The 220,895-nt window shown below is 42.1% G+C and overlaps 11 protein-coding genes and 1 non-coding gene across 18 annotated transcripts; 6 read left to right on the top strand and 6 right to left on the bottom strand.

Moving 5' to 3' along the window:
- The first annotated feature begins 664 nt into the window (after positions 1-664).
- LOC133515044 (epithelial membrane protein 2-like) lies at positions 665-6,344 on the top strand. 2 transcript variants are annotated; one of them, XM_061847269.1, is made up of 5 exons: positions 665-683; positions 3,459-3,546; positions 4,561-4,669; positions 5,109-5,249; positions 5,329-6,344. In XM_061847269.1, the coding sequence occupies exons 2-5, from the start codon at positions 3,469-3,471 to the stop codon at positions 5,487-5,489; spliced, it is 489 nt and encodes a 162-aa protein (XP_061703253.1). In that variant the 5' UTR covers positions 665-683; positions 3,459-3,468; the 3' UTR covers positions 5,490-6,344. The 2 variants fall into 2 exon arrangements, with proteins under 2 accessions (XP_061703253.1, XP_061703252.1); XM_061847268.1 differs by lacking the exon at positions 665-683 and adding an exon at positions 2,024-2,094 and having other exon boundaries at positions 5,329-6,343.
- Positions 6,345-8,096: 1,752 nt separating this feature from the next.
- Positions 8,097-13,420, bottom strand: LOC133515043 (germ cell-specific gene 1-like protein). Its single transcript, XM_061847267.1, has 5 exons — positions 13,087-13,420; positions 10,225-10,272; positions 9,966-10,130; positions 9,752-9,863; positions 8,097-8,946 (listed from the first exon to the last, which is right to left on the bottom strand). Exons 1-5 carry the CDS (start codon positions 13,382-13,384, stop codon positions 8,481-8,483), a joined length of 1,089 nt encoding a protein of 362 aa, XP_061703251.1. The 5' UTR covers positions 13,385-13,420; the 3' UTR covers positions 8,097-8,480.
- A 4,220-nt stretch (positions 13,421-17,640) lies between these two features.
- tcf20 (transcription factor 20) lies at positions 17,641-31,210 on the bottom strand. Its single transcript, XM_061846377.1, has 6 exons — positions 30,831-31,210; positions 21,265-29,226; positions 21,040-21,133; positions 20,802-20,851; positions 20,220-20,300; positions 17,641-19,045 (listed from the first exon to the last, which is right to left on the bottom strand). The coding sequence occupies exons 2-5, from the start codon at positions 28,201-28,203 to the stop codon at positions 20,241-20,243; spliced, it is 7,143 nt and encodes a 2,380-aa protein (XP_061702361.1). The 5' UTR covers positions 28,204-29,226; positions 30,831-31,210; the 3' UTR covers positions 17,641-19,045; positions 20,220-20,240.
- An 11,605-nt stretch (positions 31,211-42,815) lies between these two features.
- Positions 42,816-168,983, bottom strand: LOC133514668 (glutamate receptor ionotropic, NMDA 2B-like). Its single transcript, XM_061846503.1, has 17 exons — positions 168,854-168,983; positions 158,942-159,045; positions 157,964-158,071; positions 128,152-128,763; positions 91,105-91,248; positions 90,184-90,454; positions 85,451-85,643; positions 76,464-76,578; positions 72,990-73,198; positions 72,581-72,752; positions 67,627-67,780; positions 65,396-65,521; positions 61,890-62,119; positions 61,630-61,790; positions 60,093-60,280; positions 55,176-55,414; positions 42,816-50,977 (listed from the first exon to the last, which is right to left on the bottom strand). Exons 3-17 carry the CDS (start codon positions 157,988-157,990, stop codon positions 48,719-48,721), a joined length of 5,100 nt encoding a protein of 1,699 aa, XP_061702487.1. The 5' UTR covers positions 157,991-158,071; positions 158,942-159,045; positions 168,854-168,983; the 3' UTR covers positions 42,816-48,718.
- fmc1 (formation of mitochondrial complex V assembly factor 1 homolog) lies at positions 168,976-171,976 on the top strand. Its single transcript, XM_061846504.1, has 2 exons — positions 168,976-169,159; positions 171,245-171,976. The coding sequence occupies exons 1-2, from the start codon at positions 169,031-169,033 to the stop codon at positions 171,446-171,448; spliced, it is 333 nt and encodes a 110-aa protein (XP_061702488.1). The 5' UTR covers positions 168,976-169,030; the 3' UTR covers positions 171,449-171,976.
- A 2,798-nt stretch (positions 171,977-174,774) lies between these two features.
- On the top strand, positions 174,775-182,101 carry LOC133515111 (heme-binding protein 1-like). 3 transcript variants are annotated; one of them, XM_061847401.1, is made up of 5 exons: positions 174,775-175,081; positions 178,481-178,619; positions 180,043-180,223; positions 181,472-181,622; positions 181,698-182,101. In XM_061847401.1, the coding sequence occupies exons 1-5, from the start codon at positions 175,004-175,006 to the stop codon at positions 181,701-181,703; spliced, it is 555 nt and encodes a 184-aa protein (XP_061703385.1). In that variant the 5' UTR covers positions 174,775-175,003; the 3' UTR covers positions 181,704-182,101. The 3 variants fall into 3 exon arrangements, with proteins under 3 accessions (XP_061703385.1, XP_061703386.1, XP_061703384.1); XM_061847402.1 differs by lacking the exon at positions 181,698-182,101 and adding an exon at positions 180,371-180,440 and having other exon boundaries at positions 181,472-181,602; XM_061847400.1 differs by having other exon boundaries at positions 181,472-182,101.
- A 261-nt stretch (positions 182,102-182,362) lies between these two features.
- Positions 182,363-189,723, bottom strand: wbp2nl (WBP2 N-terminal like). 2 transcript variants are annotated; one of them, XM_061846522.1, is made up of 8 exons: positions 189,585-189,723; positions 187,747-187,855; positions 187,493-187,631; positions 185,482-185,574; positions 185,192-185,389; positions 184,764-184,874; positions 183,538-183,620; positions 182,363-183,434 (listed from the first exon to the last, which is right to left on the bottom strand). In XM_061846522.1, the coding sequence occupies exons 1-8, from the start codon at positions 189,605-189,607 to the stop codon at positions 183,378-183,380; spliced, it is 813 nt and encodes a 270-aa protein (XP_061702506.1). In that variant the 5' UTR covers positions 189,608-189,723; the 3' UTR covers positions 182,363-183,377. The 2 variants fall into 2 exon arrangements, with proteins under 2 accessions (XP_061702506.1, XP_061702505.1); XM_061846521.1 differs by lacking the exon at positions 189,585-189,723 and adding an exon at positions 188,897-189,056.
- Positions 189,724-189,774: 51 nt separating this feature from the next.
- On the top strand, positions 189,775-194,174 carry LOC133514680 (zona pellucida sperm-binding protein 4-like). Its single transcript, XM_061846518.1, has 12 exons — positions 189,775-190,042; positions 190,113-190,237; positions 190,701-190,821; positions 190,897-191,031; positions 191,121-191,281; positions 191,430-191,509; positions 191,585-191,718; positions 191,784-191,967; positions 192,055-192,193; positions 192,294-192,363; positions 193,794-193,928; positions 194,006-194,174. Exons 1-12 carry the CDS (start codon positions 189,775-189,777, stop codon positions 194,155-194,157), a joined length of 1,704 nt encoding a protein of 567 aa, XP_061702502.1. The 3' UTR covers positions 194,158-194,174.
- Positions 194,175-194,516: 342 nt separating this feature from the next.
- Positions 194,517-197,701, bottom strand: rrp7a (ribosomal RNA processing 7 homolog A). Of its 2 annotated transcripts, none has more exons than XM_061846519.1 (7): positions 197,569-197,701; positions 197,206-197,348; positions 195,896-196,021; positions 195,701-195,824; positions 195,484-195,581; positions 195,207-195,414; positions 194,517-195,111 (listed from the first exon to the last, which is right to left on the bottom strand). In XM_061846519.1, the coding sequence occupies exons 1-7, from the start codon at positions 197,669-197,671 to the stop codon at positions 195,026-195,028; spliced, it is 888 nt and encodes a 295-aa protein (XP_061702503.1). In that variant the 5' UTR covers positions 197,672-197,701; the 3' UTR covers positions 194,517-195,025. The 2 variants fall into 2 exon arrangements, with proteins under 2 accessions (XP_061702503.1, XP_061702504.1); XM_061846520.1 differs by lacking the exon at positions 197,569-197,701 and adding an exon at positions 197,418-197,557.
- Positions 197,702-198,574: 873 nt separating this feature from the next.
- poldip3 (polymerase (DNA-directed), delta interacting protein 3) lies at positions 198,575-207,177 on the bottom strand. 2 transcript variants are annotated; one of them, XM_061846325.1, is made up of 10 exons: positions 207,156-207,177; positions 206,165-206,265; positions 204,584-205,014; positions 204,423-204,467; positions 204,193-204,270; positions 203,887-204,108; positions 202,833-202,910; positions 201,742-201,871; positions 201,492-201,558; positions 198,575-199,964 (listed from the first exon to the last, which is right to left on the bottom strand). In XM_061846325.1, exons 2-10 carry the CDS (start codon positions 206,259-206,261, stop codon positions 199,754-199,756), a joined length of 1,359 nt encoding a protein of 452 aa, XP_061702309.1. In that variant the 5' UTR covers positions 206,262-206,265; positions 207,156-207,177; the 3' UTR covers positions 198,575-199,753. The 2 variants fall into 2 exon arrangements, with proteins under 2 accessions (XP_061702309.1, XP_061702308.1); XM_061846324.1 differs by lacking the exon at positions 207,156-207,177 and adding an exon at positions 206,947-207,090 and having other exon boundaries at positions 198,576-199,964.
- Positions 207,178-207,479: 302 nt separating this feature from the next.
- LOC133515151 (U12 minor spliceosomal RNA) lies at positions 207,480-207,633 on the top strand. Its single transcript, XR_009798969.1, has one exon. It is a non-coding gene; the product is annotated as a U12 minor spliceosomal RNA (small nuclear RNA).
- Positions 207,634-208,312: 679 nt separating this feature from the next.
- On the top strand, positions 208,313-218,866 carry fam234b (family with sequence similarity 234 member B). The gene is made up of 13 exons (XM_061846323.1): positions 208,313-208,476; positions 209,362-209,874; positions 212,409-212,513; positions 212,594-212,761; positions 212,999-213,114; positions 215,531-215,681; positions 215,814-215,955; positions 216,167-216,361; positions 216,446-216,524; positions 216,653-216,820; positions 217,133-217,253; positions 217,948-218,174; positions 218,307-218,866. Exons 1-13 carry the CDS (start codon positions 208,440-208,442, stop codon positions 218,307-218,309), a joined length of 2,025 nt encoding a protein of 674 aa, XP_061702307.1. The 5' UTR covers positions 208,313-208,439; the 3' UTR covers positions 218,310-218,866.
- Positions 218,867-220,895: the final 2,029 nt, after the last annotated feature.

Below are 220,895 nucleotides of genomic sequence, written 5' to 3' on the forward strand. Positions count from 1 at the left end.
AAATTGAATTAAAAACAAAAAAATGTGTGCCCTTTTCTGTCATTGGGTCCCATGCTAATCATCCTAATGCTTCGCATACTCTCTGGCATGAGCGTAACCCTTTACACACGTGCTTCAAACTTCAAACCACCAAATAACTGCAAAGCAGACAGAACCATACTGAGAACACAATCCTGTTTCAGAGTTTTTTTTGTTCACATGCCAGACCTCGTAGTGGTTTACCCTCAATCTGGGATCTCTCCCACAACAGTTATCTATCCCAATTTCACATATGACTTCCCTCCAACCCACTTGTGATATCAGTTGTCACAAAAGGTCGGAGAGGATGTATCATTTTAAAGTGTTTCATTGATACTGCTTTATGTGGATGTTTTTTGGGGGTGTTTTATTCTCGTTAATTTTCCCTCTAAAACCTCATCCTATCCTTAAACTCTTCAACAGTTTCCGGTCTCTCTTCTACATTCCATCAGATCCAGTTTTCCAAACTCCTCTGGCGCATCTGCCTCCACTCCCCAGAGCAGCTCCTCGCCCCTCAATCTTCAGCAATCTCCTGCCTCACGTGACCTACGGCTGCCGATTCCACCCCATCCTCAGATCTGGTCTTCCCACCGACCCTCGGACTGGAATGCCGTCCTCCTTCTCCAGAATGAACGCACTCATCTGACCTGCCTTCGGTTTACTGGGTACTCGCTTTTAAGGTCACTTTCCTGGCTGTTAAATAACTTGGTTCCTAATTTAGCGTGTTGCTAGCTTCTACGGTACAGCAAAAGATGGCTCTTACCATCAGTCCTGCACTGCAAGTAGTTCTGTGTATCAAAGGGGGGTGGGGTGGGGGTCTATATACTGCATACACGTAAGTAATCAGGTTGATCTCGGGCTAAAAGAACTTTTGTTTGTGGGGTTTTACATGCATGGCTGGCATGTTCTGCACTAGGAAAGCAAAGATCTCAGTGACAAAGAAACGTGCAATGATGTATATTCAGCAACATAATATGGCTTGAGAGACTTTGGCCGTTAAATTTTTTCATTTTACCAAAAGAATGCGGTGCCGCTACATGTGTTGGAGGCGCACATGACTTTGACTCACTGGAAACATTTTAACCATATGCCACAAGCTGTAAATGAGCAATGTGGAATATGGATTAATTCATAATGCGAAGGAGCCTCCTCGTTACCTTTGCCTGCAGTCACCATCTGCACTCCACCCCTCTCTTTTTTCTCTCCTTCTTTCTCACTCAAGCTGTGACTTGCCCTCGGTTGCCCCCACCTCTTTCTCGATTGCAACCAACAACATTCTTTCTTCCTCAAACTCCTTCCTCTGAAACAAAAGCAGGAAAAGAAGGGTGTTGATCGGGAAGAAATGCTGCTGGAACCTCATGGTTCTATTCACTTGTGTTTATGTATACACTGCAATTATTACACACACAGAAAAAAAAATACATGTACACAAAGTGACCACCCGTAATATAATTGCAATAGTTTTCAGTGGCCTGTGGCCTTCTGGGATAATACAAAAAAAAAAAAAAAATCCCAGCCACACCCCGCTATCCTCCATTAGAAGCTGTTCACGATGTAAATTTAGAGACATTCCCATTCATTTCTGTCATCTTCCCGTTGTCGTAACATCCGATAGTTGTGTCTGTATAGTGTGATTATGATTTGGCCGGTCGGTCACCATGGTAACCTCTGTCCATTCATCAATGTCTACTTTTTTGGGGAGTTCCCCCACCAAACCTCAATGAGTCATCTGCCGCCCTCCCACAACAAGATCGCCATCAGCTGAGTGACAAAGTCCAAATGAGGAAAGTATGTTGCGTGAAATGTCGTGTGTGTGTGGACTGAAATGAGAAGGGGGGCTGGCCCGGCAGCGTCGGGAGAACGGTGGGAGTGCGAGGCGGGCGAGTACAAACTTGGGGTGGGTTGAAGACAGCGAAAAAGAGTCCTGTTTTTTTTTTTTTTTTGCGTCAGAGAAAAGAGGGGTGTGGGCTTGGAAAAAGAAGGTGGGGCAAAAGTAGGCGGATGGGTAGTCTCTCATGTTTGTACTTTGCCAGCCTGAGTCTGAAATTAGTGCTCGAGACAGACGGCCATCAAACAGTAAGTTGAGGATTTCTATTTACTATTTACCCTCCGCAACGATTTTAAATTTGATGAATGGTTGTTCATTGTAATGAGTAAGTTTAAATTGAGAGGGTGTGAACCCAGTTATCAAGAGTGTATTTAAATATTATTTAAGATGTTTTTATCAAAGTGTTCTATTTCTGTAGAAGTAATTCTATCTTTGAACTGTTTGGATTTATGCAATGAATGTCATGTGTGTTTTTCAAAAGCGGAGAGGAAAATGTAGCCTGTGTAAGCGTGTGTGCGTGTTTTTCCATTTCAAGTATCCAACTTCTCGGCAGTCCTAGTCTTTGATATATTTTTTCCCCGGTAATTCATTAAAATATTGCCCTCTGACAGGAAAAAAAAAAAAGAGCGTCTGTATTTGTGCTCCTCTCGCCTCAGGCGCGGATTATACAACGCAAATATTTGGGAACGCAATCTCTCACTTTGCTCTAGCGGTGCAGGGCGGATAGAAGGTGGGAAGACGTGGATGTAGATGTGTCAGGCACAAACACGTGTGTCGGCGTTCACATTGCGCGATGTTGGCCGGGTGCGTGAGACGGAGGGATTGGGCCCAACCCTTGACCGCTCCTTTTTTTTTTTTTTTTTTTTTTTACTGTGGAGAGAAGCAGCACATTCCAGATGCGGCTCTTGCATACTTGACACCCAGTCTAGCCACTGGGAAAACAAAAATACAAATTAAATATAACTTAAAAATTATATACATGTATAAATCCATAATATGTATGTCATCAAAGTGCTCACTCAGGGAGGGGCCACCTCTTTACATCGATGGGAATTACAATAAGCCGTGAATGCATGTTAACTTGTGCTCTGGGAGTGACTATTTACGTGTGGAAATTCAAAATCGAGGAGGGATAAATTTAGGCCCACTCACGCTGGGAGGGGGTGGGATATTCTTTACAGTTATTTTAAGGAGTGGCGGGTTTCTTGCAGGCGTCAGCAGGCAAGTCCAAACTCATCATCCCGCCATTAGCTTCGCTCCTTCAAACGCTCCAAAGTTTCTTCTAATGTCGTCAAGATTTGGTTTGTTGTATTTCGTCCTCACAAATAATTTTGCTTTGGCTATAACTCAAAAGTAATTCGAAGTTAGAAAACCAAACGGATGAGTGGTAGCCGGGACTTGGCTTTGCTCTGCTCATGTATATTTATGAAGATGGGTGTGTGTCTTGCAGCTGACTGGCTCATCTTCACAAAAGCTAGCAGCCATATTGAACTTTTACTGTCTTCTTGTTTGGTTACAAATAATTAAAAAAGAAAACTACTGATGCGGAAGTGCATTTAAAAAAGCCACCCAGCAACTTTTCATCAGCTTCCCTGTCCTTGTTCTGACACAGCACTGCCATCATGCTGATTCTCCTCGCCGGCATCTTTGCCCTGCACATCATCGCCATCATCCTGCTCCTGGTGGCTACCATCGACAATGTAAGTTTCTGACGTCAAACATACCTGTGTGCGCGCACGCCTCCACACACACGAACGCGCAGCCCTGAGGCTTAAAGCCGTGCCAAACCACAGCAGAGTTCAAAATGACTGAGACGCATCTCTGCAGCGGTGACAGCAAAGAGACGCCCTGACAAGCGACTGGCAACCCTTTCATCACGCAAACTCTTCATTTCCACTCGGGCCGTACATCCCATTGGCTGACTCGTTTGGGGCCGCTAGGGGGGGCGGGGTCATATTTGACATTTCAAGATGACAGATGGATGAAGCGCATCGCTGTTATTGCTTCTGAATTGCAGGTGACACTTGAGAGAGACGGTGTGCCTGCACGTACTCGTCATTCACGCACAAATATGTGACATTCTTCCCTCCGTTGTAGTGAGTGCTGAGCATGCCGAAGTGAAACTTGTGGAATGCCACACTGACCGACGCATTCCGCGCTCTGATTTCCGATTCCAAACATGTCACAACACAAGGACTAAACAGTTCTCCGCACAGTCCACAGCAAAGTTTTCTACTTAACTTCAACACGCTTTCCCCTCTTTGCATGTGTTCCTTTCGGTCGTTTAGTGAACAGAACAAAAAAGCCCAAGACACAAATACAAAATGAGAACACCAGCCAAAAGGTACAGCGGGCCAAACCCCGACGGTCAGAAGTAATCAGGCCCAGTTTTGAAGTCACTCATCAGGCCAAGGCCCTTAAAGGCAAACATGCAGTTGTTGTCCCAACGTGCAGTAACTACACTTAATGTCTTTATTCTATTTTTATGCAACATAGTCCCATTTTTTAATTTAAAAATATTATTATTGTTATTATTTAGGATTTTGGAGGGGCTGGAACATATTAATTACATTTGAATCCATTTCAATGGGGAAGATTGATTTGACAAGGCCCTCTAGTGCTTGGCCATGGAACGAATCAAACTTGTTCGTCAAGGTACTGCGATTTTTACGCTAGAAAAATGATCCAATTGTCTTTTTACATTTTTTCCTCAGGCTTGGTGGGTGACTGAAACCATATCTACTGATGTATGGGCCCGGTGGATATATATGAATGGACAGTGGAACTACACTGATCTTCCAACAGGCTCACACTACCCACAGGGTAAGACACACACATACACACATCACTATCAGTAAGAGGAAGAGCCTGTTTGTGTGGACATATACAAGTCCTCAATTTTCTCACACAGTCATCTTTAATAGAGTCGTGGCTCAACCAATCAGCTCATAAGTCACTTTTTGAAAACATCAGCAGTATCAAACGTCTTCTATTTTATTTGATTTCAGTACCGCATTGACGCTGCTTTTTCGCTCCAAATAAATGTAAACTTCACCAGGGTCAAACGTTGGACATGCGCTTGCAATTTGACTGACATCAGTAATATTTACGCCAAGTGCTGCACACGTATTCTTAAATCTTCTTTGAAGCTCAATTCGTTGGTGACATTCCTTTGACGATCCTGATGTTTAGTATCCTAATGATACCCAAGCAACGTGTTGAGCATTTTCAAAGTCTCTGATTGTTCTGACTCCCCCTGCAGACTACCTCCAGGCAGTGCAAGCCAGCTCAGTGCTTGCTTGTATCTTCTCCATCCTCGGAATTTTTGTGTTTGTAGCTCAGCTCTTCACTTTGAACAAAGGACAAAGGTTCACCATCTCCGGCATTTTCCAAGCGCTCGCCTGTAAGTTTGAGCCCGTGCCGTCTTTGTCTCGCAAGTGAATTGTTTCTGTAACAAGTGAATCGTTTCGCCATCGCCTCAGGCCTCAGCATCATGATCGCAGCTTCCATCTACACAGACCGCTTCCATCTGGATGAGAGTACAGGTTCCTATGGTCACTGCTTCATCCTGGCATGGATCGCCTTCGCGCTGACCTTTATCTCCGCCATCACTTACTTTGTTCTACGCAAAAAGACTGCGTGAGAATAACAACTAGCGTTGACACAGTCTACCCAAAATTTTTTAGGCTGGTTCCATTGTTTTTGCAAAAACCTGATCTTTAGTTACTGAGCAATAGCAAGTTGCAACATTCCACGATGGCAGTAAAACAGAGGCACAACCAATTAAAGTTGTGTTGGAGTGAAATATTATTTGCAGACACTTTGCATATGATGCTAAACAAATTTAAAAGCCATCACTAGTTTCCAGAAACAAAACGGGCTTTTACAAGTCAAATTGTGATCTTCTTTGTACATTTAAATATGGATATAAGTGGCTAAATAGGAAGGGGTGAGTCTAATATTTTTCAAGTTTTTTTCCCGTTATTTTATTGTAAGTTTATCAACTTAAATTCATATAATTTCTGTGGTCTTACTTCATGATAAGTGTTACTAAAACTAATTTTGGTGCTGCCCCAACATGATGACATGAAGCCAAAATGATTTTGAAGATTTTGAAGGTTATTCAAATTTATGTGTCAAGGTTGGGTTTGATTTTGGAATTATTTAATATTAAAAAGAGTGTAAAAGGACTAATTCTAAAGACAAAAACCTCAGTCATTTTCATTCCCTTCTAAATGATCTTTTTCATGTTAAAAACTTTGCCATAGTCAAAATAAATAAACCAATGATCTTACGCCTTCACTGCCTTTCAAATGTCATTGCTGACTTCGGAATTGACACAAAAAACTGCCTTTACATACTATATGTAAATATGTTTCCTTTTATTCTTTGTATATCTAATGCTGTTCTGTTTTGTTCTTTCTCATGAATGACAATGACAATGATTTTTACTATAATAATAAAAAAAAAGTTTTCCAACCAATTATTGCAATTTGATGGTTTTGTTTTCATAGCACCATCCATTGCGCCCAAGTGGATATTAAAGGGTCACTGACACGAAAAGCATGACTTTTAGTATGTTTTTAATAAAAAAAAAAAAAAAAGGCAGCCGGAATGGACCCATCCGCTTTTTCACCACACAACATGATTTTGACATACATGGATTTTTGCAACTCCTGGCATGAAAATTTGAAAGGGATTTGATTTGGAGAAGAAGCAGGAAGTGACGTTATCAGCAGGAGACCACTCAGGCGGCCTTGTGTGTTTATATCAGTTTTACTTGTGGGACGGTAGCTCTTTGTTCCTTTGTGTTAGCCAAAATGCCGGCTCGTTGTATAGCTGGATATTGCTCGAATGCTCAGGAGGATAGATTCGCTCTTCACACTTTTCCAAAAGACCCAATTCGTCGGGAAAAATAGATTGCACAGGTGCAAAGGATGAGAGCTTTGTGGGTTCCAAATGACAGGTAGGTGTGTTTAGAGCTCTAAAAAAAATAATAGTTGGGGGGGACGGACGTAATCCTCTCAGAACGCAACAAAATATCTGTGTACGTAAATCAGGGGCACTAAATATATCGATGTGCGTCCGAGTCGGGCTGCTTTACGGTGTTGTCGTCGCTCGCGGCTGAGTACGCTACATATTGTCATGCATACTGTCTGGGAGTCTGTTATTAATTAGAAGTGATCCGCATATAATCTAAATATGGCTCGAAACGATAGGCTAACACGGTCACTTCACTCGATTGTGAGATGTTCTCTTCTTCGAAAAGACCTTCCATGTCAGAAGGGGCGTCGGGAAAATCCGAAAAACTCTGTTGTTCTTCTCCCATAGCAGGTTTCACTACGTGTTTTCAATGGCGACTGTCCCAGTGTGACGTCTGCTGATGACGTTACAGGCAATATGGCTACCATTTGGATGTTGAGTGAGACTGACATCGCCACCGCGGAGGTGGTTTGGCCGCATGCGGTTTGGCCGTTATCCGCATATCATCTAAATATGGCTCGAAACAATAGGGTAATATTGCCCCAGTCACTTCACTCGGTTGTGAGATGTTCTTTTCTTCAAAAAGAGCTTCCATGTCAGAGGGGGCGTGTTCGTCTCCCACAGTAGGGGGCACAGTGTGACTTCAATGGCGAATGTCCTAGTGTGATGTCACGGACAGGAGATGCACAGCAAATATGGCTACCACTTGAATGTCGAATGAGACTTTTGCAACTTTGCGCATGGATGACGATTTATTTTTTCGTATAGACATTGAAGTGAATAATGTTAAATGTATTTTTCATCACGATATCTATTTTAGAATGTTTATAGGCATGTCAGTGGCCCTTTAAATACTTTCACAGCTATGTGCTTTTTTCAGGTCCCAGTCGGTGAATGGGCTTGCAAACGTAGTCTATTTCCCACCTGGTTCGACCTCTTTTCACATCCTAAATAACCCAAATGTGCCAAATTTCATCACAAGTTTGGTTCAGCAATAAAATGTTGTCATCTTTAATAATTGGATCATAACTATACCTAACATGGTTTCCCTGATGGTGTAGTGCAGTGCAAGTGCCAAACTCAAGGTCCAGGGGCCAGATCTGGCCCGCTGCATCATTTTATGTGCCCGAGAAAACAAATCAACTGCATCAACTTCCGTGTTTCTTGTTACCATTCGTACTAAAGTTTTAATTTGTCACATGCAACAAATGTTGAGAGATCGCAAAGGCATGCTTTTAATGACCAAACCTCTTTTTACAGTAACCAGAACAACAGTTAAACACATTATTTTGCTTGATGACAAATTTCAAAACCAATTATCCATCAGTTTCAAGCAATTAAACATTTCTATGATTTCACAGTCATAACGGTCCTCTGATGATGGTACGCACACACCTGACTTGAGTACAAGCACCATAACTTCAGTTGTTGTGAATATTATTGTGAATGTGTGGTTCCTTAACAGGATAAGCGGTAAAAAAAAATGGATGTATGGATAGTCGAACAAGATACAGGATCGGATCGCTTTCTCACTAATTGACTAAACTAATTTATTTGGTCTGCACCTGAGGTCTGTTGCTGTGTTCACACCTGATGAAATGAGCAGCACCGAGGGGAGAATATATATACTGTACTATAGCGCCATAAGAATTCAAAGAGGGCTGTAATACTCCTGTGGCGTGTAATGAGAGACGGCGTTCTCCTTGGACAGGAGTCCGTGGACGACAACGGGCGAGCTGCTTGAGTGAGAAGGAGACGGCGGGAGGGACAAACGGTGCATAGACGATACAGAATGAGGTTGGGAGGAAGGAGGGGGGAAGGACACTGAGTGGGGTAGAGGGATGGGGTGGAAAGGCTTACCGGGCGGTGATAACTTGGTTGATGGCTGCTCGTAGTAAGGGGACAAATGGGAGATTTGCGCGTAGGACTGGGAATAAGATTGGACCAGGCCGGCGTTTGGTGCGGTGAAGTAAGGAGCTGGGGGCAGAAGCCCCACAAAGTTGAAGGGGTTGAGGCTGGAGTTAAGTCGGGCTCCCACCATCAGGACCTTCTTTGTGTAGTTGTTCAGGGTGGAGACGCCGGCTGACATGCAGATGGTGAAGGCGAACCAGGCCACACTGAAGGAAACAGAAAAGGAACATGCGGACTACGGCGCTAACAAAATTGTGGTTTTTCATTTGAGGTGAAGGTCATCATGCAAAACAAATATTTCGCACACGGTCTGAGAGCAACCATATGAATCGGCACTAGTGATTGCTGTAATTCTAATTACGTTGAGCCTAGAGATTTCAGGCCAAGGTTGAGATCTTACTGTTACCAAGACACAGAATTTGAATGAAAATACAAAACAAATAAAACTGTGAACTATGTTCTGTTTTTACCTTCTGTTTGAATACCAACAATAGTGTAATGGTAGTTGGGGTGGGGCTGCAAACTTGGCAGTCTTGATTCCTCTCGACACAGGAAAGGGTTGGGAAAACAAATACTTTCTGCCAATGAAGCTCGTTTTCCTCTTGTAATAAAGAGCCACTCCATTATGACTAACACTACAGGAGAAGGCTGCCAAAAAGTGGTATGATGATTGATATCACACTTCTCATATTTGAAATGTTTACAGTACAAAACAACTCTGCACTGCTTGGAAGAGTGAAGTCTTAAGTACACACAAGCCTTAAGTGTACGGTTGAAGGTGTACACATGCTACAATAAACAGGCTTAATATGAGTGGTTAGATGTTTCTGAAAGATTATCCCGAGCGATTATCATGAGGTGTGGGGGTGTTAAGAGCGATCTTTTCTCTGACCCCCTCACCATGCATAGTCTCCCACATTTTGAAAAAAATCGGTATCTGTGTAAACCGGTTTAAAGGTCTGGCCAGCCAGCGCGAGTTATTTGTGTGTGCAGCATGCGTAATGGACTCACTAAAATGCCCAAGAATAGCCATAACTGTGGGGCTTGAAGTCCTCTGGGCCCATGGACACTGTAGTCTGAAACACCTGCATGAACATCATGTGGCCCACCATCCCGAGCAGACCTGGGGAGGCCCAAAAAGACACAACTTGAATGAAATACAAGTGAATATCACAGGCGGGCATTGGTGCTGTGTATTCATGTAGTCCGGAAACCAGTTCCGCACCTCCCAGGACTGTGAAGACCGCAGCGAACGCGTTGAGCAGCTGGCCCCAACGCTGCGTGGCGGGGAACCAGGCCCTGATGCACAACTGCACAGACAGCAGTATGCAGCTGATGAACAGCAGACCCACGTACATGAGCTCCAAGGACAGCGACAACCACATCATTGCTGAGAGACCACAGACGTAACGAGGGAATGACGACGCGTCATCAAGAATTTACAAGCAGTTTACAGTGTGAGCAGAGGAAGCATCGCAGTTCACCTTTTTCAGATCCCGGAGTCAAAGTGTGGAACCCTCGGCACTTCTCCTCTGAAATAGAAATTTGGGCAATTAAAGTAAAGGCGGACTTTTGAAATGGTCTACAGCGATTGGATTTTATTATTGTATATTATAGAGATTCACCTAACATCAACATTTTTATTTTCAGGTATGTACCTCTGGATCGCATTCAACAACTTAAGAAGACAACGATTATTTTTAATAGAACACCAACTTTTTAGGTCAAACAAAAAAAACTAACAAAAATACTGACAAACATTTGTCAAACATTTGCATTCTTCTTATGTGATTTTATCTGATTTTTTTAATCCATAGAGTCACTTGGTTAGTCTATTTTTTTTCCCCCTGATGAACTTCATATAAATTAAGTCTTCACAGGTGAAACCCATACATAAAATTGAACAAACATTTAGTGCTATTTATTGTTTTAACAACGTCATATGACACAACTTGGCAACAAAACACAGATATGAGTCAAATGTTCTTATATAGTGGCCCCCCCCCTCCGTAGTATATCAGGTGTACTGTAGATGTACAACTAAATTATGTCCCTGGAAATGAGACGAAATGTTGATCTCTTGTGTCACATTCATATCAAAGCCAAATGTATTCATTCTTCTTCTTTTTCTTTCGGCTTGTCCTGTTACGGGTCGCCACAGCATGTCATTTTTTCCATCTAAGCCTATCTCGTGCATCTTCCTCTCTTAACACCCACTGTCCTCATGTCCTCCCTCACAACAACCATCAACCTTTTCTTTGGTTTTCCTCTCGCTCTTTTGCCTGGCAGCTCCATCCTCAGCACCCTTCGACCAATATACTCACTCTCTCGCCACTGAACATGTCCGAACGATCGAAGTCTGCTCTCTCGAATCTTGTCTCCAAAACAACCAACGCTGGCTGTCCCTCTAATGAGCTCATTTCTAATCCTATCCAACCTGTTCACACCAAGCGAGAACCTCAACATCTTCATTTCTGCTACCTCCTGTTGTCTCTTCAGTGCCACCATCTCTAATCCGTACATCATGGCCGGCCTCACCACTGTTTTATAAACTTTGCCCTTCATCCTAGCGGAAACTCTTCTGTCGCATAGAACACCAGACACCTTCCGCCAACTATTCCACCCCACTTGGACCCGTTTCTTCACTTCCTTACCACACTCGCCACTAATCTGGGATTGTTGACCCCAAGTATTTGAAGTCGTCCACCCTCGCTATCTCTTCTCCCTGGAGCTTCACTCTTCCTCCTCCGCCCCTCTAATTCAGGCACATATATTCTGTTTTACTTCAACTAATCTTCATTCCTCTCCTTTTCAGTGCATACCGCCATCTTTCTAACTGTTCCTCCGCCTGTTCCCTGCTTTCATTGCAGATCACAATATCTGCGAACATCATGGTCCAAGGGGAATCCAGTCTAACCTTTCCCAATCATTTTGGTGATGGGTATAAATGCCCACTTAATTGAGTATCATTCAAACACTGAAATTAAAACAACGACACTGCCTCAGCTGATACTCAGACCACAGCCGGTGTTTGTTGAATCCTATTGACCTTTTGCTCCCGGGATTTCTGATCCATGATTGAGCCATTCTGCTGAGGACTAAAGCTCCACACGCAGAACACACACTTAAGATAATCCCCTTTAGGGATGAGCGCGCACACACACACACACACACACACACACACACACGAATTCCAAATAACGCAGACCGGTAGCTCAACCCCTATTATCACCTTGGATTTCCTCTCCCTCTCCGACCCAATTTGCGTTTTTCACTTCCTGTTTTTCGTGGATCCCCATCTCACCTTGTGAATAATTATTACCACGTAAAGTCCCATGACCGTGTCATTGATTGCTAACTATTTATGTATTAATGTTAAGAGCATTCATTTATTAAATTCAACTCCCTTTCAAAGTAGCTGACCAACTGTTAAATCTGTAAAATCTAATGAGATGCAACCGAATGAGTTTTATTGAAAATTCTGCCTTTTCAAGGATAATGGCGCTCATTTTTTTGCAATATGAAAAATACAATTATTAATGTGGGTGGAGGAATGCATTGCATTTCTGATAGTTTGACTATCTTTACAGTGAATCCGGCAATGCCGGGGCATCCATTTGGTACCTGGGGACTTTTTAAACTTAATCCACATCTTAATACCACCACTATCATGTCATAGTTATAGAAACCGTCAATACTATGCCATTTATCTATCTATTTGGGGAAAACACATTCCATCTAAATGCTGATTACTAAATATATTAATGTGCATAGATCATGATAGACAGGTTTTGGTCTGAGCAACCAATCAGATGATGGAAAGATATTATTATTACTATTATGGACAAGATTTTGAATTTGAAATTGAATTTGTGAAAGTAACATTTCCATTGTGAATCTACTTTGATTTACGTGAGCCAAAACTCCTGATTGTGAAGCCCCCAGGCAGATTAGAGTAACCATGGCTGCACATAGAAACTGAATTCTGGATGGACAAAGAAAAACATGAACTGCTATGAAATTAGGAGAGTAGAATGTTGGCTGTCATGCATCGAATATTAGAATTTAAGTGCTAAATAAATGTAGGTCAGTGTGTAGTGTCAGTTTAAGCTTTGTAGTTTCTTACTACAAACTTCAATCCTAAAAATATTGTGCATTGTAAAATGAATCTATCTCTGACACTTTATCTTTGTATTGGAGGAAGTGTAAACAGCTCTGGCACTGGTTATTGTTCAGTTTCATCAGAGTAGCTAATAATGTTGTATCTTTGTTGTCTGTTACATTTTGTCAACATTTCACAGCACACATTTGCTGCTCGAATCCCGTGTTGTGTTTTGAACTCTCACCCCACGCATCTGTGTAGATGTTCTCCTCACAAGTGACAAAGAGGCCCGTGTGAAACACGGGGAAGACGAAGCGATCGTCTCCCGTCTCCCAGGAGAACTGGATCTGGGATGAGTTGGACAGCCCGGGAACTGGGATGCACTTACTCCGTTTGACGGGTGAACACAGAGGCTTGGGGAGCTTCTGTTTCCCCACACACCAGTAGGACGACGTGAGCGCCATGGCAGCCAGGCACAGAGACAAAACAGTCTGGATGAAGGAGAGCGGGGGGGAGCGCATTTGCTGTAGCAACGGCATCATGCCTGCGTCAAGGAGAGAACTCTTGAAATGACGTTTTGAAAAACTCTCCTGTCCTGTATGGGGGGAAAGAAGAGTCTTCAGAAAGCACAACACGGGCTGCCTATTAATTTGTATTTTTTGGTCCCCAATGTTCACATCCACTTCAGAATCTGGTTATGAAAATATTTACCACAGAGTCTTTAAAAGTCTTAAAAGCAATATTTTAGGCCGAGAACCATCTTTCCCCATTGAAACAAACAGAAATACGATGAATCCTTTCAAGCCTCAAAAGAAATCCCCCAACAAAAAGTTGGGAATGCTTTTTTTTTCCTAAAGAAACTAGATCCTATTAAATATTATACTTTGTAAAAACATAAATTAATGATGATAAATTAGAATGAAAAGAATACATTTTTTTGCTCAAATTCAATGGATATTTTGTTGCTCTTTCTGGTGTTTGCGCCTTGGCCATCTGCAATAACATCCTGAGAAACAGATGTTCACTTGGGCCTCAGTAAGCCACAGTAATATTGAATGTTCTTCACAGAGGATAAAGAATACATGCCTGTGAATATTGTTACATCTTCTTGGTACATGTGTTGCTCCGACCACTTAGCTAAAGCAAAGCTATGTGTTTGTTCCAGATAGAGTAATCGCCCCCACAATCGTTGAAATCCATGATGTAGGGCTGGCGATCAGTTCAAGGTGTACCCCACCTTTCACCAGAAGATAGCCGGGATCGGCTCCAGCACACACATGACCCTCGTGAGGGTAAGCGGTGCAGAAAACGGATGGACGGACAATCTTTTTTACGTGTGACCACTGGGCAGTTGACTCTGGATACTTATACGTTACGGTCGTTGTGTTTCGGCAGTTTAGTTATTTACGGTAGTTCTTGGCCACTATGGTGAGGAGTATCTGAACGGACGTAAAATAATAATTTCCTCATAAAAATTGGATTACCCCTCCATAATTTGAGCCCCCCTCCGTCCATCTGAGTTTTGTGCAAGGCCATTTCTATTCCATCATCACTGTCACGGAGTAAAAAAGCAAGATCTAATTTGTGTGAATCTGGTTTGCTATTTAATTGCGCTTCTTGAATAATGTGCTGTCAGTTTCTGAGAAAAAAAATAACTTTGTCTGTGTACTTAAAATGATTTATGAAGGTTTGAAAAAAAAAAGAATACACAGGCTTTCAGACAATTAAAGTGTGGCAAATTAAAAGGAAAATCACGACAGAAAAGTAGACAACTGGTAATTACAGATCAATTAGGAGCAAAGTAGAAGAGAAACTGTCCATTTTTCATCCAGATTTAATTTAACTCAAGTAATTTTTGATGAAAAACAAGAAAAATGCACTCACCTCTTGCTGCCTCTCTAAATGTTTGTCATTTTTGCTCCACTTCCACTCTGCTCTCCCTCTTCATCAGAGAGTGAGGGAGGAGTGCGAAATGAGAAAGCCAGTCGTCGGGCACAACTGGGTGTATATTACATGCACACACACGAACATGCACACACTCCCCTTCTTTAATCCATATTAATCCAAAACAGACAACTCCTTTTCCATCTGTTTTCATTTTGGCTCCGCAACTCATTTCCAACTATTGCATTCATCTCTTCTCCTCATCACCGCTGCCTCCTCCTCCTCTCCCATGTGGTCTCCTTCCTGTTCTGATCTGAACATCAGCATGACCTTGACGTGATGAAAATGTGTCAAATATAGAGTATGATAAGAACACTGCTTTGCGCTGCCATCCTTTTCTCTGATTACGACTTGTGTTTGAATGTGAGAAAAGGTGACACCAAGGGAGAGCTCCAAGGACGACTTATTTTCAAAACTGCAGTCATTTCACCACATTTTCAGCAGAAGGTAAGGCAACTTAAAAAAAAAATAAAAACTTATTGGCAACTAGTGGCCCATACTGTTAACCTAACTTCAGGGTCACTTTCATTTACATTTTTTCTTCAATTGTAGAGGATGACTATTGCATTTCCCAACTTCAAAATATTTTAAAGAATGTTTTTTTTTTTCCCAAAAAGGGAACATTCTGTTTAGTTTCTGAATATTGAAATACTAAATGGTATTTCATATCATTTTGATCTCGTGCCAAATGCATAACACAAATCATCGAGTCCATTCGGTCAGAGGCGTGGCTAAGATTTATGGGGGCTTATGTCCTCCCAAAAACTTATATAGGCCACCCCACAAAACATTTGCTAGTACAGTGGTACCTTGGTTTTCGAACGTATCTGTTTTTGTACAAATCAGTTTTTAAGATTTTTTTGATTTGGTTTTCGAACGAAAAATCGGTATTAGAACGCCCCGACCAGTTGACCCACGACGATTTGTTATTGTGCTTTCAAATGCACCCCCTGGAAAAAAAAAAAAAACAGAAATGACATAACGCGCGAGGCAAAAAGTTGACCCACGCACTCCTCTGCAAGCGGACGTTTTCTTCCAATTGAGCAATAGTAACCACCGATCATGGCTCCAAAGAAGGCAAGTGGAACTGCTGGTGCTGAAAAAAGGAAAGCGGTGCGTAAAACTGTCGACTTCAAGAAGGATTCGATAGCTGAATACGAATCTAGTGTGCGTGTTTGAGCTATCAAAGAAGTACGGCATGGCAAAATGGATGATCAGCACCATTCTGAAACACAAGGATGCCCTCAAAGCAAGTGATGTTGCTAAGGGAGCAACCGTGTTGATCAAGCAGCGGACACAGATCTTGGAGGAAGTCGAAAAGTTGCTTCTTTTTTTCGTAAACGAGCAGCAGTTAGCTGGGGATAGTGTTGGCGAAGAAGGGGGGAGACGTCATCTGATGAGGCTGAAGGCAGGAAGCATGTCTCAAGTGCCGATATAAAAGCTATCTGCGGTAAATGGAACGGCATCCATAATTTTGTAGAACCCCATCAGCCTAACAAAGCAGAATGTTGGAGAGCACTGCAAAATTTTAATGACGTTGTTATGAGCCACTTCAGGAAGGGGCTCAAAAGACGGCAGAAACAGTCTACATTAGATTCTTTCTTTGTTAAAAAGGGCCGAGTCACCCCCACCGAAGACATTTGAAACAGTTGTTTTGCATTGCTTTTTTCTTTTGTTCCATTAACTCTACCTCTAGTTGCAAGTTAAATTTTTTGTACTTTCCGTTCAAATAAAAAAACAATTTGTCTGTTCCCCCCCCCCATTATTGCTTGTTTAAAGTTATTCTACACTTTTGTTAATAAAAAAAAAAAGGTTTACAAGGGTGGGGACCGAGTCGCTACAGATACGGCAATGCACTCCCAGCCTAGCATTTTCTATTGCTAAAGCATACATTTTAAGCACAAAGTAAATATATTTCTTAAATGATTTAATTATATAAAGTATTTAAACTATACATGTATTTCTACTATGCAGTTTATTATCAGGAAAAGCTAATATATATATATATATATATATATATATATATATATTTTAGGTTTGGAACGCATTATTACATTTTCCATTCATTGTAATGGGAAAACGCGCTTTGGTTTTCCAATGTTTCAGTTTTCAACCGGCCTTCTGGAACGGATTGTGTTCGTGAACCGAGGCACCACTGTACTGTACGTTTATTGTGAAGTAGTATTTGCCTAACACTTAGCTTCTCTGTCATCCATTCCATCATCCCCATTTTTGAGCGTGTCCACTAGTAAAACCACATGATCTCAGTTTAGTACTACACCCCCCATTTTAGTTTTATTTTTTTGTGTTGTACAGGTTTTAGCTTACGTAACCACAGTAACAAAAGGCAAGTCTAGCTGTGAGTAAAGAAAATGTTTGTGTCAAGTCAGATTGTGTGGTGAAATGTGCTAGTTAAAGCTAAGCGTGAATGCAAGCATGAGAATAAGATGAAAGAAAAAAAAAGGGAAAGCATTAATTTTATAAGGGGTGGCATAATCTATTTATTGGTTAATAGGAATTTTTTGTTGTGTGGATTTGACAGCTGATTCTCAGCGTCCTGAAGCCAGTGAAGCAAAATGGAGTGCACTACTGAGTTGCAACCTGTGGAGGCGCTGTTGAAACATTGACAACTAATTGGTGTTCTGAGAAGATGCTCGAAAGCGATGAGAAGTTAAGATACATCCACAAAGACCTGCAGGCATGTTTCTGCTTAATACAACATTAGCACACAAACAGAACTTCAGAACATTCAGAGATTCTTCCACCCCTTTAAAAATATTTAAAAATGAACAATCAATTGAGCATGAATATTACTCAGAGTAGAATAAATTTTCCAGCAAAAAGAAAAGCATAGTTGAAGCATTTGAAGTGTATTCATAATTCATATACATATTGACAACTTTAGTGATACAACATGGTTCTGATAGTGTTACTGCCGTCTTTTAGCTTGATTTTTTTCTTTTTCTTCTTTTTTACAAGAATAACAATTAAAAAAAATGGTCAAGACCACATCATGTACGACTTACACAGTTTAAAATGGCAATGCCTCTTTTCAATGAATGAATGAAACTCCCCGCTGTGCTACTGTAGGAACCTACTTGGTGAAGCTTGGTCCCCATTGGCTCGTGGAGCCAACCAGCCAATCATACCCGTCCGTCCACGACATCCTCATAACTCGTGACGTCCTATTTCCAAAGCGTTACTATCGGAGTGACTGACTGACGCCTGCCGGTCACAAGACTTATGTAGAACATAAGCATTTAGAACACAGTTCCACAACGCTGAACAGTGCTCAGTGTCCTTCCATCTTCGTCCGCTCCGCATGGTCAAATGTGGCCTAGCCATTGGTCCGTCATTTTACCCTCTCCGTGCACTTTAGGGACATTTGGACTCCAAAAATAAGACTGCTGTCCATCTGATTTTTCAGGAATACTTGCTGTACCGTAAAAAGCTCATGATGAAAAATAAGAACACTTTTCAAAAAGGACCAGAATGGTATAGCACTTTCATCCTCTCCCTCTCTCTTTCACCCATTCACTCACTCACTCATTCACTCACACTCTATTGAAAGGCAACAGATGTCCGTTCTCCAAGGCAATAAATGTCTTTGTGGCAAAATCGACCCTGACATTCCAGGACATCAATTTGGCTCAAGAAGGGAGGGAATAAGCAGCCAATTAACGTTGCGACTGAATATAAAGTGAGATACATCCATTTCATCATTATGGGTAAATACTGATGAGGATACAAAAATAATAATGAGGGCTAAAATATTAATTCTTCATCTTGATATGAGATACAATACTATTTGCAAGAGAATATCCCAATCTGTCTTTTCTCACGTTGACACCCCGTTTTCTCCCAACAGGCCTTCTGAAAACAAACAAAAGAATATCCGGAGAACAAAAAGTTAAATGTGAAAAGAGGTGATGATAAACAAGAGTTTAACACTTAGAGGCTATTTCAAGAAAATCAGAGTAAGCCCATGAAAGAAGTTTGCTTCTTTTGTTCTTGACGGAAAAGTTCCTTTGTTCCACTCGCTTAGTGTTTCCTTTTTAAAAGTCTTTTTCCCGTCAAGCTGCGCTTCCGTCTTTTTCTGCTTTGTAGTAAAAGAGCAATAATAGTGGCTTCTTTTCTGTAATGTCTTGAATGTAAATGATGCTGATTCCTGTTGAATTTGTACATTCCCTTTTGTTGCTCGGGCCTGCGCGAGTTGTCTTCGCAACAAGTCTCATCTCTTAGCCAACTCTCGTCCAAACCTGCACACAAACAGAAAAGATATTGATATACAAATACTTTATTCCAAATACTGTGAGTTGGTGTATTATTGGAGTGACTACAGCTACTTTAAAAAAAAAAAATACTCCATGCTCCAAGTGTCAACATCATGAAATACCTCAAAATACAGTAATAGTAGGCTTGTGTTCATCACAAAACAGACATTACTCAGAACTGTATTTTATGTTTTAGCCACTTTTACATTATGCTCAATTTGAACATTAACACTGCTCTTAAATGTAGGAAAAAACAAACAAACCTGTACTTAAAAATAGGGGCGTCCCAGTCCGATATTAGAGATTGGAAATCGGTCCGATGTCACCGATGTTTACCACTCTTATACAAACAAGCAGTCCATTCCATGCTCTACTTGAGCCCTTCTACTTAGCAGTGCCTGGATGGCACGCAAAGGCCACGTGATCACGAAAATTACACCTTGTGAATGTTCAAATACATATAAACTGGTGGTGAAAGCAAATTTTAAATGTCAGAACCACATTTTTTTTTTTAAATTTATGGTTAAGGGTTCGAGACTCAGCTTTGGCTTTCTGTGTGGCGTTTGGATGGGCTTTGTCCGAGTACGTACCCCAGCTTCTTCACACATTCCAAAAGCCACGCCTGGCAGGTTGAGTAAACCAGCCCAGGCTCCAGCTGAAGTCACGACATCAAACGTTTATATTTTTAATTCTTACTAACCTGAGCTGCAAACACATTAACTATCTAACACTTCATGTAGGTCAACCAAATGCACAGATAACAGTAGGTGGCAATATGCAAAATTACTCAACAGACAAGAAAATTGGAAAAGCACCTCAGGACTTGGCATGCAAAGATAAATCTATATGAACAATTCCGTAATGGTCAAAGGTCAACATGACTGCGATTAGCATGACAAAGGCATAAATAATTACTCTGTAATTTACATTACTAGCGCCGGGCAGAATCCTCTTACCTCCAAAACCGTCAATTTTCGGGAGACCGCCCCAAAATAGCAGCATGTTTATCACACCATTTACATTACATCGTCCAAAAAAGTGAGTCACACATGAGCTTACACATGGGTAAAACTAATAAATTCATGGAATTTTGAGATGAGGTTTTGGCCTGACATCAGCGATACATGACATTATGAAAAAGAAACTGAAATAAACTTACTGCTGCCAGAATGAATACGTCTCACCCTCTCTCAGATTGCTCCAGGTACACGGACTTGGGAGGCCGGACGCTCTGGGTAACCTGCGGGAGGAGAAGGGTTCACCAAACAACTCCAGCAATAATGGCACTTTGATTTTGGGTGTATTGGGTTAACTCTGTTGCAACACTAACGTGGTGTCTGAGGTGTAGGTCGGAAACAGTCACTATGAAAAAATCCGTAACTTGTACTCTCGAGACCTCGGATGTTACACAAAACTTGGATGAACTGAGTGAAAGTTAATGTATCTGCAGTATAGCTACTACTTTGCGGTAGCATTTTTACATCACCTGCAAATACTCGTTTAGGGCACTTCTAGAGGAGCATGAATGTACACAACATGCCAAACACAGCAATCTTAAAGAAAAAGTGGAAACGGCCCAACTTAGAGTTGCTGCCAAAAAGAAAAGAAGAAAAGGGAACTGTAATGAAATGGTTTGGTTTTGAAAAGTCAGGAACTGACCAGAAAACGGTAATGTACAAAACATACAGCCACTAAACCGTTACTTGCAATATAAATATGAAAATGGCCTTTGATATTTTACCTTGTGCTTTGGACACCGGAGTGAAAAGTTATCCTCATTGAGAGAACAATCTGTAAGGCAGAGGGAAAAATATCAATATATAACCCGACTGCCATACAAAACTCATCTTTCAAGAATGGCGAGTGTCACTCTTGAAAGTGACAGGGTTATCAAAAATAACAGATTATAAAGGGAACAGACTGTACATGACTTATTATTTGTACTTTTTGATGGGTCGCTATTGAAGCCTTTTGCTCACCTGTTTCAATTGCACATAGATAGTGATATCGACGTATGCAGCCTTTACTGTAGCAGCCCAGGGTGGAGCCAACCATCTCACAGTATGAACAGCTCTAAGACACAAAATCAGAAACGTACATGAGCACTCATGACATGAAGCAACCACACTTAATTCAGCAGCTTCCTTAGCAACAGATAGAAAAAAAAATTCACACACATACAACAGATGGATGGATATACTCACTGTTTCTCTGGCACCATCTAGTGCCTCCTGCAGACCATACAGTCTCCCATTGACAAGGTATACTCCACTGGTCCACACGATGCATCCTTCGTGAACCCACAACTCCTCCGGGTCCATGGGCATCTGAGGCAACTGGGCAAGTTGTGCCAATGGTCCCAGGGAGTCCAACGCTGGCGGCGGAGGCTGGAAGGGCAAGGAAGCCTTACTGTTGGAGGGCACCATTCTGGGAGACTCCTCACTAGATTTGTGTCTCCGTTTAAAGCGCGGGTGCGACGTCAGCTTTCGGTGTTGTGGTCGTTGTTGGGGTTCATCTGGTCGCTGCTCTTGCTGCTGTGTTGGCAATTGATGCTGCTCAGTGTCAAAGTTTGTCTCTTTTTTTAGCTCTGGAATAGGTCTGATATCAAGGTTCATGTCCCAAGATAAAGATGTGGTTTTACTGGCGGGGTAAGAAGAGGCAAGGGTACTGGACTCGCCAATCAAATCCTCTCTACAAGCTAGCGAAGGAGCTCTTACTGTAGCGGAAAGAGATTTTATATTTGGATCCAAGGTTACGGTGCAGTTACTTAAAGCTGTGGGTCTGGACAATGGAACATGTTTTTGTACATTCTGCAAAGTGTCTAAAGCATTTGAGCCACTTTGCAAATTCGGTACAGTTTTGGGTGCGCCTGTGGTTGTATGGCATTGTCTAACCTGGGGCTGGTTTTTGGGGAGCTTTGCAGCATATTCGGCAGGATAGTAAGGCCCATAAAGATCTCCAAGGTGTTTGTAATTGGCCCATTTTTGACACAGACAGCAAAGCTGTCGGCCAGAATGTTTCGTTTCTGTAACAGCAGGTCCAGAAACAACATAACTGGATGAAGGGAGTGCTTTTCCTGACTGAAGTGTAGTTTCCACCTGGTCTGTCTCCCTCATCTCTGATTCTCTCTTTGAGAACTGTGAGTAAAGAGTTGAGGTTGGTTGAGAATCACTTCCACTCCCACCGGTTTTCCCTCCAATTACACTGCGCTCACCTTTCAACTTGTCATCTTCAGCATTTACAATTGTGCACACTGACCCAATCTCTGGTATTTTGTTCTCTACATGAATGTGTGGCACAAACAGGCCTTTAAAATTCGGATCCTGGAATGCTTTATTTGTGCCGTTTGCCCCTTTTGCCCCTGACAGCGTTTCTGGGTTATCTCTAGCTGTTGATTGTGATGCTTGTGCCCCTCCTCTTCTCATCCGCTGACGTCCTCTTCTTTCTGGTGAGCCATCTTCATCTTTCAAACCTTTGCGCCGCCGTCTTACAGGTTTGACTTCAACATCTGGTTGAATGGGTTCGCTCTCAACATCCACTTTTACTACCTGGGTTAAAATGGGTGGAGTGAGAGGAGGACTGCTTTTGCTTTCTAAGATGGATGCATCTGTGCTGGTTGTAATTTGAATTGTGTCAGGTATTGTAGGAGCAGCTGTAATGGGAGTTGGTGGCAGTTGAGAAGAATTCTGATTTGCGTTTTGAGGTTGGGCTTGAGACTGGACCTGTGTTTGGATTGGGTTTTGGGCACGTTTTTGTTTATTCACACTCCCAACTGGCCTGCCCTTCTTTTTGCCTGATGGAAAATAGCCTTTAGGCACAGCATTATCTGGAGTCTTACAATCTCGCGATGACATATTTGGTCGAGGAGACGACATCTGGTGTCTACTCATAATATGTCCTTGAGATTGGCTATGATGAGGTGAGGTAGCTCTGTAGTAGTCACTGCCAGGATAATCGTCAAATCCCATCCCAGATTCTTGAAGCTTTTGTCGAAGAAGGTTTGCAGCAGACTGCTCTCCTCTTCTTGTCTCGAGCTCCTGGTAGGTATTAGTGAAATGTTGAATGTCTGAAAGCGCAGAAGAAGATGGAGGTGGGGAGCCCTGAACTGGACGAGGAAGAGGTGGAGGAGGGGGTAAAGGTCCGAGCAAAGCAAAGTCCTCCTTGTCACCAGATACTGACCCAACAGCAGCTCCTAATCCAAAGTCAAAGTCTTTTTGTTTATGAGTTTGTGTTTGTGGATCACATGGGTATGCAGACAGTGGCAATGGGCCAGTGTCGTCTACACCTCTGAAGGGCATCATGTCATTTAATGAGTGAGCATCTTCAATATAACTATCATCCCCTCCTCCAACCCTTGGAAAATGGGTTATGTCTTGGTCCTGTGAATCACTAAACAATGGGATGGTTGCGTTAGAAAATCCCGTGTAATGATTTGTTGCATCATCACCATTGCCAACAGGTTTGGTAACACTTGGTGATATTTTCTGAACTATAGCCTCTAGTTTCAAACCACGTCCTTTCTTTGGCGCTAAGGCCTTTGTATTGCCATTTGATGGAGATAGAGATTTTGGAAAGGTATTATCACCAGGAAAAGGGGAAGAGAGACATGGAATATTAGAAGAGCATGATTCATCTTCTTTGTGATGGTTTGACTCTGAGTGCACCCCAGGAGGGTGTGAATTTGTGACAGCCCTCTGCTGAGATGCATCCTGCAGTAGCCTTTTGGCAGGAATAGGAGAGATAAAAGAACGCACTCTCCTTCTCAATATAAGAGGATTTGTCTCTCCAGGACCTCCAGACTTAGTTTGACGCTGTACCTGTGGTTGGAGAGAAGCTACGTCAGTTTGAGGTTTAGTTGTGTTGCATGAAGGAGGAAGGCAGGGACGCTTTGTTTCCTCGTGTTCTGCTGTATTTGGGCCATGAGCCTTAGGAGGATCCAAAATGCCTTGTGAACCCGCAGAAATAGATGATGGTGGAGGAAGTCCCTGTGTCCTATAGCAAGAATCACCTTCAATTATTCTAACAGCATCTCTACCCAGAGGTGTTGTCTCCCACATTTTCATGTCATAGTACAAACTTTGTTGATGGAGTAGTGTTTTGGATCCATGCTGATCACCGTGCATGTCTGTCTGAGGGATCATTCTCTGTCTGTGCTCCGATTGGCTGATTTTATGCCTTCCTGGGGACGAAACTTGCATCATCTTATCCTTAGCAGGCCTATTCATTGCTTTCATCCAATCATTTATTTCATGTGAATGCTGGAAAGGACCACGAGGGTGCGGGTACATTTGAAGTTTATTTGTAGTTTGAGCCTGGGGTGATAAATTGTGGTACGGATGATGGGAAGGAAAATGAGAGTGTCCACGCGGCAAATTGCTTTCTCTTGTCTCTCCAAACCGATAACCAGGAAAACTGTTGGCATTACTTGTTACTAAATCCACACCATGAAGATATGACTGATGTCTTGATGGTGATGATAAAGAATTGGGTGGTAAATGCCTGTAGGGGTCAGAATTTAGCACAATGGATGAATGAGCAGATTTTGCAGAATATTCCATATCAGTCTCATTCGTTCCACCACTGCCATGAAAGTCTGGATTTGGACCAATCTCTTTGGACGCTGTTTCCATTTTTACCACTTTTTTCTCTAAAATGTCCTTTTTATTCAAATCAGTGGCTGATGCTGGGGAGGAAAATGGTTGCTGAATCACAGATGCTACATTCTGATTTTTTTCTCGCTCTCTGTTACTTTCCCTGTCCCTCTCTGGTGTGCTACGTCTATTTGGCGACACATCACAGATGACAGAGCGACGTTCTGATTTTTGAGATTCTGCTTGACCTGTACACCCTTTCAGTGGCTCTACATCTTGCAAAAGCAGCTCCTGTACGGCAGACGATGAACTGGACACATTCAACGTTTTTCTTTGTGGAAGAGTATAGTCAGCTAAGTTGATGTGTTTTGGTTGGAGGGACTGTGTATTTGAGGCTCGTGGTAAATGATCCTCAGAGAAATCCACTTCTTTTTTTGTCGTACTTTGCAATACCTTAGCATTGAAAACCTCTGGTTTCATTGAAGATTGAGGACCTGCGCCAAAACTGGTTTTACTTCCAAGTCGGTGATTCGGTTGCTGCGCCTTTCCAATGGTACCCATTTGGGCCAAAGTATCACTGGCTCCACCTTCTACCATTCTCAGATTTTCTGTCACACCATATGGGTATCTTGTTTGAAATTGTTGCTGAACTTGGAGCTGTGCAGGAAAGGCCTGTTCTGGTCTTCCATAACGTCTATCTAAATTATAGCCTTGAAGAACCTCTTGTAAAAGGCTCGGGAATTGTTGGATTTGAGACATGTCCTCTTGGCCTTTTGTTCCTATTTCTTGCCCTCGCTTCCCAAATGCCTCTGTTAAAGAACACAATTCTTTTGAATGAGCTGGACCATAACCTGAGTGAGATTGCTGATAGTTTCTGGAACTTGATTCCAGTCCACCTACTGGGCCAGTCCTCCCTTTTTTCATCACAGACAAATCTGAGCCATATGTTGATTCTATGAAACCATACTTATGTGATCCATACTGGTTGATATTGTGGGCGTGTTCAAGATTTGATTTAGGGTGCTGGGATGAATATCGACTCAGGTCAATACCGTCCTCCCCGTTATGACTCATGGACTCTTTCAAATAGGATTGTGACTGTTTCTCCTTCAAACAGAGGTCTTGCGGTTGCTTGCTTTTTTCAACCTGACTTCCCTCAGAACGAGCTGAAACAATCACACCAACACTTAGCTGTTCCTCAGTTGTAGGTTTTTGTTCACTCTCGCCATGTGCTGTAGAAGCAGTGTGCAACATATTTTCTTTATCTTGGCCATGTTTTGTGCTGAGTTCTCCAGCTTGTAGCATTGGGCTACTGGCTCTCTCAATCTTATCATCCCCATCTTCAAGTTCAGTTTTGATCTGTTCATTTTTTATTTCAGCACTCTTTTTATGGCCACCTTTTGAATTATTATTTAAAAAGCTAGGACGTGAGACACAATTTGGCTGGGGAGGAGGAACACTACAGGGGGTGGTTGCGGAAACTGGAGGTTTTGAATGTGTATTTGGGTCAGCCTCTGATGACCGACACTCAGAAGATGGAGATGCTAATGTTGAAGCAATATGAACATTTGCTTTTGACACTATTTCTTTGGGTGGTGACTTGTAAGTGAATGTTTTGGCATGTAATACTTGTCCAGGTTGTGGCTGGGATTGACTCTGAGGAGGATGATAAAAAATTGGTTCAGACCCACTGCTTGCACCACTCATCTGCCTCACTCTCGTATGACCCCCGTCTATTAAATGATCCTCTTGCTCCATCTTAGTCTCAGATGACATAAAGGAGGATTCTTCATCAGCAACAGTTTCTAAGCCAGCACCTTCAGCAACTACTACAACAGTACCATCTTTTCCTGTGCCGGTACTTGAGGTGGCACTTGCATTTCTACTCCTCGGTTGCAATGGCGGAACACCATGTGCTGCTGGCTGCATTTGTCCACCATCTTTGCTTTTCTTCTGTGAGAGCACATTGTCAGTGCGGAGCATGTGCTGAATGGTGTTCGGTAAATTAGCTACCTGGGAGCTCAAGGCATTAAGACTATTTAGTCCTGCATCCTGCATTTTCCCAACTGCAGGAGTAGAGTATACAGATGGACCTTCCTCTCGGGGTACAAATCCTGACCCTAGACCAGTTTTGTTGCAGCTTGTTGGTGGCACACTGTTTACTCCAACACTGCTGACATTATGACCTTTGTGACTGCCACTGCTACCACAACTACTGATGCTACTGTTTGAGTTGTGTGTCGGACTTAACTCTGAAACAGCCTGTATTAATCTATGACTGTGGCTGGTGCTATGGACAGTAGATGAAGGATGGGAAGGGCCAGAAGGATTTGCGTATGTTTCTGAAACACCCATCAAAGGGGAAGGAGTGGAGCTACAGCTGGGGGACTGTACCGCAGAAGCGGTTGGGGAGGGATTTGAAATCGGGCTGAGGTTTTGGTTCATCTGACTTTGTTGAGGATGCATTGGGGATTTGGCTATTTCTTGAGATGTTACATGAGGTATACTGGAGGTGGAGGCCTGATGATGTTTCCCATAAACAGAGCCTGGAGTTGGGACTTGATGATGTATCTTAAGAGGGTTGTCATAACCCACACCTAAATTGTGCTGTGTGTTGCAGTGCTGTAGTGTGCCATCCTTCTGATGTGTTTGCGTCTGTGGAATATATCCAGCATAGTTTGATGCATGGTAACGCTGCTGAACACCCTCCACTGGGCCAATATTGTTAGCAGCAGCTGAAGCAGAAGCAGAGTTTGCAGTTGAGTTGACACTGTGCGAACTGTTGACTTTGGGATCAAAACCGGTGTTAGCAGTCCCATCAATATATCTCTGCGGAGGGGGGCTATACATTCCCGATGACACCGTGGACGCTCCAGCCTGTGGAGAGTATTGTGGATATTGAGGTGTCATTCTGTGCCCAGACGTTGGATAACTCCGATGTTGCTGCCCATGCTGGACTGGAGAGAATGTTTGTCCATGTTGGCGGCTCTGTGAAGCTGGCATGGCCTGCAATGCAGCATTATGACCCATATTGTATTGATGGGGAGAGAATGCTCCAGATCCTCCACCTAAACCAGTACTGGGTCCATAGTCTACTGAATATTGCGACATGATGCCAGATGATAATATAGAAGCAGAGGCAGAGTGTCTGTACTGGGGAGGTATGTGTCCATCAATATTAGGGTAAGCAAATCCTGTTCCATACACAAGACCTCCTCTTCGGGTTTTGTCCTTTCCGCCCAAAGAAAAATAATAATCCATTGTGTCCTTTCTGTAAGGGTTATTACTGCTGCTGTGAAGGTTACCCTGCGTGGGTGGTGGCTCTACGAGGCCTCGGTTTCGAGCATTGTAAGCAAGCATGGGGCTGGCTTGATTGGAGTGGGGATGGCCTCTGTGTAGGCTCTGTTGTTGCATCCCCGCATAATCTTCTGTCATCCTTGGGGAGACCTGGGGGTCTGCTGGTTGAAGGGGATATGGAGGTCCACTTCCACCCCTCATGCTAAAGCCAGGGGGGAGAGAGTGGGGGGTGGGGCTATTAGAAAAATTCTGCATGGTTTTTCCTTTTGAGTTAAAGAAAGACAACACTGATTAATGTCAGTGGGAAATACCACAGACGTATAAATGAGGGGTTGATAACAGTAACCATGGATACAGAAGGGAGCAGAAGTTTTTGTTAAAATTATTTCTTAAATCCACTAGAATACTGAAGGGTTGGGAGTATATACAGTATACTGCATATGAATGGTATAATTATCCAACATATGATGGTTGTATCAAAGAGTAAAAATTCTCTCACAGCAACGTGGCAATGGTCAATGGTTGTTTTCACATAAAAAGGCTCATACCACAGTGGGTTTAGAATTTGTTGTCATTCTTCTGCAGCTGAAGCAGTTTGGCATCAAGAACGTGATATCATGAAGGACTAACACCACTATGTAAGGGAACTTGAAAAGTCTCGCTACACTAAACATAGCTGTTTTAGGACAAAGATTGTAGAAAGATATAATTGCAATTGTGCAAAAAAAAAAAAGTCAATGCACCATTGAAACAGAATTGTGAAACGAAAATCTTTCCCCTGTTAATATGTGTAGTCCTGCCAGGGTGTGAACCACACTTGTGTGAGATGATGATTTGAGTCAGAAAGGTCTGAAAACAGACTTTCACAAAACACTTCCCAGAACTCCATAGATATTCTTATCCATTCTTGGACGCATTGACACATATGCTCTTGTCTTTCTTGGTCATTCTCATTTCGTATTATTTTCGTTTGTTTGTTTTCTTTTTGTCACTGCACGTGTTCATCTGGGGGATAATCTTTGGTCGCTCTGATTTCATTGTGTCTGGGCATATATTCCTCTTGATGCTCTCCTAGTGCTTCAGGATTTACCTGTCTTACCTTTGTTATTCCATGTCAACCATCATTAAATTCTACCCAGTTCCATGGCATCTATTTCCCAAAAGGAAGGTAATCCATTTATTCCCCTTCAAGTTCAGTCCTTTCAAATTCCAGTCCTCATTTTTTCCTCAGTAACTCCATGCAGATAAATTCATTTTTCAGTAGCTGCTGACCAGTGTCTGTAAATACAAAAGACAAACTAATAAGTCACAATGTAAAGGCAGGACATACCATAAATATTATTACTATCATCACATGAACAAACACATTTAAAAGCAGACACACTATAAACAACTTAGAACTTGATTTAAATCATGACGAATGCATAATGTGTTAAAATGATACATCATCACTGCTACGTTCATCATTTCAAATGTTTATAAACACATAATGTCACTAATGTTTATACTGAATAGATTTTTAGTATATATGAAATCTTCCTCATAAAGATTTAATACAGATCTTCATAATAATGCTCAGTTTTGATTGACACTGTCACAGAACTCTTGATTAAACAATATTTATCAATGTATACACAACAACTGGAGACAAATCCACGGAGTCTTTCTCGACATTTTTATAGGGGTTGGAACATAAAGAAGACATGACTATCTATAGTCTTCCCCAATGACTGATAAAAAGGTTTGGTGGGCACAAAAGTGGGGCAGTGCTACCAAGCAACTTTGGAAATAAAGTAACAGGCGTACTCACACTGCAATGTTAGTACCACTATGGCGAGGGCTAAAATAAAACAGCATAAAGCCAAGACTCATTGCAGTGGCAATAAATGTTATTAACTTTATGTGTTAATGAATTTTATTATTATGGCTGTCAATTTGAAGGATTGCAACTTTTTTTTCATGGGGTCAGGGCGCTGAATTGCCTTGTGTGCCAACCATGCATTGTCTCCTTTTAAATCAACAATATGGTTAATTGCCCCAAACACATTTGGGCGTGTTTTGTAAAGTACAACGCAAAGCAATTCAGCATTATTAAACAATCAATGTCACTTTCTTGAACGATATACTGTACAAGAGACCACAGGTAAGACAGTGATGAGCAGTGACACGAAAAGAGCACAAAAACAAAACAGCGCATGTATCAGGCAGTTGTCTTCAGGCATGCAATTGGAGTCTTGGAGGCAGATTTTGAGGGAGAGTTGTACATTTGGAGGGATTCTATTGATCTCCACCCTTTTATCTCGATTACTAATTAATAACAGTAGCTCACTGAGCACGACGAACACACGCATACAAAACTGCCTGTGTCATGCCAGCATGGCATGTCATGTACATGGCTATCATGCCAGGAAGAGGATACGCATATATGTTGTTGCACCACTTTTGTACCACACCGAAACAATATGCTGTTTCCTTTTTGTGTAGTAGCATTAGCGAATAACAGGCTCCACGCATCACAATTAGCTTCGTAGTGCTGCCTTTTTTTTTTTTTTTAGCTTATTGATGTTAGCGTTAGCTCCAGTATTACAAAATGTGAGCGAGCAACGCTACCAGTTGTGGCTAGCATCTTAGCAAGACAGCTAATTAAGGGTTTATTACGCTCTTCCACGTTATTTACGAGAGTAGACGCAACGATAGCCACGGCGGGCTAAAAGCGGCGTTTAGCTCGGGAACAGGGGTGATTAGGTGCAGATGTTCACCCCCTGACGATTCAGTGGAGCTGTAAGAAACTGGCAAGAGGCGTGATATGAAATAATTAGCATCACCGTGCTTGGCATTTCCAAGAGCTAACGTTGGTCTGGGGGCACGGCTAGCTAACATACCTTGAACACACGCACACCTGAAAGCGCAGCGATCCAAGGCCCCGCTCAGCGTGGACGGCTCCTTCCTTTTGACAATCCCGCTGTTGTGGCAGGAAAGCCCCGTCTCGAGGCGAACGCTGCGCCGCTTTCCCCCCCCCCTCAGTCTTCACAAGATCCAGGAAAGCCTGACCATCGGCAACCAATTTCGGAGAGGGGGGGTGGGGGGTGGGAAGAGGGAGCCGTCACGACGAGTCGGATCCCGGCCCTCTCCCGATTTCTCCCCTCTTTTTCCCCCTTTTGTCCTCACCTCCAGAAATGATGAGAGCAAGGCACAATCGGGGTGCCTGTGCTGGGTCCCGTCAGTGGTAAGGTCCACACACCCCCGCCCCCTCTCGTTTCTTTCGCCTCACTCTCCCCTCTTCTCTCTCTCTCTCTCTCTCTCTCTTTTTCCACACCGCTGAGGTGATTGCACCTATCTTCAACTAAAATGAAACACACAAGCTTCCAAGCGATCTTTTAGGAATCATCACTTTCCGTCTTTGAACTGCATTTTCGCACCTTCATCAACATGCTTATTTCCTTCCACGACAGTTTTTTTTTCTTGTAACAAAAAGACCGCCTTGACACACACACACACACACACACACACACACACACACACACACACACACACACACACACACACACACACACACACACACACACACACACAACACACACACACACACACAACACACATATTCGCTGCACTCCCTCCCGCAATCAGATCGCTCCATCTCTTTTGTTATTTCTCGTATTTTTATCGATCCCTAACGATAAAATGAACAATTTGGACTGATATTAAGTGCGTCTTGTGCTCATCTATGCTGATGTTTTTTTTTTTTTTCCACACCACGGATCCTTTGTTCTTTTTTCCCTCTTCGGTGAAAGGGAATTAGTCATCCTCATGAAGGCACCAGTGTGCAAATGGAAGATACAATGTAGGCTATTCGCCTTGCACTCATTTTATTGTATAAGACTGCAGTTTAAAAAAATATTATTGTCTGTGCTTAATTGATGCTGGAACATATAACTATTATAATGACAGCTGCATTGTACATTGTCAAACTGGACTTAAACTTTTGCTGGCCTTGATAATCGGGAAATTGATTACGTTACATGAGTTTGGTCTATTATGAGAGAATCCTCCCCTTCATTTTGAATATATATCACAAATGCAATAAATAGATTTTTAATTCAAAAAGAAAAGAAAGGACTTTGGTAGAGGCAGCACTTTGGGAAATATTGATTGGATTTTTAAAAAAATATAAGGTTTGGTTGAGGATGGCAGCACCGTGCTGGAGTAGCTGGTAAAGCATTGGCCTCTCAGTTCTGAGGACGCGGGTTCAATCCCGGCCCCGCCTGTGTGGAGTTTGCATATTCTCCGTGTGCCTGCGTATGTTAATTGGTGATTCCAAATTGCCCTTAGGTGTGATTGTGAGTGTGGATGGCTGTATACCCTGCCGCCTCCCCGAAGATAGCTGGGATTGGCTCTAGCAGTCCTGCGACCCTTGTGAGGATAAGCGGCTAAGAAAATGGATGGATGGATGGATGATTAATAAATCACAGCTTTACAAGAGTTCAGAAATTTTCCTGTCTGTTTGAATTCTGAATGTGGGCCCCATCCCTTTTCTAAACCACTTCTAGGGTCTCGAATAAACCAAAACCTATTCCAGCTGACTTTGGGGAAGAGGTGGGGCACTCCAGGGAGTTGTCGCCAGACAATGGCAGGGAACATACAGACAAACGTCATTCGCATTCACACATAATGACAATTCAGTCTTCAGTGAATCAAATATCCACGGCTGTGGAATCTGGGAGGAAGCCGGTGAAACTGCGCATCAGACAGAGCTCAGACATGCACCTCGGGATTGTGCACGTTTTACACAATCTGATGAATTTGTTGCCATTTAATAAAAAAAAAAAGAAATTTTGTCGAATGGCCTTCAGAAGCGGCAGCTTGAGAATAGTTGTTTACTGTAAAGACATTTTTTTTTTTTTAGGGGAGCCTCACTGCCTGACACTTCAAACTGTCTACACACTGCATCATGAGTCCGAGCAACAAGAAACACGAATACAACAATCAAAGAGGGAATGGCCATTAAAACAATTAACCTTCAGTGGGTCACAAAGACTGAATTGTCTCTTCTTAACAACACTTGAGCATTTCTTTCCATTGCAGACACACGTCTATTTCTATCATAGTTGCCATAGCAACTGCAGCACAGTGCTTTAACTGTGGATAATTTTTAGGTTACTGACATTTGCGGCTCACGTACGCATTTGAATCCGCACACGCAACCCGGGTAGCTTTCTCCCACCCGACGAACCGCATGCACCGTGCGATTGTGTACTTCTCGTGCGGGCGAGCCAAAAGCGCTGAGAGGCGAGATGCGCTACGCATTGATACGCTGAACCAGTAAGTCAGACGGGCGGGCCCAGCCAATCAACAGGAATGCCTGCTGGGATACGCGCAGTCGCTCCATCACAGACAAGGTCACAAAATCATCTATTGAGCGGCCGTAAAGCACACGGTGGAGAACGCAACGACTTTTCTTGGATGTTGACAACGCCGCATGTTGCCTTTAGGCAACCACACTTCTCTCGATCTCCCTTTTGTAATCCTTTTCTCGCATGGAAATGTTTCATTCTGGCCTAACCATTAACATTAGCATTTTAAAATGTTCCATTGGTGTTTTGTTTTAAATATACCAAGGCGAGTGCATCGATGGTTCTCGTTGGCCTTTAGCTGAGTGTCTACTTAGAACAATGCTTGAAATGTCACACGAACTTGCATAAGTGTTTCAAATAAATACTTAAAATAGGAAAGCGCGTGGGAACAATCATAGCTCAAAACAGCACATTCTGTATTTTTATTTCAACACCAAACTATCCAGCCAGGACGTGTAAGGTTTAAAACTAAAGTGGGGCAACAGAGTTTTGTACAATTTGGATTCCGTCCACAATGTTTGTGGGAAAATATATGGAATGCGGTCCCGCCCTCTGCTTAAAGTCATCTAAAGGTTTTATTATGATATTAATCAGAATCTGGCCAACTTTAGAGGTTGTAATTGAAATAAAATCTACATAATGCTTGGCTTTTCAGTAAAACTATCAAAGTGTATATTTCTAATTATGTAGTTTAAAACAGTTCATCACTTTGTGTTTTGTTGGTGATGAGCAGCAATGTAATCTTAGTTTACAGTAAATTTGACCATCGTGCTACTAAGCTACTGTACATTGGTTTTGTCCACATTATTTCTGCCAAAATACCACACCCATCAAAAAAATACATAGATTTGAGTCACAGTTTTTGCTTCCATACTATGAGAATGGTGTGCCTTTCATGTAATGTGTGTGTGTGTGGGGGGGGGGCTTGCAACATTGCAGCTCATACAGTTCTATACAGTACAATTACAATGAGGTTAATTGAAGTTTATATGTGCCCTGCGATTGGCTGCCGACCAGTTCAAGGTGTACCCCGCCTCTCACCCTGTGGCCGTAATGACGATAAGCGGCATAGAGAACGGATGGTTGGACTTACATCTGATCAATTGTAAGCCGGGATGGACTCCAGCACACCCATGACCCTAGTGAGGATAAACGGGAGAGAAAATTGATGGATTATTAGAATGAACAATCATATATTCTGGCAGTTTCCTTGACGACCACCTGGAGTCAAGTCACTATGGTCCTAATACACAGAGCAGCCATTATATGATGACTGCTTGCACTATCTACAGATCTCTAATGCGCAAGCTGTATCAAATATTCTGCCTCTATAGCGATTATAATATTCATTTGGGATTGTTTATAAGATTTTTTTTTGTTCGTTTTAAATGCTTGTAAAGCACATTGAGTCACCTTGTGTATGAAATGTGCAATACAAATAAATTTGGCTTGTTTTGACTCTCAGAGATGATTTAGTTTAACAACATGATCATTATTGTCGTAGTTTGTACATTGCAGTGCATATTTTGCAAGTGGTCATAAAGTTGTAGCTGAATAGTACTTCTCGCCCAAAGTCAACAGGGATAAGCCACAGCTCACTTGTAACCGTAACAAGGATAAGCAATAATAGAATGGGTGGATATATAGCACACAATATGTAGTGCCTAAAATATAGTATACAATTACTCTGATAATATTAATTAAAACATTTAAAAGTGCCCATTTGGCACTACATGTGTATAAAATGTATTGATGGAAAATATAGTGCCAAAATATGTCCATCCAGCCTTAACTACATGTTACACAATGTCCCAACTTCATTGGAAATGGGGTTTGTGTGTGTGTGTATATATATATATATAAATAACATCCATCCATTTTCTTAGCCGCTGATCCTCACGAGGGTCACGGGAATGCTGGAGCCTATCCCAGCTGCCAACGGGCAGGAGGCAGGGTACACCCTGAACTGGTTGCCAGTCAATCGCAGGGCACATGAAGACAAACAACCAACCACATTCACAATCACAGCTAGGGGCAATTTAAAGTCCCCCCCGCACCCCCTCCAAAAAAAAAAAAAAGAAAGCTCTAATGCTTTGCAGGAGACCGATTGAAGAGAGGCGGATTTCAGCGGCTGCTGTTTTAATATTAGCAAACTACAGGGGGCGCTCTCAACCATTGTCACTCAATGCAAGTGATTTTTCTCCTTTTTGTTCTAGGCGTTAAGCGGCCAGCAGGGGGAGATCTCACCTAACGTCTCCTTGCCTTCTCATCTCCATCACACCAAGGCCGTCTCTCTGCCGCACTCCCCTCGTATCATAGCAACGACAGAACCCTGCCTCCAATCACTACGGATACCGGGAGGAACGGAGGGAGGGTGGAGAGTCTGAAAGAGTCAAAGGAGGAGACGGTGGAGGACAAGAGGCTGGTGAGCTTTAAGCATACAATGCAGCAAACCTGAAAAGATGAGTGCCAGGAAAGCATTGACAATAGGGGTCTTTTAGAGGTGGATCGTGCCGACTGAGGGGGGTTCATTCAGGGAACCAAGACCGGAATGGACACACTGAAATCATATTTCAAATCAGTCAGGTGATGGAATGTGAAGAAGTGAGTGACTGCCCTTTGTCTTGTGGGGTTCACAGCTCAGACCCATCCCATCCCATCCCGTCTTTCACAATGACTCCTTTCAATTCCAAACCACAGTTGTTCAATACTGTATTTAGCAATGACGAGGTACAAGGTTTAACTGGCATTACCACATTCATGGTAACCTTTTATTGCTCAGTGACTCTTTTTTTTGTTTGTTTTCATGGCTCAAAAGTATTCTCTGGCACTTGATTGTTGTACTAGAGCGGCTCCAACTACCGGAGATGAATTTCTTGTGTGCTTTAGACATAATTGACAAATACAGAGGATTCTCATCTGATTCAGATACAGTCTTCTTTTTATTCTGCCTCCCTAGTAACCTCTTTCATTGTCCTGCTGTTGTGCAAAAGTTGTCCAACTAGTGAAACATCATAAAGTAGTGGAAGGCAGTAGGGAAAAACAGTGTGCTAAATTGTCTTATTAGCGATGACGAAAAGCATATTCATACTTGATTGTCAACAATCAACAATATCAACAATGTCAAATAAATGTTTAAACAACCCATGTAAACATAAGTGAGGATGCCCCCTGCTAAAACCTTTCTATAGAACATTTCTAAAGAATTTCTAAAGAACTATAGGACTTTAGGACCCAAGTCCTATAGAATTTCTATAGAAATTCTATTCTGTAGAAATTCACAGCCAATGTTCTATAGAACAAGTTGTTCTGCACAAATTCTATAGAATTCTAAAAAAAATTCTTTAGAACATTTTTAGCAGGGTCACGCATATGAGCCCTTGCCCCCCAAACACACAAACACACACACACACACACGCTCACAATTCACGCAAACAAGCTTTGACACAATCCCCGTGTGATGCGGCACTGACCTCAGACATGGGATCGGGACCCCCCCTCACGGTGGCTGTCATGTGGGGATACGGAACAGTGACACACGTTTGACAGGGTTTTGTCAGGAACGTCGAGCTGCCAACGATGTCAGGTGGAGTCACCCGAGTGAAAGCTGACAGCAGCTCACAAGACATTTCATATGATACATTTCAAGAAATGTTGCTGTTGAATCTGAAATGTAAGAGCTGAAATCGTGACATTTATTGGCATACAGTAGAGCAAAGGTGTCAAAATAAAAACCCTTAAAAAAAACACTTGTATGTGGCCCACCAAAGAAATTTGTTCTTCTCATTTTGCCAGAAGATCTGTACCAAATATGATATTTTACCGGCTTTAACCAGTTGTGTGTCATTACATACTTGGCCACGAAAGCAGATTCTGAGTCTTCTTTTATTTTCATCAAATCACTGCAGTTTCCGGTTCCCCCTAGTGCCGGAATTCAGAATTTCAACAAAGGCTTCGTCACTTTGAAATGACGTCAGCAGACGTCCATATATGGTTCTGCAAGTTTGTGGCTAAAATACATCATTTCTACTTCTAATTTTAGAATCCCACCAAGTGATCCGTGGTGGTAATGTAGAGGATAGTCAATAAATTTAAAAAAAAAAAAAAGAAAAATAGATGTGTCAGAAGTTGATCAGCTTAATCAGCATTTTGCCTTCTACTCTTGTACTTGTTTTGGGTTAAAATAAAAATAAAAAGTTGTCCTTTCAGCTTTGAGATAAATTGGACAATAGCTTTAGACAAAAATATTCTCTTTCTTATTTAATATTTTGTATATTTTTTACGACTTCTTATTTCAAATTCTGTTTAAATAAAATAATTTTTTTTGCTACCTCACAGTTAAAAAAAAGCTCATTACTTTTTTTCTACACACTTAAAAGGAAAATTACAAATGGAGAGATGAAGTCAGATCTTCGAAACACACAACCACTGCTCCTCCCTTCTCCGCATGATTAATATATGACTGCGAATTGTGAAAGAAGTGAAAGGGGTAAACGTTTGAATATAGGGGTGTTGTTATGCACGAGTTTTGAAGAAAGAAAACGCTTGGTGTTGTTGTCAGGGCAACCATCTCTCTGTACTCGCTTTAACCCTTTCTCCCCAACACATCCCTTTCACATTCTGTCTTATATCACACTCTCACACACTCTCACACTTTGCTGATGTCCTCTCACTCCATCTGTCCATTTCTTTATGGGCGCGCATCCCTCTGCTCTCTCGCTGTGAAACAAAGTTGTGATCTAGGAGCTTTTTGCTCCTAATCTTTGGTCACATGTCCGTCCTCACGCCCGCCATTTTGTCTGTGCGCGTTTGCTTTGTTAGCGCTGACACATTACGTGTTAAAGAACGGTGACAATTCGTGCCGGCCGGTGTTAGGTACCGGGAAGTCATTGTTTCGCTCAAGGTGTTATTGAGCATGTGAACGAATGGTGGCGTGGCTGTTGGGATACGGTAAACAAATTATGTTAAAGAAATAAGCACGTAGGAGCCGCGAGTTCCTTCTGACCGAGTGCGAAAGAGCGAAGGCGTATTGTTTTGATTGCTATTTGTTTATGAGCAGGATTATACAAAACAATACCTTGCGTACATCCATTTTGAGCTGCTTATCCTCACAAGGGTCAGACAACAGTCACAGTCACACCTAGGGGCAATTTAGAGTGTCCAATCAATGTTGCATGTTTTTGGGATGTGGGAGGAAACCGGAGTGGCCAGGGAAAACATGCAGGGCTGGGATTTGGACCCCGGTCCTCAAAACTGTGAGTCCAACACTCTCCTGCCGGCCTTACTTACTAGTATTTCATCATTCATCCATTCATTTTCTTTGCCACTTATCCTCACAAAGGTCACGAGGAGTGCAGGACCATATCCCAGCTGTCAACGGGTACACCCTGAACTGGTTGCCAGCCAATCGCAGGGAACCTCGAGACAAACGGCTGCACTCACAATCACACGTAGAGGCAATTTAGAGTGTCCAATTAATGTTGCATGATTTTGGGATCTGGGAGGAAACCCAAGTCCCTGGAGAAATCATGCGGGGCTGGGATTTGGACCCTGGTCCTCAGAACTGTGAGGCCGACACCCGACTGCCGCCATTTCTCTGAGGCATTATTGTCTTTTTTTTTTTTTAAATTTTATATATATATATAATTTTTTTTTAAATTCTTTAGTCTTAGTCGTAAAATATCAGAAAGCTCATCTTGCGTAATTATTATTGTCATCATTCATATAAATACCTTTTAAAATCCTATAACATGCTAAGAATTATTTTGTTCACCCAAATATAGCTGGGATAGGCTGCAGCGTGCCTGCTTCTCTAGCTTGGATAAGCAGTACAAAAAAAAAAAAAAAATGTATGGATGAAATAAATTGAAACTCCATTAATCATGTGTCTTTTCTGGCAAAAGTTTGTAGTACTAAGATGTGAGCATCAGGATGGTGCCGCAATGTATCCAGCCAGTCAGAAAAGTGGAAATACTTACTTTGGTGAACTGCAAAACATACTGACCTTAAGAAAACGTTTTTTGGACATCTTTGTTATCAAAGGAAGATACTTTTATAAAGTACACACTGTTACTCTGGAGTCCAAGTCCAGTATTAGGCCCATAGGCTATATTAGTGTAATGCAGACCTTCACCTTTTGTGGTCTAAAGTGTACATTCTCCAAAAATTCAGCCGTCCATCGCTGGTGAATATCAATGACTGCCAAACATTCTCTTCTTCTATATTTTTGTTTTAACTACTGAAAGAACATCAAGAACGCCATCAGCGACTTATTGATGTCGACTCCAATTTGATCACATTAGTGTCGACTTGAAAACGTCTGAAGTCGTGCCAGGTCGGGGAAAACTTGAAATTGCCCGTAGGTGTGAATGTGTGTGCGAAAGCTGGTTTGTTTATTTGTGCCCCGCGACTGGCCGGCGACCAGTTTGGGGTGCTGATTATTGTACAAATTACTTTGCTTGCCCGAAGATAGCTGGGATGGGCTCCAGGATGCCCGCAACCCTAGTGAGGATAAGCAGGACAGAAAATGAATGGATGGATGGAGTTTACAGGATAATTTGGCAGCAACCAGAACCTCCAAACGAGCTTCTCTGTGGAGAGTTCTGGCGTCATAACATTTCAAAGGGTCGATGAGTAAATAGTTATTTTGAAATTTCTGTAAATGTTACTTTTGTAGGCTCAAGGACATATTTGGAATACTGTCAAGATGTGTACACGTTCAGTTTCGAGTGCACTCGGAGGGTGTTCACAGAGCTCATCATGCAAGCGGAAACAGAATCAAGGACAATTCTTCTTGCACGTACGCCGAGTGGCTATTCCAGAGTGGGCTGACGCCAGAGCATCTTCAACACATGAAATGTGCAGCCTGATCTGCTTCGTGATTCGGGTTTTTGACTTGAGGTAGATTTGAAATGGCACGAGGTCAAAGTCGAACCAGCGTCACGAAAACAGCTAATTACTCATACTTTGAACCTTCGCTAAGCTTCAAACGTGACTAATGAACATCTGGTGTTTGTACAGGCACAAAGACATAACGCGAAATATAGTCAGGTTATCCCTGAAAAAATAAACAAATGAAAATGAAAAAGGACTTCATACAAAAGTCAGCTTTGATTTGGCTTGTTGTCTGTACGGCACATCCGGCTTATTATTCATATATTTAAATCCATTCGCAAGCCAGACCTGCTGGCTACAAGTGAAATACAGTACATGACACTTGTGGCAACAGAATAACAGACCGATTCGAGATCAACGCCCTTCTCAATGTCATGTGGATGAGACCGGAAGGTTTCATTTATTGACTGTCATCCCTCCTGATTGTCCAACCTGCCAACACCTCATAATCATGCATTTTTTTTATCTAGCAAGTCCTCCGTGTGAAAGACGTCCTCAATCTTGTTTTGATAAGGTGGTGGTGGTGGTGGTTGGGGGGGGGGGGGGCTACTTGAATGTTGCTGTGTGAGGAGAAGAGAGCAGCAGCATGAGAGCACCCTGAGGGGCTTGGATGGCATCACACAAAGCTTTGTGGAGTGCCAGCAGCAGTGGGGATGGCGGAGGGGAGAGACCCAGACCCACCCGCTCCGCCATATGGCCCCTGTTTCTGCAGCACACCACTCCTGTGGTCACCCGCCAGTGAAATATAACAAAATACTAAAAATCACATGACTAGGGTTACCCGAGAACTGGTTGCTGAGTCATGAAAAAAAAAGATCATTGGATTAGATTTTTCAGGCTTGAATTAGGACGACCCTCAAGATATCATCCTACTTCATTCTGGCAAGAGCTGCAATGGACCTTTACGACTGGCGATCTTCAGACCCGCCCTCCGTAGCTACACTTGCCATGCCCCACAAGCTTCCAAAATGGTGACTGAACATAACAGGTTTGAACTGGATTCTTTATCACGTATTCCAGATAATATTGCGGTATGTTTTTTTGCCAAATGCGCCAGACCTGTCCAAAAGACTTCTACAGAGAGGTCTCAACTATTTTACGCAAGGATATTTACATGGAATTAAGATTTTGGACGGAGCAGGACGCAATGTCAGAGTTACAGCGAAACGTTGGAGATTGATGCAAAAAAGTTTGACGCCTCACAAACTTCATATTGAAATCCAACAGGATAAAATAGTGGAATTGTACTGCGTATGTAAAGCAGGGTGAGTACTTTTTAGATCACGAGTAATATCATTGTCGTCTTTATAAGTGAGTGGGTGTATTCATTTGACTTGGCTCGTAATCGAACCCAGTGCTCTGTCTTAAAGGTCTAATGTGATACAAATAGGCAAATAGACATTTCTCTTGCATGACATTGCACATTTATGTATCACGAATCTGACTCTTCGGCATAAAACATTACACACTTCATTCAGCAAGTCAGTGTTACACTAACAAAGTGAAAGTTGTTCTCCTTCAATGTAAAAAGCACTGATAACAGTTAAATCAAACTCAGAGAAGATACTTCTCCCTCCCTTACCTTCGAACATACAGCCTTGTGTTTGTTGATATTGTCTACATTTAGTTGTACGTGCGCTCTTCCGCAAAACTTAATCCATCGTAGACACTTCGTCAACTGTGTTTTAGGCTTTGGAAAATGAATCAACCAGGCTCCTTGTAACCTAGCAGGATATCTCTCATCTGAATTGCACGTTCCCCAAGCGCATCCGAGGACCATTTTCTTCGTAACATTGACTTTTCCAAGCGCACGCGACAGATAACCAGCATTGTTTGCGGGACATGACGACAAGAGGGGCGGGTCAAGCCAGGTATTAATACAATGCGGCCATCTGATTGGCTATTATTGTACAAGTGATTGACAGGTCGGAAAGGTCCATTGCTGCTGCGCCGCATTACATAAAAAACAAAATATTTCCCGATGTTTATGGCCAATACTGTGCATGTACTGTATAGTGTAGTTCCTACAGTTGATCATGGATCACAGATAAAAATAGTTCTACTTGTAGCTGCCTCTACCAAGGTGATAATCTCTGTGAAAGGAGGTTCCTGCTAGCTGCACGGATGTTCACGGCAGGATGAAAGATACAAAGTTGTGCACGATTCAACACAGTTGGGAAGACAATTCACGAGAGCTAGCCGGCTAGCTAGCTGGCTCGAAAGGAGGCAAGCTGAGATTGGCGCAAAACCAACCCCCAATCTACTTTGGACCACTGTACAGTGAGGGATCCTGGTTAAAGTAAGCCATATTAAAAAGAAATACTTTTCACATGGGAGAAGTTTCTAAATCAGATATCATTCGGTACTGTCAAGACAAATAGTACGTGAAGTAGTGTGGGATTTAGAGGGGGAGTCTGAGTCCTAAATAATACCCAAAATAATAATAATTACACATACACAAAAGCTTAAAAAGACTCTGAACCAGTTGCGTGAAACTTAAAGCCTTTTATTATTAATACTCAACACATTTTGTTCATGTACAAAGAGAAAGAATAGTCTTATTTAATTAAGTACTTATAATTGTATTTATCCTTTTAGAAGTACCATGGTGATGGATGATTTTTGCAGTTTTTGCCATGACGTGGTTAATTTTTGTTACTGAGATTACTTAGATTCCATGGGAAAAAAATTGTCTTCCCTAATAATATTTACACAACCTGTACAAGTATTTTTTTCGTGTGTGTGTAATTTTTGTTCTCATGATGTAAAGGAGTTGGTGTTATTTCAAAGAAAAGGGCCATAAAAAGAGAAAACAGTGCCCAAGAGCAAAATGTATTTTTAGAATTATGTATATAACTGATAGTACTTATATTTTACATTTTGTTCCGCCTCAGTAAATTGAAAAAGGTTGTGTATTTTAAAGCGGAAATGAGTGCTTTTGTAAACTCACTTCCCAAGTGAAATACATTTAGTAGCAACCCCTTCTGTCACCTCATCAATATTACGAATTAAGAGGATGGACAAGAATAGTTATTAACAAAGAGAATCGTTGTTTTTTTTAATACAAATGATATGCATATGTATTAGTATAAATCAGTAGCACTATATACTCACACAAACAAAACTTCAAATATTAGCAAAGATATCCCGTCAAGAATTTGGATCCTAACATTATTATTATTATGTAAGATTTTCCAGCAAATGAGTCATATGTAGTGTCACAGTATAAGTCTTCCTGGCTGTTTGTCATCAAATTAAGCGCTAAAAACCAAGATCATTTTACAAATACTGATAACAAAGCTCATAAAGAAAAATCCGTCGCAAAAACATATTTTCACAGATGCCTGCGAGGTGATATTTTACATCCTCCGGCTCCAGGACGTTCTGGTAACTCAAACCCAGCTCAACCTTAGATTCTAAAGAAATTTTTGACACAGTGCTTTTCTCAACATAAACCATAAAAAAAAAAAAAACAAACAAACAAAAAAAAACAAAACAGTTTTGTGGCATGCGTGTGTGCGCAGAGAAGCCAGGCCGAGACTGATTTGGGCTGAAGGGAACCAGAAGCTTGTGATGAGGCAGCTCGCTCACTATCCAACTGGCACTTTGCTGGGAGCAGAGCAGAAACGCTCGGGTCTGAACTGTCGGCACTAAAGAGGACTTTTACGTTTGATCATTTTGCAAATAAGGAGGACAAACGCACTGTGCTGCGGAAAAATCGTAGCCCACCACCACAAAAACTTGGATAAGTGAATCTCATCCCTCCGCTGCGTCAAGCCGGTTGGGTCTCAAGTACAAATTAATGAAGCGTGTTCAATTATGTCTTTGTGGAGGCTCAACTTAATCATAAAAGAACAATCCAAGAGAAAGAATAGGATGAATTATATGTCAACTGCAAAGTGACTTGTGTATTTGTGGGGTGACTTGATCCTCGCATCAAACGTTATTCTTTCAGTGTGTAATTATTGACAGTACTGTACTGAGAGTGAACTTACATTTAAAGTTGATTAAAATGACACAAAACACTGCCTGTACAATCTCGAAGACGGCAGTTGTTTAAATATGTTTTCAATAATAACTGTCCTCTAAGGAAAAGATTATTGCAGCAAAAACAACAACAAAAAAAAGGTTGAGCAGCCTTAGGGAATTTTTGGAGGTGCCACTGTAAAATTAAATGAAATAATAGGATGAATACCGTTAACATTCATGATTATGCGCAAAATACGAAACTAATTTCAAGCATTTTTACAGAAGGATGGCATAAAGGACAAGAAAGTTAAAGTTTGGAAAGAATCTGTAAAGAGGAATTAAATCTCATGGGTTCATCTAAGATGACAAACTGTGGCGAGCCCCAATGGGACAAGCCCAAAGGAAAAGAAGAAGAAGAAGAAGAATAGAATTGTCCTGCCCATCTGATTGTGGGCTGTGTACCAGGAAGTAGCCTGCTCACTAATACACAGATTGCACTCTTAATAGGTTAGTAGTTCTGACTTGGTAGTGGTGTATGCTCTATGCCAGTGGTCTCAGGTCTCAAACTGGCAACCCGTGGGCCATTTGCGGCCAGCGAGATATTTTGTGGCCCCCGCCTTAATATGAAAGTTTAATGTTAGTGCAGCCCTTGAGGTTTTTTTTTTTTTTTTGGTAAGAATGGGACTTTTAGTGTGTTGTGTGCGGACCTGACGGAGCCACTTATCATGGTGGAGGATATGACTCTAGTGGGTGTGACATCGACCGGGCTTGATACAAGCAGAGAAACATTTTTCAGTAAGTTACAGCAAGAAATTTTGCACACAACTTGTTTACACCAGCGTCCTTATTTATCTAGTGTTTAAAAAAAAATGAAAAAGATGTTTGAGAAGATTGGTTTATTTTTTCATATTTCTAATTTTAATTCCGCAAGTGCGCATGTATACTGAGGCTGCGGCTTCGGCCCACCCTCAGCCAGACTCCGTCTCCAGTGGCTCCCATGTAAATTGAGTTTGAGACCCCTGCTCTATGCTGTTTGACATTTTAGTTATACTGTATATGGTCATTATAGATCTATGAAAACAAATCTATTGGTGGTCTACGACTTTTGCACACCAATATGCAAAGCCCATGTATGTCTTTTCTATTTATTAGTCAAGCCTTGGGAGTAGAAAGCATCTTAAGAGGGAGCAAAAAATAGACCAGATCCAATCTTAGGTTTAAGGAGGGACTAATCAATGCCGAAAATATGTATGAAGAAAGTAAATTACAAAGTATAGATATCGCTTCCTACACAAATAAATAAAACAAAGTGTAGTTATCTTCTCATACAGGAATAAAACAAGAATCCGACCCACGTGAGTTAAAAGTGTTCGTTTACTAACCTGAGCTAAAATAAATCAACAGGCGACATCCCTCAAGCAAATGTTAAAAAATGAGTAAATGCTTCACTTTTCGAAAAGGGGTTGCACCAAAGCATTTCCGTTCCAAAGAGATTTTCCAACATTATTGTGCTGATATCCTCAGCAATATTAACAGCATCACCACTGGAAAGTGTCCAGTGTGCACTTGTGTGTTCGACACACATACACAAATACGTATATGTACATACATCTTTCTTTTACCACAGTGATGTCTATCCCAATGATAAAAAGGGAACAGGATAGGCCGGGCCCACGATGGCTCTAAATTCTGTGTGCAATCACCTTTTAAGCCCATGTTTAAAAAAAAAAACATTGATGTTGTAAGATTTGAACAAGGATTGCTGCCTAAAATGAAAGCGCACAATATTCTGCTTCTATCGGCAAATATCATACACATAATATTGTATTACATAAATGTGTTGATACTTGAATGGAGCTTGAAAAAGCATGAAAAGTCTACCTCACCTTAAAAAGAGAGACTCTAACACAATTCAAGGGAAACTTAAAGACCTAAAACTAAATTGTCTCCCTTTTATATCACCAAACATCTACACCTACGGTAAATTATTAATTTATCAAACACTTTAGTGAAAATAAGAAAAAGTATAAGTCTTAACATAATCCGTATACTGATTGGTAAACTATCGTAACAAGTAAAAAAAAAAAGAGGTTGAATTACATCACTTAAGATGAGTAATATTGGTGTCATCTTATGTGCTGCACATTTTTGTCCATGTATTTTTTTTTCTTAGTTTATTTCTTAAATTGCTGTAAAACGTCAAAAGTTACATCCTGTCTGTCTGTTGACTGTACAAAGTGAAAAGAGGTTTTGAATATACTATTTACAAGTAAAAGCTCAACATACTAATGCTGACTTAATGCCGTCACTCGCGTTTCTCATTTCCGTGCCGTTTCCAACGTTCCGTCTTGCGTCTCGATTAACGGTCGGTCTGAAAATGTGCACATATAAAAATTCCAGAGATCCCAGTCTATTTATCCGGAGTTATTATTGTACGGGAGGTGTTTTGATTTAAGGCTAACTCTATCAATCTCATGATTACATTGTTATCTGTGAATTTATGAATCAGCAAGTCTGTGGAAAAAAAACAAAACAAACAAACTGCTGTTATCATTAAATTGTGACTTGGATCATCGCTCACGCAAAACGCACACACCTATAACAGCGGTGCATTTAGATGAGGTTATAAGATGAATGTCGGCACGCCGCACACTCCAGCATCTCCAATCTTGGCTGAGCACTCTTGCGCAATCTCTTGCAGCCCTTGAACTTCTGACACCGCCAGCTAATTGAAGATCAAACCTTTAAAGAGCTAATAGAGGCTTTTTTTTTTTAATTCTGTACAGTTAGATGATGAGTCATTAGCAGACAGCTCCTGTGAAAGGTGGGTGGGCGGGGGTGGGATGTATTTGTGATGGGACGATAAGGCATGTCTACTGAGTGCCCGAACCTACGCTAGGTCAAGGTCCTGTGCAATTATGAGGCTTTGCCAGCTTACAAAAAAAAAAAAAAAAAAATCACATCAGTCAAAGCTGATACCTCAGCAGCCTTTCTCAAACATAGTCCTGACCGTCATTGCCAAAGGGCAACATTCTGCCCTTTTTGTGCATGTCGCACAAAGTTCAACTTGCCTCCCAGACAAGATCGATGTCATACGATGACACTAGTGAGAGGCCGAACAGGTGGTGACTATAATCATGGAACCTGAATCAAAAAGAAGCTAAGTAGAAGGCCGCCGTGCTGTGAAGAGGGCCACTCCAAGACAATGTGGGACATCCTGAATAGAACTGGCGTACAGGTTCATAAAATCATTTTTACGAAGTTATAAAACTCTGCAGCATCTTGTATCTAAACCACTGCCAGGCAGCATCTCTGGCTGCTTGTAAATTTCTTTACTGCAGTTTTGGCTCACGAACGTGAAGAGAACACCAAGTATCGGCGTCGCTGTATGACCACGTGAACAGGAGGACACTTCCATTGGAGACCATTAAGGCACGTCCTTTTCTCTCAGCATCTGCAGCTCTCAGGCTCTGCCCAAACATGCACTACAAGTCGATATGCACTTGACTTGAGTGATCATTGAAACGTGAACAAAGTATGAGTCTTTCAGATCCTTTTTCCGGAAGGAGAAAACATATGCGTGTAACGGACTCATAATAAGTCGAACATCCTACGTACAACTAAAGAGTTCAGTCTTTCTGGTTTGTAGGTTAAACAACCAGCCAGTACTAAAACAGGAATGGAATATCATACAATGTGAACTTAAAGTAATAACCCCCTCGTCCCCCCAAAAAAAAGATATTATCAGCAATGTTATCGCAATCAGTTTCGTTATTCACAATATTATTATTGTTGATCTTGGACCCTGTTCCCCTGCCCCTCCTCATTCTAGAAGATATGTCATTCTTGGTTGTATTTCTCACAGCAAACAAATCTTTTGGTGTCAGGGAGAACGCGGCGAAGGGAACAAAAGTGGGACAAGTTCGGGATGGAGAGGATGAGCAGATCCCTCCGGAGAGGGTGGGAAGGAGAAGTCATCTGTGTTGCCACTCGGGCAAACGCGACAATGTCTTCTTTCTGAGATGACACGGGCCCAGATGGGCCGCTCGCTCCACCCTCCAATCTTGGCAGTCTCCCTTCATAAGCGCTCAGCGGGAGCGCTCGGGCGGCCGTCAAATCATCACCAGGATCACACGTCCGACGTCGAATCAAGATGAGCGATAATGGCCGAGTGCGTTGACTGCGGGTTCACTGGTGGATGGAAAGCGAGGTTTGACTCGAGTGTATTTTCCAGGTTGACGGGGCCGTGTTAAGTGACTGTCATAAAAGTAGAGTAGCTTTGGCAATTTGTGAGAGGGGTCACAATCCCCCATCTCGTGAAGGTGTCCTGATATTCTTTTTACCAAGATTTGTTTGCAAAATATAGATTTTTCTGTTACTCAAGTTTGCATCCTACTTCTGACACCACACGTGGCTCTCACCTAGCCCACCATCAATTCCTGTCTCTGTATGGGATAGAGATGCGGTGTGTGGACAGTGTCTTTAAAAATATCCCTGATCTCCTAACACTACACACCTCTATTCCATTGCTAATCCCCAAAACCAGTCTTGAGCTCTCACACGTCCGACTCAATACTGGACAGTTTCTCGTAGACGTGGCCGTTGCTTCCATCGAAGGGTCGCGGCGGGCCGACCCCGAGCATGGAGCCATGGTGGTTCAGCCCACCTAGGCTGAGCTCTTTCGGGAAACGGGGGGACACGTTTGACATGACTCCAGCCGTGGCAGATACTGGCAGATAAGAAGTCGTGCTCATCTGGCTCCTGAAGTCACTTCGGCTGTTTTTGGCAACCTGTTGCTGCTGCTGTTGCTTTTTCATGTAATATTGTTTGGCTCCGTGCATGAGACACTGGTCGTCATCAAACGTGGGTATAAAGGGGTTCTGGTTGACACGGTCAGGATAAAGAGATTTGGATAAAGAGAATGATGCCCCACCTCCACCTTCCATCAAGGACCTCTCCCTGTCTCTCATGTCTCTCTCCCCTACTGAGCGACGATGGAGACCCTCGCCTCCTCTGAACAGGCCCCCGAACCGGCCCTCACCTCCATAAAACGAAGGGTCCCTGTCTCTTTCCCTCTCTCTCTCAGAGCCTCCGTGACGCTCAAATATGTGTGCAAAGGGGCTGGTGCCCTCCATGTAGCGCTCCTTCTCCTTCAAACTAACACTTCTGGGAGGTGGCAGCATTCCTCCCATACCTGGACCGCTCATTCCGCCAACTCCACCCATTCCTCCCATCACACTCCCGATGCCGCTCGAGTCGTCTTTCTGAAGGTCAACAAACGCATCATACGAATGCTGCCGCCTGAGTGGCTTTCCAAATCCTCCACCCTTTCTCCTCTGCTGGGCCTGAGATTGTGGCTGGAGGATTGCACCCATGCCTCCTCCCCCCACACCTTTCCCTCCACCAATCTGTTCCAAGAGGTGGTTGTTGTCCTCACTGATGTCATAGAGGTTTCCTGTCTTTTTACAGCCCTCACAGCGCATACAGGTTGCAGAGCTTGGGCGACTGCTTCCTCCACCCCCCGAGGACCCACAGCTTATACCACCACCATACCCACCACCAATCCCTGCTCCGTGCATGGACATCTGCTTTACTCCTCCTCCAGACCGACAGTTCCTGCACTCCCAATCACCTCCCGCTAAGCCGGAACCTCCGACACTTTTTGAGTCAGACTTTTTGGGCTTGCTCTTGAGAAAGTCCTCCACCGGAACCAGAGATGTGCAAGTTGGTACTCCACTATCTCTGTTCCCAGGGCCCTCAGTCAGATCTACATGTTCCCACTGAGGGACACCCTCTTTTGGGCGGAACTGGTCTAAATAAAAGTCCCTAACACTCTCCTTTTCTCTGAAGAGATAGTTTGTGTCATTATTTACTCCTCCGCCTCGTTTACGTTCAGATGGCAAAAGTGGTGGTGAGGCAGAGCGATGGTTGTGGTAGTGGTGGTGGCTGATGTGATAAGGTTTTCTCCTGTAGCCCAACTCAATCTCATCCAGCTCCCGTCTGGATTTGGCAGAGGCTGGTCTCTTTTTCAGGCTATCACGGTATTGTTTGCGCTTCTTTGCATTACCTTCCAGGTTCCCATAGGTTACTGTGTGTGTGGAAATATCAGACACATCAGATCGTATATTCCCATCGTCATCCCCTCTCCCTCCACAATAACTAGGCCCGGGGATGTAGGTGGAACTTGAAGCACCTCCCTTGAAAGAAAACTTCCCATACAAGTCAGGCAGGCCACTCTTGAAGCCTTGGCCAGTGGGTGGAGTCTGTCCAGACAGAAGGTCAAACTTGCTCATGTTTCTGTGGGTCAGTGCTGAGCATGGCTGAGTGGTGAAAATGGGTGGCACCCCGCCTCCGAGGCTGTCACAGTCAAACATGCCACCCTCCAGGGAACTGGCACTGCCCAAACTATGGGGCCTGTTGGGAGGCGGTCCACTGAGCCCAAGTGTGGAACCGTGATGGTGCAGGTAGTGGTCCTGGTACAGATTACTGTCCTTCATGTGAACACTGCCAAAAGTCCTCTCCACCTCGCTGATGTAGTCACTGAACATGTTATCTTCTGGTAAGTAAGGTGGCTTGCAGTCCGAGTGGCCTGCCAGGCTGCGTCTGTGTTCCGAGATGTCATAAACGGAAGATTCGCGTCGAATGAAGTCCAGAGCGCTATGTGGCGAGCCGTTCACCCCGGAGGCCATGTTCTTGGCGGTACGTAAGAGGCGCAAGATGTTGGAATGAGTGTTGTTCATGGTAGCTGATGGGGAGTTCAATGCTGAGCTGCTTTTCTCTTCAATCTGAACACCGTGAATACAGCTGTAGATGCCCTGTGTGGAAAAATGTCGATAAAAACACCATTAAAAAGTGAATATTTTAAAAACTGAAACAATAAATCAAGAACTGTTCATTCTAAGGTCATGGCCACACTGACACAATTGAAGTTATTAATATACTGCTTTTAAAAACACATTTCTCACTGTCCAGTACTGTAGCTTCCATCCCCCCCCCCACAAAAAAAGTTTTGCTTTTTTGTTAACATGCAATCTTTGTTTTGGGGAATCCATAATTAATTATTGGTATTAAAACAACATTATTGCCATCCATAATGTTCTAAAACAATTCTGAGGAAACATTACCTCCGGTATTTCCACAACTTCGAGCATGATCTAGACCTGGGGTAAGCAACCTTTGTCACTCATGACATGGGTGCCAAACACTGGCATGCTCGGTGTTATGACGATGTTCGATTTATGGGCGGCATGATTTATTGGGGTTGAGTGACAGCTCCCTCCCATAATTCCTGCAGAACTGTAGCCGTGGTCCTGCCCACATTCCCCAAAACCCGTGTCTTACAGATGTTAACAACTGCACCGCTGGCAGCTAAAAAGGCAAAAACTAGGGCATTCCAGTCTTCATGGACAAGTTTTGTTTTCTTTTGAAAAACATACAGTGTGCAATTTAAGTTGTGAGAATGTTGTGTGCCAAATGTCAAGTGTTCAGCAGCATTTTGAGACAAAGAGACCATGCATACAAAATAAAGAAGATTCAATTGAACATGCTGTGTCCAGGTATGTCTGAAATGTTTTTCTATTTTGTGTGATCATTTCACTTTGTGTTAAAGTTGATAATGGCACATTCAAACTGGCATTCTATGTTCCAGAGTTTGCTGATACGTGATCTAGTTTGTGTGTCAAACAAGTGGCTGCGGGCCACATCCAGCCCGGTATTCAATAACAACTCGCCCACAGAACCATTTGATAAATAGTGTGATATAGGACCACATAGTGTAGTTAACAGAATAAAGGCCGGTTCTGCTGTTTCCAACAACACCTGCTTTTTAACTGTGATGACCAAATGTTATGCTAACGGTGCTAGCGAACAGAGTGTATTTATTTTACTGACATTCCTAGTCAGGGGACCACACTCACTGCCACAAAAAGTAGCAATTTTTGGTGGTTGATATGGACATTTCCTGCCAAGTAGCCATGGAATCCTCCCTGCCCCTTTCTTTTCTTCCTACTGTGAAAGAGTCTCCCAAAGTTACAGCGGTCAGTCGACCTAGCTGCAATTACGATAGTGCTGAGCTCCTGTCTGTTCATTCAAAAACATTTGTTCGAAATGAAAGCCAAACGTGGTAGATATCAAAACAAACATTGGATAGTTCTCAAAACTGGCATGCCAATTACAACTGGATCTAATTAATGAAAGGATGAGCAACACCAGAACTTAAAGATGTCATTCAAACATTGGAATACCAGTGCCTCAATAGATATGAAGCCCAGTGCATGAGACTGCAAGTTGCGGCGCCAGCTGGCCCAGTGTGACGAAACGTTTATGCAAACATATAGGTAGCAGTAACAACCGGATGGGAGAAATTAATACTGTAAAAATAAAAAAAAATAAAATCATAGAAGTCACAGGCTTCAGATGCACCAGCTGGTCTTCGACAAAATGTACCACTTTGCTACTGGCCCTGTATTAGAGTCACTGATTATTTGGGCGAGCTCGGCAAATAGCAATAACAGGGGCCTTTTCTCTCTAGGGGTTCAGGGTAAAATCTATAAGCGATTATGCTGGTACAGAGAGGCAGGAAATCAACAAATAACTAGCTGCTCCTTGGGTAAAAACTGCATATAAAGTGCCTACACGCTGCAGATCAGAATTTGGTAATGCCTGTGTGATACTTGATGCGAAAGAGGGTGACAACGATACGGGGAAAACGGATTAATTACTGCCCCTAATGTATTTATTGTTCTAAATTCATTAGGGGCATTTTAATCAATATTTTTAATTAATTTGCTGCAATGTTGCAGATCAGGGCTAAAAGAGCAAGGGCCCAGGGGGAAAAGACCAACAATGCTATCAAGGCTTTCCAAAACAAGGAAGATTAACAAAGCATGAAGTCACATGACCCCACCAAGTGCGACAAATAATTCATTTTTTTCCACAGCCTAGCTCAAATGTTAATCGCCGGAATAACAATAACATTTATTGGATTAAACTGTGAAAGTAAGAAGAGAAAGAAAGCAGAAAGTAAATGGAAAGGAGACAATGATCTGTGGCTTAATCTTGTGCAAAGAAAAACATTTTCACTGTTTGCAACGGCTATGTTCTGTTTTACAAGGATTCCTATGCAAATAAACTGCTCAACGAATTATTTTCCGCTGAATATATTTGCATACTAAATGATCTGGCTGTGTGTGTGGACATGCGACTTTCATTTTATGTTGCCTCATTGCAGCAGAGATGGAGGTAATTTGTGTCAAATGAGAGCAATCAGCGACTGTTACTCAAAACATAATGGACCTCAGATCATGTCCGCTCCCATAGAAATGATAATGTCCCAATCATAAAAAGTAATGCACTGAATAGCCTGCTTTTGGAAATGAGATCTCACCTGACATGTTGGCAGATGACATTTAATAAGCTGTCCACTAAAAAATAATGTCGGGCAGATTTTTTTTTTTTTTTTTTTTAATGCAGTTAAAGTTGATGTTAACATTATTAGGTACGCCTGCCCTCTAATGGGAGCCACAACAAGAGCCATATCACCGAAATGACACAAAACACTCGCAAGCCAAGCCTGGTAACACAATGCCGTTCTTCTAGCCTTTGTCGCCAGTTAGCCAACGTGATTGTGTTGATCACTCGGTCCCGAAAAGCACACTCGAGCTATTTGCAAAAATGTTGAATGGGGTCTGGACGTTCCACGCCCGAATTCTGGAGATAAAACCGGCTTTGTAGGGGCAAGCGCTGTCATCGTGGAGGACAGAGTTCAGTCCCAGAGTGTGGAGATGTGGAATTGCCGCTGGTTGTAGCTCTCTCTCTCTCTGCACTTGAATTGCCTCCAACGATGACAAGCCTTGACTGGAAATCTAAAAAAGTCAGCCTACAGTGCCTCAGTGCTGACAGGATGAGGAAACAGTCTTCTTGGTGTGTCTTTTTCTTGGGATGCCCATTTTGCGGGCTGTCTCACATCTCCGGTTATGCGGAACTTGGCCTTCGCTTTGGGGACGGTACATGGGCTTGGTTCTGCAGAACCCCGGCTAGAAGTTGGACTGTTGCACGGGCACTTTCCATATCAGTCAAATATAGCAAGGAGCAGAGTCCATGCCCATGCGGGGTGTGGCAGAAGCTCAAAACAAGTCAGTGGCATGGCCAAAACAAGCAGTTACCATATTCCTGACGAAATGAGTCCTAAATCAGGCTAACCATCACTACAAGATTCATTCCCCAGAAGCATTGTTACAACAAAGAACTAATCTACCAAATATAAATGTGCTTACCTTTTGGACTGTTAATTTTGACCTACTCCTGTGGTTTAAAAAGAAATACGACTAAATATAAGAAATCAGGATTGTTTGTGTGCAGGTCGTCTCTCACGACACAAGCGGCCCTGGGTACAATTGCCGCATATCAACTGGAAGGCGCGAGCGGCAGCTTGTGGCCTCCGTGCTGTAAATTAGCCAAGTACATTTTAGCCCGTAGAGCTTCACCTTCGGAGGCTCACAGTGAATCACACCCGAGCCATGTCAAAACAATTGGAATGCAAATCAAACACCTCGGCTGGACTCGGCTCTCCTGGGACCAAGTAATCCAACCTTTACAGTTGTGAGGATTTCTCCCGAGTGATGTATTGATTTTGCCTGAATAGTTTATACATTTTTACTTCATGGGCACCAAAGTGCTCATAGAACCCAGACAAAACCTTTTACATAATGTATGTCATCCATTCTTAAACTCAGAGGTCCCACAGTTTTTGGGCCACTGATGATGTGATCGGGGTCTGTTGCGATACAGTATGCGGACTCGCACTGACCAGGGAACATCTAGCATGTTGTGTGCCTTTTGCCCAAAACCATGTCTAAGATCTCAGGTGATAAAACAACATAAAATTTCCATGTACGCCAATTTGTAGTAGAGAGGGAGCATTACTCCAATGTGTAATGTATCAGAATCAGAATCAAGTTTGAGTACACTGGGATGCAGTTCCTTAATATTTGGGAGAAAAACCAAGAATCTCACCCTGCTGATAGAAAAGACAAAGCCAGGGCGACCCGAGCAGACACCCATGAAGCAGAAACGCAGCTGCCAGTAGAACCAGTGTTCGCAGATGAACGTGATGAGCGACAGCGCCATGGCGGCCCCCAGCATGTAGAAGACCCCCGCCATGTTGTCCACGTCTAGCTGACTGGACATCACCTCGTTCTTCTCGTGGTGGCAGATTCCCGTCAGCCACAGCGACTCCAGCTCCTCCATCTCACCTGGATGTCAGAGAACAGAGAAGAAAGGAAAACAGATAATGGAGGCTGAGTTTCATGATACGCAACAACGAGGATCAAGATCACACAGCCAGTTTGGGCCATGCTGATGACAAGTGGAGAAGTCTTTTATAATTCATGAGGGGCCGCGTTTCTTTTTAAAAAGTGGCAAGCAGAAGGGATGTGATGCAATAGCGTGATGTCCGTTAGAGGACACCAGGGAAGGAGAGAATGATGCAACAGAAGAAGAGAAGAAAGAAAATGTCAGGAGTATTTTTTAGGCCTGAACACACTAATATTCACACAATTTCCAGATTCAAGCCCTTCTCGGACCAGAAAAGAATATTTCATAACTATTTTTGTTTTGATTTAGAATTTCAGGGAAGGGTGCACATCACAACAATAAAAATTGCACGTTTGAAGGATTAATTGGTTAATTATTTAAAACAGATCTTGGTATGGACAGTAAATATATAGACAAAAAGAAAGGGAAAAAGTATGACAAAAAATATATACAGCTCAGCCCAATAATATTCATGACCCGGCCAAAATTTGACTGAACTTAAATTTGTATTATGGTAACTTTTAGCTGGAATTTACAAAATCACAGTTGCATCACATCAGAATTTGTTGTAGTATTTAACTGTAGTACTGCAAATACTCCTCATCAAATAATTACATAATGTGCCAGCATTCAATTACTATGAATGAATCTTATTTATTTCTGCTGCAGTTTATTTTTCTCCATTTACTACATTCACAACATTGGCCTTTTTCAAATGTCCAAACAATGTGCAAAAGTAAAATGCATCGTGGCGTAAGAATACCACAATGAGACACTCTCCGTTACCATCATACTTACTGTTTTTTATTAATTTGATTGTGGTAGATTTATGGCAGAGGTTTTTTGTCATACATAATGCATTGTATTATTTACAATGCTATAATATTAATTATTTGATTGGTTATATTTATTAATTTCTTTTATGTTGTTCTAACCCCAAAGTTCCCTCACAATTTATACATACAAGTAACGGCCTAATTTTCCCGATTTGAGTCTGACACACCCAAGTCTCCTGACAGACTGTTTGATTTCTCGTTTGGTCTTGCATAAACGGCACACAACAACGCACGAACACGAATGTCCGTCTAAATTGCGTTGCCTAATTAATCACACATTCGGGCATCGCCACAGCAAGTCGGAGCGTCTCGCTGGCAACAGGAAAGCGCCGCTTCACACAACCCGAGCGGGAAGAACGCTTCACCGTACAGTATGCGTTCAAAGGCATGAGCAAACGATCCGGTGGGGGGCTGGGGAAGGGGGGCCTTCAATCGTTTGCCTGCTGGGAGGATGACTGGCTGCAATTTGCAAGCCATTCTGACAGCACAGTGGTGTGTAACACTTGTGTCTACATGACAAGAACATGGAAGTAAAACAGCTTCGAGATGTCAGTTTTTGGGAGAAAAGATACTTTGGGGCAATCAGCTTTCTTTCATTGAACTCTTTTATATCAATTAAAGAGATTCTGTGGAGAATAAAAAATGTGATTCATGGTCCGGAGCTCCAAGGAAGCACTAACGGTATAAAAAAAAGCACATTTAATAAGGATAAATGCGTGACAGCTTCACTCCACTAATAGTTTTACGTCACATCAATTGAGTAGGTCAATGTGGGTTAGTGCCTTATTATAAGAAGGCTGATAAAATGTGGGCTCTTTCAAGACCATTTGCAATAGTTTAACAGATGTCCACATTCTATTTTGAGAATGTTCAATATTACATATTGTTCAAAGTTTTAGAATTCAAGCAAAGGTCACTTTTGTTGGATACAAGAGAGGTATTAATAAAAAGATTATTGAGGCAGCAGTCTGCACGTGTATATATTACTGCATTGTACCAGTGTATCCAGGGATGTATTACAACATTTATGAAAATAATGACATTGTTATTAAAAAAGCAGTTTTTGGTTGGGCCCAAATCAAACAAACTACCTTTTGGCGCTGATACGAGACCACTTGGCTCTCCACGTGAGTCTGATGTTTTTCTAGGGCAACAGGAGGGGAAGCAAGTGTGGTGAGGTCTGGCAATGTCACATTGAAATCCTGAGCAGGGGGGAGACATGGCTGATTGTTGGGTAAGGGGGGGTTGTGTGTTTCTTTCTCTGACAGACAACATTCCAACACAAAAACAACAACAAAAAAATCATACAAAAGACATTTGCCTGACATTTAAGAAAGGATTTTTCTCAAGCAAACTCACAACATAGTCCCCTTCATGAGTCTTTTGCTCTCCTTTTTAGGGTGATAAAAATAAAAGCAACTCTCTTGATTGCTTCTCGCCAGGCGCTCTCAATGCTGAAAGGGGTGACCCATATTCACACGCACGTGCCTATGCACGACCAACACACGAGCAAACCTGGAAACCCACGCACACGCAGGGTCGAAATACACCAGGAGCTACGCCAGCAGCCTGAACTGGGACGCACGATAGCCCAGCCCACAGGGTCTACGGTTCAGGATCCGGCATGAACATGATGGGCGTTTCGGGGAATAAAAAAAAAAAAAAAAAATCCGGGGAAACGCTACATTTGAGTCGCCCTTTTGGCCACCTTCTACAGGGCGGGTGTGAAGTAGCACGGCATTAGAAACTGCTGATAGAGTTTTTAGCAGCATTGAAAATAAATACATATTTAATGTAAAGCCAAACTAGGACTTTCATTTTTCAAAAGTAATTCTAAATGTTAAGCTTGTGATGTTCATATCATGTTAAAGTACGAGTTTTTTTTTTATTTTATTGTTGCTCAAACTTTGCATCACAAGTGCCAATATACGTCACAACTCGCGAATATTTATAGACCTATTTGACCCGCAGATTTATCCTATAAATCCAAGAAAAGAAACATTTGTGATGTAAACGTTTAATGCTACTTTCTACATGAACAAAGGTTACTCACGACGGGCAGATGACAATTTCTAATTGTTTTTGAAAATGAAGGGGACATGTGCAGCCTGGATGTACCGATCCGATACGCTGAAGTTCAGGAGCAGAAATCACATTACCGTAATTTCCGGCCTATAAGCCGCAAATTTTTTTACACGCTTTCAACGCTGCGGTTTATGCGATGATGCGGCTAATTTGTGCATTTTATCCAACGGTCACAAGGAGGCAATCGAGCGGAAAAGGTAAGAGTAAGACCGGTGGAATATATGTGCCGAGGAAGTGACTTTTACCGGTCTGGCCCTGTAAGCGCTGAACTAGTGTGTTACTGCCGTATCTCAGTGACTTTTACCGGTATGTTTTTTTTTTTTTTTTAACTGGCCCTGTTAGCGCAGCGTTAGCATTAGCGGTGCTTGCGTTAAACTCTGTACCGTTTTTCTAGGGTTGCGGCTTTAACACAGCTGCGGTGTATGTATGTACCAAATGGTATTTCCTTTACAAATGTACTGGGTGAGGCTTATAACCAGGTGCGCTCTGTCGGCCAGGAATTACGGTAACCATGTACAATACAAATTTCATTTGGTCATTATTTTGCAAATATATATTTTACATTGTTTATTGAAGTAGTCCTTCTCAATTCAAGTTGAGAGCTGACTGCATGCATCACACATGATAAAATGATAACGGAATAGAGAAGCTAATAGCACTTTTGCTTTGCTACATGTGTATACTGGTAATTTAGATTGGCGTTAAATCTCATAAATACCAAGGGGACTCAAAAAGATACAGTTTTTTTTTAAAACTTACTTTACGGTTGCTGACCCCTGGCCTAGCTACTTTTCATCCATCACTATGCAAGATTACTTATAAAATTATTGAATCAAAAGCATTTAATATGAAATCAGTGATAGTGGAGTTGTGAACTCGCTTGACTTGAGAGCCGGCAGATGGGCTCAATTTACACTCAGTGACGGTGTGAATGTGTGTAACAACCCAGGCTCCACTTTGCTTCTCCCCGACACCGGGATGCATCCTTTGAACATACTTCCTCGACACTAATTACTGTATTACATTCCTATTCAGACAAGCCTTCAGCGTCCTCTTGCAGCATTTTAGCGAGTTCCGCAACGAGGACAAAAACTGCAAACGGCTTGGGATGGGTTCCAGAGATAAAAATGTTCATAGGTGAATTTGTGAATAGGGAATTGTGAATATGCAGGGAATTACTGTAAAGTAAATCTCTGATTGGATCTTACAATACATAGGTACTATCACATTTGCCAGTCTGAGCGGTTCTGTGGCTTGTGTCCTGCGCACACATGAAAACAATGAGGCAGTGGCAAACAGATGACTATAAATCCAGTGTAACCTGAGTTCTGCTGGTGGCATGCAATAAATCCAAAGCAGACGTTTGATGTGTGACGCTCCGGCTTTGATCACAAAGAGCTAACACTATCTCACATTTGTAACATTTAGAGAATATTGGCTTGCAGTCATTCCAAGGTGTTAGGAGGTTTAATTTCCCTCAAGGGCTGTCTGAATCCTTCCTTATGGGGGAAACTGGGCTGCCATGATCGTTTATTTGAAAATTCAGTGCCAGCAGAACTTTCAATAAATAAATCATTACAAGAATAGATCCTCCCCGTGAACACTCTGCTCCTTTTACTTAGAAAGTAAGGCGATTGCCCTTTGACTGCTCGGTGCATTGAGCTGTAGGGAGAAAACGGAGGAAGGTTGTTCTCACCGTCTCCGAAGAGCTGCAGGATGGCCAGGTCCACGTGCCTCTTCCAGAGAGACTCCTTCTGGATGGCGATGCCGTAGCCGGTGGTGGCGAAGATGTAGCCACTGCCGATGGTCACCAGCTTGCAGCCCTCGTCCCTGCCAGCCATGTAGTTCAGCACGGCCGCGTCATAAATGAAAGCGTCTAGTTTACTAATGAAAAAGAAGGAGCGGGAGAGGGATGGGTTACACTTAATTAGCACTTGGGAGCAAGACATCACAGCTACAACGTTCCAATTAACCTGCTAAAGACCACTAAGCTGGTGATAAGTGGAATAGACTTCCAGACGGTTTGCCAAAGCTGAATGGCACACAGTGTGATGACAAAACACACACACACACACACACAATTAAAACAGTTGAAAAGGGGGAAGTTGGGAATTTTGCAATGACACGCTTCAGACATGTCAATGTAGCTATCCCAATGCTCACTGGTCATAAAATTAGGTACACTAGCACAATCAAATGAGGTCAACCAGAGTTCCTCTCATGCAGCTTAATAATCTATCCATGATCCATTTTCTTTACTGCTTATCCTCACGAGGGTCATGGGGAGTGCTGGAGCCTATCCCGCTTTCAACAGGCAGGAAGCAGGGTACACCCTGCAATGGTTGCCAGCCAATCGCAGGGCACATGGAGACAAGCAGCCACGCTCACAATCACACCTCGGGGCAATTTAGAGTGTCCAATTAATGTTGCATGTTAAGGGGATGTGGGAAGAAACTGGAGTGCCCGGAGGAAACCCACGCAGGCACGGGGAGAACATGCAAACTCCACACAGGGAGGGCTGGGATTGAACCCGGGACCTCAGAACTGTGAGGCCAACCCTTTCCAGCTGCTCCACCGTGCCGCCCATTTTAATATATATAAAATATGAGAAATAGCATTCAGTATGAAAAATACAGTAGTATTCAAAACAACATCAAATGTGTATTTATATATAAAATATAAGAAATCAACTTATCATTGACATTGCATCCAAAGCGCACAGCTGCAACTGCATCCGTGCACAGATAAGCGCATATGTGCAAAATGGACACAAAACAGACATGAGTAGAATGCCGATGTATAACCCAACTTTATTGTTTGTTTATATGCGCAGAAGCTCCATTACTCTTCACAGTTTGCAACTCTTGCTAATAAAGCTGGTTCAGATAAAGATAATCCCATCATGTTCATGCCGGATCCCGAACCATAAACCCTCTGGGGCCGGCTATCGTGCGTCCCAGTGCAGGCTGCTGTAGTCTTTGATAATGTCATCAAAACGATGTATTTACAGTGTATTAACAGTGTATCTTTGCAAAATATTTTAAGTACTACTTTGTGTATTACGTCCTTTAGAGTGGTGCACATGTACTGAATACATTGGCATGTCAAGCTTGCTGACTCAAATGAGCAGTTCTCCTGTATAGTACAGCATATTTAAAAACATGCAATGAAATAACACTTGTCTTGTTTTTTCAAGATTTGAAAAAGCAACCTCTTTGTGTACCAAGCCTCACCCAGCTTTGAGGCTCTGAAGAGCCTCGTTGACATTTCTCTGATGAAACTTGGTCATGTAGGAGTGCATCTCTGCATAGTTGTTCCTTATGTTTCTCTCTGTGCTCCCGTTTGGGACCGTGCCAAACCGAAAAGGAGGCGAGAAGTCGTTGGGACTTTGGAACTAAGAACGGAAGACAAAACACTTGTCCGTAAAAACGCTTTCTTTGGGTTAGGGTTAGGGTTAAGAAAATAACATTGACGCAGATGAGGATTGTCTTACCTTTTTATCCGACAGTCCCGTTACCTGGTCCACGTATTCCTCCTGGATCATGAAGGCAGCCAAGTTTGCAGTGTAGGAGGCCAAAAAGATGACGGCAAAGAAGGCCCACACTGACACCATGATCTTACTGGTGGTACCTTTGGGGTTCTGCACCGGCACAGAGTTGTTGAACACCAGACCCCACAACAACCAGATGGCTTTGCCAATGGTGAAGGACGGACCATGTGGCTCTGGAGAAAATACAGCCAACATTTAGGATTACCAGATGTACAGCGAAAATGTTCCTTTTCGTGCCAGAGTATGATGCATCAGTGTGAGGGCTCCTATGCTAAATAGAGTTTTAGTTTAGTGATGCAATTCTTAAGTATAGGAAAACTGCAACCTGAAAAAAATCTGAGTTTGTTTGAGGTCGGTGGAGCGTTTGGATAGGACGTCTCCTCAACAAAGATTGGTCTTTGGCTTTGGTCTTTGCATCTTATCACTGTCCTTGTGGGGGGTTTTCTGCACCAACTCCAATTTACCCCCAATTGCCCATACTGTAGGTGAGAATGGTTGCTTGTAGAAACAGTATGCGCCCTGTGATTGACTGGCGACCTGTCCGGGGTGGATTGTAGCTGTCACTCAAACTCACTTGGCTCTCGATGTTTCCTGACCGTGAACAGGATAAGTGGTAGAAAATGGACGGACAGATACATGGTTGAATATTGATTATTAGTTAATTGGGCATGAAACTTTGAGAAAATGAAAACCCGACGATATGAAGATGGCTTGTAGGTGTACAATTGAGAGTTCATTTTTTTTCTTCTAACATAATTACTTTGACTGTGTCACAAGTGTCACAATGAGCATTCCTTGGCTAAATTGAGAGGTAAAGTGTATTTCTTTTAAACAGTATCTCTTTATCCTGCATTTTACCGTTTTACCAGTGTATTATTGTTGTTGTCTATTACTAGCTAAATGTTACACACTCACCAAAATAAAATAATTTGTCCGAGTGAAGAATAGTTTTTGTGATTCCCTATCATAATGATGTCCTCTGTAACCGTCCTTGTCTTGGCAGTGTTATGTCAGTAGTTTTGAGCAGTAATGTTATAGGTTGGAAGCCATTACTTTGTCATATCCTTGTCATTTGCCCAATACACAAAGGTTGTACAGTTCCCCAAATTGTAGTTATCTGCATTCATTGATACCTCATGTCCATTATTTGACATATTATCAAATATATGGAGATTATGATCACTATTGTGGCGCGATGAATAAACTATTTAATTCGTTCTGACTCATGAACTGAGAGCAGATTGTCTCCATCTACTCATTATGGAGTGATACAGCATTTGGATTGTAATGGCTGTGGGGCTAAGTGTGAGTGTGTGTGTGTGTGTGTGTGTGTGAGAGAGAGAGAGGGTGAGCAGACATAAAGGAGACAGACAATATTTGTGCCCTCAATGTGGGTTTGCATTGTGATATGGGGGCTTTGTTCTCGGACAAACATTTTCTTTTGCCAAATGTTCTCCTTTCAACAGTTTGCGAGAGAGACAATTAAGTAAATTGAGGGGAGACAATGCAATCTACAGCTTTTGATACGCAATATTGTGCTGAATCTATTGCGTCCCAACTTCGACCTGCGCTCGTCACGACACCGAAGTCCATCGCCGCAACATGAAGATTAAAACGTTCCGAGAGGGGAACAGCAGCGAAGGAAGAGCACATCGTACATCCTTTCGAGAACATGCTGAAGTTGGAATGGAAAAAAGATAAAGACAGATGTTGTCCATGTATGTATAGCCATATTCTGTTTGGGAGCTCGATCGCAAAACGAGACCCTTTTCCTGTCAGTGCCAACTTGATTTCAAACGTTATGGAAATGTATGCAAATGACTTGCAAATGGAGTGTGTGGATGTAAAAGCGGTGACGCGGTGTTGAAAGCAGAGAGCAGGACACCTGTAAATGATGAAAAGGGCAGCGTGAAGTAGGAGGAAGAGGAGGGGGATGCAATCAAGCAAGGGCGGCTGGTCTCCATGTGGAGGCGGGCTAGAGCATTTTTCTGCATGTCTGTTTATACAACGTAATATGTCAGATGACAATGAAAGCAATAAGTCACTACAAGGCCAATGTATACCATGAGGGCAAAAGGCTTGAAACTCAAGTATTAATCTGTTATTATAATCGGTGCGTTTAGACTCAAAACGGTGAGGGCTTAATTTATCCCCCCCCTCCAAAAAAGCCCAGATATTAGTCCGTGTACTAAGCCCAATTCCAATGAAGTTGTGACAATGTGTAAAAGGTACATAAACACAGAATACAATGATTTGCTAATCCTTTTCAACCTAAATTCAATGGAATACAGGCAAAATGTTAATTATTTGAGTTTTTTTTTTGTTGAAAATATTTTTTCACACACAGGACACCATTCCACAACAAAGTAAGAAATTTCCTCTTAACTGGAAACAAAAAACAAACTTTTAGTTATATTATAGACCATAGATGAAACCCTAAATTCATTGCAATTGTACCCTGAGAAGAATTGTTCTTAAACTGTTGGACTACTTTCTCACGCAGTTATTCGCAAAGTATTGAACCTTCCATGGGAACAACCGAGCCTTTAGCACAAGTGTCAAATTGGTGGTCCGGGGGCCACATCTGGCTCACTGTATCATTTAATGTGGCCCGCAAAAGCAAATAAAAATTGCTTTGTTCAATTGTAATAACATTAAGAGATTGCAGGCTCTTTTTTTTGCAGGTTTTTAAGCGTCTTTTTTAAAATTTGTTTTTACAGTATACATACAAGTCCAAATTTAGAGTTGCATCCCTTCCGTTTGCCGTGTTATTGCTCTGTTAGTGTTAAAGCAGCTGTTACTGGAAGTTGAATAATTATTACGATGCCCATTCCTGGTACCTCATTTTTGGCATTTCTCATGCTACATTAGCATTAAGCTGGCAGACGTTTGTTAGGTATAAAAATTTTGGTCTTCATATAATTTTATCTTTTGTTTCATGAGTCATTTTTACAGCAAATGTCAAACGGGATCGGCAAACAGCTTGCAGCAAGAAAGCCTTGCCTCGATGAATAAACTATCTGAGTGAGCAATGGAGAACAGCTGCTAAGGAATACTTAGTGTGTTTTAATAAGTTGAAGTCTTTAATCATTTTAAAAGTTTAACGCAGATGGGAGGGGTAAAGCTATATAACTGTATCAAGCTTTCTCTGTAGCGTCTCTCTAATCAGAAATTTCCACCTATTTCAAGCAGATCTGGAACGATGAAAGTGGCTCACTGTACATTTCCTGTTGGATCAATTGTCAGTTCTTTTTTTATATATTTTGAAGTTAAAAGGCCTGCAAAGGGAATTTATCATACAAGTACATCAAACATCCTACAGAGACTGTTGGATGAGACAAAAATACAGTCAGTCATAAGATCCCTACCACCATCTTCCATCACTCCGCGTGGTACTCTTTTTTTGTCTTGTGCGTCTGTGTGCAGTGTGTTGAGCTGCGGGCCCTCACCTCTGCCGTCAGCCAGACAACGGTTGTAGCCCACAGGGCTGAAGTACTCAAATATGAACACGGCAAATGCTGACACCAGCAACAGCATCACGAACATCATCACCCACACATCCGCACTGAAGGGCTCTGGAGGGCAAGCCAGCAAAGAGAGAGCAGAGGGGAAGATGAAGGGAGACGAGAGAGTGGATGGGTTGAGGGAGCCAGTGTGGACCGGCAGTGATAAGACGAAGACACCAGTGGTGGGAAAAGGGACGTTGTAGGGAGGCAGAAAACAGAGAGGGGTGATGTGAAGTGAAATGAAGGGGAAACAAGAGAGGGTGGTGGAGTATATGAGAAAACGAGGTGATGGGCGATATGCAAATATGGTGTGCCAGATTGAGAAAAAGGAAGGACGAGTGGGAAAAATAGAGTGGGAAGTAAAGAGCAAAGAGACAAAGAAAAAAAATATTAACTGTGAAATATAATGCAGTACGCTTGAGTCAGTGCATTGTCATGTACTTCTTAACACGTGGGGTGGCCATTTAACCTGTTAATTCAATTCCCAAATGCTCCTGTGATCCCAAAATTTGAAAGCGCGGGTCATCTCTTTGAAGGCGTGTGCAACGTGCATTTCAAAGCACTCTATAAGAGGACCGAGGAGCAAAATACAATGACCGTTGCGCAAATTTAATAAGCTCATTAAGAACAAAGATATTTCATGTGAGTATTCAGAGAAGAACAAAGGAGAAACTTAAAGGAGTATGCCACTGAACAATGAAAAGCCTTAATCCAATTGGTCATGCCATATGTACTCTTCATTGAAAATTTGAGGTTAATCCGATATCATTTAATGGTGTTTTATGAATATTTTTATCTGCAATTACGAATTTTCATGGGTGCCGCCATTTTGGAGAGTCACGTGACTTAAAAAACAGGAAGTGAGGCATCCCGTGCATAAACAAAGGAATACATAATCATGGACAGCGCTGATTTCTCGGTTTTATCCTCATCTGATGAAGAAATAGCAGTATCGGTTCATTGGGAAGACGGCGGAATACATCCATATTCATCTGAAACTGTGGATGTAAATAATGGTGAATATTTGGAAGGATCTTCGGACGGGAATGACGCGGAGTCTGACTCTCTAACTAACCACAGGCGCAGAATGGTCAAACGCCGATCGTGTCGGAACCACTCCGTAATTATTGAAACTTTTGACAAAGGTCCCTCAAACAAAAAAAAATATGAGGAAAACCGAAATTTTCAACAAGAATGGAAAGCCTTTGTGGGGGAGGGAGGATTTTGCTGTGTTTAAATTCACAGATGGGGAGTATGCTAAAGCATTCGTACGCGGCGCTGCCAATCAACATTTTGCCAACTTCGCATGAAGACAAGATAATCAAACAAATAAAAGACGTGCCTTTGTTGGCAAGAACTGTTCACCATCATACCATCATGATGGCAAATCAAACTGAATTACGTTCATGATTAACGGATGGAAGTCTCAACGCCTGCATGACGTATGAAAGCCCAAGAAGTTGCATTAATGGTAAGAAGTACTTTTGTCATCATTGCTTAGCACCATCATAATGTTATTTAAAAGAATTCAGAGACTTATTGTACTCTTAAAGTGTTTGTCTTAAATACACTTGTAAATATGTCGTACGACCACACTTCGCTAGCCACTGGGTCCTTAAATGTTTCTTTTTCTTATTGGGCAGAATATGGCACCGAGCCTTCCCCGGATTATTTCTATCCGAATTATGGTAAAATTTCGTGATACACTAAGGGATTTTCACGTGTCTGTGATTACACTACAAATCGGCAAAGATTTCTTTGGTTACGCACAAGAGACGTCACATCTCCGCAAGTAGGTCATGTGGCTCGCCAAAACGACGGCGCCCATGAAAATTCATAATTGCTGATAAAAACACCATTAAATGATATCAGATTAACCTCAAATTTTGAAGGTACAGTACATATGACATGACCTATCGGATTAAGGCTTTTCATTGTTCAGTGGCGTATTCCTTTAAAAACTGCATCGGTAAACGTGTATAATGTGCACACAATCACCCGGTCTGCGTTATTTTTTATTCTCAACATACCAAAATCCACATTTAAAAAATTCCCGTCGTCCTGCCTGTGACCATCGGCACAGACTCGTAGCAGAGATGCCGGACTGCTACGCGGTCCCAGTTCATCATCTAATGTGGATTATATTACTCACTAAAATATTCCACGTTGCTCACCTAAGAAGGCAGAGGGTGAAACGGTGCCGTTGCTACGTGAGACCATGACGCTGATGCCGGTCTCGATGAAGGGGACGGAGAAGTCGATGACCTCTGACCTTTCCTCGTTGATGGTCAAAGAACCAACGGCCATGTGGGCATTTTTTAACACCACCTGGACAACAGGAGCGATATTTTTATGCATTATGAATCCATTCTCCTGAGCCATACATAGGATAAATTCGTCTATCCATTTAGTCTTGAACAATTTCTTATTTTCTCATCTGAGGAATAGGAACTGTACAATTTACCCCATCACTACATTCCTTGTTTTATTCATTACATTTATTAATTCCTTTTATCTTGTTCCAACATCAAGGTTCCCAATTTATATGAAGATGTAATTCATTGCCTTGTGATGGGGATTGGACTCTCTCAGGGTTCTGTACCTAAGTGTCCCGAAAACCCTCTTTGGTCTTTTGTTTTGCTTGCAAAAACTGGATACACAGCTTCGATATCGCACCCTGAGACCAGCATTTCCCAACCTTTATTGAGTTAAGGCAAGCAGTAAAAATCTCATGGCACACCACCAAATGAAAATGCCACAAAAGGTTAATTATGTACCCTGCCTTCTAACCTGGAGTGGCAGAACATTTCACGGTGCTGCCTGTTACTCCGCTTTGCCGGCATCGGTTTTTCGGACTAATTAAGTGAAATTGAAACTCCCGATGATCGCTCATGACACACTAATGTGCTGTGGCAAACCGGTTAAGGATGACTGCCATGGAACACATGAATGTCTGTATAAATTGTGCCACGAGAAAGCGGAACGGGGTGACCACACTGTGCGTCACCTTGGTTACGTGGTAATTAAAACTGTGACGCTTTGCTGCTTGAAAAAAAAATACAATGGAGGACAATTACTGAGCTGAAGACATTATTCCTCCTTTCCAGAAATTGTTCAACATGTAGCAGCCAGAGATTGAATGCACCAGTTCTTGTCAGCAAAGGGGTGCTTCTGAAAGATTACTCTGACCAATATACTGTGGCATTGGGTCCGTTATTGGCAATTTTTCCTCCCCACTCTATGTATCGGTGTTTCCCGTTCGTTAAGACAAAAAAAAAATGAAGAAAAAAAACAACATCATTGAAAACTATAAAACAATTGGCAGTTCTACTCAAACAATACTCTAAACAAGGTAAACTTGTTTCAAACTTAGATAACTGTGGTGTCTTTGTTTTAAGTACAAATATGACTGCTTGCGCCCTGCTTTTCTGCCTCAATAATGTTGATTCTTAGTTATCAGCCGTGGAGATAAAAGAATAAATGCACTGAAACATGTTCACTGATGTAGTATATCAGGAGTAAATATGAGGTTTTAGAGTTAGAGCTTGCAATCAGCGTGTAATAACAGCTTTTTAGAGTCTAGACACCGATCAGGTTGCATTGATATCCACCGGCCGCACAGAGAGTCTATTGCTGAGAGGCCATAAAGAGCACTTTCTTTTGTAACCAATAAAAAGGTTGCTTGGATATAAAACGAAACTCTCAAAACCAGACTGGCAGTTGCCTTCAAACAATGAGAGAGCTGGATGAAGAATTTTCTCTTTACGTAGATGATGATTCTCAGTTTTGATTGCCACAATCACAGATGTATTATTTGTTTCATTTTAAAAACACATTTCCATATAAATGTGGTGAAGGAATTAATGAGTCCCAATGATAGTAATAGCAAGGCTGGATGGGGCACCCAGGGCAAACAGGTCCAATGTAAGTGAGGGACCAGACAAAGCACACCTCAAAACTCTCTATGACGAAGAAAAATACTGGATTTTCTTTTTTATTGGGCAGATGAATGTCAGCGCGCCCCACCTCTGAAGCAAGCGCTGGAATTGGGGCTTGACGACGAGAACCCGGGGGCTGGTTCTGCACTCTTAGGGAAACTGAGGCACAGCCTGAAGGGCAACAGGAGTCCCTATCACGATGGGCTCCCTGTGGTAGGGATGAAGCGGGTTAGATCCAGTGTGAGCTTGTTGGTGGCCGAAAGTAGGGACCTTGTCCAATCCCCAAGGACAGAAGATAGCTCCAGGGATGTCACCTCTTTGGCAAGGAAGTAGCCTGAGCTGTTGAGCTAGGTCAAGGGTTGCTGGCTAGTTGATAGCTTGGGATCTGCAATTTATTGTATGCGCCTTTTCCTTTACAACTTCCAGAACAGCCTGGCCCAGCTCTCCCCCAGCCTTGCTTGGCCTGGTATGACCTCTCTTCATTTTCCATTCTATCATCTGATTAGATTGCATGTATGGTATGTGGTATATTTGTCATGAAATATCCAGTGTGTATGCATTTAACAAGTAGTTGGGGAAGGTGGACACTCGTACTGCCCACTGAAGGCAAAGAGATTGAAGAAAGTGGGTTATCGCAGTAGGTCACGGCTGCTCAAAATAGGCATCCTAATATCTAGCCTACTTCTACCCCCCTGTACCCCATGCACAGGTAGTATATTTAGCCCCCAATTTGTGCTAAAGTGGGCCGACTCTGTCGAGTTAATAAAGTGTGCATGAGTCAAAGCTCTAGCGCGTGAGAGAGATTTTGCGTGTGTGTGTGTGCATGAGTGAGTCATAAAGAGATGGCGGTGAACCTTTGTTCCCCACCTGTGAAGTGGACGTTTACAAGCAGGGAGACAATCGCTCATCCGCAGCTGTCGTTGTTGTCAGTGTCTGTGTGCGTCTACGTGAAATAGTCTTATTTGTCAGGATAGGATCATCGACGTGTACGTCTACCTGTATGCGTATGTTCGTGCCTAAATGTGTGAATTGCGCCCTGGGGAGAGAAGAAACCCGTGCAGCAGTGTACTCACTTCCTCTCTCTTGCTCTCTCTTTCTCTCTCTCTCTTGCGTTGCCTCTCCCTCTCTCTCTGCTTTCTCCATCTTCCTCCTACGACATGTTATCTTCGTGTTATGAAAGTGACCCATGTGGGTGTTATTGAGAATGAGTGAGCAAGGATCTGAGTTTGTGTGAGTGTGTGGAAGCATCTCAGCTAGTGTGTATGTAACTTTATGAAAGGCCCAACTCATTATATTATTGCCTCTAAGATTTTACACAAAGTGTGTGAAGGGCAGTATAATCTCTGAAACTTGCTGCAGCGAAATAAAAACTTAACAAAACATGGAAACAATTATTCATTCTCTCGACTACCACCCTATATATATTCATTGTCTTTTGAAGTGGTGGCAATTGTGTAAAAGGCCTTATGTGATGTCGGAAAGTGCTCAAAAGTGTGCTGAAGCACGTCCCCAATCTGTGTGCATTTGTGTGTGTGTGTTTGTGTGTGTGTGTGTGTGTGTGTGCGTGTGTGTGTGCACGCATGCTCAAGTATGTATGTCTCAGTCCAGATCTCAGTCCATTAAGAATTTGAGAGGTACTGTCATTTTGGCTGGTTTGCAACTGGAGAAGGACACAGCTAGTCTCTATCAAAAGTGAAGAATACAGCCGAACCATGGTGTGTGTGTGTGTGTGTGGTGTGTGTGTGTGTGTGTGTGTGTGTGTGTGTGTGTGTGTGTGTGCTTTGGGGAGGTGGGTGGGTGGGGGTTCGTGTGAGATGAAGTCAGAAAAAGAGTGCAAGTGACAGAGAGTGACGTTTGTGTAATAATCAGTCTGTGCCCATGTGTTGGCACCTTTACCATTACGCACTATTCCCTGTGTTCATGGCTTGTATACTCGTGTGTGTGTGTGTGTGTGTGTTTCTGTGCATTTGAGAGAGAGAGAGAGAAAGAGAGAGAGTTTGACAAATGCCGCCCCCCGCCCCCTTCCTAATGACCATTCATCTGTGAGGGCGAGGAGGAGACAGCACATTATGACGCTTTTAGCAAGGGTGATGGAGTCTATTACAGGTGAGCACACTTATAGCTCAGTGCACACTAAAGACACTCGCTGGCCTAGCAGGCTAACTTGAATGGCTTTGTATAATAGATTAAATGATCCAGTTTAATAGAAATTGAATAGCGAGTAGCAAAAAAAAAAAATATAAAAATGGACAAATCTTCATGGAGCCTGTGACTTGTGAAGGTTATGCAGACGTCCCTGTTCTCAGAGATGGACACGGTTGTGTTTTCCACCCATGACCTTTCAGCTGCTATTGATCTGCTTACCTTTTCCCTTCATTACCAAACGACCAGCCAGACAGCAGAAGTGCTGCTTGCTCCAAGGGGTTGATTCAGGAGAACTGACAAGAAGCTTTGCTCCGGACCGGGGTCTATGATGGAACATTAAGAGCCCCCTGACCCAACAGTTTGGGGCTGCTCAAATGTGAAGGTATGAAAACAAATTTCCATGAGGAGATTCACCCTTCAGACTGAGCAACTAAATATAGCAGAGTTCATATGGCCTATGGGAAGAAAGGCAGACATTTCTTCAACTTCACCCACACATAATTGCAACCAAAAACAACTGTCGGGATGGGGATGGCAACTTCCCACAGCGCTGTAAGCATGGGGGGCATTTTAGCACCCCCTTTCCCATATTATATAAGAGTACACAAAATATGAACATACGTGAACACGCGTTTCAGCTGTGAACAATTTTTACAAGACATCAGCAAGGTCAAGGTCCGAAGAGAGGGCCTGGCTAACAAACTGTTTTAGGTCATCTTGAAGGTGTTTGGAATGAACTAGGGCTTGAGATCAGGGCTCATAAGATGCAGGTGAAAACCGTTTTCCCCAAACTCTTCTCACAAACCTGGAATCATAAAATGTCTTTGTTCAGAAGAATTCCAATTCACTGGTCAAATTCAAACCCTTGAACTACCCCTGACAGTATTGGCAAGACCTTTGTTCGTACTGCCCATATTGTGGATGGATTTTGTTCAATAATTGAACTCCAGTTGTCATTCGTGAACTTTCCACACACAATTGTGCACCTATATTTACCAACTGAAGCATTGTCAGAGGAAAAAGGAACATGTAAAAGACATTGTACCTCTCCCACCATGCCGTTCCAGGTTCCATTGATCTTCTTGCCATGTTTGCCATTCGTAACGAGGTACAAGTCATATGTGAACTTGACTGACTTGGCGATCTTCTTCAGGATGTCAATGCAGAAGCCCTTACAGCAACGCTTGATGTAGATCCCTGACTCCTTTGTCTGATTCCTGAATATGGCAATGAATTTACAACACACAATTAGTTCTTTTCATTAATGAAAAACATATGTAGTCAGGCAAATTGTCTACATAAAAAGCAAAGTTAAGAATATTAAACCTTAAGCAATTGCAATTTTACATCACGGGTGAAAGCATTTAGTGTGCTCCATGTACCCAAATCAACTGGTGACTGTAAAATACACCCTTAAAATGGATTCAGGGAATAATTGCAGCGTTGATTCTCACAATGTTTTGATCTGCTTGCGGCAGGGCACGGTGTTCCTCATGCAAGTGCCACTAAGCGGGTCCACGTCTTCCACGATGACGAAAGGGGCCTCCTCCAGCGTCACAATGGACAGGTGGTCATCCTCCCTGGCTGCAACCCCACCGTAGAGTTCATAGCGAGGCCACACGTGGTACTTCATGGAAAGCGAACCGTTCTCCCATTTGCCCACCTACAGATAGACGAGTTGGGAGAACTCCAGCTAAAGACCAATACCAGAAGAGTAAGTTTGAAATTTGTCCATGTGCTTGTTTGACCACATTAAGTGTAAGATCCACTATTTCACTTTTGATAACAAGTGTACTTTGGTTGAGGTCTCTACTCCAATGAGTGGCATTCTACTTATATATGCTGATAATGACCTTGTTAAAACAACATACGTACATATCTGATGGTGGGATAGGACATTTGCCCAGTACAGTAAAGTTGCTTTTTCATCCAATTGTATTAGCGTGTTGTTTTTGAAGCCCCTTCTTTCTGACATACAACAACGACAAAAACGGTAAGAGAGGAGAAAAAGAACAGGCGCCTCGAGCTGAGAAAGAGAGGAAGGTTAAACTGAAGGACAACACTAAAATAGAGAAAAGAAGAGAATTCAGATCCGGAGTAAAGAGACGGTGATCGGATTAGATGGGAAAGAAGAGTGAGGAGGTGCAGATATGTATCAATCCTATTGTGAGATACAGCAAGATACGACACGGAAGATAGATGGAGCCAAGGAGTCACATGACCAGCTGGCGATGGCCACTCATTCACATGCAAAATGCGGCCTTCTCTGCGGAGGAGAGTCCAGCTGTACGCCTCGAGGACCGGCCAAGCCCTCGTGGCTCTCCTCCAACCAAGAGTCATCAATTAGTCCCCAGTTGTCGGTCACATGACGCCACTCTGCTGATGCCCTTTCCTTCAAGTAGCCGCTGCATTCAGTCCACTTTCATTTTCATTTTCATTTCAGGAAATGGCTTGGACCCCCCCAATGAAAGGCCACAATCATTAACGAGATTCAGAGCCGTAATAGGAGCGTACGGTATGTAGAATCGACAAACTTGTTTAAATATGTACTCTGCATGTAAACATATGTTCCACTGCAGGGAACCTGACAGGGCTGACTGAAGTAGACGAGGCTTAGTATCAGTTTTGCCCTCTTGCATGAGTATGTATGAGTATTCCATGAGTGGAACCCCACTACTTGCATACTTACTTACATAGATATCGAAAAACATCACTTATTTTGTGTAGTCTTGACATGAATTTACGTGTTTATTTCATAAACGTTGGAAACAAAACAGGCCTGATCCTTACCAATCAGTATTCACCCGGAAACAGGAAATGCAAGTTAACCGTACTGAACATGTTCAGAAGTTATGCCAAAAGCACACGTACCGAGCTTCTTCACCTACTGCGAGCGCATTTACGTCGAAAGTCATCAACATCATGAGCCATGTCAAAGGAAATTCAGTTACACTGAAAACATTTCTGGGATATAACACAGGTAACGTTTCAGCATCTAACTATAAGTATGAGATTGTGATTTACTTTGACTTGATCTAAGTTCTAACGTTAGACTAGTCTGTCCATATATTGAAATGTGAACTATCTATATTTAGTTTTGAAATTGAATGTCTATTGACCTCTTTAAAAATGTCTGTTTCAGTCTGTGCAGTGTCAATAAATTCTGATTATGGTATTAGGTAACAGCTACATACTCGGGTAAAACAACTCCGTAGGTTATTTTAAAGTCTTGAGATTCCATCCCTAATCACACCCCCAACTTTATATCTGCGGGCATTACTGACCACACCCGTACATTTTTCAAATATGAATGACTGGGTACAATATAGACAAAGATGGAGAGAAAGGGGGCTCGTGGGCAAAGAAAGAGGGAATGAACACGAGTGGGCACTTCAGAGTTGTCAAAAGGTGCCAGGAAGGACGCTTGAAAGAGCCGGAACTCATTAGGATCCACAAAAGGAGTTCAGCTGCAAGTGAAGCCGAGAATTAAACATGAGTGAGAACGCTGGCTCGAGAGGGGGTGCGAAGAAGTGGGGGGGGGGGAAGTGAGACAAGGGAGGCAGAAGGGGAGACGCTCACCTTGTTCTCTGATCACAGGACAGAATATAGATTGGAGAGGTAGAAGACAGAGGAATACAAAGAATAGAGAAGAGGAAGAGTCACAGAAGTCAGCTACAAGGGCGGGCGAGGAGGGGGCGTGCTTGCAGTGACTTTACAGGTGGCGCTGTGTGTTTCGGGTTCATTTTCAAATGTGACAGCCAGTCTCGGGATTATTAACCTACGACCTGCCACATCTGGACTTTCTCCATCTGCTTAAGACCTTTTAAAATGAAAACATTAAAATACTTGCACAGCTCCAGGATTACTTTTAAAAAGTAGTTTTGTCCTTCGTTGCACATCTCCAAATGGCATTTATATATATATATACACATCCATCCATCCATCCATCCATTTTCTTAGCCGCTTATCCTCACGAGGGTCATGGGAGTGCTGGAGCCTATCCCAACTGTCAACAGGCTGGAGGCAGGGTACACCCTGAACTGGTTGCCAGCCAATCACAGGGCACATAGAGACAAAGAGCTGCACTCACAATCACACCTAAGGGGGAGTTAGAGTGTCCAATTAATGTAATACATGTTTTTGGAATGCGAGAGGAAACCAGAGTGCCGGGAGAAAACCCACACAGGCACGGGGAGAACATGCAAACTCCACACAGGCGGGGCTGGGATCGAACCAGTGACCTCAGAACTGTGAGGCCAACGCTTTCCAGCTGAGGCACCTCCACAAATATGTCAATCCTGCAAATTAAAAATATATATATATTGCTAAGAGTAGGGACAAATGTATTGCCAATATTTCATCCTAATCTTATCAATTGTATTTTTCACTTTAATGTTTTGATTAAAGAATTTTCAAAACTCTAATCGTGACTAAAAAAATATTTCAAATCAATCAGCAGAGTTTGATGGCAAAGAATAAGAGAAATGAGCTTTAGGTGGTAGCAAAACGAAAGGGAGAGTGATGTTGTCGGACTACATAATAGTGGGTTCGTGATAATTAGCATCTTTGCCAAGTACTCATTCAAAAGCATCGCTCAGGAGCCTGCGCTGCAGCATGCTGCTCAAAGGCACCTTCACCAATCTGATAATATCTAATCAGTGTGGCGCCTATAAAGCTTTGGGCTTAAAATGCTTGAAAACTGAAAATGTGATGATGAGGGAATCCGATATTTTCTGTCCCCATCAGGCACTCCACTCACTAAATTAACTCGGTGCCACTGCTAACAGTTTTATACCATTCAACTGATGTCACGTGTAATTCTTTCACATTAAAAGAACCAAAATAAAGGAAGACAAGGTACTATTTGTTTCTCTTGGCAACTTGTGACGTGACCCAAAACTAAGACACCCGCACACACACAAACTCACCCTGTCCCACTGTCTGTCCTTGTTGAGCAGAATGATGACCAGTTTGGGGTGCATCTGGTAGCCGTCCTCACTGAACGAAAGATTACGACCCTCGAACGTTACATTCATTAGGTACCTGAGTTGAGAATAACAAACAGGAAACATTTATTTGAATATTTTGTAGGTCACATACTGAACATATACTGTACCGTATTGTATTGTGTTTACAAAAAGAGAGTCAGCCACAGACACATAATATGAATGTGTAGGGTTTATCATTGTGGATATAGTTTGCAGTGCTGTGGAATGGTTTTAAAAAGTACACAAAATGTGTGGAACTTTTTGTGCATATGTATTGTGTCAATGGCATTTCTAATTGTTATTTTGATCAAACAACTCATCTGCATGAATGATGTCACCCTCAAAAGTAACTAAGAGCAGCCAGTGTGTGTGTGAGAGAGAGAGTGATCAAGGGTAATTGGAGGGGAAAAACACAAAAAGGGAGTTTTCCAAAACAAGGCTTGTCATTATCCAGGGACAGAGCTATAAATTAAATAAAAAGGACCACAAAATTACGTCTGTTTTTTTCCTTTATTTTTTGGTTGTGTTGTTCTTGAGTTAGTTGGCAGGTTAACTATGATGTCACACTATTTATGTAATTAAAAAAAAAAAAAAAAAAGCTATCGCCACACCGCTTTCGCACGCCATTGTCGACGCACGAGCCAGACTGGAATTTACGGGTCCACATTGTGACGCGGCAAGCTGAACTGAACTTCAGCTTGGTGGAGTTACACCAAAATCTGAATGGCTGAAATGCACACAAAAGTGACAGTAGCATGATAATAAATAATGATAAAGTACAGTATGGTGATAATAACGTGCTTTCCTCCATTGCAGATGCACTTTATTTTCTACCTGTACCTACAAACACATCATCAAATGACCAACCAAAGACACACCTCCATTGTGCTGTAATTTCAGCACCCCGCATAAAATCCCCAATATGAAGAATTAATTTAAACTATGTATTCACTAGCGGTACGCTCGAATCTTCGTGTTACTCACCACGGCTGCTTTTGTCAGTCTGTTTTGTGTTGTGGAGGAGCAGAAAACGAGAAAAAGCAGCATTGTTGCTGTCAAGTGAAATAATTTCACCTCGTTTCAGCTGCACAGCACGCACGGATGCGCGCGCACATGCACTCACAAGCACACAACACACGCACACACTTCAAACACTCTCATGCAGCGATTATATTGAACGAGCGTAGGAGTGTGTAAGCGTGTGTACATGGGAATATTTATGTCAGGTGAACTCAAATCACTTCACACACCCCCTCCTGCGCGTGCACACGGACACAAACACGCGCATACAAATGCTTCCACTTACTCTTCTCCTCTCTGCTTAACATAATGCATAACCCCTGACCTAAACCTTAACCAACAAATATGTCCAACCTCAATCTTTGTTCTTTTTCCCTGAACGCCAAGCCTCCCCTCTGCTTTGAATTGAAACCTTTTGACAATGTGTCCCGACATGACATATAACCCGGATGTCCTCAAGCATGAAGTCGAAAACTCCAACTGCTCCTCGAAGAGATAGAAACACGAGAGACATGCACTCAAACACAGTCTCTTTCTTGATTATTTTCCTCCTCACCTTTTACTCTTGGTCTCTCACCCACCCAACCAACCAACCCCCGTCTACTCAGTGACAGTTTCTATGGAAACAATCTACCTCATAACCTCGGCTATCATATATATGTAGATGAAATATGCACAAGAGGAGAAAAGCTATTTATCCATCTGTCTGCCTACCAAGTGGCTACCTACATACCTCCCTACCTTACAAAATGGAATGTCTTGCGTAGCAATCCGGCAATTAAGCTAATGGCGGTATATTTATACGATTTCCTGTATTGAATATTGATCTTTTCCATGAACTTGGACGGGCGGCCACATCCGGGATAACGCCGTCTCGTGCGGCCCCCGTTCGTCCCCCGCACGGCCCCATCCCACGTAGATCTGGCACCGATACAAAGTGCACAGAATGTGCCGCATAAATCGTAGGCCATTTGCAAAATGACTTGACGCGGCGGCCCCTTTAATCTCGACTGGTACGCGGCGCGATGCGGCGCCGTTGTTTGCGAGCGCGTGTGCGCCCCGCACATCCCTGACAGCGGCGACGGAGTGAAACACAAGCATATGTGTGTTGCCATGGCACCCACAACCGCTGTGACTTCCGAGCCAATCTGCTGTGTCGCTATGGCAACGGTAATCTCTCGTAGAGGTGGGCGGGAACGAGACAAAGGGTGTGATGGGATTCAAAGCGAAAAAGGGGAAGAGGACACGTTGTTACGATTCAAATGTCTTCCTGCTCTATTTGGCTGGCTCGTTTTCTCTCCTCATCAGTCTTTGTTTTGTGCCTTTTACTGAGACTGACAATGCCAATAAGGTATTACTTTAACTCTGCCAAGTCGATGATTATAAGTGTATAACTGCATTGTGTCACACTGAGAACTTTTTACATTTAAAGAAGGTAGTCAAATTAGTAGAAATATTCGTCAGTATCACACCGTGCACAAATTGAATCTCATTGTGTGCACTGAATATTGTGGCTTGAGTTGACATCCCATTTCTTTTAATTGGTACTCTTTGGTTCAGTCTTTGTTTTTCCTAGTTTCTACTTTCACATGTCGGGAAAGGTACGTACCACTTTTTGGTCGTAAAAGAATCTCAGCCAGATCCCGCAGGTCCCACTTGTACGTCAGCGTGCCTCGCGTAAAACTACAAGACGGGTTGCTATGGTTACTCTTTCCTCGCAGTTCAGCCCGCGTCCCTTTATGCAGTGGCGCCATGTGACGTGAAATTGTAACACCGTCGTGTTTATTGAATTGGGCACCCCCAAACTGCCTTGATTTGATGTCTTGTTGACACTATCAGGTCAAATGAAAAGAACCGTCCTGCTGAGCCGCTAACAAATAAATAAATACAACAGTAGCTCTCTCCACCTGTCAAAACTAAATTATGTGAAGGCATTCAGAGGAAAAATTAATCCAGTCACGCTGCTTTACTCATAAATGGTCTTATTTCTAGTTACATACTGTATGAGAAGAAAACGTAAGTAACACACGCAGACACGCAAAGAGCCGCTCACTACAGTATACTAAATTCATGGGTTGACACAGATATGCTTAAGCGCATGTTCTCATGTGAATAATCGACGAGGAGTGTGAAATATTGATAAGACAGTTTTAATAAATTAACCCCAGAATAAATTAGTCATGAATTACGCGCCTCAGCAATTACTGAGTCGGAATGCACTTATTATATTTGCACAGAAGAACCTGTATGGAAAATGCCCCATTTGTCACCGCGTGGTCATGGGAACAGAAAATGCACACTAACATACTGTAACTTTGCTGAAAGCACACTGAGGGAAGTCAGTGTGACTGTGAGGAAGGTTGGAACTTTTGCGGGAGCCTTAACTGATGGACATATGACATAACGCATCAACCGATTAACCGATCAGTAAATTAATATGAAATAGACAGGAGTTTAGGTTCTGCAGAAAGAGACTCAATACAGGTATACGGAAAACAAATCATTTTCTCAAAATTCAGTCAAGAACATTCATTAGTTTTTTTTAAATGTACTGTATAAAATGTATCAGGTGGCAGAAAATAAGAAGTATAACAAAGTAAATGGGCAGAGTGCGAGTGGAAGATAAGACAATAGGAATGTAGAAAGCTAAGTAAACACAGAAGACAAGAAGGTAGCAGGAAAATGGGACACTGAAACAAAAGTTGTATTTAAAAATATATAATAATAAATAAAGCAGGAGCATCCTAATCGAGGTCAAGCGAAGAGCACACTCACACACATACATGGATGGACAGATGAGGAAAGCGCATGCGCATGAGAACACGCGCATCGCATTATAATGGCGTTTAATAATCACAAATTCTTTCGTAAGCAGCTCTGAGGAAAGTGGAGTTCAAAAGGGTCCACAGAGCTTAAAACGCATTTGACACCTTTCCAAGTTCAAGCTCACTTGGTACGTTTCCACGGCACGTGGGGTCAGCAGCCCTGCTGTCAAACTCATGATCCTCACGCCGAAGTGCATTGTTGGCTTCCATCGCTGCCTGGCTCTGTTCTTCTTCTGATTCTCCTTTCCTCACGCACCTCTCCTCCTCCTCCCCTTCTTCCCTCTGCTATCTTTTCTAGTCAGGTTAGCAGAGGGACTTCATTTACTTACAGTTGTGACCTTCGCAGAGCGTGCTGTGTCCTTTATTTGTTGTTGTTGTGCCCTGGTTGCTTCGTTTTGATTGCTTATGGATCTAAAAGAACATGAACACTTGAGAAAAAAATATCCAATGTCCAATAATCTAGTCCTCCATCCATTTTCTGTAGCACTTGTAAACATTACAGTCCAAGGTGAGCTTCTGTATATGAAAAGAGTTTTATGGTTGAATTTCAGTTTGTTTTACAAACAAGTATTACTGTGAAAAATGTTTTAAAGAAAAATGGGTGACAGTTTGTAACAAGTTCATGTACAATTTTAACAAAAAAAAAAAACCAGACAAATTCACATTTAACCTTTTTTACAGTACATTTTAAAAAAGGATTTAAGTGTGATAGCTGGTAACATTCAACTTTTGTTACATTTTTGTTTTTAAAAAAAAAGTGTTCAATTTTTTTAGATTATAATTTTTTCTTGTAACCTATTGATGCAGCTCATGTTTATTTTTATTAGGAGAATAGAGTATGTGGTGGACCAATTCAAACATGGGCAGAGTGCCACAAATTGCCCCCGGCCAAATGTTGGACAGAATTCTGTTCAACAATGTTTTTTTTTTTTTTTTTCTTCTTCATCAGGAAACACACTCAGTCGACACTAAGTCAGTTTGAAAAAAACAAACTTTCGGCTGGAAACGTGAAACATGCACTTTCAAAGTCATGCGTCACAGCTTGAAAGCAAAATCGAACAGGTTTTGTTGACCCGTGGAACTCTTTCTCATGATTGCCTGCTCTCTCTAAACCGATGTGATTTCCTTGCAATTGAACAAAAAATATGTTCCACTAGAAACGGAGCATGCGGTTTTAGCGCTCAGGAAGGTAATTTGAGATGACGCTGCTCGGAATAAATAGAAAACAGGAAATACACCAAGCAGTTTCTGAATCATGCTCATTCCATTTCTACAGATTAATAACTACTCCTAATGAGTTTTTGAGATTCAGAACAAATTCTAATCCAATTCCCATAGTTTGCCGATTAGTCTTCCATTCAGCTGCTGAGTTCAATCAATTTTCCATGGTTTGTTTTCAGGACCTATTTATTGCAGACTCTCAGAGAATACAGAATTAGTCATGACTATCTGATAATTAAGAGCTACAGATGGGTGGAAAATGAAAAAAAAAATCAAAAACTAAGTGGGGAGAACATTTTAATGGAAACAGCAAACCAGAAAAAGAGGCTCGCTTGGTGGTGGAAAGATGCTGGCTGGTAAGTAGTTATGCAAAATCTCCCACAAGTGTTCAATTAATTAAAATGGTGTGATTGAAAAGGCCGCAGCATATGAATCACATCCTTTTCATCCTCATCAAACCATTCAGTGACACACTGTCCTGCGTGGAAGCATTTTTATGTGTCTGCACTCATTTATTTCCTCTCCGTGGTATTTGAGTTCACCCGAGACTGACACTGCCTTTCATTGAGTTGTTTCTCCTCTCGTTCTCCATTTATCCATCACCTGAAGCATTGATTCACTTAGTAGCGAACCGTCATGCATGGCATCAAGGCTCCCCGTGCAAGGAGCCATTCAGTTGCCATTTCATAGACTGTATCCAATTGATAATCTCTTGATTGAACACTTGAAGACAAAGGTTATCGCCACAGAAATGTAGTTAAGGCAGCGAGGGGCGAAGGATCTTAGTGGTGCTTGCAACTGATCTAATCAACAACATAGCTAAGATGATTAGAAAACTCCACGTCCAAAGCTCAGATGGTGGCTGTGATGACACAGCACAACAGTCGAGAGGATGGAGAAGGCGCAGGCTCACACCCTTATTGTTCATTTCAGTAAGCATGCTTGCAAAAACCTGGAGAGATCTAGAACCCGTGCTGGATCCAGATAATTATTGTTGACAAATTCCAAGGTGTACCGTGTATGTATTTGCGCAACGAGGATGGGAGCATGGGATGACTGTTGTGTAAAGTTAAAGACAACAACAAAAAAGGAAGGAAAGTATACTACAGTGAAAAAAATAAGTATTTGGACACCCTGCTATATTGCAAGTTCTCCCACTTAGAAATCATGGAGGCGTCTGAAATTTCATCGTAGCTGCAGGTCCACTGTGAGAGCGATAATCGAAAAAGAAAAATCCAGAAATCACAATGTAATATTTTTTAACAATTTATTTTTTGTGATACAGCTGCAAATAAGTATTTGAACACCTGTCTATCGTCTAGAATTCTGACCCTCAAAGACCTGTTAGTCCGCCTTTGAAAGTCCACTTCCACTCCATGTATTATCCTGAATCAGATGCAACTGTGTGAGGTTGTTAGCTGCATAAAGACACCTGTCCACCCTATACAATCAGTCAGACTCAAACTTGTAACATGGCCAAGACCAAAGAGCTGTCCAAAGACACCAGAGACAAAATTGTACAACTCCACACGGCTGGAAAGGGCGATGGAAAAATTCCCAAGCATCTTGGTGAAAAAGGTCCACTGTTGGAGCAATCATTAGAAAATGGAAGAAGCTAAACATGACGGTCAATCTCAATCGGAGTGGAGCCCCATGCAAGATACTGTATGACATCGTGGATTCTCAATGATCCTTAGAAAGACAAGGAATCAGCCCAGGACTACATGACAGGACTTGGTCAATGACTTGGAAAGAGCTTGGACCCCTGTTTCCAAGGTGACTGTTGGTAATACACTAAAGACGTCATGATTTGAAATCATGCATTGTAGGGAAGGTTCCCCTGCTTAAACTAGCACATGTCAAGTGCCGTCTTAAGTTTGCCAATGACCATTTGGATGATACAGAGGAGTCATGGGAGAAAGTTTTGTGGTCAGATGAGACCAAAATGGAAAGACGAATGATGAGTTCCATCCCGAGAACACCATCCCTACTATGAAGCATGGGAGTGGTAGCATCATGCTTTGGGGGTGTTTTTCTGCACACAGGACAGGACAGCTGCACTGTATTAAGGAGAGGATGACCGCGGCCATTTATTGTGAGATTTTGGGGAACAACCTCTTTCCCTCAGTCAGAGCAATGAAGATGGGTGGATGCTGGGTCTTCCAACATGACAATGACCTGACGCACACAGCCAGGAAAACCAATGAGTGGCTCCATAAGAAACATATCAAGGTTCTGGCGTGGCCTAGCCAGTCTCCAGACCTAAACCCAATAGAAAATCTTTGGAGGGAACTGAAATTCTGTGTTTCTCAGTGACAGCCCAGAAACGTGTCTGATCGAGAGAAGATCTGTGTGGAGGAGTGGGCCAAAATCCCTCCTGCAGTGTGTGCAAACCCAACTACAGGAAACGTTTGACCTCTGTAATTGCAAACAAAGAACTGTGTACTAAATAATAACATTGGTTTTCTCAGGTGTTCAAACACTTATTTGCAGCTGTCTCGCACAAATACATCGTAAAAAAAATCATTTATTGTGATTTCTTGATTTTTGTTTTGAGATGATCTCTCTCACAGTGGACATGCACCTACGATGAAAATTTCAGACCCCTCCATGATTTCGAAGTGGCAAAACTTGCAATATAGCAGGGTGTTCAAATACTTTTCTTTACTGTACAACTGGCATGACTGATCAGCCTAGGCAGAGGACGGCCTTCTACTGAGGGCATTGTTGAGGTTTGGATCACAGTGATTGGAAAAAAAGGGGACATATGCAAGCTGCCGCATCACACATGTTTTCAGAAGTAGCGCTGCAAAAAATTCAAAGGGAAATAGTTGTTATAATTTTGGAGGTCTGAGTGAGGTCGTAATCTGTGTGCCACCATAACAAGTGCAGGTGAAAACACACACTGTGCAGACACAGACCTCCACAGACATTCACATCAAGTCTTAACGAAAATAAAAACACAGCCACGACTTGAGCAAACACGCACAGGGTGTGAGGGGTGATGCTGCCCTGCTGAATATAGTTCTGTGCTAGAGCTCTGGAGCACAGCATGACAGGGGTGTGTGTTTGCCCACCGAAACGCCATTGGGACCAATTAGGATGCGCAGAAAGTAAAGTGCCGCCGTGTGCGCCGCTTCACAGCTGGTTCAAAAGGCCTGCCGCTGAGACGGACAGCTGAGGGGGCGGGGTCGGATTTTCACGGCAAGGCACGTGGTGAAGGGGGCTTTTGTGTGAGCAGGGTATTATTACATGGGGGAGGATGATCACAGTATGCAGGGGATGAAGGTGTCTGAGCATGTGCAACTTTTACAGTGTACTTCTAGGGTGTCTGGTCACTACATCTTGTGCTGGTTTGAATCCTTTGTTTGCCACTACAGTCAAACAAACTCCACACAGACGAGGCCAGATTGGAAACCGGTTGTTCAGGACTGTGAGGCTGACATGCTAACTTGTCGGCTACCGTGCCATCTATTGTAAAACTGTAACAGCGATAACTGAGTCTGGTCAATTTTTGATATGTTACAAACATCCACTTGCTCGGCCGGCGCCTAGCCTCACGAGGGTCGCGACAGTGCTGGAGCCTATCCCAGCTGTTATCGGGCAGGAGGCGGGGTACATCCATCGCAGGGCACGTGGAGATGAACAACAGTCACACTCACAATCATACCAAGGGGCAATTTAGAGTCTCCAATGAATGCATGTTTATGGGATGTGGGATATGAACCCCAGTCCTCAGAACTGTGAGGACAACACTCCATAGCTGCGCCACCGTGCCACTCGCTGCAAACACGAGAGCTCAAATCTAAAGAAAACACAATTTACCCTTTAAGAACAAGAATCAGTCTCAGCCCCACTAACCTGAGGACTTCATTGGGATTGCCCGAAATAGGGGTCTTCTTGTCAGGAGCTCCGTGGCACTCGGACTTGAGCAAGGTGTGAGGTCCTCGGTCCATCATCATGGTGGATGTTGCCATGGTTATAATGGCCACTCCATCGCGAACGCGGGCCTCCAGGCCGTAGTCCCACTCGTCGTAGGAAACTGACAGCAGCCCTTGATGGATGAAACAGAAAGGAGAGAAAAGATCGATCAGAGGGCCTGATGAAAGATGGCTGGAAAGATCCAGAAGGTAGCAGATGCATTTGTTGAAACAGAGCAGGAAGTTAGGGAAGGGTTGAAATCTGAAAGGTAAACAGTGCAAGATGACGAGCGAGGTGAGAGGCATCAAACAGCGATGGGACACAGATGGAGAAAGTCAGAACAGGAAGCGAGTGTTGATCACTCTGCTTGAATATACAGAGAGGACATGTTTTGAACAGCTTCCAAGAGGCAGGATAGACTATGCAGCGATTGTGCATCTATCACCTTGCTCTGTTTGTCCATCTGTCAGTCTGAAGCGCTGTCTGTTTGTTCGCCTTTGTATTGTCTGCGCCTGTTTATCCTGTTTATCCCTCTCTGCGCTCGAATGCTGTTCTCTCTCTACAATCTGTCGCTTTGGGAACATTTATCTGAAGCGCTTTCCTTTAAATAGGATGCACGTCATTTATTGACTATTAAACATGCTCTCGTACAGTATGCAAGCAACCTGGTGTCAGTTTTCATTTGAATGCAAACAATCAAAACTTGTTTTGTTGATTCATTTTGTAATGTATTTGCAGTGTAGCATTAATCTGGGATCAGTCATAATGTCACATGATGTGAGGGGTCGAATCAGGTTGAAAATTAGCGCGATTTACAGTATTAGAATAAAGTTGACGTCTTCTGATTCTGACAGGAAGAAATTGTACCACCATTACCAGATTACTGATAACTTTTCGATGCTCAGTGACTTTCTGTGCTGTGTTTTTATCATTTTTATTTCTCAAAAGTATTTTTTGTCAAATAGCTGTTCGTTGTTGTTCTAGAGCGGCTCCAACTATCAGAGACAAATTTCTCGTGTTTTTGACATACTTGGCAAATCAAGATGATTCTGATTTATTGAGTTTATTGTATACTTTCTTTCAGCTTGTCCCGTTAGGGGTCGTCACAGCGTGTCATCTCAGAATAACGCTCATATTTTTTTGGCACAGTTTTTACGCCGGATGCCCTTCCTGACGCAATCCCTCTTGGGGAGTGGGGGCCCCAGGGAGAAACAAACTCACGACCCCTGGTTTACCAAACCAATGCTCTAACCACTGAGCTATGGGGCCCCTCTTTTGAGTTTATTGTATATATAACGTTCTTTTCCCTGCTTGCTAGCAGTTTTGTATGAAAAGGACACGAACGCACTTCAAACAATCCGTGAGTGATCGTCTTCTCCTGAGCACTGGTGACGACCGCCGCAGGTTTTTCCTCATTTCGTTATTATTTTTTTTCTCCACACAAAATAGAGACTATCCATTGTTGCTCTCATCGCCATGGTAACGGATGTATAGGGTCACCTTGACCAATGACGTGTTTTCTGGTTCCACCTCTCCGACACTGTTTGATTTCACAAGATAAAGCCCAGCAATCGTCTAGTGCAATCACAAAAGACGAAATTTATCGTGTAGTCTTATCCAGGCATTAGTGAAGTTCTTTTTGAAGCTGAGGTGGGCTCGCATGCCAGAACAGATGGGGTTCCACCTCAGAGGAGCCGCAGTATGTTAAATATGTGGGTTCAGCAGGTGTTAAAATACCCTAATCCAAACCATCATATAAAACACACAATCATCAAATCAATTTATCGGTTTATGATTTTGAAGTGAATGAACTGGAGACATCAAAGGTGGACTACGGTCCATTTTGGGGATGTGCATTGTGTGTTGCACTAAATTTGTAAGTGCCATGCCACATGACCTGCCAGAAATCTGCTTCTACTACAAAAATCAAAGTCTCATTTAATCACCCTTGTGTCAGGTATCATGTACAATAAACTGTGCGCCTGTTTCTCACAAACAAACACGGAAACTTCAAACAAGTAAGGTTGTGGAGGATTGGCTATCTTAAATTCTGAGCAGCTTGTGCCCTCCTGACTTGTGGAGATAGCTTGTAAGTGATCTTCTTGTTTGGGCTCTGTCGGACACCTCGGGGATCAGGGTCACGTAGCTCTCAGCTAAGACCACGCTGCCTTCAAAACAATTTAGAAGCCTATCTGTCTCTCAGTTTGCCTTTTAATCTTCTTCGCTCACTCTCCATCAGATTGTCCGAAATCGTGTGACAGCGTATGACCGCATGTCAGCCAGTGCACTGGCATGTCAGTGTTCGGAAATAGACAGGCGGCCTGGCAAACTGCCTCCCTCGAGGGGGCTTCAACAGTGACAGCTCTCTTCCTCCAGGACCACGTGCTGTTGACATTTTTCCAACACTCGCTCATTCGCTCTCCATTGCCTTTAACTTTAGCTTCTATTTTTCAAGAGCTGTAAAATATAAGTGTGCGCTCTCGTACGTGCGAGTGTGTGTTGTGTGCTTGGACTCGGACGTGTCAGTGATTGGGTGGTTATGTTAGACCAGTCTATGGAAGCCGTGTGGGCGCTTAACTGAAAACTAGGAACAATGAAGACAGAAAAGTGCTTGTCAGAGAGAATAGAGCAGAACGGGATGAGGAAGAAAAACAAGTAAAGGCAACAATAGACTGAAGCAGAGTGGAATAGGCTGTCAGAGGGAAGGAAAGCGCAAGTCAAGGTACCGTGCAAGGCGTATGGAGGGATGAAGGTGGAGGTGCTACCCATGACGATAAGATGCTTCTCACACATGGCAGAGCACATGAAATGTGGTCTTGTATGCAAACTGAATATGTATGAATATATAACCACTAGATTAACTAATCATACACAATACAGTTGGACGATTTTTTTTCACACAGAGAATAATGGCCGTAGTTTGTTCCGGGGTCAAATTGATGGCACCATAACACCCATAAGAATTGGACAGGTCAAGAAAAATACAAATATGCTTATTTCTTTAATTATCGTCAGGTTTGAAGTATCGCAACAACCCCCCGAGCCCCATTGCTGTGGTGTCCTTGATCAAGACACCAAAACCCTGAACTGCTCCCTGGCGGTACATACAGTAAGTTGCCCCATTTTCCAGGGTGTGCCACTAACTGTGTGCGTTGGCAGTGTTCATCACTGTGATGAGTTCAAATGCAGAGCTAACACTTCCTGAAAATTCATCTTTGAAATATCTATCTATCTATCTATCTATCTATCTATCTATCTATCTATCTATCTATCTCTATCTATCTATCTATCTATCTATCTATCTATCTATCTATCTATCTATCTATCTATCTATCTATCTATCTATGATTGCATTGTATGTTTTTTTTTATCATGTACACTCGTGCAGTGTGTAGTTGATTTATCACGCATTAAATGAGTAGATAACATTTAGTCTTCTATCTATCTGTCATTATGTTCTAAATGATTTATCTGATAATCTTTCACTTTTAACTGAAAGATCATCCAGGCACCACATCAGTGGGTCGTGATATTCTCTGTGGCTGCATAAATCAAGAGGGAACCTGTGTGATTTGCATAACTGATATGGTCATATATCAAATACGATAAGGTGAAAGGGAGACGAGCTCACTGATGGGCATTTTGAAACTTGGGTCTTGAGAGCTGAAAGAGGTACATGCTACTTATCTGCACATTTGACGGTCAAGAGCACACAAAACACGCAGAACAATCATAAACCCACACACATAAGGCAGAAAATATTTATACTAAATCACATATGACTGGAGACATAAAAAGTATTACCTGTTCCCCAGAAACTGCTGAGAAAAAGCAATGACCTCATGTCTACTTTCATTGTAAATCTAGAGGGCAAATGCCGACACACAATCAGGTTCACAATTCTAAGTGTGAAATATGATGCAGCCTCCTTGACTCAAGTCAAGCAAAGTTTTGACACAGGTAGAGAAAAAGTCTAAAATGCGATTTCTACTGAAAGTTAGTACCAAACCACCTCTAAATGCTGAGCGTTATTTTGTCAAGAGGTAATGACAAATGTGCTTGATTGGGCAGAGAGGGCTTAATCAATCAATGCCACCCGAGTTTAACCCCATAAAAAAGAGTACATTTGGTAAACCATAGGAAATGCAGAATAAAATAATACAAAAGGCAGCATTTAGGTTTTAGCTTCCTTGCATTATAATAAACGGGTATACCTATAAGTTAGTTACCTATTAAGCAAACACACACACTGTGGCATCTAAAAACAGCCTGGAAAATGTATGAAAGTTTTGCTAAAAGCTCCGATTCTGAAGGTCTCCACTCAAATAAATCAATTTGAGCGATTTTCTTTCTGAATAAGCAACAGCCACGTGACAAAAATTACAGAGGTAGAAAAAGGTAATAACTCAAAAAGAATCCTTCAATCCAGAATCTCTTCTCTTGAAGGTTAACATGATGTACCATACAAAAAAAAAGTAGCTATGAATTGCACACTGAGGCCTAATTTGATCCACGAGTGATGTTCTTGAACTAAAATCGAGCACGTCATAATCATTAGGGTGACAAATTACACATAATAACTAGATGTAAGCAAACATATTCTCACACTGACTTGATAATGAGCAAATATTGAATCCATATCAAAATTCCTAGTCTGCATAAAAGATTCCTACCTGTTGGGAACTCTGCAGGTACTACGTCAGTGTCTCCAGCGATGAGTGAGGGCACTATCCACGTGTAGCCATAACCAGTAATCCCGACAGAATGGGCCACTTCAAAAATGGTGTTGGCCTCTTCTTTTGTGCAGTACAAAAGAATAACGGGACTCTGGAGCTTCTTTAGCTGGTTTTGAATCTTTGAATCGCCGTCGTCTACAGACATGTCAAGAAGCAACACCTCCTCCAGTTCCCAGCCCACAAAACTGTTCTCGATGGTGCTCCGGATCTGGAAGGGGCAAATGAGTAGTACTCGGTTTGTTTGACAGAAGCTGTTCCAATTTAAAAACCATGTTTGAAGTCTCTCCCTCTTTCTCAATGAAATGAATGAAAAATGTGAGTTGTAAAATAAGAGCAAAAAGAAAAATCAACATTTGAGTAGTACATACTGTGTATGTAACGATTTTAAAGCTACGAAAAGGAATGGTCATGGTACATCCAGATTTTTTATGTCGAGAGATAAAAAGATGGAGCTCATTGCACCATTGAGGTGGCTGGAATAAATTATTATCGACCTGAACAATCAATTTTGGAGCACTTCAGTGGGAGTTTGGAGTCGTCTGCCTCGATTTGAAGCCAATTCACGGAAGGAAGAACAGTGAGGACCAGCATTTAAATTTGGCCATTTCCGCGTGTGGAGTTAATGACCGACTGGATATGTGAAGAAGAGACACGAATGAATTTAAATTGGATGGACAGTGGCCTCTAAAGTAATTAATTATCTCCACCAATCATTTAACCTGCAAGGTATTGCTTTGATCACACAACCGAACACGATTTTGAAACTTCATGGAGGAGTCGTAGACGCAAAGATGTGCTGCGCCTTTCCATTTTTACGTAAGACACAAATGTAGGGTATCTGGTCCTGAGCGCTGTTACCTTGGTGACAAAGTCCTGGTACCCCGGGTAATATGTGGTGACGATGGAGAAGATGTACCAGTCATATTCCTCCATTATGTTGAGCATGACTGAGGCTTGCTGCTCAATGGAGGGGCCAAACTGAAAGAACATGGAGTCGTCGTCCTGCGGATGAGAGAAAGACGAGGTCATGTAACAATATTCAGGCCGAGTCTTAATTGAGTTGACTTAACACAGCAGACAACTACTTAAAGTACGGCAGTGCTTTTGTAGTGTCAGTGGCGCCAACATTAAATTACCTGCCTTTCTTCCTGCTCACAGACGACATTTGTGACTTGTAATGACGGGAGTCACGAGTTTCATTAGTTGCCTTTATGACTCCTTTAATCAGTTTGTGCACGGCCCTGGCAAAAGCTTATTCTAGGGACATAAACTGCTGCTCCTAATGCTATCAATCATTCCCATCGGTTTAGGCTATTATACCTCTGTGGGGAAAAAAAAAGCTACTGTATTTGAATATAGGTACTAAATATGGAACATGCGTCACCTCTATAGATTGTCTTGACCTACCAGGAGATCTCATTCAGAGAGGCTATCTAAAGACACTAAAGAAGGTAGAGCATCTCTAAAGCAAGCAGCACTGTACTCTGAAACAATCACACATGGATATCCAACACTGTTGAAAGGGGATATTGATCTGGACAGACCAAGAGGAGGAGGTGAGAAGCTCCAGTCTCAACAAGACTGTGCCATAAGTTGGAGCATGTGTGTGAGTCAGTTGTTAAGATCCCGAGATGCAGAAGATCATTTATTCTTGATAACTTTGCATATTTAGCTTTTCAATAGGAGATCAGATTTGCGGCTCACCACATTTGCTCATCAAAATAGAAGAGAGGTTGGACAAGAGTATGATAATTATACTCGACAAACTAATTGCCTTTTACAGGAAAATAATACAAAAAAAAAAAAAAACATACCGTACAATAAAGTCACAAGTCATTAGAATAACTTTGAAAATGTTCCAATAATGTATTTATTTATAATTTTATGTATTGCATACTGGTGGCACCGTGGATCAGCTGGTAAAGCGTTGGCCTCACAGTTCTGAGGTCCCGGGTTCAATCCCGGATCCGCCTGTGTGGAGTTTGCATGTCCTCCCCGTGCCTGTGTGGGTTTCCTCCGGGCACTCCGGTTTACTCCCACATTCCAAAAACATGCAACATTAATTGGACACTCTAAAATTGCCCCTATGTGTGATTGTGAGTGCGGCTGTTTGCCTCCATGTACCCTGCGATTGGCTGGCAACCAGTTCAGGGTGTACTGCGCCTCCTGCCCATGGGATAGGCTCCAGCACTCCCTGCGACCCTCATGAGGAGAAGCGGTAAAGAAAATGGATGGGTGGATGTTTTGCATGTTCTGGAAGAATCTATAGTGTTAGTTTAAATCGAGCAACTCCATTGGATTCAGTCAGATTTTTTCCGCAAATTTGTTCGTTGTCAACTTTTGGGTCCATTTTTAATATTTGATTCAGCTTTTGAGCTGTTTGCTAACACTTGGTGGCTGTAGATGGAATCTTTCACTAGGTAGTAATGAGCACTATGTGATAGTATTCCCAATATTGGCGTTACCCCCTAAACCCCTTATCAGTCGGGGTCTAATTGTAAAATATGAGCAGTATTTCCCCTTTTTGAAAGGTTTGGTTGGAAATGCAAATGAATAGATGTATTCCCTAAAAGTACTTAGATCAACAAGATCCCACAAGACCATATGTTTCAGTTAATAAACAGTTCGAAACTCTTTAGAGACGCAGTAATTTGTCCAAGTGGTGATTAGGTTGTGACCGTAATCATTCTACACACTGACATCGGGACCAGCCAAAGTACTGCATAAAATGGCCGACGTGTAGATCATCCAATGACTGCATGAACATCCAGTGACTGAAAAGCTGCTGAGTGAGACTGAAATCCTGCGTGCTTCTAAAATCCTGGCTGCATGCTTTAAGTAGATCTTAAAAAGTGGACGTGTTCAAGAAAACGACACGGTACGGTCACCAGATTTAACCTCTCCTTTGAGTGAGACTGCCGTGTGGGTAACAATCAGAAAGACAAACTACTGAAATCTTTTCTGCTTCTTAGGACTGTCTACGAGCTTCTCTCCACATCAGACGCTAACCTGCTGCTCCCCGGGGGATGCAGACAGCTTTATCCGCTACCTTGTTTCTGCATTAATGAGATCAGGCCGATTGCATTGAGCCAGGACCTCGTGATTTCCAGTGCATCCGGCAAACACTGCTATCTGCTGTCCACGTGAGGTTGGAAACATTATTATGGTGTGCTGTGTGAAACACAGAACAAGTGCACCTACTTAGCGGATGAGTTTGTGTTTGAATGTCATAAAAAAATCATGGGCACATTGATGTTGTAGTCCTGTCTCTTTGTGAACAACATTCCATTTGCGCTGCAACTTATTATCTTGCTCTGTCGTTCTCATCCATCTTAAAAACCTAGCTCTTCTCTGCTTTCCCATTTATACCAGTGGAACGTCTGCCAGGCCACCTTTATAATTGAATTTCCAGACTTGCGCACTCCTGTGCCCGTACGCCACTGACTTTCTTGCTCTATCTTACTTTTCTTAAGAGCAGTATTAATGTACTGTCCGACACACTCGTTCAGAGAGCCAAATTTCCATTAGCCTTTAAGAAAAATACATAATTAAGTCCAATACTGGAGACCAGAAAGGCAGAGGGTGAAAAAAGCGGTCGGGCAAATGAGAAAATAGCTGATGGAAGGGGGTTTGAGCGCAAAGAAACCTTGAGGAAAATAAAGTGTTTCAAAACACCTCTTCTTTCATTTACTGCAACAATAATTAGGGTCTGGCCACATTAGCACCTCTTGTTGGCACAAAGCTATCGATTAGCGAGTATTAAAATTCCCAGAGGGCGTCGCGGGGCGAGCGAGTCGCTCAGACGGATTCGGGAAACAGGCCAGTGAGCCTTTGAAGTCGTTTGCTGTCTCCTCTAATGATGGCCTTCTCACGTTAGCACCGGCTACAATACACGGGAAACAATGCGGCCCACAATGGTGGGATAAACGGCCAGAGATGCTCAGAGAAAGATGAGCGTATAAAAGAGAGGATAGGGATAAAATTGCGAAGGGAAGGAAGTGAATGAGAGAAAAAGGAATATAGTTGTAGCAGAAGCCGGACGGGTGGTAGGAGGGAGATGAGGTGTGATGTCTCCAGAGGGAGAGAGCCAGAGGACAATGTGACAATGGAATAAATAGAGAGGATGAGGCCAAGCTGGCACTCGGCTGTGATCCGGTGTGGAGCGACAGAGCAGAGAGGGGACAGCAGCCAGGAGTCGGGAGGAGTGCCCATGTGTGTGTCTTTGTCACTGTGTGCGTGCATCAATGTGTGTGAGTGTCTGCGTAACTGAATGTATGTGTGTGTGTCAGATGTTGGAGGGGGGGGGCAGAGACAGCATGGTTCCTGTCATAAAACAGAGCAAACAGATGAAATCAACGCTGTAAGATGTAAAAATTGCGGCTTTTGAGCTTTTTTTTTTTTTTTTTTTTTTGCATGTTTGTAAAGCAAAGACCACCACCGAGGCAACAGTAGAGTGCTACCTTGAGATACGAGTCTAATTCCTTCCGTGACCAAGCTTGTACCCCAAAACACAAGTATCGTAAATCCCCAATAGGATGAATGGACATGCAATGGACCTTTCCGAATGGCGATGTTCAGCTCCGCCCCCCCCCCTCTTGGCAACAGTTGCCATCTCCCATTATCTTCCAAAATGGCGACTGAACAGAACAGGTTTGAAGTGGATTCTCTATCGCGTATTCCCGGTAACATTGTGGTATGTTTTTTTCCAAATGCGCCAGACAGTCCAAGAGGGTTCTACAGAGACGTCTCAACTATGTCACGCAAGGATATGTACACGGAATTAAGATTTTGGATGAAGCAGGACGCAATGTCAGAGTTACAGCGAAACGTTGGCGATCGATGCAAAAAAGTTTGACGCCTCACAAACTTCATATTGAAATCCAACAGGATAAAATATTGGGATCGTACTGCACATGTAAAGCAGGATGAGTATTTTTTAGACCAGTAATACCATTGTAGTCTTTATTCGTGAGTGGGTGTATTCATTTGACTTAGCTCGTAACATGCTCTCCCTTTAAAGTCTGATGTGATACAAATATGCAAACAGAAATTTGTCTTGCATGACATCGCACATGTAAGTATCACTAAGCCGACTCTTCAGGATAAATCATGACACACTTCATTCAGCAGGTCAGTGATACGCTAACAAAGTGAAAGGTGTTCTCCTGCAATGTATAAAGCACTGATTAATAATTCAATCAAACTCAGAGGAGATACTTGTCCCTCACTTACCTTCGAACATACAGCCTAGTGTTTGTTGATATTCTCCACATTTAGTTGTACGTGCGCTCTTCCACAAGCTTTAATCCATCATAGACACTTCGTCAACTGTGTTTTAGGCTTTGGAACATGAATCAACCGGGCCCCTTGTAACCTAGCCGGATATCTTTCATCAGAATTGTACGATCCTCAAGGGCATCTGAGGACCAATTTGTTCATAGCATTAACTTTTCCAAGCGCACGCAACTGATAACCAGCATTGCTTGTGGGACAATATGGCGAGAGGGGCGTATAAAGCCAGGTTTTAAGACAATGTGGCTATCTGATTGGCTATTATTGTACAAGTGATTGACAGGTCAACTGCATGATGCGGTCGAACCAGATTGCATAGGGCAATCACAAACAACAACAACAAAAATGATAATTGATGACTCCCATCCAAAATTGCAGTGATTGGATATATTGAGGTGAGCCTTTTGATGCTGCACACACAGTATATGGCATTTGAACACAGTTTATAAACCATAAAAAGTGTAATAGTTACAGAGGAAGCAGGTTGCTTGAGAGAGAGGACGTGGGTGAAAATAAAAGAAAGTGTGGATATCTTAAAAAAAGGCTCAGCTTGCTCTAATTCATTTGAACATACTCTGTGCTGTATGCCTGTCTCTTTTGGCCAAAAGCTTCAGTATTCAAAGGTAAAACTCATAGTCAAGCATTGTTGCAAAATACAATATAGATTACATAGATTTTACATGTACTTTGGTGAGGCATGGTGGCTGCTCTAGTCTCTTGCGCGCTCAAAAACTATAAATATGCTAAATGTAGCATGCATGAAAGCTTACGTGCATTTTGATTGGCCGTAAGCTGCCGTGTTGAAACATCGTGAAACTCAGCCGCAAAACTAGCGGCTGAGTGATCAACCACTCATGAAAATAGTTGGATTTGGCCGCATTGCTCGGTATGAAGCTGCCTTAGTTTGTCCCAGCCACCCAAAAACATACATTTTCAAGTCTTTTTCACAAGAAAGAATAAAAAACACGTAACAATATAGACTACAAAACAATTTTTTACTTGGCTTTTATCGATGTTTCAGAATCTCATCCTCAGTTCGTCTTATGTCTCTATTTACGTCTTTTTGACCTCAAGACAAGATTCTGTTCTGAATCTCTGGCTATGTGGTTAGGGTTCCCATGGCTGGCAGGCCTCGGTGTGCTGAGCGTGTCATAATCTCTGCCCCGCAGCCTCCAAATAAGTGCACTCACACAATCCTGGAGCAGTTATTTGGCTTAGAGAGAAGGCAGTCAATAACTTGGGTATTTCAATTACACACACAGGGGCACATCACTAAGTGCAAAAGAAATAGTCCCACATCCAATTTGCTCGAGAATATGCATGCACGCACAGTCACAGACAGTCAGACACACAAACACGCGCCCGCACGCTCGCACACATACATTGTAAATAGACACTGCAGTCACAACAAACTTTGATGTTTTGCTTTGAGACACACCTTACATTCACGATAATAATGTTTCCGGTGTGCAGTGATGGTACTGTATCGCTCGGAGTATATTCTGTACATTACAATGCAGAGATTTTTGTGGTCACCAATTTATTGCGATGCAATCGATCAGATGCAAGTTTTTTCATTTGTACATGCTAATGGAAACAATTTACACGCTGCATTTCCTACTTCGCTCTACAGAATGAAACCAGGGAGGCATGAAGCAGATGTGTGAGTGTGCGAGGTGCGTTCAGGGACATTGAGTGGAAGGGAGTGAATGTGTTTTTTGTAATAGAGTACATGATTGTAAAAAATGGATGAGGAAGATTATTATTTGTATCAGAATGCTTTATTTAAAACACTGTACAATCTCACGGTGATATGGAATTTATTTGGTTTTGTATTATAAGAGTATATATTATAACTATATTATATTGTTAATATAATCAGCCAAAGCTGTCAGGAATGCAAACTATAGATTTCGTATTGCAATATATATATCGCAGGTTTTGAAAAAATTGCAGTCGTTTTTTTTCCCAATATTGTGCAGCCCGAGTCAGCACCTTGCTCTGACTTGATGTGTGTTAGTCCCCAATTGACAAAAACACATGAAAGTTAACAGTTTATTAAGCATAACCTCAGTGACACACATTTTCCGTTGACCACAGGGAAGTTAGCAAAATATCTTTGAGTGACAGCTGAAGGGTTCGTCTCAAGTGCTTTCAGCGGAGCCAACACGCAGCCTTGCAGCTCGACGGTGAGCCTTATTTTTCATGAATTCAGAGGCAGACAAAATAACAATATTGCTTGTCTTGATATTTTTGGGCTAAATATATGGTCTTAAAAAGTTATTGTGACAGGACTACGTATATCTGCACAATCCAGTAAAAAAAACTAAGGTACTGCCGAAAATGATGACTATACAAACAATATGAATCCCAAATCCAAATCCGTGTTTTCCAGGATTCGTATTGCAGTCCAAGTGTCTAGAGTACAGTTGTGTATGATAACATAATAAACGTTGCTTAATTTATACATCGTTGATCATGCCAATCAAAGCTGAACATTATTATTGAATACTGGACCCCATTTGGATCGAGAAGGTATTCATAATGTTATGTTGTGATGCGATCCCCGGTGAGTGCGAATGGCGACTGAAGAAAATGTGCAAATGGGTCATTAGTGTAATAATACCAGGTTGAGCGACATTTATTTTGAGGTTTTTAAATAGATGCTGCGATTAGAAGCATTTCTATGCAATTTTCACCATCTATTTCTATTCTTTATCTTTCATTGGCTTCCCTTTCTGAAGTGTCAATGCAAAAATGATGGCGTGCAAGTCAAAGTGAAGCCAAAAACAGCGATAGAAGGGAGGAGCAAAGTCAGTGAGATGACGCTGCCTGCTGCTGAAAGGTTTTTTGGCAATGCATATTTCTATCCCGCCTATAAAGTCACCTTTGAACTTGAGAGGGAGTGGTGGGCTGGTGGCACTGGTATTGATACTGTCTGACGGAAGGAGAAGCCGGTCGGAGAGGGAGTGGGAGAGAAGCGAGACGGAGGGGGGAGGAGAGGTTGGAGGGATGGAAAAAAAGAGAGCTGAGTGGGTGGTGAGGTGGGAGGAAAGGGAAGGGGAACAGCTGGCCTTCACTTGAAGATAGTCAATTGAAAAGACATAAGCAGGAGAATCTTGCCACGGGCTTTTTCACTCTCTCGCTCATATGAACACGAAAAGTAGAGATGCAAATATACACACAAACACAGATATTGCTCAAGCGCTTTCATTTCCGACAAAGCCGGTGCGCGCGTGCCGTCATCAGCACGTAAGCTAAAATTACGCACTGATGACGAGACCTGCCCTTTATTTCCCTCTGTCCCGCGTCAACTGGCTCCGCTGCTCGTCACGCATACACATGTATTATCTGTACCTCAATTAAAAGCGCCAGATTCCCTGTCTGCTCTCTCTTCCAAACACCCCCCCCCCCTCCTCCCTTTTCTGCTTGTACCTTATCATCCCTTTTCTGATCATAGAAGCCTCCTTATCCTTGGTCAAACATATACGCGCTTAATTAGCGCACACGTTTATCACAGCATCGCCTAATTAACACTGACCCTATTTTGGGCACTTTTATAACCTCAATTTAAAGCACAGGAGCTGTCATTTAATGAATTTGCATCACCATGATATCTATTATGAAAGGGTAACATAGTGACATAAAGAAGGACATAAAGACTTTGCTGCATGTCTCGACAGAATTCTATAAATGCAATATATCTGTACACACACACACACACACACACACACACAAACACAAATGGAGATTATTTCTCAGTGGGCCATTTCTGCTCTAAGTTTAGCAGATGCACCTCTGAGGGGCACCTGCAGTCTGATGCTGATGCTGCTCATATTTGTTACCCTGTTATCGAATGGTAATAGTTCTTTTGGTGTGTGTGTTTGTGTGCGTGCGTGTGTGTGTGCGAGTGCGCGCATGCATGTGTGTGGTTACACAACAGCGACCAAAACAGGGAGGCTGGTGGCTTTTTCAGGAAATGCATTGCTCAGTGAAGTGAAGTGACGGGCTGAGATGCGTCCTCGACATCCCAAGAGAAAACTCCATGCTCGCCTAGTTTTTTTAATTATTTTTTTAATCTAGTTTCTAAAGTCCTTACATGTTCCAGAAGAGTGAGAACGAGCATTTTAAGTGTATCCTCATTGCACTGTAGGTGTAACCCACATTTGCTTTAACAGTATTTAATTTAGAAGTTTGATACTTCATAATAAAGCACTTTATTCTTCAAGAATAAATTGTGACTAACAGTATGGGTCTCATGCACGGGAAGGCACTAAACAGTTCCAATGGAAATCTCAGTTCCGGCTGTCTTTCTGCTACAAGCTACTGGGATGCCATCTTAAGGAAAAATAACCTCTATTATTAAAATGTGTGATAACCTCCGGCTGTGTAATAAGTACTTGAGATCGAAGTGGCATCAAAACTCTGGATTTTTCAAAGAAAAGGAGATCGCTCCTCTCGCCAAGACAGCAGCGTGCGGTTGAGTTAAAATGGGCTTATGGTAATGATTGATAATAATGATGTTCCGGTATATGTTATTCTTTCCTTAGTTGTGTTTGAATATAACATTCGCAACATTGTGATGACGTGTTGAATGGTTGAGTGGAACCATGCGATTCTGTTGCCATGACTGTGTGGAATCTAAATCAAAGCTCAGATCTGAATTAATTGTCACATACAGTAGTTCCTTCATACACTTCCACCAAAACAACGGGCCGTGTTAATGGATCTATTAATCAGCACTTGTTCTCGTCCCCTCACCCATGATATAAGAATTGAGCTCGGCTCCATGACGATGGGTCAAATGATTCACAAACCATGGGCCAAGCACACATTTAACCTTCCAACAGTTTCCAGCATCTGGAAAGAAGCGAGGCACGGAACCAAATGATCCCGTGAGGGCAGGGAAGAAGCGAGGGGCGAGAAAGTGAAAAGGGAAATGGAGTGTGAGTGTCTTGTGTGTACGTTTGCTCGCAACGCGATAAAGGCTGGTTCTCAGTCACTGTCAGTGGAGAGACCACCCTCCCTATCTCCCTCCCTCCTCCACCTCTTAAATTCCATCCCGTCGAAAGCAAGGATGAGCTCCTCCATATCTTTGCACTTCCCCTTCCGTGCACTTCACTACACTTCAAATTACGAACATTTTGCTGCTCCGGTGATGAGTGTAAGTGCAGAAAAGGCTTCGTATCTTCCACAAAACCAGGACCACAGAAGTACCAGCTTTGTGACAGATAAAACAAACATTTTCAGGGGGATTTATACTGGAAATAAATTAAGAGGGCAAAACTTAAGAAGGCTTAAGTGCTCCGTCTTGCATGGAGACCAGCCGACATCCACCATTCCTCATGACGAGGACTCCTTCCGTTTAGCGGGATGAAATTAAAATTCAAATCTCTTTTATTGGCGTGACAGTGACAGGGCTGTCTGCACAACAGCACGTTACAAGATGCACAAAGACAATAAGACGGTCTGTATTTTCTCGTCTGCTCCCACCTCACAGGCTCAGCTTGACGAAGTCGCACACGCCGTCTTCCCAGCACGCCGGCTCCCCTTCTATGACAGTCTCAATGACTGTCATGGCGTTAGAGTCGAGAGTCACTCCCTCATTATGTCACAACACCTCTGAGCTTGGGTTTACCTATGGCTGTTATTTATTTATTTTTATAATAAATAATAGCATGATATGTCTCCTTTAATGAAGCCTGCATGGTCATCTTATGCACATCTCCACAACAGGACATCGGAACAGACACTTTGATATGAAGCGTTTTCCACTCTCCCCACACAGTGTGTGCCGTCACCTAAATTAACCCGAGTGTTACATGATGATGACAACACCGTAAAGCGGCCCAGCTCAGCACCATGATAAGCCAACCTCGGCGCCGAAGATGAGCCACCTTAGCCGAAGCCGTGACCGGCGGTCGCGGCGCTGAAGCCGGTGAAAGGTACCGCGTTGTGCCTCGTGGACGAGGATGCCTTCGGCCAGGCTGGCTCATACATACTGCCACGGCGGTGACAGACTCCCAGAGAGTATGTATGAGCCAGCATGGCCGAAGGCGTGCTCGTCCGCGAGGCACGATGCGGCAGCCTTCGCGGGCGAACCCGACGCGGAATCGACACATTTAGCACCCCTGTCATACGTACGCGGATCATTTATTATGAGAGACGGATTATGTGGTCTGCCCCAAATTCAAGCAATGTCCAGCAATGCAACGAGCCGGCATTTTGGCTAACACGAAGGAACAACAAGGTACCTTCCCAGAGGTAAAACTAATAGAAACGAATGAGTCCACTTGAGGGTGGTCCTGCCATGTACGTCACTTCCTGCTTCTTCTCAAAAACAAATCCCTCGAGAGGATTTTCATGGGGAGAGTTACAAAATCATGTTTGTGGTGAAAAAAAACGCATGGGTCCATGTCGGCTGCCATTTTTTCATTAATAACATACTAAAAATCATGCATTTCATGACAGTGGCACTTTAAACACCTTATATGATGCTGAATTAATTTAATTCTTGAAGATATAAATCTGCTTTCGTGCGATCCTGCACCAAATAAGCTGCAGAGATCAATGACTGTATTAATTGTGTAAATAATGTCGTAGTTTCTATTATGTTACCAGCACTTCTTCCTCTCGTCAAACTTCCTGTGGTCTGTGTGCTCTATTTTCTAGACTTCCACAGATGGACGTCCCCGCTCACCTCGCGCTCTTTGTGCGTGCTGCCGTGACAGGCTTCCTCTGCGGCTGCCAAAGCTTTTTAAACGCAACCATATCAAAATGGTACACAACGGCCCACCGGAGTCATCAGTCGACTGTCAACCTTCAGCCGAGCAGTAATGACTAGCGTGCGCACACATTTTTGGATTTGCTCTCAGTCATTCAAATCATTTGTTTTACTGCCCAAGTTCTTTTTACACTTAAACAATAGAAGTCAAATGCCAATGTGCTTTCTTAAAATAATAATAATTGGTTTTAGGTCAAGAGGTTCTCTCTCATCCAGGTCATAATCATCCACAAAGGTTGAATGGAGACAACTGCACACTTACCTGCTAAATTTGTTTTTTGTTTTCTTTCTCATTGAAATATGGCAAGTAACTATGCTGTAAGGAGAAATAGATGCATGTCTTCCCTTGTTCTTTTCACAATGCACTCACTCATATGCACGAACGCACTTAACTCTCCGTACTGCCACGGTTGCGTGACTACAGCGACCCAACAGCGTCGATGTTGCGATCGATGAACAGCTCTCACACCGGTGCACAGTGTTTACGAAGATGAGGTGAAAAGGAGACGCGTGCGCTATAAAAGCACAAGTGAAAAAGAGGGTTCAAGATGTGCCGTGTTAAAAGCAAGCAGACGTCACCTGTAGCACATCCCAACAGAGCGCCCCCTGGAAGGTGAACGCGGCGGCTCAAAAGTCACAGAACTGCACTGACCCAACTAAGAAAGAGGTTGAAAATTGGAGTCAGAGGAACTGTGGGAGTCATTAATTTAAATAATGAATGGATGTCAAGGTTGGTGAGAATTAAAGGGCTACAGTAATGTTTAACTTGAAACAATCAACGCTCCCCCCTTTGTGCTCGCAAGCCACAATGCAAAGATACTGTCCAGTGATCCATCCATGTTCTCCATCGTTATCCTGTTCAGGGTCACAAGGAGGTTGGAGTCTACCACTGCTGACGTTGAGCGCGAAGCACAGTGTACCTCAGACTCATTGACATTCAATCAAGGGGCATAAAAACAACAACCATACACTCACATTCATACCCATGAAGAGATAAGAGGTTTACATGGATGTTTTGGGAATATGGTCGAAAAATGGAGGACTCTGCGAGGCACAACTTCCATATTCCCCACAGAAAGGACTGAGGTTGAAATACTTGAAAGAACACTTTCTTGTGCTCATGACATCTGTAACGTTGCTCACACTCCAAGGACTCTTCGCTCCCCCCTCCCCCAACCACATTGTAAGGTTTTATGGATGAATGATGAGTGTGACCAATCTTCATTGCCATGATAAATGCCGCAGATCCATCCATCCTTCTTGGTTTCTTCTTTTTATCGTGACAAGTCACAACATCCAATTGCATTGGTTCTATACTATCTTTCACTCAAGTTTCACCTCTGAAAATTCAAGCTGAAAACATTTTTTTTAAGTCATTCCTCAAGGTGTGGACTTTTTGACTGACCTCTTTATTCCCAGGTTCCAAAAGAAGAACTGTGCTTTAATTGGTAGAATTATCTTTCAGCATGACAATGCACCATCTCAAAAGAAATCCAACTGGGAGCTCTCCAAAAATTCACACACTTCATAAATGTAAGTATTGTGAAGCTGCTATCAAATAAGGGCTCCTGTGTCAAAATGTAACATTATAGTAAAATATTTTGATTGAAGTAGCTCTTGATTTGAGTAAATCTAATCTGTTTATGCTGTAAGATAAATACGTAAATGTCTATTTTCAGTTCTTTAAAACTCTTGTTGTACATAATAATTTGGAACAGTGCAACATTTAAAAAAAATTAATTATTAACACCTATGTTTAAAAACGTTAAAATTCTATTCTGACAGTTGATGACATGACCATTATGACAACTGTCATTTCTATCAACTATTTAGAATAATCTGAGAAAAACATATGTTTAAGAATTTGAACATAGTGTACTGTATATTAAACCTTTACCTGAGGAAAAATATAATTTACACCCATTGTTTTCTAATACTGATTAATTCACACCTTGGTTAGAAAACACGACAGCTTGTTTACTGACCTATTAAACCCTTGGATGCATTTAATTTTGTATTAACAGTACTGATGTGAGTGTAATACATATATATATATATATATATATAATATATATATATATATATATATATATATATATATATATATACACACACACACACACACACACACATACACACAAACACATTGTATATAATATATCTCTAAAAATACTTGACAGCCTGGTCTGGTATCTTTTATCTTCAGCTGTGACTGCACGTGCATGCACGCATTAATGAATATTTTACAGCTGCTACAACACACACACAGGCACACACATATTTGCAGGTATGAAATGACACACACAAACACACAAAGCAACAACTGCCACACTCCTGTAATGCCAGCTTTTGGCATGAAAACAGCACATTTCATATGCACTCTCCTCCTCCTCCGCTTCTCGTACACAGTGTCAACCAACAGAAGCCAAATCCTGCATCCTAAGCGGCCACACGTACACACACACACATATATGCACACACATTCCTAATGTAAATGTCATTTACCCCCGTTGTTTCTTGGACATATTGATGGACAGCTTCATGTTAAAAATGTATCACCTATGTATGTGGTTGAGTGTATTCACGCTCATACCTTTTTAGGTGTGCGTTCTCTCCCTTTTATCTTGTCATCATTGGTTTGCTTTTACTCCCACAAGATGATAGCGCCTATCCCTCACATCCCCGGTATTTCTGCATCCAAAGCCTCTGAATTCTTGATTAATATGAATTAATTTTGAAAAGATGCTAAAAATAATTCAAAAGGGATAAAGAAAAAAAAGCCAGCAGGTCGTGGCTTTAACTCCCACTTCAAAATGTAACAACTTGAAAACAAAAATCGCATTATTCATGTGATGGCAAAAAAAAAAAACCTTACGGTGATAATTGTTTCTCAATTTAGGCATAAACCGACTAATGTTAGCACACAACCGAAATAGAGGAAGGACACATATAAAGTGTAAACACATGTAAAGTGTAAACCCTTGCAGCACTTCCAGCAGCATGATTTAGATACGGGCAGGCAGGCAGGCAGGCAGGCAGGCAGGCAGACTAGCAGGTAATGGAGCTACAATGCAGCATTGTAAGCCCCATGCACTGAATTATAGCGGGTTTGCGTAATGAGTAACTTTGCCTTGGAGAGCGTTTTTAGGATACGCGCTCTGGCAACAGCCACAATCAAGAGGCTTGCGGAACACGACTATTTACTTCAGCAGATCGGGTCCCATCAAAGTATGGCTTTACACCATTTTAACCCCAGTCGTAAGGTTGTGAGAATCGCTGGAAGGGTGTGTGGGAATATTCATTTTCATTTTATTCCAAGGAAGGGTGTCATCCTAAAGAAAAAAAAAAAGTAATAATACATTATATATTTATTATAGTTAATGTTTTTTTTCTTTTTCAATAAAACTCATTTTAATGCACTGGCTAAAAAGTAGTACTGTACTTACTGTATGTTTGTAAGTCTTGTGACAATCAAAGTCATAATTTTAATGACTCGATGTCATGTTTTCCACTTACATGTTAATAACTCACCGTGTCTCCCCCCTGAGACACCTTCAGGTACATTCAGCTATTATCATTGCTGTCATTCTCAGGACACAAATATTCATAAACAATCGTACTAACAGTTCATATGATTGTGTTGATAAACCACAGTGGCAACACAACATTTTGGGAGAAACTCAAACGACAGTGTAACTCAACAGGTATTGTTACACTGTAACATCATCCATTCATTTTCTTCGCTACTTATCCTTAAGAGGGTCGCGGGGAGTGTTGGAGCCTATCCCAGCTATCAACAGGCAGGAGGCGGGGTACACCCTGAACTGGTTGCCAGCCAATCGCAGGGCACATAGAGATAAACAGTTGGACCCACAATCACACCCAGGGGCAATTTAGAGTGTCCAATTAATGTGGCACGTTTTTGGGATGTGGGAGGAAATCAGAGTGCCCGAAGGAAACCCACTCAGGCACGGGGAGACAAACTGCACACAGGCGGGTCCGGGATTGAACCCGGGTCCTCAGAACTGTGAGGCCAACGCTTTACCAGCTGACACACCGTGCCGCCACACTGTAACCTGATGACCAAAAAAAAAAAAATCATAGTTCAATCATTTTCTTGTTAAATGAAGTCTGTTTTTTCATACAATTCCAATTTATTATCTTCAAGTTAGACTAAACTCAATTCAAACTATTCGCTACGGCACTTGTCCACACGAGGGTACCCACAGCAAAAAACATGTGAAGACGATTCAAACCCTAGATCTCTCAACTGTGAGCCATACGCATTAACCACTGACCTCAGTATGCTACATGATGAATACTATTTTCAGTTTTTTAATTCAAACCCCACACAAGCAGGGCTTCAAAACACTATCTTGCAGACTGAAGGAATATGCTAGTTACGCTCAATTTCTCATATGGCCTTTCGCATACAAGTCAGGTTATTAGTGCTACAAAGTAGCCCTCATTTCAGCACATCAGGTCACAAAAATGCAATGATTCATACAAATGAATGATCAGAACCAAATTGAAGGAAGAAATAAGATAGCATGTTAACAGCATCTGACATCAAGCAGCATTTAGCAAATGCACAGCAGGCATCTCATTTGATTTGTCCCCTTAGTTCTTCTTCTCATTGGGTGTTTAATGGCAGGAGGGTTCTGGGTAACAGCCCAGTGTCTACAAAAGGAACAAAACACTCTTGCAGATTAAGGAGCGAACAGCAGTTGTCCGTGTTTTAAGGCAAAAGAACATGATGACGTTGTAATACATAGTATATTAAGTGGCCGGGACACGATATTGATATTATGTAACATATAACTAAAATGAGATATTTCACAAAATGGGGCCAGGATTTGAACCCCGGTCCTCAGAACTGCGAGGCAGACGCTCTAATCAGTCGCCCACAGTGGCGCCAGACTGAGCTTTTCAGCCTTTTAAAATATATTCCTCCATTTTCAATATTGCACGCTCTCATTAGGGTCACGAGGAAGTTGGAGCCTGCTTTAGCTGACTTTGGGCCGGAGGCAGGTTCTACCCCGGACGGGGTGGCGGTTAATCCCAGGGGGCGTTTAAAAAAAGAATATTTACACTCACATTCACACTTGTGGGAAATTATGAATTGCAACCAACCTAAAACTCATGGTGTGGGGGGAGGAAACCAGACCACCCGCAAAAATGTCAGTTTCGAACGTGGTCCCTTTGCACGTGAACCGCATTCAATACGACCACCGTGCTGCCCAATATGCACACAAATATTATCGTTGTTTTATTTGGAATAAGCACAAAGGCATAGCCAATGCCTGTGCTGTAAATGAATAGAGAAGGCTGACATGTTTATTAGGGAAAAAAATGAAACCATTAAGTCACATTACATCTGAGGTGAATTATGATCATTTGCCACTTTTAAAGAGGAACTGGACCTGTGCTCTTTAATTTGTGACTTTTCAACGCAAACATGAGATAACACGTAGAGCTACAAAGAGCCGGTCACATCTGTGGCCCAATGCAGGTGCAGTGGTCCAAAAACCAAAACGCTATTTACAGCTTTTAATGACCTCAACCAGATGGGACATGATGGATGCCCACTAACGATACACGTTTTCAGTGGAAATGGAACCAACATGACGCTTCTGAAATTTAACTACGTGGTCAAGCAGATCATCGAGTAATCAATGGTATTCTCGAGCAACCAACCACAAAACACTGCAAAACAGACCTGATGTGAAACCTCTTGACAAACTCTTCTCAACCATAAATGATGGCCCGCTCGGGATTCTCATTAGACGAAAGGGGCAAGCGCTCCATCATTGGCATTTCATTTCCAAGTCCTTCCTCTTAAGACTAATGTGCTCCACGCGCATCATGAAGCACGACTTCATATTTGCTTTGCAAGTGCCACCAGTTACCCTCAACAGAGGACTGCCAAAAAGGATGGTTATGGCTCTGCTATTCTTGTTCCCAACTTTGGACGATGGCGCTCGATAAAGTTTTTTTGCTGTATTGTCTTGAACCTTGAAGTGTTTCGCCTGGTGGACCGCTCCACCGGAACTTTATCCAAGCCCATCTCTCCATTTTCTCTGAACTTAAGACCAACTCTCTCGCTCTCGTCTCCTTCCTGATTGGATTAGTGCTATCCCCCAATTGGATTTGTCTCAGCATTTGGAATGAATATTTAAAGTCGAATTTCTAAACGCATTATGGTTGAAATGGATTATTATGCACAGTGCCCAGCTGGAATTCATAAAAGTAGAGTTTAGCGTGTTGATCTTTTCAAATTGGCTTGTCTTTTGCTTTTGCTCAAACGTTTAATGCTGATTCTCCAGCTTTTCCCCTTTGTCTCTTGCCATCTCTCACTCTGTCCTACTTTTGAACCCAGTTATTCTATCTCTGTCCTCCCTCCAGACCCTCACTCCCCTTCTCTGTCTCCCTGCCAACCCGCCCCCTTCATACCCTTGCTCCCCTTCTCACTCTTAACCCCCTCGTCCTGCTTGTCCACCCCCTCCGCCCCCACCACCCCTCCCTCAATAAGTCTCTGCAATGTTAATTCAAATTGGCTGGTTGGGAAGACAGTAGAGTTCCAATCATGCCGGAAGCACTTAGAAGAACATAATCTCTCTCTCTCTCTCTCTCTCTCTCTCTCTCTCTCTCTCTCTCTCTCATCTTTGCTTCCTCTCGCCCTCTTTCTCATTCTCTCAATTTTCTCACCCTGTTTTATATTCCATCAATGTGAGCAGGACTGTCTCAAACTCCCTCTGCTTTTAATTCTCAAGATCATCACTATATTCTAATCAAGCCTGGAAATCTCCGGCCTCGGTTTTGATGACAGTTTCAGGGTGTCGATGCGGCCGTAATCATGCGCACAATCTGCTTTGTAAAAAAAAGTGAAAACGTTTTCCAAGCCCTCTCGATTTTGTATCATTTTCATGTGGCCTATGGGTACTAACACTAGAAGCTGTTTGTGGAAAATTTCATTTGTCTTTTGTTTTTTTCCAAATCCGTCGCCAATTCTCAAAAGATTTGTACTTAAGTGTGTTGAGCACCAAGTTAAGGCCCAGTGGCCACATCTGACCCACCACATCATATAATGTGCCCCCTTGTGCACCAAAAATCTCCATGGTTATTGCTAAAATCTATCCCCAAATTCCAACTCATCAGGCAGTATTTAATAACACTGAGACATTGCAAGCAGGTTTTTCATTTCCAAACCCCTTAGTACAGTAACGTAAACAAAAGTTGAAAAAACTCGTATCCTCGGCTTTTATTTTTCAAAAGTAGTTACCCATCAGTTAGTTGTGTTTATCTAACACTATGATGAGCCAATGAAAAATTTGGTATATTGTTTGACAGTCATAATGGCCATCTGAAAGGAAACTGTCCCAACAATATGACCCATGACAAAAAAATGAGTGTTTTTGAGTGCTTTGCTGTAGGTAATATATCCTAACAGAAGGATACCAGCAGTGGTACAATACCGAAAAGTACTTTAGTTACCCATTACAAATTTTGAGCTACACTGAAATGTTTCATGTGGAAACACAGCTACGAAGGCCCACTAAAACAGCATTTCCCACAATGAGTTCATTTCATTTTTAGATAACTGAATGATCTGATAAAATTTTGTGCTCCATCAGGGCAATTCTTATTGTTCTTAAGGCTCCTAAGCATGAAAGCATAAGCCCGAGTTGTATTGTTTTGGACTAATAATATTTTTGGGCAGAATGAAAATAGTACAGTTTCACCTTCCCTTTAACAACTTCCAGTTTCCAGCACTCATGGTGGCACATTCTGATCAAATCGGTTGCAGTGCTGTAACAGTTCTGGTGCCAAATTGTGCTCTGTGCTTGAAGTGTTTTGCCTGGCCGTGCTGGTTCAAATAAGAACTGACAAAGTGCCAGTTGGTTTCCACACGGGCCTGAGAGCTACACTATGATATCATTATTTGTCAACAAATATTAAACAAAAGAAATAGAGAGAGCAACCTTAATTGTCCGTGGAGATTTCCTTATGTGTTTAGCTTGCTGGGTTGGTTATGCCGAGCACACCAGAAATTATAAGAGCAGAAACCATGTGGAGTTCCACATTCAAAAAATTAATTAAGATTGTTTGTACAGTGGACGGCACAGTGGAACAACTGGAAAGCGTTGGCCTCACAGTTCTAAGGACCCGGCGGGTTCAATCCAAGCCCTCCCTGTGTGGAGTTTGCATGTACTCCCCGTGCCTGCGTGGGTTTTCTCCCGGCACTGCGGTTTCCTCCCACATCCCAGAAATGTGCAACATTAATTGGACACTCTAAATTGCCCCTAGGTGTGATTGTGAGTGTGGCTGTCGTCTGTATCCACGTGCCCTGCGATTGGCTGGCAACCAGTTCAGGGTGTACCCCGCCCGCCTCCTCCCCGTTGAGAGCTGGGATAGGCTCCAGCACTCCCCGTGACCCTCATGACGATAAGCAGCAAAGAAAATGGATGAATGGATGTACAGCACATTTAAGCCACTCCATGAAGCAGGAAGTAGGACGCCAAGGACCACACAGAGACAATTGAAAAAAAACAAGTTTTTGTTTTGTTCTTTTTGTTAATATTCGGCCTTGGTGGAGGTCAATTCTCTCCTGAGTGACAGTTTTTTTTCTGGTGGCTTTTCACAGTTGGCTGTCTCGGTGGGTATATTCGGAATAAATATTATTTTGCCCAAATGTTCTCCTATCTCAGTAGGACTATTTAAGGTCTAAAAGCATATGAACAACAGGCCAATTTGTTGAGGAATTCATCTTCTTTGCATGTAGCCTGACTTTTGCTAGCTGTTGTTGAGCTTGAGATATCACCGTGACCATCTAAAGTTCCAGTTATTTCTCCTTTAGTTCAGCCTCCTTTCCTCCCTCACAGAACTTTTGACTGCTGCGCTCTCTCTTTCATGTACACGCACTCCTCTCCTTAACATCAGCTTCAAGTCTGTCATGTTTAACTGCGGACAGGTGGAGAGGAAGAGACGAACGAGAGTGGAATGGTGAAAGAGTACAGAGCTGCTTGAGAAGGAGAGTGACAGAAAGCGAGAGCGAGGGTGAACATAGATAAGAGAGGGAGTGAAATGCTTCTAATTCACAGGGACAAGCTGTGTTTCTGTGGCAACGTGGTTTCAATCGTAATAGCCCTGCTGAGGATGCCATTAGTCGGGAACAAAAAGAGGATGCTACTCGCCCTTTATATGAAGCACACACACAGACGGAAAACTGAAAAATTCAGCATTCACCTGCATTTACAAGTATGCATTCCCAATGCAACACTCGACCAAAAGCGCACAGGGGTGAAGAATAAACACATAAAGTGTTCTATTCCCACAACTTCAATGCACAACACATCCTGCTGCGCATACAGTAACAAATTCGGCATCAGTTTACAGTATCACGACATTGAGGGGCATTAAAGATTTGCAGAAAGAACATCAGTGTTCTGCTGCTGCATGGAGTTAAACATGAAAAGAAAAGTACCACAGATATTGTACGTTGTGTCACTTGTGCTGTTTCAGAATATTAAAACGCTACTTCAAAGATTGCCTGTGCAGTTAGTTATTTAAGAAAACTGTTTTGAAATTCGAACAAATCAGAGATGGACCCGCATCCCAGTAGAGAATGTGTTTGACTTTGGAGGTTCCAATATCATTAATAGAGGGGTATGATGTTTTAAATCTGAGGTCTCCAAAGAGAAGGCCCGCAGGCCTAAACCAACCTGTTTGGGTTACAACCTGGCCCACAGGATGAATTTGAAGGTAAAATCATACATAACACATTGTGACAGTGGGGACTAAGGATAATTATGAGAATCATTATGATCATGCAGAAAACAGAGCATTAAAAATTCAATCCATCCATTAACTGAGTCGTTTATCCTCATAAGGGTCGCAGGAGTGATAGAGCCAATCCCAGCTGTCAATAGGCAGGAGGTGGGGTACACCCTGAACACGTTACCAGCCAATCGCAGGGCACATCGAGACAAACACACCTAAAGGCAATTTAGAGTCCATTAATGTTACATTTTTTTCGGATGTGGGAGGAAACCGGACATCCTGGAGAAAACCCACGCAGGCACGGGGAGAACACGCAAACCCTACACATGCTGGGTTAGGATTTGAAGCCCGGTCTTAGAACTGTGAGGCTGACGCTCTAACCAGTCGCATCATCATGCCGCCTAAAAACTCCTTGTTCTTCATACATGGATGCAATTTTAAAGTGCAATACTATATTTTTTCGTTTGAAATACCTGCGACATCCAGTTTTCTGTCTTAAAATTCAATCCCTGTGATCAATTATTTTCCACACATGTAAATGACTAACTGAAGCAAAAAATTCTCAGTGGAACAACTGCTTAGAGCGTCAGCCTCGCCGTTCCGAGACATTTATAATGACACCCCTATTGTAAATGAAGCATCATTCGTTATGAATCGCGGGAAAATCAAGAACATAATATGAGTTGCAAAAGTATGCACGCATACTCTCTCGAAGGCTGGATACTAGACAGCATGTTGGTATTACTGTAGGCAGCAGGCATGTTGCTCGCTCCCTGCTTTCCTCCGGGGCATCAGTGACAATAACCTAGTTTCCAATGTAGAGCCCAATATTCAAACAGACTTTGTTCATAACCTTGCGCAAACACAGACGCATGTTTCAAAATAAGCGATTAGTTTGGCTCTTGGTTTGATTTTTAACCAAACATACACTCACTCAAAGAGTCCACTGCAAAATGATGCTGCTAAGGTAAATTAAAGTAAAATTAAATTAAAATGAAATGTATCAGGGATGAATAAAAAAATGCTAAGATCCATCCATCCATCTCTCCATCAATTTCTATACCACTTCTCCTGTTCAAGTTGAAATGAGCTTCTCCTGCCGCACTTCAAGAAAAAGCCAGAATCCACACGATCTGTGTCAAAGTTAGGCGAGTGAACCTCTAGACCTGGGGTGTCAAACTCATTTTTGTCACCGGACACATTGTGGTTATGGTTTCACTCCGAGGACCGTTATGACTGTGACACCATAAAAGTCTTTAATTGCCTAATCATATTTAGACACAAAATGTATCAAGTATTATGGATTCAGATTAAGAGAAATGGGTTTTTCAACTATTGTTCATGCTTGGTAACATAAGAATGATCGTAATATTTCAACGTTACCATTTATGATAAATGACAACTTGAAATTTGGATACAGATCTACACAATTATCATTTAAGATGACACACATGATTGGCTTCACAGGCCACATAAAATCACGTGGTGGGCCACATCTGGCCCCCAGGCCTTGAGTTTGACACTTGTGGTCTAGACCATCAGCGACCTCGTTGCCTGTATGTTCATCATAAAATGCAGTATACAGCATATGATGCTCTGCTATTATGCCGAATGGCCAATCATGCCTCTCAATAGTGTTAGAAACCAGGTTAAATGTTCCTAAACGTTTGCACAGTATTCCCTTGCTATAACGTAGTTCAACTAGTGAAGACTTATTGCATTGCAGGTTATTTTTCACATTCATATCATGCATGATTTTTCACATCACTGTGTGTCAGGAAGGCTATCAGCTGCTCCACCTGTTGTGTGTGTGTGGGGGGGGGGGTTCAGTTTAAGAGAGGATAATAATAGAAAGGAAGTTGGTCATGATAAAATACTTGTGGAGGTATAGAATCTAAGAGAGGTGACAATGGAGTTTTTGACAAGCTTGTTCAACAGAATTGTAGCAAGTGAAGAGGTGGCTGAGGAATGTAGGAAAAGTGTGCTGGTGGCCATTTTTATGGACACGGGTGACGTACAGAGCTGTGTGAACTATAGCGGAATAAAGTTAGATTAGAGAAAGTGCTACTGAAGAGACAAGAGGAAGAAGAGCTGCTGGAGGTGGCAGAAAAGAAGATGTTTCGGTTCGCCCTCGCAGTGAACAGGTTGGATAGGATTAGAAATGATCTGATCAGAGGGACAGCCGAGGTAAGGTGTCGTGGAGACAAAGTTAGAGAGAGTAGACGTCGCTCAAAGAGCTCGAAGAAGACCAAAGAGAGGGTTGATTGACATAGTGAGGAAAGACATGAGGGCAGTTGCTGTTCGAGAGGTTGATGCAGGAGAAAGACGTACATGGAAAAGGACGACACGCTGCAGCGACCCCAAACACACAACAAAGTAGTAGTACTCTGCAGATTTTACCTATTGTGGGAGGGATCTGGTATTTAAACCCCAGGAAAAATGAGGGATTACAGTTTTAGCAAAACTTATCATTATTTGAATACTTTACGGTCACACACACAAGTTTAATTTGTTGCGACTGTGGAGCAGTACAGAAAGCAAGGTCCATGGTTCTTTGAGGAGTTTGGATGAACTTGACCTATCTTGACCTCAACCCAATCAAACATGTGACAACTAGTTAAGATATTCTGATTCCCGACACAAGTTCAACTCTGACCTTGCAAATGATTTTTGGGACTGACAAAAATTCCTACAGACAAACTCGAAAAAAAAATGAGGATGAGGTCAAGCCGTTATATCATAGGAACAACTACATTTTTTTGCTGTACTCTTGTCCATATTTTGTATGCTGTATGGCCAGATTACATAACCTTGTTTATTACAAGAGGTGGGTAATTCTACACTTACTTAATTATGTTTTTGGATATATTGTATTACTCCATTACTTTTACGTCACTGGTGGTGGAGTGGTAAATTCACCTGACTTTTGTAAAGGTGGTGTGGGTTCAGTTCCCAGTCTCTGAAAGTGGCAATGCGAGTGAAAATATTGGTCCCCTGAGCACTAATAATCTCACTGAATACTTTTAATTATTTGGAAGACAGCTTTTTACATTTGACTGATTCATGTTATTCTCCAGTGGCAGTAATTTTGAGTACAATATCTGGCTACTTTTCCTTCGCTAATACAGACTTGTTTACAATGATTACAGATCACTGTTATTAGCAGACAAAGGAAAACAAAGTTATTGAATTAATTAAAGATCAAATGTCTCCTGTTTACGATCTTTGGATCAATTTTTATTGAACCACTTCCTGTCTTAATTGGCCCGTTTTGTTTCAGTTTGTGAGCAGCGCTCTCCGGGATAAAGTCAAATCTAAATCCCTACAGCCATATTTTATGACTTTGTCCAACTTTGTCACAACCAGATCTTACATTAAATCCACTCTCGTTCTTAAACCAAAAAAATGGAGGATGTTTTATTTATAATAGAACCTCAAGGAGAGTATGTCTGAATGAAAGGCAAAGTCATTTTAATGTTTCTGAAGAAAAGATCTCGCTGCATAATCGAGTACGGTGCATCGCACAGTCCGTTGCCCACAGTACACCACTTGCGGAGGCCTCATTGCCCGCATGATCTGTGCGTGTCTGCAACCTGCTCAGATCATTTCTAATGTTTAATGTCCAACAATGACGCAAAGAGGTATTTAATAGCAAGGTACTATACACCTAATGAAATGACTTCTGTTCATTAGCATATGGAATTTTGTGAAGCTCGGCTCAGGCAGCCTTGTATTGACAAAAGCCTGAAAAGTCAAATTTTCCAAAAGCAAAACAGTGCCAGGACAAAAGAATGGAGATCCATTTAAAATCGCAACCATCTGTGCAGAAGCTGATGGGGGTTACTAAAAACCCACAACAGCAATGACAATAATTCATAGGAAAATGCCTGTAAGGTGTCAACTCGTTAAAGGTGACTTGCTCACAACATCAACAAAAAAGTTGCAAGCTTATGTATCAACATTCTCCGGAATCTTACAATAGTCTCTTCATTATGTCTAACTCATATATTGTGTGTACTGTATCCCTAAATAAATATTTACGTCGCCCACCGGCGCACTGCAGAGCTGTGGGTATGAAAACAGACAGAGGGAGCGTCAACTTCAGAGAAAGTGGTGTTTGTGGTCATTTAGGAGAACAAGCGAGAGGAGGGGCAACATTTAGATTCAACGCAGGAGCTCACCTCGCCTCAACCCACATGATGTGAGAAAAAAAAAGGGGAAGAGAAGCAGCTAAGATTTAAAAAAAAAAAGCAAGAGATGCAATGAGACAGAATGGGGTTGAGTAAAAAGGTCTTTTGTGTGTTACTTGTTTTTTCCCCCCTCTGAATACTTTTTGAGTGATGAATTGATAAACGCAATCTGGATTTACAAAAGGGAAAAGTAAAATATCCCTGGGACGGCAACAAACTAACAGTGCAACTGCAATTAGAGTTGAAAGTTGAAAATGGGGATATTTGGTATTGGTAAGATTGTGGCCTACAATGCACTGTTAATACTTTCTTTCTGCTTTGTGCTTAAATTCAGTACATTTTACCAGCGTTAAAAGTTAGGGGTTGAAATCAAAGGTGGATTTAATGCAAAAAAAATATACACCTCACAAGCCACATTTTTTGCTAAACGACTTCTCCCCCCCCCCACAAGGTGCCATATCACACTGACAGTAGGTCCTGTTGTGATCACGTAACCGCAGTGACCCAATCAAACCATTTGCTCACCGGAAAAGATTTTCAGGATTTGCAAGGGAAGAAGGGACATTTTCTTTAGGTTTAGTTTTTAACAATGAGTTGACGGACCTGTATCAGACTACGTTCCATTCTTCCGGAAAACGACTTAAATATGCACACCGATAAATTGATTATGATTCAGTTATTGGTTTGGAATCTAGCATGTCAGAAAATGAACAAAAATGTTAAGTGTTTTCCAAAGTATGAAAGGATGTGTCCAAATATCTACTCAGTCTGACGACCAGAGTTTACATTACTATAACACATTTTTTAATATTTACAATTGAAGGCCTGAAATTCTGAGGATTTGGACAAGTTCTATAGACAATTAGAGGATTATCAGATCATTATCAACTTGATGAATGAACGAATGAATAAATTGTTGATTAATTTTTGCACCTCTACTTGGGAATCCTGGTGAGAATAAGCAGTCCAGAAATGGATGGACTGGTCGGCATGTCTTGACCTTTGCTAAGAAATCCCTTCAGCACTAGAATTGAAGATCCCTTATTTTGTTCCAGGATCTTTTTTCCAGTGGCCCAAGCACACGTTTTGGGAATGTGTGAGGAACCCTGAGAAAAGAGACGTATATATGAGGAGAGCATGCAAACTCCACTCAGGAATGCTGGTGCCAAGTTTTGAATCCTGAAACTCTGAACTGCGAGACAGACATGCAAACTATTCAAAGTTGAGAGTTACTGTAGTTCCATCTAATCGAAACGAGTTCTAGTTTGTTGCTCTTTCAGGAGTGACTGAGTGCACAATAGGCTCAGCAGAGGAAACGACTGGGCTCGCCTTTGCTCAATAATGAAATATTGACATATAGTTTTTCATTTGTGAACAGTCTTCCTCTTATTTCATTCTTTTTTTTAATCATAAGAATGCATAGAGTGGATTGTTGATGTTGGATCATGGGCTTGTTTTCACACTTGCCATCTGTCTCAGGCTGAAAAGTATTTGTGCCAACAAGCACACAGGAAAAAGCGCGCCAACACCTGCACGGACCCGAGACCCGACTGGAACACTGGACATACTGTACAATTAAACGTGTCAGGAGACATACAGCATTGTGTTCAAGCTGTTGTGTGTGCATGTGCTGTTGTGTGTATCAGAGAACAGCCATTTTGGAAAAATACTGCCGAGCCATTGATTAGGCATTCTGCTGTCTTCATTGACTTTTTCACCACACTTCTGCCTGTTTCTACATTTTTAAATCCTCTCGTCTTTTATCCATCTGTCCTTTTTCCCCAAATCTGCATTATCGCTTTTCTTTATTAATTTTTATTTCACTCACCGTTGTCTTACAAACATACCTTTCAACCCCCTGCACATACAAATGCTGCACCAATTCAGTCTTTATAAAAACTAAAAAAAAAGGTTGTGTGCTTAATTAATACTTCTCTGGCAGTGCCAATCAAACTTAGTGTTATTATCTTTGTGAGGGCATTAACATTAATACAGCTCTCGTATTAGAATCTCATTAGTTGGTTAGCGAGTGTATACAGCACTCGGGACGGAATGGGATGAAACAAATGAACCATTGAGCACCATTTAGTGCACAGTGAGTGATAAATAGTTTTGCCCTAGGCCATAATCAGCAAAGTTAGTCAAAAAGAATTGAAAATGATGAGAGGAAAGGGGGAAATGCTGTTTTAAAAGATCATTCCTGAGTATGTGTGTACCATTCTGGCCATGACTACAGTACAATGTCCGACTGTTTTGACCATGCATGTCAAAAATGATCACAATTTAAGGTAGCAAAAAAAAAAAACACTTTTGCATTTTACAGTGCTGAGCTTTTTTTTTTAGTTGTGTTTTTAAAAACTGCTATTAAGGCAATGGAAATCATTATGGGATTACACTTTGTTGCCTAAATAAATGTAATTTGTGGTTATATCTTTATATTTAAAGTGTCTAAGTTTCAAACTTGCATTATATGATATTTATAGCGAAATAATTTTTTGAATTTAGAATTCTGACAGTTCAACCCTGTAACGTATTATTTTTTGTTATCATCCTGGCTTCTATCCATGCATGGTGGAATGCTTAAAAGTGACAATCCTCAAAATAAATGAAAAATTCAATTGAAAAAAATATGCCGTGTGTGTACAGTGTGTAACTTTCCCACATCTGGACATAGGCAGGAGGGAGATAAGGCTATTAAAGCTATTAAGGGTCTAAAGACTGGTCTTCGGTCCTCAAGGGGACAAATTCAGAAATTCCGATTGTAAACATTGGTGCTGTTTTATGGGTGGAGAGGGGCTGTGCTGAAGGTGCAGACGGGTGGGAAATGGAAGTGACTGATCTATCCCATCTCTTTTGGGACGACAGCAGGAGGAGGAGCAAAAAGAGAGACCTTTTCATGTGGCGAAAAAAGAAGGCTCTGTGTGCGCAGAGTGCAGTGTAAGTGCATGTCCACGGGGAGCACGGAGACATGAGTGCTGGGCTGGGATGGAGCGCTATACTGGGGGGAGCAGCGGGTGGGACCGGTTGTGGTTTGACTGGTCTGGTCCCGGGAGGATTCAGAGAAAAAAATGATCGAAACGAAGCCAAGCAGTTGTGAGAAGGACACCATGCCAAGGGGAAAAAAAGGATGATGGGTAACATTTACACAGCCTTTTTTGTATGTGAGAATACACTCCTGACAAAATGTATTCCACTCTATTGTCTTCCCCTGGCCTGTGAACGCAGTGAAGCAATACAATAGAGGGAGACTGAGAGTGTGCGGGGCTAGCTGGGCGCTGAAGAGTGAGTTAACACTCGCACATCTGCTGCAAACCACTCTGTCTGCCTCCTGTGAGCTGCCCCAACATGAACCAGACCTAACCAGGAAGCCAGAGAACTTTAACCGGGAGTGACAAATAAACACTTATAAAACGCGCACACGTAACCTCTTATTTTGGACAGGTGAACAAAGACGCAGACTTGCCAAACTCACATGGCACTCCACTGGGACCCACCTCTTAAAGACTCATGCAGGCATGTACATACATGCATTCATTCATTCATTCATTCATTCAGTCATTCATTTTCTGTACAACATATTACATGACAACTTGAATGAATTTAAAGCTTGAAGTCTATAAAACACAGTTTTCAATTACTAGATTTCTTTTCAAAGGCAGGTTGGTCACAAAAAATGCTTGCAATATCTTAATATTATACAAGAGAAAATTAGCAATTTTGAGTTGCTTTTATGCGCCATGTTTGGGGCCTGATCTGGCCCCCCAACCACTAGTTTGACACCAGTGCTCAGGCTAAGCCTCTCTAGTGTCACGAGGATGTTGAATCCTATCCCAGCTACCTTCAAGCGAGAGGCAGGGTATACACTGAACTGGTAGCCAGCCAATCGCAAGACATAAACGACCATTCGGACTCACATTCACACCTACAGGAGGCAATGTAGATTCTACCCATCCATATCGTGGTCGGGTCGAAAATAGATCTTTATTTGTGTGCGACAATTAAGTCAATTTCCCAAAAGGTTCATTCCTTTCATTCATCTGTGATCGCTGATGTTCTACAGCGCACTCAAGAATAGAAACACACGATGTTCTTATTCACCATGTTCCGTATTATAGAGCACACTATCAACCACAAACATCTTGGAACTTCACACAACTACTTGCAGAAAGCCAGGATTGAATTATTTTTACATTTTTAATGAAAGATTCGGTGAATGAGTGGCTACGTTGCACTATTTTCTCCATTTCATTGTTCCACAATATGGTCAATTGCTTGGTCGTTTAGGCTAATTATGTTATTGTTATTAAGCTATTGGGAAAAAAGTGTGATTTTGTGTGTGTAACGTAACCTCATTTTATTTTTTCAAGTGGATGGGAGACTTTCCAATATGAAGCGCAAAGAGACATAACAAAAGTCTCGCTTCGATTGAAAGCAATGGAGTTGATTGAAGAGGCCGTAGGAAAAAAAAAAAGTTATGGGGTGAGTTTCAAAATGGCCACGTTCTAAATGACCAGAGTAAATTGAGACCGAGGGGGTTATAAAATAGGCCACATATATTTAGGGCTCCAGCTTCATTTGGAACCCTCTTTCTTCGGGAAAGAGGAACACAGAGCGGCCTGTCACATTTTCTAAACCAGGACAATACGAGCCTTGCAGCTACAGGAAAATGTGTTACTTAAACAACTAATAGGTAAATCTCTTATCTTGAGATAAGGGTTTTAAAATCTTTTGAATGATACACTGACATAGAAGGGACCATATCGATCCTGAATTACTGACTTTAATTGACGTATAATAATGGTGAATGCGCATTTTGTTTTATAAGATAATGATGATCAAACAATCAATCGAGGATTCTTGTTGCCTTCTGCCATTTGGAAATATTGTAAAGAGAACTTTTATTTTCACAAAGCACCACTGACAACTACAAACACAATAGCAAACCTATTATTAAATGAATAGCTCTCTGACAGTATTGAACAAAGCTCAAATCACTGTGATGTTTGTAAAGGTGGAATACTTCATATGTACAAGCGGCTATTGCGTTGTACACAGCTTGTCAGTATATGCAAGCGATACACCAGGATAGACGGGGACAAAAGTGGAGCTCTGAAGAAAACTGCACTGAGGAAAGTACAAGACAAAGCAAGCAAACAAACTAAAAAAGGAACAGCTAAAAGAGACTCGGAGCAGAACAGGAACGGGGAGGCAGACGAGAAAAACTAAAAAAGCGCCAAAAGAACTCTTATCACTTACAAATGCTGCTAATTGTGTCTGTTTAAGCAACTGTGAGGTGCTGCCGAGCAGGAGACACATTATATTTAATGAGTTCGGTAAGTGATTACCACAACAATGGCTCCGATTGTCGGACATTAATTGGGGGGAATAAGCACACAGACGTCTATGTTCAAAAGGCCAAAAAATAAAATAAAAATAAAGGAACAGTGCCATTACATCAAAAGACGAAAATGAAAAGATTTGATTCAGGCAGCATCGTGGACGACTGGTTTGCGGATCTGCCTCACAGTTCTGAAGACCTCACCGGATATAAATCTGACCTCGCCTGTGTTGAGTTTGCATGCTGTCCCCGTGTCTGTGTGGGTTAACTCAGAGTTCTCCGGTTTCCTCCCACATCCCCAAAACACGCATGCTCGGTTCAGTGAAGACACTAAATTGCCTGTAGGTGTTAATGTGAATGCCATTGGTTGTTCGTCCATGTGCCCTGCGATTGGCTGGCGATCAGTTCAGGGTGGACTCCGCCTCTCATCCAGAGTCAGTCGAGACCAGCTCCAGCACGCCCGCGTCCGTTATGAGGAGAAAAGGTTGGGAAAAAATGGATGGATGTTTCTCTTCATTTCCCTTTCGGACTAGCTGTCCAAATGAGAAACCGTCACGCTCATCACGCATACACACAATCATCCTATCCCGTGCTTGCCAGATAGACCAGATAAACCACACAAAAAAAAGTCAAAACTATTTGGGTGAGAGTGAATTGATCCCATCGTACTGGATTGTTCGTCCGGAGGCCGTAGCACACAAGATCCATGTGTGTGCGCGTTCGAGTTGCCTCAAGAAAACAAAAGCGATTGTAATTTGTGTTGCATGTCCTTTCAAATCCAAAGACTACCCTCCACACTCGTTTTTCCGTACATTCATTGAATATGTGTGCGGATGTGTGGGTGCATGCCAGCCAGCTCTGATCTCCTGTCTGCTGGCACGTATTTGGATGCATGCATTTGTTATTCACATTTCATTCCAGTTTCCTCTAGGTCATCGGGATTGACTGCATGATCTCTTTTTTTTTTCTCTTAATTGCTGACTATCCTGCATTTAAAGCGTATGAAGCGGTGGATGTTATCTGTTATCCTCCAGCAGCAGCAGCCTCTTGTAGATTAACTGGCTGCTCACATAAATGAGGGGGCCCAAGGTGATCAGCGACAACCAACAGCTATTTGTACCGTCGCCATCTAGACAAGCGAAGCGTGAGCATTAGCCATACGCTTTCGATTTGCCGATTCCTGACGCCCATGCACAACACGGTATTAGCGGCAGAACTTGCATGCAAAGTGGTGTCGGAAACCACGATGGATTAAAGACTGCCAACTCCAGCCGCGCTGGCAAGGTAATAAGACACACAATTCGCAATAAACAGTTTTACAAGGACATGCAGGCCCTTAAACTGCTGGATTAGTTCCCAATCTGGGACTATTTTATGAGCACAGCTGTACTAGATACTACATGCATTCGCCACTATTTTATCTTACACTTTACAGAGGAAAAATAATCTTTTCCTCTTTGTAGTCTCAGCATAATTCCCTTCTTTATTCCTTCACTGGCTTTTTCTCATCAGTCATGTTGCCATACAGAAAATTGATTCTGTTACTGACCACCGCGGGTTGTAAAATTGTGCAAATCGTTCCAAATTAGAAGCCTTCTATTAGATTTAATTGGAAATCCTCGTCCATGTGCGTTTTTATATATATATTTTTTTTTATTTAATCCCGCAACTAAACTTCAACTGAAAGATTTCGTCCATTTGCAACAAGTCACTTAAATTGTAGATGGGCTTCGATTTGAAAACTTATTAAGAAAGTGGTAAAGTATCGATTTGGAAAAGTGGTAAAGCATCGATTTCGAAAGAGAAAGGAATTACACAGAAAGGAAATGAATTTACGCGTGCATCAAACACCTTACATGGGTTGAAACGATCATTTCTAATAATTAGTAGTTCAATTTGAGCCCTGGGCTGTGCTTTTCTTAGTGAATAAAAGGTGTTGTAATGACAGATAATTTCATCGTATAACAACATAGCTAATTATTGCGCAAATGTATTGTAATGTAAAAACATGGAGTAAGTTTAATGTTAAACATGTCCTTTATCATTTATCTTATTTTTCTGATTGAAGAATGACATTCGCAAGCAATGAAAAATGCATTTAAATTCAAGCGTGCAAACTGTATGTTTGAGGATATTCAATAAAAATAGACTCATCTAGAGCCTTGTAAAATCTGTTATAAAATATATAGCCTTTGCAATTTTGGCAACTATTTTTTCAACATGAAGCCGTTTTAATTGTTTGTCAAGAACTCACTGTTTCAAATTGTTACATTTTTTGAAAGCACCTGTATTTATTCCCTTTAACAATTGTGGGCTTTTTTTTTTTTTTTTTGCTTTTTCAGTAAAAGTAAAAGTAAGGCAAGTAAGTCACGACACCGTCAGTGTCTTGTACACTGCCTCAAAACAACAGCAACTTCTCTCCATCGTTGACTGAAATTATTCAAAAAATTCAGTTTGTTCAAAACGCCTAATGAGAGGACTTTGTTTTCCGTCTCATAACGGCTACAAGTCTCTAACTTTATCATAATTACTGGGCACCTTGGAGATGAATATGAGAGTCAAAACTGTTAGATCCATGTTCAATATATTTTCTGGAGCTGTCTTGTACTGGACAATATTTTTCTCTATTCTCCACATATTGAAAATCCAAGTGCTTGATTATATTCTTTCAGTGTCATGCCATGTCATCTTCTCCTTTGCATGTGGAATAAATATACAGATTTGTCTTGCCAATTCTAATATCCATATTTGTCCCGCAAACGTGTGTGTGTGTGTGTGTGTGTGTGTGCATGTCCGCACACGTTTGCACATCAAAGTGTGATTGATTGAAGCTGTACAGTATTTCCCGATTGCAAATATTATTTTCCGAAGCTTCAACTTGTTCTCTTACAACAGTTTTGCAGTATTAAAGGGAATAAATGGATGTTCACTGCACAATTGCCAATCTGTACGTGAGGTCATAAATGACCATTTAGCATCATTGTATCAGTACTTTATATTTGTGGTCTAATAAACTCATCATTTAATGTGCTTATTTTACATTGTATTAAGGTCCTTTTATTCAGAGATGTCACGAGTAACAAATTATTGGGACTTGGCCTCCTCCTAACTGGTTTTATTGTGCAATCAATGCTTTTCATGTAAAACAAAAGTTGTCTCTGTCATTTCTTTAGAATTGAAATTTGCATTCTGTACACCTGTGATGAAATGCCATGGTTTTGTGAGATAGAATAATTCGACCAACAACAGTCATTTCTAAGTTTTTTTTTACATTAACGTGACCCAGAATCTGTACAACTCAATTAAGAGGCAAAAAAAAAAAAAAAGATTAAGTGGTTGGACAAGTGTCCACAACCTCTAATAACGGGATATTGCATTTGTTTATTTTCATATCCCCTTTCAAAAAGATTTGAGGTATTTCTTTGCAATTGAGTTGTACAAGTTGTAGGTCACGTTAGGGGTTGAAAAAGCTTTTTTTTTTTTTTTTTTACATCATAAAATCTGACATTAGAACAAGGCGAGATTTTTCCTTCCCGCTGTCCATCCTTCCACTTATTTATACCGTGTCTCCATACCCAACTTGAAACCACAAGACCACGTTCAGAATTTTTCACACCCCACTCCATCCTCACTACCTGCAATTCTCCATCCCACCTATGTTTTCTTCACTCCCTTCTGCCGATCCTCCGCGCCCGAGAATTGTCTTAGCCCATTAGTTGGACACAAATCCGTTTGGAGACCAAGCCTTAATGCAGCCCTGTCTTAACTCTCTCGCGTCTTGGTAAAAGCTCTCCGGTGAGTTGGAATCTGCTGGTAGCGAAGGAAATCTATTTCAAGCTTTTGCAAATAAAAAAAATAATAACAATAATAAGACTCCATTGTTTTGGCTGATGAAATCACACCATATAAACTTTCATCCATCCATCCATTTTTCAAGCCACGTATCCTCACAAGGGTTGTAGGGCCAATGTATAAATTAAATGCTTTTCCAGAGATGTAATTTATCCCTCATAGAGGCTGAGAATGCTTCATAAACTGCACTAATTACCAGGTGTAAAAGTCTAATAGTGAAGACATTTTTATAGTTTGGGACTCATTTCTATATGGTAGCCATTTCTGTGATAATTAGGGTATAGCATCTATTAGAGTGGAGGCCACCATTTGATAAACTATTGTGGTACGTTCACTTGTTCAGTTAAGTTAATTCATTATTGGAATAACATAAATTTGATCCAGTCCAGTTTTTTCATCACATAGTAATAAAATAGTGCTGTATTGTAAGATATGAATACAGTAAGTTGAAAAGTCTCACGCACGCATACACGCACATAGACAAACTCAGACACACACACACACACATGATATCAGGGAAAATTGAGCAAAGGGAAAAGTGGCAACATGTGGGCACGGTGATTATCACGGGCGTGCCACCAATTCTCACAAAAAAGGCTCTGTCGCTTTATGATGCCATTAGTTAGTGAAGAGGGGGCAAAAAAAAAAAAAAAATCACTGCAGTTTATAACGCCGAGGCAGACACACCTGAAAATGTAACACTATGCGAACTGCTTTGTCAACAAAAACGTTGTAAATGGAAGATGACTGCGCTGTACATTCCTCTTCATATATCTGATGAAAAGCGGCAGAAATACAAGCTTCAGTGGCACCCGCTGACCTCCACTTGTCACTGAAGCTCGTATGCGTGTGTGCTGGTGCAACTGATGGCCTGGACCTGATGGCACCAAAACTGCAGGAAAGTGGCAGGGTGGGTGGAAACGCAACAAGACTCCCTGAGGTGTTAAAACCACAGACCAACTAGCAGACTGTCAGCAGAAGACTCAACACGACTCAGCATATTTTGATGGTTATTACTTCGAGCAGATGGATTTGTGTAACTTTGAAATGGATGAGGATTTGGAGGAATTGGCTCAAAGTCCAGATCCAGGCAGACACAGATAAAGCATTTTCTGATCCCATTAGGCAAGGCTTAATAAATAGGCAAAGCTCCGTTCTCTATTCTAGTGCAATCTCGAGTTGACCCATGCTACCATCGCCATCGTCGCTAGCAGCTGTTCAACTTTCAAGTCTGACATCAAGCTGAGCCCCTGTCTGCCTGTCTGGCTGCCTGTCTGTCTGTCTGTCTGTCTGTCTGTCTTTGTGACTGATTGACTGTTAACAGTACAAATCAAGTTTACCTTACAAGCTGTATTACATCAGTGGCCTACAGAAATAGGAAGGAATAGGTCAACAATAGAGAATAATAAAGTAAGAAAAAAAGTGATTGAGTGACACCATCAAAGAGGTATTGGATTACACACCTTGATTTTCCTCTGAAATGTTAACTCATCAAGTACATGGTTTATTTGCGTTAACAGTTTGTGGAAGAAGCTTTTCCGTTCCTGGCTCATGCCCCAGTGTACAAAGCGATGTCTAGTCGGACATGCTTGAAGACAGAACTTGAGAGCACTGACCTCGACTCCATCGAACACACAGGAATGAACTAAAATAGAGTTGACGAGCGAGGGCCGGTGAGCTATGATTCACAAATGTTCCACTCGATAACAACTATTACCCTTGTCCTGTTCTAGTTTTGGGCGGGTGACCTCGGGCAAGACATTGAACCCTAATTTACTCCCAGTGGGTTTGTCAGCACCTTGCATGGCAGCAGTCGTTCACTGGTGTCATGTCTATGCGAGTCGGCAAATGGGAGGGCTTTGTAAAGCGCTATAGGCAGTGTGATGGTGTCGCTAAAACGCTATATCACTGCAGTCCATTTGTTATTGCTTTTCCACACCTTTTTGGATTGCTCTAGAAACCCCACACTATTTTTTTCCCAATAATAAGTGACACACACTTATGAACAATTACAAGATATCAGACGTCGCCTATCAGTTAATATATAAACCGGTCACCTTTCATGGGTGAATCCAAATCAAAACAGATTCACTGTGTCTCAAATAAACTACCGTATTTTCTGCACTCTAAGGCGCATTATAAGGCGCACCTTCAATGAATGGCCCATTTTCAAACTGTTTTCACATATAAGGCGCACTGCATTATAAGCCCCATAGAATAGACGCGACAGTAGAGACTGGGGTTACGTTATGCATCCATTAGATGGAGCTGCACTAAAGGCTCATTATTGATCCACATATAAGGCGCACCAGATTACAAGGTGCACCGTCGACTTTTGAGAAAATTAAAGGCTGGTAGGTGCGCCTTATAGTGCGGAAGATACGGTGCCGTAAAATAGAAGTAGGTGTCAACATTGCACTTTAAATAAAATGACAAAATAATCAAATGAAAATGCATTACATTGGAATACAAAATTATTTTCACATGATTTTTCTCCACTTGTAAATTGAAAGCTATCGCAAGTAAATGCAGGACTGGACTTTAATCTCTGGTGACAACCAACTTGTCTATCTGGTCCATTTTTAAATGTCCTGTCATTCACAGTTAAGTGTGCTGTAAGCGTGATTTCATAAAGTGTGCCATTTTGTGACAAGACAATTGTGTCCTACCTTAGCAGCCATGATCATGGACGAACCCCCGCGGACTCCGAGGATGGGGATGTGGGTCTGGGCCGAAATGAAGTCCAGGATCTGCGCGATGGCCTCCTGGTCGGTGTCATCTCCAAACACCACGCCTTGTAGCCAGTGCTGCGTCATTAGGTCGCAGATGCTTTTTATGATGCTTTTAGGGTCCGTCTCATTCATGGTCAGGATCTCTACGTTGGGCGCCATGTGTAGAAAGTCTTCCTTCTCCCGAGCACCCGCCAGTGCCATCTCACTGGAGTTGCCCACCAGGACAACGGCGATGCTTAGGCCACGCAGGATGTTGGGCAGAGCCATGTGGTGGGGAGGGGGCGGAGGGATGGGAATGTAGTGGCCGCCACCTCCTCCGCCTCCCTTCTCTCTCCGGGAGTGGCAGGTGGGGGGCAGGTGAAGAAGGCAGAGCAGCAGGAGAAGGACACCGAGTGAGACAGGGTGGCAGTGCAGCAACGGGGGCAGGGCTGGATGGAGGTGTCGGACTCGCCTCCCTTGCGAGGGGGTGTAGGTACAGACCCCTGCATGGATCCGAAGGGGGGAAGGGCAGCCGCTGACAGGCATGGCGGAGGTGTGTGAGAGAAATACCTGTAGAGAAAGAGAAGGAATGCATTTTTTTTTTTAAATTAAGGGAAAAAAATGGGATAAAACCAAGTCAAGGAAGAGGAAGTAAAGCGGTTTGAATATGAGATGGAAGTGAACACAGAACCATGCAACATTGATTGTGTAAAGTGGATTGCCGAGAGGCTACATGTGAATTAGTGCATGTCAGTGTCGCCCACAGACACGATGCGGAAGAGTGAAGGAAGAGAAGAAGACTCTGTGGGAAACAAGCCAGAAACACACTGAGGGACAGGAGGTCACTCACATGAATAGTGCAGAAAAAACACACTCCTACATGATATGATGCCATATACTTTACATACAGTATAATCAGTGCATGGATCAGTAATTCATGGGGAAATCTGTGGAGGATCACTGTAGTATAGATCATGGAAGAAATAAATTCTCCCTGAGGATAAAAACACTGACTTCTTCACAGGAAATGACCAAAGAAAAAAAAATAACATTTTGTCACAGTATAGGACAATATAAGGAAAATATTTTTGCTGATCCCCATAGAATGACAAACTTGAAAACAAAGACTTTGTGCATTATGTGAGGCTATCATCCGTTCACTGAAAAGAAGGGTTGGCAGCGAGCTCACAATGTCAGTTCAGGGTCATCCCAGATCTGTTTCATTGTCTTCTGCGCCAAGATCCTCCATACATGCATTTATGGACCATGCTTGTGTTGGGCCATCATGCTGTGACCGTAGTGGTCTTTCTTCCAACTCTTTGGGGCATAGAATAGTCCCCCCCAAAAACATAAATCTCGCTAAGAATGTAAGTCACTGATGCTGTATCGTGGTATATGCTGGATGGATGGAACAAGTTTACAGCACAATTACAACTGTGTATGCTGGGTCACAAATTAGAGTATGTGTGTCAGTACTAAGAAATCCATATTTTATAACTGTGTGATCTAATATTCTTCTAATTTAATGTGCTTGTATAAAATCCTCTTAAATTATCATTACTCCATTTCGCTGGTCATTCTTTGTTTTCACAAGTGAGAAATTCTGAAGCCTTGAGGAGGTCTGCTCTTATTTTGTAAATCAACGCTGTTCATGTAAAACAAACGTCTCGTTTTGTCATGTTTTAGCACTGCACTTCCCATTCAATTCCAAAATGTTGAGTACTTTATTTTTTCCGTTTGAACTAGTCCATGGTGTTGCCAAAGATAGTATTGGTGCCAACTCCCGGAGATCCTAAACAGGATAAGAATGGCAGGATAGACGCAACTTGGTTACCGTGCAACTTCCATCCATCCATTTTCTATATTGCCTATGAGCATGATGGATAAATGGATGGAATTGTCCATAGGTGTGAATGTAAGTGTCAATATTTGTCTATATGTGCCCTGCAAATGTTTGGTGACCAATCCAGGGTGTACCCGGCACAAACGGGCTCCATCTCACACACGACTCCTTTGTGGACACTCGTAATAGAAAGTGGATGTTTGGAGCTTGTTAAAATGAAGAATTCGCAATTAAATGATTAATTGATGGATTAATTGATTAACTGATTTGGGTGGGAGTTCCATTATTTTTATTCTTAAAGGTCCACTGTCATGAAATGCATGACTTTTAGTGAGTTATTAGTGGAAAAAACGGCAGCCAGTATGGACCCATCTGTTTTTTCACCACAAAATGTGATTTTGACATTTATGGCTTTTTGTAACTCCCGCCATGACAATCCTATGTAGGGCTTTGTTTTCAAGAAGAAGCAGAAAGTGACGTACAGGGCAATAGCGCACTCAAGCCATCTTTCTGTTTATACTAGTTTTACCTGCTGGAAGGTAGTTCGTTGTTCCTTCGTGTTAGCCAAAATGCCGACTTGTTGTATTGCTGGATATTGCTTGAACACTCGGGAGGATGGATTCGCTCTTCATACTTCGTCGTGAAAAATGGATTGCACAGGTGCAAAGGACAACAGCTCCGTGGGTACCAAATGACAGCTAGGTGTGTATACAGCTACTAAAAAAAGAAAACACAATTGTTGGGCGGGAGGGGCCGCAATCCGTAAGTGATGGTTACTAAATGTGTCAATGTGCACATCGGAAGGCTTCCGTGCAGCAGCCGCTGAAGGGCGGCCTCTGCAGGCCTTGTGGATCGCCAACACCCTTGTCAACAAGGCCGAGTCTGGCCGGCCTTGTCAGCCGGGGTGGCTCGTCGCAGCGCCGGGCCGCAGTGGATCATCTCCGCCGCGGAAGTGGATCGGACAGGGTGGCGGTCTGGCCCCGGTGTCATCGTTGTTCGCGGGCAACGTTGTTTTTATCACCACCGTGCAGAGGTGGATTGGGCAGGGAGGTGGTTTGGCCATGAGCCACATATCATCTAAATATTGATTGAAACAAAAGGGTAATGTTGCCCCAGTCACTTCACTCGATTGTGAGATTTTCTCTTCTTCGAACAGAGCTTCTGTTTCAGAAGGGGCATGTTTGTCTCCCATAGTAGGGGCCACGGCATGTTTTCACGGGCAGGCGCTGCAGCCAATATGGCGACCACTTGGATGTCAAATGACACTTCCGCAACTTTGCGCATGGATGACGAGCTCTCCGATCGTGTTTATTTTTTCGCATAGACATTGAAGTGAATAATGTTATATGTATTTTTCATTACAATATCTATTTTAGAATGTTTATAGGGATGACACTTGGGCTTTAATGTGTATGTGTCCTAATGCGTTTAACTATCGTCAGAGTAGATGTACAGTAGGTGGGAAGATGATGGCTGCAGCTTTGTAGGCTAACAGAGCCAGGACAGTAGTGGCGTAACTGCTTAGAAATGTGGTGAATTTAGGAGGCAGATGAGAGGAACAAAGAACCAACAAAAATAAATAAATAAACAATCAGATCCAAAAAAAAAAAGGATGACAGCTAATGACAAGAATTGACAGACAGGATGAAAAAACAGAATAGAGAGTGTGAGGAAGATAGAAGGACTTATGCAGAAATGACAGAACAACTTCTTTAGGGAAAACTAATTGCTGGCGGTTTGTCAGCTCTAATTACAGGTCCCTGTGTTAATAGCCAACTTCACACGCCTCCCCAGGAAGGACGGAGAGGTGGGAGGGAAGGAATTATGGAGGGATGATAAGAGGCACGAGGACAGAAAGAAGACAGAAAGGGAGGAGGGCGCAGTGGGAGGAAAGACGTAAACCAAGGAGGACCTTGGTGAGACAAGAAAGATGAAAGTAAAGAGGAGAAAACGCCAGGAGAGGGGAAAAAAAAGTCATTCAAGACAGACAAGAAGGAGGGATCGGCGAGAGAATCACACAGTGAGCGGGCGCGTGAGCTCGAGATGCACTCTTTGAATCTGGACTTCTCTGGCAGCACTCTGTTTCCATGGCAACAATTAAAAAGACCTACATGCACTCATGCAGGCGCAGTTGATGGACACAGAGATACACAACATACCCGCAAACTCACTGCAGAGGTGCTCACGCGGACACACACACACAGATCCTGGGTGAACAATGCATTCTCGGGAAGATTTTGTGATAAAGTGAAAAAGTGCAGTACGTCGCTCATAACGCCACCACCAGCGATTCCTGAGGAAATGCACGGCAAAATAACGTCTCGTCATACAATGTCATAATGAACTATTCATAAAAATAGGGGGGTGGGGGGGGAGTCTTAGAGCTTTGTAATCGGGTTTGTTCAGCCATTTGTATCTTTGTTAAAACACTACTTCCTGGTTCAAGGAGGATGGAGAATCGATGGGCGGTCCCATAATGATTGCGGGGTGCTGGACCATTCCACTATTGAATCAGTGTTGAAATATTTACCAAAATGGATCGCAATAAATTGCGATTGGCTGACAATCAGTTCAGGGTGTACCCCGCCTCCTGTCCGAAGATCTCTGGGATAGGCACCAGCACTCCCGTGACCCTTGTAAGGAAAATGGATTTTTCCCAAGCTTTGTTCAGCCAAGGCTCCCATTTTAGATAAAAAAAAATCTCACGGCACACCATAAAGAAGAAATACTGCAATAATGATGCAAACTGACACACTCATTGTGAAATCTGGCCTATTAAGTTGAACACACCGACTGTATTTGCTCGCAGGAAGCCAATACTCATTCTGTTACAGTATACGCATAGCAACAGGTCAATATACTGTTTTTTTGTACCTTATGCTACCTATTGGAAGATTTGATTGTCCTGTCTGTCACTATAAGTTCCCAGCATAAAAAGATTAAATATATTTGCAATGAATAAATTGTCATTTTTGGACAAACCCAATGATATTGGACAGTTTCCCGCAGCACCCGAGATGGTCTCTCATAGCAAACAAGGATGCGGCACTACCCTGATTGGGAATCACTGATTTCACATATTAACTAATGTTAATATGCACTAATATAGACATGAAATTGTATTGCCGCCTCTTGCCCAGAGGCAGCTGGGATAGGGTCCAGACGTCCCGCCACCCAAATGAGGATAAGCGGTATGTAAAAAAATGGATGGAATTTCAAACCAATATTCTACAAAGCCAATTGCAATAAAGTTGTTATGATGTTGTTATTAGAATGCAATGATTTGAAAATCATGCTCAACTTCCATTTAATTGAATACATTACAAAGAAGATATTTAATGTTCAAAGAGATAAGCTTGATCTAGAATATATATTACTAATCCACCCACAACAGTCCGAATTCTTCTCTCTTTTCTACTTTGGCCCAGAGAACACAACATCCACAATTTCCAAATACAATTTGAAATGTGGAGTCGTCGGACCACAGAACACTTTTCCACTTTGCATAAGAACATCTTAGGTGAGGTTGGCCCTGGAGATGCCGGCGGCGTTTCTGAGTGATTTTGATCAATGGCTTTTGTTTTGCATAGTAGAGTTTTAAGTTGCATTGACAGATGTAGCGCCGAGCTGTATATAGTGACTTGGGCTTTCTGAAGTGTTCTTGAGCCCATGTGGTGATATCCTTTACACATTGATGTCGGATTTTGATGCAATGCCGCCTGCGGGATCGAAGGTCACGGGTATTCAATCTTGGTTTCCGCCCTTACCGCTCACATGCAGTGATTTCCCCTGATTCTCTGAACCTTTTGATGATATTGTGGACCGTATATGATGAAATTTCTGAATTCCTTCTAACACTACATTGAGAAATATTTCCTTTAAACTGTTCGACTATTTTCTCACGCACTTGTTCACAAAGAGGTGAACCTCAACCCATCTTTGCTTATGAATCCTTTTAAACCCAATTATGGCAGCAGCCTGTTCTCAATTAGCCTGTTCGCCTGTTGGATGTTCCAAACAGGTGTTTGATGAGCATGCTTCAACTTTTTTTTTTTTTTGAACATGTTTTCAGCCTTAAATTTCCAAGTTGTTTAGTTGCTAAAACAATGAATTTGATCAGTTTGAACATTTTATATCTTGTCTTTGTAGTGTATTCAAATAATATAGTTGGAACATGATTTGCAAATCACTGTTCTGTTTGTATTTAACACAACGTTTCAACTTCATCGGAATCGGTTTTGTAAAAAGTCTTGTCCATGACTTTTTGTAGGATAATTTACAATACTTGTGTAGGAACCGGCTGCACACACAATTTATAATCGGCATTGATCGCGCAGATGCAATGATATACTGTATCACAAACTTGCCTCACTGCAGTGGGTGTACACAGATCAGCAAACAATCCTGGGAACACAACCGCGCTCACACACACACACACACACACAGCATTAAAAAAAAAACTATACTGTACATATTTACAAAGGACCAAAATCACCAGCTTACTTTGCCTTGCCGCACATTCTTTGACGGGAGGCATACAATCAGATTCGCACAGGATTATTAGGCAAGACAGTGTGTACGTCCAACAATCATTGAGAAAGATGACAGCATAAAACTGTGTCACAGCCAATTCAATGTGTGTGGGGGGGGGGGGAGAGAAAAAAAGACCAGCAATACAATATGGATGACGAGTATGAGGTTACGACACTAAATGCCCCCATTTCCCTGTCAGCCAGCCCTCTCATCTCACCCACCATTTGCTCGATTAGCCACACCAGCGCACACAGCCGCCGTATCACTTACACACGGGTGGACTGCAGATAGTTCCTACCAGGCCAAGAGCCCGCAGGGCCCAACCTTCCCACTCTCAAACTCCCACGCACGTTTTGGAAACTTCGGTTAATCTTTTTGAAAATACAAAGATTGGTGTAAACATTCTGCGTTATTTGGCTTTAATTTTCATAAAAAGTTGCCCCCAAAAAGGGAAAAACGGGGTTTTAGCAGTAACTAAAAGGTTGGGTAGCACAGTTCTTTGGTATAGCCATCCATCCATTTTTTAGCCGCTTATCCTCACAAGGGTCACGGGGAGTGCTGGAGCCTATCCCGGCTGTCAACGTGCAGAAGGCAGGGTGGACCCTCAACTGGTTGTTCTTCGGTATAGTTGAAGTTTATTGAGTTCTCTCTAATGTGAATGTTATTTATCTTTACAGTGAATAAAACCTCTAATAATGAAACCAGGGGGAATTAAGTGCTCAGAAGGGAGGCTTTAAAAAAATGTACAAATGCATTTTTATTGTAATATTTTGGGGATGGGGGGGACCAAAGTGGTGTTTCTCCAGGATCATATAAACAACATCATTCGTTCTGGATACAGCAAATGATATTTAACACACACTACTGGACATAATAGATTTGTTTTAAAACATTTTTTAAATTATACTATTGAGAAACGGCACGAACCTTACCGGAGACAGACTGGGCGGAACACATCTAAAGGCACAATGCTCGGCGGAACATAAAACACTGCATCACCAGCACAGAGGCGTCTGGGAAACTAATCACAAGAAAATCGTCATCACCGCATAATTTAAATGGGACATCTTATAAAATATTAGTCGGGCTTGGCTCAGCACATGCGCCATCTATTTGCAGTCTGAACAGTCCTGATCCGGAGGGAGTGTCAGCATCTCCAGAAGACTCCAATAACACCCCCAAAAAGATGCTAGACGGGTCGTTGCTCAATATAGTCGTCGACACTGAGGAGGCTCGCTTCATCGCATGCCTTAGTGCCGTCACCGGTCGTCATGGGAACAGAAGCCATATTTGGGATTTGTACGAGACACGACCACTCTCCTACATAGCATGATTTGAATCAGTGCGACGAGTGGATATTTAGAGTCGTATTTACTACGGGGGCCAAATTGCGTCTTCAATCTTAAAGATTGCGCACAGCACTCGCTGATGTTGGCTGCCATGTTGTGTGCGTAAGATTTTTGTCACTAAGATCCTAAATTGCGGGCAATGAACTGCACGTTCACTACCTCAAAGACATTGCAGGCAACAGGTGAAAAATGAGTTGCGAGACATTTAAAAGAGGGTGTTGAGGCTTTTGGGAGCTCTGATGGTTTGCAGCATGAAAATGAAGTTCGAACTGATGGAACTGGAAGACTTAGTGGAAGAAGCAAGCAACCATATTACTAAGTAACAAAATAGAAATCTATCATGACAATAATTTTGGGGAAGACGGGACTGGATAAAATTCACGTTTCATTAGATTTACCTTGTCTCGCATAAATGGGAGTTGGGCGCAACTTCCATAACTTTACATTTAAAACGTGGGCAAGTACACTTTAAAAACTGCTCCTGAAGAGACCAGCACATTGCTTCAGCCCGCTGAAATGACCCTGATGCACAGAAATGCAAAGAGGAAAGTTTTATCATGGGTTATACGGCATGAGTCCTTTTTGAGACTAGCTTCAACTCAGCGCAGTGATCATTCAGAAGCACCGAAATTGCAATTTGGATGATGCTTGCGCACGCGTAGGCCTGTCACCTCTCATTTTGCCTTTGCCTCAGCATCTGGGGTGTGCATGGGCAATGGGTGGAAGCCTTGCCCCTTTCCCCCTTGATGTCCAATAAATTTGAATTTGTGAATGTCTAAAGGAAAGAAGAGGGGTTCAAGTGAAGGTTTCTCTGTGCAGCTGGGCGAGCTGTGGCACGGGTGAATTTTACCCAAATCACACATTGAAAGTTATAAAACCTGTAACAGGGCAAGGAAACCGCCCCAAATATTTTCCCCCGACCCAACGCCGCCACATTTTTCCCGAATGCACAATTTTACAGCCATTCAGTTACATACTTTTTAATATGTACATTTACAATGTGCTCTTGAACGCATCACAAATGTTTTGCTTAGAACACAAACGCAGTTTGTTTACTTTCACGGACAACAAAGAATCAAAGTACTCCTGAAATAACTGATTGGATGTTTTAAAAAAAACATTTTGAAAAATGGTTCAAATTCTTTCTTCTTTTCCATTTTGTGTGCAACTAGTGCTCAGGAAAAAAATAATGTTTGACAGAATTTACTTTTACCATTTAATTATAAGGACACATGGTTTCAAGTAATTTTTATTCCCTGTCAAATGAGGTTGTGCAATATTCTTTAATGCATTTTTCCCCTTTATGGCCATACTTCAGTTAAATTCAGTGGAGCTTGTGAATGTTATGAATACATTGTCGAGAGATTTTATTTTTATGATTGTACTACCAGAGGTGCTTAATTGTTTAGTGCCTTTATCTATACACTATAATCACAAAGTAATTGAGGGCAGAGAAGCAAAAGTGAGGTGGACCACTTTCTCCCATAATTGTCTTTTTTCCTTGAAAAGAAAAACAGCTGCAGAGAATATTTTCACCAACATCTACGGAGCCCCAAACATGACATGGGAATCTATTTGTGGTCACCATATACCGTAGAGCTAACATGCACACAAAATGCTCATTTGTGACCGCAAAATGAGCATAACATGCATACAAAATATTGGAGGAAGGAGCTCTCACTTTGCTTACCCACCTGTCCATAATGGAGTCACAGCTACTTTGTGGCCGCAGTCATATTTACTGCCCACGTTATATCTATTTTGAGGTCATTAATTAGTATTTGGTGACCACAAACCATTTTGTGTGCTTGATTGTGGCCACGTTTTTTCTTAATTGCCCATTTCATGTCCGGGCCTCCGGAAGCATCATCTCCTGTGCTCTCCAAGAAGCCAGCAGCAAGAAGAGCAGGAGTTATTCATACATACAGTATATACTACGAGTGCAATTTCGAGAATAATGTATGGTTCTGAAAGTCGTTTGAACCTCTTGTTCTGTGTGCCCCATTTTAACTTTGAACACCTGACCCTCCAAAGGTCTTTGCACGCCATTGCTCAGCAGTGCTGCAATTTTGGCACCTGCCTTTCAGATGCGATAGGTAAAGACGCAAAAAAATCCGCCTTCGCAATTCGTCTCAGGTTTGATAAATCAAATTTTGCATGCTAAATAAATCTATACTCCTCCTGGAAGAGATAAAATTAACTGCCACGCAATTTGGCTCGTTTGGCAGGCGCAGTCCTGGGTGCGCCCAGTTAGGAGATCAGCTTGCACATCTGTTTGCAATGACATTCAAATTTGTCCCTGCTTTTGCGCATGAAAATCTTGAGTGACTCAAACTCTTAGTGTACTGTGATACTTAGTCCTTTGAGATACAGTGCAACCTCGATAGAATGAACCGATAGGGGCATCTGATTTTTTTTCCCTATTTTTTTTTTGGAGACCTTGCGCACCCAGATTACTGCACAGTACTAAAATACTGTTTTGCAGCTTTTTTTGAGAGGCTTAAAATGCAAAGTTATTGTAGATTCATTATTGTTGAGTCGCTTTCATGACCTGCAAGGAATTAGTGTGTTTCCTAATTCCAAATCCATTGCTAAAGGTGAAGGGTTTGAAAAAAATGACCACTGTACCAAATAATGTATGTTCTAGATTCCAAAGACTTGAGTTTTTTAATCCTCAGTTAACACTGTAGACACATCTCTCTCTCTCTCTCTCTCTCTCCTCTCTCTCTCTCTCTCTCTCTCTGTCTCTCTCTCACCCCCCCCCCCATCCTCGTAAGTACAATAGCTGTAACAGTCCATGGTCGCCACTTTAATGCCCCCCAATTCAATATGGTCGTCACGTAAGCATACAAACATATTGTATTCTATGACCCGAAAATAAGTCAATTACAATCCCTGCCAACATTGCACCACAGCACAAATAAAAAACCGCGGCCAATTCCGGGATTAACAGACTTTGTCAACTGCAGTTAAAGTGACAGATGTATATTAATTTTTGACACATTGTTTAGTCCAGGGCAGCACGGTGTGTGACTGGTTAGAGGGTCGCCTCACAGTTCTGAGGACTAGGGTTCAAATCCCCAACCTTCCTGGGTGAAGCTTGCATGTTCTCCCCGTGCCTGTGTGGAATTTCTCCAGGCATTCTGGTTTCCTCCCACTTCCCAAAAACATGCAGCATTACTTGGACACTCTAAATTGCTGAGCAGCTGTTGGTCGTCTCTATGTGCCCTGTGATTGGCTGGCGCCCAATTTAGAGTGTACCCCATCTCCTGGCCAAAGATAGCTGGGATAGGCTCCAGCATTCCCATGATCCTTGTGAGGATAAGCAACTCAAATAACGGATGGTCAGATGTTCATTCCCAACAGTCCATTTTAGCAAGCATCCGTTATATCGGGGTCCACTGTATAATGGATAACAAATCTGCTATTTTTCCGAGGGAAGAGACACTTATTTGTTTCAAATTGACAACACACAGTCCACTACTTGAGAAAATAGTGTTTTAAAATACTTAAGGGGAAGAACATAAATTCAATAAAAAGAATAGTAACCCATAAAGGATCTATCTTGAAGAAATACATTGTTGCAGTATGTGGACTTATTTTCTTCAAATATAAGAAATGGTCCTGGCACTGTAGTCCTATTCATTTTTTTTTTTTTTTTTTTTTTTTTTAATGACTGCTTCAGCCTCTGATGCCACACAGATGCAACGAGGCACCGGCCAATTAGGTAAGAACACAATGTCTCAGGTAGTTATTCAGACCAAACAGAAAAAAAACCAGCTACCAAGTGGGCCCAAATGAACAATGAACTGAGCCATTAATGAATGTCAAGGCCAACATGGCTCATATTTTTGCTGTGGAAGGTGACAAAAGAGGGAATGTGAGGGCACAGCGCTGTAATTGGCGCTGCTCTAAAATCCCAATTTATGTCAACTATAAATCATACAGTAATAGCCAGAAGGGAGCACATTTGTGCAAGTGTCCAGTTATTAAGAGCGCAGGTCACGATTCAGATGCCACAAACATGCATGCGCCACAACTTGCCAGTCAGCCAAACAAACTTGACTCTTTTTGCAGGTGACAAAGCAGACAATTCTGTCTTTAATGCTGTAATATGCAAGTGAACAGCTCTCCGTTCCTATAGCAACATGTACAGCCCTCACTGTAATAAATCCACACAGGACACACTGCAGAATGGTTTGTGCACTTGTGGACAATATGAACGTGTGTCGCTGATGAATTTGGCTTGAAAGGTTGTGAGCAGTGTCATGCAGCAGTTGCTTCCTAATGCGTTTTTAGAATTGACATTTATGCTTTTTTCTCCCCCGCCCCCTCCAAATGAACGCCATAAGAAAAAAATTAACCTTAGCTCTGATCTCTTCTATGAGACGGTTGTGTTATGGAATTGATTTAACGGGCAGACGGCACATGACAATGTTAAAAGCATTCCTCAGTCACTGGTAGCCTTTTGAGAAGGCCGACCACGCTCTGCCCCGGAGATGAGAGGGGGGCACAGAGCGGGTCACTGCACCGCATACCGATAAGGAATGAGCTGGACACCGAAATAGCTGTTCAACCTGCACGAAACATGAAAGCATGAACAAAACTCGGGGGGTGATGTAAGAAAGCATTAAAAACTGTTCTGATAAATGTTCATGCAGCCTAATTGTGGGGGTGGAAGGCGTGTGTGTGTGTGTGTGTGTGTGGTGTGTGTGTGCGTGCGTGTTGCTCGGAAGGAACCACTCAAGCAGCCCCCACACTGAATCAGACCAGCCAGGCACACATTCGCTGAGACTCCAGGACCAATCTACTTTCATTATGGTGTCTGGTTCCAAAAAAAGAGAGTACACTGAAGCTGCCACCGCTCTGTTCCTTTCCAATTCCTCTTGATTCCTTTCATTTTAATTCTAGTTAGCCTGTTCTCTCGTTATTTTATCACTTTGGCTGTTTGAAAAATGCTTCCTCATTTGTGCCCCTCATCTCCCTCCTGCACTCGCACTGTTTCGTCACCGTTTCCTCATCACGTTAAGTGTCACCTTTGTCGAGCGTGATCTTTGCATAAAGACTAGAGGATGGTGATTTTTTACATTTATTGCCATGTCTGATAAATAGGATGAAAGCAGAAGGCGGCAGCATGGGAAGAGATGCTATCTCAGCATGCCGTATATCTGTGTGGATGACCTCAAAGCGTCCACGGTGCATCTACATTATCTCGAGCGACAAGTCAGACGTGCCGTTGTGCTCTCGTTTCTCTTTTAAAATAATGCCACGCTGCGAGAATCACCTATCGAGATCTGCGAGGGAAGAAATGAGTTTGAAAGGCCACATCAAACCTGCAAACACGCATGTACACATGTATGTATAATTGTATTTTTAGTGCTTGCCTGTAATTTTGTAGGGAGGATGTGAAATCTAGTAATCGATTTAAAAGTACAATAGCGGCTCCACATCTCATACAAATAAACTTATTGATACATACGTTGATACACTTTTGGCGTTGACTACAACTGATCCAGGTCGTCTCGCTGGCCAAGTATCTCTTTAATGTACTGGGGGAGGGCACCGGGGGGGGTCTTCCAAAATGCTTAAAAGCCTTTATACAGGTAGTTGTAAAGCAGGTAACAACTCCACATTTGCTTACTTTTAAATATCAAGTAGGTGTAATGGCCACAATGGAGTGTCGGAAAGCTGTGGACCCCCCCAAAATGGTCAGGATCCCTTGACAGCGGCTGAGTATGTTGAGGTACGAGAAAATACTCTGTGATGGAAAATGTAAAAAATGTGGGGGGGCCTGCCCTGGAGAACTCTGCTAAATCAGATGATTGCGCGGTCCTATACTTTAAGTGTTTATTCATTGTTTATACACGTTATAGGACAGACGGGTAGAAATTTTTATTTCTGGACACCATCAGAGGATAGAGGAAACAATAGAAGCTTTGCAAATAGACCATAAAGTTCATCCTGTGCCCCGGTCAATATTTAGTTCCACTGACTTACCCGCAAACTGTAAAAAAAAAAAAAAAAATACCATAAATGTTACACCAAAGAACAGTTTCATTGTGTTTAACAAATGACTAATGGGGTACTCCTTCTTCAGACAGCTGTTCAAACCAGCCGGCTTAGCGGCGGGTCACCTGCTCAATTCCCTTCATGGCTGAACTAATTCGCTCTTCTAAATCTCTTTTCTTTATCAAACTGCCCTTCGCAATGCTGCTGCGCTTCTCCAAAGATAAAACAGCACTTTTTCCAACTACCTGCTGCCTTGATAATATTTTACACGACCCGGCTTTGCCATAGTCTTTATTGCAAGTAAGCAACAGTGGCTTAACGCCACTTTCTAAGATTACTGTACTGCAGATAAATTCTCTGCAAGGCAAGTCGTACATTATCTCAGCAAGTATGGCCCCTAGAACCTTAGTTGGGAAGGATCCCTCAGACTTCTTTAGTTTTCTTACCAAAACAGCTTAACTTATCCTTAAAGTACAATGAAAAGAATGGAATGTGAAGAACACAAAATGCCAAATGTGGAGGAAATACTAGCACACCATGACAATCCCAATGTAGCCCAGGGAGTAGATTGAGCGAGTTCCTTCCGTTTTTGCAGGTTTATTCTGGTGCCACCCACTGCAGTATTTTAAAGTCTAGATCTATGTTAGTGTTTGATCCGGTCTACTTGTGTGTGAGCTGGACATTCTGACTGTCTCTTTGTGCATCACAGTGGCTGCAGCCTGACAAACTGCAAAAAGCTAGCCGTCTGATCTTGTCTGCATATAACGCCGCTGTTATTTTTTTTTCCCCCTTCGAGGTGTTGGTGCCTGTCGGGAGTGAGCATTGGGTGGGATTATATGCGGGGGACATCCATTTGAGAGACCCGCTTAGATGACATTATCCCTTCGGGGCGTCTCATCGCCATCCCACTGCTGGGAGACTCTTGATACGGCCTTGGAGAGCGCCTGCAACGACTGCTGTAGCATCCTCGCGTCGGCTAGAAAATTGTTGAAGATCGTGCGAGAGAAAGAACGGCGGTAGGCCGAGCGCAAACCTGTGACAGTGAAGGCTGAGCCCCCGCAGCTTCTAATCACAGTCTCACTCAAGAATACCTGGGACTAATTGAAATGTGTAAAATTAGCCGGAGAATTGATAGCTGAAAATGAAACTCATCAGTCAATATACAGCCGCAGGGGAGAATGACGAGATCCTTTTCCTCTGGTGTTTCGGCCCGGTTGGTACAAATATGTGATCTGTGGTGGAGCTTTGCATAACTTGTTTAATATGATGTGACAGTTTATATAATATTGTTGGTTTGACAAATTAATAACCTCAATTTAAAAAAAGCGGTATTGCCCAGCATTGGATAATCTGTCATGTGGTGTTATTTTGGGAATTTTCCTCATAAACAGATGTACCGTGTTTGTTTGTGTTGCGTGGATTGTGCTGTCAGACGCGTTAGATGGCATAGTAGCGGATTAGGCCATGTTCTGGTTTGAGTTATGTAGTATCAAATCATATCCAAGAGACGCTGACATGGGCGTGAAGAGATCGCATTCGACTCGTCCTTAAAGAAAACTGCTTAAACAGACCATTCGCCGCAGACGCACAATAGAGTTAGTACCTTCGCGCACACCCTTGTTGTTTCTCACTACACAGCCCTCCTCGAACACTTTCAAACCTACTAATCCAAAAAGACAGGATCCTGGTGCCAAAAATAACACCTCAGAATGAAATGGATGGAGGAAGATAGATTATTGCGGTTCTAATCTGGGAAAAGCTGACAGTAAAACACATTTAAAGTGATTACAGCGCTTTTATTGTCTCGAGGGTCACTCCCTGCACAGGAATCTCTCCCTGCCCTGAGCCCTACCTGGGAAGACACAATGCCCACTCCACGTGTTACGTACTGTACACACCCTCCTGTGAAGGTCCTGCACGGTGATGCAGGGGCTGGTGCACTGGTGCTGATGGAAGACACCTGTGGCACCGTGAACCTTGTGGAAGAAGAAGGGAGCGAAGAGAAAATAAATAAAAGCGAGCACGGGTGAGAAAGAAGAGAGCGAGGGGAGATAAGGATTTTGGTGCTAAAACCACAAATCATTGACAAGATTAAGCACCTCTTCAGGAGGTGGTGTAAATAGAAACATGTCCCTGGGAGAGAGACCAAATTTATCTTCCTCAGTGGTGTCAAAACATTTCTCAATCTGAAGGCTTGAATATATTTATGTTTGCAAGAGACTTGATATGCAAAAAGGAACAGTTTCTAGGAGGGAGGACACACCTCCTGAGACAAGAACAAACTGTTTTGATTCTGTTATGACCTCGGGCTTGACTGAGGTGTGTGGACCAGGATGTTGATCACACATAACAGTCTCCTCGCGGTCCCTCAGACGCAGAACCAGCATGTTGCCAAACAGCTGCAGGCGGTTTCATCTGTTCAGCAGCTGTCACGTCAAAGGAAACAATCACAAATTGCTCCACATTATGACTGTGCGCGCTCAGTAAATGAGCTAAGTGAAGCCCACGCTGTCCCCCTGTCCTGGGGGAGAAATGTTGGACGGCATACCAGCACACCGGGCAGTACTAGAACAAGTCTGTGCCCGCTTGTTACTCAGCTGGTGGGAATATCCGTATCAAACATGGAGCCCTGCATCCAACATAGTTAAAACAACCAACCTCACCACTGATGTTCTCAATTGTCATCAGAAATAGAGCCTGCCACAGCCCAGTTTGAAAAGAACGTCGATGGCTGGATCAGCTACATTAATAGCGTTACGTCAAACCAATGCAAAATGCAATAATAATAATAATAAATTCCTCCCAAAAAAGAGCAACGCACGTAGTAAACAAACAACAACAGAGTACATCGAGCATCTCATGTTCTTACTTCTTGCTTTTTGGCTGTGCATTAGAAGAGACGCACTGTTTGAGAAAAGGTACGTTTGGTGCCATTTTGTAAACCGTGGGGGGGATCGGACAATAGCAGCAGTTACCATGGATACAAAATTGTTTTGAATGCAAAATTTCAAAAGAGCAAAACAAATTAAAGTAGTGCTAGAACAAATGGTAGAGTTTTGAACCTAATTAATAGTTCCAACATCTTGACGTCAGCTTCTAAGGTTCTTCGTCTCAACTGTGTGTAACCTCTCTGAGGTTCGGGTCACAGCCAACGTGACCATTTCAGAATGAACATGCAGTTTGTACATTTGGAAATGGCTTTTTTCTACACGCTAATGACCTTCTGTGACATCTGCTCAGGCTACCTTCTGCTTTGCTGACAAGTATGGTGTCAGGGCCAAAAAAGTCACGTGTTTAGTCAAGCCAATACAATTCTAAAAGCTGCCCTTTATCCTATTTATGTCCACGTTTAAGATTCCTTAACTAACATAGCTAAAGCCTGCAGTCAGTAGCATTTTGTAGTATGTACTAAACTGTGTACACAGTATAAAGTATGTTATATACACAGTATAATATATATTATCATATCAATCTATTTCATACCGCGCTTGTCCTTGTTAGGGTCGCAGCTGAACTTGAGGAGGGGTCCATCCTGGACTGGTCACCAGTAAATCGCAGGGCACAAATACTGCGGACAAAGTCTTCAGTTTGGTTCTAGAGTCTTAAATTAACCTGAGATGCATTTTTTAATGTAGGAGGAACCCAGAGTACCTGGAGAAACCCACTCAAGTACAAGGAGAGCAGGCAAACCAAACACGGGCAGGACAGAAACACGGTTTCAACCCCAAACATCGAAACTGTGATGCAGACTCACTAAAAGGTTACTGTGCTGCCCTTATTAGACAAGTACCTGATTGTACAAAATTACCCTATTGAAATGACATTCCCATCTTTTACCTCTATGTTATGACAGTGAGGATATGACAGAATATCTTGTATGCAATTAACAGACACACTCAATGCTCATGAGTCACATTTGAATCTGAAATGAAACAACAAGTGGAAATGATTTCCTTTGGAATAGTCATAAAAATGCAAATATAACTCATATTGACTGTGAGTGCTGAAAGGAGGGGGCTACATGAAAAACAATTTGGTTCCAACTTAGGTTAGGACTCCTCCATTGCTTGCTCTATGGCTGTCCCCATGACAACGCTGAGGACTCCATTTGCAGCGCTACAGTCGTCACAGTGAATCACTCCGGTGCCTTCAATTAGCAAGCAATTATCATTCATGAGTTTGTGCAGAGCTGTAAGTCTGCATTTCAGTCAGTTCTTTCCGTGACACGATATTGTTATATGTGGGTATATTGCGGTTCATTGTTCACACCCACGCTATGTTGCATATTTTTAGTCAATTGTTTTTGCAATACTTACTGTAATGCCCTCGTGTTTAGGAAGGAAGAGGAACAGTCCCCGCTGCACTTTAAAACCATTTAGAACAGTAAAACGCACGGAGAATCTGCTTTTGGCCACAGGTCTCGACCGTACACTCACACGCAGACTCACCAACATGACACAGCACTCCAGCAGGTCCTGTCTCTTAAAGGTCAAGTGTCATCCCGATAAACATTCTACAATAGATATTGAAATGAAAAATACATAACATTATCCACTTCAATGTCTACACGAAAAAATAAATATGAGCGCAGAGCGAGTCATCCATGCGCAAAGTTGCGGAAGTCTCATTCGACATACAAGTAAGTGGTCGCCATATTGCATTTACTGAGTGTGATGTCAGCCCGGACATTCACCATTGAAAACACGCTGTGGCCCCAACTTGTGGGAGACGAACACGCCGCTTCTGACACGGATGCTCTTTTCGAAGAAGAGAACATCTCACAATCGAGTGAAGTGTCCAGGGCAATATTACCCTATTGTTTCGAGCCATATTTAGATGATATGTGGATCACTTCTAACTACCAACAGACTCTCCGACAGTTCGACAGTATGTAGCGTACTCAGCCGCGAGCGATCACAACGCCGCTGCCTGGGTGCGACGAGCTGTTCACGATTTTGGCCGGGGTGGCACCGAGGTGGCTCATCGCGGCGTTGAGCTGGGGTGACTCAGAGCGGCGCCGAGACGGACCGCTTTAAGGCGTTGTCGTCGCTCGCGGCTGAGTGCGCCATTGTCGGCAGCATCGCTGCCATCGGCGGTGTTGTTCATCGCGGAACAACGCCATGGACGGCGGAGGCTATGAACAACGCTGCCGGCAATGGCGCACTCAGCCGCGTGCGACGACAACGACTTAAAGCGGTCCGTCTCGGCACCATGATAAGCCACCCTGGCACTGAAAATGAGCCGCCCCGGCCGAAGCCATGACCGGCAGATGCGGTGGTGACAGACTACCAGATAGTATGAGCCAGCCTGGCCAAAGCCGTGCTCGTCCGTGAAGCAAGACGCGGCAGCCTTCGCCGGCGAGCACATTGACACATTTAGCACCCGTCATACATATGCAGATCACTTCCTGCTTCTTGTCGAAAACAAATCCCTCAAGAGGATTTTCATGGTGGGAGTTACAAAAAGTGGTGTGGTGAAAAAACGGATGGGTCGATACCGGCTGCCTTTTTTTCATTAATAACATACTAAAAATCATCCATTTCATGTCACTTGACCTTTAAAGGCTCATACATATACTGTAACTGAAGCATACAACATGTACGGTATTTCTTCATGCGTTTTCTCTCATTTAAATTGGGTTTAAAAAGCATGTTTTAATAAGTTCAACAATGGTAGGGTAAAACTACCAAATGGAATGCTTTGATATTGCCGTATATTAAATTATATGAGACATTTTTACATTTTGGGGTTGTAGCTAGAACATAACCCTGCGATAAAATGACGTTCACTGTAAAGCACAGTGAGAGTCTCCACACCCTCCCTACATTTATCTTGGCCCCCAGATTGTCCCCACATTTCCATCGGACAGTATCCATTGCACTCACCGAACATGCAAATGTTATTAATAAACAATAACGTAAGGAGATGTGTCATCGGTACTTCTAAGAGAAGCTTTTAACACGCGCAGTTTGTCATGTAAATATATTCATAGATTGGGGTATTACTCATTGAACTTGACAGTATAGAGCTGCCACAGTTGCTGCCTGGAGACAGAGAGTGAAAAAGCAGAACTGCGTCCGCCGTTACCTCAGTTGCCTTTCCCTGGTTTCATGATTACAATAGAAAAGTGGCTTTTCCGAGAGCGGGTGGGAAAACAAGCAAGATCCTTTCCTCGTAATACTGCTTTCACAGGTTCGAAAGGACGACGCGCGCTAATAACGCATATCGCCAGTGATAATTAAAGGAGTGGCAGCGTGCAGTGGTGCCTTTGGCTCCTCCTGACTGTTTCATGTGATATAATGGTGCTGACCCCAGTGGCGCCGCACTCACTATATTGAGTTATTATATTTATGCAACCACTAAGCTGCTCAGCCATTTCGCAACCTTCAGCAGCTGTGCGCGGCCAGAGCCTGTTGTGAATACTCTCCATTTCTGAAAATTGAACAGCGAAGGTGTGAGGGAAGCAAGACAGAGAGGGGAAGCGTCAGAGTGGAGGTGGGGGTAAGAAGCGCGGCCTGTATATTTTATTCAGTGGCGGCGGACTACAATTCATAATCAACACGGCCTGATTCACAGTTTTAATTAAAAAGTAGCCTCATAGTGCGGGTGCTCGCGTCTTGATTTATGAAGACCCCGCCACGGGCTCCCATCCACCGCAGAGTGTGAGTCCACAGTGGGGGGAAGAGGGGCGGGGACGGGAGCAGAAGGCACGCTATAGCCATCGCGCCGAGGGGAAATGTCTCGTTTCTCACAGCGAGGTGGTTGCCACTGTGGGCGGGTAACTCAGTGTGAGTGTGTCAGAGTGTGCACGCAAGCATATGCGGGGGGTGTCTGTCTGCGTTTGACGCTGACTAAATCAACATGACCAATCCTACTGGTTCATTTTAACGTCAACATATACTGAGCAGCCCCAGCAGGCACAATAGACTGGAGCTATCCATTTTCAATTGCATTCTTTCCTAATTATGCTGGAGGCTAAGTCCAGAACCCAGAACTGTGAGGAAAACTGGCTAACTGCTAAATCACAATCCCACCAAGCCACCATCTCATTCGCGGAGGTGCCATGTGACTGACGGGTGCCAACACAGACGGTAGTTTGCCCGGATGAATGGATGGATGGTTTGCAGTGGTGTTGGACTCGACTGCATCAGTCGGTCAACCCGGCAAACAACTCACTGTATGATCCAGGGCAGTTATAAAATGAGAAAGTCTGTACTACAGGCTCACAGGAGTGGATGCTGACTTCAGGTCCCTCCCACTCCCTCCTAATCCCGGGTGTTTTAAGAAAAAAAAAAAAATCTCATCCAATCCCTACTTTTGAAAAAAAAATCCCACTCCCACTCTATCATGTTTTCCGCTCCCGTCCAATCCTAGTTCCCACTCCCACCCGATCAAGTGACTGATGATGAAATTCACCCGTGTCCCACGGGAATCCCAAAAAAATGGCAGGCCCTGGTCACTACCTCCTTGTAAACTCCAACCACAACAATAAAGAAGTTAATTCATATCCTGTCTCATGATGTCAGTCAGAGCTGTTTGCGACCAGTGAGTTTATGTACTGCGTGATTAGCTGCAGAAATATTCCACTCTCGCATATTATGATGCATCATTTTGGCCTATGACCTGGGGGAAAAAAAAGGGAGGAAATGAGTACAGCATCCATATTAGCGTTCAAATATTATGACTTGTAGAAAATGGCCAGCGCTACAACTTATTTCTTGGGGTGACGGAATTTGTTTTGGCCCGACCGTAATGTTACGTTCATTACTGCCCCTCCCATCACAAAATCCCCTGCTACAGAGATATCGTAATTAAAAACAAGTATTACGTACTTGTCAAGTGCATGCGTATGTGTATGTGTTAGAGAGAGAGAGCAAAAGATTTAACGAACGCTGCAAAAAAGGGGAAATGGGCTTTAAAAGATGGCATCGGGGGAAATAAAAGAACTGACAGAAAACGGACAAAGGAAAAAGATTATATACTGTATGTATACTATATGTATGTTTAATTAAATAAAATGATTGTATTAGAATCCGGTCACAAAGAGATGATCCTGTAGCAGGAAATACTTTGGGTAGCCGATCAGTTTGCAGTGGTCTACAACTGTACAGCATTATACCGAGATGACGGACGCTTCCAATAGGGCAGCGCGGTAACCTAGTGGTGAGAATGTCTGCTTCACTGTCCTAAGGTTCAGGGTTTGAATCTCAGCTCAAAGCCTGTGTAGAGTTTGGGGTGGTAATATTGGAAAATTCTATATGACAATGCAGTAGTAAAAAAAAAAAAGTGAAGCTGGAAAAGCACGCACAGCCAACATCTCATTGAACGGAAACCATTTTAAATATTGCTTTTCAAACTGAATATGAAATTGGTAGAATTCAAAATGCTTTACAGATGGCTGCAGCGTTTCCACACTACACTGTCAGCAGTATGCAGCGTGTAAGCAACACATGACTCACTCGCACAAGTGAGGAAAAAGGATGGAGGTACTTAATATCATCATATGGTGTGTTTGTCTGTCTAGCGCGCAAATGTACACCTTGTAAGTACTAAGCCTTCACACAGTATCAGAAAGACACCACGTCTTACACTAATGTGCCCCTGAAGGTTTGCCCGCTGCAGGAAACACATGAGGCATTTGGACAGAAAATTCTCATGGAGTCAGAAGTCAAATTGTGCTGCCGGCTATTGGAATGCAACTGAGCCTAAAATGAAATACAGTACACCACAGTTCGGTGTAAACATGGTTTACAATCTCTAACAGATTGTTATCCCATGAGGTCACGCACCTCTGGACATGACCGCAGTTGCCATGTTGGGCGTCGAGGCGTTGAATATCTGGGCTTTGCTTGTGTGTGTGTGTTGCGTAAATACATATTTGAATGATAGCCAACATCAAATAATGGTGAGTTAGTGTGTGGTATTGGGCGGGGCGGGACAAAATGTCATTCCAGTGTTATTAAGCATCCCACTTGTGCTGCGCTGCTACAGTATGATTGGTTGTTGTTTGCTTCAGCCGTTACAAATACAGATTTCTATCAGAAAATAACACACCCACCCAAAGACATATTTACACAACCTGAAGCTTTTAGGCCTAAATATACATCATCCTTGATATGCTTTACTATATTCTTCTTCTTTGGTGCCAATTTGCCTAGTTAACACCTGTTCACCGTCAGTCACGATGTTTAATATGAATAACCACACACCAAATTGAATTAACTTGTACTGTAGATGACATGTAACAAAGGAAGTAGCAAGGATGTTTTAAGGCTGACTGTCTCTTTAACCTCCATTGACTATTACGAGTCTATTAAAATGTGTTCAATGGAGCCTTTGAGTAACTCGTTGCCGTGTTTGTTATCGTGCAGTACAATTACAAAATACTCGTGTTTTATCAATGTAGTCGTATAATGATAAAAAGCATAATTAGCGCGACCTGTTTCGGTTAAACCAACTTTATTAAAATGGCGAGCCCGAGGAGTGTTATCGCTCATTTTTAAGTATACGAATTTGAAAGTACTCGCATAATTGAGGTCTTGGCAAAAAAAAAAAAGAAAAAACTACTAAAGGTGCCATCAAGGTGAATTACACTCCACATACCCTTTATTAGCTGCACCTGCTTTATCTACTACAACCCAATAAAGTAGCCACATAAAGAATGTGCTTTGTACAGATTATTAATTAAAAAATAGGAAAGGGTATACCATTGTGGATGTGGTTTTTGGTGAAAAACAGCTTTTTTGTGATGTTTTGGTTCCTTTATTTCACTACATCAAAGTGGAACTCTGCAGTCTGGGTCGTTTCCCCTACAAAACTAAATTGTGTGCAATTTCACTGACACAAATAGAGGCTCCTGTTGCTGTCAGCTGTCATTTTGCAAATTCTGAATAATGGAAAAAAAACAACCTGCTTTTGATTTGAGGAATGCTTTTTAGGCGTTGTGAGGGTTTCGAGACTATAAACGTCAGCCAATAGAGAAGAAGAAATGTAATGCTGTGAGCATAAACAGTGGCATAGATGACTATGTGTACATGATATAAAATCTCTTCGGAAATGCTGATCATTGGCTTTAACGGTTAAAAAAAAAATCAGGCACTCAAGACATTTCCATTAGTTATGAAAACTTGGAATTGTCAAGAATCGATATTTGATGCAAAGAGGAACAATGAACTGGATTCGAAGAGAAGGTTGAATGATCACAAGAGAGATGCATCCTCCACTCAGACTTTGACAAAATCCTCAATGCTGTTTATCTTATCCCCTTCGTTTTTGTTTGCAGGTACACAACATGTCACTGTTTTTATACACGTTTGGCTAAACAAATGATTTTTGGGTCCCTTTTTGTTTGATTATGTGCTTCTCTCTGCAGTTTAGCAACAACATATCATAGGTTTTAACAGTTTGTGGAGGAAGACCCACAGGAGCGCATTAGCTTCCCACTGAGAGTTCTTTACTTAAACTTCTGGCGGGTATTTTTCCTCAACGAAATCCAATCAATAACTTTTGTATTATGTACTGGCGGCGTCCCAGCCAGGGCTCGGGGAGGCTTTTAGACACAAGCGAGGCCGAGAGCACCTCGGCGCGCAGCAAAGGAGGCTGCGGAGTTTGCTCTGCTCAGCTGAGGCCGCCCGAGCAAAGTGAGCATTAGCCCTGACATTTGAACAGCAGAGGTGCCGCGAAACGCTTTCTGGCGTCAGCCTCGTCTCCCGCTCCCCTCGCACAAAAGCGAGCACTCGGGGATGGCCGAGGGTCAGTGCCCATGCTTGACCGTTTCATCTTCACCACATTACAAATCGCCCTCTCCTCTGTTCTGTGTTGCAGCGCGTGATGCACAACCATCAAATCCAATGCCAGACTGTGTGCACGGATCGCTCCCCTCTCCCTACAACACGCTGATTTATTTGTCCAGTGCAGCTTTTATAATGGTGAAGAAAACGCTGCTTAGTGGAGCAGAGATGAAGAGAAATGCATTAGAACAGTACTTAGTTGCAAAGGCATTCATCAAATGGTACATTCCAAATCCCTTACTATGACACGTAATTGAATTTTAGAAAATTAAAAGCTGCATCTCATAAATAAATGATGAGCATGCCACAGTTGCACAAGTTATAATGTACTGTGAAAAAGTCACCACTAGCTGTTGTGTTTAAATGACCTTTTTTTTTCTCCACAGCAGACATTTTGTCACGCTAAAACACTGAATCATAGGGAAGATACACTACAAGTTAGAATGTTGGATTCCATTCTCCTTAGTGTGCTGACGTGTTCACCGCCATTTCAACATGCTGCCCACAACTATACATTTGCAAGTTAAATTGATACCGTTCACTGTTATTTTCTGCCATTGTTTAAGCAAATAGTAAAACTTTGTCATGCATAGTTTGCATGCAATAAATCAATGTAACTTTGTATTGATTGAACAAAAATGTAGAGTAAGGAGGCAGGTACAATAAAGTTTTGCTTTGTTTTTATAAAAGTTTCATGATTTTAAGCTTATAAAGACATTTATAAAGATTTTAACAAAAAACCAAATAACAAGCTAAGACTTTTGCATACTCATTAATATTATCATCATCTCAGCTGGGCTGCTTGTTGCACAAACAGCACAGCCACCAATGCACATGTTTCAGGAATCAAAGTACCAAGTGAAACTTTGCAATGGCATGATACCCAGGTATGAAACGCCTTCCATTTATAAACCATAAAAAAAATCTTTACCCTGCAAAGTTACCAAATACCACAGGACAATTACATCCATCTTTCATCTCCTACAGCAAAACCTCTCTCATTTTCTACATGTATGGTCCAAAAGCATGAAGACGGGCAGTTTTCGACTGTAGCTGTATGTAGGTGGTGGCACAGTGGAGCAGCTGTGAAGCATTGGACTCACAGTTCTGAGGACCCGAGTTTAATCCCGGACCCGCCTTTGTGGAGTTTGCATGTTCACAATGTGCCTGCGTGGGTTTTCTCTTGGCACTCCAGTTTCCTCCCACATCCCAAAACATGCATTCAATCGGGCACCCTAAATTGCCTCCAGGTGTGATTTTGAGCGTGACTGTTGTCTGTCCCCATGTTCCCTACGATTGGCTGGCAACCAGTTCAGGGTGTATGATTGCCCGATGTTAGCTCCAGCAGTCCTGTGATACTTGTGAGGATAAGCCCCTCAGGAAATGGATAGACTTTTAGAAGACTATTCTTTGGACTGACAAGATGTTTACAAGGTTATTTACAATGTGTGTGGCATAAAACATTACATAGTATTTCAGAAAAAGAACACCATAAGGACAGTGGTGGTCGTGTGATGGTCTGGCGCTGTGTTACTCCTTCAGGAACCGGATGATTTGCTGTGATTGACGGAACCATAAATTCTGCTCTTTACCAGAAAATGCTGAGGGAGAATTTTCGGCCATCAGTTCGTGACCTTAAGCTGAAGCGCCCTTGGGTTCTGCAGCAGGACAACGATCCAAAACACACTACTGGGTCGACTTATGAATGGCTTAAAAAAAGAAATAAAGAGTGGTCAATTCCCTATCTTGTATACGATTCAAATGTCGATTCAAAAGGCCATTCATGCTTGAAAAGCTCTCACCTGTCAATTTATCAAAATGACATGAAAGATTCGTTAAAATGATCAATTTGAGTTGTTGCTGCTGAGGTTGGCCCAAAATGTTATTAGGATTTGGGGGCCACCACTTTTTCCATAAAGTCATATTGCTTGCTTATATATAAGATCATCAGGGAAAACTGCATTATATGTTTACTTGGGTAATCGATATCCAATATTTGTTTGATGATACATTAAAGTGGAGAGATTATGCAAAAAAAAAAATGTATTCATGGCACTTAGCATTTATTAGTTAATGACCAGACTTTCATTTTTATGCTGAACATGTTCAGATTGACTCAGAATGTTGTCAGAAATAAATAACCCAAATTGATTTGCGGATTATTTTGTTTTGTTTTAGTTTTTCAAACTAGCTCGAGGAGAAAACATGACAGGACCTGATTTTTCCTCCCCGCAGCATTCGAAGACACGCCAGGGAAGAGCAGATGCCACCGACGCGCATGTTGAAAGTGCGCCACTCAGCTAAAGATTGACTCTGCGGGCTTTTTTTCGTGTGACTTATGTTACTCCTCATCTACTGGAGACAAGGAGGACTGAAGCGCTATTGATCTGCTGTTTTGTAGCCCAATCAATGCCACACGCACACAAAGATCCCTGCCGTGGTTGAAGGTCCAGCTCAAACATGTAATCTTACTGTCCAAATTCAATTATTATGGAGCGATAGTGTCACTTGGAGATAAACAAGCACCAGATATTTAGTCGTTCTCGATGATTGCACCGCCGCATCTTACACGCTGATTCAATTACAAGATAATTAAACATCAGTACAGCCCAGATTGAGCAATATGATTGGAGTGCATTCCAGAGATATGTGCCAGGCAGAGTTTGCTATGCCTGAAAGTTTCTGTGAATAGTTATTGATTTAATGAGATTTGCCCACGCTGCTGCAATACTTTTTTTCCCCTCCCCATGTGGTGACAAACACAAAACAGCAGCACATGCACATCAGATCTTATTGTTTTTCTGACAAACGAACAAGTGCCATCTTGTACTCCGCATCCCCTGGAAACAACCACTGAAACACGGCCATGGTTCCTTTTTCTCCTTTCCATCCTTTTCCTTGTATGAACTCTCAGGCTCTTGAATTCCCTCCAATTTAGGAGGACATGAGAGAGAGAGGAAAAAAAGAGAAAACGAGCTGTTCCTTTTCCTTGGTCTAAATGAACTATGACGTCTGTTCTAAAATTCTCTCAAAACCAGCAGATTCAGCATTGGAAGGCAACACTGGACTCGTGACAGGTTATCAAAAGATGACAAAATACTCACGATAAATACTTTTCCCAAGGTTTTCATGCCAGACAAAAATTGAGTATTTAAGGTATATTACTCAAACAGGGTGTGAATGATTACGCATAATTTACAGTTAAGTGGATTCTGTGAGGAAAAATGAGCAGTGGCCTCAGTTAATAAAGTGAATGACATGATGAAGAGCCAAAATCCTATTAGTTCCAGAAAAGTCAAACATTTTTAAATATCTTTGTAACGTGGCTCCATTTGAACCATTTCCTCAGCAAGTTGTGGACTATTTGTTTCTTCAGAACCTGAGAAATGGGCACAATTCTGTGGACCTCCACTTGGACTCCACCACAAATTAACTACAAAGCCCAAATAGTCACTTCCCTTGCATTAAAGAAAAATGTACAATTGTAAAGAAGTTAGACCATCATGCCAAAACGCAAAGAAACCAGCATGGATGTCAGACACGAGTTAGTGATTAAAGTCAATGATGTGATATTGATATACTGACATTTAGCCCTTGGCCAATAAAGCTGATTCTGATTCATTTCACAGTTTCGAGAACAGCCACGTTATGCGCCATCACAAAGCAAAAAGAAATGAAATCTGTCAAAAATGAACCTGGCTGTGATTGAAAATGAGACATTTGCAAAACTTTGGTAAGAAAAATCAGCAGAGACGTCATCAAAAGTCCACTGATCTCAGCATCGAGGATTGTTCTTCGCCTGAACTGGATTTGGGTTTTTGCTGAACTAGACTTGTTTTAAGTAAGACCGTTGTGAGGGCCCTTCGGTCATCAAAGAAAAAACACGAGAAACCACAATACCGCCTAAGAAAATGTGAAACATTTGGTTGAGTTTCATAACCTGGATGACGCCAAATTTGGGGTATTTGGCTTTGTTTGGCAAAAGAAGGCCAAGGCCTAACCCTCAATGACGCATTGTGCATGGAATATTATTCCATGGGGCTGTTTTACTGCTTCAGGCACAGAGAATCTTGTGCAGGTGCATGATACTATGAATAAAGGTAGAAAATAGCAACTACTTCAGTGTATAATCTCGATGAGGGTAACTCCATATGGTGACTATTTGAAGACTGTTTAATCAGACTAAACTAAATGACTAAAATCCAACGATTAGCACCATTTCTTCCTCAGAGAATTGAAGATGACTTTGTTCATGCGATGCAACAGTGCAGTTAATTCATCTATATGGAAATGCTTCATGACTTAGGGCGGTTGCTTGTAGGCAAGGTGCAACGTCAGCAGCAGCCAATGGGGCTGGGTGACTTTCAGCTAAATGACAGCAGGCCGAGGCAGAGGCACTTCATTACCACGCCATACCGTCCCCCTGCAGCCGGCCAAGAAAGTAATAGTAGAAAGTGTGTAACGGCAGCATTGGTGGCATGCCTGTAATGTGTGGAAAGTCCGACAAATCACATCCTCTCTTTAAAAAATAAAAAAAGGGAGAGAGAGACAGCACAACAAAACTCTTGCTCCTCCGCAGAGGCTCAATCTTGTGTCCGTTACAGCTGGTTAGTAGTGCATAAGAGGACACTGGAAAGAAGCATGTGTTGTAAAAATAAATGAAAAAAAACAATAATAAAAGAACAAAAAATGTGTCCCACCAAAGAGCAAAGGGATTAATGTGTGTGAAAAGGAAACAAAAGCGCTGATGTGATAATGGCCGCTGCTGAACTCAATCTGCACAACTCGGATAAAAAAGCATGAAGTCGTATCACACGAAACGACTGTCGCTTTCTTTCGCACTCTGCATGAATAAGAAAACAAACACGGGCCGACAAATACACATCTTGGCTCCACGCACAACAAATCCGTTAAGTGTCTCATCAGTGGCTGAAGAGTCATGCAAATGAAGGCGATGGTCGATAGGCGCTGGATCAGGTGAAGTAGCATTGATCAAAGTGCACACTGTGCTAAAAAGCAAGGATTAAACCACTCCTCTGTAAACTCCACCTTGAACCTTGATCCCAACCCTCGAGCAAACGGCGAGATACAGGAGCAAGCAGGCTGCGGGACTTTTAAACCATCCATCACTAAGCTTTACGGGAGCCCCACGCGTAGAAGAGCTGAAGACGTACGAAGTGGAGCGATAAGACGCGAATGTGCGACGACGCCTTCGAGAGACGCTCCGCGTATCGCTTTTGTCTTACCTTGCGTTTTGTCGGCCAAACTCTCATTCCCTCGTCTCAGAAGTAGCATGGTGGTGCAGCCTGGGCCTCTGCTCTCCCTCTCATAGCCTCAGACTGAGGGAGGCTGCACTACAACCAACACAAGAGAGGAGAGAATTATTGATCACTGGCACCGACCCGAAAAGCTCCATACTTGGGGTGCTCAATATAACACATAAGCAGAATAAAACAAAAATGCTTTCTACGCTTGATAGAAAAAGAAGCAAAGTTCATGAATTCATTGGATGAGCTCTACGTTTAACTGTTAACTGTTCACGTTTTGATGGATCGGGATCGGAACTGAGGTCAGCTGCACTTTCACATTCGCATCATGCTGGAAAGGTGACAAAATGCCTTCGATGTTGAATTTGCAGCACAACTTCGATAAACGGGACTATCCTATGATTATGTGCCTCATTTTTTTGGTGCATATTTCGTAGTGTCATTAGGGTTAGGGTTCTGCTCATAAATTGCTGTTATTAGACTGCAGGAATGCCTAATATTGTGACCAGTATTGTTTTAGCATTGATCACCATCCAAAATAATCAATAATAACGATGAGACAAGAGCCAATAAATGGAACTAGTATTCAGAAGTGTGATTTGTTATCTAATGTCATTGTGATTATGAATCAATAAGTGAAGAAAGACTTGTTTCAATAAAATGACACGTCTCATAAACTTGAATGATACCATCTGTCAACATCAGCAGCCAATTAGTAGAAAGATGACTTTAATCAACGTTTGGGGGAGTAAATCAAGCATTTAATATTTTCAATTTTTTTTTTTTAACCAGCGCCGCTTTATCTTGCTTTGCGCTTAATTAAATGACACCTATCTATCTATCTGATTACTATGCACACTTTGATTTTGAAAATATAACATTCCCAGAATGGATGAGTGAGGAAGTTGCGCAGTAACTATTTGGAATGACGTGGGTGGTTTAGCTCCGAGAACTCACAGCAGTTTCAGGAGGAAAAGCTGCAATTTCAAGGTAAATGTACTCCACGGGAGCAGCTTCGTTTCTCGTCTCCTCGTCGCTCCACCGGTCTGACGTCTGCCAGTCTGCTGTTTTAAAAGGGGAACAAGGAGGACAGGGGGGTTACAAGGGGGTTGCAGACAATTTCCAGAGTCTTTAGTGTCTGCTGCAAAGTTTGAACTGCTGCCTGAAGGTTTTGTCACTTGGGAAGATTTCAAGATAGACGAGTCAATTTGGTGATTTGAAAACATTTCCCCATTGTGTTATTTCGTTTGAAATGAAATTGAAAACAGTGAAGCCAACTTCTGTACCAAAAAAATAGCAACATTTGGCCTTGATCTGTTTAACTTGCATCTCATAACTACCTGTAATAAACTCAGTGTGTACGTGGGTGTGTGTGTGTGTGGGCGGGGGGGTATTTGGCAAAGGCAAAAACTGCTGAGCTGACTCAAAAAAAGAGAGAAACCAGCCCAATCGGGTGAATTAAACATTTGCTCCAGATGTACAGAAGCATTAAATTGTCTCCGCTTTCATTGCCAACAACCCCCGACGCGATCCTAATAAGTGGCTTCTTTCAAATCTGCTTATGGATAGCCTCGTGTGCATGGGTGACAAATAAAAGCACAACATGATATACTGTACGTATCGCGGAAGGTGTTTCACCAGCAAGCGCTGCCAGGGGAGCTTGAACTCCTTTTAACATGCATTCTACAAGTCTGAGTTCCTCATTTACATGTGAAGGGAAGCATCTCCTGACAGTGAAGGTCAAAGCGTATTATAACAAGTCGTAATAATAAATAACATACCCATGAAGATCGGAACAATAGCGTCGCTTTGTGGAAAACTTGAGACATTATAGTTCTCGGCCTAACGCCAGCGATATGACACCGCAAATGGATGTATTAACTTCTTGTTCATTTATATTAGCAGCTAATACCAGGTATGGTAAACTTCATCCATCCATTAACAAAGATGGTCCTCAAGGGTGCATGGGAGTTCGCTCAATCAGTCTCCATGTGTTTTGTGGACTTGGAGAAGGAATTCAACCGTGTCCCTCGGGGAGTCCTGTGGGGGGTTCTTCGGGAGTATAGAGTTCCGAACACCCTGATTTGGGCTGTTTGGTACCTGCAAGACCGATGTCGGCGTTTGGTACGCATTGCCGGCAGCAATTCGCACTCCTTTCCGGTAAGAGTTGGACTCCACCAGGTCTGCCCTTAGTCACCAATTATGTTCATAATATTTAAGGACTGTATTTCTAGACGCAGCCGAGGCGCAGAGGGGTTCCCTGTTTGGTGGCCTCTGTATTGCATTTCTGCTTTTTGCAGATGATTTGGTTCTAGTGGCTTCATCAAGCCATGATCTCCAAATCTCACAGGATTTTTTTTTCTTAATTTCTTCACAAACTTGTCCTTTTCCTATCGGATTGACCCGTTAGGGGTCGCCACAGCGTGTCATCTTTTTCCATCTATGCCTATCTCCTGCATCTTCCTCTCTAACCCCAACTGCCCTCATGTCTTCCCTCACAACATCCATCAACCTTTTCTTTGGTCTTCCTCTCGCTCTTTTGCCTGGCAGTTCCATCCTAAGCACCCTTCTACCAATATAGTCGCTCTCTCGCCTCTGAACATGTCCAAACCATCGAAGTCTGCTCTCTCTATTCTTGTCTCCAAAACATCCAACTTTGTCTGTCCCTCTAATGAGCTCATTTCTAATCCTATCCAACCTGGTCACTCCGAGCGAGAACCTCAACATCTTCATTTCTGCCACCTCCAGTTCTGCTTCCTGTTGTTTCTTCAGTGCCACCGTCTCTAATCTGTACATCATGGCCGGCCTCACCACTGTTTTATAAACTTTGCCCTTCATCCTAGCAGGGACTCTTCTGTCACATAACACACCAGAGACCTTCCACCAACTGTTCCAACCTGCTTGGAGCCGTTTCTTCTTTTCTTTACCCCAGTCACCATTGTTCTGGATTGTTGACCCCAAGTATTTGAAGTCCTCCACCTTCGCTATCTCTTCTCTCTGGAGCTTCACACTTCCCCCTCCACCCCTCTCATTCACGCACATATATTCTGTTTTACTTTGGGTAATCTTCATACCTCTCCTTTCCAGTGCGTACTTCCATCTTTCTAATTGTTCCTCCACCTGCTCCCTGCTTTCACAATATCATTTGCAAACATCACTTTCCTCCTGCCAAATACAGTATTGCGCGTGTTCCTAAGAAACGCCATCATTTCTGTATTGATGGCTCTCCGCGTTGACGTCGTCCTATGTCCTATCAGTTATCTTGAGTCGGAGTGCCTGGCAGTCAGCGTTTTCTTGTGCAGGCGGCAAAGATTCATTTTCTTATCTCTGTGAAAGCTCCCTCTCTTTGATCCTCTATAATGTGCTCGAAAATTACACATGATTAACTAGAATTGAAAGTAGAAAGACAGCAGAAGAATATTGATTGTCCAACCACTGCAGCGGTCACAATAACATACACAGGCACACCTATGAAAAGGTATCCCAATAAATGTATCCTATTGTTAAGCAAGGTCTTAAAGATCAATTTAGAAGTTAGGATCAGGATTTTTTGCACCTGTCCTAACGCCAATGCACAACTACAAAACCATATTTTGGGGAAAATTAAGCTCAGATGTGTTGAACCTTGAGAAAACTTTGCGCTCTCTCAACTGAGCAAAGTGGACAGTCATCTTCATTTTGCCGAAGTGCACCCACACAATCTGAAAAGCTGTGACAGCGAGCGAGCGCGGGCCATACTTTGGGTGAAGAAATTACTAATTTACATATGTCAATGAATAATAAACGTGTCTGCAGGGTAACAGATTGTTCTTTTCATATTTAATAGATCGATGGGCCACACACAAATGCGCACAACCCGCAGAAGTGTGGCACGCCGCATAAACAACATCTCATGTACAAGGCACTCCATAAAAACATGAAAGAAGCTCAACACAGCTCATTTATAACGTCCAGTCTCTTTTGTTTCATACTAATGCTATAAAGGGGAGAAAAAGTTGCGTTCACTCACTCCAAGCACGCACGTATTTTCTCACGGACAATGTCTGCGTCGATACAAGTCTTTTAATCAGCTCCGATGAATTATTGAGCAGCCTTTTTACATGAGATTACGACCTATATTCCGGCTGCTTGAAGAGAGTGTGCCAATAAAATCCAGATTTAGTTTTTAAGATGTTTCCTTGTCCCACATACGCTTTAATCACGCACACATACACACACATTGAGGAACAACTCTCCGTGTAGCTCTGCTGATGTAATCATTCAGACGTTGAGTTTTTCTCCAGGTTGTTTTTTTTTTTTTTTTCGTTCAGCCCCGCACAGCCAAGTGCTCAATTTGTGCTGGTTTAATTAAGGTTGATCTAGTACCCAGACCGCCGCATGTGATATGTCTCATAGGAAGAACACAGGGAGGAAAAGGAAGCAGCAAGGGATGAGAATTCTTCTCCTGCCACCTCTCTTGTCCCGTTTCTCAATTGAAATCACCTCTATGACGGCTCTTCAGGCATATTTCCTTTCTACATAACTTTCCACAGCACTGTTTTTAAACACTAAAAGATTATTAATTAGGAAATACCATTGTTATTCCAGAACAACAACAATGCTCAATGTTCTCCTGACACATAGCATCACAATTTCTAACTATGTTGGACACAGTGAAAGAAGAACATGTGGCTCGTGGATGGTGAGACTTCCTGCATTACAGCCCAAATACCAGTTCTAAAATATTGGACTCTATGCTCCAGTAGAAGATACTGTATTGATACTTTGAAATCATCCAAATCAGATTTCTCTGGCCATTGTGCTCATATTTATTTATTCACATTTACAAGCTATGCAGGGATATATAACACATTATATCTCCTAAGTAAAGGTGACAATTCTGAGGGACTCTCTTTCCCATTTGATATAATTTATCACGTTGCCGTTTTCTGAGAGACGCCGACACATTCACGCCAATGTCATATCCAGCAATAACTGCACTATTCAAATTATGGTCAAGGGAATGAACCTTGAGTAAAGTATTTCTCATGCATGACAGGAGTCCAAAAAGCAATCAGCTGTGCCCTGCGCAGCCAAACAAATGTCCTTTCTACTTAAATGAAAGCGATGCTAAGCGACAGCCACCGTTCCCACAATTCCTCCACCAGCCACTGTCAGCTCAAGGACTGCAGCCTCCCCAGGACGGAACTCATCAGACCAAGCTGCATCCACCACACTGTATGTTATGTAAAGGTGCAATCACACAATAGCACCATAGCACAAATTCGAAAAGTTTCTGTTCTTGTGTTTGCGAAAATCCTTTAGGCCAAAAATGACAATACTGTCCAATCACAGATTTGCACAAACCGAAACTCTTGTCATTTGCATGCTAGGCTGGTAGCTAGTGAAGTCATGTTGCAAGGTGACAATCTGAATCCACACTAACTACCTTTCTTTCTATGTCTTAGCTGTTTTATATACAGTACAGATGACTTTAAAATGTTTTGCACGTAAATTGTGACGTGTCATGAATGCCAACATGGAAATTTTTGATTTTGGTGTGGACACGGAAACCATCATGGACTCTAGCTCCAAAACCCCAATGTCATCTAGATGAGCAGTAAAAAAAAAAAAAAAAAGGAGTGACTTTTCTAAGTAGGACATCACATTCACATCCAAGTCATAGTCAACTTGATTTAACCACATCACAAAGTCTCTGTACTCTCTCAGCCATTACACTCCAAAGGCAGTGCCGAGGAGTTTGCGCTCCAAACGTCCATTTTGCATCACGGCAGCTGTGACAGCCTCAACAGACAATTTGCCTTCCAATGCTCCATCCGTGCATCACCCACAGTGATCATACGTGAGCCGACAGAAGCGAGCGCAATCAGTAACGATCCCACGTTGTAAGAGCAGCCCCGTGTATTTCACAGGTACAGAGTCGTAACCCGGGCTGTATTCCGTGCCCTCACGTAAACACGCACGCGGTATAAATCCAAACTGGTGTCAACGACAGGGCAGTTAATCAGAGAAAGGGGGTCAATCATCGGTGAACCTTTGATTGATGTCCGTGACTGTGTATGTGGATTTGTGAGTGAGAGTGGTAAGAGAGGGTGTGAAAGCATATTTTGCATCTGACACAGTCAACATTTCACTCAACGGGATGCAAAGTTACGCTCGCATTTTGCCAGCCTTTAAGCAGATAAAATGATTGCATTAAACACATGCCCATAAATGGGTATTTATCTATATTGATTTATTTGGCATTGCATTCAAAAATAAGTGGTAAGTAAGTAAATGGTAGGAAATAAATATGTTTGTGGCTACTCGTTACTATCGCTGTAAAAAAAAAAAAAAAAAAACAGGTCATTGATGGATTGTGGAGGTACAATCCAAATAAAATGCTTAATATAACTAACTACATCCCTCACTCTCTCGCGCACACACACAAGCACATATAAGAAAATATATTATAAATATCAAATAATAATTTTAAGTATTCTGCATGGTAAATGATAGTTTAAAATAATGACAGAAAAATGAGCATGAATGAATTACAAGCAGTGTACTCACCTACTGAACAAAAAATAATAATATAACTAATCAATTGTATTGTCTGGAGCAATTGTTAGAATCAGTGTTATGTTAATCAATAAGGCAAAGATGCTGTTTGGTTCTTCAATCCACAAAGGACTAGATGAATACTCTAATGCAGCTTTAGTCCTTTAACAAAAAAAGAAAAATCCCTTGTAAATGTCAAAATTTTGATATATATTTTTATTATTATTATTTGAAATTAGATATCCAGGATTTAAAAAAAAAAGTAATTCCACAGAAGAAGAAAAACTGCTCCATCCAGTGTGTCGTTATGAGGGTAACAGTTTCCCAACTGTCCCACTTCTCATGATCGTCATGTACTGGGCAAAGGAAGCATTAAACCTCCCGTACGAGTTGGGGGGAGGTATGGGGCCCAGGGGGGTTGGGAATAGAAAAAAATGAGCTGGACGACAAAATGACTTGTGATTGGCTTCACTTTTCTCTGCATCATCCGGGTTGTCATGCCACAAGACACACAGGCACTCGCTCTCACTGACACATGGGAAATTACTGCTCTATTTATCCAACTAACTTGTAAAATTCCCAAAATAAAAAGTTCATTAACCATCCGTGACTTGTATTCCAGAAAAAAAAATACACAGAGTAAATGAATAGCATCATCACATTGCATGAGAGCGCGGGTAAAAGAATTGCAACTACTGTGATCATGAGCAAGACGAGGTATGTGTGGATGGATATGACATCATTTTAGTTGCCTGATGAGCCCCCCCCCCTCCAAAAAAAATGAAATGAATCAATGTGTGGATCACAATGCGAGAGGATGGATATATAAATATGGAAAATAGGTGATTGAATAATGCCAGAACACATCACAGTCACTAAAAATACTGATAATTACAACAAGAAAAAATTGGGAAAAACTCCTTTGCACAATCAAGGCTTTTTTTTTTCTCCCGGTCGAATCTCTTTCAAAGCTTGTGTCACTCTGTCTGTGGGAACGAGTCAGTTGAGAGCGATATGAGATGGAACGTGGGTGGGAGAGATGAGACGGGAGGGGGTGTAAAAACACAGATGACACCAAAAGTGAACACACATTGCATGTCTGGAAAAATAAACAATTTTTTGACCTTTACGTGACTAGCTTGAACATAAACCTGATTTTCTTTCCAAAAAGACGTTCACTAATGATGATGAACATGTCCTCTACTGCACAGATGTTGGATGCTGTCTCTTACTGGGCTTGATGGCTCATGGGAGGAGGAAGGTGCAAGACATTTTCCATGTTTAATGAGATTACAAGACCAGACTTTTTGTGCAGCAACACAGAAATGCCAGTGCTGCCCGAATGCGATTTGATGACAATGCCAGCAGGAGCAGGTCCTCGCTTGATGACACAGGGCTGTGATTGGAGGCCAACACAACAAAAAAATGTTACAGAACTGAGATGGAGGCAAGAATATGTCAGTTGGAATCAAAGTCTGTGTGTGTCAGTGTGTTCATAGCAAATTCATGCAACAGACCTTTTAAAACACAAGAAAACAACACAATGACAGACACTAAATAGACCTACCTATGGTTAGATTTTAGAACCGGCCAAAAAGGGGTTGGAAGGAGGAAAACATAGAGGGGAGGAAATAGCAAAAGTTACAAAAGTAGAAAAGAGAGGGGACCCAATTAAATTGTCTTCATGGTGAGATCAAGGAATTTGTACATTGGGTGGATTCAAAAAGTGGCCAAAGTTATGAGTGGACGATGAGTGGCGTAGAGAGGATGAGGCAGTGGAGGGAGGAGGGAGCGTGGGCTGCACAGGGAAAGAAAGGCTTGGAGGTAAAAGCAATTGAGAGGGGAGAAAGAATGCATGGAGACTGGTTAAAAAAAAAGGGGGCAAAAAAATCCCCTTCCCCTTTCTTCTTCCTCGTCTCGCTTTCTCTCCTTGTCTGGCTCATAAATAGAAAAAATTGTTGACCAGATAAATGGCAAAATAGATCAGAAGGCAGAGAACCGAGAGAGCCAGCAAATGAACAGACAAAGCACCTCCCAGCAGCGCGATGAGGAAAAAAAAGAAGAGAAAACGAAAGATAAAAGCAAATACTCCAGTGGCCTCCGTTGTCTCCAGTTTAGGTGCGGAAAGGGGGATTGGCGAGCGCCAGTTGTTCCCCTTCCCAGGCTGCCTTCTGCTCTCTTCCCAAAGAAAGCTTCCCATCCAGATGAGGAAAAAGCAGGCACAGGTGTCCTCTGATTCCTCTGCCTCTCAACTCTGCTTGGACGTGTGCCGCCACTCACACAGGTAAGACATTGTTGCGGCAGCAACACACACCGGGAGGAAAAAGGCATACAGGGGGCTGCTGCTCGTCAAGCGCCGGCTGCCTCGTGAGGAAAAGAGATGAAGCTGGAATTGCTCTGTCTCCCCTCTCCCGCCCAGCCCTGCAAAAAGGATGGGTGGAAGGGAGGTGGGCCCGCTCGCTGCATTAGTATTCATTGAAAGAGTGTGGGAGAAAGCGAGAGCGCCAGGGAGGAGAGGGGCGCCTGCAAATGTCTAGGAACCCAGGGGCTGTCTCAAACTGATTAGAGAATGGCGCCCCCTAGAGGTGCTAATCAGTACACAAACTCGCAACTTTTAAGCTTCGGCGCAAACACGTGGACCGCAGTCTTGGAAGCAAATCAGAAAGTGCATGTGCAAGTCCTAAAGTTTTAATTGTGACATTTTAAGCAAGTTGTAAATTATGTGTGGCAAAGGTCAAGTCTCCACTAAATTTCAAAGGAGGCACAAGTCAATCCAGCCAATGGCAGGGCACACGAGGACAGACAACAGACGCACCCACAATCACACACATAGGGGCAATTTAGAGTCTCCTATTAATGCATGTTTTTGGGATGTGGGAGGAAACCAGAGAGCCCAGAGAAAACGCACACTGGCACGGGGAGAACATGCAAACTCCACACAGGCGGAGCCAGGATTTGAACCCTCGTCCTCAGAACTGTAGACCCAACGTTCTGGCTAGTTGCCCCACTGTTCCACCACCACACAGTCATATGGGAACCTATGTAGGCAGCCAGGCTGTCACATGACATGATTATCTGAAGCATGGCAGTAATCTATATTTACCTTACAGATGACTGGATGGAATACAAAAAAAGTTTTAATGTCATGCCTCATCTGTGATTGCCGAAACATGTCGACATTCCAGCCCACAAGAACTTCACTTGTAACTTTGTGAGAAACAGACAAGAGGCTGTCTCGGTTTGCAAAATATTATCCATCCATCCATCCATTATCTACCGCTTTTCTGGATTGGGTCACGAGGGAAGTAGCTTCAGCAGGGATACCCAGACTTCCCTTTCCCCAGCCACTTCTTCCAGCTCTTCCGGAGGGATCCTGAGGCATTCTCAGGCCAGCCAAGAGACATATTCTCTAGCGTGTCCTGGGTCGTCCTCGGGGTCGCTTTCCAGTGGGACATCCCCGGAACACCTCACCAGGGAGGTGTCCAGGAGGCATCCGAATCAGATGCTCCAGCTACCTCATATCTGGCTCCTCTCAATGCGGAGGAGTAGCGGCTCGACACTGAGCCCCTCCCAGGTGACCGATCTTCTCACCCTATCTCTAAGGGAGAGCCCAGACACCCTGCGGAGAAAACTCATTTCGGCTGCTTGCATCCGGGATCTTGTTCTTTCGGGCAAAATATTATGTCCAAGGAATTAAATCAGCAGGTCAAACACAACCCGTGTATTGGAACTGAAGTTCCTCCGACCCAATTAGACTGGCTGGAGGTTCCCACTGTAGAAGGTGGTTTGCATTTTCAAAAGGAGCAGAGAGAAAAACACAGCAGTCCGTGCTGACACTCGAGCTAAAAATGCAAGATGGCAGAAATCACATTGTTTTTGAGTAATAAAATGGATATCGCCATTGCTGCAAGATGTGGGCGAAAACACCTGTCGGACTTTGAAATAATAAAATCACACATAATCATATAATCAATCATCTCTGCCCGGTAAGTCTATTGTGACCGTTTCACGTAGTTCAAATTTGCCTACGCTTTTCAATTAAATTCACATTATTGTTTTAGTTAAAGTGACATTGTTGGGCAGTTGATGAAATGCCACGTTCTTTAAAAAAATGCACAGATTGCATAGATTAAAAGAACAACAAATTATAAGTTAGTTACTAGTATTAAGTTTGCACAGCAAATGTCGAAGTAGCAACTGCTCGTTTTTATAGATACACAATAGCACCACACACAAGATTAGACAACTGCACAGGCTTTGCAGCAACTTTTGGGACTTTTAGACAAAAAGCGCGCTACATTTGAACGGAATTGGTGTACATTACTGTACTTTTCTCCATGAAGAAACGTCGTTTGTGTTCCTGTGAAGACGATGCCATGATTGTCCACGGGTGACACAACGCCCCCCTGTGGTGAAGTTAATTGATCGACGATGCGACGTTGGATTGAGTTGGTCTGCTGATGCTGAGCCCAGAGTCCAGACAACGATCACAACAGTCGTCCCAAGATGGCAGCGTCGCCGTCCTCTTTGCGCGTCTACAGAGGAATACTCAAAGAACTGCGGGCCATGCAGGGGCAACATTACAAGCAGTCACTAGCCTACAACTACGTTACCGATCAGTTTCGAAAAAATATGGCAAGTTTATTCTTTCCTGCGCCTTTACTTCCGCCAGGTCATTTATCTTAAACTATGTCCAAATAGTGGGGTTTCCCCTGTAAATGTGTATATTTGTTATATGGGGCTAAATATTTTCAGACTCAATGATCTTTACAACATAATGTATGTGAATGCCCACCAACGGATGTTTTGTTCTGCGGGAAGAGTGACCCAAGGTTATGCTAACAGCTAACTAGCACTGTGCTGCAGGATTGTAACCCAGCGTGGGACTGCACACTAGTAGACACTTCGTAAGGTCCACGTGCATATTGCACTGACATGCCATCCCGTTTTAGAACTATAGCTAAAGTGCAGTATTACTAAGCATAATCATGGTTACTTGGGGCTTGGTGACATCCCAAAGAGGCATTCATTTGACAATATGTGTTGTTTACAGTTTATCATATTGATTCTCTTAGACATTCATCCACCAGTTTTCTGAGCTGGTTATCCTCACAAGCGTCGCGGGAGTGCTGGAGCCTCTCCTGGCTATCTTCGGGAGTACACCCTGAACTGGTTTCCAGCCAATCACAGTGCTTCATATGCAATACAGTGAAATGAATGAATCATATTGCTACATCATATCGATATGATCGGATGTGAGGGAGGACATGAGGACAGTGGGTGTTAGAGAGGAGGATGCACGAGATAGGCTTAGATGAAAAAAGATGACTCGCTGTGGTGACACCTAATGGGACAAGCCAAAAAAAAAAGAAAGGAGGAATGGATCATATAGCTAATTCTCAGCATGATTCATAATTAACATGAGAAGCCGCAGCAAATGTAGGAATATGCATATTGGTGGTTCTCAACCTTTACTGAGGCAAGGAATGTATTTAAAAAAGAAAAAAAACACATGGCACACCACCAAATAAAAATGTCACACAATTGTGATCTTGTCAAAATTTGCTTTCAAATGTACCCATTGCTAAATTTACATTTGTAGTTGAACACAAAGCGGCCAGTCTTTTCCACAACTTAATTGTAGCTTGTTACATCGAGTGGAAGAGTTTTGAGTTTAATTTCAGTGTTGTCTGTCACTGTCGCTGCCATAGAAATTAGTAGTAGTAGTAGTAGTAGTAGTAAAATAAAATTCTGACCAATTATTTGAATTCAAATAATTTCTTGCGGCATGCCAACTGTGGTTAGCATTCAATCACTTTTTTTTTTTAAAGAAATGTTTTCCCCCCCTCTGGAATACACATTATAGATTAAGCAACCATATTTCAGATTTTGATCCTCATACATGTTTGTTATGAGTATTTTGTGAATGGCATTTTAATCTTGTTACTTTTTCTTTTTTTGTTTCCCCTCTCTGGGTTTACTAAAACTGCACAGCATGAAGGCACAGTGAGGTCTGCGTCACAGTTCTGAGGTTTTGGGTTAGAATCTTCAATAAACATGTTCTGGCTGTGCTTCCGTGGGTTTTCTCTGCGCTTGCTACTCCAGCTCCAGGGGTGTAAATGGCATATTGTTCATTAAGTTGTGCCTTGCGATTGACCCGAGACTCAATCAGGGGTGTATATCACCTCATTCCTAGCCAACCGGGATTGGCTTCAGCTCGCCCGCAACCCTAATGAGGACGACTGCAATAGAAAATTGATGGATGAGTTACCCAAACGGAGAGACTCTGCCTATTGAAATGAAGCATTTGGATTGTTAAAGCATATAGGGTTAAAGCTTTGATTATTAATGCTTGAGAGAACAAGGCTCCCCCCTCCTGGCTTAATGCATGCGTAGCGATGCAAAACAGCCAGCGGCGAGACTGGCGTCTGTCAGTGTTTATTTGTCGGAACTCCAAAAATGACCCGGGGACATCATGTCCTATGTCATTTGTGATTGTCAATTGTCAGTGTCGTATGTGAAAATATAGGGACTCGACCGAATGCTTCATGTCAGCATCACTTGCTTCGGCAGATAAATGAGAATAATGTTGACTCAGAAAACCCGCTGATGAATGCACACGGCTCAATGACGTCAGTTCGCCACATCCTGGCTTTACCTTTTCGTGTCAGTTGTTATTAATGAACGCTATAAGGTTTAATGATTTGTCCTCTCCCGCAGGTAACAGGGGAGAGATATTGCCGTGCCCAGCGAGAGGCGCTCCATGCATCACAATCATACCTGTGCCTGCTGGCATCCTCAAGGAACCACCAAGCCTTGCACGACCTTTACCACGGGAAGGGAGAACGCGGCCCAGAAGAGGTGGCGGGACTGGTGGGGGTGAGGTTGCCCACTCAGCCTGGAGGTAAAGGCTGGGAGAAATGAAACTGCCCTGAGGCGTGATGCTGGAAGGACTCATGCCACACAAACAGCGACCTTTAGAGGGATACGTGTTAAGTCTGAATGAATCAACGCTGTGTGGACTCTACCTGTGTTCCGGGGTGGTAATACGTGTGGTAAAATACATTCTGGATAGATGCACCCCACAGTTTTCTGATCATACAGATCTTTTTTTTTTAATATTCAAAAGCAGGATAGACATTCATAAGAACTGTTCCGTTCCGATTCATGTCTCTGTTAAAGTATTAATCCCTTAATTTAGTTCACTTTCTTTTGAAATCAGGCTAAATGAAAACTCGTATGGCAACTCATCCTACCTAAGGGAAGAGCATTATCTGCTCAGCTGACGGTGTTTGATTCATCATAGACACAAAATGTATATAAAACAATGATTTTTTTTTTTTTTGTCCAATATCAATCCTGAGTAATAACACAGAAGTCAAAATCATCAAATCAGCTTGTGCTTCCTTGTGAAATTAAACTGGCATAATAAAGGCAGCAAAAAGATGCGCACTGAATGTCTGAAATCCACTGCTTCAAAATGAAATGTTTGAGAGTCCAAGTTATCCATACTTGACAGAGAAAAAGTCGCACCAGCCAAGATGTCCCTCCCAGCCAATGTAGGCCAAGACTTGTCCATTCATTGCTTTCTCATTTTGCCCACAGTTACATCAGTCACTGTTTTCCATTGCGCTGTTTTTCCATTAATCTCTCCTCCCGTCCCCCCTCCTCCCGTGTCCCACTAATGAGTAACATCGCTTTCAGAGCAAATTTAAACAGAATGACCCCAAAGCCAAGCAACTCACAGTGACACCAGGGGTAAGGCCAGCACCCATGTGTGTCGTCCGCATTCTACACACTCCAAACATTCCGATGCATTCTGACAAACCAAAGGCTTGTGTCACAATTCATAATGCGCAAATAAGTGGAGAGTAGAATACGCACTGTTTTTTGCCTACTGGAGCACAGTCAGAGCAAACTGAACAGGACCTGTCGCCAAAGATTTCAGATAAGAAACAAGAAAGAATGAAATATATTCAACTTACCATGTTACCATGTATTTATTTCTAACAGTCAATAATGCAACTATTAACAGAAGAGTTATTGAATAACAAATGTCAGGTTTTTGTGATGTAAAAACAAAATAGACCAAGATAACTCATTGCAAAAAAAATGTTATTAGTTAACCTATAATTTATGGAAATCATCCATCCATTTTCTGAGTTGCTTATGCTCACGAGGGTCACAGGAGTTAGAGTTTATCTTCACTAAATTTGAAGTTCTACTTTTTTATGCCATCTCACTTTGACAAATTTTCTGTCCTTGGTAGCTACAGGGATGGAAAAATGTCCCATCTCCATATGGGTGTCAGTTGAGAACATCCAAGCCCCCTTTGCGTATATTTTAGAGTAGGGTGCTGATTGATGATCTCAAGGATTTTTTTTAAGCGGTATCAAACACCTTGCTATTGGTAAAACACAAAACCTTGGTGTTTTTCTCGCTGTAAAAAATGTTTCACATCCTTGACAGCTCCATCATCAACAAATATTGTTTGGGTTCCCAATTTTTTCCTGTATGATTCAATTTCATACCTTTCAGTGATGGTGGGGGATGAACATGTGGATCTTGTAAAAGTTTCATAATCACTTATTGATTCTACAGTCCACATCTGTCCTCCTCATTGAGCTAAGTGGCTGTTTGTTAGCACACTTCTGCTAACCATTTTGAGAAATCGGTAGAGTGGTTTCATTTCCCGACTGTCCATTCACATCCACGTACACTTCAAGATCGTGGATCTTCGTTTCTAGGACTGACACCCTCTGGAGTAGTTCATTATAATCCTCAATTGAAAAGGGAGCCATCTTGACGGCTAATGTTGCTAACACCAGGCTTGTGTTCATTAGTGTGAAGCTCTCACGTAATGGTGAGAGGGTGTTGGAAAATATTGAAATATGGTGACGACCTTGGCTTGTTAGCTCATTCACGTGCAAAGGTGTCCCGAGTCCCATTCCGTAATTTAAAAAATGCTTTGTTAAGTTGAATGAGCACAGGAAACCGTCCAAAAAGTGCTCAAAGATACACAAACTTTCCTATGTAGGTGGATAAATGCGATATTTTGCGATCAATTTTAGCACCAGGTCAACAGAAACTTTGTTAAGGACCAGTGATCTTACCAAAAATCTCCAGGTTCCGCCGCACAATCCCAAAAAAACGTGAAGGTGAACTGTTCAATACAGTAACAGTAGGCCAAAAACTCTTGTAGGTTGCTCGAAAAACACGGGGGTGATGAGTCATGTTAAACACTGAAATGTAACAGCACATCATCTCAACAGCTTATTCTTTACTCAATACTGTAATACCTGATAACAACCTTAAAATGACCGCATAAATTGGTTGGTGTGGCTGTTTTAGAGCACCTCGTGGTCAGCAACGATTGCACACATCAGAGAAAGAAGGCAGAAGAGCAAGGTTAAAAATAAATGAATAAATAACACAAGTCCAGTATAACAGCCAGCTTGTGTGAAATTTCTGTACTCAGGCAAGGCCATTTTAGAGCGCCTTGTTGTTGCAGCATGGAAAACCCTTGCGACAACCTGGTGGATTATATTACTGTAAGCGGATGTACCTTCACAGCTCACACATGCAGGGATGTGTAGGCATGAGAATAATGTACAAAAATGTACATATTGGATTGACAGTTGAGGGGCGTGGTTACAGGACATTCAGTGGACACGCCCACAACTATCCGAGAGCAGAGACAACGGAAACCTTTTTCAGCAGTTTAGAACCTGAGTTTACATACTTGGTGAATCATTCAAATTTGACTGGATTGTTAACAATACTCTTTTCTATAATGTGTCAAATTTATACATTTATTTTCCTTTTACAGGGCCATTAAATGAGTACGAGCACAGCGAGGTGCTAAAAGGAAACAATTTCACGCGCTGACAATCGCTTATCCCCATTGTGCGAGCTGTTGTATGCTGCATACTGTAATTAACAGTAAATTTTTTACTTCTGCGCTTCAGTACATTTCAAGGTCTCCTCTTTTTACACACAGTAGGTAGAGGTACTTTTACTTATAATTAATTTTTCTACCTCTGGTGTCTTTGCTTGAATATGCTGGAGAGAAAACTGGACTGTGAGGAAGGCGGAGACACCGGCTATCAGAGTGGATGCTCTCTCTCTCTCTCTCTCCTCTCTCCTCTCTCTCTCTCTCTCTCTCTCTCTTCTCTCTCTCTCTCTTTCTCTCCCTCTCTCTCTCTCTCTCTCTCTCTCTCATGAAAAGAAAGATGAGAGCAGCGAGCATCTCCAACTTGTGCCGGCACAAGCACGTATATAAGCATGTGTTGATGAGGAGGGTGCAACCGGACAAGCGGCGTCCGCACTTGAGAACCAAGTGGATCCCCCGAACAGGTTCAGACGAGCCCAATTGGATTCGAAGCAACATTTGGCCACCAGTCAAGCGATTAGGGCGATAAAGAAGAGTCGGGCGGACAAAAGGTCAAAAGAAAAAGAGAGACGCTATAGAGGAGCAGCATGTTTGGAATGATCAAGAATTCACTCTTTGGAAACACCGAGGAGACAGAATATAAACTATTAAGCACAGAGACCAAGGTAAGGAAGGCATGTGCGCATTTAATCGTTTTCAAACACAAAATGTCAACTATGCCTTTTCTGCGTAAATATACCATGATGATCATTTTGTTCAGAATGGAGCCAAACAGAATATGGATTCTGACCAGTCAGATTATGTGCATTGGAATGAGGTCACCTCAGGGAGTGTGAGGGTGGGGGGTGGGGGGTCATGAAGAGCTTGACCTTTCCACATCGCCCTTCACCGGCATCCTTGTGAGGTTTGCTGTCTCCGTACATTGAAGAGAGTGCAGTGGCTAGCCAGTAATGTGTGTTCACTAAGGCAATGCCCTGCAGCTTCTTCTATCTGTTCAAGTGCTCCTTTGACCCACAATGCACTGCTGCGGATACGACTGCATGGAGGCATCCAGGCTTTGCTGATCATCCGTTGTGAATCCTCGGGCATATTTAGACTTTTGGCCAATTTGGCAGACCAGTGTGCACCAAACTGGGCATCCTGGCACAGCAAGGGTGTGTTCTTGGAGATCCGTCCTGGGGAGTGAGAATATAGTGGCAGAAAGTTCTTTTTTTTAAATTATGCTAGCACAAACTGTACTGGTCGAACATGATTTTCTGAATTTTATTTCTCGTACAGTCCACTTGATCCACATGCTAAAGATTTGTACCACCCAGCATCACTCCTTTCTTATTGTAAAAAGCTTGTCGTTTCTCAAAGTCATTGAAAGTTAAGACGATTTAAAATTTAGGTCCAGATCAACATGAAGCAGACGCTCATGATTTGCAGACCACATGAAACGATATGGCGGGCCGGCTCTGGCCCCCAGTCCTTCAGTGTGACACCTGTGCCTTACAACGTCAAACATTACCACAACATGAACAAAGTAATGGTTGAAAAAATACATTTGAAACTAAGCATGATTAACTTTGTAAAGGCAAAACCTTCGATGCACCTGCTCTATTGGCTCTCAAATGGTAATGTTTTCAAATGTGTCGTTGGGAAGGAGCAACTGATTTTACCCAACAAAATACGCCAAATCTGTAAACTGGAATTGAGCTGAAACAACCGATCCTTGAAATCAGAGATAGTCATCTAAGCCCTCGGACACCCATCTGACTCTGACACTCTACACGCTTAATTAAAACTGAGAAAGAATGGAGAGCAGCTACCTGGTGTGTGCATGCACACAAGCAATATAAAAATATTGTAATTCAATGGCTTTGGATAACTATAAAAAGAACACAACATGGCCAGAAATTACTAATCAGTGTTGATAAGCGCAGTTAAAGAAGCACACAGAACATTGATGTGTGTGTGTAGTGAATTAATTGCATTAGTTACATCCAGTAAGTCAAGCTTACATATTTTGTTGTGTGACAAAGTCTTCCTGGCTGTCTTTCTGACTTTGTTGTGCAAAGTCACTATAGCGGACAGAATAGATTAACATTACAGAGCAATTTGATATCTTTCTCAAACTTAAATAAGTCAAGATACATATTTTATAGGAGAAAAATCAAAAAGGAAATAAAAATCACATCACAAAAAGTATATATACTGAAATAATGCTGATCTTAACGAAGTCACTAATATTCGGAGCATGAAATCTGGGCCTATTTTATTGAACACAAAGTTATTCAAATGTTTTATGAACGGCAACAGGTTAAAAGTACCTTCTGCCATCAAGTACAAGAGCATTTATTTGGTCTCCCAGTCACTATACTGAATGTTGCTAATATACAGATATCCACCCATGCATCCATTCATCTTCTTAGCCGCTTATCCTCAGAAGGGTCGCCGGGATTGCTGGAGCCTATCTCAGCTGTCAACGGGGAGGAGGGGGGGTACACCCTGAACTGGTTGCTAGTCAATCGCAGGGCACAGGGAGACAGACAACAGCCGCACTCACAATCACACCTACAGGCAATTTAGAGTGTCCAATTAATGTTGCATGTTTTTGGGATGTGGGAGGAACCCGGAGTGCCCGGAGATAACCGATCCAGGCACGGGGAGAACATGCAAATTCCACACTGGGGGGATCAAACCCAGGGCCTCTGAACTGTGGGGCCAACGCTTTACCAGCTGAGTCACTGTGCCGCCCCGCATACACAGATGAACAAGGAAAACAAGTAATGATTTTCATATTAAATAATATTTTCTTGACTATCCGTGTGAATTTGTGGTATATGTAAAGTAAACATTACAAGCAGAACAAATGGCATTAGAATGACCTTTAAAGTCCTGTGCCTGCAACTTTGAAACAAAAACAATGATTCACTTTATGTATAATCATAATAAAGGAGACGAAGTTGTGGCTCCCATTTGTGACCTGACCCCCCCACCCCCACCTCAAAACATATTAAGGTCATTGCGTCGCTGCGAAGTTGTGCGGCTGCACTCCGCATTAACCCCGCTAAATCACATGAAGAGGCGCTTGCATCATGTTAACAGGACGCTGGAGGCTGGGGGAGCGAGTCGTGTTGTCGACTGCGTTATGTAACGTTGTGTATCCACGTTGAGCCTGACTGAACCCAGTGCAGCAGCAGGAGACGTTAGATCACATCAGTGCAAAATATGTTATCCCCTGAATTTTTTTTATTATTATCATCATCATCTGGGGCACATTTGTTTGGCATAACCACTTCATGTCCAATTGTGCAGACACAAACATCAAACAGAGCCACGTGCCGATCCTTTCATGTTCACGGCCCTGCGTCATGCCACTTAACCTTGTGCCTCAACTCATACAGAAAAGTGTGTTGACTCTTGTATACTGCACAGTAATGAAAATGGACAAATGTCATCATTCTTTAATCCCGAAATATGATGAATTTACCTAACGTGGCTTCTTCCTCTTCTTTTTCTTTCGACTTGTTCCGTTAGGGGTCGCCACAGCGTGTTATCTTTTTCCATCTAAGCCATCTTCTTCTCTAACACACACAGTGTTCATGTCCTCCCTCACGACATCCATCAACCTTTTCTTTGGTCTGTTTCTCCACCTGCTCCGTGCTTTCACTGCAAATCACACTATCACCTGTGAACATCATAGTCCAAGAGTATTCCAGTCTAACCTCATCTGTCAGCCTATCCATTTCTACCGCAAACAGGAAGGGGCTCAGCGCAGATCCCTGATGCAGTCCCACCTCCACCTCACGTGACTTATAACACACAATTTTTTTTTGTCCAAATAATCCAAAGTTGGTGTAAACTGAGTCTGTTCAATTAAGCATTATGTGCTAAAACAACAACAAAAATGGCATTAATGGAAACAATCCCTATTGGTGAAAGTTCAAACCAGTCCTGAGAACTGTCTGTGTTTCCACCACAATTGTATAGTAGAAACTTGAACGTCATTCGTGTTATGCATTGCTGTCGTTGATTCACTAAGGCTGACCCAAAACTTCCTCCTTTCGCGTCTTCCCTAGGATGGAGTAAGATTTGAGGTACGGCGCTACGACGCCGCCAAATACGCGGTGATTTCCTCTGAGGGGCGCACTTACGACCAGGTGACAGGGGAGCTGGTGAGGAAGCTGCTGATGTACATCGGTGGAAGCAATGAACAAGGTCGGACCTCATAGCAGATCTTGGTCGTAGCTGTTTTTGTCTGACTGGATTATCATCCATGCTGGGCTTCGCGCAATAGTATCACAGAAAGAAGCTCAGTGCTCAAAATGCAGAAACTGCATGAATCTATTTTAGGTTACTGCCCATCTTCCAAGTTCTTCCAATTCAGGATTTACCCAACCTTATTCAACTCTTCATACCACCACTAGCACATGCTAATTACAGAAACAATCAATACTATACAAAGACGTAATATAACAGCACAAAACTGTGCACTTCCATCATCTTGTACTTTCAGCCACAATGCAGAACCCATGATCATAAGTGAGGGTAGGAACGAACTTCGACTGGTAAATTGAGAGCTTTGCCTTCTTCACCACAACTGACTGATACAAAGATGCGTTGAGCCACCTGTCGGTCTCCCATTCCATTTTTGCCTCACATATGAACAAGACCCCAAGATACTTGAACTCATCCATTTGTGGCAGGATCTCATTCCTGACCCCGAGAGCTCACTCCACTCTTCTCCAACTGATGACCAAGGTCTCATACTTGGAGGTTTTGGGTTTCATCCAGCCGCTTCACACTCAGCTGTGAACCATTCCACTGAGAGCGGGAGATCACGGCTTGAGGAAGCCAACAGAACCACATCGTCTCCAAAGGGCAGATACAGATTGAGACCACCAAACCGGACACCTTCGAGGCCTCATTTGTGCCTAGAAATTCTGTCCTTAAAATTTCTGAACAGAATCAACAACAAAGGGTCTCTAATCCTCACCTGAAACAAATATGATATTCTGCTGACAAAACGGACTAACCTCTGACACCAGATGTCCAGGGACGCAACAGAAAGGGGTTCGGTACCACACACTCCCCAAGCATCCCCCAATTGGGTTCCCCAAAGGACACAGTCAATCACCTTCTCAAAGTTTAAAAAACACATGTACCTGTAGACTGGTTGGGCGAACTCTAATGGACGCTTGAGGATCCTGCAAGGATGTAGAGCACGTCCACTGGTCCATGGCCAGGATGAAAACCACAGTGTTCCTCCTGAATGTGAGATTCGTCTTCCCCTCCTCTCAACCACCTCTGTATGGACCTTACCAGAGGGACTGAAGAAGTGTGACCTTCACTACATTTTTATCACAACCCTAGTTGAGAGTGGTCCAATTTTTAGAATAAATATTGCCAAAACCATGAGGTTTTAAATTCTCGCGCTATGCGTTCATCTGAGATGACACGCTGTGGCGACCCCAAACGGGACAAGTCGAAAGAAACTTACTATAGGCAGTCAGTGCAAAAGTGGAAAAAAAACAATACTAAACATGGGAAACGTGCTGTACGAGTCGTGCAACACTAGTGGCATTCACATTTAGAGGTTCCACTTTGCTTGACCTAACTCCAATATTCTGATCTCAACAAGGTGAGGCCATGGGTACAGCAGCACCCACCATCATCACCGTCTACCCTAGGAATGACGGTGTTCTATCCCGTCGTCTGGTGGTCGCCATCCGCATACCTACCATCTACCAGCAAAGCCCCCCGACACCCACCGACAGTACCATTAGGGTCGAGGAGCGGCCTGGCATGACTGTCTACACACTGTAAGTGTCTTGAACAGTGAAATTTACAGTAAGGCATGGAAGTCAAAATTTGGTCTAATGAGGACAGCAGTACATAAGATGTTTGAACAAATATATGTATATATTTTTAAAAATCATAATTTTTAATCATCCATTCATTTACTCCAGGCTCAAGGGCAGTGACTCAGTTCCCTTTTCCCATGACCATGTTGATAGCCTTCAACCTGAAGACAACATTGTAAGGCATTTTGTTGAATTTTTGGCACGATGAGGGTGCCAGACGCACAAGATGTACTAGATCTCAATAACCATCAGAATGCTTTAATGAGTGCAGATTTGATTCGCGTTTGCGAATTGGGTTCCTTTTTCTATAATGTAAACAGGTGACACGTCGTCACGGAGCTCATTGGAAAAAAAAATATTAACAGTAAACGAATTTGTCAGTGGCAGGCTGTATGTTTGGTATTTGGGGATCCAGGAAGCTACCTAAATGAATCCCTCTCTTAATACCACACAATTATAGAAACCATAAATACGAAACAAAAATCCAATATAACATCGTGCAACGTAACCAAAGAGCTCCTCTGGGGCAGGTCAAAATCTATATTTGTCTACTGTAATTTTCGGCCTCCAAGCCGCGACTTTTTTCACACACATTCAACCCTGCAGTTTATGCGGTGTTGCGGCTAAGTTGTGCATTTTTTCTAATGGTCGCAAGGGGGCACTCGCGTGGAAAAGGTAGGAATGTGACTGGTGGAATATATGTGCCGAGGAAGTGTCTTTTACTGGCCCTGTTAGCGCTGCGCTAGCGTTACCACTATGCTAGCATGTTGCTGCTGTATTACTGGCGTGTCTCAGTGATATTTACCGGTAAGTTTTATCTTAACCGGCCCTGTTAGTGTTTGTTTGAGAGCGGCGCTAGCGTTAGCGCTAGCTTTAACGCAGTGCTAGCGGCACGCTAACGCTAGCACTGCACTAGTGTTAAATTCTGTGTACTGTCTTTCTTTGTAAATATCTTGCGTTTGAATGTGGGTTTCAATATGGGCACTTGCAGCTTTTACACTGCTGTGGCGTATGTACTATATGGTATTTCCTTTACAAATGTACTCGGTGAGGCTTATAACCAGGTGCGCTCTGTAAGCCAGGAACTACGGTAATAACATGACGAAGCACAAACTCCCCAGTTAAAGGAAAAAAAGTTTTAAATGATAGTTGAAACTTTATGATACCCGTTCCACACCTGATTGCATTCTTATTACCCCCACGCAGGCAATTTGGAGGTTTCGCAGGTGAGAGCGAGTTCCGCGCTGAGGCCTTGCGTCTGACACGCACTCTGGGCGAGACGGCGCCATTCCAGCGCAAGCAATACTTCTGCTGCAGCTACGACTCGCCAATCAAACCTTACGGCCGCCGCAATGAGGTGTGGTTCATACAGGAAGAGCCGTAGCCATTCTGATATCAAACCATACTGACGGCTTCCATGACACTTCCACAGCTCTAACTCTTGACTGGAGAAAATAAGACAGTACTGTGACTTCCCATATTTTTCTTCTTTTTATTAAACCCATTCCTGACTATTCAATTAGGAACTGTAAATAAATCTGGAGGTTAAGCAAAATAATGGTCCTGATGTAATACTGAGTGAATGGCACCAGAGCATTCTAGCTCTTTGTATTGTGGTCATCAAAAGCTTTGTGATTGTGATTTTACAAATCATGTGCAAAACTTTTTCATGTAGTTGTGCGAAATAGAGTTTTATTTACATCCCTGAAAATGTTAGTGATACATCTGTAGTGTGACTCTCTGTGACAAGAGTGACTACTGTAAGACTCATCTTTCAGAAATTAATAAATATTTGGTTAATGTAGTGTTAATTTCATCATTTGTCACACTGGGATATAACAGCAACTGTGAATCATTTCATTATTGTGGTTTTTTTTTTTTTTCCTTCGGTGATTTAAGGACTCAAAGAAATTAAGAAGACCCTGAAATAATGGTAATCATTGATTTATGAGTATGCGCTACAAGGCTTTTGTTCTCATTTTTTCAGAATTGCCCAAGAGTACCGTAATTCTCGTGTTTTCAGGAATGTCAAAATACAATGCCTCTTATGTAGAAGAAATGTGTACAAATAAAAAAAAAAAAATACTGAGGCTGAAATACTATATTCAATAAATGACAACTTTATTAGACTTCAGTTAACAAAATTTTGCCAAGCATTAATTTACAGACATTTGAAGATTAAAGCAAACGTAGATCCACGCCAAGAAAAATGCTTTTAGGTGTGCAAAGACCAGTAATTGGGTGTTAACTGCTAAATAAGAAATACATGCTTTAGCCCTCAGAAGTTCTGACAGGGTGCTGTGTTCCAAATGATGAAGCCCGGTAACCGCATGCTGGCGCAAATACAAGGATGGTTTCAACTTGCCTTTGCATACATGAATACAAAAGTGGGTAAGAGCACAGAGTACCTCACATGAGCCCCACGTTTCCACGAGAACCATTGGAAACCCGAAATATTGCACACTTTTGAAGACCTGCATTTCAATGAATACAGCAAAAATGTAGAATTTGGGCTATCTAGAAAATGCACTTACTGTCAACAATGGAAAAGCGGGATCGTTTTGGTCACATGTACGGTTGGATATGCCATTAATAGCCAAAAGTATGAGAATCAGGATATATGGAGGCCATAAATGTATCACTAAAATCTATCCAACCCATTCCTGCTATTGAACACCAACTAAAATAAAACCACTCCATTCAAAAACTGTATTGGAAATACACAGTTCTTTAAAGGATACTGCAAAAATACAATGCTAATAATTTTGGGTGTTAGTTAATAGCTACAAGAATGAACTCCATGAAAGTCTAGCTCAGTCATAAAAAAAAACTAATAATAATAATAATAATACATTCATCATTCCACTGCCTCCTTTTAGCTCCAAACTGTCTTCTTTACAAGATGTCAACAAATTTTACATTTAAAATTATGGTCACATTGGACTTTTTGACTTGGGGGGAGAGAACAAGTTGCATGATGTCACTTCAAAACTATTTTGAAACAATGTGGCTATTTTTCAGAGATTGAATTTGATTTTCTTTAATATGCTGTACGTTGCCATCAAGGATCCATCCCAAGATGTACGCGGGGAAGTGTCACGGTACCTGAGCCTTAGTTGTCTTTCTTTTCAGGAGAGTTTGGATAAGGTGCGTATGGAGGAGGCAGCTCCTTTATGGAAACAAAAACAAAAATATAAGATACATTTTAGTGTACAAGCACCAATGCGGGACAAAGACTTCCCCACAACTGCACGAGAAGACAAGTAACTGACCGTGGGCACGTACACATTGTGCGGATTGCTGGGATTGTAGTATGCGCTGCCTGCTGCTTCTGCTGCCTTGGCGTTACCTGGGCCTGGAAAAAGAAAGAAAAAAAAACATGACAGAAGATAAGTGACCACTAAACATACAACCACATACAGACAATATTAAGCATTATTTAACTAATAAGACCCATTACAACAAATGACTGGTGTGCTCAAGTTTAAACAATAAAAGTAGCACTCTAGCACCAAGGAACTATGTTGAAGTGACTTGCGAAACTTTATTTGGACAAAAGTAAAGCTTAGCCACAATGTTGTGACATTTTGGTGGCAAGAAACTATGTTGATGTGAACTGAGGAGTTTCATTTTAACAGAAGTAGTGCTTTGCCCCTACTTGTGACATCAATAACCAACTGTAACCATTTCAATGCGGAGTCAAATACGCACATATATTCACTATTGGCGGCACGACTCCCTTTATGTCCCCTGCTTTTGTAGCATGTTGAGCCTCAACTTGCAGGGCAGCACCAAAGAGATACATTGAGCGCAAGAAGAAGAGGCAGCAAGTTTCACTCTAACCTCCAGTAGTAGTTGTATTGTCCTATGTGATGTTTGCATGTGTTACTGCCCCATGTGTGTTCATGTGGAAATTGTTTGCCGTTTATTCCACTATAACCTCTAAGCAAATATCCACTAGTCCATTTATGGGAGCTTATATACTTGTTACCTATTCAGCGAGAAGACTGTTGTCAGATGGAATTATTTTGTTTGGTTGAAAATGTACTGTACAATGTTTGATTCTCGACAACAAACTAATTGTCCGAGAGAGGCGTTTTGTGGGTGTGTTTAGGAAGAGATAAATCTCCAAACACAGTGAGAAACTGAAGTCATAGTGGAAGGCAGTATGAGGTACAACAACCGGCAGCTCCCAGAATCATCATCAAAAACTCTGCAATCACACCCTGAGGATTCAGTCGTCTCACAATAAAAACCATGCCCAATAGAGATTGCAGATTTAAAAGATTTAAAAAAAAAAAATAAAAATCATATGAGTGGTAAAAAAAAAAAAAAAGGGGATTTACAGGGCATGAGAGAGATCATGAGATCCACTATTTTTTTAGGTTGCATGAAATGATTCACTTTGGGCCAGATGGATCACATCTGACGGGTGCAGTGACGCAGACATGGAAAGAGGAGAACTAAAGACAGAAGGATGGAGGGGCAGGGGGCAGACCTGGAGGTGGCGGAGCTGTCCAGTTCTGCGGGGGTGCAGCCCAGTTTTGAGGGGGGCCTGGATAAGGAGGAGGCGGGGCCATCATGTAGTCAGACCCTAATGGGTACATTCCTGAAACACAAGAGAAATCTCAAGGTCAGAAACGATCACTGTACTGACAGAACATTTTCTACTTCACATTCTCTTTGCAATTTTCTCTCATTTCAATTGCATAAGAAACAGGAGAGAACAATAAGTGGGAAAGAAAATGAAATGATAGATCTCCGTGATCTTTTATTAGGTAATGATTTCTTTTCTCCATTATTTCATTTATTTCCATTAGCTATACTGCAATAACCTTGCCGTGTACCAAAGCTCCCAAGTTAAAATCGTCTTCCATTGGGACCCGTCTTGTGTGCATATGAGCAATTTTAAACTTGATTTTGCACCTGCAGCAGCTGTTGGATACGGGTAGCCCATATTGCCACCAGCAGGAGGGGGCGGGTAGAATCCATTCTGCTGGGGAGGGGGTGCATAAGGATATGCTTGGGGATCGGGTGGGGCTGGGCCATAGCCATTCATCATTCCAGGAGACGGGTAGCCATGATATGACGCGGCACCATTCTGGGGAGGAGCCCCACGAGAAGCTGTAACACAATGAGGTAACAAGTTTTGCAATAACTTCTACCAAAATGGTGTCATAACAGAGCAGTGCAATAACGGAAAGTCATGTGGAGACCATTTGTGGCCAGTTTGAAGAGATGCTGGCCAAGGTCGATGGCACCTCCGTTGGGGAATGACATCTTGAAATGGGCTTGACCCTCCCAGCCACCTGGGAAGGGAAGAGACAATATTTCAGTGGGTTGACAAAAAGGCTCTAAATAACAGCATAAAAACACATTAAAACATAAAAGTTACACAAAGGAAACTATCAAGTCAAACATCCAAAAATGTCTTCCAGATCCAGTCAGGGGAAAAAAAAAAAAAATAGGAGCCCACCCTCATTTCTTCACTGTCTTGCTCATTTTTAATTCCCAGTACTACTAAAGGTAAATTTGTTTGGACAATTATAATGATGACTGTACATTACTACAAGGAAGTAGAATGAACAAAACAAAACAAAAATGAAGAAACAAAAGTGGTCCCATAATTTTTCCATGGCTATGACTCGTAAACTTCAACTCAGTGCTTATCTTGTTGTCAGTCGTGTTATGATGCCACAACTTACACCGGTCCAGTATTAATGATGGCGAAACGGGAAAAACCATGACCAAGAGGGTCGAGGATTAACATGTTATATTACACTTCACATACAGTAGCGCCACTACATAAGATAGTGGTAGGTACAATACCAGTCAAAAGTTTCATCTCTGCTGAAGAAGCTTTTTTTTTTTTTTTTTTTTTTAACTTTTCTACAACGTTCACATAGGTTATTGATATAAAATGTAAAAGAGAAAGTCAAATAACTAAATAAATAAAGGTCCAAAACTTCTTCAAATCAAATGCTGGTTACATTGCGGGCATAAGAGCATACCCTGGTACAAAATTCACTTATGTGAAGCGACTCACCTCTCGAATTAAAGCAGGAGTGTCAAACACATTTTTGTCGTGGGCCACATAGTAGTTACGGTTTCCCCTCAAAGGGCCATTAAGACAAAAACGATAAAAATTAGTATTGTCATTATTATTTACACGTAAAATTTATGTACTAGTTTTGGAATCAGAAATCAAGGGTAAAGGGTTTTTATACTATTGTTGAGCTGAAACACAAAAATGCTTGCAATCTCTCATTATCATTTATGATATGACAACTGGAGATTTTGATACAGATTTTAACAAAAAAAAAAATCATGGACGTTCATACACATGATTTGTCTTTGTGGGCCACGTATCTGGCCCCCGGGGTTTGAGTTTGACACCTGTGAATGAAACGTTCTTTCTAGTATTTGAGATGGTATATTCACTGTTTGGTGCCTCGGTATATATGTGCAATATGAATTAAAATGATCCATGCATTCCCGAGTTCATATTTTTCTGTTGAGGCCTAAAATCAGGTCGTTTGAATTTCTCCAGATTATCTGCATCACTAGCAAAGAATTCCGCCCCCAAGCCGGCGGTGCCAAAACACACGTGCTCTCATCAGTGAGGGTTTGGTTTTCTCCAATGATCCAACGTAACGGAAGAAAGGAGGGGGCGGGGGTCCTTCGCCAAATATAGACAAAGTGGACACAACACTGGGTTAAACAGAAGTAACTGTCAGGGACCTTTTCTGGGCACTCAAATGACAAAACCAAGTTGTATTTTGAATAAAATTGACTCATACACAGTCCATGTTAGAGAGTCACTCTATTATGGTCCAAGTAGCCAAAATACATGACTTGCAATTTATTTTTAAAAAGTGTGAGAGAATGAAGACTATTTCGGTGAAAAATGTCAAATCCACCATCATCGACGTTTCTCTGCACTTCCTTCTACGTGTCAAAATGCAAAAACTCCATTTTATTTTTTTCATTTTTACACTATGACGGGAGTGTGAAAATTCTGTAAAACACTCCTACAATTAAGATAGGTTTTACGATGCTGATTGTTTTGAATTTGATTAAATTTAGTTCACTGTTAGGAAAGAACGGGGTTAATTTAGTCAAAATTATTTCCTATTTAATTCAATATTTGAATAAATCAGTGGTCCTGGAACAAAGTGTGTTGGACCCTTTAGTTCAACTGTGCTTAAAATAAAACAGGACACCTACCACCTGGCTCAGCTGACACTGTGCCTTTAATGTAGTTGGCAGCAAAAACGGGCTGCTCGATGCTGCAGCCCTTCATCAGATAATAGGGGAACATGGCAGAACCAAGGCAACCCTTTGTATTACTGGACACAAACACCATCTAAGCCAGCACCAAAAAAAAAAGAGGACATGAAAGCACATTAGAAGAGTTAGGTCAACTTCCCAAAGAAAAGAAAGATAAACAGCAAATTACTCTAATGTAATGTAGGCAGTACCCTGTATGGTGTGAGGTACACAGTACCCTTGTTGGTCCCCTTCAGTAAATCTGTTTTGCAGGCAACATCACTGAATGACAGCTCCACATTTTTACATTCCCTGAGCACACTGGTGAGTCAAGAGAAAATCAAAGTTGAAAACAAAAAATGTGAACAGTGAACCACCAACAAGAAAAAAAAAAAAAAAACTGTAGGACCAAACAACTATTTCGTGGAAAACTCACATATTTGCACCTATCTGTGTATTTTGGGGATTTTTCTCAATGTTTTAAGATTGCGCTATATACCCACACGCACGTACACACACTGATACAAAAAGCTATCTAGTGCAACATATGATACGTTGAGTTCTGAACTAAAAAGTCATTAATTTATTTCAGTTATATTGGATCTATTAAACATTCGGGAAAACGTGTTTCAGAGGGCAAATTCCTGCTTAATTCCTTCATTAAAAATAAAAAAAATTGTTTCTCCATTAATCGTGATGTAATATTTTAGTTTCTCAAAATGGTGACTTTTAGTTTGTTTTTTTAAATATAATTATAAAAGAAACGTCGATTTTTTTTAATCCATGAAATATTTCACTCTAAGTCTGACTGGGAATCTCTATTAATTTTACTTTTTAAATTGAACTACATAAATTGAGCTTTTGACACTATTCTTATTTACTAGCTACCTAATACTCCTAGAAAGTGTTTTTTTTTTTAAAGCAAATCCTCTTTATTTTTTGTGTAAAACAATGTCGCCAGTTGGTTTTGTGTTTAAACCCTTAATAAAAGCAGGTATTCGATTCGATTGAGACTGTTGACATGATGTCAACATTCACCCGAGATACTGACTTCCTGTTTTGAAAGTTAGCTTCAGCCACCGACCTTTTACCGTGTATCATTTATGAGCCAAGACGACAGAGAACACTTATTTCCTTGAGTACGACCAATTTGGTAATCCGTTTAGATAACATGTATTTTTTTTAGCATCACGTGGATACTGCCAGCGACACAGTTGCGTTAGCCAAGCTGTGCTAAAGCTAAACTAGGCCACTAAACTACGTAGCTGTTGACTGGAAACTAAACCGGCCAACAGTAAAGGCGACATTGCCCTCATTTGTTCCATCAAATCCGTCTTATTAAAATAAAAGGACTGAACGTACCTTTCACCATTGTTGATCAACACTCCCCCGTTTTGAGAGTGGTTTCTATTCAACGCCATTGCTGTGAAGAAGCTGTTGTGTTTGCTCGTAACGGGAGTTTTGTTTGTGCTCCCCTGACAGGGACCGTGACGCACCTCATAAGAGTTACGTCACCACTCCAGCTGTACACTTCGTAATTTCCCGAAGAAGAAGCACATTGGCACAGAGGCGTTTCAGTAGTTTTTACAATAATAATAATAATTTTTAAAAAAATCATTTTACCACAACTTTTTAAGTTCATTGTACAAATTATAATAAATACAATGTTTAATTTATTCATCTATGAATACAATCAACTTTTTGATACTATAAAACAGTTCAAATCTTTAAGATTATATTTTATCTAAAAATATATATTACGCATTGGACAATCATTTTGATTATTTACATTTAATGTCATAGTGAATCAACCGAACATTGAATTAAATACAGGTCAAATTGCTTATTTTTATGTAAAAAAAAAATCATCTTTTTATTGTCTTTATAAATTACTATTCATTAAATTATGATCGTTTATAATGAACCAACTCATAAATACATTTTACAGTAATTAGTTTTAAGAAATGACTAAAAAATGGCAATCTCTTCAAAAAAAAAAAACGTTTAGTAGTAATTTTCACGCATAGTGTTGGCTTGCATAAATACGTACATCTTGGTTAAATTTGACGTCATTGCTGCAATACAGTTTATGTCTCCAAGTGGGAGCCATCATTACATTTAGGCCAACTTTACTTTAATGAAGATTAGTTTTCCGGGCTTGGCCTTTGTCCCTCGTCGTGGGTTCCTGCAGGCTCCAAATCAATTAAAGCTAATTGGGCTGTCACGTGACTTCTGCCTGCATGCTTCAACTAGTGGGCCACATAGTTTGTGCAGAGCTAATGAAAGATAAACAAACGCACCCAAACGACAAAGAGATGAATTGTCATTTTGTAATATTTTCTTTGATTTCTATTATTTTCCTCTTCAACGTTCAACTCGGTCTGTGTACCGGAAAGGGTTCAACGCCATCTCAGAGGCAAAGGCTTGCCTTGCCCAGAGTCAGCTGCTCCCAAAGGGGAATAAAAGCCGTATTTGGCTCCCAGGTCAAAAGTAATATCCGTGTAAGAGGTGAGATTATGAGATATGGATAGTGTCAAATTGAGAAGGTACTACTCACCAGCCTTTGTTCTTCTGTCAGACAAGACAGGGGCAACACTTGCAGTCCCTCAGTCCGATAGCTTGTGTGGCGTCAAAATGGGTACGCAGAACAACCGGAGCCTCTTCTTCCTCGGCGCGTATGACAGCTGCTATGCTCAAATCAAGGTAACGCCATCTTGCACAATACCTTTGAATTCAAAATGCATTTCGAGAGTTCAAATCAGAACGTGAAACCATTACACATGATATGCGTCCATGAAACATGCTTGTACTTGCATACTTTTCTGCAGGCCAAATTTTTCCAGTGGCCTAGTTTCTATATTAAACATCTGTATTGTTACATTTGTAACATTAAAATTTGATGATTAAATTGGGGCGCTTGTTGGTTTTGAACTATATTAATCCAAATTATAAATGAAAATCATGAAATATTTTTACTTGGTCAATCTATGTAATGAGTCACAACTAGATGGAGTTTTCCATATTGTAAAAAAATGGACACTGTATCTGGGAATGTATGCTCAACTTCCCGATTTGATTGCGTTTATGGAATGAACCAGAAGTTAGCATGTGAGTTGGATGCTATGTATAACTTGGATGTGGTGATTTGATGACCTTTAACCCTTAGGATAATAAAGTGGTCATCCCGTTGCAAGTCCAGCTGGCAGGAGAGCTTGGCTGGTTCAGGGTAAACATCAGCTGTTCTCTGACAGTAAGACCCAAAGAGAGGACTGCACTCTCGTCAACGAGTGAGTAGATGAGCTGATTGAGGGCTCAGAACGTCCGAGTTAGTGGGAATTTGGCTTGAAATTCATCTATTCCAGAATTCCATGGAAGCTGTGCCATCCAAAAAGACTTCCGAGTGAAATGTGGGCGAGGAAAAATGTCTTCAGATTCTTGCTTCGATCAGGGATGCTGCTACAATACCACCGATTCGGAATGCTACTACAGACTCAACTGTAAGCTTTTTCAGAAATATTTTGCAATCTTGTCACAATTTGATTTTGTGTCACGAGCTTGCGCTTTTCTGTGCCGGCACCTTGTCCAGCCTGCTCTCTGGACGGACACTTTGTGTTTGCTGTAAAAACTACCGAGACGAAGCCGAGAACCCTCGCAGTCAAGGATCAGCCCCGCTGCCTCCCTTTGATCACTACCGCAGACACTGCCGTCTTTAAGATTCCCGTCACGGACTGCGGGGTTAAAACAAAGGTCATGCGCTTTCCTTGGCTGCAAATCTGTTTACCAGTTGCTGTGGCGATTGGAAGACTATGTTAAGAACACAGTTGATTCAGTTTTCCTTCACCATCAAAAAGTTGAGGTGTTAATTTATCTTAATGGCTCTACTACCTGCCTTCAGGTCAATGGACGTGTTGTAATCTATGAGTTAGAGGTGGAGGAGCTCCCCGATCCAATTCGAGCAAATCACTCTTCATTTCGGTAATTTATATCGCAACCTTTACATTGTACTACAGTCAGTGCTGACATTTTTTTTCCCCCATTTTTAACTCGAAGGCTCCAGATTGAGTGTGAATACGAAGCGTCCGCCGCGAGGCGTGCAGTAAATCTACGTTCCATGCGCGCAGTGACCAACCCGCCCCCTGTGGTCGCTCTGGGAACCATCAGAGTGCAGATGAGGATAGCCACGGGTAATAAAAACGTGGAGAGTTTGACACATCGGTGATCACCAACCCCTTTTTATTCCTCTGTCTAGATTCCTCCTTTACGTGTTACTTTCCTGAGGACCAGCTTCCACTGACATTGCCACTACGTGAAACCGTGTACGTGGAAATCGCCATTGCTCAACCATCACCAGATCCCGCACTTTCCCTGCACGTCAGGGATTGCTTCGCCTACCCCGCATCCCGACACTCTGTGTGGATGCTTCTCCACGACGGGTAAAGAACTGACACAGTTGAAAATTGGAGGAGGGGAATAATGCGTAGCATCTGATACAGTAATTTGAATTCCTTCTCCCCATAAAGATGTCCTAACCACCTGGATGACTCGGGAAGTTCGATCCCTGTGGACAGCCAGGGCAAAACGTACTCCCATTCCCAAGTCAGGAGATTTGATGTCAAGACCTTTGCCTTTGTGAAAAAAGGCCAGCCAAGTGTGGAGGAAGTAAGCCCTTCAAATACATAAGTTTATTTTAGTAAAGTACAAGACAAGTTATTGACTTCCTCGCACCCTTTTTTTTTTTTTTTTTTTGGTAACTTCTTAGATATATTTCTATTGTTGGGTGGAAATCTGCACAGAGGATGTTGACTGTGAACAACGCTGTGCCATCATTTGTAAGTACTATAAATCTGTCATGCATTTGGGATGATTATAATTCAGTGACCAGTGTGACGGTCTGAGAGCTCCCCTGTGCTGAAAAGTCCCCTTGTGATTAATGCGCAAGTGTCACTAATGGGAACTCTGGGTACGTAGAACATGCTTACTGGGAAATTCCACGCTCTCATAGTTCCTTCTTCTACATAGAGGGAGCTAACGTACGTTATATCCTAACCTAATCTTAAAACAAAAGTATACACATCTGTATGTTCGCTGTGTTCGTCTTTCCGAGATGTCCATAGCGAACATGAACATTCCGCGACAAGTTGTCAAATGGCACACGTTGATGCATGGATGTGGATGTTTCAAACTGGCTGGAAGTTTACAAAATATATGTCCATGCGCATTGATCACAAGAAGACCTTTCGGCGACAGGAGCGCTTAGATCATCACACCTGCTGTGAATTTTGGTGCCAGTCTCACCAGTTAAGACTTATCTGATGTAACTTTTAATACCACTAATAACTTCCAGTTACAGAAATACAACACAAAAAATGCTATAATTGTGCATAACTTGTGTTTATCTGGCTAGATATTACTTTATTCTATGCTGTACAACACTAGCAATGAAATAGCAGTTCAGAACATTCGCAGAGAAAAATGCTAATCTAAAAATAAGACTTGCTAATTTTCCTCTATAGTTGATCAAGGAAATTTAGTAGTCCATAATGTTTTTCAATACAAATTATTATCCATCCATTCATTATCTTTGCCGCTTATCCTCACGAGGGTCACGGGGAGTGCTGGAGCCTTCACCCAGCTGTCAACGGGCAAGAGGCGGAGTACACCCAGTTCTGCCAACCAATTGCAGGGGCACATAGAGACAAACAGCTGCACTCACAATCACACTTAGGGGCAATCTAGAGTGTCCAACTAATGTTGCATGTTTCTGGGGATGTGGGAGGAAACCAGAGTGCCCGGAGAAAACCCACGCAGGCATGGGAAGTAGATGCAAACTCCACACACGGAGGGCTTGGATTGAACCCGGGACCTCAGATCTGTGAGGCCAACGCTTTAGCAGCTGATCCACTCGTCCGCCTACCAATTATTGTATTATATTTGGACTTAAAATGAAAATGCTTTAAAATTTTTAATAAAGGGGAAAAAAAGGCTAAATCCCTTTTGGAATGTTTATCAAACAGCTATTCATATTTGCAACTTCCAGTCAACATTTTTGCAGTTTCAAAGTTCACCATGTCCATGCTGTCCCAAGTTTCTTCTGCCTGATAAGACTCCAATATGACAATCGAGATCTTAAATGCAGTTGACCTGCTTTTTATATACATTTTCTGCAAGGGTTAGGGAAAAACAAGCCTGTCGAGGCATTGTAAGTAGGATGTATGTTTTCAAATTCCGTGGTAAACTGTTCCTATTTCATCCCCATCAGCATCTGACGGGGAGAGACAGAAAAGAGGGGCTTCATCTAACACTCATCCCACCCAGCTGGTCTCATTAGGCCCTTTCATTCTGCGTCAGAATAACACAAAAATGGAGGATGATCCATGTGTTCAGCAGAACTTGAGTGAGTCCAGTTTGTCATGACAAGTCATTGTATAATGGCTAACTAAAATTGATTTAATAATGCTCTCTCTCCCTTAGTGTATAAGGCCACAATATTTACAGTCGCTGGCATCGGGACGATGACAACACTGCTGCTGCTGGTGATGGTGGTATTGTGTCTGAGCAACAGGAAGTGTCACAAACAAAAGGCAACACAAACTTCTGATGTCCAAGTCGAAGATGCAATATAATAAACTTTTCACCTCTACCCCAGGCTTTGTTTGATTTACTCCACTGTCCCCATTTAGTTATGTGGTATTTTTGATCAATATGCTGTTTATAAAGTCACTGACCTCATTTCACTGTAAGTAAAGCTCAGGATCAGGAATGCCTGCAACTGTGGAAGCATTTATGTGAGGGTCAGAGGTCATCTAAGAACACCTCTCAAAGGACTAACCTACATCCAATGTTGCTGACCACAGGGAAATTTCAGACTTTCTATAGTACATCAAGAGTGCGTCCACTTTACATATATAAAAAAATAAAATAACTCAATGATCAGCAGAGGTCTCCCTCTCCATGATTCATTTAAGTTAAAAAAAAAAAAAAAAAAGGTATCAATTCAGTTTTAATTATGTAGCACTCACGAAACTCTACACATTGAAATCGGGCAAAAGTGGGCAAGACAGACCCAAAAGGTACAGTTTGATGTAAATTACATATTCACATTCAAAACGTTGGAACCATAACCAGAGCAGTTACAGCAAAAGAACTGAACGCATCTAAATTATTCCACTCTCGACAGTTTCATCTTGGATTTAGGTAAACTGTACATGACGTTTTAAATTCTAAACTTTACTATGTGGCATGAACGTGAAAGGTTAGACATGATTGGAGCCGACTTGGAATGGATGGAATGACAGTTATGTAACAGTTACTTCAAAAGACACTTCCGCTGTACAAAAGCTTGTTCCTCATACCGCAAAAATGTATTTCTCAATGTAAAGTTATATAGTGGGAGTGTACAAGAGCAGAATGATCAGATATAAGCAATATCCAGATTTTTCAAAGGACAAAGCCGTGAACTGAGCACATACAAGTATGTACAAAGGTTGTTCTTTAATACGGTCTGAACTTTCTTTGAGCCCTTAGGAGCGCAATCCTCTGTTTGTCCTCCTGAAACTTTTTCCTGAGTTCAGCAATATCTGAAACAATATTGAAGAAAAAAAAAAATGAATGGCGCTGTACTCCTAAACCCCCACCCCACAGGCGCTCAATGATTTAAAAAAGATAAACTTACGTTCTTTCTGTGTGTTTTTATGTTGCCAAGAGTAGAAGTTCACAAGCTCTTTCCGCTTCCTCTTCCGCATCTCCTTCCGCAGAGTCTTCTGGTTAGCAGCCTCGCTGTGGGGACGTGCCTTGCTGCCCTTCTGCCCCCTGCTGACTTTCACCCATCCCTCCTCATCCTCTTTTTGCTGCTCTGCCTCCTGCTTCAGGCGTTCCTCTTCCTGAGACACAAGTAAATCTGCATTTGGGTCAAGCGACAGGCTTGTTACATAAAACAGAACAGTGCTTACTTTTTCTTTCATCGTGTCAAAGTCCTTCATGAAATTGTCGACTACATTTTGCAGTTTCTCCGGCTGGATAAAGGAGTCTTTATACTGTTGAATCCACTCTAAAATGCCAGACACAGGTCAGAGAATGAGGATTTAAAGAAAAAGAACAAAAAGGAATAGCTGCTTTCTTTCTTCCACAATGAAGACCCATTGTGGAGTCAATGTTGAAACAACTCACTTTGTACTCCAGTCTTAACGGTACGCTCTGGTGAGCAAACCACCAAAGGCACGTTATAGGGGTGTGATTTAGCTGCTGCAACACTGGTGGCCTTATGGAACACAACGTAACCAACTTTGAAGCCCTGAAAGAAAGAATTCAGAGAGGTCAGAAGAGGGGACATTGTAAAGCAACGTGGTAACACTTTTGCTCTACCTGTTTTTTAGCTGGCTTGAAAAACCTGGACAGCTTGGGCCCGGACTGATAGAATGAGCCCGGGTTATCACCCAACTCCACGGACTGAACAGAGCCAAAATGTGAGAACAATTCCTTGACGACATCCTAAATGACAAACAGACAGGGAGGGGAGAAATGGTGTCTTTCAGTGTATTTTGTATTGGATTTACATTACATGTTTCATTTTTTTTTTTTTTTTAGTTTCTCTCAAGTGGCTCCAAATTTCAGTTATGTTATGGAAGAGTTTAGACAACAAAAAAAAACCTAATCAGATACCCTCTATGATATCTGTCAATGCAGGTGCAGAATAAATGCTCAAATCTATATGCTCTGAAGGCATGCTTAATGTAATGAAAATAAAGTTGGCATGACAAACACCCATGTTTGCCTCCACAATCCTAAAAAAAAACACCCTCCAGTTCAGGGTGTCCCCTGCCTCCTGCCCGTTGACAGCTAGGATAGGCTCCAGCAACCCTCGTGAGGATAGGCGGCTAAGAAAATGGATGGATGGATATTCCTCAGTGTGTCAACTGGTGTCTCTTGGGCATGTTTTTGTGCGCTTTCTGTAACTAGGTAAGATTTCACAAGAAGCCACCGAAGCTATGTTTAGAAATAAAGTAGTAATAGGTGTCAAGGAAGTATTGTCACTCAAGACTAAGATCTTTCCATGTAGAAAAGAAGCCAACTTTATCCAGGGTTTGGACAAAATTCACAGTCTCATTATTACTTGACAATCGCTTTTGTTAAAGGTTGCAAAACAATGACATGCAAAGCAGCGTCCTTGCACTTCATGTGAATTTTTTTAGAAATCAAATAACTTGCAAGTCATTTATTTTAATGGTTAATGTAGTAAAATTACTTTCAAATATTAAAATATTTTAGGATCATACTTGGCAGTACAATATGAAACAGAGGTGTCAAACATGCTGCTTACATTTTGAAACAGTATCGGCTTGAGCCTCATGTCGATAACAGGTTACGAAATATTTATTTGTGACAGCTCTATTAAAGCCTTATTTTGATTCTGCAGAGTAACAAGTGACCGCTTGAAATGGAAGTACCAAAAAAATCCTACTGCAATTTCAGTAGCATGATTTTCGAATGAATATTTGTTTTTCCAGTGACTTCATCGACCGTTACTGCAAAGTAAATATGAGCGAAGAGTACTGTAGTTTTCTTTGTACACTTCCGTTTATGATAGATAGCACACCATTTATTTGAATAAAAACATCACTACTTTGACACCATTCTGATTTCACACACATCTCTCGGTGTTCATTCAGTTTTACCTCAGCGCAGTAAGGTGGGACGTTGAGGACGAACAACGTCCTGTCGAACGGCCGGTGGGACTTTGCTTCTGCCCGAACTTTGTGCTCCTTCACATACAGTTTGTGCTCAGAATTTGCGTCTGCGTTGAACTTTAACGACAATACTGCAAAAATAATAATAATAAAAAATATTTGTGGAAACGATCATAGCAACAGTATAATCATAGTTTTACGTGTTTTTCTCCTCCGCGGGGAGTACATCCTCGTGACATTGAGCGGACGACAAATTAAATATTTAGTCCATCGTTTAAATGACAAAAACATTGGTGTAGTTTATAAATTACAGACTCAACAAGCTGAAACACACCAGTATTGCTTAAATACCTGAAAATCCTCCAGGTATAACACAAGGCGTGTTTTTAACATGACTGCGCTTGGACGGAGCCATCTTGTTGTGCCCTTTTACACCGGAAGTAAAAGTAAACATTCCCTTCCGTTCTAAATTCTGTCGTTTTATTTTTTAGTACTTTAAAACTCAATAAAAAATGAATTGATTAATAATTAGCAGCCGAAATGTATTAATTGTGTGGTATTCAATAAGAAATTTTAAGATGCAACATTATTCTTCATTTGAATTACTGTATTTCCCTCCAACATCTGCAGCCCACGAACCCCAGTTCATTGTCGTTTTCCGACGCTTGGCATCTCTAAACCACACGCTTTCGCCCTCCACTGGCCAGCATGAGTACTGTCCTTGTTGGTGACTAATAATCCAAAACAAATGCATATAAAGTACCAGCATTTTTAAAAATTTATCTCACCCTATATTCTATTTTTGTTTCAGAAGAGAAAATTGAAAATGAAACCTTTATTCAACTTTTTCTTAATCGTTTCTTTTTTTTTTTGTATTTTAAAATGTTAACCAAATAAGTTGCCGATTTTCTATTTTTGTCTGTCCAAATGTTACATTTTCAAAGGAGACACGCACCGTATGAAACCCGTTTTTGGCCATTAATATAAAACAATCACATGGAAAACAGTAACCACATCCTTGCACTCCTGTATTTAAACTTTCACATTCAATTATCCTTGTATTATTATTGCGTCGTAGTTTAGAGCTGCTTCGAAGTACACCCCATCATTGTTTGGGCTGTTGGTCCTCTTGTAGATAAATATTGTGCATTTGCACAAAAACGATGAGTCAGATACTGTACCGCAATCATTTTTAAAACATGACTTTTGGTACATTTGTAATGGTAATCACCTGGATTATGGGTCAGTCAATTCAGTGGAGGCCTAGTGGAGTAAAACTTTAAAAGGCTTTTTTTTTGTTAAAAAAATAAAAGAGAACAAGCTTCATTGTGCTTATGTATAACGTGTAATGACAGAAACTTTCTTGATGCAAAGAACTGCGGCACCTTTAATAAAGATTTTTCAGCAAAATCAACTCAATTCATAGAAATAATGAATTTCTCATGGCGCTGTAGAACCCAACATTGTATAGATGTGTCCTTCTCCTCTACTTGCTCGATATGAATCAGGAGTGTACAAATGCTCCCGATAACTCTTCCCCGAACCACCACAAATCGGAAAGCTACTTTGCCTTGTACAGTACTTTTTTTTTTTTTTAATCTCGTGTTGGTGCACGTAGCAATAACATTTGTAGCCCACCCATTCCCACTAACACGAAGGCCATCGAACATTTCCCTTAAACTGCAAAGTTGATTGTTTCATCTTGCAATAACTTATTATGTAATACAACTTAAGGACGGGTGATGTACAGAGACCACTTCAAATAGGGAACTAAACTCACAGGAAAAGAATATGGAAAAACAAGTCTTGGACAATTTCTACAAAGCTACATTTTAATGACAATATCTGACCTCTAGTTGTTGTTTTTTTTCTAATTGACAAATCAAAAACAAGTCATTTACAGTAAAAAATAAAACGAGTAACATACTGAAGGGGAAAAAATTAAAGCAAGTCAAACATCAAAAATGATGAATGTCACAATTAACAAAAAAAATTACTGAGTGAAATTGGTTTACAGAAAAGAAAAAAATAAACTTTGGATTTGGACTATCCCTCGGGTGATTTCATTTGCCTAAAATACTCCTCATCAGGTGTACAGTAAGGGAAGACAACCTTTTTGTCTCATGGAATAAAATTGTTTGGATGCTTGTATTTTCTGATGAAACTATAAACTGATCACACGTACACAGCTCAAAATAGGATAAAAGATGTCATAAATGAACTGCTGTATGAATGGATCAAACAGATTGGTGCAACTTGTAGCATTACGTACACTACCAATTTTGTTGGTTTTGGAGGAAACAAAAAATCTTGTTTCATCTGGTCTACCTTGGGAGAACATGGAACACGGAAGATTTAAAAAAAACAAAAAAACAAACAAAAAAAAAAACAGATGGTCCTTATGACTGAGTAGCTATGAATATGTAAAATCGCGTGTGTATGTGTGTCTGTGTGGTGGTGGTGAATGGAGGCCTGGTGTCCAGATGAAAACCACCAGGATGTATCGCAATGTTTAACAAGAGCTATGAGAGACAACCTATATTTTGATGCGGAAGGCAGTGGCCTGTGAGCTCGGGGACTCTGTGTTCGAGGACTGAGCGGTGGACTTAAACAGAGCTTTCAGGATCGTCTGAGGGTCCACCTCAGGGGTTGGCTGGGAGGTTCTCTGGCTTGCAGAGCGTGACAAGGAGGGAGGAAGACCGTCTTTCTTGGCCCCGCTGCCCGCCCCCGGGGTGTCGCTGAGCCGCCTGAAGAGGTAAGGCAAACCATTTCAGGGAACATTTTCAAATTTCATGTTGCATTAATAATATTTAACTAATATTCAATATGGCTCAGCTGGTAAAGCGTTGGCCTCAGCGTTCTAAGGTCCCCGGTTCGATCCCGGACCCGCCTGTGTGGAGTTTGCATGTTCTCCCCGTATCTGAGTGGGTTTTCCCCGGGCACTCCAGTTTCCTCCCACATTCCAAAAACATGTAACATTTATTGGACACTCTAAATTGCCCCTAGGTGTGATTGTGAGTGCAGGTGTTTGTCTCTATGTGCCCTGTGATTGACTGGCAACTAGTTCAGGGTGTGCCCTGCCTCCTGGCCAATGATAGCTGGGATGGACTCCACCATTCCCCACGACCCCTGTGAGGATAAGTGGCAAGGAAAATGGATGGATGGATAATATTCAAAGTCACCTTTTCTAGTCATTTTAATGAAGGACAAATTAAATGCAGTGCAACTACTACCCCCCCCCAAAAAAAAAAAAAAAAAAAAAACATGAATAGAGTGAAGCTTTAACCCCAACATCTGGGTGAATGCTTTTGGGTTTTTGGGGGGGTAAAGGAGCATTAAAATACGCAGATATTTGCTCATTTACATAAAGGTACAACGTCTGCAATTTAAAGTAACCCCCCGCAGTTGAAAGCTATTTTCCAGCCAAACTAAAAAAATTATTTTTTGTTTTGTTCCAGGGCTCCTACTGCATCATAAAATTTGCGAAGTCACGAAGAACAACTGTGGTAACTCCAACTGGACATATTCAACAATCCTTTTAAAACTGATTATGGGGCACTTTCACATCTCTAGTTTGCTTTGTCTTTTGCAAATCAGTGGATGGGTTAATAATGTCTGCTTTCCCCAGTTCAGTCCCTCTCCTGAAATTTAAAACTTACTAAACAACAGATTAGAAATGATCCACAAAGCTAAAAATATACAGTTTGTTATATAGAGCCGTTTTATTAACTCAAAATTTAAACTGGTTAGCTAATGTAATGCCTAACAGTCGTCAGACCTACATCTCACCAGTGTTAGAAGTCAGGACTGACTAGGCCACCCAGTCAGAGCAGCAAGTTGAATACTGTGCCCTCAAAGAGTGAGACACACTTGCTACCCATGATAAGCGATATGTGACAATGACAGCTACGATCTGCTGGTCACAAGGCTAAAAGCGATGAGCGGCGGGAACGTAAGAGTTGTGGAATATGCCACAGACCCACCAATCCACAACCAAACTCCAATAAAGCACAAGAAGAATCTAGTAGTTGATGGACAAATGATACAGAGACGTTGGAGCCTGTGTCACTCTTCCTGAAGCAGTTATTTGAAACACTGTCTCAGAGTTTGTATCAAACCACCCATGTCAAAGCTTCGAACGTCATCACTGTTTAACTTTGCACTTAAATTCCTTCAAAATCTTTTGAAGCTTCACATAATTAAGCATACAGCGTAGTATATAGTTGTAGGTAATGAATGCTAATTAAAGAAGAAACCGCATTAAGCTAACTTACAAGAGAATGGGCTGATCAGAAGTGATGACATTTCCCTGAATATGAATGTTACACTTCATGGGCTGACCTGTGAGTGAACAACAAAGACAAAAGCAACATCGATGTTAAGTCCCTCATACAGCACACATACCCAGATGTCCCCTAAATGGTCACATAAATGTCCTCAAGTTTGGATTAATTTAAATGCAAGAAAATCATCAAGCATTGGCGCAAAGCTTAAATGTAATGGGTGTGTTTGCAAAATACTCACCATCCAGGCAGCGGTTGTTGTACTTCCTGTATGCACTCACAGCATCCTCTTTGCGGACAAACACCACTTCAGCTACGCCTACCTTGATCAGGCGCGCTCGTTTCAAGGCACCGCACACGCAAAAAAGCTCCTGAATAAATTGACAATACAAAATACACAATGAGTCACCACATGTAGAACAGTGCTTGGAATAAACATTGAACCTGAGACTATGACAGGATTTACAATGCATGTCCAAGGGAACAATTTAGATTTAAAGGTGATACCACATATGCATGCCACAGACGGGCTTGGTACGGGGTTGCATCTGGCCATTGCCACCAGATACCTCTCCTGACGCTGGCCTGTCCGCTCCTGATTCATTTTAAATGACAATTGTGAGCTGTCAACCCATCTGGACTGCTGGTTGGCAGGCCAGCTAGTCTGCACCTACCGTGCAGAGAGTCCTTTAAGCCAGTCAACTTCTGCAGGTGCAAATCACCTACAGCTTCCCTTTTACACATAACCTTATCACTATCAGTGCTGCTACAGTTGTCACAGAAATAAAAGTTAAAGTCGTTATCCCGAGTGACATCACATATGATCGTCTAAAAATAACGAGGGGGTGTGTTTGTGTGGCCTGGTCAATACTGCTAACTGCAAAGATTGCTTGCAAAAAAAAAAAAAAAAAAAAAAAAAAAAAAAAAAAAATGGTGCTAACAACTGCAAAAGTTAATGTATTGTAAGTGTACATGTCTCACTGGGCAGTGATAAAAAAGAAGGCATAAATAATACACATACTCAAGTAGGCCAGAGCTGACTTTTCAACTGATTCATATTAGGCTACCTTTCGCATTACTCCAGCAGCTGACAGTCATCATTTTCCTAAATCAATGTTCAACACATATCTTAGAACTAGATTTAAATGTGCCTATCTATCCACCTATGCTATGAAGAGACTTGATTCTGTTCTGAGTATTTCCACACAGATTTAGCCCTTCACGCTGCCATGACGCATACCCAAATTGTCCCACTTAAATTTAAAAATGGAAACATGTCACTTGAACCATGTGTGTAAATACTGCCTCAATCTTCACTTGTGATTTACTCACCACAATGTCTTCTTCGGTGACACGAGGATGCAAGTTATTCACCGTTATTTTTGTTCCTTCCAAAGGACTGAAAACGGGCTACGAAGGATGAGAACAGAAGATCCAATGATTACTGATATTAACTAGCAACAGCAACTTACACGACTATTGACAAGAATTTTTTCAGTATTTCGACTTCACTCTTTTATGATTTCCAAATGTTTGCTGTTATTTCCCTTTGTCTTCAAGGGAAGGGAAGGGATTACTAACGAAATCTGTCTTGGAAACATGAACGACATTGAGATTGTCGTGACGACAGCACACAGAGGATGCCAGAAGGATGCTTCCAGGAGTGCGTGTAATTGTGGCAGAGTGTTTTTGACTACATGAGGGTGACTTCTAGTGGGAAAATTTATATTCCAGATTTGAAATACATCTATTGCAACTGGTCCTGAAGCTTTTATGACACACCTTGTATACAAAAGTAGCATCTAATGATATATAATTTTTCAAGAGGGAAATTCTACAACTTAAGAGGTCAGAAAATTGCGGCACGCTGCACAACTGCTGAGCACGTCTGCTTTAGACCTCTGAGGACATTGCTTGCATGTTCCCCCCGTGCCTGCGTGGGTTTTCCTCGGGTCTCTGGCTTCCTACTACATCCCAAAAACATGCATGGTAGGTTGAGACTCTACACTGCCCATAGGTGTGAATATGGGAGCAAATTATTGATTATATGTGCCATACGATTGGCTGGTGCCCACCCAAGAACAGCTAGAATGGGCTCCAGGCACCCACAACCCGAGGGAGGATAAGCGGAAAGGAAGACGGATGGATGGACGGACAGCGAAGTACAGTCTGTTACAAAATTATATCACCATCTACGGTCTTGGGACACATTTTACAGGATTTGTAATGTTTTGCTGCTATTCTGTTAATTAAACTTTTATAGGGGGCAGACAAAACAAAATTCCCATATTTTTCGTTATCTTGTAAATATAACCCGATGCTGGTTAAACCAGATGCTAACACAAAATACTCTGCCTTCACATGATGGTCCAGAAAGGTTGTTAACCTGAGGAGGAGGAGGTGGTGCCGGGCTGGGTTGAGTTGAACTGTGCTGGAGAGTCCTAGAAACAGGCTTCAATGCTGCGGTGGCAGGCCGAGGGGCTGGCGTGCTGGTGGTGGGCCGAGTGGGGGCAATGGGGACAGGAGGACGAGGGGCTGAGTAAGCATCATTTTTAACAACCTTAGTTATTGGGGCTGACATGGAGAAGGGGGAACCTACTGGACCATCCTGTTAAAGGATTACAATGGAAAACTTTAAATGTGCCTGAGATGGAATAATAAAACATGGCTATTTTGATGTTTCAACTCTTACCCGTGATTGTAGTATTTTGTTAGAAGTCGTGATTTTCATTTGTTTACTTGGGGTGCAATCATGATCATTTGAGACGGGCTGTGTGAGAAGAGAAAAAAAAAAATTGTTTCACATTACAGTGATCATACAAGGGAGACTACTTGACACATATAAACAGAAAAACATCATGGAAATAATAATAATGAATAAAAAAGAAATACTAAAATAATAAGCAAATGGAAAATATCTACCTGTGAATGCAGACGCATTCCACCTAGAACCCCAACTGGACGTTGCTGTGTTTATTTAAAAAAAAAAAAAAAAAAGTTTGGAGATTTGGTTTAACTTTACTCAGAAAAATCTGGACTACAATGTATGCAGTGCAATACTATACAAAGCCTTTTCGTCTCACCTGAATGGTCTTGGTTATTTTCAGAGGCAATAGAGTGGATGCCTGGCTTTGCGGTCCACTACTCATGCTCCTCTTCAGGCTCAGCCTGTCACGAGCATCTGTCATTCTATTGTTAAGATGGCTGACAGCGTCGCCCCTACCAGTCAGTCCTTGTATGTTTGAGGCAAACAGTCTCGTGTTAACACCTGCAAAGTTGTTGGTCGCGTGAATCTTAATCTGTGGCACAAGGGGGCGGCTCTGCAGTTGGTGTGTCACGCCTGTCTTATGTGACATCTGGACAGGCACACTTAACACATTCTGTTGCTGTTTCCGGGAGTTGATCATCTGACGAGCATCCTGGACTGCTCCTGCTGCTGCTCCACCCCGGCCACGGATTTTAAAGCGAGCATCTTTCTGAACCAACTTCTCTCTAGCATCTTGCAATGGAAAACCTGACAAGACATGACCAAAACACAGGCTACGGTGTCAATATGAAGAAACACTAATGGAAAAACGTACATTACTGTACAAAGTCTTAAGAGACTAATTACCCTTTCAATAGCAATCATTTTCACATAGCAATACAGTAATAGGACAAGTTGTTACAATTAGACTGATGGGGAACTAACTGTTGAATTCTTTTTGCCTTAAGTGTCCATTCATCCATCCATTTTCTGAGCCGCTTATCCTCACGAAGGCCGTGGGAGGGCTGGAGCCTATCCCAGCTATCATAGGGCAGGAGGCGTGGTACACCCTGAACTGGTCTCCACCCAATCGCAGGACATAGAGACGGACAACAGTCACACTCACAATCACACCTAGGGACAATTTGGAGTCTCCAATTAATTAATGTTTTTGGGATGTGGGGTGTAAACCGGAGTCCCCGGAGAAAACCCACGCAGGCATGGGTAGAACATGCAACCTACACACAGGCAATTGAACCCCGGTCCTCGGAAGTGTGAGGCCAACGTTCAACAGGTGCTCCACCGTGCCGCCCCATAGGCATATGTATATATTATGTATGAATGAATGAATATATGAATAAATATATAAATAAATGACCACAATTGTTTCTGAAATTGCTTGTTAATTTCAATGCCTGGTGCCACAATCTATACACTACCTGAAGAATACAATGAAGATGGCAAAAATTCTATTTAATTACATAGTGCTTTATGTTGCCTCAGCTTCACTTTATTTCCAGGGATTTTGGCAATGGTTGCTATCCAGAAAAGTGTGGAAAATGGTTAGATGTCAGCTCTCAAATTCTCTCTTATGAGCTAATATTTGTTGGCAACATTATATTTGCCCAAACTGATGTACTTTTAGCTTTAACAGCTAAAAATAAACAAGAAAAAGAAGAAATAGGCGTGGCACAGAAGGCTGGGAAAGTGCTTTTCACAACAGGTGAATGAAATCTCGTGGGAAAACTCATATTCAATATTTGAAATACAGCTTTTGTGATTGGCCCTGGACCTTTTCTGACAAACCTTGTCTATAAAACACCATACAAATCCCATCTTTATAATGGACTGTGAAACAAATAATGATAAACGGAGTTCAATATTCAATTTTGTAAAGTGAATACTGTAACACCCTTACCCGATCCTCCTCCAAGTCGCTGCCGAGCATCATTCATGCCAATCCTTTGACGGGCATCAAAAGTCTTACCAACACCTCCTGCACCCCGCCCAAACATGGTACTAGAGTAAAATATAGTAAAACAAGTTTGTAAAAGTATTCATATTATAATAACGGCGTAACTGCCTTTGAGTTATTTATCAAATCACAGTGAACAAAGGTAACTAGTACGACACTTTACGGTGGTCAAATGTAAAATGATGAGCTTTCCTTGTCAACTGGAGCAAGTGAACTGTTCAAACAAAGTCATGGATTTCTCTGCATTTCTTTATTCAAGTCGGTGTGTAAAAGAACAAATGCAATGCATTTTCTTAGCAAAGGTAAATTTTCCGACGACTATACAACACGCTACCACCGAGAAAGGCTCCGTAGCTGCTAAAAGTAGCCCGTCCATTGACATAACAGGCGCGAGACAAAACTCGCTGGCTCTCGCTATCAAAACCTGTCATACGATTAGCGCAACGAAACAGATACCTCTACCAACACGTATCATTGGTTGGTTAAAGCGTAAAGCAATTGCACTCAAAATTGAACGAAAATACAAATCGAATGCGAGTGGCCTAAGATCCAGCTAATGCTACTGCGCCTAGAGCTGGTGGAGCTGAGCAAGCTACAGCTTGGTTACGATTAGCCAGCAAGCCCGCAAACACGTCTACTTTATCTACCAAAAGTTTAACTAAGGTGAAAGTGTCTAAAACTATCAAGCATCAACTAAACGTAAAGTAATTCAGCAGTCATGTTACCGTTTATTAACGTTTATTCCGCGTTGTCGTATCACTTCATCCAAAGACACGTCCGCCATTTTGCAACGTTTCTGTGAACTGCGCATGCACGGTTTACGTAGTTACGGACACTCCGTTGGTTCACAATGTTTGCTGATTAATTTCAGGTTGGTGTTTTGAATCAACGCAGAAGTGCACTTTTATTCAGCAAGTACAATAAATATACTCACCTAAACTATATATTACAATTACTGACAACTATATGCTATATCATTTACATAGTCACACTTAAAATCGATAGTTCCCGAATCGTGGATAGATCCTGCTTCCCATGAGCCTTTGCGCAAATTATAAATAAATTTATACTGAATCTCTTCCTTAACTGTGAACATAAGGAAATGAAAAACAGTTAATAATCGCGGTGTTGTATTTAACGTAGTCTAATGGAACATAACCATTTTTATACACTATGCCATCCCGTCGACAGTGTACGACTCTGACTGAGGCATCACAGTCACTGTGGATATTGACAGGCTCTCGACGGTGTGCCGGTTATGCCTTAAACTGATGAGTAAGGAAAATAACGACGCGGGGTGACGCCCGTGTCCTCGTATCAATTGCGAGAAGAATTTTTGAAAGGGGAAAGGTCTGCCTGCGGAAGTGACTTGCCTACTTTGCGAGATGCTTCGCGGGACTTGGATCTTCCCTGCCCCACCTAAAGTGTAAAATAAAACAACAGCTGACAAATACCAAATCAACAATTTCAATACTCTTTCCCTCATGTAACTTATTTGTGACGCACTTCATTCAACATCTGTGCAATATGACGGAAAGTTAAGACTCACCGTTGAACATTTCAAACTACAGTAATGAACATCATTCGCGTTCAGAGGAGCAGCGAGTGCGAGGCGCTCCCAACGGATTGAGTGAGAACTAAACCCATGATGCAACTATATCGTGATTTTTGTTTGTTCTATTGTGTTACCAAACGGACGATGAATATTAGTTAAGGGAAAAGCAGTGGATGTGTCTCTATGGCGAGGCACCATGTAAATAGTTCCACTCCCGTCTCTCTTTCACACACAATTATAGGTGCCGTTTAATTATTTTGCATTCATGTCATCTTTACGTTTGACCACCCTGTACGACACCACCTCGTACATTTCCCGAACAATTAAATATTTTCAATGACAATACAATACAATAGTTGAAAATGTCACTGCATGGACTTACAAATATTACATGCTTCAGTATACAGTAATTAAATATTTCATCCATTCAATTTCTGTCCGACAAAAAGATCAACCAAAAAAAAAAAAAACGAGACCGTGAGGTACGCGTAACAATGACGTCACAAACTGCCGTTCATATAAAAACCGGTATTTGAACGCTCCAAACTCCGACTCCCATGATGCAACTGCGCAGCACTGATCCAAGCGCATCGGGGTCGGACGATTTCCCCCCTTCGGCATCCAGGCTCATCACCACTGCGCTGCAGATCCACTCGAACACAAATGGCAGCAGCCTTGTCCCGCGCCCTCAAACTACCCGGTAAGATGCAAACAGCGAAATATGAACCCTAAAACGTGACGCGGTGACGTTTACTGTTCTATATTCTAAAGCTCACTGCCGAGAAGAATGCGGAGTCTTGTGGCATCCGACATGCAAACGGGTCATTTTGACGTGTCGCTCACCGAATTAGCATCGCTCAGGCTTTTCGTCAATGTTTCAGCAGGGTTTCCAAAAGGATGTCATACAATAAATTGAGGTGCACATCGCCTAAATGTTGTTAAAATTGATCGCTAATTTTCACGTACCAGCGTGTCTCTTGCCTGCTAGCGGGCTGCTAGCTTTAGTTAACCCCCAAACCGTTCTGAGGTCTGAGGTGGCCCGGTTGAGACTTGGTCTCCCCGTGTGGCTTTTTTTCCCGTTACTGCAAATGCATGGTCTTTAAGTGTCAATAGTCGTTTGCATGTGTGTGACTGCCTGGAGACCCCCCCCCCCCCCCCAAAAGTAAACATGGATAGACTTCAGTCCACCTGCAACCCAAATTTGGGCCAATCCTTTCCTGTGCACAGTTTTGCTGGATGATTTTTTTTTTTTTTTTTTAAACACCCCAGGACAACTTGACTCTAAGCAATCCAACCTCATGAAAACATCTTATTTTTTCTTAACCAAATTTATGTCCTTCTTTAGTTCACAATTAACCCTGAAAGTGTTTTTGTATTGTTTTCCCTGGACAGGACATAAATACAGTGCCTTGAAAAAGTATTGGCCCCTTCTCAAATTATTCTATTTTTGCAAATTTTCTCACGATAATGTTCAAGATCATCAAGCAAATGCAAATAGACAACTACAACCTATGATCTTAAAATGCTGTATTTAAAATTATTTTAGTTATTAAAAAAAAAACTATTGCTGTGTGTGTGCGTGCAGGGAAAAAGGGCTCGGAGCTGGGGGAGTACGACCCACTCACGCAAGCGGACAGCGAGGACGAGAGCGAAGAGGATGATCTCGTTCTTAACTATCCCCGAAATGGTTTGGGCCGGGACACCTTCCACGGCGGCGGCAGCGGCTCAACAAAGTTGCGCGCAGGGAGATCCGGACGACTCGTGGCGACCGGCGACGAGGCGCAGGAGGACGACGACGAATGGAGAGAGCGCCTCCCCAGCAAATCCCGGCACGAAAGAGATGACGTGAAAGGCGGGCAGTACTGGAGCCCGTTGAGGGAGGACGGGGACCAGCTGGGTGGATCTGGACTGAGGGTTCACGGGACTGATGAAGAAGAGAAGAGGGTGAGGAGGAAGAATGCCGTGCGGACATCCCTTTTCATGGTGCCGCTCGTCTGTGCTATGCTTCTTGTGCTGCTTTGTGCTTTCCTGATTCCCTGTGAGAAGGGAGCGCTGGTGAAGCGGCCACAATGGGAGAAAGCGCTGCGGCATGCGGGAGGTAACGGAACATAATGTTGTTATTGTATTTGTTATATTACAGGGTGTCCTAAAAGTTGCCATACTCATATTTCCCATATCATTTGGCCATTAGTGCTTGGCAGCTTTAATGTTTGTCCTAGTTCACCAATTTTCATTGGAGCAGCATAGCAAATTGCCGCCTGCCGAGGCCATTTTCTGTCCCCGAATGCAGTTCCGTGCCAGTTTGAGGATCTTTATGCCCGTAACACTGCTCCAACGTGTGGTACACTTCATGCCACCTACCACCATTGATAAACACTGAATACTTTTTTTTTTTTTTTTTATCCATTCATGCAAAACGAGGCGGTCTATCCGGCGAGTTGTACAAGAACTCAGTCTCGACAAAAGGAATTTATTCAGTGGATGTTTTGGAGAGTGATGAAGCTCGGACTGACTTCACAATCTTCTGCTTGAAGCCTTTAAACAACCCGAAGTTGTTAATCCTCAAGATTTATCACACTCTAACGCATCAACTGAAATGAGTTTTTGTTGACGTCGAGTTCCAGTTCAGCTCTCCAGACTTTCTCTTGTTTTTTTTTTTTTTTTGGGTCAAACACATGCCGTATGATTTCTGCTTTCATCAGCGCTCATAGCCGCAAGTCGTCTGCTGACTGGTTTGTTTCCAGAAACCTGCCAGGAAAGCGTAAATTCTATAGTATGAATTGGAGCAGTGTGGCGCCTGTGAAGCTCCTCAAACTGCAGTTGGGGACAGCAAAACATCTTGCCAGGTGGCTATTTTGCAATGGTGCTAAAATGTTAGTGAGCCCCAGGCAAAGGGATGATTGGGAAAAACCTCAAAGCTGAAGCTGCGCAATGCTGATGGCCTGACGCCTGTCCAAATGTTACCTGAAACAAAATAGCAAAAAAAAAAAGGAAGATTTTAGTTATGCAGGCATATCAAAGGTGAAGTGTGAGGTTCCCATTGACTAGTATACTGTAGGAAAGTGACCGGAAAATTTTTAGTACTTTACATTTTTAAAATCTGAGGGGCCCAAGTCGTGATGAGGGGAACATCACTGTGCATGCTCATCTTCTAGCTCTCATAGCAGGGCTGGCCAGACTTTTTTTTTTTTTTTTTAAACCCCAAGATCTACTTTTCAAGCAGCCAGCCTCTCGTGAGCTACCAAAGATGGGGGGAAGGGGGTGGGTGGGGGTTCTCCAAAATTAGCTTTTTGTGCACTGTATTGTCTGTGCTTTCATCCTGGATCATGCTGTGCCAAGGTGGAATTTTAAAATTACACACCATCTCATCCTTCACTTTCTACTTTGGCTTGAGACCAGACCTTTCCCACTTGGAAAAGAGAAAATCCGTCCAGTTTAATCAATTTTTCTTCAATTATTCACATACTCCACAAGTCATTGCATCTTAAAACAACAGCATTTGTTTTTTAACTTTCTCCATTAATACCAGAAGTAAACGTAAGCAGCATGTCTAGCTTGTCTTTGTTGCCCATACTGTGTTGCTAACGAAAGCACCGGTGGTGGATGCGTTCATTATAAAACACATTGATGGGCTTCATAAGTACTGTAACATTTGTAATTATGAGTGTACGTCTTTAACGGGGGGGTGAAGGTAAACTAGGAAAAAGAGAGTGAGGGACATTGTTAGAGAAAGTTCCATGTGCTGCCTAAAATAAACCAGTGGCTTCTTCTTTATATTTTTAACAGTATGTATGTGAATTGTGCCATTGGATGTAACAACCAGTCATCCCTCACTCATTGAATCACATTGGAAAATGCCACAAACTGAATAGCTGTATGTTATACTTTTCAATTTGCATTGGATTATCTTTTGCGCACAACGATAAATGTCTGCGAAGAGACTGCATCAGCGGTGCACAATTGCGCACACGTGCAATTCAGAGGGAACATTGGCTGACTTTTTTTTTGGCACGCCATCCCGCGATCGACCAAGACTGTCTCGAGATTGACCGGTTGATCACGATTGACGCATTGAGCACCCCTGTCTTAAAGTACGTGACGTATGATGACAACACACCACACATACTGTTCTGATCCCAAAACTGACCCTTGGCATCCAGACTGGCGGGATAAACAAAGAGAAATATTAGTAACAGTAGTATTTCATCCGACAACTGGGCCTTTGCTCACCATGACCACAATGGAGAGAAAATATTCAAATTTTCTTTGGTGCGGATATGTAATGTTTTTATAGTCTTTAAATTTGGACAACAACCTGAGAGCTATTTTTACTTAATGTTTAATATTAGTTACATGGGTGAGCCAAAAATACTCAGAATAAGTCTTCGTGAATAGACACACATTAGAGTTCAACACCACTGCAAACTACAACCGGAGCCATGAACTGGTAAATTCCGACTTCTCTGATGGTGTCGATTTGAATCGGAGCATTGCTCCATTTTAATGTTTATCTCCACTCACAACAAGCAATGACTACTGAATAAGAGTATTAAAAATTGAACATCTAATCAGCACTACATACCGTTGATGATATGATTGTTATATTGATCCCCCCCCCCCCACACTATCTAGGTTTAACTCCACCTGCACTGGTATTATGGGATGTCGACGGTGATTCAGTGGATGACGTGCTACTCAGTGTGACTGAGTGGAGCAATGACACGCATCCCACACAAGGTAGCAAAAGTAGGGGTCAATGCTGATATGTTTTGATTACTTTACTTGGCTCGAATGACCAGTTACTGTCGTCCAATCAGTTTACAGCACCGTGGTTCTCTCTGGTGCTAGTGGGCAGCTAGTATGGAAGAAAGTCATGTGGGAGTCCATCATGTACATCCAGTGTGGCCTGCAGCTCAGCTCTAAGCCATTACCCGTGTGTCTCCTTATTGGGAAGTCTATCATCGTGGCTGTCAATGGCACCACCGGTGAGAACCACATTCTCTTTTTCACGCTCACTTGATGGCCAACATCAATAACCTCTGAACTTACAAATGTTGAGCAAAATACTGAGACACACTCGAGACAGTCTTACTTGAGATCTTATTGTTGAGGTACGACGGAACTGCAAATGTTCTTCTTTTCCCCTCCTGTAGTCCAAGCATCCCACAACCAATTTGTATAAACCGTGTCCAAAGTCAAATAGTTTTTCTTTCAATTCACAGGGAAGAACTTGTGGTCCGTGATGCTGAAGAACATTGAATCGCAGGCAGTGTTACTCCCAGATCTTCAGGGAGACTCGGTCCCGGACCTGTTGATAGCCACCCTACCTGCAGATCAGGTGCAAAACCATTTTCCATCTAACTTCCCTTAGACAGACACAACACAGCGCATGAGTCAGCTTTCACCAGCCCCACACTGAGTGACACAACCAAATGCATCAAAACATTGGTCTCTATATTATTGTTTTTTTTTTTTTTTTCCCAATACTTGAACTGCAAACATATAGATGTGATGAAGAAGCTTTCTGAATGGGGCTACCATTGTCAGCAGCTTCTCAAATATCCTGTCTCAAGTTTCCTGTTGCCCTCTCCCGACAGAAATATAATATAGCTACAGACAATGCGCTTTTTCTTTAACAACCTCACTCTGTTACTTGTGGATCAAGAATATGCTAAAGGGGTTGCTTCAAAACCCTGTTTTCCCGATAAAGGCGCCACGGTTGCATGTTTTGTTGTAGTGAGTTGGGAAAGTCATTGACCCAGTTGTCCGTAGGGGTGTTATGTTCCTTACACCACCACAAATAATGAAAATCCAGGAATAATGGATGCACTATTAAAATACCCATGTATGATTATGTACAATATTTTTGCAACCATAAGATGCACTTGAAAGTCTTAAATTTTCTCCAAAATGGACAGCATACCTTGTGTGCACAATAATTTCTTGACTCATTCTTTTATTTTTTATTATTTGCTAGTTATGCTATTCTGTTTGGTGTGGTGTGATCATGTTTGTCTCAATGTGACAACTTGAGTGTGTACAACATCGTCAGTCAGTGTGCGGGGCAATGTCAGCTTTTTCTGCTTTCAGATGTGAAATGCAATTGTTGCTCACTACATCGTGAGTGCCATCATATGGTAGCTTACATACACGCTGAAACACACGCTGGCATGCATGCTAACAGTGTAACCAGTGCTGTGTCTTTAAGTGTACTTAGTTGGACAAGACAACAATTGTAAATGTCGGAACTCAGTTTGCACATAAGGTGGGCCACATTTTAAGGCGCCATTTCTAATGTTATTTAGAAGAGAGTTGAAGACCTCTATGACCGACAAAACACAGTAAATAAGTAAAAAGAGCAAAATCTACGAATATGTAGGGCCGTGAACCGCGAATGGGAAAGGGCACACTGTAATTTGTTTGTCGACTTCTGCAGTGTTGCTTGGTGCGCAACTGGGTTTATATGCATCATTATCCGACTGCATTGCTAGTATCGCCCCAGAAATCCATGATTGGAGGACTGGAGTCAAAGGTTGCTATTTTGATCACTCCTCAAGCATCTTTGCAGAATGTGCTCAGATATATACAGTTTGAATAAAGTAATTTTAAAGGTCAAGTGTCATGAAATTGAGGATTTTTGGTATATTATTAATGGAAAAACCCACAGCCAATATGGTCCCATGTGTTTTTTCACCACAAAACATGATTTTGACATACAGCTTTTTGCAACTCCCACCATGAAAATCCTCTCGAGGGATTTGTTTTCGAGAAGAAGCAGGAAGTGACGTACACGACAGAGGCGCCCCCTAGTGGACTCGTTTGTTTCCATTAGTTTTACTTCCAGGAAGGTAGCTTGTTGTTCGTTCGTGTTAGGCAAAATGCCGGCTCATTGCATTGCTGGACATTGCTTGAGCACTCTGGAGAATGGATTTAGTCTTCATAAGTTTGCAAGAGACCCGGTTCGTTGTGAAAAATGGATTGCACGGGTGCAGAGGATGAGAGCTTCGTGGGCTCCAAATAACAGGTAGGCAGTAATGCGACGGTCTTCAACAAGTACTGCGGCAGCTTTGAACATACCCCCAAATCAGCATGGCTCAGCTCCACCTACTCCTTATATCCCAGCCACACCGGCTGAGGCGCCGCGTTCGGTGGTCACTGCTTCTGCGAAGGCTGCGCGACGGGGATAAGGTTTGGCCGTGATCGCATATCATCTGAATATGGCTCGAAACAATAGTGAAATATTGCCCCGGTAACTTCACTCGGATGTGTGGTGTTCTCCTTTTCGAAAAGAGCTTCCGTGTCAGACCGGGCCCGTTTGTCTCCCATAGTTAGGGTGCACCGCGTGTTTTCATTTGCGAATGTCCGGGTGACGTCACAGACGGAGGACGCACCCAATATGGCCACCACTTGGATATCGTAGAATGACACTTCTGCAACTTTTCGCATGAATTTATTTTTTCGTATAGACGATGAAGTGAATAATGTTATGTATTTTTCATTACAATATCTAGGTTAGAATGTTTATAGGGATGACACCCAGGCTTTAAGTACTGTAATAAAATGATTGCAAATTAAATTGTTCTTCCAAGTATATTGAATTCCTCCAGCTACATGAAAACCACATGAATAATTTCGCTCCACTGCCTGCAATAGCATGGCAACAGGGCATTATTGGCAGATGAGATAGAAGTGAACAGATCAAGTCTCCAGGCTGTTTGGCACTCACTGACTACATAATTTTTGTTCCTTTTTAGGCTTTGGATCTGTCCCTGACTTTAATTTCTGGCCTGACTGGAGCGACACTCGGACTGTCCGTGTCCTTCAACCTCACTGGACAAGGGAAACTGATTGGTCCTCTTCTGCATGAGACACAACAGGGGACCCCGTACATCCTCTTTGGCCTAGGTAAATGAAGAATACCATTTATGTTCACGATACCACACCAAATAAGTATAATCCTGCAACATTTATATGGCTTGACAGGAGTTGGAAATGGATTAGACATATTTGACGTGAACGATTTGTCTGTTTCCCCAGGGAACGTGGTGGCCATCTCACTGCGGGATCTCTACATCCGCGCTACGAGCAAGTTACCAATGACTCCGACGCTAAGAAGGAAGGATCCCTTGTGGGAGGGACTGAAGAAAACAAATTCCTCCTCCTTTATACACATCTTCAGGTTGGCCTTAGCAACAACATGCAGCGCAACAGAGCAAAATGTTAGACATTTCAGTTAGAGTTACAGTTCCGAAGTCAACGCGTGTTGTTGATGCCGTTATGTGCGTATTTCATAGTGCACAAATCAAAGATCTAAAATTATTTTATTTACAATTTAGGGAACAGTCTCTAAAGGAAAACATTTTATTTAACATATTTGTTGTTTTTCTTAGAGGGTCTGAGCGTGTGACGTTCTTGCTGCCCCTAGTGGCCGGTTTTGGCACCGGCCACAACAACCTGGACACGGTCTCTAATATGAATTCCAGCAAGAGTGACTGGTTGTTAGTGTACGGCTTCAGCAAAATATCAGTGCTCAGACACAGGGATTTACGCAAACAGTGGACATTTAACTCTGCGCCTATACACAGGTACCGACCAGCATTTGTATAATAATTCATTTGCAGTCTGCCACTAGTGATCTAGTCTGTTAAATGTGTCCTTATCTGTCACAGACAACCAACTCCAGGACACTTTAATAATGACAGAATCCTCGATCTTTTCTTTCAGCACTCTGCAAACGGCATTATGACGGTAATGCAAGGCCTTACTGCACAGATGTGCTTTGCCTTACCTTTTGTAGAAGTAATGATAACGTGTAATTTCATGTCTTTATGGTTCAAGCCTGCACGCTTGTTTACCTCATTTCTTCATCGACTTAGGCGCAGGTGATTGATGGGGCAAATGGACGCCCTCTCTGGACAGCGCAGTTTGTGTGCCCCCGTCTTCTTTTGGAAACGGCAGCGGTCTCCACTTGGACTGGCTTATCAGCTTTCGTCTTCTGGGCCAGCGAGCCAATCACTGGACAGAAGAATATCACCAAGGCAACTGTGGGTCTGCCAAAAGAACAGGCTTTTTGAGCCTAAAAAACTAATTGGATTTGTTCCAATACAGTACAACTTCTATACACATTGTCCACAGCATTGAGTAGACTTGTACAATCGATTGAGAATAATATTTTGCTTCATTTAGCTGCATGAGAATATAAATGGCTCCGAATATTATACAGCTTTGCTTTATACCACAAGGATAACATTAAATCAATGTGTCTCTGACAGTGTAAGCAAAACTAAGCATCATCATCATCATGAAGGGCACATTTAGTGAATAGAATGCATTTTTAAATGTCGTTCTTCAAATAGGTGGTTCCGGGTTTTGTCGCAGCTGAGCCAGTTATCAGAAAGCTCTTCCTGTTGCACCCTGCTTATCCAACAGTCCTGCTGGAGTTGGCCAGTACCACAGACACTGCAGTCGCCGCTGCAGGTAGGAGTCAGCGATTGCAGTACATAGAGATTGTTCCAACATGGCGATGAACTATGAGGAAAAAGCTTAATACTTGCGAGCAGGCGTGTTGGCACGGTGAAGCGCAGGATCTTTTTTGACACCTGCTGGTTAATCATCTGGCCCACACTGAATGGGAAAACTCCTTAGTTTGTAATTTGGGTCAGCAATATACTGTCATTTCTGGCCAACAAGTCGCAAATTTATTCACAGGCTTTCAACCCTGCGGGTGATGCGGCTAATTTGTGCATTTTTTTTCTAACGGCTGCAAGGGGACACTCGAACGGAAAAAGTAAGAATTAGACCAGTGGAATATATGTGCCGAGGAAGTGACTTTTACTGGCCCCGCTAGCGCTGTGCTAGCGTGTTGCTGCTGTGTTACAAGAGTGTCTCAGTGATATTTACTGGTAGCGAAGCACTAGCGTTGAGCTCTTTCTGTGTACCAACTTTCTTTGAAAATATCTCGTTTCAATGTGGGCACGTGCGGATTTTACACACTTGTGGCGTATGTGTGTACCAAATGGTATTTCCTTTACAAACTTACTCCGTGATGCTAGGCCGGGAATTATGGTAATTGTTTTGCGACACCATTTCCGCAACATGTCGGACACACGCCGCATGAAGTCTCGATGAGGAATTAATCCGACTGTACATCCCCTTGCATCCTTTCTGTTAGTGAGCTACGAGGAGCGTCAGAAAGATGCGTCGTACATCACCGTGTCCTCGAGGCCGACACCTGATTCTGAGCCCGCCGCTCACATCGTGAAGAACATGAGGCTCCGCGCGGCCATCGCAAAAGGACAAATGGTCACATTAGGCGAGCGCAACAATACTGGGACAGCGCTTAAACATGACATGTTTGAGCTTGACGAGTTTTACAGGCACTTATTCTTCAAACGTCAGGTGAGGAAGTCCAAATCTTTTCAATAAAGATTTAATTTGACTTGGTTTATGGTGAGCATGCATTGTTACCACAATCAATGTAATATTGGGTTTGGTTACACTTCATTAATATTATTATTTTTTTTTTTTTAGTAACGTGCTGCTTTTTTCTAAATCATGCTGTGGCCCAAGAAGAGGTACAACTGGATAGCACTGCACGAAGAAGAGCTTCATTTGAAGCCGTTTACATCTCATTAGTTTAAATAGTATTCCACTTGTTACTTAGATGTGAAATGTTTTGATTTTTAGCCGTGGTATTATTTATGTTTACTCAAATACTTTTATTTATTAAAATGCCATTTTAAGGATGTTTCAAACATTTTGCTGAATGTTTCATGATTGTTCGGACTTGATCACAGCACTTTGTTCAAATGAAAGTGTATGTTTTACTTCATGCTTATAAATCTTCTATGGCCAGTCTTATATACTCTCATAATAATCACTTGTACCTTCAAACGATCACTTGATAATTTAGTTGCTATGGATGTAAATAGTGATTGCTGTACAGTATTTATTGAATTGATGTATTGTCCATTATATTTTGTATTTTTAAGCGCTGTGGTTTTTCTTACTTTGCTGCTCATGAGTACAATATTTTATTGTAAGCTGCAACTCCCTTCACTACAAATATGAAATAAATTTTCTGCAACATAGATGTTTGAGTCTTGACTTTCTAGCCTTCTTGTGTGGATTTTCTCTGTCCACTATGGCTTCCTCCCACATTCCCAAAACATGCATGTTAAAGTAGAACAGTTAGTGGGAATAGTTGTTGGCCTATATGTGCCATGGGATTGGACAGCGAACGGTTCAGGATGTACTTCACTTCTTGCCGAAAGTCAGCTGGGATGGGCTCCAGCTCATTTGCAAACCTAATGTGGATAAGCACCAGAGAAAATTGATGGAATTCCCTATCAATTGGTGTAATGTATATTGAAATTGTGCAGACCAACAGGTCTTAAGGGTTAGAATAAAAGTGTAATCAACAAACCAGACATACATCTTTGACTTAATACCATCACTTATAATAATGTTCTCCTTTTGTTTGTTTTTAATATTTTGATGATTGCGGTACCAAAACAATTTTGGTAAGCTAACAAATGGATTACTTTTTTTGTATTTAGCGGCATTCTTATTCTTCTTAGCTTTGCAGTTAGCTTCATTGAATCCACTAATTTTGCATCCCTTAATGTAGAAATTCATTATAGCTGACAACTGAAAATTAAATATATGTTCACAGGCTATGATAGTAGAGAGGGGTACATGAGCACAATTTTCAATTACCAACGATTCATGGGGGGAAAAAATATTTTATTCTATGCATTTATAATTCTGTTCCTCTCATATGGCTAAATGAGAACCAAAATTCAGTATTAGAAACCTTTCTGCATTGTTCTCTGGAGTTCTAAACTACTTACACAGCAACTGCAATAAACATTTTCCAGTCAATACCTCTCTGACAATGATGAAATGTGTTTTTTTAAAAAGGCAGAATGTTTGACATAAACAGTGGTGGGAAGTAATTAAATGGTTTATTCCTGCATTTAGGAGATTGTTCAGGCGTGTGTACTTTTGAGTATTTTTCAAACAACTTTGTACCTCTGTACTTCCTTCTTGTTCTCCTTCCTTTTACAACATACTCCTGTTTTTTCAACCCGTGAAGATGGCAACATGATGCAAAAAAAAAAAGACGGAAATTGAGGCGGGTGAAGTCAACCGTAGTACAGACCTTGAAATATTGACATCTTGGGGTCTTAGAAGATGGAAAAAAACATACACAGCAGCGACATGGAGGAATATGAACCTGGAGGAATGTATGCCTTTCCTCATCCATTGCCTCATTTCAGAGAACAGATTGATATTGGCAGCTTATTAGCCAAACACCAGTTTAGTGTTCGCGACTGACCTGTCCTGCAAATAGCAAAAATCTCTGAAAAGTTGATGTGACAACCCTACAAAAGGTTTAAGGTTTCTATTTAGGTGTCACAGGATGGTGGCAAAGCACTACTTTAACTGAAAAGGCTATAGGATTTCTAAATGAAGCTGCCCCACCCACTTCAACAAAGTTAGAAATGGTGAATTTTTCCAGCAAACAACAGAGCATTGGTCCCTCCCCCCCAAAAAATCTGCAAATGAGTGAATTATCTGATTTACAATTATTTTGGGGAACACTACAATCTAGAAAAACAAGTTATCATTAGAAGTGTGGTAACTAATTATTTTATCAATCCATTAATCTATATTTCTTTTCAATTAAGCCATCAACTGTATAAAGGAAGATTTTTTTTTCAATTTCCAACCCTTTATTTGAAAACAAGACATTATTTCAAATTGATAGTGGCGAAAATGTGAAAACAAATGATTCATGTGCTGGTTTGGTTAATCAAATAATGTAAAAAAAAAAAAAGGGGCAAAAATGTTAATCATTCTTTTCCAAAGTGATAGATGTTTGCAAGATAAGCAGTCTGCTTCTATAGTGGATTACAAACAATGAATAGTTACCGTTAAGATGCCTGAAATTCTGATGATTTTGACAGTTGAAGTTAATGTTTCAAATTCATCCTTCCATCCATTTGCATTGCCGCTTATCCTCACGAGGGCTGCTGGGAGTGCTGTAGCCTATCCCAGCTGTCAACGGGCAGGAGGCGGGGTGCAACCTGAACTGGTTGCCCGCCAATCGCAGGG

Source organism: Syngnathoides biaculeatus, chromosome 16, assembly GCF_019802595.1.
Source record: "Syngnathoides biaculeatus isolate LvHL_M chromosome 16, ASM1980259v1, whole genome shotgun sequence".
In the NCBI taxonomy this organism is placed as follows: domain Eukaryota; kingdom Metazoa; phylum Chordata; class Actinopteri; order Syngnathiformes; family Syngnathidae; genus Syngnathoides; species Syngnathoides biaculeatus.

Excerpts from the sequence above, each read along its gene's own strand:
- LOC133515111 (XM_061847400.1), top strand. The coding sequence starts at position 175,004 with ATGTTTGGAATGATCAAGAATTCACTCTTTGGAAACACCGAGGAGACA. Across the intron at positions 175,082-178,480 it reads TATTAAGCACAGAGACCAAG|GATGGAGTAAGATTTGAGGT; the intron begins GTAAGGAAGGCA and ends CGTCTTCCCTAG. Across the intron at positions 180,224-181,471 it reads GGCATGACTGTCTACACACT|GCAATTTGGAGGTTTCGCAG; the intron begins GTAAGTGTCTTG and ends ACCCCCACGCAG.
- fam234b (XM_061846323.1), top strand. The coding sequence starts at position 208,440 with ATGGCAGCAGCCTTGTCCCGCGCCCTCAAACTACCCG. Across the intron at positions 208,477-209,361 it reads CCGCGCCCTCAAACTACCCG|GGAAAAAGGGCTCGGAGCTG; the intron begins GTAAGATGCAAA and ends GTGTGCGTGCAG. Across the intron at positions 215,682-215,813 it reads GTACATCCTCTTTGGCCTAG|GGAACGTGGTGGCCATCTCA; the intron begins GTAAATGAAGAA and ends CTGTTTCCCCAG.
- LOC133515044 (XM_061847269.1), top strand. The coding sequence starts at position 3,469 with ATGCTGATTCTCCTCGCCGGCATCTTTGCCCTGCACATCATCGCCATC. Across the intron at positions 4,670-5,108 it reads AGGCTCACACTACCCACAGG|ACTACCTCCAGGCAGTGCAA; the intron begins GTAAGACACACA and ends CTCCCCCTGCAG. Across the intron at positions 5,250-5,328 it reads CATTTTCCAAGCGCTCGCCT|GCCTCAGCATCATGATCGCA; the intron begins GTAAGTTTGAGC and ends CCATCGCCTCAG.
- rrp7a (XM_061846519.1), bottom strand. The coding sequence starts at position 197,671 with ATGTTTACTTTTACTTCCGGTGTAAAAGGGCACAACAAGATGGCTCCG. Across the intron at positions 197,349-197,568 it reads TATACCTGGAGGATTTTCAG|TATTGTCGTTAAAGTTCAAC; the intron begins GTATTTAAGCAA and ends TTATTTTTGCAG. Across the intron at positions 195,112-195,206 it reads TAAAAACACACAGAAAGAAC|ATATTGCTGAACTCAGGAAA; the intron begins GTAAGTTTATCT and ends ATATTGTTTCAG.
- wbp2nl (XM_061846521.1), bottom strand. The coding sequence starts at position 188,955 with ATGGCGTTGAATAGAAACCACTCTCAAAACGGGGGAGTGTTGATCAAC. Across the intron at positions 187,856-188,896 it reads TTGATCAACAATGGTGAAAG|TGTGCTCAGGGAATGTAAAA; the intron begins GTACGTTCAGTC and ends TTGACTCACCAG. Across the intron at positions 185,575-187,492 it reads AGTGTCAGCTGAGCCAGGTG|GTGGCTGGGAGGGTCAAGCC; the intron begins GTAGGTGTCCTG and ends TTCCCTTCCCAG.
- LOC133514680 (XM_061846518.1), top strand. The coding sequence starts at position 189,775 with ATGCTTCAACTAGTGGGCCACATAGTTTGTGCAGAGCTAATGAAAGAT. Across the intron at positions 191,032-191,120 it reads ATGCTACTACAGACTCAACT|CCTGCTCTCTGGACGGACAC; the intron begins GTAAGCTTTTTC and ends CACCTTGTCCAG. Across the intron at positions 191,968-192,054 it reads TGGATGCTTCTCCACGACGG|ATGTCCTAACCACCTGGATG; the intron begins GTAAAGAACTGA and ends CTCCCCATAAAG.
- LOC133515043 (XM_061847267.1), bottom strand. The coding sequence starts at position 13,384 with ATGATGCCGTTGCTACAGCAAATGCGCTCCCCCCCGCTCTCCTTCATC. Across the intron at positions 10,131-10,224 it reads GACTCCGGGATCTGAAAAAG|CAATGATGTGGTTGTCGCTG; the intron begins GTGAACTGCGAT and ends GTGGTCTCTCAG. Across the intron at positions 8,947-9,751 it reads GGCTATTCTTGGGCATTTTA|TGTGGCCTGGTTCGCCTTCA; the intron begins GTGAGTCCATTA and ends TGTTTCCTTCAG.
- poldip3 (XM_061846324.1), bottom strand. The coding sequence starts at position 207,032 with ATGCGCAGTTCACAGAAACGTTGCAAAATGGCGGACGTGTCTTTGGAT. Across the intron at positions 206,266-206,946 it reads GGAATAAACGTTAATAAACG|TACCATGTTTGGGCGGGGTG; the intron begins GTAACATGACTG and ends ATTTTACTCTAG. Across the intron at positions 201,872-202,832 it reads TCACCGAAGAAGACATTGTG|GAGCTTTTTTGCGTGTGCGG; the intron begins GTGAGTAAATCA and ends CAATTTATTCAG.
- LOC133514668 (XM_061846503.1), bottom strand. The coding sequence starts at position 157,990 with ATGAGAGTTTGGCCGACAAAACGCAAG. Across the intron at positions 67,781-72,580 it reads GGAACGGCATGGTGGGAGAG|GTGGTGTTAAAAAATGCCCA; the intron begins GTACAATGTCTT and ends CCTGTTGTCCAG. Across the intron at positions 55,415-60,092 it reads CCTGCAGCTCTTCGGAGACG|GTGAGATGGAGGAGCTGGAG; the intron begins GTGAGAACAACC and ends TCTGACATCCAG.
- fmc1 (XM_061846504.1), top strand. The coding sequence starts at position 169,031 with ATGGCAGCGTCGCCGTCCTCTTTGCGCGTCTACAGAGGAATACTCAAA. Across the intron at positions 169,160-171,244 it reads ATCAGTTTCGAAAAAATATG|GTAACAGGGGAGAGATATTG; the intron begins GCAAGTTTATTC and ends CCTCTCCCGCAG.
- tcf20 (XM_061846377.1), bottom strand. The coding sequence starts at position 28,203 with ATGCAGAATTTTTCTAATAGCCCCACCCCCCACTCTCTCCCCCCTGGC. Across the intron at positions 21,134-21,264 it reads TAGATGGTGCCAGAGAAACA|AGCTGTTCATACTGTGAGAT; the intron begins GTGAGTATATCC and ends TTTGTGTCTTAG. Across the intron at positions 20,301-20,801 it reads TCCGGTGTCCAAAGCACAAG|GTTACCCAGAGCGTCCGGCC; the intron begins GTAAAATATCAA and ends CTCCTCCCGCAG.